This window comes from Pimephales promelas, chromosome 8, assembly GCF_988280905.1.
Source record: "Pimephales promelas chromosome 8, fPimPro1.hap1.1, whole genome shotgun sequence".
NCBI classification, from domain to species: Eukaryota; Metazoa; Chordata; class Actinopteri; order Cypriniformes; family Leuciscidae; genus Pimephales; species Pimephales promelas.
Genome location: NC_142776.1, coordinates 24,082,627 through 24,370,984, shown reverse-complemented (window position 1 = coordinate 24,370,984; position 288,358 = coordinate 24,082,627). Strand labels below are relative to the sequence as shown.

The following is a 288,358-nucleotide window of genomic DNA, read 5'->3' as shown; positions in this document are numbered from 1 at the left end:
ATGTCACACAATTATTGCAGGTAAAAAATGTGTTTGTCTGAAATGCTTTAATAGAAATCAGCTGTTTGTCATGTCTAAATTTGGTTAGTCTAATCAAGTTATACTTTTCGCAGATCATTGTCTATCATCCGCCCAAATGTCAATTTGCTCCAAAATCTATTTTTTCTATCAAACAAAATGTCATGGCTGCCTTTTCCACACACACGCAGTGGTGATGCATGGTTGGGATTTGAACCCCCTTTCAAGCTAAACAAACTCACTAGAGTATCAGATCTTGCATGTACATGAAAAAATACTAGTAGTTTTAAGTTTTTTTTTTTTTTTTTTTTTGAAAGGGCACCAAGACTGTTCCTGGTGGACCCTCAAAAACATCAGATCTACCAAGATGATTTTTAGAATTAAAGTCAGCATGAATTAAAAGTTGACAATGGGACCTTTCACATTTCCGTGCATCTCAGTGATGAGTGAATTTGTGTATTTCCGTTTGTTCCAAATTTAAAAAGAAAAAGAAAATCCATGATAGTATTTCCACAAATGTCCAAAAGAGGGAAAAATATCGAAAGATTGATTACAGCAGTCATAAGAGAGATTAATGTGAAATTTGCCAAAACTTCCATAGCCATTGTATTAGAAACACTCTTACAGCAGTTAGTTTATTATTTTTTTAAACGAACTGCCAAGGTAATATACCACAAAGTATAGCGTTATAAATGTGTAATTTTTTTTTATGAAAACATTAAACATTTGACTAGATTCACAGTGTTTATAACTGAATTGCATCATCCAGTCTGTGATTGAAGTATTTCTTAAAAATGATTTATCTATGTACTTCCCCTCCCCCTCGCAACATCTCTTCTCTTATTAAGTGAGGGCAGGATAACCCGTCACTAACATGTAATCACAGTATCGCCTGAATTTTTTCTTGTTCGAGAAGCTGTTTCACTCGGATATACGTCACAATAGGGAAGAAAAGACTATTCTGTTCCATGGACAAATGTCAGCATCATTTATCATAGATTAGATAAAATTATTAATCTAGAAATATTGCACTTACATGCCAATTTTAATAGCAGTGCGAGTAAAAAACCTGCTACAAAATGCTAATTCTAAATCTTTTCACTGAAAGAAAAATAACACTGTTTGTAACATGATACACATTTGTAATTCTAGTACAAAATTCTAACTCAGCACATACAATTTATTCCAGCCCATTCTCACTCCCAAGGCGTCACTTAACTGACGCCTTGGGAAGCATTTGGACATGCTTCAATATCTGACGCTTTAGGCGCCCTTTAGCGTCAGTTAGATGACGCCCTAGGATCGCGTGTACCCTACCCCCACCCCACACCTAAACCTAACCGCGTCCTCTAACAGACGCTTTCCTTTAGCGTCAGTTTGATGACGCCGTAGGATCGCGTCATGTAAGTGACGCTAAAGGGCGCCTAAAACGTCAAATATTGAAGCATGGTCAAAGGTGACGCCTTGGGGTGAGAATGCGTTGTTTATTCCCCAGTTTAGTATTAAATGCATACATTTTGATAAAAAAAACACCCATAGCTATCTGTCATATTAATAAGGAGTAAGTGCATGCTGGGAAGGGAAGCAAAAGTCAGGCGGTACCTCAGAGGCACTCTTGGATACACTGTGACTATATCACAGAGTCTAATTGGCATGAGAGGAAACATGCGGTGTGACGGTGGGGGGACTCCATTGTGCTATGGACATCTCATTTAGAGAGAAACATGCAGGAGACTGTACTAAAATTCCTCAAAGGTATAGCTGACTAAAAAAAAAAGACAATTCTTTCATTATTTACTCACCCTTATGTCAATCCAAACCAGGCATTTATTTCTCCAACAGAACACTGAGCTGCAAACCATTTGACTCTCATTGTATGAAAGGTAAATCCATACAATGGTTCAGGTTTCAGTGAAGAAACAAAAGTCATTGGAACATTGGGGGTACTTAAACTTTTTTTTACCCAAAAAGGTACTGATAACACAGTTGGTAGGAAGGCTGGAAAGCCACATGATCAATCAGAGATCATACTAAGTGACCCGTCCATAAAATATGGTCAATACGGTGCACATGGGTCATTCACATACAATGACAAAACACTGTATCAGGGTAACACATCACTAAAATAATAAAATAAATATTAACTAAATAACAGAAAAACGTATAATTGATGCAGGGAATTCTGGGAATGTCCTTTTACGTTTTTTTTTTTAAATTATATACCAATTCACTGTTTTACTTGTAAACTTTATGTAAAATGCAATATAAAACATTTTACAGTTTTTCAGTGTATATAGGTAAATTGCAGTTAACCAATTAACAGGTTTTCACTGTAGCTTTTAAAAAAAAAAAAAAAACCACTGTTTTTTACTGCAAATTTATATTCTAGATTATTTCTTCTCTAACCAAATGGCTTAACTGTTTTAAACTGTGAAAATTCAAAATTGACGATACATAAGTAATTCATGAACTAATGAAATTCAATCTCAAGCTTTAAAAAAGTATTTCATCAGAATTATACCGTAAGTTTTTTATTTATTTATAAATCTGCAGAAGGAACAGGGGAACAAAGCACAAATATCTAATGATGGATGCTTTACATGTGTGAAGAATGGCTTCCATCCACATAAAATAATGCTTATATTATAGAACACATAATAATATTCATATCCTCATCAACATGCTCGGTGACTGATTGCACTTCAATGCAGCAGACAGCGAGGTAAGGCAATATTCTGGCAGCTAACATGTGTGAATAGTCAATTTATGAGCACATATTTCAAAATGCGGAGCGGTCTAATCTGCGGCTGTCTTTGTACACAGAAGTGGGCCATGAGCTAAAAATATTACCCAAAAAAGGCACATTCAAATCCCTGTTAAACAGTATTTCTATATATTAGTCATAACTCTTGAGGAGCAGGACACACAAAAAGCCCTTTGTCCCTCTGTTCAGAATTGAGTTTTCCAGGTATTAGGAGACAGAATTGTAAGAAACATCCATCCACCCCCGGAGTTGATCAATATGAGAGAGACCGGAGGAGTGAAGGCCTGATTCATCCCTCAGGCTACGGGTTTCTTTTCGGCACTCAGCGCACGGAGAATCCTCAGAGCCAGATTAACACGGGCCCTCATTATCGGGTGTGTAAATAAAGACGAATGGTCGGCAATATTCCAGCAAATTTGTTTCCCATTACGCCAGGCCGCCAGTAATTGCAGCTTACGAGTGGAGTCCCTTGAGCCTACATACAGTTACATTCATATTACTACCTATCAGGCAGCAAACGGGGCTACATGCTCACTGATGGGGATACATATTCATCTGACATGTGTCTCTGTACACTGTATTGGTCTCATAGGACAATAATAGAAAGAGGACAGGATGTATTAGTGCCAGTTTATGAAATGTATATATGTGTAAAGCATGTAAGAGTTTCTGTGATTAATATAATATAATAATGATATAATATAATATAATAAAGAATGCTAAAAAAATGCTAAAAAGAAAGCTTGTGATTTTTTTAAACTTCATCAAAGAATCAGGTGTAAAAAAATAAATAAATATGGTTTCCACAAAAAAGTTCAGCATTTTTCATAGTTTTTAACTATACACTATTTTCGACACTGATAACAATAAGAAATGATAATGATTATTATTATATTATAATGATTTCTGACGGATTTGTGTGATACTGAAGAATAAATAACATTTTTAAATAGTTGTGGAAATTGTGATAATATTCAACAATATTACAGTTTTTCTGTAGTTTTAATTGTAGAAAAATTATCTTTGCTTAATGTGAAACAGTAAAATAGTATTCAATGAGCAAATAGGGCAGAATTGTAGTTTTTCTACAAGTTTCAAAAGCACAGTACCATCAATCAAGCAATGTTCAAAAAGTAAGTAAATAACTATATGTGATATCAAACACACAATGGGTGTAAATGTCTTGAACTTGTGCAGCAAATAAAGTCAGACCTGTATTAGTATGCTTAGAGAGGGCTCTCCTGACACTTTGAGAAGGGAAGGATGAATGAAAGAACCATGTGCCTTGACTGAGTAGCAATAGCTTCTTCAGTTCCCACCGTATCGATTTCTGCAGAAAATATAGAAACGGCACTCCAGAGAAGAGGGAGGGCTGCCCCGCTATTGAGTCGTTTTTCCCATCTTTTCCAAAAATCTTTAATCAAAGTTAAAGTGAAATACTAACATGCCACTTGACATGACCTTTTAGCCTGTTATGAATCACCTCCTTTTGAAAAGGCTCCGGTGATCATTTTTTACCTGCTTCATAATAGATATCCCCTAATCACTACACGCTAGAGATGTAGCCAAGTTTTGTAATGGCTGTCAAAGGACCCCTTCACGGTTGACCTTTGACAAAGCCTGGACAACAAATCCATGTTTATCTTGAGCCAAGAAACACCTTTACATTGTTATAAACAGGTCATGACCACAGGAACAAATACACAGGAAACATAAATCTAATACACAAAGCTAAAAGTTCCTCAGAGACATAATCATGAAGAGAAAAGCACTGTATGATGATAAATATCAAATCAATACGGTGACCAAATTATGCCCAAAGCACGAGAAAGTAAAGTCTAACATGGCTATTCGATTAAAGAACGTATGAGACATGGTGTTTGAGGTGAAAGGGCCATGGCCTTTTGAACCGCAGAGCACCGTGAATATGGGACTGGTCATAAAAACCACAAACCAAGAGCTGAATCACTGATTGAAGTCCTTATGGCCCATCATTACAATGTCACGTCTTGGAAGAGTTTTATGATAGATGGAAAACTAAAAATACTGCAGTCATTTCTGAATGCAACAAGCAAGACACCATTCAAATCATTTAAAATCTGGAAATTTCTCAAAGTTTTCATTCTCAAATATCTCTCCATTAGGACATAATAGGCTTATAAGTCCATCATCGTTCGCCATAATGCCTCCAGCTTTAAAACAATCCATCTAGTCCAGCCATACCCCAGGGCAGGAGACAGCTGAGGGTAGGATCCTCAGACAATGGGCTCTTTGGGAAGGTTTAAGCCCTTAAAACAACATGCAGCGGCATCATTGCCGGCCTAACAATGGTGTACACATTACCGAGTCCCCAGTTGGCCGGCTGGCCATTGCAGGAGAATGATGTCCCCATGGTGTCATCCCAAAGGAGACACATTAGTCCCAACTGTTCTTTTTTATGCCCGGCACTGAGAGAGGAGGCCATGGGGGGATCGCGAAGGAGGAGGAGAAGGTCCAGAAAGCCTCCAGCATACCTTCCAGCCTCACATCAATCTACTTTCATTAAAGCTGTTTGAACTCTCATGGTTTACTAACTTGCCGAGTCTTCGAGGAAGAGACCTTCTCGCTCATTCTCTTGCTGTTTCTCTTAACGTCAGTGGGCTAAGGAAATTGTTTATGTTGGAAATTAGATGCAAGTGGTTTTTAATACATCAAGCGATTAAGCAAAAAATAAATTAGCAGCACGTAAACAAATGCGTTTCAAAAGGACGCCACGCCAAGACATTCTCATTATGGTGACAAACCTGTAGCCTCGGTCTCACCCGGGCTGCTTTTCTTTTCACAAGGCAGAATATGATATTATGGAAATGGATGTGAAATGACAATACATTTAATCAAAGAGCGCACGCCTCCATTCATCTGTCTAACTAGCCATCCATCCCGTAACTTGCGAGGTTCACCGCCGAGTGTGTATTACTGTAAAGAGCCTCTAGCAGCAGAGGCAAATGATTCTGGTTATAATCCAAGGCACTTATGTGAATCAGATGATCCAGATTTTGATAGGTTCGTAATGGACTTTTCCTCTTCATTAACTGACTTATAGCTCCTGGATTTTATGCTTTGTAGTTTTAAATTGAATAATACATCTCAGATGTTAAAGTAACATTAATATTTTCAGAATCAATGTTAGTAAAATTTTATGTACACTGTTGTATTTGTTGATGGCTGCTGCTCGCAAATAAAGCCTCAATTTATAGACCCTGCGCTCTTTTCTCGTACTATTATCACAAGCGCAAATGCACACCATAAAAAACTTTAATTAAAATTTTAATTAACACAGGTAATCAATAGGGTGTAACATAACATCGCGCATACTTTCAGTGACGCCATTGTGAAAAATGCAATCAAATAAACGCAGAGGGACAAAAGATGGTTTTATGGGGAAATTTGTGGGACGACCAGGATCCTGCTCTTCACAGCTCATAGACAAGAGATCTCGAACTAAGCAATCACAGATATTCCACTGAGGGTCATTTTGGGTAAAGCACATGCCTCGCTCACCCTAAAGTGACCTACAACACTTATCATTATGCATGCAATCCAACTTACCAAAATGCCAGACAGCACTATATGCAACCGTTCTCAATCTCTAGTAATGCTCTGTAAGACCTTTCTCAAATGCTGCAGTTGCACTTAAGCTAAAATGGGATTCTGGTAATATTTTTGAACATTCAGAGCATATTTTATGGCACCTAAAAACATTGCAGTCCAGGCCAAATCGGAGAACTTCTATTATCCCGCTGACATGGTCTATGGCGAGGAGTGGACACAGAGTGGAAAATAAACATTATTTCTCTGTGCTTTATCTGACGTTTGACTTTGAAAGCAAAGATTTAAAGACACTTCTGTGGCTAACAGTGCGCGTTTCACCAGCTGTAAATTATTTGAAGGTTGAAGCACAAACAACCTTGCCCGTGGAAGATATGTGAAATGCTTCTGTCTGTGAATGTTTCTGCGTCTAAGAATATATATATATATATATATATATATATATATATATATATATATATATATATATATATATATATATATATATATATATATATATATATATACGTTTTTAAAGCATTCTGAAACTTTTAAGATTCTTTTTAGACCGTTTTATGAAATGTATCTGTAAAATGTACAGATTTTAGTGAAAAAATATATATACAGTATATAGACAGTATAAACTGTTATATAATACTATGGCTAATAATGACTAGATTTTGGAAATATGTGATGATTTACATTTATTCTAAATATCTGGAAACCTCTTCTCTCTCTGGAAAAAAAACAGTCAAGTGGGAAGCTCATCCAAATGACAGAAAGAAATCTCGCAAAATTAAGTTAAAACAGACAGTCGAAACAACTGTGCAAACATTTGCTTAAAAATATTCCGACCAAACACTCCTTCGAAGCTGGCTAAACATTTGCCCATCCAATCGAGCTGTTTGCCAAAGAAATTCACGTCCAGGGTTGAGAGCAATGATGAGAGGAGTACGAGGGAAACTATTCGTCACAGCTGGGTTAGTCAAGGGTCCTGGGAGCAGGGCCTTTTATCACTGTCTGGCCTCTGAACACAACACACATACCTGCACACTCCAAGAAAACACAGCTGGGCTCACAGTGGGCCAGACCTGTGAACATCACCTACACACTGCAAAGTCTCACCTCACAGCCCGGAAACCTGTCTGTTCAACAATATTTATGTGACTTTGTACTACTAAGTACTTTATGTTTTACACTTGTATATTCAGTCTTCACCACAAATGCATAAATAATTCACCAAATACATAAAAAATATGGATTTTTTTTAAATAATAGGTTTACTACGCCATGTACCGTGGGCCCAAAAAGTATTTGAATATACAGGCAAGTTATTTTCATATACAAAATAAATGGTTTTAAAGGAGTAGTTCACTTTTAAAAAAAAAAACTTGGTGATAATTTACTCACCCCCATGTCATCGAAGATATCCATGTCATTCTTTCTTCAGTCAAAATGAAATTAAGGTTTTTGATGAAAAAATTCCAGGATTTATCTCCATATAATGCACTTCAGTGGGAACCAAACGGTTCAAGGTCCAAAAGACAGTTTCAGTGCAAACTGTTCAAAGCGCTTTAAACGATTCCAGACGATGAATAAGGGTCTTATCAAGTGAAATGATCACTCATTTAAAAAAAAAAAAAGTTTAAGTTTTAAGCTTAAATGTTTTTTTAAAAAAGTGCACTACTCCTTTAAGCTATATATATTTTGCTGTAGTGTATAATGTCATAAATAGATTTGATTTCTCAGTTAACTTCTATTAAGTAAATCAAATCCATATTTGGTGTGACCACTCTTGGTGTTTCAAACGACTTTTGTCCAAGTACACTAAACACATAGTTTTTCAGGTAGCTTTGTAGGTCGGTTTTGTGTCTTGGAAACGTTGTAGTTCGTCTGGATTTATTCTAAGTTTTTTTCTTTTTTTTCTGTTTCTTCATGTAATCCCAGACAGAATCAATGATGGTGAGATCAGACAACGCATTCTCATCCTTTAACGTCATATAGAACGCTATATGACAAAACGGCGCTATACTACGCACATGGCACCCTTTATCGTTAATATAACACGCAAACCCAAGACGTTATAAATCCTTTAGCGTGAATATGACACGCACACCCTACCCCACACCTAAACTTAGCCCTCACAGCACGTGTTATATTAACGATAACGGGTGCCATGTGCGTAATATAGCGCCGTTTTGTCATATTGCGTTCTATATGACGTTAAAGGATGAGAACGGGCTGGATCAGATCATACCGGCTGATGTCAGACTCCTTGTGCATGCAAAAACCTCACTGGCTTATTACAATTTTACAATTGTAATAATATTACAATTAATGGCAAAAAGGAATGTGTAGACTGATATTTCCTACTGACACACTAGCACAAAAGATATAAATAACTGGCTTAAATACTACGCCTAACAATTTTGCACAGCACTGTATATACATATTGTATTTGGGACAGTGGCTTTAACCTATTCCCAAGTTTCCAAATACTTTTGGGGGGCTAGCAGTATAATAATTATAATAATAACAAATTATACTCATAGTATATATTAAAAAAAATAAATAAAATTATAAACAGTAAATTGTTAATGCCTTAAACCAAAACTGACCGTGATTCATATCAGAGAAATTGCTGCAATGTTCAGATTTTACTGAAAGTTTCAAAAAGGCGCCATTTACATAATATTAAGCGGTCGGAAATGTGTGTTGACTTTTCGGCTGCAACAGTGCCTCTGAAATAAATGGATGGCAAGCAACAGCATCACATATTGAGATTATGTATTCCCCAGCATCGTTTCCCAGCTGCAGGAACTGGACATGCATTCTGGCAGCGGGGCCAGTGGCAGCACCTCCGGCAAGGTCAGTTCTAGTACTGTGGGTATTAACTGCGTTACGTACCCTGTTGTGAAGTATGTCGTCGTGCACGTGTGCGTGTTTGTCTATGCACTAGTAGGGAAGAGGTCTGAGCACTCCATGTCTCACTAACTGTTTCCATAACCTTGGGACTGACTAAAGTCTACAATGGCCGAGAGTGAAGCCTGGCAAGCAGACTGTGATTGAAAATTGCTTTATTGCTTTATATGCGATTCCCCATTCAGTTGCCAATCCATTTTATTTATGGCGTGGCAGGCCATGGTACACCTGCTTAGAGCTAGTGGAGATTACTTTCGGGAAAAAAGAGAGAGAGACAGCCAATCTCGAAGGGCCATTAGCCTGACAGGTTCTCTCTCTCTTTTTCTCACCCCCTCCCAACCTTACTCTCTCACCTGTCCTTTCTCTCTTTCTCTCTCTCTAACTGCATAAGCCGCTCACGAACATCTCTCCAGAAGCCGAGAGCACTACTGTACTAATGTTACTCCAGGCTGAGGGTAGGCATGAGCTGTGGGTCAGCTGGATATGACATTCTTCATCATGAGCTGGTAGCTGTTGAAAGGTGTTCTGTCTTCAGGTGCAATCTGAACGGCAGGACTTGAGGACATGAAAAATTAAAGTGGCGGGCAAGAGGGTTTGGGATCTGGGTGGAGTAATGGGAGTTTTTGAAGGCAACATAGGGAAATACCTTTGAGGTGAAAAGAAGAGAATGGTTGATAATTACAATATGTTACAGTATCTGTACATTTAAGTAGTTTAGACTATTTTTTCTGCAAAAATAAAATAAGCTTAACTTAAATACCGTTTTTGAAGTGACATTGAGTACATTTTTTTTTCCCATAAAGATGCAGTGTTAATTATTACTCTTAAAACAAATGAATAAATATGTTACTTATATATATATATATATATATATATATATATAGCATTTTTTTCCCCAGTATATTTTAATATATTGTTAATTGGTAACATTTTACAGCATATAATATTAATTAATACAATAACATAAAGTAACAATGATTTATATATACTAGCATTTCAAGTGATAAATGAACGGTATAAAAATCAAGCAGTAAATATCAAGAAACATAAAATCACATATTATGAACAACTGTAAATGACCGCAAAATCGGTATATTTATGCACCAACACTAATCTAGACTAATAATTGCTGTAAAACTGTTAATTTATTGTAGAAAAAGGTAAAATAAATTAAAATTGATTGTAAAGTGTTGCGATTAGCAACTCATTTTCATTCAGTTAATTAAGTTTCTCCCTACTCCTATCTGAGTCACTGGCTAGATTTTCCTATCTTGCACTTTCGCACACAAAATAAAAATATCACATACTCATAAAGGGTCTACACCATGCATTTATACATTGCATATATACACAAACTCCTGCCTGATTCCTGTGTTCAGATATCTCTGACCTCACACCTCTGCTTCATCTTCATGGCTCTTTTTTCTCTTCTTCACACACACGCTCGCACGGGAATATCTGCCTCTCATACATATTTGTTTCCTTTTTAGAGATTCACAATGGGTGTTCTCTAATAACAAATCATTTCTTTTTGTCTAGCTTTAATCTGGCCTTGCCTGACAAGCACCATCCTTTTCGGTGAAGGGTAAGACCACTTAGAGAAAGGCCAATAAGCTCTAGCACAGTGCAGCCTGACGCGGGTGATTTGTCAGACCCCCGCCGCAGCGCTGGTCACCCCAATGGATTTATCTCAAGGTAAATGGAGACACTGCAGACCAAGGACCAGGGACCTTTGATTAAGGCCCCTTTTTTGTTGTGTTGATAGATGTTGCTTGTGTTTATCTATTTGAAATGCCACTAAATCTGCGAGTCCAATGGAGAAAAAGAGTGCTTTGCAGTTGGGGCCAGAGTGATTTATGCCAAAGCTATGCAGAGCAATATAGAGACTGGGGGGCCGGCGGTACGATAGCGTTTAGGCTAGCTGTGGAGCGGGATGAAAAGGTGAAAAAAAAGGGGCGAAACTCATGCATTTCTTCCACTCTTCTTCACCACCACGCCAGAAGAATAACAAACGCAGGCGAGATGGGATGAAAACGTTTCAGGGCGAAGGAGAAAAGGTGTCATTGGGAAGATCTGGGACGCATGGTGAAATTTCTCCAGGGCCACGGAGCATTGAAGGTGAGGAGCAATATCAGGGGGAGGCAATCACCTCGAGAGTGAAGCCCTCATGCCCTGCTCTCCTCCAGCACCTCTATTTTCTCCATCTCAACATCCCTCTTTCAATTTAGATTCCCTCCACCTGCTCCCGATCTCACCTTCCTTGAACATGCGTTTAAGAATCATTCCATCCCCAAGCCCTCATTGCTCTATTTGTCCATTTATGAATAATAAAATAAACTTTGAAGCCTACGTGATCTGCTCTTTTATGTCTCTATCGGGGCTAGGTTGTAACTGAATACAAAGTAAGTACATGTAATTTTTTTTTTTTTAAATACCAGATTACAGTTAATTTTTCATTGATTACATGATCACATTCTTACAAAGGCAGACAACTATTAAATGATTCTACTTCTTTGGTATATTTAAAATGTTCCTTTCTCAATTTTTTTTTTTTTACAGATTTCCCATCATTTCTAATAGTGGTGTGGCTTAACCAGATCAACTTACCTGCAGTATTCAACAGATTGCAGGAAATGGCAAATGAAAACAGAGCATATAATAATATAATAAAGGGATTCACAAAATAATAACATAAAGGGATTCACAAAAAGATAAAATGTTGAATTAAAATCACACTGTAAAAAACAAAAACAAAAAAAAACGGTTAAATTTACGGGAAAACCCTGGCAGCTGTGGTTACCAGAGTTTTCCTGTTAAAAATACGGTAGCAACATTTTAGGTTTAACATACTTTCAACCGTATTTAATTTTACAGCAATAAACTGTATTTCATTATCTGATATAATGTTAATTTACTGACCTTTTGAAGTATTAATATCTGTTTTGTTCAATTGTAATACACTGACAGCCAACAAGCAGTAATGAGAGTCAAATGATCAATCAAAGCTCATCATAATCAGCTCTTCCACAAGAAAGCATCATGGTAACATGTTGAAATTTTAAAAAAAAAAATGCAATAAGTATTAATTTAACAACATTAAATGTAACATAAAACCCTAATGTACATAACTGATTAGAAAAAAATAAGAAAATTATGAAAAAACATTTAAAATACATTAAATGTGAAGCGTCACGTAGAGAATTGTGGGAATGTCAGTTTACATTTTTTCACTGTAAATTATACAATGACTTTTTCACTTCCAAAAACTGTAAATTTAACAGTATTTTACAGTAAAATTACATTAAATGTACCATTATATATATCACAGTTATTTACCGTATATAGTACGGAAACTTTCTGTTAACCAATTAACAGTTTTGCACTGTAGCATATTTACAGACTTTTACCGTTAAAATCACGTTCATTTTTTACTCCACAATTTTTGTGAAAACACTTTACAATAAGGTTCAATTTGTTAACAATAATTAATACACTAAGTATCATCAAACTCCCTATAGGCAAATTAATCTAAAAATGTTAAACTTAAATGCTGTAAAAGCATTGTTCATTGTTAGTTCATGATAACATGATAAAATCGTACAGTGAAGTATTGCATCAAAAAAGACTTTTATATGCCAGCCATTTCAGAAGCAGACATAACAAACTAAATAAATAAATGTAAAATTCCTCAGAAAGTCCAAATAACACAGCAAAGTTTAAGATCCATCCATTTCTCACAAATTAATCATGTCAGTGCATGTTTGTATTTAATCCCACGCATACATAACATTAGCATAACACCAGAATGTCCCCTTGCCCTTTCCCCCCTCCCCACACTTAAACTAAACCGGTGTCAGGCCTTGGCCCCGCCTGAAGGTAAGAGAACCCTGGTAAGCAAAGAACTGAGGGATTATACATCAGGAAAATACTGTGGGGCATATATCAATGCCAGCTGGACACACCCACTGAAATGAATTGGGTCAAATGAGAGCAGTGCGTTAGGGCAGGGCCCACTGACAGTTACTAATGCGCTGACCATCGTGGGTAATAGGAGTGTACAAATGGCGAGAGGTTTGTAAACTTTGCCTGCTTTTCCAGGCCCGGGGTGTCTAGCTGGCTGCAAACGCTGACTAAATCAACATGTTCCAATGCATACAGACACAAGTCTAGGAATCCATAGTGACTGTGAAAGAGCACCTACTAGATTCTAGAAGCTTCCGCGGTGAAAAAGACGGAATGGACGAAAGTGGGTGGGCTAAGAAGAGAGCGAGTTAACAGCTTCCCACACTTACCGTGAGCTCGACTTTTCTTTTTTCTTTTTTTTACGAGCACGAACACAGGGGGAAGTGTTTTAACAAGCATCAAGGCTGACTGTGCACACATTCACACTAAAACTCATAAACACGTCACACACTCCCACAGCGAACGTTAATAAACTCATGCAGACTTAAAGGGGTTGCATTTCAATTCCCGGGAATATTTATAAATGTCTGTCTCAGGAATATTTTCACACAAAAGTGAACATTCTGTAATAATTTATTCATTCTCAAGCCAGTCTAAATCAATATGATTTACCTTCTGCTGTGAAACGCATAAAGAGAACTTTGAAAGATTTTACCGGTCGCTCGTTTCCATGCAATTACAATGAACAAGAACTGAAGCTTTCAAGCTTCAAAAAGCATCATAAAAGTGTCCATATGTGCTGTATGCCAAACATTCTGAACTCATATGATAACTTTGTGTGAAGAAAATACTGAAATTTAAGTGTCTATTCAAAATTTAAGTTGTGATCTTCCTTTCCAGTGAGCTTTTAACCTCTGTTGCCAGATAACTGATTTGAAATGAGTTGAACTCAAGAAGAAGATCAGTCCAACTCATAATTGAATCATTCAGATTGGTTTTATGAACTAGATCTAATTAATTGGAAAGATTCCAACTAAAAGAATTATTAATTCACAAATCACACTTCTCATGAATTCTAACGAACACAGCAAAGATGTTACATTTCGATCTGTTACTCATACAAAACTCTATGGGTTTAGAAGACTTGAAATATGGCACAAGAATCATATACGGACCACTTTTATAAAACCATTATGGGGCTTTTTTTAAAGCTTAAATTCCTACTCATTGTAACTGAATGGGAAACAGCCTGAACAATATGACAACGGAAACGTAAGGATTGTTTTAGAACATGAAGGTTAAAAATTGTTCTGAAATTTTACATTTTTTTGGGTGAACTCCTATCTTTTGTAGACAAATGACAAAATCAGGGTCAGGGTACTCACATATTTCCATACCAGACTATAACAGCTTTGAAACAGCACCTCAGTTTGTGAAATAACTGTTAATATGTTCTTATGTGGCACAGGTTCGCTAAGGGACACAAACATGTGTCTTAGGGCACCCTCCTTTTCAAGATATCATCCAGAAAACGTTGCTGCAACACCATCCAGCCTATAGTTGCTGCGCTCATAGTTAGCATGGCCTCACACCTGTGTGACGCAGTTTACACTCTACACTCAGCCAGGCACAATAGACTAGCTGTGTCGGTGAACTTGTGCAGCGGGAAGCAAGCCTCCGCCGGCACTCAGCTATGTGCCAGTGTGGTGCGAGCTGAACTGCGGCTTGGCACAAAACGCAGAAGCCTGAAATGCAATGCACAACTCTAAAAGCACACAACACCTGCATCCCTTGGATTTCACACACACGGCCGCACACGAAAACACATCCACATTCAGTCACTCCACCCCCTGCTAGTCCAGCGCTGGATTATGACATGTTATTAATTGCCACCATTATCCACAGCATCTTGGCTGTTAGCTGGGCTGCTCTCTAGGGGTGGGAGAGGGAGGCCTGGGGTAGTTGAGAGAGAGAGAGATGAAAGTGTAATGTGCCGTGCTGTTACAGATGCAACGCTCTGCCTGAAAGGTATTGTGAGATGGTGAATAATTGATCAGAAAACATTTTTCTTGGTCCTTTTCACCGAGCCACAAATCCTCCCTAAGCTCTCTTTAGAGAGGCTGGAGCACATAATCTACCGTAGTACACTAGCTAAACAGACTGAGAGGAACTGATATAGGATGGTATTGGGTAGGACTGGAAAGTAAGAGAGACACAATATAATATAATATAATATAATATAATATAATATAATATAATATAATATAATATAATATAATATAATATAATATAATATAATATAATATAATATAATATAATATAATATAATATAATATAACATAATATAAAATAATATAATATAATAAAGATTTTGAAAGATGTTTGATGCTCAACAAGGCTGCATTTATTTGATAAATAATAATTTTTTAATAATAATTTTTTTAATAATAATTTTAAAATTGTGTAATATGAATACAATCATATATTTTTTTATATTATTACAATTTAAAATAACTTCTATTTTTTTTTTAAACATTACTCCAGTCTTCAGTGTCACATAATCCTTCAGAAATCATTCTAACATGCTGACTTGGAGCTCGAGAAACATGTGCTGCTCAATATTTTTGTGGAAAACATGATGCATTTTTTTTTAGGATTCTATGATGAATAAAAAGTTCAAATAAACAGCAATGTACAAGAGTTTAAAATGTACAACAAAGTACATTGTGCAAGTACATTTTACACTTTTATACAGCATATATTGTATGGCTATATATATATGAAGAGTTCAGATGCAAAAGCCTCTAAGTGCCATTTGAAATTTTCTTCTAGAATGATCATTTTTATCAAGCTTGTATATTTAAGTTCAGTGATTTCACTTAAATGGCAATGATAATTACCTATTAATTGTTATTTAAGTGAAATTACTGAACTTAAATATCCAAGTTTGATAAAAACCATCATTAAAGAAGAAAATTTCAAATGGCATTTAGAGGCTTTTGCATCTGAACTCTTCATATATATATATATATATATATATATACACACACACACTGTATATATATATATATATATATATATATATATATATATATACACTCCTAAACGAAACTGTATTTCATTTTAAGCAGATTACACATTTTAAATGTAGTATTTTTCTTTTGAGAAAACAGTCCACATATTGATGACTACACAGATTTTGGCCCAATCAGATGCTCTCAAGAAGTAAAATACTCCTCTTACTGATAGCACATGCAACTGACCATTAAGTTGCAAATCGATTTATGGTTATGACAAAAATTAAGCCTTTTGACTATTTTAAAAAGGGGATGGGCCCTTCAAAATGTCTCCCCTGACATCATGTTTTAAAGGGATAGTTCACTTTGAAATTATTTTTTGGTATGTTTGCAACCAAGGGGCAACCAAGATGTAGGTGTCTTTTTGTCCACAGTAGTTTAAATTTTGATATTTTTAGGTCAAACCGTTATTGTCTGTCAGTCATATAATGCGGGTCTATGGTCACCACCTCAAAGAGCATGCACAGAGAAGTCCAAATTAAACATACGGTTAAATGACTCGTAAATGTAAGTACACATTGATGGCCTAAGACACGAAACGAGCAGTTTGTGTGAGAAAACGAACAGTATTTATTTTGTTTTTACTTCTTGTTACCACAGCCACAAAGAGCCCGCGCCCTGATCACTTGGACTTGGCTGTGGTTACAAGAGTTAAAAATTATATAAATACTATTCGTTTTCTCACACAAAACATTCGTTTCATGTCTTAGGCCATCAATCTGTACTTACATTTACGAGACATCTTTTCTGTGCATGCTCTTTGAGGTGGTGACCATAGACCTCCATTATATGACTGATAGACACGAACGGTTTGACCTAAAAATCTCAAAATTGAAACTACTGCGGAAACAAAGACACCTACATCTTGGATGCCCTTGAGGTAAGCTAAAACATACCAAAAATTCATTTCAAAGTGAACTATGCCTTTAATAGAAAATATGTAAACATATTAGAAAAAGTTTAAGTGATTTCAATAGGTCCTTAATGTGTCTGCCACACTAAACATTTGAAATTGTTCCTGTACTGCCCTTGTGAGCAAATCGTTATTGCCTGATGTAGCCATTAGCCAATATCTTATATGCAGTATAAGAGTAAGTGAAGCCATGTTGCGTGTTCATCTGACACCAAAATAATATTTTAAGACAATATCCGAAGTGTCACGCACACACATTGATGACATCTTAATTGCCGTGGTTGTGTCGATGCCCCCCTCACATCACAGATGGAGAGAGGGGGAGAGGAGAGAAACAGGGGAGGGAGAGGGGAAAGAGAGGAGGAGGGGGAAAAATTGATTGCAGCAGATTCGTTGAGAATCCAATTGTCAACAGCATCCTTCAAGCAACTCCCCCAACCCATTCATCTGAAACTGATAGAAAAATAGTTACCTGAACTGTCACACCAAACTCTACTGTTAATTTAAGGTAATTAGTGTCAGAGTGAATCTCAATACATCATGAACGGGTTGGCAGACTCCATGATGCAGTCTGTTTCTCTTTACGTCGGGTCACATGTTGCCGTGCTCTGTGTTTTAAGAAGTTCTACGCCTTCCCTCAGTCTCGGGATGGCACTGGCAGAGCTGCGTTCAATTTTATAGTCATTTTGCTCTGTTTTGTAAACAGCGGTAGTGTGCAGCATCAAGGAAACGTTTCCCAGATGATATAAAGAAATGTCTTTAAACCAACAGCTCTTCGGATTTTTTCCTCTCTTGCTAAAGTTAACTGTAATGCACATGTATCCAAACATTAAGGCTCTTACAGCAACAAATAATGACATTCAGGCTCAGAGACTCGTTTAAACACCCAGATGGACACGTTCAAAGGCTTTGAGTGCACACTATGGCATCTTCAGTACACATGCAAGATGTGTTTGTTTCTTCAGGAATGAAAGGGAGGTCTGTTCGACGGTGTTTTAGCACCTATTCTCTCCTCTCTCCGAACTGCCTGTGATCTCCCTTCAGAGGATACCACCGTCATACACATAACACACACACACACGATGTTGTTCATTAGCACAAAGCGTCTGGCACAGCGGTAAACAATGTCAGTGATTATATTCCATTCTTCCGGGCTGTACTTTTGCACATTAAAATAAGTTACATTAAAATGCACTACACCTACATTATCATCATGTTCGTGGCAGTAATAGCCCACTGAGGTGCTGTATGCCAGCTGTTTAGGGCTGTGTCTGCAGCAGTGGAGAGTAAAGCCTGGCATTATGCCCTACTGAGCAATGCATTGGCAAGAGCTGAATGCAGGGAAGTGATTGGCTGGTTAGTCATTGAGCCCAATGCAGTACAGCGGCCATGATAGTTTTTTTCTTTGGAACATTTGTATAAAGAAAAAAAAAAGCAATATGTAGGAGATAATAGGACAGGTTGTCATGCAGGGCAATTTCTTATAATGTGGTTTCAAATCAAACATCCAATTGGCCAAATGTGTTTTCTCTAATAGTGGTTTGTTGGTTTCAAACACTCAGTTGAAAATGTTCTTTAATCAGGATCATTTACATGTTTTGTACTCCACACTGAGATCCCAATTTTTTGATACATAAATAAAGTTATGTATCAAAGAGTTGTATAAATAAAACTCTAGCATATATTCAAGCAATGATCTACTATTATGAAGCTATGTTTATATCAAGTGCTGTGAGAAAAGGCTATAAATCTCCACCTCCAACATCCTCACACGCAATATAGCTTATACTAGCCGAGACTCCTTCTTTATGTGTACAGATGTGACGTAATGACGCAAAGACATGCTCGAATCTCCCACGGAAATACAAGCTTACTTAATAAACACTACAAGCTTACCGCTTTGAATCGAGTTAAGCAGATGGTTTTGAACATTGGCTGGTTATGTATCTGCCCAAACATTTATTTTGGATCATTTTTTAACCCAAAAAAGTTACGGACTGCAGCTTCAAGCAAGGGTTTAAAATTAGGTCAAGTGAACTGTCACATTGTGTTTTATATGTTTTAATTTCGTAGTAATTAAAATTCATGAAAGCAATGATTTGATACTTTTGAATGTTACCTTTTCCATGAAATCTGCCATATTTACTGCTTAAAGGGATACTCCACGTTTTTTGGGAAATAGGCTCATTTTACAACTCCCTCAGGGTTAAATGTTTGAGTTTTACCGTTTTCGAATCCATCCAGCCGATTTTCTGATATTTAGAAGAATATCAGTAACCAGACAGTTACTATGGAAGTCAATGAGACCAGAAACTGTCTGGTTACTGATATTCTTCCAAATATCAGAAAATCGGCTGGATGGATTCGAAAACGGTAAAACTCAGACGTTTAACCCTGAGGGAGTTGTTACAGGAGCCTATTTCCAAAAAAAGTGGAGTATCTCTTTAAATTTCCTTGAAAAGCATATAATAGGTTCCCAATGTGACAACTTACCCCATAAATGTCAACATGCCTCAATAGCTGCTTTTAAAAGAGGAAACGTGTATTAAAGTGTATTAAATACAGTATGTTGAGTATATAAAAGCATAATAACCAAAAAAGAATTAATGGAAAAGTATAAATGGAACATGTGACAAGTGTCAAATTTTTCTTGTTATATATATATACATATATATATATATATGAATTAACTATGTATTATTTTCCTTAAACAGCTTGAACAGTGAAAATGTAAAAGCTTTTTTTCATAGCCAATACTTTAAGCCATTGTTTCTTAACCAGGGGACGGGGCCCACTAGGTATTCAAATTTAATAAATGATTAATAATATATTAAAATAATATATTTCTAAATTAAACTGTTAAAAAAGCACACATTAAGATGTGAAATGTGGGCCCTTGAGTCAGAACAGTTGAGAACCACACATGCATGTGTCTAACCAGAAATTGAGTTTCAAAAATAAACCTACCCACTGAAGAAAAGAGTATGTCAGCATACGGCCTGGTCTCCCCCATGTGTAATATGTGGAAAGGTACATGTGTGCATGGCACAGGTGGCAGTAAACAGGGCACAGAAACCTGGCACCAGGCAGGAGAACGCCCTCTGCCGCCACTTAATGAACTGCTGTCAGTTTGTCCCTACACACAGCCCTGGTGACTCTTTCGTTTGTCTGCCTCTGGTTTCTGAATCCCATGATTGCGAATGGATTTGAGGCCCTGGAATAATTATGTAAACAAAACAAAAAAAATACATTCACACACAGATCATGGTGGAGTGTATGTGTACGTTTATGCATCCTTATAAACACAGAATGCTGGAAAAACAATAGGTCTTTGTAGTGGTAAACAACAACAGTAATCCACTTTCTTGTGTTCATCATTGGAAGTTTCTGGTACAATAATGACCCTTCATGTCAAACAAAGACTTCCAAAGGTCTTTGATGTGATGTGGAGGTCTTTTAATAAGCTGCACCGCCCCTGTAGTGTCCCTTTAAAGAAAATCGCTCTTACTGCACTTTGTGGTACAACTATTTTCATACTTTAACCATTGTAATCAAAACCTAGTGAGCTGCCTCACTGTCTGTATAGTAAGCTGCCTTCTAAGGCTTGAACTTTACAAGTTACTGATTTGGAACAGTCCATAAATGCCAAAACTCAAGTGCTGCGCAAATCATTTTGGAGACTCGTTTTGCAATGGATTTCACTAGAGTATGACATTAGCATGTTACTAAGCTAATAAATACATATCACCAACAAATATTGCGAAACAAAAATTTTAATGACACAGAATGTTTGTATGAAGACTTCTTACTAAGTACTAAATGAAATAGGATAACACTTTCGTTTGGGGACCAATTCTCACTCTTTAATTATTAGCTTTCATATCATTACCGTATTGACTGTTTATTATAAAGAACATATTGAAGCCTTATTCTGCATGAACATATTCTACATGCCTTAATGTACATCCATCCCAATTCCTAAATTCAGAATCACTACAACAACCTTACTAACTCTTAATAAGCAGTAAATTAGGAGTTTATTGAGGCAAAAGTCACAGTTAATAGTCAATGTGTGTTCCCTAAACTAAAGTGTGACCTGAAATATTTGTATTATAAATATTTATATATATATTTCGTTTATATATAATCAACATTAATCTTGCTTCATACACCATCTTGGAATTTAGCCAAATCTAAGAATCTTAGCAGCATCTTGTGAAAAAAAGGTATATTTAAGATGCTTCTAAAGAATGTAATGTCTTAGGCCACTTTAGTTTTACATTATTTGCCATTTACATTAAATGCAACTAGCTGAACTTAGAAGTACTTTTTGACCCACTTAAGTAGGACTTAAGAAGGCTATATATTTAAATGTTATTTCTTAACTTCTATTTTCCCTGAAATACGATTAATGCTGAATGTATTGACAAGGATTTAAGGCAGGGGTGCCCAATCCTGCTCCTGGCGATCGACTGTCCTGCACAGTTCATCTTCAACCCTAATCAAACACACCTGAATGTGATCCTAAAGACCTTAATTGGCTACTTCAGGTGTGTTTGATTAGGGTTTGAGATGAACTGTGCAGGATTGGGCACCCCTGATTTAAGGTAAACTAAACTAAAAGATACCGTGAAGTCATTTCTATTGAAACCTGTATCCCATTTATTTTAATATATTTGTAATCAACAATTTGCAAAGATGAAGTTGGAATTTAGTTGTATTTATTTAATTGGAATTTAGTTGGAATTTAACTGGAACTTTAACATTAGTTGGAATATAAATTATTTATACTGTTATATTGTTAGTCAACAGATCAAACTACGAGTATTTTTAAAGGGACAATGTGTAGGAATTTCTCCCATCTAGCTGTGAAAATGTATTTTGCGTTCAAATGAATTATGCTCTCCAGGGCCTAACTTTTTCAAATGCGCGTTGCATCTACGGTAGCCATTATGTACCAAAGAGCTATGACAGTATGTCTTCTAATAGCACTTCGTCGAGTGTTCCTTCGGGTAAACAGGTTTGTTATTTCAAACAAACAGCAACTTGACACAACGAACAAACAAATGTTACAGTATGAATTACTGACCGAGAAACTTGCCGGGGCAGTGACATGCACCTCTCACTGCTCTGCTCCTCCGTTTCTGCTGCTTTCAGTTACGTGGCGCTGGCTCTGAACGAAAACGTGTTGTGGAAACTTTGTAGTACTTTTTGTCCCTCTCTGCTATTATAGTTTTTCAAGATGGCGGAACTACATGGACGCTTCTGTGGACCTACCCGTCCCATGTATATAAAGATAATAAATTGGCAGAGGTATTTGTACACCATCGAGGACATTTATGAATACAAATATTGATTTTAGATAATAAAATATCTAAAAAAGTACATGCTGTCCCTTTAAAGGATGAAAAAAGATTAATAAAACAAAGATTCAAAATGTACTATAAAGTACAACTTTTAATTTGACATTATTACAAAAGTGCTTAAGTGTGTAAAGAAACATTCATGAAAGTGTCTCTCTCTCAGTACTCTTAGGTGGACTTTATAAATATTATATTATCTGCAAGCATAGTTTTTTTTTAAGATTTGAAGTACGCTAAGAGCACATTCAACAAGAGTAAATAACATGCCTACCTTTTGAAGCGAGAGATACTAGATACTATATAGTGCACATATGATGCCTTACAAATCAGTGCTCCCTCTCTAAGCAGCTCACTAGGTTTTGAAACAGAGCGAGAAAGTGCTTCAAAGTAGATGTGGGAGAAAAAGATCTGCAAGACAGCTGAAAGCACGAGGGGGGGGGAGGTGAACAAGAGAAAGTTAAAACAGGAAAAGTAAAGTGTTGAAGAAGATAGGATACTGTGAGAGGGAGGCTCAGGTTAGGGTTGCTTAGTAACCGCTGCTTCGGAGACTCTCAGACTATCAGTCTTTAGCATCCTCCCTAGCGACCAGCGCCGTGACAATGCAGCCACGTGCAGCTATGGGCATTTATCACAGGCCGTGTGTGTAATGAGTACTCAGCAGTGGGGAAATTGGGCTGACCTCTGGGCCAAAGCTGTTAGCAGGGACTGGTAGTAAGGCCAGCAGGGTCATGGCATCCTTGTCCCACCCACTTAGTGGGCAGTTATCACAGAAGCATTAGTTTACCGTTGGACCCATATATCCTCAGGCTCTATATCCAGCTCTGCGATGTTTGTACCACTCTAGCTTGCCAAGAAAAATGCAATAACTTTGCTTGTACACTTGCTAGCAGAGGCATTAAAAACGGAAATAAAAAGACATAGTCCTACATGGGGATTGATTGATCTGTTCACACATAAAATATGCCACTTGATAGTTTTTAGGCCTATCTAATTCAATGATATTCATACATTTTAAATGTATCTTAAAGGAATAGTTCACTTAAAAATTAAAGTTCTATAATCATTTACTCACCCTAAAGTTGTTTTAAATCTGTATAAATTTCTGTCTTCTGTTGGCACAAAATAAGATTTTGAAGAATTTCGGTAACCAAAAAGTACCGCATTGACTTCCATAGTATTTTCTTTTTCTACTATGGAAGTGAGAGGGGTACATCAACTGATTGGTTACCAACAGAAAGACATACAGGTTTGACATTCATACAGACTTTTAATTTTAATGAATTTTAATAATTTTAGTGAACTATTCCTTTAAATGTCCAAATACTTTCTGGGGGGATTAACTGTTACGTAAATACAAACTAACCTATAAACCCTTTCCACCTGAGAAACAGAATCTATAGAATTTTGTGTTTGAACTTTCTTTTTAAGCTGTGGCTCTGTATATATGGCATCGCTGTCCAAGAGAGTAAAGAAGTGGATTTACTTATTGTAGAGTTAATGAAAGTTATCGTGAGCATTGTAATGTTTGAAGTGGATGCCATAACAAATGTCAGTAGACCGGGAATATTTTAAAACGAGTGGTTCGTTCATAAATCCGTAAGATCTTGCTGTGGAAATACAAACAGGCAGAGCTGAAAAGGGGCGGGGCTACATAAGGTCTACAGGCCTAAGCCTATAATTACCATTATTTAACTCATCTAAATCTACAACTAGTGTCTCTTCCTCTCTTCACAGCACAGAAAGAAAAAGAGACAATCAATACGTAGGCAGATGGAGCGCAGAAAAAAGGAGGTTGAAATGGCCATTTTCAGCCTAGGCTGGTCCCCAGAAAGTCATGAAATCAAAATTTGAACTTTAAAATTGATAAGGATTGATTTTACTGACAGCGGGATCATAACGTACGCCTCTTTAGAGACCATGGCAAAGGGCTGGAGATGCCGGCCATATAAAACACTGAACAGTAAATTAGACCATGGTTCGACAATTAGGTTTTTACTGTTTTAGGATATGGGAAATCTTTAGTGCTTCATCAGACAGGATTAGACATCATTAGACCTAGGGGGATCTGAAAAAGACGAATGTAAAAATAAACTTGTTTGGACAGATGGATTGGATGTAATCCTCAATAACCTTTACCATTTTTTTTTTTTACCACTCTGCAAAAGCAAACGCCAAGCTATATTAAATGCCACCCTGAAAATATAGAGAAGTCAGACGTAGAAATAGCTTCTATTCCTTCAAATAATAATAATAATAATAATAATTGAACACACACACACACACACATATACAGTATATACATATATATATATATATATATATATATATATATATATATATATATATATATATATATATATATATACATATATATATATATATATATATATATATATATATATATACATATATATATATATATATATATATATATATATATATAATATATATGAATTATATTCTAACTATATTTCTTATAAATATTTTGAAATAATAATAATAATAATAATAAATTGTTTAGAAATATATATAAAATATAAATGTCATATATTTGTATACAAATATAAAATATTAATGTTAAAAAAAATAAATACATTTTTATATTTATGTCACTTTACAATAAGGTTTCATTTGTTAATATTTAATGCATTACCTGACAAGAACTAACAATGAGCAATATTTTTTTTTTACAGAGTTTATTCATATCCATTCTTGTTTGTTCACAGTGTATTAACTAATATCAAAATACATAACTTTGATTTTTCTTTGTTAGTAACTGTTAAAATTAACACTAATAAATATTGTACAAGTATTGTACATGTTACCTGAAACCTTACTGTAAAGTGCTACCCAGTTTTTATTTCATACATAAATGCATAGCACTTGATGAAATACAATTTTGAAATACAAAATTAGTTAAATGACAAAAAAAAAAAGAAAAAAATATTCCCTAGCATTTTCCAGAAGCATCAATATTTATAATGAAATTATTCAGTTCCACCCTCTGCTACAAATGAACCCAAATCATAAACAACTTTGTCTTTGAAAAATGACTTCATCTTCTATGACAATGATGCATAGCTTTGTGAAAACCCGAAATATTAACTACTTCTATAATAACCAAAATATGATAATGCAGGTTGTTGTTTTTTTTAATTACAAAATGATGTATCCAGGAGGGGATTATTCATAGACAACTAAGAGGGAATGAATGATACTTAAAAGAAGTTGAAAACACTATTGGGCGGACTGAACCAAGAGCTAATTCTTGTTAGGAAAAGTGATTAGTGAGTTTGAATGGGAAGGTCTTTACTAGAGCTAACATTGGAAGTACACATTGAGCAGCATGCTGGAGAACAGATGGCGTGTCATAAATTTTCGCCCCCTATTCTGACATGTATTAGCATTCGGCTAACAGCCACAGCTTGCCAGCCATTTAGGTAATGTTTCTATTTGAGTGCTTTGGAAAGAGTGATAAAGTGTGTTTGGCGCTCCTTTAACAATTCTGGTTCAAGTACGCAATCAGTAGAAACTGTGATTATGCAAATATTCAAATGCTATTGGTGTCAAAATCAGAGAAATTAGAAAATAACAAATAGCCTACTTCCAAGCTGTGTTTCCAATTATATCTTTTTATTGTTTTTTGTTCAGCTAAAAAAGAAACCTCTCTGTAAGTTTCACAGCGAGAATGGCAGATGTGTGGGATTTACAAATGTTTAGGCTTGATGCTGTGCTAATTACTGAGATCATTACACACCAGTGACAGTGACCGATGATTTTTAACATTTTTTTTTCTCTTATGTTTACTTCCATTCTTTAAATTATTCTGTATTCTATCTGGTAACTTGTCTGCTTCTGGTTAATAATTGCAGGTTACATTAAGTACAAGCCACAGTTGGCAGTTTTTAGCTGTTAATATTTTATAAGCGGTGGTGCACTGTATCATTCAAAGCGCTCTGCTCAGCCTCCATGGATGAAGACCAAAGCTTTTTTAATGTCAGGGGATGATGCTGCTTAGATTGATCTGATAGTACATCTTGTTTCAGAGTTCAATTTTCTCCTTTTTTTTCTTTCTTCTTTTCATTTCTTTGAAAAAACCCTCACCCCCATTCCCATCACACTCTTTTCTTATCACTATATGTGAATGCTTTTAATAGTTGTCAGAGAAAGAGCTTGTGTTAACAGTACATGTGTAATCTAATCACACAATGTGTAATTTTACACATGTAATCCTGTACAAATTTAAATCCTGAAAATACAGTTATAACTGAATATACACTCTGGGTTGGTTTTATCCATTTTAGTTCAAATATGGACAAGCCCTGCCGTTGGGTTACATTTTTAAATTGCATTTTTAATCCAACGTTTGGTTTACGTTAGATTTACATCTAAACAGATTGCGCATTTATAAATTCAAACATATATTTTTAAATTCATTACAAATATATAATAATGAATAAATAAGATTTATATTGATATATTCAAATTTACTTAGACTGAACGTGTGTGCGTGTGTGACAGACAGATACATAGCCTTTGGGACTGGTGAGATTTTTAATGTTTTTAAAAGAAGTCTCTGTGCTCACAAGGTCTGCATTTATTTGATTAAAAATACAAAGAAATAACAGTAATACTGATAAATATTATGACAACTTAAAATAACTGTTTTTGCATTTGAATATATTTAAGAATATAATTTATTCTTGTGATACAAAGCTGAATTTTTAGTGTCATTACTCCAGTCTTTAGTGTCGCATGATGCTTCAGAAATAATTCTAATATGCTGATGTGATGCTCAAAAAAAAAAAAAAATTGAAAAAAAAAAAGTGGGACCTATCATACAAAGATTAGATACACATGATATAATCTCTTTTTCTACTCATATAATGTGATAAAATCATGCTAATTAGGCTGAATTCAGGGACACCTTTTGCCATTGAGATGACTGAAGATATCCTGAATTAACATCTGAGGAATAATATGATAAAAAAAAAAATCCACAACGTATATGTGACTTAAATCATCAACAAAGGAATTTTGTGTTTTAGTGATTTAAAATAACCATGCACACATAAGCTCAAAGTGTGCACTCACTGATGCCACACACAGATTAGGTTGCCATGCAGAAGTGCTAGAGAAAGGGCAGCAGAAGCAGAATAGAGATGGTTTAATTACAGCTGATGTGAAGGGAACAGCTGAGGAAGCTCCTCTCAGCTCATATGTGGCCGAGGGAGACAGGCATCTGCCAGCGCGGCCTCTTTTACGACCACCACCGAGTATGAGTATGTGTGCTAGAGAAAGGGAGAAAGTAGCTGACAGGTCAAATCTTCAGCTGTGCTCGTGTATGTGTGTGTGGGCATGAGAGAGAGCGATTGAGGGACAAGAGAAGAGAGGTCTCTGCAACCCTGACCCTGGTTTCAGCACAACAGGAAAGGCTCTAATCTGGCTCACCTGCTTCCCAGAGTCTTTAGTTGTGGTCAGGGGCAGGCGAGCTGAGGTGTGAGGTGTGGAATACCCTACACCAGCGCTTGCAAAAACACACATTAGTCCTGGCATGCCATGTTCACTAGCTTTTAAGCCTTCACTATGCAAACAGCTCACACCGAGAAGCTTAAGCGGACACAAGTTTTACCCTTCTCTATACACTTATATATATATATATATATATATATATATATATATATATATATATATACATACATATACAGTATATGCACTTACATAAAAACAAAAACGAGAATCTAGGAGAAATCATGTGTGACGCCATCAGTTGACTTTATTTACATATTTAACAGTTATGACAACATAACACTTCTACAGCATTTGTAATTCTAGGTCAATATTATAATAGTAAAATCTACTATTAACTAAGCTAAGCTAAAAAAAAATCATACTTTAATTCAGTATATGGAGACATTTATGTAAAAGTAAAAGTAGAGCCATTTATGATGTTACACAATATTTCGAAATAAATGCTGTTGCTTTGAACATAATGTGACACTGAATTAATGATGCCGAAAAAGCAGCTTTGTCATCGCATGAATAAATTACATTTTAAAGTAGAAAAAGCTATTTTAAATTGTAGGCTAATTACCGTTTTCATTGTAATTTTTAGATGAAACAAGAAGCAATAATACACTTTTTACAACTAAGGTTTGTAACATTAGCTAACTACTTTAGTTAACAAGAACTAAGAATGAACAATACATCTACAGCATTTATCAAGTTAAAATTAATTTAAACATTTACTCATATATTATTTAAATCAAATGTTGTGTTTTTAACATTAGTTAATGCACTGTGAGCTAACATGAACAAACAATTAACAGCTGGATTTTATTAAATAACATTAACAATAATTAATATATGCTGCAAGAAATGTATAGCCCATTGTTAGTTCATGTTAACTAATGTGAACAAATGAGACTTTATTGTAAACTGTTACCGTTATCTTATTGTGTTCACTGTTCCAGTTATAAATGTTTCCAAAAAAACAAATAAAAACAAATGATACAAACAGGTAAAAATGCGGTACAGACGAATAACTCACTTTTCTGTTGCCAATCATAGTGGATGATAATTACTGTATGTGAAGGAAAATGCTGCAGATGAATAAACGAGAAGAGAAATCAATAAATGTTCAATGTGACAATATATTTTGGCGATATGCCCCAGAGTGTGAAGCTCAGGGGAGCCGTGTCATACTGCAGCTATGAGCACTATGCGGATGTGGAATATCTGACTAAACATGTGTGGATATCGATACTTTGGTATCTTTAGTAACGTCCCAGAGCGTACTCACATAACACTTAACCAATCATTAAGCTGACCCCAGTCATGTTTCATTTCTGTACGGCCCCATTGATGCCACGTCAAGACTGAGCTCAATATAAATATACACCAAGAGGTAGTCATTTTACATCTTTGATGACTTGATGGAATGATGTCATTGTCCCTTTATTGGTCACCCTCTCATACGCTAAACCAGTGTGTGCATTGGGTCGCTGTTGAGTAGATTTACATCTCTTCAGCCCTGGCTAAAGGTGTAGTCCAAAAACAGGTTTAGAACAGGAATTCAGGACACAGCAATCTCCCGTGTTCAAGCACTGGGGTTACAGGGCAGCTGAATGTGTGTGTGTGTGTGGGGGGGGGGGGGTGTCAGATGAGCCAGTGCGGCTGTTCTAATAGGATAAGTGGTCTAATACTACCTTGGGAGCTTTGCAAAGAGTCTTAATCTGTTGTGTTTAACACTACAACAAGAATAACCTACCATTGCTCGGGTGGTCATTCTAAACCCCGGAGACTGATAACATCAGTTGATGCTAGAAAAATACAGAAACTAATAAATCTAGCATAACTGCCCCAGCAACTCGAGCTGTGATAGCTATATCCGAGTTATTCATTTTGGAATTGCCATTTAAGAACTCCAGCGGGTCATTTGTACAACTTACTTTTAAACTTTAATACTACTAGAAGCACAAATGGAGGGAGAAAGGAGCTTTGGTCTTTGTCGAGATGAAACCAACACAGAGATCATTTATCTTTTTCGGCGAGCTCTTGTTTCTCCTTTCCAAAGATTGTCTCAAATAATCAATGCCACAAACTCTGTTGTGCTGTTTATATTTAACTGCTAACACACCCTCCAGTTGCCGAGGAAATGTCAAACATCTATCACTCGACTGAACTTGGGGTAGTAATTTGCAGTTAGATTTTTTTTTTTTTTTTAGGTTTAAATAATCAGGGTTCTTAGTCCTGTGGAGAGTAACAGAGATACGGATGTGGCTCTCACACTGAATGGAAAAATAATGTGTAAACTATATTCGCTTGTTTGACTTCATTCATTAAAAATGGCTTCATAAAAACTAAATAAATTCACAAATTAAGGGCATAAAACCTCATAACCACCTGTAGGGTGCTTAGATTAGGCTACAAGTGTTCAGCCACTTCGTCTCTGTTTACTTATGACATTCACTTAAAAATTGTTGAAACAATAATGGCTCTTCTAAAAAAAAAAAATCTAAAATCTAGTTAACCTAGTCAAGAATAGTTAGCAAACACCTAAACCCACCTGTGATATGACACTGGCCTAAAAGTGTAAAAAAAAAAAAAAATGTTACAGACTTCAAAATAAACTAAAAAAATACGTTATAGATGAATAGTGTTAGCCTAGCAAGCTAAGTGTCCAGATGCTTCTTAACTGTGTGAATACTTATTACATTGACCTAAAATGTAGAAAAAAAAATGTTATGGCCTTAGCATCACAAACTTTGGGTATAAATGAATAGTTATGTATAGTCAACAATATCTCAAACCATCTGGTATTAGCTAACATGCTAACAGTGTTTACTTATGTGGCTTCTTGGGAACCTTTAATTAGGCAACTGAAACATAAATGTTATTCATCACACAAAGTAGCCTAGACTTAACACTTTATAGACCATGTCTGCTATTCTCATTTACACTGCACTTCAACAGGGGCAAAAAAGACTGACTGACAGTCAGACAGACAGATGGAGGCAACAGACGTGTGCTCCTGTCTCGAACCAAAGCGGTGCTGAAACCAGAGCCTTCGGCTTCTTCTGCTTCGTCGGCCCGTTACCCATAAACTATAGCCTTTCACATTTCACGTCGCTGCCACTCATTTTCCCCATCGTCGCTTTACACTTAAGCAAGGGGAATCTAATCTTCTGAAATGCAGTGGCTAGAATAATCAAGAAGACATATGCTGAAAATAAAGTGTGTATTTCGGGGAGTGGGAGGGGTGGGCATGTGTTTGGAGTCGGCAGATGCCTGAGGACTTTACAGTCAGCTTGACTTGTTAGGAAAACTGGGTATATGCTTACACTTCCGTTGACATGACTGCGGTATCAGCGCACTGGCTTAAGTGTTGGACACCCTCTGAATGACCCTGTCAGTGTGTGCATGTTTACAGAGATGATCTGACAAACATTTGCCCAGTGCAACCCGACTGGGCGGATGATAGTGCAGTGTGTTTACAGCCACCACCATTCCGATGCCCATACAAATCAAATATAAAATTCAAGGGAGATATTAGATGATACAGACAGGTCTGAAAAGGGAAACTGAAATTAGCTACATGATTATATGACATGTCTGTGTTTACAAATATAGTGAGCAGTTTGTGGTTCTTGCTAAGCTAAGCATAATAACTATTGCATACTTAGCATTAATTATTTGAACAAACACATGAAATCCAAAGTTCTGCTATTTTTTTTTTTGGGGGGGGGGGGGGTCACATTTTAGCTGGAAGACGAGCTGAAGAAAGCAGAAAAACACGAATAATAAAATAATTTGTGTAATGGATTTAGGGTATCAAAGTTATATAAATATATTATAAATCACATACAATAATTATAATAACATAACCATTGCTAAAAGCCAGAAAGCAATTTTTTCATTAAAAACTTTATGCAGTGACCTTTAATTTGGAGCAAGAGAAACTGGGGGAGTGACTTTTGTTGCATCAGAGATGTTTCACTTTGCTCACAGCTGATTGGTCCAATTTCAGTTTGAGATTTCTTATCTAGAAAATGAGTTGTCCTGGAGCAGGTTAGCCATAACTATAATTTTCTGTGGCGATGATCACCACTAAAAGACAAAACCCAGGTGTCTAAAACCCAGGGTTACAGAAACTAAATTAAAACATACCTAGCTCTCCACCTAAACCAGCTTCATGGTATAGGCCAGTTTAATCTTTTTTTAAGGATATCTTTTGCCCCTGCCTGTTTCTTAGAGAAGGTCTCTCTGCATGGAGCTGCGATTTTCACCATCTTCCCTAATTCTATTCAATCTGGGGCACCAACCCCCTTTTCCAGGTCTCACCGGGCTAATAAGATGATGATGCCCCCATAACATCAGGGATTACAGAAGAAGGGCAGTTCTCACCTTTGGAGGCATCACCTCTGCTCTTGTTATGTCTATGAGCAGCAAGTCCTCCCTGACTGCCCAAATGCACAGCATCTGTCTTGCTGAAGTTGGCATGAGTGAGCTTTGTAAAATACAGGAATATATTACATTTTTAAACAAAAATAGAAAAGAGTTGTTCTAAATTGTAATAATGTTGCAATATTACTGTTTTTACTATATTGTTGATGCATCTGTGGTGACCATAAAAGACTTATAAAAGAGCATAGAAGACTAAAATATATACCATCCTCAAACTTTTTTAACGGTAGCATGTGATATTCTTTGTCCAAACTCAGCACCTCAGTTTACATACATTTTGAATTAGGACGTTCTTTTAGGATACCATTAGGTCACTTGATGGAGTTTTTCGATTCCTTGCCACTGTTGCCTTTGGCTTGCTCAGTTGGTGATTTTCAAATGAATTAACCAATCAGTAATACCATTGATCAGCTCTACCAAACGTGGATGTTTTTCCACTAAGAAACGAACATTGTTATTATGTTTTGATTGATAATGTGAAGCTGCTTTGATGCAATCTGTGTTGTGAAAAGCTCTACATAAATGTACTTGACTTGACTAGGCCTGATCACCTAGCAACAACCTAGGCTAGCAGGCACCTAGCGACCATTTTGAACACACTGGCAACTGCATACGCTTAAAGGGATAGTTCACCCAAAAATAAAAATCCTGTTAGTACTTACCCTCATGTTGTTCCAACCCCGTAATACTTTCGTTCATCTTCGGAACACAAATTAAGATATTTTTGTTTAAATCTGAGAGCTGGGTAAAAAAACAGCGCAGCGCTTCGTTACACTATGTGAACTCACTCGAGGCCCACAGAGAAGGAAATTAATAGTTGAATAAAGTTATTTTTGTTTGTTTGCGTAACACAATCTCATTCCAAGTCGTCATATAACTGACGTCTTGGGACGACTTTTGACCATACGTCAACATCCGCCTTTTAGGGTACCCTTAAACGTCGGTTAGTTGACGATCCCGGACTGTCATACAACTGACACTTTACCTTTAACATCAGTTAGGTGACGGGGTAGGTTTAGGTCTGGGGTAGGGTTAGGATCCGATAACGTCGTCTAACCGACGTTTAAGGGTACCCTAAAAAGGCGGATCTTGACGTATGGTCAAAAGACGTCCCAAGACGTCAGTTATATGACGTCTTGGGATGAGACTGCGCTGGTCTGCGCACAAAAAGTGTTCTCGTCAGTTGATGAACTTAAGTTTGAGCCACTGTAGTCACTTGGACTATTTAACGATGTCTTTAATAACTTTTCTGGGCCAGCAAGTTTCAATCCCTTAGAAGCCTATATGAAGGAGTGATCCAACTCTCAGATTTGATCAAAAATATCTTAATTTGTGTTCCGAAGATAACCGAAAGTCTAACGGGGTTGGAACAACATGAGTGTGAGTAATTACTGACAGAATTTTCATTTTTGGGTGAACTATCCCTTTAAATCTTTATTAACAATTAACAACTACATAGCAACACCCAGGCAACCAGCCACAACACCCTAGCATCATTGCGTCAAATTTTGCATGATCAAGCACCATGTGATTATATAATTGTATCTTAATTTTGCTCATTTTACATTAAAATCCTATTTGAATATCTCTTAAAATGTATAATATATGAGGCGAGCAAGTAAACAGCTAAAACACTGCACGCTACTATGGCCAATACACACACCACAGGTACTGTGCACACACACATATTTCTAAATGTCAAAACAAGAAAGTGTGAAGGACAAGATGAAGAAGATTAGTGTCTTTAAGGGCCTGAGGTTATCCTAATGATGCCATACATCAACCTTTGGAAAGGAACATAGAGTCAAAGTTGTCAATGCATGAATGCCACACCATTATCATCTCCCAGTTTTAATCATTGTTCCTGTCATGTAAGTAATCAACACCATAACTTGTACCCAGAGAGATCATTCACAGTTACTTGAGAGTGATACGTACTCTTGCGCAAAGACCCTCATCTGGCTTTGTAGTGCGTGTGTGCCTTTTCAGTAGCACTGCTTTAAATGTTGTTGTGACAATGCTAAATGGCGCTTTTTATGAATGTGCTAAAACAACTTCCCCCAGTGTGGGCTGTGGCACCAAAGGCAATGATGGGTGAGAACTAACACTCCAGGACCACAAACAGTGTCAGAGGTCCTGTGATTTCCTGTGATCACCTCCCATCTGCCCCCGCTTGTTCCTTAGAGAAGGTCTCTCTGCATGGAGCTGCGATTTTCACCATCTCCCCTAATTCTATTCAATCTGGGGCACCAACCCCCTTTTCCAGGTCTCAGCGGGCTAATAAGGTGATGATGCCCCCAGAACATCATGAAAAAGGGCAGTTCTCACCTTTGGAGGCATCACCTCTGCTCTTGTTATGTCTATGAGCAGCCAGTCCTCCCTGACTGCTTGCCCCAATGCACAGCAATGCATCTGTCTTGCTGAAGTTGGCATGGGTGAGCTATGTAAAATAGTGGAATATATTATATTTTTAAACATATACAAATAGAAAAGAGTTGTTTTAAATTCTAATAATGTTGCACAATATTACCATTTTTATTGTATTGTTGATGCATCTGTGGTGAGCATAAAAGACTTATAAAAGAGCACCGAAGACGGTAGCATATATTCTTTGTGGAAACTCAGCACCTCAGTTTACATACATTTTATGTGATTGTGAGATGACAGGAAAAGTAAATATTTAAAATGCAAACCATTTTAAAAACACAACAGCACAAAATAGCAAATATTACAAAAAATAACTTGTGATCGTTAACACAAATCATTTTATTTTAAGTATTTTATTTTTAATTGACTGTATTTAATCGAAATAATAATGGCAGTTATTTAACAATTATCAGCAATAACATGCATATAACTCAATATAGGATTGTTCCACCACTGCAGAGCCATGAAAAGTTCTGAAAAGTCATTTGTGCATTTTTTTTTTTTTTTGTACATGGCTTCGGATAAAACCATCTGCTAAATGACTGAGTGCCTGTTTACATGTAGACGAGGGAGACACATTCCCGTTTACTACTAGTGGTTCTTCTGTCGTGATTTCTTCGAGGAGAGGGTCAATGGGGGGGGGGGGTAAATATAAGGTATTTTTTAAGATTTTTCGACCTAATGTTCGAAATAAGTTCACGCAATTTACACATCAAAGTGCCAACAGAAAAACATAAGGAGAGCAGCAGCTTTTGTTTTTTGGCCTGACAGCCGCAAGACCCCTTGAACGCTCCGAGTGTGTGTTAGCGATCAGGAATGGTGATAGAACATTGTGCTTGGTACGTTTTTTGTCTTGAATCTTCAGTCGACAAAGTTTAAATCCTGTCTGGCTAGTGCGCTTCCCATAATGTTTATGCATTAGGTCAGTAGGAGTATGTGGTCTTTTGCGGCTTTTCAAACACATACGAACAAAAGAGCATATGCACTACGAAGGCAATCCGGTCGAATGCAGTTTTCGACTTTCCGAAAACCAGTCAGTATCTGGTGTGACCACCATTTGCCTCACGCAGTGCAACACATCTCCTTCGCATAGTTGATCATATTGTTGAATGTGGCCTGTGGAATATTGGTCAACTCCTCTTAAATGGCTGTGTGAAGTTGCTGGATTTTGGCAGGACCTTGAACATGCTGTCCTATACGCCGATCCAGAGCATCCCATGCTCAACATGCTCAATGTCCTGTGAGTATGCTGGCCATGCAAGAACTGGGATGTGTTCAGCTTCCAGGAATTGTGCACAGATCCTTGCAACATGGGGTCGTGCATTATCATGCTGCAACATGAGGTGATGGTCGTGGATGAGTGGTACACCAATGGACCTCAGGATCTCATCACGGTATTAAAAATGCCATCAATAAAATGCACCTGTGTTCGTTGTCCATAATATACGCCTGCCCATTCCATAACCCCACCACCACCATGGGCCATTTGACCCACAACGTTGATGTGGTGAGCAGGACGACAGAGGGACGTGAGAGAACGTTGTGAGGCACCTGTGAAGCACACCGGTCTCACGGAAGAGTGGAAGCATAAAGGGTTAGCAACGGAGTGGCTGATTGAGAGAGAAACAGGCCTGCTTTTTTTTGTATTTTATATTTTATTTTTAAGTAAGGCAGCAGTCGTCGGTGAGGGACTGCTGGCCGGTAGTTATGTTTTATTTGGGTAGCTTGTTTGTTTATTTTATTTAAATAAAGTTTTATTTTGATTGATATCCGGTTCCTGCCTCCTTCTTCCTTGAACCTTGCTACAGTTGACATCAGCAACACCCACACAACGCCATACACGCTTGTCTGCCATCTGCCCTGTACAGTGAAAACCGAGAATCATCCGTGAAGTGCCAAACGCCATCGAATGTGACCATTTGCCCACTCAAATCGCTTAAAATGACAAACTGCAGTCAGTTCGAGAGCCTGATGAGGACGACGAGCATGCAGATGAGCTTCCCTGAGACAGTTTCTGACAGATTTTGCAGAAATTGTTTGGTTATGCAAACCGATTGTTGCAGCAGCTGTCTGGGAGGCTGGTCTCGGATGATCTTGGAGGTGAAGATGATGGATGTGGAGGTCCTGGGCTGTGGTTGTGAGGCCGGTTGGATGTACTGCCAAATTCTCTGAAACGCCTTTGGAGACGGCTTATGGTAGAGATATGAACACTCAATCCACGGGCAACAGTTGTGGTGGACATTCCTACAGTCAGCATGCCAATTGCAGGCTCCCTCAAAACTTGTGACATCTGTGGCATTGTGCTGTGTGATAAAACTGCATTTTTAGCGTTTCATTGTGGCCAGCCTAAGGCACACCTGTGCAACAATCATGCCGTCTAATAAGCATCTTGACTTGCCACACCTTTGAGGTGGATGGATTTTCTCAGCAAAGGAGAAGTGCTCACTAACACAGATGTAGACAGATTTGTGAACAATATTAGAGAGAAATAGGCCTTTTGTGTACATAGAAAAAAAGTCTTAGATCTTTGAGTTCAGCTCATGAAAAATCAGAGCAAAAACAAAAGTGTTGTTATAATTTTGTTTAGTGTACTGTATGTCCATGTTCTTGTAACAGCATTGTCTAATGGTGCTTCTCCACTGCATGTTATAGTACGGTACGGCTCGCTTTAAATGGTACCACCTCTGTTGAGGTTCCAAGTGTACCGTACCGATACTAAAATGTGTCGTGAACACACTGCCAATCACTGATTGGTCAGAATCAGACAGAATTGCCACTACCAGCATCATTGTTCAGTATTTGCGAGTCGTCAAACTCGCTATATTTAAATAGCCAGTAACAGCCACCGCTGTAGCACCAGTTTTAAAACTACTTGTTTGACTTGCTTGAAGAAAAAAGAAAGAAAGAAAACTTCCAAAAAAGTAATGGATGAATCGTGGTCAGTGGACGAATTGCAGACATCCCTCTCGTTTATGCCGAGGAACGGATAAACTTTAACGGTCAGGCTATAATCCCACCCACATTGAAGCGGTACTAACTACAGTAGAAAAGCAAACCGAGGTAAAGCGAACCGAGCCGTGCTGAGCAGATTCATAACGTGCAGTGGAAAAGCAAAGCGAGCCGAACTGTGCCGCGCCGAACCATACTGAGCCGTACCAAAAGTGGAAAAGAGCCATAAGGTCCCATTGGGGATCTCCATGTTATTTTTGTATGTCATAGATCCCATTTATACATGGTATTAACATCAGCCTTTTGAATTTGATCACAAGTTGTCAGCCAAGACACATTACTGGTATTAAAGGACAACTCCGGCGCAAAATGAACCTTTGGTCTAATTACACATTGTTACCCAGTCAACCGTTATCTGAGATTTGTTTTCATGATTGCCGAATTTAAATAGTTTTATATCTAAAAACCGTTTAGCCTATAACGCTAGTATATAGGGCATAGAGTAATGACAAATAAAAATTGCTTGTTATTACCACAAATAGCCCCACACTAACACTGTAGCATAATAAGGGTCCCTACATTCAAACCGAAGCATTGAGAACTTTGTCAGTGTCCATACAGTTTAATAAGAAAATATTTTATGCATACAGTCAACTTCGCGAATACAGGAAGAAACCATCTTTGAAAAATAGTCTCTACCAGTCGATCTACGAACGCCGATCCAAGTGCGCTGAACTGTGCAGAATCTCATATGGTCCGTTGTTTCTGGATGAAACACAAACCATTTTCTTCTCTTCAATATGTACATAGCCTACTGTTCGTGCAGTATCACCAGCGCACTTGGATCGGCGTTCGTAGATCGACTGGTAGAGACTAATTTTCAAAGATGGCTTCTTCCTGTTTTCGCGAAGTTGACTGTGTGTATAAAATATCCAACGCATTCTCACCCCAAGGCGTCACCTTTGACCATGCTTCAATATTTGACGTTTTAGGCGCCCTTTAGCGTCACTTACATGACGCGATCCTACGGCGTCATCTAACTGACGCTAAAGGAAAGCGTCAGTTAGAGGACGCGGTTAGGTTTAGGTGTGGGGGTAGGGTACACACGATCCTAGGGCGTCATCTAACTGACGCTAAAGGGCGCCTAAAGCGTCAGATATTGAAGCATGTCCAAATGCTTCGCAAGGCGTCAGTTAAGTGACGCCTTGGGGGTGAGAATGGGCTGAAATATCTGAATTAAACTATGGACACTGACAAAGTTCTCAATGCTTCGGTTTGAATGTAGGGACCCTTATTATGCTACAGCGTTAGTGTGGGGCTATTTTGAGCCTTGTTAGTGGTAATAACAAGCGATTTTTATTTGTCATTACTCTATGCCCTATATACTAGCGTTATACTAGCATTATGGGCTAAACTGTTTTTAGAGATAAAACTATTTACATTCGGCAATCATGAAAACAAATCTTACATAACGGTTGACTAGGTAACAATGTGTAATTAGACCAAAGGTTCATTTTGCGCCGGAGTTGTCCTTTAATATTCTGTGTCACTACATACTGAAAATATTCTGTGATGTCTGTCTGCATAATTAGTTGAATGGTTGATTGACAGATGGCCCTTCAATGCACAAGAAAGTATCAGATCGTATTAGCTATTACACTACAAATCCACAGCACTCTTTCGACATCATGTGGTTTGAGACACTGGATCACAAACATGTTGGACGTGTTGGGTGCTTGTTAATACCTGGTTTAACCAGGCCATATACAAGCCCAGCACATCTCAAAGTCATATTTAGTCAGTTTAGAATGTCAGATGACCTCTGCCCAAAGAACATGCAGTTCTCAAACCCAATAACTCATCACATCTCGGCTCGCATTAAAATATAACATAACTGGACATGGACACTGAGTTATAGGCACAGCTGTTGGGAGACAAGGCGGAGAAAAACATGCAGCATTTCTAACAATAACGCCACTATCTTAATATGACTGAGAAGACATTGACACCTAATGGATGCGGTTTCAGGTGGGGTGAGGAGTTGGACGGGATGAGGTATAGGGTATGCCTGTGCTGTTTGGGTAACATGGGTGATAGACAGAGTCAGGTTACACACTGTTAGCATTCCGAAAGACACGTCAAACTCAGTGGAGTAGCAGCTCAAGCCTCCTCCTGTGAATCTATAGACCATTTCACAAACACTTCCTGTTTCAGTTTGTAACTGTTTTCTTTATTTCACGTGTAAAGAAAACATCTTAAAGATGTTTGTTTAACTTTTTAATTCAGTTTTAAATGTACTGTTGGTTGTATTTTATCCCAGCTTATATGTAGTGTTAAAAAAACTGAAACAGGAAGTGCTTCTGGACCAGTGTTGTTTGCATCTTGTGAAATGGTCTATACACGTTCCACTGAAGTCAAGAATGGAGGGAAAAGACACGCAAGTGTTTTTCCTGGGAGCTTGTACTAGCTCTTGGAAATGTGTCACTGAATCATTTACATTCCTTGCATTCAGCAGGCTCCTCGATCTGTAAGTCCAGAGACAGTCCAAGATCCTCAAAAGGACAAATGACTAGATCACATATACACGCACGCCACAGTATTAATGTTTTTGTGTAGTTAAGCTGAAGTCTCTACCGTTCAGACCAAGTTTACATGACACAAAGCATAATCAAATGTTTAAATGATTAATTAAATGAAACAAGAACCTCCTTTGTCTTTCAATTGAGCATGTGCACAATGCCGATGCCAAATGTGGTCAGATTAACTTGCAAACAAGCTGGACAAAGCAGAGCAATGTTGCTTTATTTAAAGAGCACACTTCAGCGAAGTGATCTCTTTGCTAATCACGTTAGTTCATGCAGGTGTGCTTGTGCTCTTGCTAACTAACAACAATAAAAGATTTTAGTTATTTAACCGTTAAATGCATACCCTGGGTCTTTAGTGAGAAGGGATGTCATTCACTACCCTCGACCTTCTTATATTCATCAAATAATTTATTATAAACAATACAACAAGAAAATAAAAAAAATATACAAGAATATAACTTGTGTTATAACATTCAGTTTTGTTTTCCCATTCATTCATTTTTTTTATTTTTATTTTTGTGAAAAATTGTATAGTATTTCTGATGATCCGAGGTGTGTAACGGTGCAAGTATACTTTTTCTGCACAATAATAATATAATCTTTGATGACTGAATAAGTGCAATACACCATTATACCACAAGGTGGCAATTTCTGATACACAATAATGAAGTGACGTTTCACTCATAGTTACCGCAGGCAGAAAACAAAAGAATAGGAAGCATCATCAGCAAAACTTGAAATGGCTCAGGGATTTACTGCAGAGCAAGTATACTGAATGCTAGATCTGGTGAAGAAGCTCTCAGAGATCAAATATTGATTTTGAAAATGGTGAAAATGATAGTTGAGAATATGTTTGACATGACAAATATGAGTCAGATACTGAATGTACTGGGAAATGAGCTGTGACGAAGACAGTGATGATGTTATAAAACATCAGTTTTAATGTTAAAATGGTTTTAATTTTCCAAGCTCCAAAACGGTACACAAAAATATGCTTTATTTTATTTTTTCTGTGATTGTTACTCTAATATCAGTAGAGTTTTGTATTATCTCGACAATATCCATCAGTGCTAGAGTCGCTAAATACCTGAATATGTAATAATGATTGGCAAAATATTCATGCATTTAAGGGTTAAATAATCAAATAATCTAATTTAATTACTTTTCACTTACACAAAGCATTTAAGTGAAATTATAGTTTAATTTAACATTATTTGAACTCAAATGGAATAAGTTCACAGTACTCATAAATAGTTAGCTATATTCTGAAGTTTTTTAAGGGTTTTGATTATTTGCCTGATTTTAAATTTTATTCCAAATAAATGGTGAAAATGTATTATTTTTTTCTGGGGTTTATTTATGGGATGATAAAAAGAGATATCCAAAATCCCCTCAGTAAAAACCATTGACTCTAATATGTCAAAAAAAAAAAACAAATTTTGAACTTGGCTTTATCCAATGTTAAGATTTGTGTTCTGGAAATATATTCCAATTAGTGCATACTTAATTATAATGCCAAATTTTCATATTTAAACATAACATTTATGAAAACTTGTAATACAAAATTTGCAATGTTTGCAATTCTCAATGCAATCCATAAACTGGGGAAGTGTAGTAGCTAATAACAATTAGTCACTTAAATGGGATAGTTCACCCACAAATTTAAATTCTGTCATTAATTACTCACCCTCGTGTCATTCCAAACCTGTAAGTGTGAACCTGTACTTTTGTTAATCTTCGGAAAACAAATGAAGATTTATTTTTTTATTTTTTTTTTTTTTTGATAAAATCTGAGAGCTTTCTGTTCCTCCATAGACAGCTACACAACAGACACACTGAAGCTTCAAAAAGTTAGTAAAACTAATCCATAGGAATTGAGAAGTTTAGTCCACAATTTCCTGAAGAGACTCAATCACTTTATATGATGAATAGACTGAATTTAGGCTTTTATTCACAAATAAACATTAATTAACTCTCATATCAGTTGAGGTAAACGGAAGCTCAAGCATGTTCGCTTAACGTGAAGGAACCAATGAAGTTCATTCCTTTGTGTTACGCAGCACGTTTAAGCTCCAGCAAGAACCAACGAGTTTAATTCTCGCGACATGCAGCACATTTGAGCTTTAGCAAGAAACAATGAGGTTCATTCTTATGTTACGCAGCACGTTTGAGCTTTCGTTATGGCACGTTCAGGTGAGCTTCTGTTTATATTCACTGATCAATGTTTATATGTGAATAAAAGCCTAAATTTAATCTGTTCATCAGTTAAAGTGATCTAAAAATAGTAGTCCTGCCCTAAACTTACACCATTGGTTAAACCAATGTTGGGACCCTCAAAAAAAACACTGTAATATTACGCGCCACAGTATTACACTATTCAAGGAAATCAAAATGACAAATCCCCTTTAAATATATCAAAATGTAGCTGTTGTTACAGTGCAGATGGGGCCAAGAAAAGGACAAGGTCATGTAGATATAATACCAGTTGTAGCATTTTTTTTATTATTTATTTATTTATTTTAATAAGGAGGTAATCCAAACTAGAAAACAGTCCAAGCGAGAAAAACAACGTAACAGCTTCACACTAAAACAAAGAAAATATCGGACCAAGAACGCAATGTTGTTATTACCGTAATGACTCTGAACTCGGAAAAGCCTTAGCGAACTTGTAATTACAATGAGTAAACTCATAATTTTCTGAGAGCTATGACTTGTACCATCTGACCACTGCAGATTTAAGGTGTGTTCAGCTTGAAGTGGCGCTGTGCAAACCCGATCGGTGTATGACATCAAAGTGCAGCAAGAGCGATTCTAAAGCATACAGAGCTTTATTTACAGTAATATGACTTGGTGTGAACACAGCATAAAGCGAAGGCTCGAATACATAAGAAATAACGAGGAAGGGCAGGTGAACATAATTGGAAACCAAGGTTACAAATGAGTGGTGGGAAACATGGAGAACAAAGGAAACAGATTCAAAAACTCAGGAAACAAGGTAAAGCAAAGTCCCTGAGTACAAAGATAGACCTAGCAGCTGTTTCCCAAAACTAAATGATGAAGTAATAAGGAATCCAATGTATTATTTAAACACAAAGACTGTACTTGGACACAATTTAGAACTTATTAGGTCAACTATTTATTCCAGTGAAGTTTGGATTTTCTCTCAAATACAGAAAGGTAATGCCAAGACACCCCTCATTGCTACTTCTACAGCTATGAGATAATGGATTTAGGAACCAGTAAGTAAAATGTAATGAAAATATATATCTGCTCTCAGTAATGACTCCGTAGTCTCCACTGCTCTATTAGGACTCATTTGTGAGTAAGAGTGATGGGGTGGCCGGTTGAAGTTGCCAGCCTGTTAAGTCACTGTAAAATTGTTGCATCAGCGCCTCGTGTCCGTCTTTACACTCTCAAACCCATTGGTAGTGCTATGAAACAGATAGCTTCAGTTTCGAGAGTTGTGCTATGTCTTGGACTATATCTTTTATCTATATCAAAAAAAAAATGGTACAAACAAATACATGTAAAATCTGATTATATTTATTGGTAAAAAAAATCCAATTTAATATGCTGTGTGTCTACCAACACAGCTGTCTTAAAATGACTCCATGAGGGGTGAACCCATCAGATGGACAAAATTGGATGAAATATTGCAGGGTGAATGCAGCATGGGGGATTGTATTTAATTACAGTGTGTTATCTGCATACTGATGACCTGAGGAATGGCCTGAGCGGTTTTCACACACTAGTCTGCACTAATACTGTGTTACACTAATTATAGCTGTGAATATGATTATTCATCTAAAATATGTGCTTTCAAAGCCACATAATTGTTAGAGGAGGGGAAAATGTACATATTTCATTAATGAAGCGATGGAAAGTTTTCATCTTTTTACATTACTCTAACAACCGTCACAAACTTCAGCGTGTTGAACTGCAAATGAACAGTGAAACAGTTTTTCTTTTTTCAGTATTTTCATCCAGACTTTTAACCACAATATTTGTTGCTGGAAAGAAGACAGAAATGATTTATAAAAAGAGGAAAAGTCCTCGAGAAATAATGAAGCCTATTAGTAATGAATCTCATCTTTTGGTGTCAGTGCCAATAAGTAATAATCTTATGGTAATATATTCTGACAAAATCATCTGATTCAAGCTTTCTGTTGAGTTGTTTTAATCTGCAATCTATTCCTTAAGATCAGACATGGAACACTTTCATTAAAATTCTGTTGAAAACACAAGTAAAGTATTGTTCTTGGACTTCATTGCTAAGCCAAAAGACAAAGACCTGACTATTTTAAATCAAGTCATTTATAGGTCATCATTATTTTGAAAAGTTTTAGGTTATTTAGTTTGTTGTGGCGAGAATTGTTTTACTGGTTTATTGATGTAACTTTATGGAAGAAAGCGTCACATTTGATATGGTGGCTAGAAGGCATGTGAAGTCCTGCCTTTCAGTTAAGAAACCATTTATTTTGTTTTACTAAGCATCATCTAGATTAGCCATGTTAACTAAATTTGACTATGGATAATCCGTCTTTGTTTGAGGACAAATTCAGGTTTGGATTGATTAATGTACTTAGTATGAGTTGGTTACCAAGGCAACAATGTAAACCTAAATGTATAGATAATTCTACTGTAAGGTGCAATCCTGAATCAAATGGCAACAATGAACTCTAATAAACATTTACTCAATGTCTCTCCTCAAACTCTCTTCCAGCATGGAGAGGGAAACTCTGGAAGCAATGAGGGTTGACACAAAGACATCACAAGGAACAGAGGGAGGTTGTCCTGGGTTAAAACAATGGTGAAACCCACCTTAACAAACATGTGCCGTACCACAAACCGGCCTCCTCCTCTCGAACAGTGTGCTTGCGAGCCCACTCGACAAATGACTGCCTCATAGGCCCTTTTGTTTTGCTAACTGGTAACTGTGGATGTGGAAAAAAGGAAAACTTGAGTAAACAAGCAGTGCTTACCATCTCAATAGGGCTGCATGGGTGTTCTTCATCACAACAGTCTGGGCCACAAGGCAAACTATGAGAATAGCATGGCCTGAACTCAACAGCAAACAGGCTTCAATTGTGTCCCTAAAACAGCCCACTGCATTTTGATTTCTGCTCTTTGTTTACGCACAGCAATGAAAAGGAATTGTCTTTGAGAATTTAAATCCATTTACAGCCAATGCTTGAGGGTTTGGTTGCAATATTTCACAGTTTTCAAAGCTTTGCTTTGTTGTTATGTGAATTATTGTGAAATACAGTGGGCCCACGTATTTTCACACTTGAATCAAACTTTAAAAAATAAAAAAGCATAATTTTCACTGGAATAGAAAATAATCAAACCATGTGGCATTAATTGTACAAAAACACACACAAAGCAAGAAATACACTTTAAGCTAAAATCCTTTCATAACAAGTGGCTTTTTAAAATGTATACATTTTAAGCTTGGACGGGTAGTCTACCCAAACATGACAAATCATTCAAAATGTATTCATAATGACTTATTCATTATAAACCTGAATAAATTTCTTTGATAAACATTGCACTGAAACTTCCATAGAATGTGTGCCCACACATACATACTTTTTCATCGTTTCTTTGTAAATATTTTCATGTTTTATGGGGACTTTCCGCAAGTTCCTACAATAAAACTGTATATTCTATATTTGAAGAGTTCAGATGCAAAAGCCTCTTGTTATAGAATGGCCATTTTTATCAAGCTTGTGTATTTAAGTTCAGTAATTTCACTTAAATGACAATTAATAGGTAATCTTCATTGCCATTTAAGTGAAATTACTGAACTTAAATATGCAAGCTTGACAAAAATGATAATTTTAGAAGAAAATTTCAAATGGCACTTAGAGGCTTTTGGATCTGAACTCTTCATTTTATCCCCTAACCCTAAACCTACCAATCACAGAAAACTTTTTGCATTTTTAAATTTTCAAAAAACGTCAATAAGTATGATTTATAAGATCTTTTCTCTCATGGGGAACAAAAAAAAAATGTCCCCACAAGTACAAGGATTGGATATCGTCCTCTTTTTGTCCCTTGGGTATTTTGACACACACACACGGACATTTTTCAAGATGCATACAGGTTTGATGGTGAGTAATTGATGATTTTTCAGTGAGCATAAGCAAAGCAGTTAAAAAAATGTGACCGTTTCATCACAAACATTAGGCGTAAACATTAGCCAAGCTCATCAGCAAGTAACTTCACCTCTGAAAGGTTGTGAAAATGTATCCATGCCCTTCCCATTCAGTTCCTGCAATATATGATGGCACACTGGCCATTGTCTTGTCAGGCTGAGAACATTCTTTCTTTTATTAGTGTCTAGTTTTGTAACACTGCCAAATAACACTTGATTGCTCTTTAATTAAATATTAATGGCCATCATTACATCTTCATTTATAATTAATGGCCGTTAACGACTGATATTGCACATTAATGTAATTAAACATTAGTAAAGCAGTAATGTAATTTCGCTTTCTCTAACGACTGGACTGGATGGCTTTATACAGCAGAAGTGGCCAAAATAGTGGCTGCAGTGAGATGACTGAGGCTGGTATTAAAACCGCACTGGCTTCACAAAGGTCTGCGGGACATTAAGACCTGATGTAGCTGCTTATTAAAATCAGTGTGCAGTTAGATTGTACCAATAATGTAAATGAATTGTGTTCACAATGCATGAACATTGCATGTTTTCATGCGTCCAGACAAGTGATTCACAAAGCAGTTAAATGCAGTCCAACCTGCCCCTTCACCCCCAGATGTGTAGTTGATACTGTTTCGCACAGAGATGCTTTTGTGTGCTATAGTGTGGGACCAGGACACTGAACCCTGAGGCATCAGAAGAGAACTGGCATCAATAACTCTCTTTTTTTTCCACCCTGAGGTGGCATCAACTTTAACCCTACATCTGAGGGTGTCAATCTAGCGTTAATTCAACTGACTAAATTGTGGTTGTGCTGGTCAGCTCATTCCTTTCCTGTAGCTTTACCCTTTCGGGAATGATTAAAAGTACTGCTCATGGTTACATTTTGAACAGACTCAAAGAGATGTATAAGCACGATGTGATATATTCTAAGTATTCCATAATCATAGCACTATTATATTCAAAGGCTTTTGGTTTACCCTGAGAGATCAAAGCTGAGAAAGAAGAAAACAGGAAAGCAATGAGCAAATATTTTCCGCAAGGTAATAAAAATGAAGTTTGCGCAAGAGCATTGGTAAGCACAGCACAGGCCCCGGCCATTAAAACCCAATCACTTCTCTCTAGCACTGTGAAAACAAATATACACGGTGAGCCTACAGGGCTTCTATCCTCTGATGGCACTACGACTTTCCCTAATTAAAAGATTCTAAAGCACACCAGGACACAAACAAAGGATGCTTTTTAAAAAAATCTCTCATCACGTTGTATCAACTGTTTGTGGGAAAAGGGGGGTGGATGGAGAAGGATTTCAAACGTGCTCTTTGATTGAGAAAGGATGAAGTGAGAAACGGTAAATCAAGACTACACAACTGACATTTTTGGGTGAATTTTTAACCAGAAAATTTGACTCTTAACATCATAACCAACGTTTAAGGGTACCCTAAAAAGGCGGATGTTGACGTATGGTCACAAGACGTCCCAAGACGTCAGTTATATGATGTCTTGGGATGAGACTGTGTTAGAAGAATATGTATAATATGTATTAACTCCCTAACATTCCACAACAAAACAAAAAGGTAACATGAACATGTAAAAATTAAAATAATTTTATAAAAATGGCAAAGCAAGCGCCATTGTCCATTTGAGAGCATTTTCTAATTCATATACAGCCATTCATTCAGGAACAAAACTTAGAAAACTCGAAGAATATGGTGCACAAGTAAAATTGTATAGTACTTTTTTTAATATACTTTTTTAATTTTATAGAAAATTTCATAACTTTTATTGTTATGTTTATGCTGACATTAATAATCAGCTTTACTGTGAAACAAAGCAGCTCAGACATTTCGGATGGGGAAACAAATATTTTTGTGTTTAACAGAAGATTGCAAAGTTTTTGAATGTCGTATTGGTGGTGAAGGATAAAAGCACCAGTTGAGTCCAAAAATACCTTTATTCAGACTTTGGCTGATGGTTGGTAAATCTGTGAATCTACTGCCACAATTCTTCAGATGTCCATTTTTTGTGTGAATTTGCAGTTTGTCCAGAGGCCACATGACTCCCAATGAGAGATAAAAGATTCCTCATGTCTTTAAGAGGACAATTCACTTGGCTTCAACTGAATAAGACACATGCCTCAAAGAGATAAAAATCAGTTAACTGAGAATGAATCAGTTGAGATGAAGAGGAAATGTTTTTTGTACAGGCCAGACAGACACTCGCCAGTCTTTCATTGCAACTTTGGCCTTCTTAGTGTTGGGATAGAGATTTAAACTGTTTCTTGTTCATATTAAACATATTCCAAAAGTTTGATCTTCATAAGTGTTATAAGCAATCCAACCTTTTTGCAATCTTGTCAACAGACTTGTTTCCCCAAACATGATAATTAGTTTAGGTATAATACCCACCTGTTTTGAAACAACTTTACGTTAGATCTGTGTGCTCTCTGATTACATTAATCCTTCAACAAAAGTCCTTCTGTAAAGACTACCTTGTGTACCACCACAGCTGCATCACTATGACACATATACTGACCCATTTCATCTCTCTTTCAAAAGAACATTGTTTCTATAAGTGCTTTTTTTTATCCACAGACTGAAATGATTGGGTTTGAGTATTAATAAATTGAAATCACACTTTCAGTGTGACCAGTAATAAAATCAATTAACAATATGTTACTTTCAAAAGATTTCTTTTTAAAACTCAAAACGATAGTCCATGTTTTGCATACAGTAAATATTTGCATGACAATGGCTAACACATTTTTTTTATAGAGCTGACCTAAAGTCGTTAAAATGATGTGATCACACACAGCACCCACACAACACTTAAAAATATCTAAACCTTAACACTTAAGCGGTGCAACGCGACAACAAAAGAATATAACCCATTATAATCAATGATGCTGTCTACACTGGATGTGGCATGGCAAGACACAACATGACAAATGCCCAACAGTAAACTTTTGCCCCATTTTTACATTCTTCAAGCGCTATTGCTATTTCTGATACGAGGGACGAACGTTTGCAATGGTGTTTTGTCGAGTTGAGTGTAGACAGCCTCAAATTGTTGTGGCTCAATGGCATCTAAAACACTCACTGACAATTAAAAAAACAATTAAAAAAGGTGCCTCTCACTGCAAAAAAAACAACACTATCTCACGACCAATTCGTACGAATTCGACGCATGGTTAAAAAGTGTCTAATTTGTACTAATTCGTACGACCTCACTCGTACTAATTCGTACGATTTGTCTAAACCCACGTGATGGTTAGGTTTATGGTCGGGGTAAGGGGTAGGTCATTCGTACGAATTCATACGAATTGGCCAATTCGTAAAATAGGTACGATTTAGCAAAATCGTATTAATTCATACGAGTGAGGTCGTATGAATTGTTACGAATGAGCCACTTTTTAATCATTCGTCGAATTCGTTCGACTTGGTCGTGAGATCTGGTTGAAAAAAACGCATCCGGTCTGATCCCGATCAGGCCTCACACTGCACATTCCTAATCGCCAGGTTTAACTCCATATTTGCACAGTCAGTGTCACTGACTGGACAGACGCAGCATGTGAACCGTTTACATAAAAGGCATGTTTGACTTGAAGCGGTTCTGCACAGACCGATCGGTTAATGACATCAGTACCGCTAGAGCGATTAGAGAGCAGACGGCTCCGAATGCTTTTGAATCCCCCTCGAGGTACTTTGATGTCATTAACTGATCAGTCTGTGCAGCCCGTTCTCATCAGAGACATCATCTAACTGACGCTTTTGTTCATATGGCAACATCCGACGTTTTACATTTTACCCTTTAACGTTAGTTAGATGACACTATCTAACCCTAACCCTACCCCAAACCTAAACCGCGTCATATAACTGACACTAAAGATAAAGCGTCAGTTAGATGACACCCTAGGATAGCGTCATCTAAGTGACGTTAAAGGGTGCCCTAAAACGTCGGATGTTGATGTATGGTCAAGCACCATTTAGATGACGTCTTGGGATGAGAATGTGTTGGTCTGTGCAACGCCAAGTCTAAAGGCTCTAGCATTGTGCGTCGTCATTACACATTGCTGACTGTAATATAAAGTTATAGTTTTTTCTGAGTGAACTTTTCGAACTATAAAAATAAGAATAACGATCTCTTCTTAAGTAAACTTGCTGCTTTTTTCATTGCCGTTTGATATTTTTCCTACCATATCATTCCAGAGCAGGGTTTCAAACTCTGAACTAGTAAAAAAAATAAAATAAAATAAAAAAAATCCACTTTTCTTCTGACATTGCAGTAAATTGCGCTGATTAAATTATTAGTTTTATCAGCGCGATTTACAAGTTACCATATCACGCAAAACTGTGCAAATACTTTGTTCTCAAACTGTTAATGTTAAAGTAAGCAAGCATTGCATGACTACATGTAATGTCCTTCCGATTTGTATCCTTGTTTTCGCACAGGCCAGTTGCAGTCTCTTTTTTTTTCTGTAGCCACTCCCAAGTCCGAACAAAGTCTTTTGCATTTTACAGCGGGTGAATCTCCAGGTGTCACTGGGGATTGTCGTTTGAACCTTTCTGGATAAGTTTAATTATATCAAGTGCTGTGAGAAAAGGCTATAAATCTCCACCTCCAACATCCTCACACGCAATATAGCCTACTAGCCGAGACTCCTTCTTTATGTGTACAGATGTGACGTAATGACACAAAGACATGCTCGAATCTCCCGCGGAAATCCACTAGGACCACTGGAATTAAAAACATTTTTACAAGCTTACCGCTTTGAATCGAGCTACGGCAAGCAGATAGTTTTGAACACTGGCTGGTTATGTATTTTCTCAAATATGAATTTTGGATATTAGGGAGAGGCCTGGTACAGTTCAATTACTAGTGTGATGGGAATTAGTAGTTATGGTATGGGGCATGAGAATTTGCAGCAGGTAAAAAATAAGCTTTTTGGCTAATTCTGGTGCATTTACAGTAACATTAATTAATGTACACTGTCCCAGTCAAATAAATTAATAAAAAAAAAAAACATGAAAGAGATGTAATTATGTAAAATGTGTGAAAAATTTGTTTTACATCAAGCATGAAAAAAACCTATTACATACTTACACCTTTTAAAATAACACATTACCTGATGTTAACAACTTTATTTCAGTGTTTACCATATAGGCCACACAACCTCCCAGTCTTGTAGAAGAGACATGAGCTCTGTTAAATCGAATTTCACATATAACTTTAAAACAGGCTTGTTTTGTTTCATATTTCAAGCAGCTGCTAACAACCATTTAGAGACGAGACGAGGATGCCATTTGATAATTGGCGAGACAATTTATACTGCATTCCATGCTAAAAAAAGACAATTTTTTACCAGTGGAGAACACTACATTTCAGGAGTCAGGAATTCATACTTGTGACGACCAATTATCGTTGTTTATTGTCCAAGAAGTGAATACATTATAGTGTTTTTGTTATTTGTATGTTGACTTAAAGGGATTATAATAAGACAGTAAAACATAATAGTACAATTAAGGTAGGGAAAGGCAAACATATTTGCTCAGGAGGTTCTGGTAATTGATTATATTTATTTAATCACAGAGATGGTTAGTAACAGTGGTGTATGAACAAAAGTTTACTTTCCAAAACTTCTAAAATTACATCACACTTCTACAACCTATACAGCAAAAAAATACTGTTTTACTTTTTGGAGAGGTTCGTAGCTTTGTATTAAAAGTGCTGCTCATAATCAAAATGTTGTTGTTGGGTTTCTTTTTGGGGGTGGGGGGGGGGGGGGATGACAATCTTCCAATCTTTTTTCCAAGAGGATGACAAACTTCCTTTAAATCAGAATGAGTTTTATTGCCAAGTATGATTAAACATGAATTTGTCTTGGAATAAAGATTTAACAGTTTTTCAGTCAAACGGTGACAGTAGGTGATACTTTTAGAGTAAAAGGCCAGTTGCATGCATGAACTGTAGTCATATGAGGAGTTAATCAAATCGCTTGCCTATTTTCATAATCAACCCCAACAAGCATCTATGTGAATCCTCATATGACCAATATTCAATACTAATTTACTAATTCAGCAGAAATATTATTCACATTCATGTATAGTGCATGTGACTCTATACGTTTTTTTTTACGACTGGAATGTACTAGTAATTATTTTAAATGTGACCACAATCTTTGGCTCTATGAAGACGACACACCTGAGAGTACACGCGTGCGAATGGCACACATTATAAGTGATAAAGAAATTTCACACCTTGAAAGAGAGTGACTGAGCCTTCGCACATTGTGTTCAAGACAAGTATTTTCTTTATTGAATCAGAGGGTTGTTGCTCTTGCTCTCTCTCTCCCTCATTACACAGTATTTCAATAAACTGCAAGACAAGCAGGCCCGCTGCCTTTCTTCAGTGGTTGAATAAAGTCCTCACCCTCCATAGATTTGAGAGAGTGACGAATAAACATAGATGAAGAGAGGGGGATTAAAATGACAAATGACTGAGGTCCCATTGAGCAAGGCACCTAACCCCCAACCCCCATGGCTACGAGTGCGATTTTGCATTTATACACAACGCATTCTCATCCCAGGGTGTCATATAGGTAACAAATATATATTTGGGCTGGGTATTGACACAAATTTTACAATTCGATTCGATTTCGATTCACAAGCTTGCAATTCGATTCGATTTAGATTCAATATTGGTTATTTTGGATATCAGTTATAATAAATGGCAAAATTTCTCAAGGAAATCGAATCTCTTAACTAATGCTGTAAACTATGGGAGTCTAGTTGTAGCCTACTAGGCTTCATTAGCCTAATATGAAGGTAATAATGAACTGTTTTGTAGCTATACAAAGACTTAAATTACACTTTTTTATTTTTTTTATAATAAGAAGATTATATAAAATATAAACATTTATTTGCCAGATTTATTCAAATATGCATTAAATATTGAAGAACATTAAGATTATAATGCATATGTAATATGGTGTATATATTTAGCAAAATATATATATATATATATATATATATATATATTAAACGTCGGTAGATGAGGTTATGGGATCCTAACTCTACCCCAGACCTAAACCTAACCCTAAACCTAACCCGTCACCTAACTGACGTTAAAGGTAAAGCGTCAGTTGTATGACGGCCCGGGATCGCCATCTACCGACGTTTAAGGAGGCCCTAAAAAGGCGGATATTGACGTATGGTCAAAAGACGTCCCAAGACGTCAGTTATATGACTTTTTGGGATGAGACTGTGTTATCGCGTGACATTAATTCGGCCATAGGTAATCAAAGCTGTGCGTGTGATATTGCATTTATACAACAGCACGAAGGCACAAGTGTGTAAATAAGTTTTTTTTTTTTTTTTTTTTTTTTTTGCAATGCTTTGGCTCACAAAGTAGTAGTCATTTAAAATTATGTTAACCGAATAAAATAATCTTGGCTTAGTATGCACACAAACTAATGCATTTAAGCTCAATATCTCCAATCAAATGTGCAATTGCATTAGTGTCCAAACCAAAATACTGCTTCAATGAAATAAAGTAAAGGCCAAGAGTGCATCAATTATCCCTGCAGACATTAACACTGTGCATCTACAGAGCTTCTCATCAAAACAGCATTCACCTTTTTGGTCTGTCAGAACAAAGTCTCTATTTGCATCCCACTGATTAATCCATTAGTGGGCTGCAGATTTGCAATAACTCTGCTAATCTATTCAAACTTTCTTTAGCCTGTTGCAACTCCAAATGTCTCACAGCCGGTGCAAAGGCGTATGGTAAAACATACTTCATGAAACTCCACAAAGAATAAATTCTCCTCCGTAGCCTACAAAGCATTCCAAGCTTCTCCGTTCAAGGCCTGCTGCTGAGAATAGAAAACACTGGATCTTTTGTGCAAAGTGCATGGGTACAAATACATTGGTCCTCAACGACAGAATTCTCCCGCTTTTCCCTCCTTTTTTAAGGTACAATCTTGACATCTTATTTGTTAGAACATCCTTTCCAGAGTTGCCATAACAAGAGCATAATGGGTATCATTGTCATATGAATTATGATTGGACCTGTGAGTGGGTGGGTTGAACTCAGAGGACAACACCATCATGGTGTTTTTCTGTCCGTGACAAAGAGCTTCTTAATTGTGACCGAATACGTTTGAGAACTGAGTCATGCCATTTTGTCTGCACTGTGCACCACAGACCTTTGGCCATTGTGTTTGTCCATTTTAATTCAATTCTAGGCGCGCTTATGGTTAGAGTCAATGTGAATGATAAAAGAGTCCAGGCCCTGAGATGAGGATGTGTCGTGAAGTCATGTTTTCCAGCACATAGAAGGCTGCTGTCTGACTTAGAACATCCTTTTGTCCACCCATATTCAAATGGGGTTTAGCTTTAAAACGCGAGCCCGTTCTGCATAAAAGACCAATAGAAATCTAAAAAGGACAGAATATGTGACCAGAAAGGCTGGTCAATAAATGTCTTGTCCTAAAACTCAAGCAAGAATGTGGGAAATGGCCCAAGAGGCAAAAGTCTGCCAGATATATAGATACAGTTCAAATGTCTGAGGAAATGGAGATTATATTACACTCAACACATTTTTCTAAAGGCAAAATAGCCTGCAATGAATGTCTTTATGCATTATCTCGCTGTTCTTTAATCTTGCTGATCTTTTCAGACACTGGAATCGAAATGAAGCATTTTCACAGCTTTACTTTGCACTGCACCACCCAGCACACATGCAGTCGCATCTTTACACACACACACATACACCTCCACTACCTTATTAACACTGACATCTGATGCCACGACTGGGCAAATGAAGCTCAACAATTGATGTCAGAGCCTTACAAATTAAATAAATGGGGAAATGCTATGGTGTATTACACACACTAAGTCTCCTTAATGAACAGTCACACGTTGGTGCACAAAGCGTCCTGTGCCAGACAAATCAAACATTTGCTGGTTAGAAAACAGCCACGGAGCTGTGTGAGAGAGAGAGAGCGGTGAGAGTCAGATCAATGAATAAATTACCTCTTATGGATTAAGCACAAACTGAAAAAGTGACAATTAAATAAATGCCAAATCTCACGAACAAGCTAGATAAAAACATTTTTTAAATAAAACATTTCTTTTTAAATAATTGTTTTAATAGAAAGTTACATTTTATAACATTACATTAAATGCATGCCAATTCTTGCTTCACAAAAACATTCTGTGGGTTAAAATAATAAGAATGTTTTCTCATATGATACATTAAGATTAATAAAATGTATTGGTATATAAAGAAATTAAAAATAACCTAGATTCATAAAAAGTATTGTTAATTGGTAGTTTATGATAGCTAATGCATTACATATGGTAAGAAGTTGCAAATGCAAAGCCACAAATGAATGCATTTCCCATGTAAGGTGTTTGTACATTGACAGCTTCCTCCTTCAATTCATTCAGATTCAATACAATACACTCAGATGCCATTTTTGTTTTCACTTCTTGCAGCCCTTTGGTCTGCCACCCTGTGCCTTCAAGGTGTTCGGCTTGCAGGGACATTATTTTCAGATCACTTTACAATCACTTATTTTACTGTGGCATAATAGGTGTGGATACTATGGATTGGTTGAATGCATAGCTCTAGCCAGACGCCTCTTATTCTCCAAGGTGGGCTGAGCTCGGCTTTGAAAGACAGGAGAGGAGAGAGATGGAATATCTAAAAGGGGTTAAGTGCCGAGGTTACCCATCCACGGAGCATAAAATGAAGGCTCTCACTTTGATGGACACCAGAACCCAGATCCCTGATGTCCCAAAATATTAGGTTTCTCTTCTAATAATGTTGGAAATATTGCCTACTGTCATGATTAATCTGGCCGGGTGCTGGCGCTGATTGCAGGTGACACGGTCACAGCGCAGTGCCCGTGTTAGTTTCCACACACCGTCAGCTTCACTCCCAGTTCTGGACGAGCTAGCCTGCACAGTGATAGCAGCTCTCTGGCGTCTCTAATAGATTGTGACAGCCAAGAAGGAAACCTTTATTTTAATTCAAACAACAAAAGCCAAATAGCAAAACTTATGTACGTGCCTAACTTTTTTGTCCGCACCTTTTCTTATCTTCCCCCAGACCTATTTCTTGAATGCATTTTTTTTCCTCAGGGTGAGAACTTTTCAGAGCCACATTATTCTCAGACACAAAATGTGGAGGTATTTGCAGATGTGAAGGCCGGCGCAAAAACATTTGTCGAATCAAAGGCTTGAATTATTGTACAAAGTTCAGCAAGTTTCACATGACACTTAGAAACACCATTGTCCCAGCCAGGAACAAGGAAGCCCATTCTTCAGAGGGGGTAAAAGACAACCTTGGCCATTCTCATAATCGAATCTGTAAGTCCCAGTGGACCATTGGGAATTCTTTGCATTGGCCATGGTCAGAATGCACTGTTTGGCCTAACAATGGCAACATTGATTTTAATGCTCAGAGAATTTTGGTTGAGCTGAGCAAACTGAGCGGGACCAAGGGGGAATACCGCTCCCTGTCATTTCCATGAGGGGCGAATAGGGTCATATCTGTCCCCGTCTCACCCACCCAACGCTTCTCTGTCCATCCGGCTATGATCTCATGCTGAAAGCTGTTCTCTCAAACAAACAAATGCAGATGCCCAGAAAATAGAGCCACTTCCTCCTTTTGCCCATTGCCCTCTTGCTATACCGCTATCAGGCCTGATATTATTTGCACAATCGCTCCTTGTTGACAGTGTATCGAGACTGAAACGGGAGTGTTTTGAGAACTGATGTTACATTGATGTCCGGTTGCTATGGGGCCACGGTTGCGGCATGAAGTCATGACCTTCCTGTTTGGCCACATAGTAACTTATTGAGTCGATACAAATTACCCTGATTCTTTATCTACCAATTTAGCTGCTGGTAGTGGGCAGGGGTCACATAGCCCCATTCATGGGACGGCTTTTGAAGTTACTGCTACCACTGTGAGACTTTAACGCTTACCCCCATGCGGTGGGATGGGAGGTGGGAGGTGGGGGGTGATATTCCCAGACAATGAACACCATTGCTTCCCGCCTTCAAAACACTTACTTCAAAAGGACCTCCCTCTGCCAATCCTGAGTTTGCTCTGGTTGCCAACACTGGACATGCTTTTCCCCTGGATATAAATGTTTTATTAGAGGTGACACCTCGGGCTGCTCTTTCCGTGCTTCTGTGCGAACCCTCAGTCGGAGATGTGACAGGACTGAATGGAGAACAGTCATGCAAAACACATCAATTAGAAAAACACCAAAGTATTCATTGACACACTGGCAATGTGTCACTCCGTATGTGTATGTAAATATGTGAGGCAACAGCACCTGGATGCCTGATTAAATCAGACCTCGCATCAACATGGCTCCGTAACAACAACAAAAATATTTTCGGAATATCCGCTCTAAATGTCATCCCAAACTTTGAGATTTAACCTTTTGCCAAACGATAACTTGATTCATGTGATCTGTAATATTCAAGAGCACCGTCAGTGAAAAATATAATGATTTACAATAGGGATATATAATTGATTGCCAATAATTCTCTAATCAGCCTTCAATGAGACCACTGTGTTGCCCCAAGAAGATGGATGTTAAAAGAATCTTTTGAAAAACAGATGAATCCCTAACAATAAGGTTTTTGCTTCCTTTTTGAAAATGATCAACTTCCTGTGCAACACTGACAGATCATTAACAAACCTTAATCAAATAATGCTCTCTAATGAAATAACTATTGACACAGTAATGTATTAAAGTATAACAAGACATTTCCTTAATTTTCAATGTGTCAAAAAATAAATAAAATAAAAATCACATTTAAATCTAAAACACACATGGAGATTTTATTGTTCTCTTACGAGAGTACTCTCATGTTGCGTAAGCTAGCTCGAGAATACTGAAGCCAAAAATAAAATTATCCTTTAATTTTTCATTAATTTAAAGAGCATTGCTGCAGAGAGCAGACCAACGACTTTTGGTTGCTCGCGCCTATTGGTGGACTGATCGTGACGTAAGCACCAATGAGGAAGCGGGCGCACTCATGCATCACATCCTGCCAGAATGGGCATGGCTTATCTCTATATAAGTCAAGTCCGGATAGGGTATCTCTTCAGCGAAGTGTCCAGAGGTACAGAAAACTTCGCAGGCCAACTTTTAATTCCAAGGTGTTCTAGTTCCAACAGCCGCCTGCCCCCTGGCCGCCTGGGTTAACTTATGCAATACGAGAGTACTCTCATGAAAACTGAAAGGATATAATTTAATTTTTTTTTTTTTTTTTGGCTTCAGTATTCTCGAGAAAAGGGATTTTCCCATATCATAAGCTAGCTTTCGCAACACTCTACAATCCTCTACAATAATATGGACACGTTTATCCTCTACAATAATATGGCCATTGTTTTATTCCCCCGCCCCTTTTTTCATTACCATTATTACCATATTTTCTGTCCAACAAAACCAAATTTGTTACAACTACAGTGTCCAATTCTATAACGAAGAGAAAATTAAAATACTCAACTCACATGATTGTTTTTGGTGTGGAACACCAGCATTGGAAAGCACTAATGAAATTTATATTGTGTAGTAGCAGATAAAAAGGAACTGTCCTAATGATACATGGGCCCTTCCTCAAAAGATGAATGTGTTTCCTTACATTTGCCCATCTTAACTGCACGGATTTAATTTGTTGACAATTGATACTGATCACCTTCAAATAGCTTTTAATTGATATCGGTGCGGAAGCAGTGAACTTTAAATAGACATTTCTAATTATTGGATTTAAAAAGTGGGGGCTTTTCGGGAAATGTTATGGCATTTGGAAAAGGATTCATGAGGCAATAAGGAGATGGCCACCCTGCAGCTAAATGACATTAAAGCCTGTTACTGCTTATACCTGAAGGGAGCAATGCCACCAGTCTCAGGAGGCGAGAGTGGAGTCCCACCTCAGGGCTGGTACTTATCTGGAGAATACATTACTTTATCCTGATAGCCAGATATTTCTGTGTCACTCATCTTGCAATTGAAATGTAGCTCATGTCTTTGCAGGAGTCAAAAGGAGGTTGAGCTGCTGCCGAAGACAAATGGCGTCTGAATAAAAGGATTTACTGATAGGCATGTATGCCAATGTTTGCCATTTGCTCTTGTGCACCTGAAAGATGCCATTGAACGGGACAAAAGAATTAACTAATACCTGCAGTACTTGACTTATGTACAAAAGTACAATAAAGAAATTAAAAGAGTAACTTTTAACCCCATATAGCTCAATATTTTACATTTTAAGTTACACGATATAACCAGCTATTTTATTTAATGTTGCTCAGTTAAAACAGAGCCACTACTGCATGCCGCCAATCAACATATAGACCAGAAACCTGCCTGGAATGCCACAAACATATATACAAATGAAATAAAACAAACAGTACAATGTTCGCTGAACAGCTTGTCTAATGAAATTAGAAGGCCTGAATGATTTTTTTTTATGATGATGATTTTGACTAAAGGCTCTTAGTCCATGCACAAGATGTAGGGTTTTTTTTATGCATGTCCAAAACACTGATGGAATGAGATTGATTACTAAATTACAATTGGTTAGTTACTGTCATCATAAACATCTGCTTAGTGTAAGCCAGACATTGCTCTCCAAGCCCTCCCACGCCAATGATCTCCCATTAGAGAGCTTAAATCTCATTACCTCATTCATCCAAGCACCAACATGCCTGCAGGGAGCTAGCAAACAGCCGTGACAGTGCTCAGACAGGTCCAGACGGTGTCCCACAAGGCTCTATCCTTGGTCCTGTGGCATTTTCAGCATGCAGCCCTGTAGGAGGAGAGCCAGACTGAATGGAAGGGACATGGGTGGTTATGTATGGTTAAAAGGTTTGGAAGTTGGGGGCACTCCTGGAGTCAGGCAGACATAATGTGAAAAGGGTCAGAGTAGGTGATAATCTTAGAGGTCCAAACACTGAGACTACTGTGCCTTTAGTCTTGTTCCCTCAGGTAAGGTTAGGGGCTCTATATTTTGCTGGAGTAGCACTGGACTAAGGCTCCATGGAGAATGACTGAAGGAATGAACCTGGAGAGTTCAGAAGAGTGATAGGCACTCATGGGGATAGCAGTTCTCTAATCTTGTCACATCTGATGAGATTTAAAGCATCACCCGCAGTTAGCGAGAGAGACATTTGAGGTGTATGTGCTCACCACCAACATATAGACCAAAATTCATAGTTTAATATCAAACGTAAATAGTTAAATGTTCTCATTATTATTTTTTCTTTAACTTCATCATGTTTACCTCAGACAGCAGTGAGACCAATCACCATGAAATGTCTGTCCAGCATGCTTCATTGGCTTATAATAGAGGATCAGTGTCAAAGCAGCCAACAAGATGATTACATGCCATTGAGGCAAAGCAATTCTTTAGTATTGATCCACTTCAGCAGGGAAGACAGAGGATGTAAAAATTGAGCTCAGGTGCAAGCTAGAGCCCGTGTGAAAAAGATCCCATACGTGTTAATTTCTATATGCTCCAATATTGGGTATGAAACTCAACTCCGGCCTCACAGTTGAAAGAAAAAATGTCTTTAAGATAACTCAAAGATGAAGGAGTCCATTTATTTTTATATTAAAGAGGATATATGAGTATTGTAAATCACTGAACAAATTGCAACGCGAATTAATCCTGGAGTGCATTTACACTTGGCGTTTTTATCAGATCAACTAAAAGTATGAAGTGATCAAGTTTAAATACAGGATTCGACTGGCAAGAAAACATTTATTTAACATCAGCATTATTACAAAGACGTATGAGGTCTTAAACAGATCTGGACATTTGTAAGTTATTTCTTTAACAGCGAGATCCCATTCAGCAATATAAAGAGCAACTGTGCGGCATCAAGTCAATATGAGAAATGATCCGATTCTGATTGATTCATACTGTCTGAGTACCAGAGATTTAGTACATTTAAAGTTCCTCCTTGCTGTCAGTAAACAACAACTGGAGCATTGATAGTGTTTTAACCAGAACCAGCCTTTGCAAAGGGCCAACACAAATATACTGCATTTTCCCATGTTAATTGCAATCCCACCAGCATAAACATTATTATAAACTGTTGAATTGTACCATGTCTCATAAAAAAGTTGACTGTCCCCAGACGAACCAACTGAAAAACCTTTACTGTTTACCATAAATCAATTATTTATGCCTTTAGAGCTTCAAAATATTTATCTTTGTGTTGTAGAAGCCTAGTGGAAAATAAATTGTGTTTAGTGTTTAAACTGAGGTTTTGAAAGATGGCCTCCACTTTCCTGTGAGGTGTTGGTAGGCCTGTCACTGATTACTGTATGAAACATCAAACACAGACGGTCACACAGTAATGTTGTACAGATACAGCTGAAAGGAAAACAAAATTAGCACAAACCACCCTTAAGTAAGGTTGGGTTGGTTAAAGGAAATATTAGCAGACTGGAAGAAACACCATAAGTGTTTGTAGTTTTCTTCTAACCGTATGGCAAAAAAGAACAGTGAAACCTGCTTGTGAGAAAAAGAATATATCAAAAACTGCCAAAGGTTATAGGGTTTCTGTTTAAGTTACAGTTGAACAATTGACATAAATGGGATGTCCTCAGCAGCTTGTATAGGCATTCATTCTACATTCAATAATGTGTCAATAAGGACCTCTCTTGAAGTAAAGCACATAAGCACTACTAATCATTATCATTATATGCCGAGCCTTGAGCATTAAGTCCTCAAGGGGGTGTTGTGTTATCCTCATCTGTTCAAGAGTGCAAGTTGGGAAAAAAAAAGAAATTAGACTCGGAAGGCCTCTCAAAAGCAGTTGTCATGATAATGAAGTGCTTGAGATTTTGCCATCAATCGAAATCCAGCACCAGGGATCACACACAGCATGTTAACACAAAGAAAAAAGAAATGGCAAATGAAAAGAAAAATACAAGAACTATAAAAAAAATATATACACATTATGTTTTTTTTTTTTTTTTTAATATGAAGAGTTCAGATGTAAAAGCCTCTAAATGCCATTTGAAATTTTCTTCTTTAATGATGATTTTTATGAAACTTGTATATTTAAGTTCAGTAATTTCACTTAAATGGCAATGATAATTACCTATTAATTGCTATTTAAGTGAAATTACTGAACTTAAATATACAAGTTTGCTAAAAAATTATCATTAAAGAAGAAAATTTCAAATGGCATTTAGAGGCTTTTGCATCTGAACTCTTCATATAAATATAAAATGAAAATTCAGACTAAATAATGACAGACCACATAAATACATTTTTTTAAGTGCAAAGTACAGATTTTATTAGGAAATATTAAAAGATAAAATGTTTTTTACTATCCAAATGCAGCATAAATATCATTATTTCAAAAAAAAACATTAGGGAAACGCAGCAGATTAAAACAAATGCATCAGCTTACAATAAAAAGCAATGAAAAATTGATCCAAGCAATCTAAAATTTGATTATGGGAAGAAGTTCATGGGTGCCTCCCAGTACATCTGTGTAAGTCAGTATGTGTGTGAGTGTGCGACCACCCCATGGCTCTGTCGTCCCAATGCTTAAATGACCATGTCGTCTCTTTTTCCACAGCATTTCAAAATTGTCCTTCCCCGACACAGTGTCTCGCCGGCTGACTGTTGCTCTATACGTGACACATGTCCTTATGCTGGTTCACATGTCGACCATTAATAAACAAATGAGGGCTCGCCCAGGAGGTCGAGAAGCTCAGCTGGCCCATTTGTGACAGGACATGGGACAAGAGGACGAATCTGGGGAGGGGAGATGGGGGACGACAGCGTGTCTGTCATCCTCTCCTAACCTTGTCTTTTTCAGAAGCGGGAGAATCAGAACACGTGCGCACATGCTCTCATCCCTCACTCCAGACCCTCAGCGGCTGATTAGTGTGAGTGACAAAGTGGAGCAGCAAGTCCACTCAGCTCTTCATAATAAATCTATCAGCAGGGTAATAGAATTCCATCAATACCCCCTTCCACTCCTCCGCCCCGCGGGGGTCAGTCCCTCGAGCACCGCAAAGGCCTCTCCCTTGGGACCATACAACTGTTATTATTCAATTACACTCTTTTCTTCCCAGTTAAAAGACCATGATATCATTATCACTTAATGAATATATATAATTGGATCTAGGGACGCTTGCCTTTCCAACTGATGAATAATGTTCGCGATTCATTTTGGCCTGCTATGAGCCTCCTCTGAGCATCTATTACTCGGCGTCTCGCTAAAAATGATGATGACAAAGGGAATTTGGAATTAGCTTCAGTGTTCATTCAATGCTTAGTTAAACACAAAGGATAATAAAAATGGAATCTGAGGGTGAAAGCTCCGGGCTCACTGCCATCTCACAGGTTCACTGAAATGGTGTGACAGTGATGTCATTAGAAATTGAAAATGGAAGGACGCAGCATATGGTTATACAGCATAAAATTTCTCTTCGTTTTTTTAAATGCTTTTACATTTTTTGTTTGCAGAGAAACAAACAAAAAAAAAATCTATAGATTTTTGTCTTGTTTTGTAATAAGTTAAGATAAACTTTCTGAAGATATTTTACTTTATATATTTTTTTCGTTTCATAAATAAAAGGATTGTATAGTGCATTGGTGTACGTGACATTAAGACATTAGTTGAACAGATTTCATTCAGTGTTGCAAATGAGTCTGCATTAACGAGAACGTAGAATCATCTTATCTGAATAAATAAATACAAACAATCCAGACAGTTCACTGATTATCAGAGGCCTGTAAAAGGAATAATAATGATGGTAATAAGCATTACTGAAACATTGACTTAGCATTCACTCAGTTCATTTGTGAAGAAAGGGAGGAGGAAACGTGACAGAGGAGAGCGAGCAACCTGGGAACAGAATAAAAGGGTGCGATTTGCCTCAAAGCAGTAAAACGTCGCCCTCCCATTGGTAACCAAATGCAACAGTCCCTCCCCTCCACATTGTGCGGGGTAAACGTTGCGTAGAGAGGGTTTGTGCGGATTAGCAAGCTGACCAACATTATCAATCCTGGTTAAGGAGGTTCTGTTGACAGGGCAGGGAAACAAGGATCCAGCTGCTCCCAAAAGAGTCCATTGGGCCTCACTGAACCTTTACTTCACACATACACACGCACGCCCATCCATACTGCAGCGACAAGGCCATCTCGTACCCCCCTCCCCCCATACATCACTCCAAATTAAATTTACATTAGGCCCTCCTCAATCAGAGGCCCGGCGGAAAAACCTGACATCATTAGACAGAGCGCGTGGCCGCCATCCATTACACCCCTATTATACACATGTCTTTGGATTTTAGCAAAGTTCATGCATACCTAAGTGCAAGTTTGTGTTAAAAATTAAAGACTCTTTTAGGAGGACAAAGGAGTTTCTGAACTGTTGACTTTGAGAGAGTCTTCATTACCCCGTAGCCGACGGGTCAGCACCAAAGACCTGGTCTCCTTCTCCTTTTTTCATGTTCTTCTACCCTTCTTTTTCCCCTATCACTGCAAGCTTTTTTTAAAAAAAAAAACTATCTGAAGAGGCCGTTAATCTCTTTTTCACTCCTAATGCACTGTGGAGCAAGAAGGTGAAAAGTGGCTCCCTAATAGACACACGCAGACACATTTGTTTCCCCTAATTTCTCCATTAAACCATATCTGTGAAAAAGGATCTGATATCAGGTGGTGAGAAGACAGAGGGAGCAGGCTCCTGAGTGAAGCGCTTTACTCTTTAATTGCTTCATTAGCATCAACACTATAATCCCCCTCTAATTTCCACTCTCATTTCTCACACTCATTTATTCCAGCTCCCTCTTCATCTCTGTACAAACCCCCCATCCCCCCACACCACCATCACCCCCTAATAACACAACACCTATTTGCTTTCCAAGGTAATGATAACAATTCACCACTTAGTAATGTTTATTTCATATGCTCTATTCCCCAGATAAACAAGAAAATGCCCGAAAAACAGGCAAGCATACTGAGGCTCATTGTGTCAGACTCTAATTTTTCTCCATAATTATGGTTTAATTACAGTTGTGTATGCTAATACGCTAAACATTTGTACAAAACACGCCCAGCTTCCACCTTTTCTTTTCAAGGTGCTGCGTGCAATAACGTTTCAGCCCTGTTTGCATGATTTGGTTTCAGAAGTTAAACGTCACAAAACTGAAAAATAAATTTGAACATTTTATTATTATTATTTTATAAATGCTATTACTACTCCTACTGATTGTTAAAACGTTTATAATTATCATCAACCCATTGACTTTATATATATAAACACACACGTCAGTCAAACATACTAGCAGGCAATTGTCTTTCTACTCTTTTATGGCAACTATTTTCTTCAATGAAGAATGCAACGGAAGTCATTAGAATCACAATATTCTACTAAGTATTTCCTAATAACTATAATGTACAAGTGTTAACAACAGCTCTGTTTAGAGGTGACAGATCGCTCTATAGGTCTTTGTGAGATCACACACCCACGCTGCACTCACTCACTCTCCTGCGGTCAATGACCCAGTGTGACGGTTCGAACCAAGTTGCTCATCCACACATCCACGAACTGCATGCCACTGAACCATTAACATACAAATGGCCTCAACTTAACACGTGATTAAGATTCCAAATGCCATCAAATGTGAAAGAACTACCAACTAAAGAATAAATAACCTTAATGGGGACCTATAACATGCTGTCTGTAATGCCCTTCCTGCGCCGCCTTGGTTGAAATGTCCAGAATTTAATTTCTCATCATGCAACACATCTTCTTAAGAGGTTTGGGCAGGGTAAGATCTTCCATTAAATACAACCCATTAACACTGTCGTGTCCCATACAGTAAATTAAAAGTCAAAAAAGTATACATGAAAAAGTAATGAAACTTATATATATGGAAAAGTATTTAAACTCATTTAGAACTTAAATACAAAATAGACATTTAGCTAATTAAGGGTTGCATTTTAAATATCATGCTATTAATAATAAGGAAACAGCAGCTAATTCACAGCTGGCCAAGTGTTTAACCAGGATGATATGGATTTCCCAACACACAGTACAAAGAGTAAACAATATTAACCCTTCTGCTGTTACTTCTGAAGATCTCACAGCCATTACTGGGTCAAAATGAGACCCTATCAGGAATCAAAGGTTACTATGACTACATGTCAACGATGTACTAAAAGCAGGAAAGTTTTTCTTTTGAGTTTATCGCGTTCAGGCGACAACATTGTCAAAACGATCCCCCGTTCACACGGATCCACGAAAACAACTAAAAAACGCTGTATTATGCTGCTTGGCCAGTAGTTGGCGATGTCACTAAAGGGATACTCCACTTTTTTGGGAAATAGGCTCATTTTACCAATCCCCAGAGTTAAACAGTTGGGTTTTACCGTTTTCGAAAGTATTCAGCCGATTTTTCTGATATTTAGAAGAATATCAGTCAACAGACAGTTTTTGGTCTCATTGACTTCCATTGTATTTTTTTTTTCCCTACTATGGAAGTCAATGAGACCAGAAATTGTCTGATTACTGATATTCTTCTAAATACCAGCAAATCGGCTGAATACTTTCGAAAACGGTAAAACCCAACTGTTTAACTCTGGGGGATTGGTAAAATGAGCCTATTTCCAAAAAAAGTGGAGTATCCCTTTAATACACATGTGCATGATGTCACTGTTTTCACAAATTCTCATTTTTGTAGTTAAAACACTGTAATTGAATGGCCAAAACACTTTTTAGTTTAAAACGGTGTAATATAAACAACCCCAAAGTTTAACTCTACATCATGGCAAACGGTGGTCATATGGTATGGATGATATAACTGGCTTCTTTTCATTTAAACTTGATAAACACCAGCTCACAGTCACAAGAATTGCCTGTTTATGTGAATAAGGGATGACTGTTGTGTGGTGGATGGCTAATGACCACAAGCACTGACCAATGTACTGATTCATCTTCTGGGAAATCACAAGTCAGTCAAAAGGCTGCATATGATCAAAGTACAGAAATATTATGAAAAACATTTTTTACACACATTTTTTTCCTGTGGTGATAAAAGCTCCATTTCACCATTACTCCAGTTTTTAGTGTCTCGTGATCCTTGAGAAAACAAAGGCAAGGTAAGGAAAACAAAGAAAAACTGTAAAGCAAATTTATAAAAGCTACTTGAATCTAATTGAACTAAGGCCTAATCCTGGCTTAATCTAAGCCGTGTCTGGGGAACCGGGCCCAACACTGTTTCTTTGATTACACACTTTATTTCCTACTCTTTTAATTTACAGTTCCCTCCTTCTCTTTAGGCCTTAGGCTGGCTACAAGGGTCAAGTCAAGACAGGGTGAAAGAAAAGATCACCCTTCCCATCATTTATTTTTATCTTTCGCAGATGTCGCACACAACAGCATCTCGAGAAGTAGCTACATGGATCAATATCTATTTACTGACCTAACCCCTGTGTATGTGTATGTCAAAGCAGGCAATCTAAAACTGTTTGAAGTATTTCATCTGGCACAGTCCTGCCCCCTGACCTGTCCAAAACACGGACCTCTCCGTCCTAAAGGCATGCTGCTCTCCAGCAATAAACAAGGCTGGGAAGTTGTTGCACACTTGTCACAATGTTGGTGGCAACTGACCACCTCTGAATTGTCGGCCTCCTTTTCTACCCCCTTTTCTATCTCTCTCTCCCTCTCAGAAAGCAACCGTAGCACAGGGCCATAAATACAAATAATTTGCCCAACTTGCCCCACATTAAGTAAAAACATAAACATAATAAAGTATTATTATTATAGAAAATAGGATTTAAAACTATGTATCCAATTTCAAATAATTTGCAAATTTCAAAGAAAGAAAAAAGGGTTTAAACATTCCAGAAAACAACAAGAAAAGGGGTAAATATTCATTTATTTTATTTATTTTAATGTTTGTAATTTTGAAGAGGAGAGAAGATCATTTAATATTAAGAACATTTTTGAGAAGTGAAAAATGTTATATTTCCTTCTTCTTGGGACGTATTTAGACTTGGAAGAAGGAATGGGATCAAAATATGTCGCATGCCAGATTCACAGTTCAATGGTCACAATATGAATATTCAGGTCTACCTAAATCAATAATAAGTTACGGTATAAAACTACAGAAATGGTCTGCTGCAGTAAAATAAGCAGATGCCACACAAGGTTGTTATTTGTTCATAGACACAATTCCATTTTTACATCCACACTGTAAAAAAATATTGTTGGCTTAACTTAAAAAAGTAAGTAACCTGGTTGCCTTAAAATTTTAAGTTCATTGAACTGGAAAAAAGTGAGTCAGAAACTCAAAATTATATGTTATCTGAACTAAATAAATTATTTAAGTTGATTGACAAAAGAAAAAAATGTTGTGATTACTACACTGTAAAAAAAAATATTGTTGGTTTAACTTAAAAAAGTAAGTAACCTGGGTTGCCTTAAAATTTTAAGTTGATTGAACTGGAAAAAGTGAGTTAATACAATGAAGGAGATTAATTTAATCATCAGAAAATCAAAATAATAAGTTCTCAACTAAATAAATGATTATAAAGTTGATTTGACAAAAGAAAATATGTTGTGCTAACAAATCTTGAAAATATTTTTTTACAGTGCATGGTTTAACTAAACTTCGCAGCAAATAATATCACTGCAATTTCAACAAATACATTTACTAGTGAGACATGCTGGGATACAAAAACAACACCATAACAACAAACACGTAATGTTTTTTGCTCTGACAGGAAAAGGTCTGTAGGAGTAAATAAGCAGACATCTACGCCAATCTTTCATTCAGCCGGCAGTCATCCATCCAGTGTGCACCTCTTAATCTGGTCCTACTAGCACTAAGGAAACAAAGACCTTCACCAGATAAAACAAATGATCCCACTAGGAATGGGAAACAACTCACAGTCAACAGTTCCAATCTCAAAACAAGTCAGTGCTTTACCATCTGTGGGTGATTGAGCCATGTGTGTCCATACAAAAAAAAAAAAAAAAAAATATCACACATTGTACCACAAAACAGAGATAACCCGGAGCTGGGGATAATAGCTTCGATTTAGAAATAAATAGTTCTGATTTTTGCAGCACTCTGAATACGCAATTTGAAATCTGGCAAATTTGCTCACAGGCAACAATGAAGACCAACAGAGGCACAGACCACAGAAGAGTTTTAAATGCCATGTCACGAAGTACTCAAAGGTCAGAAAATTTTGTCTGAAAGACTGATGGCACCAAAGGAAACCGTAGGGACTAATAAAAGCGAGACAATACTATAATGCAATATTAGCAATGTATACAATGATTGTCAAGATGTTGTTTGTTACACTGAAATGGAAATAGTCTTCGACAGCGACACAGAGGTGTACTCGCAACATCTTACAATAGCAAAAATGTACAGATACCAATTCTACTGTGTAAAATAAAGCAATCATCATTAGTAGTTACGTGTTAGTAATGAGTAATATATCCCCAAGAGTAAAAGTGATTATTTGATAATAGGAGTGTTGCAGACATAAAGTGACTATATATTGGGTTCTTCGTGTAACTGACCTGCTTTTTTTTATTTTGTGCTTAAAGGGGTACTCCACTTTTTTTGGAAATAGGCTTATTTTACCACTCCCCCAGAGTTAAACAGTTGGGTTTTATGTATTCAGCCAATTTTTTTATATTTAGAAGAATATCAGTAAACAGACAGTTTCTGGTCTCATTGACTTCCACAGTATTTATATTTTTTCCTACTATGGAAGTCAATGAGACCAGAAACTGTCTGGTCACTGATTCTTCTAAATATCAGGAAATCGGCTGAATGGATTCGAAAACCGGTCCCGGTGTATAGTAACTTTGTTTTGGTAAGCCTTTCTCTGCAAGCCTGTCAAAAAATAATCTGGTCAGATTTCGCTCCTTTTCTCATCTAAGCAAGTTAAATGAATCAATGTAACTACTCAGTACTTTCCTGTTATTCGGACCCCCCCATATACCATTTCGGAACTATAGTCATCCCTGATTGGTCTTAACCCCAGTGACGGGTAGGTTTAGGGGCGGGGTTAGGGGTAGACCATCGTGGAGTCCTCTACAACTACTTAAATGTATCCACTAACCATTCACAAACGTCCAGGTGCAGTCTAAGTTGCAACCTCTTCCTGAGTCAGTCTCTCCATAAGGCTGCACTCAGCTTCTGGTTATTTCCGAGATTTTGGATAAGTAAAATTAGTGTCTGTCATGTAAAATATTGCCATATTCTGAACAGAGCAGCAGCTCATTTGCATTTAAAGGGACACACGCAAAAACAGCGGATTTTTGCTCACATCCAAAAAGGGACAAATTTGACAAGCTAATAAATTATCTGGGGGGTATTTTTAGCTGAAATGTCACAGACACATCCATTTTGTTAGATTCATGTTACATCTTGTAAAAAAGGGGCATACAATGTCACCTTTAAGCTAGTGAGTACACACTCAATAGTCCTGGTAAAAACCAACGAACGGGCTCGAAAAAACAAGTGAACACACTTTTTCGACTGAACAAATGCATTAATCTGTGTCCATGTATCAGAGGAAATTAATTAGCAAATCCATTCATCTACAAGTAAATGTACTGCAAGGCCTCAATGACTAAATCCTGTCTATCACTTTAACACAGTCTCATCCCAAATCGTCATATAACTGACGTCTTGGGACATCTTTTGACCATACGTCAACATCCGCCTTTTTAGGGTACCCTTAAACGTCGGTTAGTTGACGATCCCGGGCCATCATACAACTGACGCTTTACCTTTAATGTCAGTTGGGTGACAGGGTAGGTTTAGGGGTAGGTTTAGGTCTGGGGTAGGGTTAGGATCCGATAACGTCATCTAACCGACGTTTAAGGCTACCCTAAAAAGGCGGATGTTGACGCACGGTCAAAAGACATCCCAAGACGTCAGTTATATGACGACTGTAACACTTATTATAAGCACCATATTATACAACAAATGTGAGAATCAACTGAATTCAAGACATCTTGTCTATATCAACCCCTGCACTTATCGGATTATGCTTTTATACATGTTTTTCATTTAGCATGTTTACAGTCAAAGATCAGCTGTGTTTTGGATATTTGCTGCAGAAGCTTGGCTCTGTAACTTGTTCCCCTGATCTCATCCTAAATTTAATATGAAACTAGAGCTCTATGTCAGCCCCATGTGAGGGTGAGTAAGGGGCCTGGAAATATCAAGCAAGGTGTGGTCGGTCGTCTTCCATTGCGGAACACAAACATCGCTGACAGACCTGATGGTTCTGTAATAAATATATCCAAAGTGTAACATACAATTCCAACTGAGTATTCCAACTGCAGTCTCCGGTAAGGAAAAGGGTCCTGCCAATCAAAAGTCACAACCCCCCATGAAGCATTTTTCAAGAATATATATATAAAAAATATTGTTTTATCATTTAAAGAGTTTATAATATCAGATTTGAATCAACCGTTTTGTTCAGCACTATCTTCAGTCTCATGTACAACTTACTTTTTTCTATGAATGTGGACGGAACGTCAAAAACAGCTGGGAACATAATTGTATTTGCACTGCAAAAAAAGTTGCTGCCTTAAATTCTTTTGGTCCCCCTGTGGTGAAGGTTTTCATGTTGTTTATATGTCTGGTGTTTTAATACGATTTAAGACAAACCATGTGGAAATTCTCAAGTCGGACTCCTTAAAACTGCAGTGGATCAGAGACAGTCTCGAATCCTGGTGTTTCTGAGAAACTACTTTGTAACCAATCACATCAAGATTGTCAAGTGGATCTCTGAGCTGGTGTGAGTGGGTGGAGGTGGGGCTAATTTGCATATTCATAAAACTGCACATACTGAATGAGGCAAGGGAGTAGACATTCAAGCTATTTTAAGGCATAACATTTTTTCAAGGAATTTCTTTTTAATTTTGGTGATCAAAGATGAGTTTAAAGGGATAAAACGATTGACCACAAGGGCACTTTAAATACAATTAATTTAGTTAGGTCATTTCAACTTAAATTGAAAATTCATACATTAAACTGACTTAAACTGACAAATAATTGAATCCTTTAACATAAGAAAATCGCTTAATTTATTCTGAATGTCCAAGGTACAAGTAAACTGCGAAACATCTGTGTAAAATTCAACTGGTTATAGGATTCAGTAAGAGACAATGACACAATGTTATTGTTTTTCACTTTGTTTGCCCTCTTTTAATGACCTTGTGACTCAGTCAAAAAGTGTGCAATATAGTCTTCCCTTATTCACGGTGTTAAATGTTCTTCTAACAATTTTTTGGTAAATTATTCGATGGCATGTAAAGTCTTAGAAAATTATTATTTTAATAAATGGAAATTATACAGTAAGACGTTGAACAGATCAGTCTAAGGCTAATAGCATACGGACTTATATGAGGTCAAAACAGGAAGCATTAAGTGGCAAAAAAGTGCTTATCTGGCACATATATCAAAATAAAGGCCATTCAGACGATAATCCTGCTTCCGTTCTACGCTTAAGTATGACAACATAGCACAACTATACCACCCCATTTTCTATAAGTCACTAAATTAAGTGGAACAAAACAGCATGACATAGCCAACAAAGCTCCAAATGTATGTAACTTCCTCAATATTATGCTTCACTAGCTTTCTTTGTGTGAGATGTATGTCCATACTATGTACATGGATGAATGGCCCAGTGAGGAATTTAGCTGAGCACTAAATGAAGTGACCAGGCAAATTTAATATGTGGTTTTCACAGACTAAAGTGGCGGTAGAAGGGGGGCGCGACATTGTTGCCCTAAGGCAGGGTGATAAAGAAGAGCAACACTGAGAAAAGAATGAAAGCTTTGTATAGCAAAAATTAAAAAGACTAAAAAGTATATAGTAATCACAGAAAATTGCTAAATATCTTTTAACTGAGCTGGGATACATGTCCATTAAACACCTAATGTACAGCAACAGCATCATGACATATAGACGGAAAAGCCCAATAAAAGCCCAATAGGACCTTAAAGGCTCATTTTACCACTTCCCCCAGAGTTAAACAGTTGGGTTTTACCATTTTCTAATGTATTCAGTCGATTTTTATATATACATCAGTGACAGTTTCTGGTCTCATTGACTTCCATAGTATATTTTTTTCCTACTATGGAAGTCAATGAGACCAGAAACTGTCTGGTTACTAATATTCTTCTAAATATCAGAAAATCGTCTGAATGGATTTGAAAATGGTAAAACTCAACTGTTTAACTCTGGGGGAGTGGTAAAATAAGCCTATTTCCAAAAAAAAGTGGAGTATCCCTCAAAAGATTTTTAGTAATGAAACTCTAGGAGACACAAACTGATTTGGTAGAACTCTGTAGCCCTTATCAAGCCCAAGCAAGTAGAGAATACCACTTACCTATGGGTGACATAGAAAGTGATGCAAAACAAGCACATTACAAGAACCTTCTTTGCAAATAAATATGAGAGTTTTTCTAGATTTATTCATCGATGCTTTTATAGATTCATCTTTTTAGGCCTTTCAGAAAGATCAAGGCATCCGGGCGGTGAATCCTGGGTGCTGATGCCGGCACACAATTACTGCAGGCCTCACTGATTACATTTACCAGATTACGCACTTTGTAAACATTTGATAACATTCAAAGAAGGGGATCGGTTGTCCCAAATAAAATTACCCGCAGATGCAAGTCATCTGACAGGAATAGTTCTAATTTCTAGTATAGATTGTTTTCATGCAGAATTCTAACATGATAATTAAATCTGCTGTTCTGAGCCTCTTCTCAAGTCAAGTCACATGGTCCCATTAGTCATTTAGCAAGTCCTTTGCTGGACTATTGAGAGCCACCGGATTCCAGGGCAAGGTTCCTGACTGCCAAATGACAATTTGCCGCTGCGCTTTGATGATTTTATTATGTGTTTAAATAATACAAATAGCCTGATTCCATGCACTTAATAGAAGACCACTCAACTGGGAACAACATGAAGAACACCCAGCACATGGCCATTAGCAGCCATTCACAAAGTTACACCACAAAGTTGTCATACTTTGCAGCAGCTTGACAGTTATACAAGTTGTAAGAAATCTGTGTTTACAGACAATATACACAGGTAAAAAAAAATATTATTTTTATGTTTTTTGTCAAACTAGAAAGACTACTACAGAATACATACATTTAAACTTCATTCTAAGGTTTCTCCTTTTTACATTTTATTTTCCATTTTGACCAACAGATGGCACACAATAGTGAATCAGTCATCAACTGTCAGTGAGGTATTGAATACAACATTGGTGAGCTGTTTTCATCCACCTAACATTTTTTTTAATAAAACCATTGTTTTAAATGTTTTTTGGGTTTTTTTTTTTTGGGGGGTTGTTTTTGTTTTTCGGGGATGCAGATCTAGAAAGAACAAAAGGTGGACAGTTTTCCTCAGGATAGCAAAACAGTGAGTTCTCCCTTTGTTTGGACTCAGCAATGGAGTCCATTTCAATACAGCCACATTGACAGGGCTGAGAAAGATCCTCTGGGATGATATCATCTGTTGGATTAAAATCCATTTTATGGTTTTAGACTTCTTGTTAATCGTGTGTGAAATAGTCAATTAAAACGCCAAAGAATGCACTTAGCTTACAATATTTATATGTAAAGTTTAAATTACATGTTTTCACTAAAATATTATTATGCCATTTTTAGGGATCATAGCTACACCTTATCAATAATTAATCCAATCTAAATAATTATCCCAGTCTAAATCCAATGCTTTACACAACATCGTTCAACAAATAGCATCAATAACAAACATAAGTTATTTTATACTTTGTGTATAGGCTACACAGACATGTGTATACATTGGCTCTATAGTATTTGTCTATATTTATAATATACACTTCTAAATGGCTGAATGTTGCAAAGTATAAAAAGTAATATTTTTCACAAGAGCAGGCACACTGTTTTGTGGATGCTCTGTAAAGGCATCGACAGCTCTTGATCGCTTTCTGTGAACATATCATAACGCGATTGGCTTTAGTTGAACCAAATTTCCACCACACCAATATAATATTCTGGCATGTTTTAGTTGCAAAAAAATACTAATGTTATAGTTCGGAGAATAACTTGAATGAATTACATGGCACGTTGAACAAACGTCCTCACTTCTTCAATCAATATTAAGCCTAAATAAATACAAATGTCTAAAAATGTTCAAATATATAACATTACTTTCATATAGGCCTAATAAATAAATGAACAGTAGTATGCATGACAAACTTAAAGAACAGCAGGCCATACGTCTTATTTTGAACGCAGACCCTTTGCAAAGTAGCTAAATTATTCGCGGGGGACTTGTGATCTTTTTAATTATTCTGCTCTTCATTTTTGTCACACCATTCAAAATGCTCGAAATCCCATCCTTATAACCCCAGAAGACTATAAATTATCCAACTTTGAGATTAGGTCGACGAGCAGAACTCTTTCATTTGCTGGCAAGAAATGTGCAGGGGATAATTGAATGGACCGCTCTCTGGCGAGAAAAAAAAGAAAGTACACTTGTTATCTTGTGAACTCTCAACATATAAGATAGGAATCTAGTGAATGTCAGCATGAAAGATGGAATTAACAAGAGATCTTTTTATTGTTCTGGAAGGTCATTAGGCTGCCAATTGGGTAATTATGGAAATGCTCTGAATATTTTCCCCCTTCCGTTATAGGATCTGAGACCCTTCAATCAGCCCATCTCGTGGGAAAGTTCAGCCATAACTGCAAGTGTACCAGCAAAATCAAATTAGCCAAAGATATTTCATTAGTATTTATAGCCGGAGGCATTTGTTGAAGAGAGAAGTTGTGAGACTCACATGGATGAATTATTAGCTAATGACAAGGGTCATAGCCCACCTAAGACATACACTTGAGTAGACTTAATGAATTGAAGTCATTGATTGCATCGACTCTGGACGTTTATTCGTGTTGGAAATGAGTTCAGTGAACATCATAATACACAACAGCGCATTGGTTTGCAGCTGTTTATTTCAATACATCAGGACAGTAGCCTACAATTCACGATGTCATATGACATTAGGCTACTTTTATTTAGGGACATCAGGCGTGCCGCGTATACGGGCGTCCAGGCATCATGTATAGCCTAGCTATATTAAGTCTTTTTAGTGACATTTTATCTTATTTAATTGTCAATAGCTGCACTGTAGAAATAAAAACAAAATTCCACTAAAATGGAAATCTTGACTTTACTAGCCTATACAATAAATTATCAAATTGATGGCAATGCAGTTATGAGTTCATGGCACTTTTTAGACTTATTTACAGCCAAAGAAAACAGAAGCGATACTAGGCTAAACAGTGTGCCTAAACTTTGACATAAGAATCTGATTAATTTGACTAAAATTATAGATGGGAATGGGAAATGATTACAGTGATAACATGAAACTTCAATAGCCAATTAGCGATACTACTCACGCAATAGGCTACGGAGCCCCCAAGATAGACTGTCTTGGAAGGGTCCCATGTGAAACCACACTCAATAACTCTGAATTATAATTCTGACTGTACAATAATACTCTGTACAATAATTCTGACTGAATAACAAGCATTCGTGTAATTAAGCTGCGATAGTGAGTGAAGAAGCATCACTGTTGACTGATTGAGGTGACAAATAGCCTAGAAATTACGCGTAAATTCACCGTATTTGAGGTCAAGATTATTTTATACTCCTTTTGAAATGTTGTTGATTAACAAATACTAACATTTGAGGCATCGAACCTTAAACCCCTAAAAGAAAGAACCTAGGCTATACGTCAGCTTTCATATTGGGCCTATGTCCTTCATCTTCAAAATGTGTTTTCAATACGAAAAGATACAAATAGCCTGTATTGGAAATATTTAAGATTAAGTAGGCTATCGAGTTGTCAGAAAGAAGGGATACAGCAAGACGTGAAAAAGAGGGATGTTGGTCGAACTTGCGTTACGCAGGAAGTTAAGACAAAACCCAAATAACACCCTCTGGTCGTGCTAATGTGCTACTTCAGTCTTCATCTAAATAACAATAAAACGTACAAACCGAGTAACATCACACGTGCTTAACTATGCGCATTGGCATGTTAATCTAGCTGAAGGCGTCATTTTTGCATATCACACAGCAATATAAATATCATTTTGTGAAATAAACTTAAGAACGTAAACGTTTAGCAAAAAAAAAATAATAATAATAATAAATGATAACAAATTATAATGTACCTATAATGCATAATATTATTATAAACATATAAAATCGTGCAAGTATGGTACGGATGCAGTTTTATTCCTGTAGGCTATACAGTAGGCTATAGACAACAGGCTGCATTGTGTTTTTAACAGCAATCGATAGCAGAATTCATTATTTTGGTTTGAGGATATCAGTTAGATTGTGTACAGGCAGTTTCATTCTACCAGCTACAGAAAGACAAAAATAACACAATAGCCAAATAAATAAATAAAATATATAGAAAACTAAAATAATGTTTAAGACTTAAACATAGGCTACATAATCATTTATTACACGAAAAATATAGTTGATATATTTATCAAGATTATATTTGATAGGCTACTCTGTTTTGAATGGAAAACGATTCGTTGTTCAAAAAAAAAATTATCCAATTTAAATAAAGTCAAAATATTTTACATAAAAATAAAGAAATATATATATTTTTATTATTTTACACAGGAATGTCAAAATTAATGTACATTTTCAAATGTGTTTCCGTAGTGAAAATTGTATTCCCGATTAATTAATTCAGGAATGATCGCTATTATTCGTCCATTCATTTTCACCAAACTGTTCATTGTTTTTTTAAAGTAGTGTTTTGACATGCCGTTGTCATATAGTATAGCTTACCTACAGAATTATGTTATGTTCAACCGAATTTGCGAGAGAGAAAAAAAAACACATGATTTTCTGGTTTGGCTGTAATGGTGGGAGCCTACAGGATGATACTACGAAGGGGACTGTTAAAAATGAGCTGGATCATATTGTTTGACAGAAAGTTGCAGGTTGATAGAGTGGATTCTTCAAGGGGGTGAAAATGGTGAATTCAGAGAGAAAAACGGAGATCCTGCCTTCTGGTGGGTATAGCCTTAGGGAATCACGGTGTCGACCGTAGAAAATCCAATTAAGGATTGCATTTAAATGAAAAGTCATTTTTTAACCAGAGTATGACTTGGACACTTCCCTTTTAGATGAGAGTAGCAGTTTTCCTGCAAATGGCTCCTTTTTATTAAATCTGACATGCTGATAATGCGGAGTTGATTTAAAATAATTGGCACAATAACCGTAATTAAAAGCGGTAACAAAGCCATTAATTTATTACAGTTGTGCAAGCTTATCCCCAACTGTGCTTACATAATAAAATTACTACCAGTAAAAGATCAGCCACTTGCAAAATACATTCGATTACGGGGTCCAAAGTCTTTATTTGATTTGGTTTATTTTCCATCACTAATAAAATATGCATTAAACATATGACCAAACAGTCAAATCATCACGCAGTTAGTCAATTAGGAGTCATGAAAAAACGCTGAACAGAAACAATAGAAAATGATTATTTCATTTTATTCTATAAGATCTTGCAAGGTGCTTATTTATTAATGTATTCAGATAAGTCATAATGCAGAATTAATAGTCCTATACACTTTAAGCACTAATGCGAGACATCCTTAGCCTATAGTTCAAGTTCAGTTTTCATCAGGGTTGCATCCTTTCCTCTGCACACCACCTCTTCCCTGAATGGACACATTTCCCATTACGCCATTCAATTTTCCCTTCTATCTCTTTTATTTCAGCGATTTAATTAGGCATAAATTCGATCCAGCTTTGCTATTTGTGAGCTATTTGTTTCTGACCTTGCTGGGTAATTCATTCAGCCGCTGTATCCGCACCGTCACCGACTATGCCCGCGTCTCATAATAGGTTCATGCTGGAAAGAGTTAGCTTATTATTCTAAAAGGTTTTGTCGGGTTAAGCCGTGCATGTGTGCTTAAATGTACATTTCATTAACAAACTGCAAAGGTATAAAGCCGGATTTATGGAGCTTCAAAAGATCACAGAGAGGACGAATTTGATCTCCTTTTGGGCGATATCATCCGCGATGTCTTTCAGTGCGCACTGACTCGAGATATATGGTCTTTTACATTTTAAGCCGCTGACAAAACACTTCATCATTTTGCAAAGCGCTAAAAAAACCCAAGGAAACAACCGGTCTAAACATGCATTTATAGCCTATTAAACAACAGCCTAATCACAATTAGCCAATGCCCATGAAGATAGACTATAGCCGTAAAAAAAAAAAAAAAATCTGAAAATATTTGGAGTTTGTTGAATTAGGGCTCCAAATATTTATCTACTAAAGAAATATATATATATATATATATATATATATATATATATATATATATATATATATATATATATATATATATATATATATATATATATATATATATATAATTGTGTAAAAACTATTAATCAATTGCATAATGAGCAGAAGAACCATTTTCCAAAGCAAATATTGGCTTTAGGTTAGATGGTGCCCTCTTCATCCTCAAAGTATAGCCCGTATTGATAAACGGGACATCACACGGGCCACTGTCTGTTTGCCTGAGCCCTTCAATACCATTAATAACAACACGATTCAATTAATCTCCTTTATTCACCATGCAAAAACAGCTTCAAAGATGTTGCACAAGTACACGTTCCTTGGAGAATTAAAAAGGATGGTAAAGGTAAAGGTCGAGGTAAGAGGTTGTGGCCTATTTGCAGATTAAATGTCATCCCAACAAAAACAAGGCATACTGAAAAACATATAGGCGAATAGCCACTATTTATTGAGTTCCCTAAATATTCTATATATATTACAAATAAAAGGATATAAGATAAAATAATAATATCATTAATAATAATAATAATAACTGCGCTTATAATTAATGATAATATTAGCCTAATAGTCATAAAGTAGTATTTAACATTAACAATTAGCCTAGTTTAAGGCTAGACATGCACATGCGGAGCTATTTAGAGAGCAGACCTGCAAAACCTGCGCCTAAAACAGCGATAAGCAATTCACTAAATATAGAGCTTTACTATTGTTTTCTAACAGTTTCGTAATTCTGACCGTTAAGAAAATGATACAGCCTTTGTGTAAGCCCTAATTGAATGGTGGTGAGAATAATTGATTCATGCGTCGATTACATAAGGCTTTATTTTCATTACAGCAGGGGTTTATTCCAAGCCGTAGATCGATAAGACGTTTTGTTACTTGTGGTTAATAGTTGATGAATATAACCACAGACATTTTTCTTTGCATCGACAAAAATGTAGGCTACAATCACGACAATGTTTAATCTCTCAAATATTCAGAGAAAGCGAGCATTCAACAAACCACAGATAATAAAATCTTGCAGCTCCCGTGAAGCACAACGAGACTGAGAAACATTTTCCTCACACGATCCAGGAAATGTTAAAAGAGTTTACATACTCCCTCTCCGCTTTCTTTTTCTTGGGAATATCCCACATGCGTCGCTCACCTGTGCGCGTGTGAATGGCTCCTATGCATTTACCCGCGCGCTCATTTCCTACTTAATTCATATGTTAACACGTGCAATGATGAGGGTCGTTAGCACCTCGACAAAGATCTTTACTTAGAGATTTCCATTGTTTTTGTACTTATTTCACACGTAACAAAATCAGTGCTAACGTCTACAGAAACACTCAAGCGAAGGCTAGTTTAATTCTCCACAAAGAATTGAATTTCAAAAGTAGCCTTCAACCGTTAATTTAAGCATGCCGTATTCGAGCACACAATATAAATAAATGACAAGAGATTCGATTAACTTAGCTGTAGACGTTTTCGTTCAGCAGCTTTCAATATAGGCTAATTGGCCTGAGAAAAGTTAAGTTTGCGTTTAGCGCGGGCGAGTGAATGCGAGTCAGCTCTGGAGATGATTTCAATCACGCAGGCCAATTCTCTCCCCTCCGCTACCGCTAAATGGTCTATGACGGACGAACAGAGGCGATGTTACTGTTGTTCCCTTTGTTGACAAATCCATGAAACAACTTCGGCTCAGCGGTATAACAGCGCGACCTCTGACGTCGGCGGGTCACGTGACGCGGCTGATAGTATATCTTTAAGTGAAAAGTAATCTATCAGACAGTCCTTAAACCTGCTTTTCAACGCATGCGTCATCTTGACTCCACGGTCCAAAACCACGCTTAAGTGTCGAGGAAATACACTGGAAAGTAGACGAGGTGTAGCCTGTCTGCAGAAAGAAGTCTTTAGACTGGAGAGAAATATTTTCTAAAATTGAAGTTTTCCTGGCAGGCCGGCCGGGACTGACCTGCATTTATAGCCACTGGTCGTCATCTGATCTTGGGTTGCTCCAGCAGTAAACTGAGCGGTGATGACCCTGTCTGGAGGCACCAGTGCCAGCAACATGTCCGGTCAGACCGTACTCACAGCTGACGATGTGGATATCGACGTGGTCGGGGAGGGCGACGAGGGGATGGAGCGGGACAGTGACTGCGAGAGCCAATGCATGCAGGACCGGGGAGATGAGGTGGAGGAAATCGAGGTGAAAGAGCGCAGCGTCAGTCCATGCGAGAGCGCCGGCGAAGGGGAGTCCAAAGGAGATGCGCAAGAGAGCTCCTCCGGTTCCATGACAAGCAAGCCCAAGAACAGTCTGGTGAAGCCGCCCTATTCGTACATCGCCCTCATCACCATGTCCATCCTCCAGAGCCCGCAGAAGAAGCTGACGCTCAGTGGGATCTGCGAGTTTATCAGCAACCGCTTTCCTTACTACCGGGAGAAGTTTCCGGCCTGGCAAAACTCCATTCGCCATAACTTATCCCTCAACGACTGCTTCGTCAAGATCCCACGGGAACCGGGCAACCCGGGCAAAGGCAACTACTGGACCCTCGACCCCCAGTCGGAAGATATGTTCGACAACGGCAGCTTTCTGAGGAGGAGGAAACGCTTCAAGAGACACCAGCCGGACATTCTCAGGGAACAGACCGCCCTCATGATGCAGAGTTTTGGGGCATATAGTATTGGGAATCCTTACGGACGCCACTATGGAATTCACCCGGCCGCGTATTCGCACCATGCTCTCCAGTACCCGTACATTCCCCCGGTGGGTCCGATGCTCCCTCCGGCGGTGCCTCTCTTGTCCTCCGCAGAACTGAACAGAAAGGCATTTAACTCTCAACTAAGTCCAAGTCTCCAGTTGCAACTGAACAGCCTGAGCACCGCGTCGATTATCAAATCTGAGCCGTCCAGTCGACCATCGTTCAGCATAGAAAACATTATCGGGGTCTCCAGCAGCTCTACGAGCGCACAGACTTTCCTACGGCCGCCTGTGACGGTGCAGTCCGCCTTACTGAGCGCACAGTCCCTGTCCTTATCCCGGACATCAGCTGCCATCGCGCCTATTCTCAGCGTCCCGTCAAATATCATCTCTGGACAGTTTTTACCGACCGCGTCCACAGCAGCGATATCTAAATGGCCTTCTCAATGATAATCAGACTATTTTTTAGACATATTTTAAATACGATAAAGCACGAACTATAGGCAGCACTGGACAATTCGTCCGCCCCAATGTAGCCATGTAAAGACTTTTGAGAAAAAAAGAAAATTCATAATCAAAAAGGAATGCTTTCGGTACAGGTAATGTTTGTAAATATTTGTACAAAGAAATTAATTTACATGTTTTTTCTTTCTTATTTCATTTCGTAATTGAGTGAGCCTTATTTTTTTTCTTCATATTTTGTTTTCATCCTGAAAGAAATGATTTCAAGAATGTTTTTCCCTTTTGTTTTCCATTATGAAATATTAAACTGTTCTTATTGAAAGACTGAAAAAGTATGTTTATCAAATTTAAATATATGTAATCTATGTAGCAATATTGTGTTGTAAATCAACTTAATTTGTTAATAAATATGAAAAACATCCAAAGCATCTCAGACACAATCGGTTTTATTAAATCAAACACATTCTTTCTAAAATTAGGCTACAGGAATGCAACGATGACACCTGCAAACAAGCATCAAATCTGAAAGAAATCTAAACGTATAAATTATGGTTTTAATTCACATAGGCTATTTGTGATTTAAAAAAATAGCAGTTTCATCTCAAAATAGAGTAAATGTTAAAACAATAAATAATTGAGTGTTTATAGGGAGCTAAAATGAAAAGATAAAGGAGATTATTTTACGACAGCAAATTAGCAAATAAAGCATTTTGAAATAAAATAAGCCGTTATTTGTCAAAATAAATAAATAAATAACAGGATATCTTAACGCAAAATTATAAAAACCCTGCTACTAACATGTTATCATACGGTGATATTGTGAAACAAACCAATCGTTTAAAAAAGCAGCTTCTCAGTTTCTGGTTGCAAAACGACCACAGATAGCCGTCTATAACTTGCATTGAAGATAATCTTCTACAGTAATAATATACTAACAGTGAAAAATAGAATAATAATTACAAATTAAAAAAGGTTACTTAATTTTACAAAAATAGAAACATTCTTATTAAAAAAGGTCAAAAGCCGTCGCGAAACTGCCGTATCCGTTTACAAGTGAAAACGAAGGCGACCTAAAAATGTTTGGGAAGTTGTTCCTATTAAAGCAACACTCTTTCACAGTTGTGTCTAGCTAATCAGTTCAACTCTAACAGCAAATGGTAGATGGTGTGTGGCGCACAAGAGTTAGGGCTATATTTAAGTGATACCCATGGGAAAAGAAAAATAGTCCTCTTCTTGAATTCAGTTTCAGACCAAAGACGCTGCTGAGTCTGACACTGACCCTTTGAACAGGACGGTTCCACGACGGTCTCGTTATTCCTTAAAATGTGATGCATATTTTTAAGCACATTGTTGTGATGTCTTCCTGCACAGTGGACTTTCACATTACAGTAATATAGCTGGATTTTTCTTTAAAAAAAATAGGTCGTCGTTGTGTTTTCATTCCCTTTTATCATGGTTATTATTTTTAAGATATTTACAAACACGGTTCATATTCAAAAGTAACATTCAGCTAAACTTTATTAAATAGTTTATCAATAAATGAAAATTGGACTTAATAAAACAGGCAAATTAGGCTACTTTAAAACATCTGAAACGACGTTTAGAAAAATACAGTGACAAGATGATCACTCAGGCCTATAAAAAAATACAAATAAAACGTGACAGAAATGATCCAGCACATCAGATGATGCTGCTATGGGTAATGTCTTTAGCCTATCACTAGACAGAGTCTACAGGAATAAATTAGCCTACATCAAATAAACGACTGCTTTGCTAATGGAAGCACTAATCTCGATGCATCTAAACATGTAACCGTGTCATCTCAAAATACAGGTTATTTGCATCTGTTGCGGGGATAATGATCGCGCACGTGGATCAGATGTTATTTGTTTTGGACTAGAGATACTGTGAAATTGTTCAGATTCAACGGGTTTTAATAAGGGATCTATTTCAAGGACGGCTGGTGGGAAAGAGTTGACTCTTTAACGAGTGCAAGGTTAACACATCACGATCACGCAAAACACATTATGCAAAGAGTCACGAGACATGGCCTATTTTTTATTAGACCAAAAATAAATAAATAAATAAATAAATAAAAAATAGCCTGAATAAATAAAGGAGACCTTACGCTGTACATATTTACAAATCATGCATGCAAGGTTATGTCAAGCTAGGTGTTTAGCAACAAGCTATATAGTCAGATTTTTTTTTTGGCTAAACTATTCTTTTACATTCTGTCGCGTAACATTTAGCAGACTTCAGACGTTTAAGAGCAACTGTTTTGAAACTTTCTATTTTTCTTGGCGTGTGAAACACAAAGGAAAACCCCTTGCTGAGCATTTTGAAAGTGACAAGTGGTCGGACGGATTTCTGGGTAAACAACGCTTTGACCTTTTTGGATCCACCTGCTCTCCGGTACACAGGTGTAGAGTCCTCTGTTCCCGTCCCATACACACATGCTTTTATTCGATGTTATACACTATAAGGATTATTTTTCTAATTAGACATGCCTAACTCTCTCTTTGACAATAAACACAAACAGATGTTTAGACATTTTTGATGAGTAGAAAAGGGATGATAACAGCGGGGACTGTTTCAAAAGGCTTGCAAGCAAGCAAAAAAAGAACAGCTCTGATTTCATAATCACAATACAGAAGCCATATATGCAGGACCACTGACAAGGTATCTCCTGGAGCACATGCCCAACAGTAAATTTGGATACAGTGCTTACTAAATATTTAAAGGGTGCAGAGACGAAGCAGTAAATGACAAAGATGGCAAACAGCGGCATTAATATGCCATTGAGTGCAATGTGACTAATAGGCTCCTTACTGTAATGAAAGTGTCATTGCAAATCAGAACTTGTCCATGGTTATCATTTATAAATATTTGATGTCCCTGGTATAAGAAGCTGTCATATCCATGCAGCAGCTCTTAAAGTGAAAGAAATGCTAATGATTGCACCAGATAAGAGTTGAGGGACTCAAGTATAGGGCCAATGATTGTAAAGAGAGCAACAACCACAATTCAGAATTGAATTTGACAACCTTGCAAATGCTCTCTAACCTAAATTAAAATGACATAGGACCAGGTAGGTTTATATCTGTTAGATCTTAGATGAACAGGAAACATAAAAGATTAGATGGGACCAATACATAATAAACTACAAGCAAATTGCTTTCTATTTTTATAAAGTTATATTGTCTAAACTAACTTTACTTTATGTAATTATAAAATTATTTGGTTACCAATGATAGAAACATAAGCAATGCTACAAAAAGGTGAGCATATTTATTTATTACATTTTGAATTGTTTAAAATTGTCATTTAAATGAAAATAGCTTGTTATGGGATAGCTAGGCTATATTGATCACCTGAGTGCTTCTATAATTGGAGATACATTTCGAATTTCAAAAAGTTATGGAAAAAACCCTAACACTAACTGAAATTATTCAGTATTGACAACATATTCACTTCTAATAATTCAGTGCTTGCCAACACAAGTTACTTACTTTTTTTTTACTTTTAACAAAAAATTATTTCTTATATTGTTTGCCAACTGTTACTGTCAATTTTGTAACATACGGTCAGCATTGTTACTCTACTTTGGTAACAAAATTGACCATTTGAAACTTTTTTAGCCAGAAACTCCACCTGCTAACATAAATTCTAAGAGCATAAGGCACTAATGACATCGTGATTGAAAGACTTTTTAACAACCCACGGTGTGATCAGTGATAAATTATATTTTTGTGGTAACAATTTTGACGTTTAACAAAATAACTCTTGGTGTGAGAACTTTTTAGGTTAAAATATTTTCTCACAGAGAGCACACAGTGCTTCAGATCAGTGAGGGAAAGTAACATCTTATTAATGTATCCTGTATCAGTATTTTCCTAATTGTACAACATTACATTTAAAGGCAAGTAAATTTAATGTTGTAAAATTAGGGAAGTACTGATTAGCCTAGCCTACTTTGGACAACAAGCAATCATGATTTTCAGCTGTCATTTTTTTTTTTTTTTTACAGAAAATATTATATTTTTATGGCCTGCAACATTTTGTGATATATGAAAATGCGTACCAAATTATTAAAATAATTAAAAAAATATATAATAATTTGAAAAAAAGCAGAAAAACAATTAAGACTTTGGACACCATGAAGCTACCAGCAATTAGCCTGTAGAATCAAACACAATGCCCTGTTAGACTATCTCTCGCCCTGTATTGATACGGCATTTTTTTGATAGTTTAACATTAACACAACAGTATTCTTTTTCAATTTCTTCATAATCTGATTCCAAGTGTTCATAATTAGGTAAAAGGCCAGTAATAGAAGGCGTTCATTCAGCGTCTTTACCTGATGATGTTCCATACGTCCATTTGATAACCGTCTATTTATTCAGGGTATTTAAGTAACATCTTTACGTACAACCTAATATATTTGAGACAGAATGGGGTATTACTAACAACATTTTTTAGGTTTTGATCGGTCTATGGTTCATATGGGTTAATTGGGTTCATTATTGTAAACCAGACCTGTTCGTTCAACCCACAGACTGTATGATGATGTCATCACGAGGCGCCAATCCGTTGACGTAATCTGTTTCAGGAAGTGAATTTCAGCCGATTCCGCTCTGCTGGAAAGCATCGACAGCATAAGCGATGTTATGATTCATGATTTTTAAATCAACCGTCCGAAAGGCTACCAGACATGGAGAACTGGAGCCTTATTTCACTCTGCGTGTTGCTCGGTTTAACGACAAGATGGGCGGTGTCTTTTCACTCATACTCAGGTTGGTTTTCAATAAACCACCGTTTTGTTTTAGGATTGACACGTCAATGTCAGTGGCAGCAGGTGGTCGGAACAGTTCATTCATCTGTACATGAGCAAGAAAATTTGCTCATCTAAAATAAAATTCTTGTGGGATAAACTTTATTCGTGAAATAAATGTTATATATGATGTTTATTATACCGCATTTAGGTTTTAATTAATAAACCATGCATGCTATTTTGCATGTAAATGAATGGAATAGGTGCAGGGAAACCGCCAATGTTCGGGGACTATGAAGCACAGAGACACTGGCAAGAAGTGACTTACAATCTGCCTGTTCATGAATGGTTAGTGAGTCTTTCATTCCTCCTCCATGGCCAAGTACAACATTGGTGAATCTCTCTCTCTCTCTCTCTCTCTCTCTCTCTCTTTCTCTTTCTCTCTCTCTCTCTCTCTCTCTCTCTCTCTCTCTCTCTCTCTCTCTCTCTCTCTCTCTCTCTCTCTCTCTCTCTCTCTCTCTCTCTCTCTCTCTCTCTTTTAGATTATTTAATTTATAAGGCCAGTGCCTTAAGTGGATTCTGAGAGAAACCTAATAGTTTTTTTTTCTTTTCCTAACAAGGTACTTTAATACTACAAATAATGATTTGGACTACTGGGGACTTGATTACCCTCCTTTGACAGCCTATCACAGTCTGATGTGTGCATATGTGTAAGTGTTGTTTTACATGGTACATCATCCATATTTTTTTTAACTTACCAGTTCAGTTGAACATGGCTTGATGATGGTTATTTTGATTTTTCTGTGTGTATTTCTGATAGAGCAAAGCTGCTCAATCCTGAATGGGTGGAGTTGCATGCATCTAGAGGCTATGAAAGCCACACTCATAAGTTGTTCATGAGAGCCACAGGTAGGTATTCATGACATCAGACATTTAATTCAAATATGTTAAATGGCAGCGTAATAATTTCTTAACTTAACTGAATTTAGAGCATAAAACAAACAATATTGAGATATATATTTAGAATTAAGTATATACAGTGCTGCTCAAAAGTTTACACACGCCTTGCAGAATCTGTGAAAATTACTGTGAATAATTTTAACAAAATAAGGGATCATACAAAATGCATGTTAATTTTTATTTAGTCCTGAATAAGATATTTTGCATAAAATTTTCTTTACATATACAAGACACAAGATAACAAAAAAGCAGAATTTATAAAAATGACTCCGTTTAAAAGTTCCGAAAGGCAATTGAACTTTAAACAAAAATAAAATAAAAAATTGGACCTCTTCAGCCTGCTCAAAAGTTTTCACCCCTGAAAAGATAGTCCCTCCTGCAACCACATCAAAACCCATTTTCAACATGTCTATACACTTTGTAAGCTTGAGTCACAAAAGCTCTTTGATTCCTTCAACACCACAATAATAATAATGACAATACAAACCAAATAGCAATAAAAATATTTTTATCTGTAGCATATTGAAGTGTACCATAGACTTTGAGTGTAGTGTCACCATTAAAATAGTTGAAGTCAGCAGGTCTCCGAGTGATGGTCATTTATAAATATAAGTATGTTTCAAGTTCCGTTTTGTGTAATGTGTTAATAGGAATTTTCTGATCATAGGCAGAGGGTAAACCAACTCCAGGGTTAGGGGGTGCGTTTCCCCTTTAAAAACACATGGAAATAAATTCTTTGAAACAGTTTCAAGTTTTGTGTGACCACACAACACATCCCAGCTAAGCATGGCAGAAAATCTGCAAAGAGCGCTCCCTTTATAATCACAAAATGCTGTCACTCATCTTAGTTTATTGCAAGTCTGAAATTCTCTGAATCGATCCAGGATTGTTGAGGAGAGAATAAATAACACAATATCACATAGGCCTACATTAAAAATAAACTGTTCTTTTCTGAACGCCTGACCGCGTAGCGTGGCAAGTTGATGCCTTATCTTGCAGACTGCTTTTCTCTCGCGTGTCACGTGACCAGTGTAATCGCAGCTCTTGAGATTACGAAATCGCGTTTCATCATATCGCGATTTTATCGCAAATGCAATTAATCGTTCAGCCCTAGTGGGGTTATTGTTACCTGTTACCTGTAACCTGCATTGCTTTGAATACTCTTGGATGCTGTAACGCATTTTAATGTTTACAGGGCTTTGTATCAATCCTAAATTGCATAGGATTGATTAAGTAGTTCCTTTTGACACATAATGTATATTAATCTTCTTCATCTCTATTAGTTCTTTTTTCAGATATTTTGATCTACATTCCAGCAGTTTTGGTTTATTGCTTCTACTTTTGTGATGGTTCCTCTAAACAAAAGGTATAGCTAAACCAATTCCCTTGAATTTGTATATTGTTAAATAATATAAGTTAATAAAAATAATTGTGATTATATTATTGCTTTGATTTGGTCAAACTACCTTTTTGTTCCCATAGGTTGCCACAGCTCTCTGCATCCTTCTGTATCCAGGACTTGTACTGATTGACTATGGCCATTTTCAATATCCTTTACCATGTAATCTAATTCTGCTATATTATTTAATGTGTATCTAATTTAATATATTCACACATAAGTTAAGAACTTAAAACCCAGCAAAAACAGCATGTGCATTGTCTTTAACTACATATTCAGATATAACAGTGTGAGCCTGGGTCTGGCTCTATGGGGGATTCTGGGACTTGGTTTGGGCTGGGACCTGTTTGGTTCCTTGGCCTTCACCTTGGCTCTCAATTACAAGCAAATGGAATTGTACCACTCACTGCCTTTCTTCAGCTACCTCATGGGGAAGTGCATCAAACAGGGCTTGACTGGGCGAGGGTGAGTCTTGCATTGGTTGTTGCATAAATACTGCATTTTGGTGGTTAAATGTTGATCCCAATTATATGTTCAAGTTGAGAAGACTATTTGTTTTTTAAGTAGACCTCAACAATTTTAGAAGATACAAAAGCCGTGGTGTTGTAGTAAAAGTAGGACTGCTAAATGTGTGTGTGTATATAATTAATGAAATCAAAAATAGCACCTAAATTAAAAGTAAAGTCATTGGTAATTTTTTTAATTGCTGAACCTAAATCTCAGCAAGTATGATTTATTACTTACAAGTGGTTGATTTATTATGATTATGATTTATTACTTACAAATGTATTAATTACAAAAGTTCCGTTAACGGAAAATTGTTCACCATTAATTAATGAATCTGTTGACATTCCTATAATTACAAGTTGCTGTACAATCCAGCCGAAAGTGCCTGATTTATGCTAGCTTATTACAAATGCTTAATGTTTGTCTTCTTGCACTTTACCACTACTGGTGTAATTTTAAAATAGTATTTTATTATTAAATTGGTAAGTATATAATAAAAATTATATAGTAAAATATGCAGGTAACAACATGCAGTTTTACATTAGTCCTGCAGCAAGTCTCAGTGCAAGTCCTCTGCTCTTTGCTGTCTTGCATTTGTTGATTTAGTAACAATGTACCAAGGGCATTTGGAGGCAAATGCATTGGTGGATTAGTTTGCCTGGGAAGAGACATGTCCAGATGACTCTCTGGCCATGCCTGACCCTCCCTGCTAAGTCTGTGCATGCAACTGTATATCTACAGCTGAGAGGTGTTAGCAGTTACAGAATACAGCAAATTGAAAAACTGTGATGGTATGTTGTCTCTGCTCAAGTAGTTGAAAAACCTAATTAATGACACGTAAATTATGTTTATTACGTTTTTTTTTTCCTAATATGTAATTAAGCTCATCTATTTTATTTTTCACTTACAAGTATTACATTAATAGAATTCTTACAAATATGTATAAAATCATGCACACTCCAATTTTATCAGTGGCCTATAAAAAGGTCATTGAAACAGACATTGTCATCCCTGGATGAAACAAAATTGCTTAATATTTTTTTTATTTCTTTATACACTAACCAAAAGGATTATTAGGAACACCATACTAATACTGTGTTTGGCCCCCTTTCGCCTTCAGAACTGCTTTAATTCTACGTGGCATTGATTCAACAAGGTGGTGAAAGCATTCTTTAGAAATGTTGGCCCATATTGGTAGGATAGCATCTTGCAGTTGATGGAGATTTGTGGGATGCATATCCAGAGCACGAAGCTCCCGTTCCACCACATCCCAAAAATGCTCTATTGGGTTGAGATCTGGTGACTGTGGGGGCCATTTTAGTACAGTGAACTCATTGTCATGTTTAAGAAACCAATTTGAAATGAGTCCAGCTTTGTGACATGGTGCATTATCCTGCTGGAAGTAGCCATCAGAGGATGGGTACATGGTGGCCATAAAGGCCATGGTCAGAAACGATGCTCAAGTAGACTGTGGCATTTAAACAATGCCAAATTGGCACTAAGGGGCCTAAAGTGTGCCAAGAAAAAATACCGTACAACATTACACCACCAGCCTGCACAGTGGTAACAAGGCATGATGGATCCATGTTCTCATTATGTTTACGCCAAATTCTGACTCTACCATCTGAATGTCTCAACAGAATCGAGACTCATCAGAGGCAACATTTTTCCAGTCTTTAGCTATCCAATTTTGGTGAACTCCTGCAAATTGTAGCCTCTTTTCCTATTTGGCCAAGGGCTTGATATGGAGGGTTCACAAAGAATGGTGTGAAGGGAAAAAACGTCCAGTATGCAGCAGTCCTATGGGCGAAAATGCCTTGTTGATGCTAGAGGTCAGAGGAGGATGGGCCGACTGATTCAAGCTGATAGAAGAGCAACTTTGACTGAAATAACCAATCGTTACAACCGAGGCATGCAGCAAATGATTTGTGAAGCTACAACATGCACAACTTCGAGGCGGATGGGCTTCAACAGCAGAATACCCCACCGGGTACCACTCATCTCCACTACAAATAGGAAAAAGAGGCTACAATTTGCAAGAGCCCACCAAAATTGGACAGTTGAAGACTGGAAAAATGTTGCCTGGTCTGATGAGTCTCGATTTCTGTTGAGATGGTAGAGTCAGAATTTGGCTTAAACAGAATGAGAAAATGGATCCATCATGCCTTGTTACCACTGTGTAGGCTGGTGGTGGTGGTGTAATGGTATGGGGGATGTTTTCTTGGCAGACTTTAGGCCCCTTAGTGCCAATTGGGCATCGTTTAAATGCCACGGCTTACCTGAGCATTGTTTCTGACCATGTCCATCCTTTTATGGCAACCATGTACCCATCCTATGATGGCTACTTCCAGCAGGATGTCACAAAGCTCGAATAATTTCAAATTGGTTTCTTTAACATGACAATGAGTTCACTGTACTAAAATGGCCGCCACATTCACCAGATCTCAACCCAATAGAGCATCTTTGGGATGTGGTGGAATGGGAGCTTCGTGCCCTGGATGTGCATCCTACAAAACTCCATCAACTGCAAGATGCTATCCAATCAATATGAGCCAACATTTCTAAAGAATGCTTTCAGCACCTTGTTGAATCAATGCCAAGTAGAATTAAGGCAGTTCTGAAGGCGAAAGGGGGTCAAATACAGTTTTAGTATGGTGTTCCAAATAATCCTTTAGGTGAGTGTATATATAAAAATGTAAGTATGGATTTAATGTGTCTGTTACATTTTTGAGTTTTTACCGTGCTTTTTGTGTGTACCCAGATTTTTTCAGTTGGCCAAGATCGCATTGACTGTATTGGTGACTTTTGCCCTCTGCTGGATGCCTTTTTTGTCTGACCCCAAACAATCTCTACAAGTTCTTAATCGTCTTTTTCCCATTGGCCGGGGTCTGTTTGAGGTAATTCCCCTACTGTATATGCATCATCACAAAGCATCAATGGGCAAACTCTTTGAAGTTCACCTAAATAGATTCCTTTCATTGATTCTATTGAACTTAGACTTGCATAACGTACTCGGTTACTAACACGTAACTTCGGTTCTCTCTAGAAGATGGAAAGAGTACCGGTAATATCTTGCGCTTGGGGAAAACTTATTTTCCACAAGATATTGAAGTCAAAAATTATCCTTAATTTTGAATGAATGTAAAACGTGTTGTGGCACCATGCAGACATAGGCAAGATGGCTCTCGTGCCTATTGGCTGTCCTGCGGCAACTGCAGCAGCCTGTCGAGAGAGGCCCTTGGTGAAGTCAGATCCAATGGGAGTGCTTCTCGCCCACTACGTCAACTCCCGCCAAAGACAGCGTGGCCTGGGCCTATAAATATAGCTCGATGGGCTGATATAATCTGGTTTTCATCGCTTAAAAAAAACAGAGCGTGTTGCATGCACGGCAAATATATGTAGTACTCGTTCTCACTTCTAGAGAGAACCAAGGTTATGTTAGTAACCGAGTGCTAGGGGAACACAGTGTAAAACGGCGTGCGTGGTGGGATCCAACACCAAAGTCCCAAGGGCAGGTGCCCTGGGCTCATATAGTGCATAATCACCAGGCAGTCTGAGAAGAGAGGCTAGAAGCGTCATTCCCAATAAGATAGCGTCCTAAGGGAGCTAATCGCATCAACAGTGTTCCATTCAGTCAGGGTGAAAATTTTCGGCCTGAACTGGGTAACGTTATGGGTCGTACTTTAGCCCATGGAGTTATTTTATAAATCAGTGAGCGGTGCTCAAGCGGTTGTATTCTGAGCTGACGCAACAAGGCAGACAATACTTATTTTTAGACCGAAAGTAGTTTACCCTGTAAGGCGGGAACCTCTAGGTTGTAAAACTTTATACATTTAGAAGGGGAGGCCCAGCCTGCTGCCATACAGATATCCTGCAACGAAATCCCCGTAGACCAAGCCCGCGACGAGGCCATGCCTCTGGTGGAGTGCGCTTTAACACCGAAAGGACACTTCAAGCTTTTAGACGTGTATGCCAGCGCTATGGCATCAACTATTCATCTGGATAGGCTCTGTTTCGATGCGGTTAGTCCCTTAGCACGTCCGCTGAACGAAACAAAGAACTGCTCGGTCTGTCTGAAGACTGAGCAGCAGACGAGCGAGACAAATAAGCTGTTAATAGCTGTTCCCTGGCAGACAGGGAAATAACCTGAGCCCTGAACAGTGTGTTGAGGGATTTAGGCACGTATCCGTGTCTTGGTTTGAGGATGACTTTTGACTCATTTGGCCCAAATTCCATACACGTCGCGCTTACTGAGAGCGCATGTAAATACCCTATGCACTTTACTGAAGCAAGAGCCATAAGAAAAATTGTCTTGAACGACAGATGTTTCATGTCTGACAAATGGATTGGCTCGAACGGGGCACCTTTCATGGCTTCCAAAACCATGGAAAGGTCCCACATGGGGACTGAGGGGGGTCTGGGAGGACTCAGCCTCTTAGCTTGCTTAAGGAAGCGGATGACCAGATCGTTCTTCTGCAGTGACTGGCCAGTCGCGGGTTTTGTAAAAGCTGCAATGACCGTTATATGAATGGGGTTTTGCCTTTATCCAGTAGCTCTTGAAGGAAGGAGAGAACTTCCGTAACCCCGCAGTCTAGGGGTGAAAAGCCTCGAGCTTTGCACCATCCAGAAAATACAGACCATTTTGAGGAATAGAGTTATCTAGTAGACTGCGCTCTAGCCTGCGTGATCGTGTTTAACACTCCCTCCTGGAGGTTTGCGGGTACCTTTTAATGGCCCATGCGTGCAGGGACCACAGCTCCAGATGAGGATGCCAAATCGAGCCCTTGGCCTGAGAGAGGAGGTCTTTCCTTGTCTGTATTGGCCATGGGACAGTGCTTGTCAGCTGCATCAGAACTGTGAACCAAGCCTGTTTTGTCCAGAGCGGAGCCACAAGTAGCATTGAGCATTCGTTTTTCCTGATTCGTTCCAATACCTGAGGCAGGAGCGAGACAGGGGGAAAAGCATAGAGTGGGCAGCGGGGGCAGACGTGGGCCAGCGCATCCCTGCTCTTGGGGAAAAACTTTGGACAGTGAGCGTTTTCTTGGTTTCTTGTTTCTGGACAGTCTGTCTGGTCCCAAATTAAGGTGACCAGGCACATGTTCTGCTCTCAATGAGTGCAGATTGTGCTGAGCCCAGACCAGGAGGTGTTCCGTCAGCCTGTAAAGGTTTTGGGACCTGATGCCACCCTGGTAATTTATGTAGGCCACTACTGACATGTTGTCCGAGCGGACCAAGACATAGTGACCTTTCATTCAGGGACAAAAACGCCTCAGCACGTTTTTGACTGCCATCATTTCTAGACAGTTTATGTGTAGGAGCTTCTCCCATTCTGAGCACTGGCCAAAGAACGGTCTGCTTTCGAGCAGTGCTCCCCATCCCGAGGTGGAGGCGTCCATGGACAACAGCTTCACACTTAAGTAAGTCCCCAGGTTTACTCCTTTCTTACACCCAGATTTATCTCCAAGGTTTCAGAGCTGAGATGCATTTCTGATTGAGGCTAAACAGACCGGAGGCCCATGCACGATAACTGCAGCGGGCGCATGCGAAGCAGACCCAGCATTTTCTTAAACCTTTTGAGCGAGACTATAGTGCCGAAGCAGAAGGATTTTGTGATGCGCCGAATGTTCAGTCTGCTCTCGTCATAGACAGCGAGTCCAGTTCTGTGCCGAGAAAAGTTATTCTCTGACTGAGAGACAGCAAACTTTTCGCCCAATTGACTTTGAGACCTAGATTCTCGAGATGTTCGAATAATATGGTCCTGTTTTCTATGGGCTCTGAGTGTGATCAAGCTTGAATCGTCCAAGTAGTTCAAAACTCGCATGCCTCAGATGCAAAGGCTCGTCCCACAGAAAGCTTTTCTCAGATGGCGCGGCTTCTTCACTCCGGATCCAGCGATGCGCAAGCTTCGCTGAAGAGATGAAAAATCTGATTATATCAGTCCATAGAGCTATATTTATAGGCCCACAGTCACTTTGGCGGGAGGTGAAGGGCTCCTCTTGATAGGCTGCTGCAGTTGCCACAGGACAGCCAATAGGCACGCGAGCCATCTTGCCTATGTCTGCATTCTGGCGCAATGCGTTTTACATTAATTCAAAATTAAGGATCATTTTTGGCTTCAATATCTTGTGGAAAAGAGGTTTTCCCCTAGCGTAAGATGTTACGCAGTACGAGAGAACCTCCCGTAAGAGAACTAAAATTACCTTGCTAATGGTGACATAAATTGAGAAATGTTTACTATTTGCTTTAGCATTATTTACACAACTTGGTATCAGGCTTTGAGCTTTACTTTTGTAAAACATTGTGGTAAAATGCATGTAAATCAGTCATATTTACTGCTTAAGGAATGGGTTGTCAACGCATCATTACAGCATGATGCTTTTTCGTTTTGTGCATGCAGGGTCGGTTTGGAAATGCCCTTGAAATCCTTATCCACATGCATACACTTTTATCTGTATGCATGCATGAATGCATAAATACACTATTGCCAGAATCCTATGTAGATGCATACAGTAAACTATAAACAGTGTTCAATTCTGGTTCTGTGATGCTAATGCAAATAGAAGACTGACTTAATGCACATCTTGCCAGTCAGATCTTTCTATATGCATAGATTAACCCAATAAGACCTGTCTAGAGCAGGATTTATCTTTTAGATCTGATTAGTAAACAAGGGTCTCACATTGAGTTTATTGGAAAACCAGAGCTGTATCCTGTTCGTTGTCTAAAGCCAGGTCTGATTCCTTTTTGTAAGTCAATAATGAAATACACCATGTACAAGTACTGCGGCTTGCTTTTGAAATGCACCCAAAAACACTGTTGTCAAAGAAGCTGTGTTGTGAGAAGTAATTGAAAATTCTACAGGGCTCAGGGCCCAGAATATATCATGCATTTGCCTGACATGAGGCTAACATAATACACAAGGTGGGAGTAATTCTAACCTAGAGCCTTGAGTGTCTTTGACGGAGGAAGCGCTAAGCGAGTCTTGGCTGCTGCTATCATCTATTCTATACATCAGAGGATGGGAAAGCTAGGTGTTGTTTAGTCAATAGCAAAATCCGTGCTGTTTGTCTGTAAGAAATTAAATTAAATTCTTTCATTTACCTAACTGTGTTGTTCCAAAACTGCACCACTTTCTTTCTTCTGTGAAAAACAAAAGAAGATATTTTCAAAAATGTCCATAAAATGAAATCCAATGGGGTAAAAACACAACAACAACACCACCATGACAAAATAATTTCCCAACGCTTTCACTTAGGAAATGATTTTGTCCATACAATGAAAGTCAATAGGGTCCAAAACCCAATTGACTTTCATTGTATATATATAAAAAAGGCCTTTTTCAAAGTCTCATTGGTGGGTCTCATCTTATGCTGTAGTGGCCATTCGTCTCCACACAGCTGTGAAAGACAGCAGCTGTGTTTTTGAGGACTGTGCAGTATGGAGAGTTTCTCAGAGGCATGCAGGGCTGCAACTTTCATAACATTTACTAATTCTGTTTTTGCACAACTGGTAAAGGCCACCAGTCTTTGAGGAATCACATGTCGGTACCCCAGCAGAAAGGTCAATGGGCACTCATAGCAGATCGGTTTCCTAAAGGGTGCAATTTGGTCATCAGTATGTGGCAAAACCGCAGTCTTTGCAGGCTGTGGGATATTATTAATGTCCATGGTATACATCAACCCTGTGTTTATAAGTATACAAATAAGTGCATAGCTTTTTTTGACATCACGGTTTCTTGACGGGAAAATTAATGGGAGTGTAATACTTCACCCTTGCCCTTTGTACCAATGGTCCCTAAGAATGCCCACAGGAATTTTTATTGCACTTTCAGTTGGGAAATGATTACGCTGAGCAATGCCACTTATGTGCTTTCTTTTCAAAAGCCACATACCATTTAAAGACACTTACCTTATATGTCAGTGCTAATTTTGTAAGCATGATCATAAATTTGTAGTTATTTAAAGCTGCAGTCTGCAGTTTTTTCTCTTTGTCGCCATCTCTGGTCGAACTCTGCAATTGCAGTCATTCGTGGAATTATCAATTTTGTACTTCAATTATCGAGTTGTACTTCAACACCCTCGACACGGCTCAGCGCAGATGAACACAATGTTTGAGGACAGTGTACAGCTGTCAATCACCGCGTCGGTGTGGATACTGGCATGCAGAATTACAGATTATTCTTTTTGGAAGTATGACCAACATAAGAATTTTCACTGGAAAATGTCATCTGAACCAGTAAGAAACATCCACTTTTCTTCTGGTTCTGACATTGCAGTAAATTGTGCTGATTAAATCTAAAAAATCGCTTATACATTATCGTATCACGCAAAACCATGTAAATTATATGTTATCAAATTGTTATTGTTAACAACATCAGCATTCCGTGACTACATGTAATATCCTTCCGATATGTTTTCGCATGGGCCGGTTGCAGTCTCTTTTTTTTTTCTGTAGCCACTCCGAAGTCCGAACGAAGTCTTTTGCATTTTACAGCGGATGAATCTTCAGTTGTCACTGGTGATTGTCTTTGAACCTTTCTGGATCCGCCATCAAATTGAGAAGTTTAATTATATCAAGTGCTGTGAGAAAAGGCTATAAATCTCCACCTCCAACATCCTCACATGCAATATAGCTTGCCGATATATATATATATATATATATATATATATATATATATATATATATATATATATATAATACTATTTAATATAATACTAGCTGAGACTCTTCTTTATGTGTACAGATGTGATGTAATGATGCAAAGACATGCTCGAATCTCCCGTGGAAATCCACCAGTACCACTGGAATTATAAACATTATTATAAGCTTACCGTTTTGAATCGAGCTACGGCAAGCAGATAGTTTTGAATACTGGCTGGTTATGTATTTTCTCAGATGTATTTTGGATAATTTTTAACCCCAACGGACTGCAGCTTTAAGAAAAGTCTATTGAGCTGCAACAATATAGAAAATTACCAAGAACAAAATTCTACCCTTGAACCTCTGATACAGACACATTCACGCTACGGCAGACGTGTCATTCAACCTTTTGTAAGTTGATGTACCATCTCAATGGGTTTTGGTAATATACTATAAAGGTTGAAAAGTTCCACAGTGTGGCTTTAAATATAGCACCTTTAAATATCGCAAATACTTGAAAAAATATCTTAGAACAACATTACTAAAAAAACTATTTTTATATATTTAAAAGTATATTAATAATAATAAACACTGAGGCCTAATATAGTTTGGGTCTTTGGGATAGTGCCCATTTATCTTATTGATGAAATATATTCATCAATAGAATACAGCATAACAGCAAGTTACTTACAGTAAGTTAATAATATATATATATATAGCCCTGAATTTACACCAGTTTAAACAACTGTTCATAAAAAACTTGAAAACTGACCTAGCAGTCAGTGTATCATTCATTCTCATTGTGTCATTCTGTCCGGAGCGCATTAGTTTAGTGACTTTGACAGCATGTGTTTGTTGACAGGATAAAGTGGCTAACACATGGTGCAGCTTGAATGTGCTGATAAAGATCAAGACCCTGCTGTCCAGTGAGACTCAGCTGTTCCTCAGGTAATCCTTCACCATCTATTTACCCACAACCCTTTCTCCTTTTCCTTTGTCTCTTTATGTATCCTCCTAAAACATTCTCTCAGGATATTCCCTCTTACCAAGTTTGCGAAACACATCTCATTATAATGGAGGGCACAGAAGGATTATGGGTAGTTAATGATATCGGGGAGATTTTGTGACATTGATACGTGGACACTAATCTGCAGGTGCAAGGGCTTGGTTAAGATTATTTCTTTTGACTATTTGCTTCAGAATCTTTAATGATTTGTTTGTCTCTTGTTCAGTCTATATTTGCAGGCCAGGGTCGGTAATTAATTTTCACATGGGTCAGTTTTAAAGGCATAGTTCACCCAAAAATGAAGATTCTGTCATCATTATTTGACACTTAAAGCCCTGTTTTAAGATCGTTTCTGATGAAATAGAACTGTTAAGATTGAAATTTGCAACCACAGAAACCGAAAATACTCGGGCCAGCAGCATGTGTCCAAATTTCAGTCTTAACCATTCTTTTTCATCAGAAACAATGTAATAAGAAGTGTAAAATACAGAACGTGTCCTTTAACAAATAACAGTGGAACCCCCGTTGACTTCCATAGTTTTTCTTCCATATGGAAGTCATGGGCTCCCATCAACTGTTTGGTTGCCTATTTTCCCCAAAATATATTTTATGTTCAGCAGAAGAAAGAAATGTATACAGGCTTGGAAAAAATTGTGAGTAAATTGACATTTTTAGGTGAACTGTCCCTTTAAAACAGACCCATGAGAAAATGAATTACCGGCCCTGCAAATATTGACTGATCATAGACATTGAATTATGGGGTGTAATAATTTACGTTTAATTGTAGACAGTCAGCGAAAGGTTTGCTCTATGAACGCAATTATAAATATTTTCAAAAACTAGGTACAATGAGATGACATTATTCTACTTACCCTTCAACCATTGAACATTTAAAAGTTTAAAAGCATTAACACAACAGACCATGAATAATCCCCCAAAAATTTCCACAGCAATTTTATGGACTTGTTAAATATCACTGTAGTAATACATGTCTGTATTATGTAACATATGTTGCAATAATCAAAAATGTTCATTAACTGCCACATTGAGTGATTGATATTTCAAAGTTTTGTCATGTGCTTTAGAAATTAAACTGCTAATAGGGATTAGAAGTGAAAAAATGAGATTATTAGCTTACATTTTAAAGCATCCGTGTGAAAACCAAAAACTTGGAAAGAGATGTGAGGATTTGTGGCGAAATTTTGTTGTTATACCATGTAACGTTAAAATTGAAGACTGAAAATAGAACATTGAGGATATTTGACTGCTCATTCAGTCAAACTGATGGATATTATCTGCAATGCAACCTTATAATTTGAAAATTTTGTCCTTTTGAAACTTCCCCAAACTTGAAATGCTACCCATAATCTAGAACGTAGTAGGCTTGTTAGGAAAAAGGTGGATAAGATTTTAGAAAAATATGTTTAAAATCATGTACATTCATGTAAGACGAAGAAACCGGTTTTATTTTACACTGAGCTGGTCCCCTCATGGGGGCAGCCATTTTGAAATGACAGGACCAGACAAATACTGCACGATTATTATTGTACAATTTCATTGGCAAAATAAATGAATCATTACTGACTGTGATTAATGCTTTTCTAGCTGATGTAAATGTTTGCAAGATGCTACATCCACACCACTAGGTGTCAGTAAATGTAGCAAAAAAAAGACGATCGCTACATCGTCAGCTCCGAGTTCACATTTTACCAAGAGGGTAATCCTCCAGCCGGAAACTGAATCTTCGCATTGTAGCAGAACTTCACCTGCTGTTAGCATTCCATTGACTCCCATTCATTTTGGCGTCATTTTGACAGCGAATAACTTTAAATCTTTACATTAAAGTTACATCATCTAACTTTAAAGCCGATAACTGATATATTTGCGGAAAAATCTAAATTAAAATTTGGATACCGGTGTATGTATTTTTTGAGAGCCTGATTACTAAAACAAAAGTCTCCATTAAAGTTCATTAAAAGCCATGTCCCAAGCACACCATTATAATTATTGTGTTAACTAACAGTATCAGGCAGATAACGATAAACATTAAAAAATGTTGTGCATCCCTAAAAAATAACGGTTGCATCAGATACACATGCGTTCCCTGTAAAGTGCATCTCACCTGTTACATTTGCATCAGTGTGATGGACCTGATTCTTGTCCCACAAGGGTCATTCACCTCTAATAGGGTCATTTTCCTCCACGAGAGTGATGATTGAGGGGTTAAAGTAATTCTGTGAGTGCTCGGCAGGCCATCACTGAATCTCATGCATTTCCTGCATGGCATCTTTCTTGTTGACTGTGAGGATGTATAAAAAGATCAGGCAGCCGCGTTCTCTAGTTCCTTGGGATAGATTACGGGCTTTGGCAACAGGAGCTCTTGATCGTATTTCTCCACTCTTTCTGTGTGTATAGTAAATCTGTCATTAATGCATGGATATATTCAATGAAAATGTTTTTTTTGCTTACAGTTTTGCTCTTACTCTGTTGTTCATCCTGCCTTCATCATTAAACGTGTTGTCCAAACCCACTCTATGGCACTTCAAGCTTGCCTTGGTAAGTGGTGTCATCATTATGTGTTTGACTTTGACAGTTCAACAACTTGTATTTTTGACCACTGACTCTCCCGGTCTACTTATATTATAGGTGAACTCCTCCCTGGCTTTTTTCCTGTTCTCCTTCCAAGTCCATGAGAAGTCCATCCTTCTAGCAGCCTTGTAAGCAGAAGGATATAATTCATACTACTTGTTTCAATTGCTGTGAATAGTACTTTTGCTCAACCCACAGTCATTGATAGACACTAATGTTATGACACAAAGCGAACACACAACACATTATCTAAAACTAACAGTATCATGTTTAAAGGTAAAGTTTGCCATTTCATAACAATTTTTTTGTGTGTTTTTGGGCTCAACAAGTAGCGTAAGCGTAAGGATTAGGGGTGGGGTTAGGGATCAGGGGGCGGAGATATAGGTTTAGGTATATGGAAACTTTGTATTGGGCGTAGACCAAAAAAAAAAAGAAAACAATTGCATTAATATAACAACATAATAATTCATACAGCAATTCATTGTTGTCCAATGATGTAGTCAAAATGCAGAAATAGAACAATTGTTAAATAATGCATATTGGTTATTGGACAACTAATCATACATATAAAAAGGCAATATCAGTAAAAGGCTATATTGCCTTATATAATATTATATATTATAAGGCTATTGCAAGAAATTATCAATTTCGCCTTCAGTGAAATTAGTGATTGTTTAGTATAGTGCAGTAGTTCCCCTTAGTATTCTGCAGGTTGATTAGCCTGGGAAAACCCAGACAACTTCTGGCAAATTTAGATTTGCTCTGAAACTTAGTCTGGCAAAGAGCTCATTCAAGCCCATTTCCAATCCGTCGAAATCGCGGCACAAATCAGAAACGTTGGGGTGGGCTTTACACGATGACGACAGCACTGGGATTTTGAAGCAGATCTTGTAGCCTACATTACAAAGATGGATGCCGCCGTCAAACATCACTCGTTCGAATCAGCTATCGTGTCTGTTTTAAGCGATTTGAACGTTTCCTTTTTGTTAAAAACCGAGCAAAGAACAACGCCGGTCTGCATACATCACCTCCTTCATCGCTCTGATTGGTTTTAGGTCTACCCGCGACGTCCATTGGTGACGCCCCTCTGGGACTCTTTGCCAGACCATAACTCAGTTACAACTGAGAATGGTCTGGTTTTAACCCGGCTACAGGTTGATTTGTGTATGTCATAAATCAAAAATATTATGATATACAGTATAACATGTGCATACACAGAAAGAGCCAGCTGCAAGCAACATATTGTTGTGTGATATCTTGCATGTGTTAGTCAATCAGTAAGGCATGTTTCTGGATTAAGGGTCTCTATTGGGAGTATTAGAAGTTTGCTGACAGAGGAAGTGTAGTGGCTGGATCAGTGGGGAGAGATGATATTGATACCTGGTCCTTGCCCTCCCAACAACATAATTATAGCATCGGTATCATATAAACATATCTGTAATGTAGTAAATATAATCAAATGCGTCTTTTACAGGCCAGTTTGCCTTGTCATCAACGAAATACCTCTGATTGCCATTTGGTTTCTGCTAACGTCAACTTTCAGGTAAGATCCCAAGCGATATGTTACTAAATTCAAATCATTGTACTATAAATAAATGAATCCTCACGGTTAAGAAACAAAATCTGCAAATGACTGTTATAGTGAGAGGAAGAGTAGCTGAGAGGGGAGTCCCAGCTGTCCACACTTATTGTTTTGTGCATGGTTTAGTGCAAGGATATCACTGGATTACATGACATAGCCCACATACCATTAAACTAAGACCCCTTTGTGTAAACACAACCCACCATTCTCTGAAATCACACTGCCTGCTTCCACAAAACTGTTTTAATGCTGCATATTTCTGTTTTTTAGCTGAAGACATGATGCTCTTTGTTATGGAAGATAATTGGATTATATTCTATGATAGAGTAATTGTTGCATTAAGGGAAATATCCACATACAGAGACGACACATTGCCACAGTTTTCTATACCGCAAACACACACCATTAATTTGCACACTTTCTACTCATTATGGCGAAATGTTGAGGCATCAAAAATCACAGCTCGTATTGTTTTTTCTGCATCATGACCTGTTCTGCTAACACAAAGATTGTTTTATTTTGTCAACACTTTCTCAATGGCAGTATTATTCATAAGACCAGTGCTCAAGTTATTGTTTTTCAGCCAAATGCCTATCGAAACAGCCAATATACTGTGTGTTTTGTGCATGTTTTCAGCGTTAAGGAAGACCCGCAATGTGCATGATTCCATAATTAAAACATATGTGAAACTGAAAACATGATTTTTCTTAAAGGTGCATTGCGCAACATTTCATGTTAAAAATACCCATTTTTCTAACCCATACATGCTTAAACAATTGCCTGATGGGCTGAATGAGCCCTTCCCTGTCATTGCCTCAATAATCATGAACAGTAAAATAAATAACAGGGATTCGGGACGGAAATTGAGACTGGGCGTGATGTCATGCACGTTCACGTTTACCTGGCTATGTCTGGCAGGTTTGTGTATTCGCCGCCATTCTCCGTATCAGCGAAGACAACTCGAGCGTCAAAACTTTAGTCCTCTTTCGACAAAAAAGTAGAAGATAGATTCAAAGAGACTGGCTTGTAGTTCATTCCAAACCCCAACGCAAACGCCACGTAAGACAAAGAAAATAAAACTTCTGCCTAGTGCCAGGTGTCGGAATAAGATGAGAGTCAACATCGGGAAGGCTTTCAACAAATGGAGAGCTCTCCGGTTTGCTCTAGGGCTCAAAAGGGATCCTATACAAAGTAATGACTTATATTATTTGTGAACGTTTTTCCATAATTATACAATCATAAGTGGATACAGTAAGCACATAAAACAGTTCAACATGGAGATAGATGGAAAGAAAAACCAAAGTTTTCTACTACCCCCTTTCCCCCTGCAGATTCGCTTGTCGCCAGAGGGGGCATAGTTCTGCAAAAACTCAGAGACTTGCGCAATGCACCTTTAACATTTTCAAGAACAGTATGTTTTAATAAAAATATATATATAAAAAAAAAACAATCCTTTTAATTGAGTTAATATTGTTAATATTGATTGTTTTCCTTTTTTCACATGGAGTTGGGCACATCTTGGTTACCCCCGCTATTATTGGGCACTTTTGTGGAATAAGTTAATCCTGTCTGTGAATAATGCATTTCTACCATTGGTGTCCAACCCTGTTCTTGAAGGGCTACTGTCCTGTAGAGCAGTGTTTCCCAACCCTGTTCCTGGAGGCACACCAACCCTGTTCCAGCAGCCATGTCACCCTGTAGCCCATGACTGGTTGCCCACTGAAGCTAAGCAGGGCTGACCCTGATTAGTACCTGGATGGGAGACCTTCTTGGAAAATTAGTTTGATGCTGGAAGAGGTGTTAGTGAAGCCAGTAGGGGGTGCTCACCCTGTGGTCTGTGTGGGTCCTAACACCTGTAGCGACAGGGACACTATACTGCCAAGAGCACCATCCTTCAGATGAGACGTTAAACCGAGGTCCTGACTCTCTGTGGTCAGAAAAAAATCCCAGGATGTCTTTCAAAAGAGTAGGTGTGTGACCCCCGGCAATCCTGGCCAAATTTGCCCCATGGCCTCTGTCCATCATGGCCTCCTAATCATCCCCATGCATATACTAATTGTCTCCATCACTATGGTGGAGGTTCTGGTGCACTATGGCTGCTGATATCATCCAGGTGGATGCTGCCCATTGGTGGTGGTTGAGGAGATTTCCCCCTTCTATATACTTTGAGTTTGTGATATGTTTAAAAGGATTCTCAACCCAAAAATGAAAATCACCCTCATCATTTACTCACCCTCAAGTTGTTACAAACCTGTATGAGTTTCTTTCTTCTGCTGAACACAAAGGAAGATATTTTGAAGAACGATTGGAACTTTGGCTCCATTGACTTACATAGTATTTTTGTTACTACTATGCAAGTCAATGGTGCCAAACAACTGTTTGGTTCCAATCGTTCTTCAAAATGTATTCCTTTGTTTTCAGCAGACGAAAGAATCTCATACAGGTTTGCAACAACTTGAGGGCGAGTAAATGATGACAGAATTTTCATTTTGGGGTGAAGTATCCCTTTAAATAAGTTTCATAGGTAAGAAATAAAGTTGAGAGCAGCAAAATATATTCACACACAGATATATAATGCATATTTTAAAAACTTTTTTGTATAAAATTTATATTTATTTCCAACAGTTATGTTAACAGCAATAATAAGAAATGTCTGTCATTAGAACACCTATTCAGCTGATGGACACCTTGCTGAGTTGTAATGGGAAAATCCCAGCTGAAAATAATGTGGAAATTACATTGTGTTTAGTCTCATTCCCAATGTGCGTTCCCAACAGTTGCATAATGGGACACAAGTGCCCTGCTCACTCCCAAGTCCCCACTTCAAGGGTTCTGTCCTTCAAAGGGAGTAGGGCATAGGGATGCTCACTTCCGTTTGGAATTTGCTCAAACACTACACTTTTTCCAACTTTTCTTAATCAATCACACCTAAATCAGCTCATTAGACCACGACCGGAAATATATGGGTCAGATAAGGAAGACATCCAAAATGTGCACTGTTGGTGTGCCTCCAGGAGCAGGGTTGGGAAACACTGCTTAGTTTAGCTCTAAACCAAACTAAACACACCTGAACCAACGAAGCATGGTCTTCAGACTCACTTGAAACTTCTAAGCAAGTGTGTTGGAGCTCCAGGAGCAGGATTGGACACCCCTGCGAACCTACGCCAGTTTGCGTGATTCTACATCCACACCACTAGGTGTCAGTACACATATGTACAAGACGATTCCTTCATTGGTCAGCTCAGAGTTCACCTTTAAAACTGTAAAATGCTATTTTAGTCTGAGGACAATTGAATAAAATGAATGAATATGACATGACCAAATGTAAAGTTTTTAAACAGAGCGGGTCTCATCATGGGAGCTGCCATTTTGAAACGATAGGACCAGCCGAATATTGCACACTTATCTTGATCAAAATGAAAATTAACACCAGCTGTATCAAAAATACATAGGGATACATAATCAGTTATTGTGCACATTCTGAATTCTGAAAGTTTAACACAGTCGTTTTCTCTCTAGCATGCTCCCCCTGCTGTTGAAGGACGGTTTGCTGTTGCCTTATGCAGTGACCTCATCTGCGTTCCTCTTTCTGAGTTTGTATCTGCTCTCTGCTTTAGAGAGAACTACAGATGAAGAGCTCAGGCTGGGCCCCTACCACAAACTCACTCGGCACTGTCTGCCTAAACTCAGCCTCATCATTAAATGGAAAGTAAGTTAACGCTGACGTCACGGCCCGTTACCCCACTGACGTTAATGAATTCGACGCTTATGAAGAAGTCAGTTAAGCGCACTGGGCCACTTGAACGGGCCATAACTTTCACATTAGCTTGACCCCATGCTCTTCTTAGTGCCTTTGAAGACTGAACGTTTCAACAGCTCCTTGCGTGAATGTTCGAGATCAGAAGGTGTGCTATTTGTGTAGCGTGAGTCATTAACACAGGTTTGCCTAGATATATTTATTTACACAAGAGACATAAATAAGGGGGCCCTACGATGGAGGTAGAGTTTCATTGGGGGGTCGTGTTGCTCACACCAGCACTTCCACTGATCCTTCACTCCATCTGTCATAAATAGACATGTTAATGTTTATAACTCGCCGTCCCAAAACAGGGTGGAAAATAAACATCAAGTTACAAGGATCTGTGTACTGCCGTTGTCGTAGAACTTGACTAGGACTAATGAATGTTTGTCATATTTCCTCTCATAGGAAAGGAAATACTGTGTAAGTGTTGTTCACTTTGTCTTTTACAGTTCTGGTTTTCACTGGTGGCCATGGCTGCGTTGAGCTTTATGAGCGTGTGGTTGGAGCCTCCGGCCAAGTTGCCTGATCTGTTTCCAGTTCTGGTCTCCGTTCTCTCCTTTGTGCACTTTCTAGGCTTCATCATATATTTCAACCTAGTCCAGTTGACGGAGCCACCGAGGAAAAAGAGCCAGAAGAAAACAAACTGAAACATGTCTTCAAAGACATTATTTGTCAAAAGAAGAACTACAGCCAGGATGTTGGTGAAAAGAGGACAATCCCTGTGGTTAGAATAGAACAGGATGGGAATAGTTTGGAAAAATTCAATTTCCTCCTAATGAAATTTGGGCGTATTGCTTGGGAAGAGTGAATTAAATGAAAGGAGATACAGTTCTGCCAGACTTTTCTCTCACTTGTATAATTTAGAGACAAATTCAGTCAGTGGGATGTTGGTATTGTGTAAATGACCTGGCCATAAAGGGGTTGCTTGTGCTGACATTTTTATTAACATTTTTGATACACCATTAAATGTTTTTGTACCAAATTAAATTGTCTCCAGGATTTTCAAATTACCTATCAATTATTCTATTTCTTTTTAAAGCTGCAGGTTTGTTGTCCTTGTTTATGGGGCTACATAATTTTTCCAACATATTTGTTATTATATAGCAATTTACCAAAAATATGAATAATAATAATTAAATTAATTAAAAATAATAAAAATATAACTTTCACTAAAATAAGAGTGTTTAAGATAAATAATAATTTATTATTGTTGTACAGTACTTATTTTAAAAATTACAATATTTATGAATTAGCCCATATATTTAATCAAATCACAGCTTTTCCGATTTGATAATCACACTTAAGTTATATTGTGATTATGGATTTATGACGGGGAAAAAAGTTGATGTATCTTTCAATAAGTAATGTGATTACAAATAAAATAATGTTTATTATAATAGATGTTATTAAAAAAATATTAAAATTAGAAATACTATATATTAACCTGACTACTAGGGGTGTAACAATAAATGGTGCCACAATATATCGCAATACAAAAAAAAATGCAACAATACGTATTGTGGATAATGACAATATGTATCGTAGATCATCCCCCCCCCCTGTGTGAGAAAAAAATTCTAGTTTTCAGCGTTTTAGTGCCAGTACTACATTTTAACTACTATATAATGTTGATTATAATGTATAATAATGCAATATGGGAATATTTGTTGGTCCTGATAATGTCATATGTCTGATGTGATCAATAAAAAATGGCCAACATTATTTTAAATATATCCAGTCAGTGAAAGAGCATTTTCATCTAAAATAATTTTGTATTTCCAGCTTCAGAATCATGAATATTTTTATTCTGGTGTCATTATTGTCCTTGACTAATAAGCACCAAGTCCAAGCCTATTCATTTAAACCCACAATGTAATATCAGATTTAGCATTTTAATCATCAGTACATTTTTTTCTTAACCTTTTGGAGTATCACAATAATATCGTATCGTAAATCAGTATCGTGATATGTATCGAATCGTGACACGAGGGTATTGTTACACCCCTACTGACTACGTCAGACTTCGTACTTCTGCTCAATTTCAGTTCGCTTCTGTACACAGTCTGTTTTTTTTACAGTCTATGGTTTGAGATAGTGACCTATCTCTCAATTTTGGTTTTCCTCCGATCTGAAAACAGCCGGCCAATCAACGAACAGAGTTTAAGATTGTATTTTAGGTTAGGGAAATGAATTAGCGGATATGGAGACACGGGATGCAATTCGCTCTGTTGTTGTGGAGAATGTTCCCGGCATTTGCAAACTGAAGCCCGAACAAGAAGAGTGTTTGTTAAACATTTTGAATGGAGGTGATGTTTAAGTTGGAAAGAGAGGTGATTGCGTTATGTGATTGGCTTACGGGTGACCAATGATTTAAAATCACAGCTTCTGATTAGATAATCACACTAAGCCATATTATATAAAACATAATTTTTTTCTGATTAATCATGTAGTCCTAAACAATAGTTCTCATCAAATAAACAAAAATTAAGCAAAAAGTATGAATTGAATTGACTTTTCCAAGTAGTAGATGAAGAGAAATATTCATTAACACAGTGTAATCATCTTGGCCGTGACTAAAGACTAGTATTAAAGCTACGCATTAAAATGCTTCAACTTCATGAGCTGTAAAACAAAAATGATGGAAGCAGACATATCAGAACATAATGCTGTAAAGCTGAAATACCAAGGGGAAAAAAGTACAAGCAATCTTTCTCACCCCTCTTTGTTCGAGTTAATGACGGCCATTAAAAAAATCCATTACAACTATAAATGTTATCAGGTCACAAAGGGGCTAGTGTGTTACAGCCCGAGCGAGGTCTGCAGCCGCCACATAGGATCAGGAAAGAATGAATCAGTTTTTGTTTGACTGTCTTACACAATTTCCTGTAAAACAAACGGCAAGCCACAATAAGTAGGATGCGTGATACAATTTTAATGGATGGTGCCAATATTAAATAACCATATCTTGCATGACGTGCTTGGTTAAAAATATTGAACTCAGTGAGTTTATCAGCCCACGGCAAACAGACCAAAATTGCTGAATTCTGAGATGCCGTTCTTGTTCATCTCAACAGACCGTAGCAATGCAAAGTGTGTGACAAGTGTGTGTTTTGTTAGGTCAGCCTAAGCTTTTGTCCTTCAGACAGCCTCTAGAAGTGATAAAGAGAGAGTTACGTGATCCACCTTGAGCGGGCACCAGCTGCCGCCCATGTCCTACATCGAGAAATTATCCCTCAGCGGCTGCCAAAATAAAGAGACAGATCAACAATGAATACTTTTACCTCCAGTATATCTGTGCGTGTGTGGTTTTTCAACACATTTGTGGCTTTCTCAAATATATGTATGCACACATATCTCACTGCATCAGCCCTAATGGGACTGTATGCCAGCAGTAAGAACACTATTTTCGCAGAGACGCAGCACACCGTGTATTGTAGAATCAACATTTTGTCAGATTTCTGGTGAAAAGGGGGTGGGGGGGAGACCTTTCAGAGAATGAATTGAATGTAAATGTGTCTGAGATGGGATGGCAATGTGTCGGTGGCGCTGTCTCATTTAGACTACGCCGGAAAGACTGACAGCCTCCTCAGACATCTCGAAGCTTTCAGACTGACGGGACGTTCGGTGTACATCAAACACGCTGACAGAGAGCTGCAGCTCTGCCAAAATAAGAAACGTTCCATTTGCAACCGCTCACAGAATTACATGAAACAAAAGCATATTGCGTGTTAAAGTCTTTGTAAATCTCTGGCATATTACATTAATATTTAAGCCTGAGATTGAATGGATTGATAGAATTAAACTACCGTTCAAAAGTTTTATGATAGGTTTTTTTTTATGTTTTTGAAAGAAGTCTCTTATGCTCACTGAGGGTGCATTTATTTGAGCAAAAATACTGTAAAAACAGTAATGAGAAATATTACTGTTTTCTATTTTAATATATTTGACATTTCAGTAGCCTTTACAATCATTATAATATGCTGATTTGGTGCTCAAGAAACATTGATTTTGATGATTAGAACAGCCTTTCTCAAAGTGGGTGCCGCGGCACACTGGGGTGCCCCCTAGCTGTGTCAGGGGTGCCGCCAAAAAATTACGTAGGCTAAAAAATGTGAAAAAAAAAACCCCAGAAAAAAAAAACAGCTGACATTTCATAAATAAATATATTTGAATTTACATTCTTCTTTTTAAACATATGAACATATTAATAAAATTGTAAATTAATTTTAGATAAACATATAAAATTAATCATAAAAAAATCCGTCTCACAAGACCGAAGCAAGACACACACAACTTGACGCAAGTGACGCAATCCATAGCAACGCGTTATAGCAACACCTCAGACTGACAGAAACGTAAAAATAAACGTGAATTTAGGCCACTTTAGTTACAGCATTATGGATCGTTTTTTGAAAAGAAAATCCCCACAAGAGCCGGGGATTTTTATTTTATTTTATCTGCATCCTGCACATCATTTGAGTTCTCCTGGTCTGGATTTGTTATTGGGTTCTTGTATTGGGCGGTCCACCTCTTACGGTTTTATGGCATTTGTGTCTCTGATTAACTTTGCAAACCTGTGTTTTTAAAGGTGCTATAAAGTTTTTATTATTATTGTTATTTACAGTTCATATTATGCTCTGTTCATTACTGTTCTGTCTAACTAAACAAGACATTTGCATTTAAATTTGGGTTATGCAGTGTTTTTAAATTATATTTTACACTGGGGTGCCTTGAGATTTTATGCACTTTTGAAAGGTGCCCTGACTGAAAAAAAGTTTGAGAAAGGCTGGATTAGAACATCATTTATCTGATATAGTTAAACATTTTGAATGTAATTCATTGTAAATTAAAGGTAAAAAAAAAAAATATAACAAATATATAAGTGTGTGTGTGTGTACTTTTTTTATCTGAAAGCACTATTTTTTGTCAATAAAGAAACTTCATTTAAGTAGTTGTTTTGTAAAATTACTCTAAAATGATCAAATTTGTAAAAAAAAAAAAAAGTATTATTTGTTTGTTTAAGCATAATTCAAATAGAAATAACTCTCTTGTCCTATTATACCACATGAAAAACATTCGAGAGATGTCACACAAAAATCTTAGCCAGTTTGTTGCTATGTGTTTGCTAAGGTGTTCTGGGTGATTGTGAGCATGTTGCTAGGGGGCTTTGTGTGGTTGCTAGGTTAGGCCAAGTCAAAACAGCCCATCCTACTCTATAAAAACACCACTAATTACTGTAAAATTGTAGGATTGCTTGGAATCTGTGTAATATGACAAGCTTTAAAAGTTTAAGTGAGTACAATGATAACCAGGTATGGTTGGTAGGAAAAAAACAAAACATACCTTAAAATTGCCTTAAGAAATTCAAAAGAGCTGCCAGTCTGTTTCAACCCTGTAAAAGACACATGGATAGATTAACACACACTTTATCTAGTTTAAGAGCATGAGAGTGAATTCATGAATGAGACGTGTGCACATGTAACTTATCAGGTAAATCATGGCATCAGTCATAGGTTTGCTGCCGCTGTCACTGCTAGATGATCTAAATGCAAATGATCTGAAATGCCTCTGAATGCATTTCATACTGCTGCAGGACGCGTGTGGACATAACCAGGGTTCATATTAGAGACCAAAACACGTGCTGAGAGTTGCTTAACTTCACCCTCTCCACCCAAAGTCCTCTAATATACAGCAGTCCTTTAATTGTGATGGCGTTTTCCATCAAAAAGGCTAAAATGTTCCCCAAACAGACGCCATTTATCCTTCAGCAGCCCAGGATTGATGTGGTATTAGCAGGGTCTGTGACCCCGTCCCAGCCAAGAACCAAAAACCTATTTGTTTTATTACATTTTAAGGAATTTTTAATACAGTCTATTAAGGCTGTCTTACAAATCTCCCACAGCTCGACCCCATCTGCGGCCTGATCAATTTTTATACTGCTGATCCGTCCCCTTCCTTCTCATTTTGTCATCGCAAAATTCATATTATATGGGATTTTCTTATGGAAAACTTGCCATAAAAATCTGTTACTACATCTGCTGATGTGTACGGGAGGCCGCCGCGTGAAGACAGAGAGGGCTTCGGTGAAGATAAAATTTGTTTCAGCGGTAAGCAGAACTGTTTAAATGTTATTTATTTCCATGCTCCAAAGAAAATATATTGTGAAGTGCAACATTGATTTAGAACATAACAATGTCTCCGTATAGGCGTAGAAGAGGTGGAGGCAGGGGCCGATTTATGAATCCTTTGCTCAGCTCCTTTAATTGAATTTTCCAAATCTCTCGCCACACAGAAATAATCAATACCCTCGGTCCAGGCGACAAACTTGCCTCAGAATTATTGCGCTCTCTCTTTTTCCATTTTGCGCTCATCAGCAACATGTAACGTGAAGCTGGGGACTTGGTAATGCCTGAATAAGCCAGAAAATGTGTAGTCGGTCTGATTGTTTAGGAGGGGTTGCCTCTAGAATGCTTGGGAAAAAAAAAACTTTTGTCAGTTTTGCCATAAACATCTTGCTCGTTGAGTTGCCCTTTCGCGCAAGGTTGTGTTTTGGGAAGCCATTAGATGATTGCCGGGGGTTGGAAGGGGACATGGATTCAGCGGTTTGACTGTCAAAGTTAAAATATCCTTGTGGATTTTCTCAGCTGTCTTGGCGGTATCACGCTGCCCGGTGCTCAGCTTGCTTTTACACGAGTAGTGTCATATCCTCGCCCTCATATGTCATCCGCACCAGCTCCTGTATGGCTCAAGTGACACTGAGTGTTTGAGAACTCTAATAGCAATGAGGTGTCTCTATGAAATCTAGGGCCAGGATCTAATGGTGTCCCAAGAGTGTTTCAACATCTTCAACTACTTACATAGCAGTACAGTGCATTTATTTACTGTGATTGTCATTTATTTCAAGATTAATAACGTTGCTGCCAAAAATAGTTATTCTGGGCTAGATATAAATATTCAAACACTATTTAGGGAACTTCAATGAGGTCATTTCAAACTTGTACAAATCCTACTAAAATGCAACGAGAACAAAACGCATTATTTGTATAGGACAATAGACATACTCAGAAGTTCAGTTTGATAACTGAAACTTGCAGTGAAAATATTTGTTTTCATGGACTATCGCAATATTTTGTGATTGTCATGTAATTCGAGTGTACAATTCCAACACAGAAAAAGGCATTTCATAACACAAATGACAGAAAAAAAATCAATGCCAAATTAAAATGTTTACAATATAATATAAATATATATATATATGAAGAGTTCAGATGCAAAAGCCTCTAAATGCCATTTGAAATTTTCTTCTTTAATGATGATTTTTATCAAACTTGTATATTTAGGTTCAGTAATTTCACTTAAATAACAATTAATAGGTAATTATCATTGCCATTTAAGTGAAATTACTGAACTTGAATATACAAGTTTGACAAAAATCATCATTAAAGAAGAAAATTTCAAATGGCACTTAGAGGCTTTTGCATCTGAACTCTTCATATATATATATATATATATATATAATTGAATATATTTAAAAATGTAAAAATGTCTTCAGTGTCAGATGATCCTTCGGAAATCATTCTAATAAGCTGATTTGTTGATTTATTATTAATTCTGAAAACATTTGTGCTGCTTCATAGTCAAAACAACAGCATTTATTTAAAAGAGGAATCTCTGTTTAAAAATATACATGTCTTTAATGTCACATTTGATCAGTTTAATGCATCCTTGCTGAATGAAAGTACTAATTTAAAAAGAATTTACTGACCCCCCAAACGTTGGGTAAATAATATAATATAATATAATATAATATAATATAATATAATATAATATAATATAATATAATATAATAATTGGTTCGGTGTCCTAATTTCACATTCTGACACACAATCAAACATTACACTCCTAAGTGGCCTTAACTCATTTATTGCCAGTGTATGTCTAGGGACGTGAATGTGATAACACTCTTGTACTGTTGTTGTTGTTTTCTACATTGATAAATTTCATGCTCCACCATGTGATCAAGATTGTGACATTCCTTTGGTGTCGAGCTACAAGCAACATATTCGCAAAGGTCCTCGAGTGTGACTAATTAAAACAATTTCAGCCGACCTTATCTTAAAAACATGCTGAACTTCATCACAATCCAGCCATTGTGTTGCATCAAATCACTATTGTGCGATTGAATCACAAGTGCAGCTTTGCTAGGGGCTGAATGTGTGCTTGAAATAATCTAATTAATTCTGTCCCATGAAGAGGAGTTCTGGCTTGTTTGTGTTAGGAAAATGAAATGTTTTTCTTAGAAAAAGACAACCTTTTATCTGTGAAGAGATCGGGCAAATGTCAATGAGCACGACGCATTGACAAACCAAATCTCGTAAATGGCTATTCAAAGGTCCCATGTGACCAAGATCCAGAACCTCGGTGCTTGAAATCAATCATGACTCACATATAAGTGGAACACAAAATGTTTTCTTTCTCTTGCTCCATTAGACAAAGTTACAATCATCATACAGTAATATGAATCAATTCAATACGGGACGTAACTTATCCTTGTGTCAGAGTCTAACAAAGAGTGTGTTGTGGTGGGGAAACATTCAAGATTTGAAACATAACTAATTGTGTGCTGGCTGCTATCTGATCTGACAGAATTACCAAGTTTGGATATCCACTTAAGATAAGTGTTATTGTTCATGCTTTTAAATGATAAATAAACTTTTGAATTCAATTCTAATATTCAGTTGATTCCCAAATTCACTCACCTTGGAAATGACCCTTGTTTGTGTCTGCTCTATGTGCGCAAGACGCAACTTTAGCAGCTGGAAAGCAATAATAAAAAAAAATCGGTTTTATGTTTCACACGCAGCAGGAATTTGTCATGTGAACTCTTAAAAGCAAATAAAGTGTTTAAACAAGGGCTATAAAGTGACCTTGAGATGCGAGGCATTTGCATTATGCAGTTTATGCATATACAGCAGAAAAGTCAAAGAAAGGACTCACACAGATTCTCATGTCTCTTGAGTTCAGTTTGTAGATCAGCAGGACTCATCAGAAAGAGACTCCTCAGCTCACTACTGCCCTCTACTGGCTACAGACAAACATATTTGTGTTTAAAAGATGGTGTGCAACCTCGATAAGATGCATTAAATGTAGCAAGCTACACATAAGCTTAATCTAGTACCACAGTTAAGTAATTCTAGTAACTCAGAACCACATATTCAGGATTGAGGGACCAAACGTAATCATTCAGATAAAAAACATAAAAATGCACATCAGTTGACCACTAATTTAAATATTTGCAGGTATGAAGCTCCTCAGACCCTGATGTAGTCTTAGTTTAATTGGCCAGTCAATAAATAAATACACTACTACATGATACACTGTGGTCTTCTACTATAGTCGATCCACGTACCAATAGCGTTTCCAGCTGTTGCCTGTATTTCATGAGATCCTTGAGAGACTTTTTCACCTTAGACCTGAGGAACAGAAGTCTGATGGGGGAAAGGTATTAATAAAAAATATATAAAAAATATACAACAATTTAGTAACATTTTACAATAACGTTAGTTACAATACAGTAATTGATACTAACAATAAAAAACACTCATTTAAAATATTCTATTATTTCTCAGTTAATGCTAATTTCAACATTTACTAATACATTATTAAAATCAAATGTTGTATATGGACCCGAGTTAGGAATACTTAACAAATGTATTGCTCATTGTTAATTAACGTCAGTTAATCTATTAACTAACATTAACTAATGAGATCTTATTGTAAAGTGTTACCATTCATTTTTAATACAATATTTATTCATCTATTTTTATTATTATTGAATTGCTAAGCATGTGCTGCATGTCAAAATTTAAAATTAAATATATTGCATTACATTATTAGACTCTTGCAGAATATTTGCTTGATAAGGACATAGGATCATATTCATATTCCACTAAATCTTTGAGGGGAGGACAAGCTGACTAAGAATAAGATATTCATTTATTTTTAATACACATTTAAACATATTGGGGGACATATTAAAGAGTCTGCAAAATCTTTTCCAAGGTCCTTCGTCCAATCACGCTCGAGATCTCTTCTACATTTTGCACAAGAAGTTCTCTCATCTTTGACTCGCCAAATGAATACATTCTTAAATGAATCATAAGCCCGCTCTCTTTATTGATGTTTTTATATATATTTAACTAGCTTCCTCTTAAATGACTGCACTATAAAATTCAAAACTAATGCTTGTCTTGATGGATCACACGAAGCTCTGTGTTAGTATGCGTTGGAGAGGAAATAGGTCTTTTCTTAAACTCTCCTTATCCAACTATTTTTAGTGCTATGTAAATCAACGAGGCTTTTGGCTGGTGATGAAACTCCCTCCATGTCCTGTCATTAAATTCTGATCAGTCATAATGGCTATCAGCCAACTGGGACAAAGGAAATATCCAGTAATGAGGAGAAATTTCCACTGCTTCAGTTGTACCAATGTTAGTAGCTTCATAAAAATAGACTTTGATGACACTCTGGTTTTTCAAGTAAGAAGTTGAATAAAGTAACTCAACAAAAGCATTCTAACTTTCAAAAATTAAAGCATGGGCCATTAATTAAACATTATAAAGTGTGCTTTTATAGTACTTTTTTTTATTTAAATCTTAAACATTATTACTAAAATGACAGAAATCATCAACATTTCTTTATCCTTACCTCTCAGCATCTGTCATGGGCTCTTTTGTTTGAGAGGGATTAATTTTCTTCCCACCTGCTCTAGAATTACCTGCTGATGAAGCACTAAATGTCAGCCATTTAATCAAATCGGCATGAGCAAAGATATTATTAATGGCTACACAGACAGCTAATCTAAATGCGTTATCAGTGGATTACAAGAGACCCCTACTGTACAGGATTTTGGAAACAACATGACACGAGCAGGGGATCCGTTTATGGTGATGACAATCAAAAGCGAATAGAACACACATACGTCTTACTCTCTTGATAATAAAAAAATAAAAATGAAAACTCCTAGGGGGCAAAATGTGATTTGTGTAGGACTAAGAGGACACAGTAGCTGGACTGTGTTTCCTAGTACCTGCAGGTTTTGTTAATCGAGTTCCAGTCATAGGCGAATTGTTCCTGTTTGGCGCATGTCTCTTAGCGGGGCTCTAAAATAGATGAAAATCAAGCATTTACATCCTTCAAAACATCTCTGTATAGTTTTTTTGTTGAACTTTAAAGCAGAAAAGCCTTATTCCTTCACTTTCATAATATGTAATTAAGTCAAAAAAACTGTTTAAATAATAAACATTTAAAGAATAGGAAAAGGCCATTTTAGATCTGAAATCTATTGTAGAGAAGTATGCAAACTTACGTTTTCTTTGTCATGTAAATGAAGGGCTCTCTTCACACTGTATGGGAAATTAGACAGCAGAACTTTAGTCTTGATTTTTTGTTCTTGCATTTTCTATATTGCCTTAACAGTTTATGTGGATGATCCCTACAAGACTATATCATATGTGTAACTTATGTATACCAGTTTTTCCTACACATTGCTTTTTACTGAACTAGGTATTTTGAATGAATCATGATTTATCCTAAAACACTATAAAAAAAGTCTGACATTTAACGTTAACCACATGATGGGTTCCAAAAAGTATCATGGTACTAACATTGTTTCTTGGACTGGTAAAATGTTAACTTTATAGCAGTCTTAAAAAAACATCCATGATAGCATGATGGCAAGCATCCATGATAGCAGAGCAAGTTACCATCTTATGTTATCGCTGTACTTTTTCCGTTAAGGTAGCTTGATCACAAATATATGCCACTTCAGTTGTTATATGTGAGCCCAATTAATGTATACACTTACGGCATTTTAAATATTTACGTCTTGAAGTCGATATCTCTTTCTTGAAGTTATAAGACACTGCAGTGCCGCTTTTATTTATATTTTGGCGCGGTGCGACAGCAATTTAGTTCCCCGGAAACAGTCATCTGTGCTTCTATAGTGTCTAACTCCATTTTACCGAACAGTTCACACACCATGACAAAATATTGTTTACGTTAGAGTAACGATGGGTTTACCTGCTAAGTTTATATCACAAATACAGCACAGCATTTCTAATTAATAAATATTGCATGGGACGCTTTGAAAGCATGTGTTTCCTTTATCTCTTTTAAACTGCGCACCGTTGAAGAGGGTTTTGTTTACACACAGCAGCCATGGCAATCATATTCAATAGTGAACAACATCACCAACCATAAAATAGCCTACAGACTCACCTCTCTTCCCCACAGCTATTATTACAATATGCTTTGATATATCGGTTGCATGTTGACAATATTTTCATAATGCAGCGCTCAGAGGAAGAGAGGTTGTATATGGCGTGCAGGGCTGCTTATCTCTCCGTGTTCAGGTCCAGCCTGGTTAATATGACTTCAAAAGATCAGCTGTGCACCGGTGAGCATAATGCATCTCAACACCTTCATATCTGCACGTTGATCTTTAATACAAAGGGTAAATATTATCGATTAGACCAATAAATCGGTCAAACGTTAACTTACTTAAGTTATAATTTAATGTTTCTAATGAACAAACATTATTAATATTGTAGATAATCATCATGTACATTCAAATAATATAATATGTAATGCAAACACCAATAGACTAGTCAACATTTAAATATTTTATAATGACTTTATAGTGGTATCTAATGTCAGTACAAAATATTATAATTTATCACTGAGTTAGGTTAGGTTAATCATCTCTGCTGTTTTGTCCCAGTTCTTCAGCATGCAGGTAGAAATCCATCACAGAAAGCTTTAGACAAATATTGGCCCCCAGGAACTAAGAAGCTGAATTTCGATGACTTTTTTGATATCATTAAAAAGGAAAAACCAACAGAACAAGATGAGCTTATGAGAATTTTCAAGAAATTTGATGTAAATTCTGATGGATATATCTCACACGAGGAGCTCAGCAGAATCCTTACTTCGGTACGTATTAAATCAATTCTGTCTTCACAAACATAAGCTGTGTCCCAATTCAGAGGTGGCTGCATCCTTCGAAGGATGAATTGGGAAACAGCTTTGTTGTGTCTATTGTAATCATTTCAGGTTTGGATTTTGATTTGTTTGTTTTTTAGTCTGGTGAAAAAATGTCACCCGAGGAAGTGGATGAAATCTTTTCCTTAGCAGATGTCAACAAAGATGGAAAGTTAGACTACGCAGAGGTACGGTCTCCAAGCATTGCACAGCAGCTCACTTTTTGTAAATAGACTAATTATAGTATAGTTGAGTTGAATTAGCCTGGCTGGTCCCACTTTATATTAAATATATTTAACTACTATGTTCTAACATTTAAATTAAACATTTGATACAATGCATTTGTTGTGCGCATATGTTTTAACCTTGTAGCTACTTACATTTAAAGAATATATCTGCATGTAATTCATATCTGTAACCCTACTCGGTAACACTTTATTGTTTAGTGTTATTGTTACTGTTCCATGTAGGCTAGTTACTGATAACTAAAAGAATTTGCATATGCTATTAACCCTAAACCGAACCCTCATCCTAACCCATACCCTATAATAAGTACATGTAGTTAATTATTTTTACTAGTATGTAAAAGTATAATTACACTGTGAAACTAACATAACCTTAATATAAACTCAACTGTAACCCCCTACTCTTGCTGACCATTAAACCTACCCAAACCACCAAACCTGTCCCCTAAACTTACCTATGTAAGCACTTTGTTAAAGACACCTACTGTAAAGTGTGACTGTCAGGCTGCTGTTTAGTTTTGCAGGCTTATCGGGTCTACAGCAGAACAGTGTCAGACCGCGGCACTGGAGAAGCTTGAGGCTGATGCCAAACTGAGGAGGCAGAACTTTGGCAACCAGTTGGAAAACCCTCCACAGAGCTCAGAGTCCCAATCTGAGCTTTCAGCTGCACAGACACAGTCCAGAACCGAGCTGGAAACAACACAGAGGAAAGGTATGAGACAGGGTCTGCACAAAAAAATAAAAATACACTAACCCCTGGTTTCACAGACAGGGTTTAGATTAAGCCAGGATTAGGCCTTAGCTCAATTAGGACATTTTAGTAGCTTTTATAAATATGCCTTTGACAAAAACATGACTGGTGTTCATCTTTAGACAAAACAATGGCACTGATATAGTTTTATATGTCAGTGCAAGTGGCTTTCAGTTAAACATACATTTTAGTCTGGGACTATCTTAAAGGGATACTCCACTTTTTTTGGAAATAGGCTCATTTTACAACTCCCCCAGAGTTAAACAGTTGTGTTTTACCATTTTCGAATGTATTCAGCCGATTTTCTGATATTTAGAAGAATATCAGTAACCAGACAGTTTTTGGTCTCATTGACTTCCATAGTATATATATATTTTTCCTACTATGGAAGTCAATGAGACCAGAAAGTGTCCGTTTACTGATATTCTTCTAAATATCAGAAAATCCGCTGAAAATATTTGAAAACGGTAAAACCCAACTGTTTAACTCTGGGGGAGTGATAAAATGAGCCTATTTCCAAAAAAAAGAGGAGTATCCCTTTAAGCCTTGTCTGTGAAACCAGGCCTTTGTATATGAGAATAAGCGTGTTCAGGTTATGTTTGTTCAGTTCTTATTTACTGGCCAGATTGCACATGTGCATGCACACTGACACAAAAGCAAACAACAATTCTATTTTCATTCTTCTTAGCACAGTCCATTGTATAGTAACTAATGGTCTAGCTATTGATTTCCCCTCATGTGTGATGAGAAATGGACTCATTTGGATTTGTGCCATACATCATAATGTGAACTCAATAGAGAGTTTGTGTGGGGGAGGAACTTTTAAAGCCTTTTGATTAAGGCAATCATTTGTCATTATTATGAGTAAGTGCAGGACTAGTCAAGATTTAGAGGATTTGCTTTTGCTTTGTGGTGTTCAACTTTAAAGTCACTATGAAATCTAAATGGACAATTCTTGTTTTTATGATTGATTTATGAATATTGCAGTGTTTATTATAAATTATTTATCTCTGCCCTTATTATTATATAATTTATGTGCCCTTTTAATCTATTATCAAAATAACTTCCTCTCCCTCTCTATCTCTTCTCTGATGATGTGTTTTTCGGTGCGAGGGCGGGACAACCTGTCAATCACATGACATCACAACAATAGAAAACCTCAATCATCCAATCAATTTATCCTGATGGATAAAATCAAGTCCCGCCCTACATTTTCTTCTTATTCGTTTCAATTGGATACATCACAATAAGGATGAAAAGACTATCGCAACAGTTTCATGTGATTCAAATCACTGTTTTGAAATTCACATTTTTTTTGTTTCTTTTTTTGGACTGCTTTGTGATGCAGCTGTTGTAATAAAGATCCACATTATAATGGATTCAGCTTATATTTTCTATGTTTGCATATGACAGACAGTCGCTCCTCATCCAGACCATCATCAGCTCGCAGTCGTCGGTCATCTTTATCCACGGCCATCACCATGGGTACTGGCAGCACTAAGAGTGGCAGACTGGCAGACCCCAAATCTCTACAGGTACCAACTGTGTTGTAGGAATGTCAGTTTCTTTTGGACTTAGCTTGAAATTTCTCACAGAACTCTTAACCCTCAATCGGGTCATGGGGTCTATACGACCCCAATCGACTTTAACTTAATAAAAAAAAAGGTTCCCTTCACAAAGATTTTGTGACTTTTCATACATTATCTATCTATACACACACAAAAACTGGGCTTGATTCGGTTGTTCTGAAGGGATGTAAAGAAAATGTTTACACTTCTGGTCTTCGGGGTCAATATGACCCCACATTGAAATGAATGGGAAATGTGAAATATAAATAAACTAAATATATTTTCTTCATGTGTCAAAAAAAAAAAAAAATCTGGCATGAATCTGAAAATTTTTACACAGAAATGAAGGCCTAGTGCTAGAGCATAAATGCAATGTATCATAAAAAGTAATATTTCATATGCAAGCTAATGGTGTAGTTGAGGAATTGTGTGGTATATGGATACAAAAGTACTTCATATCTCCAAAATCACAGCATCAATGAATAGATGAGAAGTAAACAAAAAAAATGATATGTTATTTGTATGATTAAAAATGTATATTTTTTCTACAATTATTCAATCAATTGTTGGGGTCGTTTAGACCCCGGAGCCCAGAAGTGTAAACAGGAAACGGAGACCATTTGAAGGTTAAGAAGAGATGTAAAGTTTGGAATAAGATTATGTAATCAAAATTTCATTATTATTATATTTTTTTTATTAAACATCTGCTATAAAGATCACAACAAATGTTTAGTGAATTTCACAAACAATTACAAATAACCAGACAAAAGTCTTTTTTATTTTACAATTTAATTTTTTTTTACAGTGTATTTTGAACTATACGTTTAATAAAATGTATTAAAACGTTATAAAAACATTATTTAAAATAGTTTTTAATAAATCAAGTATATTATTTTAAAATAAAAAATCGAATATTTTCAAACAAAATACAAAAAAATAAAAGCTAAGTAATAATGGAATGAGCAATTTAGGGATAAATTGTTACCTACACGTGATCTGTTTTACTGAATCATCAGCTTCAATTTTGCCTACAGTACAATCTAAACTTTGTGTAAACTCAAGCACCTTACGGGCAGCTATACATTTGCTGTGTTTTTGTTGTATCGAAGCTTTTTGGTTGCAAATTCTCACCTGGTCGATATGAGTGCAGCTCTGCTATTGATCTCCTTCCCTTTGTTTGCACTCTTTTTGACTTTAACCTCAGCTGGTTTGCTTTACCACGAAAAAATAATGACCAGGCTCGTCAAAGCAAAGAGATTGGAAAAAACAGATGCTCTGGGGTGAAGAAAGTTCTATCGCCTCAGTTCCAGCCTGTTGTATTACCTGAGCCAGGAGCTTGATAATTGGGTGTAGGGATTGGAAAGGGTCAGGCTGTGTGTTTTTATGGTGGCTCGCGGTCTATGCGCGAGACTTTAAATTACGGAGGTTTCTGGAAGGTGACAGGGCAGTGTATTAGTCCAGCCGAGTGACCCATCTCCTTGGGACACTACATCAGGGCCTTTTAAAGTAGACACATGCCTCGGGCGCTTTTCTTCATTTTGATTCGGGGTGGACAAACCACCCAAGTGTTATGATTTGATCCTTAACACGTTTCACAACCGAGCATAAATTCTGGGAGGAAATTGCTTTTGTTGAAGAAGTGTCATTTCAGAACCATGTTTTTAGCACTCAGAAAAGAAGCATAAACCAATTCTAAACATTAAAAGGCCTCTGTGGCACCTGAGGACAAGGTTTATTTCCAAAAACTACTCTCTGATGGGTCAGAAAGGAGGCTGTTTGACTCCAATTTTTTGATTACTTGATGATTTAGAGTATATTTGCTGTAACATTTTAGCTGGACCTAAACAACAGCAGTTAAAAGAGCAAAAAGACTTTGCTTTAGACAGGGATTTATGGGTTTCCTCAGGCCCTTTTTCTTTTAATTACATTATTAGTGCGTATAGTATGAATTTTGATGGTCAGCGTGGAAATGTATCTTTCTGCACTGTAGTAAATAAAAAATCGTGGACTTTGTTTTGTTCCACTCAGGTCTTTGAATGCCTTTGTTTTAGCAAAGATGTTACAATAGCGCCACCCTCTGGTTGTACCTTCAACTTCATCATACCAGAACATTTCTTTGGAAATTATCATACTATTTGCTGTTTTTCAAATGATTTTTATTTTTACTGTGTTAACACTTATGCCATTAGGATTGGAATCATACTCTTATGAGAGGCTGTTTTTATCTGGAGGAAAATGGAACGATTGTTTCTCTTCAGTATCGCCTGCATATCCCAGAGACGACCAGTGTCTACCTGACAATACGGCCCCTCAATCTTAGCCCAGTTCCTGGTAAATATATTGTACACAGTGTTAAAGACCAAAGGTAATGAATTTACAGATTTTGAGTTTTTGAAAATACCTACTGTAATAAATAAGCAGGTGTGTGTGTGTGTGTGTGTGTGTGTGTGTGTGTGTGTGTGTGTGTGTGTGTGTGTGTATGTCACAGAGAAGCCTTCCTCGTGGATGTGTGTGGACACAGCTCTCTATGTGGTGATGGGGAACAAGAATAAAGAAGATTCAACTTTGGTTTGCTTTACTGAATTAAGGGATAAGGAGGTCAGTAAATGCATTACTTTAAATATCTAAATATGATAGTATTTGTTTTATCAAACTATAATATCTGTTTTTATTTAAAGTATTTTGACATGTTTTCTTATCAGCTGTAAGATAAGAATGTTTTTTATGAAATGAGTGCCTTTTTAAGTTTGATATTGTGACTTTTAATAATTTCGTATTTTAAACATTCTAAATTATGACTGATAATGTGTGTAAGTGTTATACATCTCAAGCTAAACTAATTAATATTAATGGATGTTCAGATATAATTACTGAATGCCTTCAGAAAAGTAAGGGTTGATTTTAATGCTGATATACACGTTTCAATGATCAGTCATTTAAAATCATGGTAACAATATTGATATTTTGATATTGTTCCTCTGAGAAACATAACAACACAGAAAATGAAGTGACTTCAATTCCTAAATGCACGGTGATGGCATTTATGAGTTAGGCCTGTATTTACAATATTACATTATCAGGTACACAAATTATAACTATACCTTTTTAATAATTCATTATGTCACCTGAATAGGAAAATAAATGCAACGTGAATAAACACAAAAGGCTATATTGTACTTTCATATTATGAGAATATTTGTTAATTCGTTTATATTTAAATATTGTTAATACCTCCTCATGAAGTAAGAAAAAGAAAAAAGATTGTTACTATCTTTTTGTTGATGTGTTTACAAAAAAAATCTATAAATGATCTACGTATATTAGATATAGGAAGGAGACAATGTCATTTCATAGAATAACTCAAAAGTTATTTATGTAGGACCATTTTTATCTAATTTACAAAGAAGTACATTAAAATATACAAATATATAATAAAGTATATTCTTTATATACAGTATTAAATTAATTGAACCAAACTACTAAATGGAAAACTGCATCAATTTAAAGATTAACATTGGAATTGTAATTTTTACATTGTACAACAGTAAGTATTTATGTTCGTGTTGTGTGTGATTGATGAACAGAAGTTTGTGTGGAGAGGAGAGCTCAATGCCGGCTCATATCTTCTCATGCCCTTCACCACTGGCTGCAGATTGATGAAAAGTACAAGGAAAACCACCACTAAACCTGCCCAGCTAGTCAACCGTACCCAGTCTGGAGAACTGGAGCTCACCAAAGAGTTCAAGTTAGTCAGTTCTGATATAGGGGGACCCAATAAAAGTCTATTAAATTTATGTTTAATGCTATACTGTATGTTTGATTAGTGAATTTAGGTTATTTTATGTATCTAAAGAATAAAATACAACATGTGTGCAAAGATGCTGTACTGTTTTGTTCCTCAGGGCGGCATTGTCTGACATCTTTGAAGTGATCGATTTGGACGGCAGCGGTCTGCTGAGCCTAGAGGAGTACAACTTCTTTGAACAGAGAACCAGTGGAGAGAAATGTGATGAGGATGCCTGGGCCATCTGCAAAGGTTTCTTATACAAACACTGTATATAAAGCGGACACATAATCGATCAGAGCTTTTAAAGTCACCATGAAATCAAATTTGACCATTCATGCAGTATTTATTATAAATGTTTTATCCATGCACAATGCACAACAGCATTTTTTTTAAGTCACGTGCCTGTGCGATCTTTAATCAAACAACTTCCCCTTCCTCTTGCAACAACATCTCTTCTCTGCTGACATTTTTCGGTCAATCACATGACATCACAGCAATAGCAATCCACAACGATCCAATCAATTCCTGATGGACAAAATCAAGTCCCGCCCTACATTTCTTCTTGTTTGAAAAGCTGTTTGACTCAAATATGTCACAATAGGGAAGAAAAGACTATCACTAACTTCTGTTTCATGCTGATTGTAATGCTCTTAAAATCAGATGGTACATTTGAATTATAATTGCCTAGTACATTTTCTTGGCTCCTCTAATAAATTACGATTGAGTCTTCAGATATGTCATTTATTTTAAAATGACGCTTCCAGATCTTGAACAAGTTATCCAATCCAATAATGTGCATTATTTCTATAACATTATGTGCTCTCCTATAGAGAACTTTGACACAAGGAAAAATGAGTTAACTAGAGAAGGCTTCCTAAAGCTCAACCTGATGGAAGCGAATGATCGGGAGGGTGACCCCAGGGATTTGTGGCTCACTTTGGAGGCCATGGGCTACAACCAAAGCTTGGAAATGGTGGAGGTACATAGGTCTATGAGCTTTACTCATGAGCAGTTTTGGGGAAAGTTACTTTCCAAAGTAATGTGTTACAATTTTGCATTACTCCCTAAAAAAAAGTAACCAATTGTGTTAATTGGTTACTATTAATAGAAAGTAATGCGTAGTAAGTTTAATCTTTTGCATAACCTGGGCTGGGCTTGATTGTCCAAAAAGTATTCATGTCACTGTTTTTATTCATGTTGAGGAATACTGAATCTGTTTTTGTGCCAGTGAGTAAATGCCTGCTCACATTTAGTCCATGATGTTTACACAGCCCACACAACTCCTCTGCATCACTCCTGATTTCTCTCAACATGGGGACATAATAGGTGTCAGTCATAAACTGCCAAACAAAGTAACTTGTGTTATGTATTTGAAAAGTAACTCAGATATTTTGTTAAAAGTAATGCATTACTTTACCATTTACTTTACCATTAAAAAAAGTAATCTGACTCGCGTTACTTGTAATGCGTTACCCCAACATTGCCCATGAGAGAGTCTTGTAATTTCAAATAATAAGACCTGCAAGGGTTTAGAAAACATGTCCTTTATTTCTAAAATTAAACACTTAATTTTACTCATAGACACCTTACATTTTTAATTTTTTCTTTATCCCATCAGGCCTGTCCATTTGTTATTGAAGTCTATAGTGAGGATGTCAAGGCTACTCTTCAGGCAGTTCACTTGGATTCTGGGATCAAGATGTTGAATTCTTCTGTACAGAGGTCTATCACATCAAAAGCAGAGGCTAGATCTCTGAAGGGTCAAGAGAATGTCTTGGTTTATACATACAAAGGAGAGAGCAGAATTTCATCAGTCATTGCCAATAAGGTTGGTTGGTTATTGTTTTATGTCACTTAGCTGTTTGTTTGTTTTACCCAAATAAGTATTTGTATTAAATGAATACATGACATCCATCTCTCATTTAAAAAAGCTCTTCAAAAATGTCTTTGTAGGCCTCACATTTGTATGTCTTGTACTTAACATTCACTGAGAATAGCACAAAGTTACTAAACCTCCAGTTGGTTGGAATGCTTTATAGAAAGGAACACTGGCCATGAGTAGAATTTCAATGTCCTAATCCACCATTACATAGACAAAGTCAACTGAAAGAAACGTTTAACAGAGAGGGAAATTAGATCTGCAATGAAAAATTGATTTGCCAATTTTGAAGGCAAAAAATGAAGATTTTGCCATAGTTAGTGGAACTAATTATCTGAAATATACACTATTATTATTAAGAAGTTTATGTGTCTGTAAGATTTTGGTAGAAGTCTCTTATGCTCACCAAGACTGTATTTATTCAATTAAAAAATAAAAGCAGTACTATTGTAAAATAATATTACAATTGAAATGTATATATATATATTACATTTTTAATGCATTTAAAATGTAATTTATTTATCTGATGCAAAGCTGAATTCTCGAATTTTCAGCAGCCATTGCTTCGGTCTTTAGCGTCACATGATCAATTTAACGCAACCTTGCTGAGTAAAAATTCTCATTTCTTTCAAACAGTAAATATTTACTGTCCATTACGCTAGTCCATATAATTCACTGTTGTTCATTAATGGTTATAAAATGATTACAGCTGTAATTTCTTTTCATCGATTTTCCCTGTTGTATTCTGGGTCTCCATCATTCTTGCTGCTATAGTCCAATCAGAAGGTTACGGTCCACATCAACAATGAACAAAGTAGGAACTGTGTGAGCAGCAGAGGCATGAGTATGTTTGCTGTGGAGGTTCCTGCTAGGACTAAAATGGTGAGATACAAACATAGGCCAGTTTCTTTTGTAGAGTCTGGGTGGGGTGCATATTATGCTCCATTTCCCATAGAACTAATAAATATTGTTACATTTGACACACTCAGATGTACAATTTCGCAGAATATGTTAACAATTGTGCTCTGTTTTGGGCTCTGTTCAGGTGTGTCAGCACGTCATGGCTTCAAATGAACAACAGGAGTGGACTTACAACTGCGTTGAGAGCATCATACCAAGTTTGTGAATGCTGCAGTAACGTTGGGAATTTATTATGATATAACAAATCATGTTGTGCTTATAAAATAAATAACACAATTTTGTTTTCTTGTTATAATGACTATTACATGCAAGTTTTACTATAGTTTCAAAATGTATTATTATTAACCATTAATTATGAAGTCAGTGAGTTCATGATGTTTTTTGTAAATAAAGCAAATTTATTTTCAGTTAATATTTTTTATGTATTTATCTATGTATTTATAATGTATTTATTGAAATCATAACAAATAATAATCAAGTTTATATATTATATCGTGCGGATAGTTTGTTCTGATGGATTTATGAAATGAATTTAATTATATTATTCTATTATTTTTATTATTATTATTATTTATTTATTTTTCTTTTATGTTGTTGCACATTTACCCCAGGCCTCATAATGGAATGTAACATACCTCACCAATCACATTAATGTTATATCAGTTTATGTTTCTCAAACAAAATGTGGCAATTTAACATAAAGTAAGCAATATAAATACACTAATTCAGTTTTTAAGCATTATTCTGGCATTAAGCCAGTGAGCATAGTCCAGTTTTAGCAGTCAAACATACAATCCAAATTCCAGAGTGTTACACACACAGACCTACATTTCATTCACCGTTGACATTTAGCACCACGTGTAGATTTAAGCTTCTATTTATAACTTTCAGTCAATTATTTTGGCCTTTGACTTTCACTACTGTAACTGTAGAACAAGACACTAAAGGTCACGTGACATATGAGGAGTGTTTAATCCACCCCTTTCTTTTCAAACTGTGTATTCAGGGCGTGTAGGCTATATGTTATTTAGTATTGTTAGAGCTCATAGGTTTTTGTTTAAAAGGATTGTATTAAAAAAGTGACAGCCCCCTCTGTTTCTGTGCATCCAAGACACTGTTCTGTTTTGTCTTGGCTTTTAACCGGTTTTTTTTTGTTTTTTTTAAGAAACCTGCAATATCATGATTGAACTTGCAAACCTTGCATAATTGTAAACTTTGTTCTGCTTTGAATAAATCCTGGGTGAAACTTGATGCAATAGACAAACAAAACTCTGACCTAGAGCTCTAGTTTTCTCAACATGCTATTCGAAGGGCCCCTACATTTTCTCTCAATATTTAGTCCTAATAGACCAATTGTGCTTCATTACATAAACAAATGGGTCTGATGAATCACCCAACATTTTTTACAAGATTAATTTAGTTTTTAATTTTAAAATAAGATTTTGTTGTACACACTAGAGTAGACATTATAAATGGCTGAACTGTCTCTTTAAATGTGGGCGTGTCCTTTTAATCGGTGAAAGGCCTGTGTGAGTGAGAGAGAGAGGCTACGTGGTGAGCACGCATCCCGCTGGGCACCCGGATTGTGACAGACACTGACCGCTGCAGCAACATGGTGAAAATTACGGTTATTAAGACCAAACCGTACCCCGACCAAAAACCCGGAACCAGCGGTTTAAGAAAGAGGGTGACTGTATTCCAGCAGAATCAGCATTATGCGGAGAATTTTATCCAGAGTATCATTTCCACCGTTGACCCTTCTCAGAGGCAGGAGGGCACCATGGTAGTGGGAGGGGATGGACGATTCTTCATGAAAGAAGCTATTCAGCTGATCGTCCAGATTGCTGCAGCTAATGGGGTTAGTATTGGCTGATTTTGATTTGCAATTTTAATGCAAAAGTAAGTTAAGGTGTAACAAAAGTCACTTCCTTACATTGGATGTCAAAATGACTTTGTCTTGGCATGACACAACGTTACATTGCAAAAGAGGTAACGTTAACATAACTTAGTTCTGTTGCAGTTGTGCTCTGAGAAATAATCTTAATTCTCCACCCTGCAACGTAAAATTCGTGAACGTCTCGTTTATATGACTCGGGTTTTTCAATGTATCGATACCGTAGAACCGGTTCAGCCTTTCTGAACCATTCATTGACAAATCGAACTGCACCGCAATTTAAAGCATCGTAGATCGTAAAACCATTGGCACCAATGGTCTCTTAAGCTTTTGAGAAATTCAATAACGAATCGAACTGAATCTTTTGACAGGTGGACTACTGAAATACGTAACTGCGTTTGACGTAAAGTATGCGCTGAATCTTTTTTCCGTTTCTTTGAAACGAGCTGTTCAAAAGAACCGATTCGGACCTATTAGGGAACGAACTCGATGCTCTCTCGAGCTGAGGGTGTTTGGGACACCTTTGACATTTCACGCTCTGCCAAAAGCAGAGATGGTGGCTTCAACATATCAACTCTCATTATGTTGCAGAGCATAGAAACTATTAAAACGTGCAGCAGTGTTTTATAAGGGTGTGTGAGGATTTATTTACATCAGGAGTCTTACAGCAACAACCATTATGTGGAGGAGATGTGCTTGCAGTCACGTCCTGAGCAGTTAGTGCTGCTGTATTGAGTAAAATCTGTTCTGTATTACAGATCATTGGATCTCTTTTTTTTAAGTAGTAGTCGGCCGCTGTAGCCACGTTTTGTTGATTGCTATGCTAGTGTTGTCTTGTGTAAATGTCCATTCTATAAATTACAAGGACACATCAATAGGGTTGTTTTGATGTAAACATTGTACTGGATGTAGGGCTGTGAATCTTTGGGTAGACAGCGAATCGATTCGATTCACGATTCATAGGTTTTCGATTCGATTCATTAACGATTTGTGCAAATTCAGAACGATTCGATTCGATGCGATTCACATCCAAATTCGATGCGATTCGATTAATTCGATTCGATTCTTAAATTTTTATATGCATTATAGTATTATTTCAATGCTTCACCCATCTTTGTCTGGGTTTGAATTAGCCTACACAGCGGCCTTCGGGGATCAGATAGTGGGGATTTTGTCCATTGTTAATGTTAGTTCATGTCTGTTTTTAATTTTAATGAATATATTATTATAAAAAAAATCAATGGCCTACAAATTAGCATTTGCAAGTAGCAAATATTTTGAAAAAGGCTTTTAAAGTATTGCATTAAATGACTACATGCACAAATTAATGGAGACATTTTCATTAGTTTCATTTTGCGTCCTCTCAATGCACTCGTTATCATCTTTTCACTGGATTTTGCTCGCGCTCGGTCCCATATAGCTCTCATGCTTTCATAACGTTAACTACAGATTTTTGAGCAGTCCATGTTTGAGCTCTCCAGCTGAGCTCTCTGTCGAGAAAGCAATAGTTTTGAGGCAAACCGCTCAAGCCATTGATAAAGCTGCCATGCCATTGCGTGGGCACTATGAAATAAAACGCTTTCATTCATTTATTACATGGACTCTCCGTACACGCTAGGTGGTCTCTCGCTCGCTTTCCCTCTCTGCCGAGTGCGTGCCGTGTGTGAACGCGCGATACGCGGTTTGGAGCACAACCTCTGTCTCGTATGCACGCTCGCTCTAGATTCCGGGAGATTTTAACTAATTTGCGGTAATACAAGCTGATCACGACATGAGTAGCTCAACAGGTAGAAAGATAAACTCATCTTTCAGGCATCAGCGTGCGAAATCAGGGGTGTGTGAGCGCCTGAAACCAATCAAATGCGGATGTCGTATGACGGCCAATGCGTGAGGCAGCTTGTACCAGGAACACTTTAAGGTTGTGTTTATATATTTTAAACCACTGAATCGCTATAAAAAAGTGATTAATTCGATTCTTAGCCTTTTAAATCGATTATTCACGTAAATAAACGATTCACGATTCAAAATACATGTTTCAGGATCGATGCATATGCATCGCCAGGATTTATAATCGATGCATCGAGAAAACGAGTGAATCGTTACACCCCTAACTGGATGGCAAAGTCAAAGTGGTCCTCTCTTATGGCTCAGGGTTCATGTAGTGCATTTCTAAGCATAATCTTGAACAGGAGTTTATCAGTCATTTCTCTCGTCCTTGATCCCACAGATTGGCAAACTGGTCATTGGTCAGGATGGGATTATGTCAACACCTGCAGTTTCCTGTGTGATTCGTAAAATCAAAGCCATTGGTGGGATCATCCTGACAGCCAGTCACAACCCCGGCGGCCCCAATGGAGACTTCGGCATCAAGTTCAACATATCTAGCGGAGGTTAGACATTGTTATGGCCAATGCCAATACCTTAGGGAAAAAGGTGGTGACCGATGGATATTCAGTATCACAATATGATATTTTAAAGATATTAATACACATCCATAACAATTGCTGAAATTAAATTTATATTCATTTGACATAATATTTACTAAATTATAAATCATTTGAAAATGAATAAATAAATAATAATTTGAACTTGATACAAAAAATAAATCTGAAAAATGTATACTAAACAAATAGATTTATATTTTAGATAGCAACTACTTTCTATCTTGACGTCCAAAACAAATTTAGAAACATTTAACTCTTAAATGCATGAATGTTTTGCCAATCCATCATCTTTAGCAACCCGAATCTTTAACAAACACAGAGGATCTGTACCTGTCATGATAATATAAAACTTTCTTTATATTAGAGTAACAATTACAGAAGAATAAAAAAAAACATATTTTGTTACTTTTGTTGAGCTTGGAAGGGCTCAGTTTCATCAGATGTTTTATACCATCATCACTGTCCTCGTCAGAGCTCATTTCCCAGTACATTCAGCATCTGATTCATATTCGCCATCTCAAACATATTCTCAAAACTATCATTTTCAACATCTTCAAAATCAATATTTTATCTCTGAGAGCTTCTTCACCAGACCCACTATCAGTGACTGACACTAATATTTGATAGCGTTCAGTACTATTCTTTTGTTTTCTGCCTGCGGTAACTATGAGTGAAATGTCACTCTTTATCATTGTGTATCAGACATTTCCACCTTGTGGAATAAAGTTTAATTGCACTTATTCAGTCATCAAAGATTCAATGATTGTTGTGCAGAAAATATGTATATATATATATATATATATATATATATATATATATATATATATATATATACTTACACTGTTACACAACTAGGGTCGTTGGTGACCCTTTACAATTTTTACAAAAATAAATTAGAAAACAGGGCTTCTTTTGTAAAAGAAATGTTGTTTCATTGTTTATAATGAATTGATTGAGGAATACTTAGAAGGTTGATGTCTAACTTTAAAAAAATGAATGAGCAGCAGGGTAAGGAATTACATCCCGCATCACTAAAGACCTGAGGTATGCGTTTTAAGGGTTTAGGGCACTTTAAAAATGCTAGATTATAAACAAATATATTGGGCTTGGTGACACTTAATTCAACCAAAATTAAAGACTGCATTAAATCACTTAAACTTGCATTCAATTGGTCTGTTTTTTCTTTCCCAGGTCCTGCACCAGAGGGCGTCACAGACAAAATCTTTCAGATCAGCAAGACCCTCCAGGAATATCACATCTGCCCCGAAATCAAGGTGGACCTCTCCACAATTGGGAAGCAGACCTTCGAGGTTGACACGTTCAAGCCCTTTACTGGTACCATTTTGGAGTTTAACCATTTGTTAGTTACGTAAAATAATTTTTCAGTTCATTCATATTTGTTAATAATTGTGTATCGTTTGCAGTGGAAATTGTGGACTCAGTGGAATCCTATGCAGAGATGCTTAGAGATATCTTTGATTTTGCTGCTCTGAAGGAATTACTCTCTGGACCCAACCACATCAACGTACGGCTCGATGCAATGCATGGAGGTAAGAATTACATTTCCCAAACAAAAATAAGGTCATTTTGGTGTAGTATTGAGCCATACCTCCTCTGAAACTACAAAAATGCTATAATATATTAGCATTAGTGGTAAACTAGTTTTCATATGGGTATCTGAGACGATGCTTCTTTCATATCTCACATATCACAGCGTTGATGTGCTCTCTCATTTCATTTAAATGCTGCTGGTGCCATCTTGCACCTCACTTTTTGACTGTATTCACAATGAAATCAGAGGACTTTAGAATTAATACTAGGCCTACGATAATATTACTGTTGTGTTCGTCATTGCCAAAACAATTGTTTTGTGTGATTTGTTTTTTTTAATGCCACTGAAAACCAAAGTGCACATTCCAGAGAAGAAATTATTAAAATAAAAAAGTGGAGGGAATCTTGAATCAATTTTAGCACAGAACATTCTGGCATTTGCTATAAAGATGAAAATTATATATAATGACAATTGTTTTGGAACACCAAACCTGAATCTTATAGAAAATGTGTGGGAGATGCACAGGAGATACCCTTTCAATTTAACAGATCTAGAACATTTTTGCAAATATTCCCATGTGAGGATGTGCCATGCTGATCGACTCCTATCCAAACATACTGTGCACTTTAAAAAAGTCAAAGGTTGCTTGAATTGGGGGTGTACACACTAACACTTTTCTATGAAGACCATGCTTATAATTAATTATAGCTCCATTTATACTTAAATATTACTATTACATACTAGCAAAACCCTGCAACAGTATTTTTAAGGTATAATTCCAAACTGCTATAAGTGATGCCATGCAAATGGCTCAAAATAACCATTCATGACTTGATAACTAAAGACTGCATCTTCATGTATTTTTTTTTACACTAGTGCTGGGTCCTTATGTAAAGAAGATAGTGTGTGAAGAGCTTGGTTCCCCAGCAGACTCTGCTGTTAACTGTGTCCCCTCTGAGGACTTTGGGGGACACCATCCTGACCCTAATTTAACATATGCTGCTGAACTGGTCAACACTATGAAGGGAGGGGAATATGACTTCGGAGCAGCGTTTGATGGTGATGGTGTAAGTTTATAACTGACTTACCATATACACTACCGTTCAAAAATTTGTGGTTGGTAAGATTTAAAAAATGTTTTTTAAAAAAGTATCTAATGCTCACCAAGGCTGCATTTGTTGATCAAAAATACACGAAAACAGTAATATTGTGATATTATTATTACAATTTTAAAAAATGGTTTTCTATTTTGTTTTATTTCAGCATCATTACTCCAGTTTAAAGGAACACTGAGTAAGATATTTTACCTGCCAGATCGGGTCGCGTTTCTGTAGTTCGAATGAGACTTTGACTTGAAAACTACCAATTTGACTTGCTTTACGGCAAGAGTTACAATAGCTGGGTTTCAGTCACGTGATTATGATGACACGTGGAATTCAGATGGAGGGCAGGGAGTGAAGAGCGCAAAGCACGAGATGGAGGAAAGTCTGTACTGTCCTACTTTATACGCTATTACAAGAGAAAAATATAAACCAAAAATCAAACATATGTTGGACGTGATCCTTACGTTATGAAGAGGAGCGTTTTTTTGTTTTGTTTTTTTTTCCAACTGAATTGAAATATTTTCCTGCCATCGAGGTGGTAGATATCAGAAACTAACTACCTTGTCTTGCAGACATAAGTTACTTTGACTTTACATAGTTCGGAAACTTTACACATTAAACAAGCCTAGCCATTTAAGTTGTATTAACTCACCTTTGATGAACACACAGGCATTTTCCCATTCGGCTCCTCCCGACCGCAGACATGGGTTTGCAAGCCGTTTTTCCCGAGTTTTTCGGTCAATTTCTTGCATTTTCCCCCCTTATGAACAACTTTTGGTACACGATAAAAACTTTGATCGGTTCAAGTAACCATATGACAGAAAGTAGTTGCTTTCTAAAATATAAATCTATTCGTTTAGTATACATTTTTCAGATTTCTTTTTTGTATCAAGTTAAAAATAATTATTTATTTATTCATTTTCAAATGACACAATTGAAATCATCTAGTACTGTTCTAGAGGTAAAACCGCATCATATTTACCCTCTTGCTGTTCTGTTTCCAGGATCGTAACATGGTTCTGGGTAAGCATGGATTCTTTGTGAACCCCTCAGACTCTGTGGCAGTCATTGGTGCCAACATTACATACATCCCTTATTTCCGGAAGACGGGCGTGAAGGGTCTGGCTCGCAGTATGCCCACCAGTGGGGCTTTGGACAAGTATAATCATCTAAGAACATTTACATTTTGTGATCTAGCCCTATATTTCACCATCTCAGTCAGTTTGTGTATTGCTTTTGACCCTTTAATCCTGCACACAATTTTTAGCATTTCATTAACTTTATCATACAGTGTGGCCAAAGCTTTGAAGATGCCACTTTATGAGTCACCTACAGGCTGGAAATTCTTTGGAAACTTGATGGATGCTGGCAAGTTATCCCTTTGTGGTGAAGAAAGCTTTGGAACTGGTGAGTAGCTATGAAACCATGAAGATTTTAACTAGCTAAACTGCTTAAAAGGTTTTAGGCTGATGTGCTTTTTGTAATTGTTTAAAATAGGGGTTAAATAAGTGAATAAATGTGTATTTCTGTAAACATGTAGCTATCATTTATTTATATATAAAACAAGTGTGGTCGCCAGTGTTATAAATCTTTTTAAATTGTTAAAAATTATATCATAGTTAAAAATGTTCTTGTTTTTTTTTTTACCCACTTAGGTCTACGTACAATGTATTAATATCATATTATTTTAATTGGTTGTAATCATAAACACACTGGTTTGTAGCAAAAATAGTTTTACCATTTACTGCACTTGTTATTCTTCTAGTTTTATAATGAATCATATTTTTTGCACATTCCCCAAAAATAACTTCGCAAAATAAGGGTAAAGTCAGATTATGACCACTTACAGTGTAAATTGAGAACCTTTCTCTCAAAATATGAAAGAAAGCTGTATTTCTAATTTGACCCCTTTAAAGTCTTGTTTTTGCGGTAGGTTCTGATCATATCCGGGAGAAAGATGGTCTGTGGGCAGTGCTCGCATGGCTCTCAATCCTGGCCACTCGCAAACAGAGTGTAGAGGACATCATGAAAGACCACTGGCAGAGGTTTGGACGGAACTTCTTCACAAGGTAACTGCAAAAATCATAAAGTGACACTTTGGTAATCATCTCTGATCTCTGTAGCTTGACTGCCCTCTGCTGGTAGATTTGTTGTTTGATTTGTCCCAAATCTCTGTGTCAGGTATGACTATGAAGAGGTGGACTCTGATGCTGCGAATAAGATGATTGATCACTTGCAGACAACAATGTCCGATGAAGCCTTTATAGGCCAGAAATTCTCCTCGGGGAATAAAACGTATCAAGTGGAGAAGGCTGATAACTTTGAGTACACAGACCCTGTTGATGGCAGTGTTTCAAAAGGACAGGTGAGTTTGAAACATGAGACTCCAAAAATAATTAGAAGAAATAATCTTCTGGGATGTGACTACTGCTACAGAAGACATAAATGATTAAATGATCACATGGTCAGTCAATTACACACTTTGATTTTTTAATTAGCTTCAGGGTGGCTTGATGTTCTGATTTCCATTTGGTCCATATTCATAAATAGTGCTAGAATTATGTTTTTCAACGGTCAGCCATAAAGCTCAGTGTCATTATTTAGAAATCACCTGGGTTTTTCTAATAAAATATTTGTTTGTTATAAATAATAAACAGTAACATTGTGAAATATTATTACACTTTATAGAACAATTTTCTATCATAAAATATTTTACAATGTAATTTATTCCTTTAAAGGCAAAGCTGAATTTACCACAGCCATTAGTCTAGTGTTCAGAGATCCTTCAGAAATCTTTCTAGGGTGCAATTCTTATTACAAACAGCATTTGAAGAGTTCAGATGCAAAAGCCTCTAAATGCAATTTGAAATTTTCTTCTTTAATGATGATTTTTATCAAACTTGTATATTTAAGTTCAGTAATTTCACTTAAATAACAATTAATAGGTAATTATCATTGCCATTTAAGTGAAATCACTGAACTTAAATATACAAGCTTGATAAAAATGATCATTCTAGAAGAAAATTTCAAATGGCACTTAGAGGCTTTTGCATCTGAACTCTTCATTTGTTATTAGAGATGCATGCAAGTACTGCCCACAGACCATCTTTCTACTAGATATGATTAGAACCTACCAAGAAACAAACAAGACTTTAAAAGGATCATATGAGAAATCAAGCCTTCTTTCATATTTTGACTATGAAAACATACTGTAACCCTTCTAACATTTCTTATTATAATCAAATATATTTTTAAAGGATTCTTTGATGAATAAAATCTTCAAAAGAAAAGTCATTAATTTCACTACCTTTCACGAAAACAGCTACATTTATTCTTGCATATTAAAATACTTAATATAATATTTATACACATTTTTTTGCAGTTATGACTACCTTATTGTACATTATAAACGTCAAATGGCATATTGAAATTCGTTGATTTCTCTGACGAAAGTACTGATGTCGACATAACAGCCTCATCATGACCTTCATTGTGTTTGAAAGATCTCATAAATATACCGTTCAAAAGAACAGTCTTGGAAACATTTCATCTAAACACCTTTCTCGATTTCATGGAATTTTTGTATACTTTCCAAAACACTGTACGTTGGCCATCATCCCTGTTTTTCTGTCTTCATGGCTTTTAGGGTTTGAGGATCATCTTCACTGACGGTTCGCGTATCATCTTCCGTCTCAGCGGGACAGGCAGTGCCGGGGCAACCATCAGGCTTTACATTGACAGCTATGAGAACGATTCCCAGAAAATCTATGCAGACCCACAGGTAAACTAATTGGTCAAAATCAGTAAAATAAAATATTTGCTCTTCCACCGTATATTACTTTTACAAAAAAAATAAAGTTAAAAGTTGTACTTTTTTTAATTTATATAATTAATTTTATCATAATTTATAATATATATATATATTTTTTTTTTTAATTAATTAATTAATTTATTTTTTTAGATTACGTATTTATTTGTATTATTTTTTATTTATTTATTTATTTATTTTAAGACTTTGTAGCTAATCCATTGTAGCTTTAGCAGTAATCAGGTTTGACATGCGTATCCCGGCACATATGGTTGAAGATCCGATTGACTCAATTATGTCTGATCAAACTGGATCACAGGAGTATCAGTCTGTCTTAAAGTATCAGCCTCAGACATGCTCTATTCTTAGATGTGATGACTTTAGCTTCAGCAGTCCTTTTCATCTTGAGGTTTGAGTTACTGTAGAGGACAAGGATGTTAAATTTTAATACAAACAAGTAAACGCTATATTCGCACCATCCGTTTTCATTTACAGTATGTTGAATCCAAAGACCCTATTGTATCTCTCATTTTGTGGGTTCCTAATTTCCATCCCTCTCGACTGTTGTGAACAGGTCATGCTGGCTCCTCTGGTGGACATTGCCTTGAGGATCTCACAGCTTCAGGAAAAGACGAACCGCACTGCTCCCACTGTGATCACATAATTACTCTAAGGCCCATATTCACCTGATCCAGCCCAAACTAGCCCTCACTGTACTCAGCAATGCCTTACTTTATAATTATTGCCATCAGGTTCATACCACAGTCATCATGTGCTCTGTGTGTCCTCTAGAAAGTTTCACATTTTTGCTGTTCCACAAGTACAATCGAAGATCTATATCCACTATAAATAGAGAAATATAAAATACAGTCTATGAAATGAATGGCTTGTTGAGATTTTGTTCATAAGGAAGTCATGCTTCTTTATACACTTTCATTTGCCATGGGGAGTAAAGCACTGAACTTGGTTCTGTGTCTGTTAGGTCGATCATATTTAAATTCTAAAAACATCAGCTTCATTTTATTCATATACACAGTTTGTCTTTCATTTGGGGCTGAAAGTAGTAACTGTTACACCCCAGTGTGTTATTAGTGGATAAAGACAGGAAGGCGGGGAACCTGGCTGCATCAAATATATTCCATCTCCCTTTAAATTAGCACCAGAAATAACACATCTTTCATAAGGGTTTGACAACTACAATCTCAGATTAGTACCATGATTATCTTTGTAAAACAATCTTTGAAGAGTCCTCATTGGGTTAATGGGATCTTGGGGACTAGACTTTAATAGGGAATTCTTAGTAAAAATCCACCACACTGATCGAAAAGTTAAATTTATTCATAATATTTTTGGACAGATGGCACCACCCACACAGAAACTTATTGGAGACTTAATGTGTTGGTTCATGGAATTTGTTTATAAGAATTTGTACACAATTACACTAATTTTTTGTGTTGATTTGTAGTTGCATACATGCTGAATATGTCACTGTAAGAATTTGTTCACAGTGGTCTACCAACATCACGATATATACCAAAATGTTATGAATAAATCTGAATCTTTCAGTTACATTTAAACTTAAAATTATGACAAATTCCAAGGAAAGATTAAGACAGAATAATAATAATTCGTTACATTTATATAGCGCTTTTCTGGACACTCAAAGCGCTTCACATAAAAGGGGGGGATCTCCTCAAGAATGACTCCGAAGTCTTTAAGATTGTGCTCGGTAATAAAATAATCCAATTTGTGAGTTGTTAAATAAGTTAAAGTGGTCAGAATTATTAAAGGTTGCATTGTCTTGCTTCCATTGAAGCACACAGTTTCTTTAGAACATGGAATCATATGCATTTTATCTGAATATTACGGAGCCTCTAAAAAAAAGAGATTGGAGAAAAAGTATGTTAATGCTTTTAGGTTATCTAGGAAAATGTTTTGTTTTGAAAATTTTTCACCCGAGAATCTTTGTTTTCGCTTCAGTTAGCTCCTTGCGAGCGAATGCAACGTTTTTGGGAGAATGCACAAGTTTTGCAAAAGGAAAGGAATGCAAAAGCATTTTTTTTCCTCCTATCCCATAGTTGTTCCTCCACCATGTCCCTTTAGGGGGTCTGTAGAAGGCCTATATAATTTATTAGAAATGTTGTGTTTTGCTGAAAAAAGTTATATATATATATATATATATATACGTATATATATATATATATATATGTGTGTGTGTGTGTGCGTGCGTACGTGCGTGCGTGCGTGTGTGTGTGTGTGTGTGTGTGTGTGTGTGTGTGTGTGTGTGTGTGTGTGTGTGTGTGTGTGTGTGTGTGTGTGTAAAAAAGGAAGAAAACTTTAGCATGTATGGACCCAGTGTATTTGTAGAGCCTTCATGAACTGATATGTCATCATAAACTCACAGTCAGTCTATTTGCTGAAATTTCCTTTAATTTAGGTAATATGGGACATGGAAAATCAGGTGCACATACTTGAGAACAGAAACCTCTTTATTTTGGGGAAAAAAAAAAAATATATATATATATATACAAATATATTAAAGTTGTCACCTATTTGAAATCTCAAAACTGCACACACACACACACACACATGATCAAAACATTTCTTCAGTCTTTGTCAGAAATGACCTCAACTTTATTACAACCCATTTATTGGTAGCTGTCAGGACGCCCATCAAACACCTGCTTAAATAGTTTCCCTCTTGTGCTCTGGATGAATAAATGGGTGGGACTTTTTTTCCCCCCCAGAACAGGTTTCCACATTGTAGAAGCCCCCCCTATGTTGACATAGCAAGATACAAAGAACGTCCTGCCTGGAAAGTAATGGTTTGCAGGTTTTATTTTCATTGGATGTCATTACATGAGGTAATGGCTGTAACAGTGTGTATTTAGCTGTCAGGTTATTATATTTTGAAGTTCTCTTTTAATGTCTTTATTTCTAGAACAGCATCTTTATTTAATCTGGAAGTTTAAAAAGATCGAAAGCCCTTAGAGAAGATCACTCACAAAAATAATGTTAACCATACATTATAAAAAGATTACTATATCGTGTCAAGTAAAAATTTCCACCAGTGCACCTATAAACTCTTATGTTAAATTATGAAGATACTATGGAAATCTAAAGTTATTTTACCCCATTATCATCTGTTTTGATTTTATCTTTTCTATGGTTAATTATACAGTATAATATTTAATACTTTGAAGCTTACTTAAGTAATTAGACTTCACATTTTTAGAGATTATGGAACTAATAAACTAGTGTTCAAAGGTTTGGCATTGGTAAGATTTTTATCGGGTTTTTTATTTGTTTGTTTGTTTGTTTTATTCCTGTGATGGCAAAGGGTTTTCAAAATCATTCCTCCAGTCCTCAGTCACATGATCCTTCAGAATAATAATCATATGCTGATTTGGTGCTCAAGAAAAATTTCATTTTATCAATGTTTAAAACAGTTGTGCTGCTTAATATTTTTGTGGAAAATGTGATACTTCCTTTTTGGGATTCTTTGTGAATAAAACATTAAAAAGAGCATTCATTCTAAATAGAAATCATCAGTAATGCCTTCACTGCACTTTCGATCAATTTAATTAATCTTTGCTGAATACTGGTATTTAATATATATATATATTATATATATCGCTTTCTGAAAACCATTTATTTACTTATATAACCATTTGTTTGCTGCAAGTGTGAAATAGCATATTTCTGTTGCTTTTTTTTTTCAACAAGAGAGACAGAAAAAACAAAACAGCAACAGGCAAACTGCAGAGAAAGCTTGTTTCCCCAAGTTCACACAGTTCCCCATGCACAGTTAATAAACCTACATCAAGTTTTGATTCCAGTTATTTACAGGACGATGCATACCATATTAACCCAAGGAAACTAAATTATTCCAAAATATTAGTTCATATTATCTGGCATATCGGTCTTTCCTGCATTCTTTTCCTCTCCGTCATCCAGTGGGTGCTTCTATATATATATGATATCAATTACCATGTAAATCTAATAACACAGAAGACAGAGAGCGAGAGATGACCTCTTGACCTAACAACAACAGTGTATTGCCCCATATTGTTTATTATATTGGGCTCAGGATAAAGCCTTATGGAATGTGCTGAGATGTGATGATTGTCAGCAGGTCATGTGGGCAAAGATCAGCATGATCGAGTCTAAGTAATCATTCCGAAAGCCAGGCAAAATAAATACAGCAACACGGTCATGCTGGCACTCTCTTCGCATCTTTCATTTTCCTTTTTGAACCCCCACACCTCACCTCTTCCCGAAACACCTACACACACTCACATGCATGTGCTTGAATAACATATATGTCACTTGCTGTCTAATTCTTGCTGACCCTATTTTATATGATCAAACATGACCCTTTGCACAAAATACATAATGAGAGACCATATATACATTTATATTGCTGTCATAAACAAGTTTTGAGACGATCACATTGCCTTGCTTTTTTTGCTAGTCGCACAAATCTATTGACATCACTGGATGCTGTCTGCACATTGATTCTGTGTCATTCTTGGACTCTGACCCAGGATCTGTTTCAAAGGTTTTTATTTTGATTTACATGTAAATTATCTTATAGACGTCATTCGCAAACCTGCATGAGAATGAGGTCACCATCACAGCACAACTTGAAAATGTCTCAACAGACAAACATCCTCACCAGAAATGAGGTCACCAACAATGCCCTGGGTGGAACAAATGCATTATCTCTTTGAAAGTCTGTTTTTTGTTAAGTCTAAAGACAATTTTTTTAGGTGGATTACTGTCCAGAAAAAGACAATGAAAAATGTTGTTAAAACAAGTGATAGTTTTGACAAACTTTATGACTTTGTCATTTGAACCATCTAGTTAAAAGCCTTACAACATATTTTCCTTGAAATCATGTGTACACTGTAAAAAAATATTTTCAAGATTTGTTATCACAACATATTTTCTTTTGTCACTTAATTTTTTAAGTTGAACCAACAATATTTTTTTTTACAGTGATAGTAATCACAACATTTTTTATTTTGTCAAATCAACTTAAATAATTTATATAGTTCAGATAACATATAATTTTGAGTTTCTGATGGTTAAATTAATCTCCTTCATTGTATTAACTCACTTTTTCCAGTTCAATGAACTTAAAATTTTAAGGCAACCATGCAGGTTACTTACTTTTTTAAGTTAAACCATCAATATTTTTTTACAGTGTACACATCTTGGTCATTATTTTAAAAGAAAGTAAAAAAAAAAAATAAGGTAAAAATATATGCTAAGTGAAGAAAGGCACGCTTAAAATGTGTTTGCTTAATTTGATAAAGCAAAAAAAAAATTACAATTTTTTATTTTAAATTCTTTATTAAAAAAAATTAATAAAGAATGCTTTTCCAGAAAAAAAAGGTGCAGTGGAAATGTTCCATGGATGTTAAAGATTCTTCATGAAACCATCAATGGTATTTTATTTTTTTAAGAGTGAACTAATTATTTCCAAGAATTCAATTCTTTTTATGATGATTTTTCCACATTATGATATCATCACCCTGATGTTTTTGTCTTTATCCTCTCAGATAATATCAAAATGAATTTAAATTCAGAAATGAAAAACATGCTCATCATAGAAAAGCTGTGTTCTTTGATGTGTATGAATGAATGAATAGTACAAACATAATGAGTATCATTTGAACCAGGTGCAATATCTCAGGGGGGAAAGAATATTACATAAAAAGGAAGAACACAAGCAACTTTAATTCCGTTTTTTTTTTTTTTTTTTGGGGGGGGGGGGGGGGGCATTTCAGTAGGAAGCTCAGTAGCTTCTCAATTGTAATTCAAGTGGTTTTATTCCTATTAGCTACAAACCCTAATAACTCCAGAGATTACTCCATTTAAGGTTCAGAACAGAAGGTCCATTCTGAAGAGATCCGCTGTGTGTGTGTGTGTGTGTGGAGAACGGCCAAAAGGAGATGGTCCTTCAAAGTAACCCTCAATCCCCCAGCTCATTACAATTAGATGAGTTTTGCTGTGCATGGTTGCAATTTTAATAATCTTATTTTACTTTGGGAAAATAAAACAGATAGACATCGGAAAGAAAAACAGCCCCATGTCAAAAATATTTCAGCTGCTTTGCTGCTCGGCAGATAATGGTTTCCAAATGTTTAATATTAGATGCAATCACACCGAAGAAAAAGGTACCGCTTTTCTTTTCTTTGAAAACTGAGCTCGGCTGAGGCCCTTGAAATTGTCATGTTGCTTTACGAATCTCCACAACTTTTCTGCAGTCACATGCTCATAGTAATGTGTTCGATTCTTAACATTTGTGTCCATTGCTTCATAATTCATTCCAACAAAAACCTCTCATGAAAGTAGCGCAACTCCCCTCCCACCAATCAGCATCTCCTCTCAGCATGTGAGCTCATATTAGAGCCTGCAGGAGTATGTCTTTGATCGCAGCCTGCGGCTTGTGTGTGTCAGAGAGCTGACGTCACCGGAGGAAATGAGGGATGAACTCTGGGTCTGGAGAGTCAACCTAGCCCATCACTTCAAAAGGGGAAGGTCTTTCTCTTCTTGTCAACCACTGATACAACATAAATGAACAGAAACGGCTCAGGATGCAAGACCCTTGGCTTATAAAATTGCGAGCATTCTCTGTCTCGTCTCCACAGACCTCAAACAGAAGCAGTTTTTATTAGAGAGACAGGACTTTAATCAAAGGTGATCAACTGTTACGGATCTTAAAAAGTAAAAGGATATGCCTGCTGTAAACTTACATGAGCAAACTACACAAATAAAGGTTCTTTACTGGCACTGATCATTCCATGAAGAACCTGTAATATCCATGGCATTAGGCTAACTGTATGTACACATTTCATAAAAGGTTCTTTATAGTGGAAAAATGTTCTTCGTTTTAAGAAAAAAAGAATGTTGTTTTAAAAGAATTGTTGAAAAGTTTCCCTGTGTTTATTTTTAATTTTTAACAGTGTACCATGCTCGTCTGACCGTAAAAAAAAAAAATGACCGATGTTAATAGAAAATTTGAAAATCCATTCAGAATTTCACCAAACGGAAAGTCATCTTTGACACTGTCATAAAAATACATTTGACAACTTTATACATACAATTACAAAAACCCATTGTAAAACATAGGCCTAATATATTAAGAATTAAGAATTTGGTTTAAACTCCCAACGAAACAAATAATCTTTTATAAAATATCCCGATGTGAACGGCGGCGCACTGCAGCGTCTGGACATAAGGACAACCTTAAGATGCAATATGCGTCATTTCCGATTCTTCTTCTTTCTGTATCCAAAGACAACAACAACAGCAGCAGTACGGATAATGAATAGTTCAGGGCAGATATGGCTTCTTCTAATTGTTGCTCTGGTCTTCATCACGTTGACTAACAGCAGATAGAGATTGTGCTCAGTAATCTACTGCTTTTCCCACAGTTCCTGGATGTCAACGTTGAATTTACTGTCGAATTTGAACCACTAAATTTGTGGGAGCGAATTTGCAAACCGGAATAAAATGGACCGAAAACCGCCTGTTGAACATTATTGTATTTTTAATCAGTTTGAAAATATGAAAGGTGAATATGGATTGTTAAAATTTTACTATAATGAAAATGTGTTTGAAATGTTTTGAATTTAAATATTCACAGCTTAAATATTCAACCATGTTAAACTTCAGCCCTAAAAATGCAAGCTCTAACAATATAATCCATTCAAATACAAACAGGGCTAATGCAATGTATATTTTTTCAAGTATGTTTCAAAAAACATTTGGCATTATTTTACTTCCATAAACTTAGGCCTAATTTGTTTGTGTTGGACTTGGTGTGCAATAATACACTTACAAAAAACCATTGTAAAACATATAATATATATTACAGTAGTTAAGAATTTAGTTTAAACTCCCAACGAAAAAAATAATCGTTATGTAATATCCCGATGTGAACGGCAACACAATCCATTAAAATACCAACAGGGTTAATGCAATGCATATTTTTTCAAGTAGCCTGTGTTTCAAAAATATTTGCCATTATTTTACTTCCATAAACTTAGGCCTAATTTGTTTGTGTTGGACTAGGCCAGAAATAATTTGTGTTTGAAATAATATTAGGTTGTAATTAGTTCCCAGCATGATTTTCAAGGCACTAGAATGAGTCAATTGTGAACTTAAAGCTGCAATCTGTAGTTTTTTGGGGTTAAAAATTATCCAAAATAAATTTGAGAAAATACATAACCAGCAGTGTTCAAAACTATCTGCTTGCCGTAGCTCTGTTTAAAACGGTAAGCTTGTAATACTGTTTTTAATTCCAGCAGTACTGGTGGATTTCCGCGGGAGATTTGAGCATGTCTTTGCGTCATTACGTCACATCTGTACACATAAAGAAGGAGTCTCAGCTAGTAGGCTATATTGCTTGTGAGGATGTTGGAGGTGGACATTTATAGCCTTTTCTCACAGCACTTGATATAATTAAACTTCAATTTGATGGTAGATCCAGAAAGGTTCAAACGACAATCACCAATGACAACTAGAGATTCACCCGCTGTAAAATAAAATGTAAAAAAAAAAAAAGACTTTGGACTGAGCGTTTGGAAAAAGAGACTGCAACCGGCCAATGCGAAAACAAGGATAGGCCTACATCTGAAGGACTTTAAATGTAGTCACGTAATGCTGATGTTGTTAACAATTTGAGAACAAAATATAATTTGCATGGTTTGACATGATGTGATAAGCAATCGCTAGATTTAATCAGCGCGATTACTGCAATGCTTTTTTCCCCTTAGTTGGTAAACAAAATTGGATGTTACTTACTTGTTCAGATGACAATTTAGAAAATACTTCTGTTGGTCATACTTCCAAAAAGAATCAAACAGTGGTTCAGAACAGAAGGTCCATTCTGAAGAGATCCGCTGTGTGTGTGTGGAGAACGGCCAAAAGGAGATGGACCTTCAAAGTATCCTCAAACAGTGTGGGTGCTTCTCAATATCCCTCCTCGTCTCCTCGCTCCTCCTATTTCAACAGTATAGCCTATCTTTATTATTATTTATTATGAATTTATTAAATAACCAAACTTCAACAACATAGGGCAGATCCTTTTAGCGCTGCTGATGACACTGTGGAGTGACGCTCGAGTGATCAAGTATTCCAATGTATATAAAAAAGCTTTTATTCGATTCCTCTGTCCTCCTTTCCTTTCCTCGCTTCCTTCTCTCGCGTCCTACAGGGGGTGGAGCTGAGACGCAAGGAAAGGAAGCGAGGGAAGGAAACGAGGATGCACAAATAAGAAATGAGAAGCACCCTGTGTTCATCTGCTCTGTTCCGTGACGAGGTACAGCTGCACGTAATAATTCGCGAATAACTGTAATTACAGATTTTGAACAGAGATGGCGACAAAGAGGAAAATGCGGACTGCAGCTTGACTTTATATGATTTTGAGCAAGATTGTTATTCTATTCTCCAGTGTCATGACTCATGAAAGATTATGTTTCAGAAGTTTCTTTAAAGTTACCATTGAGACGAAGAATGGAGACAAGAATAGAGACTAGGCTACTCGTGTTTAGGCTGAATATGAATTAAATTGGTCGTAAATAACGCAAACGTTTTCTTAAATTAATTTTTGTTGAAGCTGTTCTTCACAAATTAATACACTTGGCTAACGTGCTGTTGCTAGCTTAGCAGTTAAAGGTGCTCTAAGCGATGTCGGGTGACATCATTTCTTTTTGGCTTTTAAGTCTGTCAAACAAAACAGAGGCTAGCTAGACCCTCCCTCCTCATCATCCACATGCCCCCCCAAACCCCAAATCCTTCTTGTCGGTTATTGGCTGGAACAGTTTTTTTTTTTTTATCTTTCGTGGTGCGGGTTGGCCCAGTTTGTTTTTGTTGCCGTTTGTGGAGCTTGGGGTGTCTGCAAAGATCGCGTTTTTTGACAGCGTGTTCAGGGGACAGGCAGCTAGCGGATAGTGAGGAGATGTTTGCTGTATGTGACAAAAAAATGTTTGGCCTAAAAAACGTGTGACATTGCTTAGAGCACCTTTAACTGAATGAGATTTTAGTCACACCACACTTTTTGTTTCGTTGTTGTTAGTTTCCCAATGCACAATGGAGTTGTTTAATTCAATGTTATGAAACCCCATTTCCAACAGTGTCCACAATTTAAAAACCTATGTTTTTCTAACAGCCCTGTACTTAAACAGCAGGTGGCGCCAAACACAGTATTGAGCAGCACATGTCTTCAGACTGCCTGGAAAGTGGAAACTTCTTGAAGGGACTGAAGAAATTTCAAACTCCAAGAGAGTTTGGAGAGAGCAGAGCAGAGGACCATCCGCCTAAAACATTACACCTCTGCGGACATCTGAGGTTCAGTAAAGACCTGAAGAGCTCTGCACTGTCCAGCTATAACACTGACCTGTGAGAAGAACTTGCGGTGGATGTAAGAGCGCTCAGAGGCAGAAGAAATGAGCAGAGGAACAGCGAAAGAGCCGCACGGATGCCAGCGCAACTTCACACTGATCATCGTGTTGCTCGTAGTCATCTGCGGTAGGCGATCAAACTCATGCATTTTACACTGTGTTCATAATCGACTTAACATTATTTTGGTTGAGTTCAACACATTCACCGGAAATAATACTGAGCCGTCTAAAATATTTATGTTTCTACTATTAAATCATGTCATGAAACAGTGTCTCAAATTACAGAACGATGCCCATGTTAAAGATAGAATATTGCAAATAATAATAATTTGGTTACAATAACATGTACTTGCATGCTACGTGTGCACTGTTATGCAAAAGTACATTTTTTGATGATATTTAAATGTTATTCATGTCATAAGTCAAACTTCATGTAAGCCAAATAGTTATAGGTGTCATTTCATTCAGTAGTCTTCAGGGTGTTTTTTGTTTACCTATTGACTTATGTTGCCAAAGGGCTATCTAAACAGTTTTTGTGCCATTGGAATGACAAAAGAGCTCTTCAAGTGCACTGATTGAGAGAATGACAGTGTTAAACTCTCAGCTGGAGTCTCTTTGTATGGGCTGAGCTGCTTCATTTGCCTTTGAATAGTGCTTAGACATTAGATAGCATCCAATTATACTGAGCAAAGGACTTAAAAAGGTACATTAAGTTCCATGAACTTATAGTTTTCAGCATTATCTAGTCTAAAAATGACCAAAAACAAAATAGGATCTTGTTGTGCACTTTTGCGTACATCCATTTTAAAGTGTCTATATATATATATATATATATATATATATATATATAGGCCTATATATATATATATATCAGACGTTATGGATTACTACAACAGTCAAAACAATAACAGTATGTAAAGTACAAGCAGCTACACAATATAATTACAATACTGTTTGTAGTTAATAAATGTCAGCATACCCATAAATACGGCAACTTGGATAGGTTTCTGTGAAATGAAGTATGAGCTGATTTAGTTTAAGGTCATATTATATTAATAACTAGGCCTATGTTGTTTTTATTGTTAATTACTGTACCAATAGATATGTGAAAGCAGTGTTTTATTTGGAGGCTCTATTTTATAGGCCACTATTTTATTTTCTGTTTTTACTTAGATAATACAAAGAGTTCAGATGCAAAAGCCTTTAAGTGCCATTTGAAATTTTCTTCTAAAATGATCATTTTTATCAAGCTTGTATATTTAAGTTCAGTAATTTCACTTAAATGGCAATGAAGATTACCTATTAATTGTCATTTAAGTGAAATTACTGAACTTAAATATACAAGCTTGATAAAAATGGTCATTTTAGAAGAAAATTTCAAGTGGCATTTAGTGACTTTTGCATCTGAACTCTTCATACAGAGATCGAGATCATATTTTATAGATTTACTGAAAAAATTCAAATAAATCATATATATATATATATATATATATATATTTAATGTATATAAATAAATTATATATATATATATATAATTAAATTTTTCCTTATATTAATATTTTATATATGTAAAAAATATAAATTACAATGTGTAATTTATAATTTTTTTATAATTTATAAAAATTTTGTAAATGTGTAAGTGGATGGGAAAATTTACAACCTAAGCATAAAAGCAAACCTAAAAAAAAAAAAAAAAAAACTAAAGTAATGACAATTAAAATGTTAGGTTAAGTTTAACTACATGTATGACAATATTTGTTTGTGTATTTACAAACAAAACAACAACCTGCTAGCTAATCAAGTAATATATCTTATGCTATAGAGTGTCTTTTGTCCATGACATGCAAAGCTTTCTGCATTGAGTTGTCAGTGGTGAATCTTAACAGTTGCTCCTCATTTATAACTAAAAGCGGTGAGTGTGGTGGCTTGGACAGATTTTTCTTTTCCAGATTCCTGCTTTGTTCCTTGTGTGCCATGATGTCTGTAGTTTTAGTATAGGCTCCATTTTATGATTTAGTTTGACCTTTTAGCTGATGGATTTTGAGAGGTTTTTTTTTATGAATATGTGGCTTCCTTCACCTTATCTTTATAAAGGTATTCAATAGTGTTTTCCCATCTGTTCTAGATAGTATCCATGGATATTTTGTCACAAAATTTAAACCTTTTCAGATGGAGTTTTATAGACACTACGCTACATATATCTAGCTATGTCATATTTTTTAGATCGGTGGGCAAAATGGAAACAGACGGCTTCCGTGATCCAGTCTTTGGTTTTAATAATAGTAGGTAGATTATAAATCACTGTGGTGGAACTCAGTGCATTATACTGCCAGACTGAATGTTGACACAAAAGCCACTTTACCTTCAAGAAAAGCCTATGTGGGAGGATTTGACCTGTCGTAGTGAAACTCATTGGTTTAATCTGGTCTTCAAGTGTACAGTACAGTTACTCAAGCATCAAGACTCCCGTCTTTAAAAAAACCTTCATAGATGTTGAAGGAATGCCCATTCAACCACATGTTCTAACTTTGTAAAACTGACGTATAGCTCTCGTGAACCATCCATTTTTTTTTTATTTTTTTTTTGTTGGAAGGACTTTATAAATCTCTGTGTTGCTTGTGTATATTATATCACAGGCTGTAAACTTCTCTCTGCGCTTTCTGTAGAGTTATAAATCTTTATATCTGAGGTGTCAAACACAAGAAGTTACTGTGCATTTCATCTTTTATTATTAAATGCTGAATGTTGGCTGGATTAAAAAACTTGGCTTCTTGTTTAATAAACAGAATGTGAGGAGAAATATATGGCCTACCAGCAGTTGTAACACTTTGATTAATTGTGCTCTATTACCCGATCCTTTGTGCTAGTCATCTGTCAGAGCTGGATGTTTAGGTCTTGGATATAAGCTCGGACAATGATCTGTGTATTTTCACTTGTCTTTAGTGATGGTGTGATACAAGCTCTAAGTCCGTGTCGCTCTGTTTGGGTTTGCGGTAGAGCAGCTGGCAGAGTTTATAGCTGTTCAATTGCATTATCCAGCTTCAGTGACATCAGAGATAAACTGGCATCATTAGAAACTGGCAATAGAAGTGTTTTTGCGACCTGCTTTGTGAGACATTGTTGGAATGTTTTTTTTTTAATCTATGATGTTGTAAAAAATATCCTTCATTATACATATTTTATTCATATATATATATATATATATATATATATATATAATATCTTGATAAAAATATGAAGTGGCACCAGAGTAATATAGAATATTGTTATAGGCTATAGGTGGAAGGTCACTACTTTACTGTATGGCAATGAAAACATTTTATTTATTTTTTAAATTAAACATTTTCAATTACATTTATCCATTGGAAAAATTATGTCTCGTTCATTTATTTATCATTTTCATGGTGTTTACATGGCAAGCTCTAAACTTAAAAAAAAATCTCGTCTATCTAAAATGTATGCCTACATCTGGCAAAAATATCATATTTATTTTTGTCAGTACTTGGTTATCTTGATCTTTATATAGCTTTTGGCAGCATATTGCGTTATGGATACATTAAGATAAGTCTTACCCACCTTTCTCTTCATCTTTTTGGTCAAATGATCTGAAAAAATGCTAATGGTGGTATTATAAATCACAGGCCAAAAGGTCTGCAATGAATTTAATAGGAAATGAGCTGCCACGATTATCTAAGAGATCAGACGTCTGCCAACACTTATCAAATAATTACTTTCCCTTGCCTGCCCTATGTAATGTGCCAGGATATGCTACATTTCACATTTTAGAGGGCATGATGAAACATGGCTTTTTAATTTTAGCTGTAAATGTGTCGGAAAGTAAAGCTCTAAAGCCTGTTTACGTTGTATTAAGGACTCAACTAACCCTCAATGCATAAAGACTGGCAAATTTCTTGCCGCCCACAGTTGGGCCTTTGTACCTGCCACACTCCCAGTGAGCTCATAAATACCTAACCTTTACTGCCTGTTCAGTCGGAGATTGATATTTGCTTTAAAAATGAAAATATATGTGCAAAGTATCAGTCATCTGGGAGATTTCTCTCTTTTCCTTCGCACAGTGCTGGTCTTGACAGCGTCAGGTTTCTATCTCTGAGGAGAGCTTTGTACATTCATAATTCGGTCTCTCTGTCAGTCTTGGAACACTTTTTTTCTCGCCTAAATAATGTGGCCTAGTAGTCAAAATCTGGCTCTGAAATTGCATTAGTCACTTGAGTGATGGAAGTGGATGTGTGACCAAGGTTAGCTAATTTTGAAAAAAAAAAACATATTTTAGGTGTTGGAAATGCTGCTTAAACTCATGCACCTCTCATTGCTTTTTTTTTTTTTTTTTTTTTTTTTTTTTTTTTGGCATTGGCTTCACCAAATGGGGTTTCAGTCTAATCATGCTTTTATTGGATTTATGCTTGTTTTTTAGTGGCTGGTCTTTAGCTGCACTGTACCTAGAGATCTGAAATAGTCGCTGAGATCCAAATGGCAGTTTTCACATAGTGTGATGGACAGCTCAGCCCTGGCAAGAGTTTTGCTGTTCACCCATGCTGTTTTAAGTGCAACAAAAAAGCGTAAAGGAATTAAATTGACACTTTGGGCCTTCTCTTGCCTCACCCTCACATCACAATGACACATTTCTTATATATTACATGTTTGATTAAACGTCTTAGTCTAAATCTGACTGGGTTCCTTAAAGTCAACGGTATTGTATTTTTAATATGTGTTGTTGCAGTTGGTCTTAAAATCCAGCGCAGTCTCACCCCAAAAAGTCATATAACTGACGTTTTGGGACGTCTTTTGACCATTCGTCAATATTCGCCTTTTTAGGGCCCCCTTAAACGTCGGTAGATGAGGTTATGGGATCCTACCCCAGACCTAAACCTAACCCGTCACCTAACTGACGTTAAAGGTAAAGCGTCAGTTGTATGACGGCCCGGGATCGCCATCTACCGACGTTTAAGGGGGCCCTAAAAAGGTGAATATTGACGTATGGTCAAAAGACGTCCCAAAACGTCAGTTATATGACTTTTTGGGATGAGAATATGTTGTAAAATCAGCCATTTATGTCTTCAGAGAGAAATGCAAATATATTAACACCAGCTGTCTTGAGCAGAGGCGTTCATGATGATCTGTAGAACCTGGAAATGTCGCCATTCGGCATTTGATTTAATCTGTTTGTATAGAAATTAAGAGTTTTATCTGAAATGATTGAATGCTCCTTACACTGTTTGTGGCCCAAGTGGGAAAAGTGTCAGTTTATTTTTGTTCATGTGAATGTGTATTTGTGTTTATGTGAGTACAATGCACTCGTGTTACAACTCTGCAATCCAGATCTCGGAAAATGTTATTTCTTGTGTTTTAGACACTGCACAATGTTAACGTAACTACTACTCCATTGCAGCATTTAGTTCATAGGCCAAATATTAATTTTGATTAAAAAAAAATATTAATACATTGCCTAAATCTTTTACCATTTTCCATTTAATTAAACTCTTTGTGGAACTTGCTGCTCTAGGAGACCCAATAAGCTCTTTAAGTATGTTTTGATTCTTGTTGTTTGGTAATTATTGTAAATGTAGATCCTATCGGTAAGAAATGCTCAAGACAGTGATGATTAGCCCTGTTGAAGTGATTTAGGTTTAACAAGCTGACTTCAGCAGCAGTAATGCTCCACATGCAAAATAAAAAGATCCCCGGCCTCTTGTTTTGTAAGTCCCACTCTTTACATAAACCTATATTTATTAAAGGTTGAGTTTAAATAATATTATACCATGGTCTGGGTGAATACTCGATTCTGATTGGCTGCAGGGTGTCCGTTAAAAAGTGATAGAGGACACCTAGTAAAGTAGTTCTGGTGAAACTGCCTGTTTACCATTCGAAATTAATAAATAAATGCGCTGCCTACAACGGCTGTGAGTAACCATAGCAACAGGCAGTCACATGCTCTATCATCTAACGTTAGATATTATAGCCTAATACAACAATGAGCGACTTCGTGCTATTTCTTTTAACATTTATGGAGAATATGGCAACTTTGACGACTGGTATGCTGCTGAAGAAAGAAAAAATGTAAATAAAACGGAGGAAATTACACCGCTGCTGCGCTGCTCCATTGAACTCTATTGGTAACGACGTAACTTGCGACCATAGTTGGATAACGATGCTTTCGGGAAACGCACCCCTGAATGAGACCCTGCGGGAGTTTTACGCAGCTGTCCAGACAACCAAGGCAGGAGAAGGCTGAACGTTACAGCGTTTCAAGCCTAAGGAGCCTGAGGCAAATGACCCTTTGATCTGATTAATTTTTGCCCTCTATAACGTTAAGCGCAAATCGCTGGAGCTCAGAGCTAATTGTTTTTTTATTGTTGTTTGATTAATTGTTTTATGTGTAATAAAAAAAAAACTATGCCTACCTTTGTGTTTCATGAAAAAAAAAATGCATTTGTGAACCTGAAGGGATACGAGCTAAGCGGACTATAAATATCTCCGGTTGCTAGATAAACAGTCAGTCAAGTTATTATTTGTAAAAACTAGATTTAGCCTAATTAAAATATAAACTAATGTTTTATTTGGCAAGTGACCATGGTATAAGCGGGTTAATGCCCTCCGAGGTGTCCATTGTCAGGTTTTAATGGACTTCGGCGGAGGCAACCGTCCTCCGCTGCGCGTCGGCCGGTTTACGCCTCGCCGTCGTCCATTAAAACCTGACAATGGACACCTCGTCGGGCATTAACCCTTACTTATCTGTTGTCAGCAACTATTGAACATTTGGAATTTGAGTTGTGTGGTTGTTTGTTTGTTTGCTGTTTAGGAATGAGGATACGTCCTTTCACCGTTTACAGACATTTACCCACATGCTGTAGTAAAACTAAGATATTTTAAACAACTGTTTGTTTTTTAGGCTGTTTTTTGTATGCTTGTCGCTGCCAGTGGGTCACAATTAAACACACGTTACTGTTTGCTCTGTTGCTTCAGGACAAAAGCCAAAGGACCATTAAATGTTCGTAGGCTTTGTTAGAGACCAGCAGAGAAAATCTAAGGTGTTGAAATAAAGGATTGTAGCTCCATGGTGTACATGCACTAAAAACAAAAAAACAAAACAAAACAAAAAATACTTAAGAGGTTAATGCCTGAAGTTTTAAATGACATTTTAATTAAAGTTTTAATTAAATTAATAGATAATTGTTAAATCGTCAATTGGTGAATGATGCAGTTATTTGGAATAATATGCAGTTAAATGTGTTACAATACATTACAATATTGTGTTGCACTTCCTAAAAAAAAAAAGGTATCTAATTGCATTAATTAGTTACCCTTTAATGGAAAGTAATGTGTTACTCTTGGATTAAAGTTCTAGTTATGGCAGTAAAGAAAGAAAGAAAGACAAATGGGATTTTAACTAAAGTAATTGTTGTTTATTATTATGGTTGAATTGGATCATAGAAGGTCAGCAGCAAAGACATTGGTTTATAAAGTGAGGTTAAATACTTAAAGTATATTTGTTTTATTTAACATATTTACTGCAGGTTTCGGAGTTTGCATACCACTTTTTGTTCATGTTGAGGAATACTGAATCTGTTTTTGTGCCAGTGAGTAAATGCCTGCTCACATTAATTCCATGATGTTTACACGGCGCACACAACTCCTCTGCATCACTCATGATTTCTCTCAACATGGGGGCGTGATGAGAGGTGTCAGTCAATGAATGGCAAAGCAAAATAACTTGCATTACTTATTTGAAAAAAAAAGTGAAATTTAAAAATAATGCATTAATGTAATAGTTACAGTATTTGAAAAAGTGATCTGATTACAGAACTTGTGTTACTTGTGCGTTGTTACCCCAACATTATACAAAAACCTCACTCTAGTTGCCTTTATGTTTACATGAATACAAATTATGTTGCACCATGTAAGGGTTAATGCCCGACGAGGTGTCCATTGTCAGGTTTTAATGGACGACGGCGAGGCGTAAACCGGCCGACGCGCAGCGGAGGACGGTTGCCTCCGCCGAAGTCCATTAAAACCTGACAATGGACACCTCGGAGGGCATTAACCCGCTTATACCATGGTCACTTGCCAAATAAAACATTAGTTTATATTTTAATTAGGCTAAATCTAGTTTTTACAAATAATAACTTGACTGACTGTTTATCTAGCAACCGGAGATATTTATAGTCCGCTTAGCTCGTATCCCTTCAGGTTCACAAATGCATTTTTTTTTTCATGAAACACAAAGGTAGGCATAGTTTTTTTTTTATTACACATAAAACAATTAATCAAACAACAATAAAAAAACAATTAGCTCTGAGCTCCAGCGATTTGCGCTTAACGTTATAGAGGGCAAAAATTAATCAGATCAAAGGGTCATTTGCCTCAGGCTCCTTAGGCTTGAAACGCTGTAACGTTCAGCCTTCTCCTGCCTTGGTTGTCTGGACAGCTGCGTAAAACTCCCGCAGGGTCTCATTCAGGGGTGCGTTTCCCGAAAGCATCGTTATCCAACTATGGTCGCAAGTTACGTCGTTACCAATAGAGTTCAATGGAGCAGCGCAGCAGCGGTGTAATTTCCTCCGTTTTATTTACATTTTTTCTTTCTTCAGCAGCATACCAGTCGTCAAAGTTGCCATATTCTCCATAAATGTTAAAAGAAATAGCACGAAGTCGCTCATTGTTGTATTAGGCTATAATATCTAACGTTAGATGATAGAGCATGTGACTGCCTGTTGCTATGGTTACTCACAGCCGTTGTAGGCAGCGCATTTATTTATTAATTTCGAATGGTAAACAGGCAGTTTCACCAGAACTACTTTACTAGGTGTCCTCTATCACTTTTTAACGGACACCCTGCAGCCAATCAGAATCGAGTATTCACCCAGACCATGGTATAAAAATATTTAATAAAATGGCATATAAATCAATTGAAAACAGAAAAACAGACATGTTCATTGAGGGAGACTTCTAGCCCCATTGTTCCTCCAGACTCTGCATCTATTTTCCTTTGGTTCAGTTGTTGTCTCTTTCCTTCTCATTCGTTTAGCTCTCTACTCTGTGGCAAAGCAGAAATGACTTACTCGACCACACCGACCATGGAATCTGAAATAAAAAGCTCCATATCCCTAATGCTTTGTGATTGGAAGCCAAACAGAGGCCTATGAGACCTCTGTCCAACTATGTGCACATTTGAAACACTGAAGCCTGTGCTGTCGAAGACAGACTCCATAGATCTGTGAGTCAGTCTACTGATATCTTCAGCAACAAAAGTTGAAGGGATTGTCCATCACCTCTGACTATTATTGTGCCTCGTGTTATTTCCTCAACAATGACAAGCACCGACCATAGTCTCCCACAAACTACAGTGTACTGTTGCCTGCATGTATTTTTCATGTTTCTGAAATACAGCACCGCTCATGTGGCTGCACTGTGTGTTTGCCTGTGGGAGAGAGGAATCTCATCAAGGCTCACTTAGATGGAAAAGTTTTTCGGTAGGAATGTCTTCTCTGGTCCCAGTGGAAGTAGCGTTGACGGGGAAAAATGAGTTGTGTGAACCTGCTCTTTTAGATTTCCACATTAACAGTTATTTCATTTCCTTTTGGATGTTTTTATTTATTTATTTATTGCTTTTATAAAGCATACCACAGCACTACTTTATAGCCTTTCCCTATATTTTGGGGGCATTGACCAAAATGATGTTCAGCTATTGAGAGCCCTGATGTCTTGTTTCTCTGTGACATGGACATCATTCAGGCTTGGCGCTAATATGCAACTTTATGCAAATGAAACATTGTAGGAAATATATATTGCATTAGTAGTAGTGATTTACTAGTTATTAATTTTTATAGGCTCCAGCATCCCCACAACTCTAGGACAAGCGGTTAAGAGAATTTGTGGATTTTATTTTATTTTTTAAACAAATTCCTTATTTAATTTTTATTTTTAATGGACGATGACAATATAGAGTGCAGAGGTGGATGACTAAAGAAAGTATAATTGAACTTAATAGCAAATTGGCAATCCAACAAATCTAACAAAAACTAAATAAAAATATATTTGACATATATTTACATATTAGGTCTCACTCATTTAATAATGTTAGAAACAAAATGGCATTATCCATTTACTTTATAATAAAATAAAATTGTCAATATTGTCAGATTAATTGGCTTGACTTATGTATCAGCCTCTAACTACTGCAAACACTTACTTCAACAAGTAAAGAAGGCAAAGCCGCTGCGGCAGTGTCAAAGAGATGACAAGAGAGGAAGCAGGAGTGAATGTGAGGACTTAATACTCATTGCTTTAAATATACAGACCACTTCACAACAAAAGAGATTTACTTGACTAGGAAACTGGCAGATGAGTTATTCAGCCAAACAGAGGAATGAGGTCAAGTGAAGGGGGCAGCGGTGAGTAAAGCAGTAGCTAGTAAAGAGTAGACTTTCATTATTCCACTCCTTTTACACCTATACAAGTCAGTTCATGTTATTTTTTATTTAATCAAACATGTTCACCAAGCATTATCTGTGCCTCTCTTTCTAAATCATTCCATCCTTTTATTTTTATGATACTGTATGGACACAAAACAAAATGTGATGAAAAGTTAGTAACTTCTACTTTAAGTTCTACTGACACGGTACACGACTTCCACCGATCAGATGCATCACTGTGGGATTGTTCAGGATTGTGGGTAATGAAGTACTTATCCAATTCATCGCGAATAAAAGGCATTTATCTTAAAACAAAGTTAGTGCCCCATGAACTTTTGGCGTTTATTTGAGCATATACAATCACTTAGTACAGCCATAGCTGGTTTTAAGTCTAACATGTATGGTTATGTTTTAATGGCTTAAATCCCAAATGTCAATGGAGAAATTGTATTGAATTTTTACTTCCGGCACCGGCTGTGGGCGGGACTTTGATGATCTATACCAGTAAGCCAACCAAACTCCCAGCAAATGGAGAGATGCTGTTTGTTAACCGAGCACTTCACACATGTAAATGATAAGTGCAGCACTTTGCTATGAAACAAAAAGCATGTCAGACTTTGTGAATTGAGTCGTGGCACTTCAAGTTGCAATTAATCATTTTTCTCTAGAAGCTTTTGGATTTCTATATTTTGGGTAAACATACATATACAGTATCAACGCATTCTCATCCTTTAACGGCATATAGAACGCTATATGACAAAACGGCGCTATACTACGCACATGGCACCCGTTATCGTTAATATAACACGCGCTGTGAGGGCTAAGTTTAGGTGTGGGGTAGGGTGTGCGTGTCATATTCACGCTAAAGGATTTATAACGTCTTGGGTTCGCGTGTTATATTAACGATAAAGGATGCCATGTGCGTAGTATAGCGCCGTTTTGTCATATAGCGTTCTATATGACGTTAAAGGATGAGAACGGGCTGACAGTATATGTAAGAGCATTAGGATTTTTTTCTCTCTTCCTCCTATTGACTGAAAATAACTAGACAGCAGCTCCCTCAGGTTTGTGGAGAAATGAAAACACTCTGCTCCAGTAGTGTATATTACACTTGAAGTAGGTCACTGAATCTTTCACCAAGATTATGACATTAATCCATCCTCAGAAGGCAATAAAATACCCTCTCAATTTTTACTGCTGTCAACACTATGTGTCTGAGTCTATTATTTTATTCCCCTAAAAAAAAGCTCCAACCACGATTATCCTTGTAGCTTCTTGTTCTCTCCATTTTCTCTTCTCAAAGTGGAAGTTGCATGCACAACTCGCACTGTTTCTCATCTTGAAGGTGGTCTTGGACGGACCCCAAGATTGCCTGGATGCTTGGTAATATGAAAGCAATTAGCAGCGGTTTCATGGTGTGCTGAGATACGTGCAATAACAAAGTGACTGTGAGTCACTGGTGTCCAAGATTGAGCTTGTAGTCAAATTTTACCATCTTGGTGTGGGTAAACACCTGTATTTACCACTTGGGATGGATTGCATTTGATGTTTGAGGTCTTTTATTCAGCAAGGATGCATTAAATCATTCTCGTGTTACGTAGCATGTTTGAGCTTCTGCAAAAACCAATGAGGTTCATTCTCGTGTTACACGGGACGTTTGAGCTTCTGCAAGAATTAATGAGGTTCATTATTGTGTTACGCAGCACGTTTGAGGTTCTGCAAGAACCAATGAGGTTCAGTCTCGTGTTACACAGAACTAATCACAGCACAGCTTTATTAATCACATACACTCACCTAAAGGCTTATTAGGAACACCATTTTACCCCTTTCACCTTCAGAACTGCCTTAATTCTACGTGGCATTAATTTAACAAGGTGCTGAAAGCATTCTTTAGAAATGTTGGCCCATACGGATAGCATCTTGCAGTTGATGGAGATTTGTGGGATGCACATCCAGGGCACGAAGCTCCCATTCAACCACATCCCAAAGATGCTCTATTGGGTTGAGATCTGGTGACTGTGGGGGGCATTTTAGTAAAGTGAACTCATTGTCATGTTCAAGAAACAAACTTTGTGACATGGTGGATTATCCTGTTGGAAGTAGCCATAAGAGGATGGGCACATGGTGGCCATAAAGGGATGGCCATGGTCAGAAACAATACTCAGATAGGCCGTGGCATTTAAACGATGCCCAATTGGCACTAAGGGGCCTAAAGTGTGCCAAGAAAACATCAACCTCACACCATTACACCACCACCACCAGCCTGCACAGTGGTAACAAGGCATGATGGATCCATGTTCTCATTCTGTTTACGCCAAATTCTGACTCTACCATCTGAATGTCTGAACAGAAATCGAGATTCATCAGACCAGGCAACATTTTTCCAGTCTTTAACTGTCAAATTTTGGTGAGCTCTTGCAAATTGTATCCTCTTTTTCCTATTTGTAGTGGAGATGAGTGGTACCCGGTGGGGTCTTCTGCTGTTGAAGCCCTTCCGCCCCAAGCTTGTTCGTGTTATGGCTCCACAAATGGTTTGCTCCATACCTCGGTTGTAACGAGTGGTTATTTCAGTCAAAGTTGCTCTTCTATCAGTTTGAATTAGTCGGCCCATTCTCCTCTGACCTCTATCGTCAACAAGGCATTTTCGCCCACAGGACTGCCGCATACTGGATGTTTTTACCTTTTCACACCATTTTTTTGTAAACCCTAGAAATGGTTGTGAGGGAAAATCCCAGTAACTGAGATCAGATTGTGAAATACTCAGACCGGCCCATCTGGCACCAACAACCATGGCACGCTCTAAATTGCTTAAATCACCTTTCTTTCCCATTCTGACATTCAGTTTGGAGTTCAGGAGATTGTCTTGACCAGGGCCACACCCCTAAATGCATTGAAGCAACTGCCATGTGATTGGTTGATTTAGATAATTGCATTAATGAGAAATTTAACCGGTTGTTCCTAATAATCCTTTAATTAGCTTTTAATTTGTGCATTGGGTTTTTAAACGCACAAGCGGCTAGCACCATGGTAAAAAATATCCCTCTAAATCATGTGTACATAGAAAAGTAGCACAATAGAATGAAAAAAATTTTTTTGCATGATATAACATATAATTTGTATGATCACATATAAACTGCTCAATTAATGGATTGGTTTTACGATCTCTTTGTGAACTTTTTAAAGCGTCAAAATGGTAGTTGCATAACTGTCAACAGAGGGACAGAAAGCTCTCAGATTTCAACAACAAGATCTTCATTTTTGTTCTGTAGATGAACAAAAGTCTTACAGGTTTTGAATGACATGAGGGTGAGTAATTAAAGCTCCAGTCCGTAACTTTTTTGGTTTAAAAAAATATCCCCCAAAAAATTGAGCAAGTACATAACCAACCAGTGTTCAGAACTCTCTGCAGTAAGCTTGTTTTTAATTCCAGTAGTACTGGTGGATTTCCGCAAGAAATTCGAGCATGTCTTTATAGAGTTCTAATGGCGGTAATCAACTATAACCGTCGGTCTCACGGTTATTTAATAACCAACGCATTCTCATCCCAAGGCGTCATAAACAACGCTTTCGCCAAAGCGTAGATATCCAACGCACATCGCACCCTTTAGCATCAGTATAACACAGAGTATGGGTAGGTTTAGGTCTGGGGTAGGGTTAGGGTTAGACCACTAGGAGGCGCCTTCTGCCCCATATATATCTGCGTGTCAAATTGACTCTAAAGGGTGCCATGCCGAGGTGCAGATTTCGAACAGAGATGGCAACAAAGAGGAAAAAGTGCGGTCTGCAGCTTTATTACAGTATTTTCTTGAACTATCCCTTTAAGTTTAAATAATTTTATAATGTTTGAAGAAACTACAAAAAATACATGAAACCAGCACAGTGTACTTGACTGATTGCCAAAGACAAATAGAGTGCTCATTAAATAAAAATATTTGACCACAGACAACTCTGATTGACCAATTACAATAAAGTATTCTAGAAATGTATCTTCCTTTTCTACAAGAAATAAAATAAAAAAACATTATCTTCTGGTCTTCAAGTACCTCACACAGTCTGAAAAGAAATTTGGAAAATATTCCCAGCTATAATGTCACAAGGGCTTTACACCGGCCACTGCTGTCCTACAATTCCCTTCTAATTGATTGTCCATTTTCTTTTCCAGAGACCAGGCCAAAGGGGTTCTGTAAGCATATTTTGGCTGTCTGCCAAAGCTTGTCCACTCAGCTTTAACATCTGCATTTAGAAGTGTGTCCACGGGTCTGAATACTGTTTTCCGCATCTCTCAGCCCTCAGTCTCTGAGTGATACGAGCATAAAGCATGATGCCGACAGTGCTTGGCATTTCTCAGCATGTGTGATGTTGTGTTTCAGTCTAGATTTACACCTATATTGAAGCATTTTCCAAAACTAACAGGACGTGATAACACCGAAACAGAGATTAAGATAACAAGGCTGAAATTTCTGGCAAGCACAGCTTGAGATGAGATATTTCTCATAACTTCAGAAGGTAAAGCCATTTTCACCTCTTCTTGAAGAAGCTAGGCCAAAAATAATCTATGTGAAGCATATTTCACAGCTCTTTTGAGCCTTGAAGAAAGCATAGAAACCAAAAAAAAAAAAAAAAAAGTTTTGTTAGTTTTAAACTATCTGCTATCAGTTTGAACTTGCTGCACATGTCTGGAGAAGAAAAAATTAGTTGAAGGGGGAAATGTATCAACTGAAGGTCTTTTTAAAGCATTTGTTAAGCTTTAAGCTTTGATGTTATAAGCAAAGCATAACTAATAGAGCATGACAAATGTGTTCTTATCAGCATACTGATAACTTCATCTCCATCTTTTAATCTTGGTGCATATATTTTTTTAAAGAAATACGATGAAATACAGATGTAGCCATCAATTCCCAAACTTGGAATGGAAACCAAAAGAACTGTTATAGTGCTGTGGTCCTGTAATAGCAATAAACTTGATTAATCGGTGTTTGTTACATAAGTGGTTGGAAATTAGTGACTACAGTACAGTATTTTACTAAATGGTACTCAAAAAATGCTGTGATCTTATTGGCTGATCAGAGTGCTTCTGTTTCTTTCTGGCTATATATCTTTTTAAAATTTTTGGTATGTCTCTCTCGCGCTCAGACAGCTTTTCCACATACACTTTTTCCTTCTTTGTCCACCTCTGAACAGGAAATATGCACCTATTTCAGAAGCTTTGGGCTATTCTTCCATCAAAGCAGAGATTGCAGAGGAGATTTTAAAGGCATATTTCACCCAAAAATTGAAATTACCCTCATGTCCTTCCGAACCCATAAGACTTTTGTTCATCCTCAGAACACAATTGACTTGACTTTTTAAACACTTTGACGCTTCAAAAGGTTAATAAATATATTGGAAAACTAATCCATATGAATTGGGCAGTTTAGTCAAAATTTTCTGAAGAGTCACGGTTGTTTTATACGATGAATATATTTAGGCTGCTTTTGGCTTTTATTCACATATAAACATTGATCAGCGAACATAAAGAGAACCACACCAGCAGACCCAATTTTACTCCAAGTAATGAAATGGCCAGATGTTAGTACCACTATGTTTGACTCCTGGTAGGTAGTTCAATAGGTTGAGAACCTACCTTTTACTGCTGTAAAATAGATTTTCAATCACATAATAGGCCATTTACACAGAACGCAAGTCGCAGGGCAGTCTCATGATCTAGAGATGGTTTTAAAACAATTGTAAATAATAATAGGTTGTAGCAACTGTAACTAGAGTTGGTTAATATATAGTGCAAAACATTTGGATTAAGCAGTCGCTTGAAAAACATAAGTCACTAGGCTACGGGTTGGCCTATTTTTAGACTATCAGAAGCAGTGGGCCCATGCTTCATTAGAGAAGTTCTGACTGCTTGTTTCCTCTCAGTCAGAGATTTGCTTCACACCTCACCGTACAAGTATTTCAAAGGAATCCACATGCCTCTAGTACCAGATTGACATATTAAACGGCACGCTGTACTAACTGCAGCGTTATGAATCCCCTGGCTTCAGCCGTGGGATTCAATTATTCCACCGCTGCCATGTTTTCAAGGAAAGCAAACGGGGAGATTCGCAGAACATTGAAGGGAGCTGCAGCTCTCCAGTGAAAAAGGGCACAAAAGACCTGAGGGGGTGCTTCTGAAGGAAATGGAGGAAAATAACAGGGTGATGGGGAACAAAACTACAGGAGGAGGAGGAAGGAAGGGGAGGGGGTGAATATGTTTTATTAATGATCATACTTTAGAAAGGTAATAGAAATGATAAATTTCCCCTTCAGGGTTGTACATTGCAAAATCCGCTGGGTGCACTGCCTCGAAAGAGTATACTACTTCAAGACAAGTAGCCCCAAATAGAAATTTGTGTTTCCTGCGTATACAGGAAGTTATAAAAATTAGAAAGGACAAGACATAAACTCTGATTCTTTGTTGAAAGCAAGAAATCAATAAAGAGGTAGGAGGGATGAGGCTGTCCTGCCCACCCTTGATCAGCCAGTGGTAAGTTTTGAAAAGAGGCACCCTGTTTTTTTTCATCTTTAACATGAGAATAACTTTGCCATGCTACTTGATTGGCATGACGTGAATCTCTAGACCGTTTAAGGAAGGTTTTTTTTACGAGGGGGTGCTCTTCAAAGGATTCGTTCCCCCCATGTTGCTGGGACTTGAAGTCATAGGCCCCCAGAGACAGCAGGGTGTCTGAAACCTCAAGGGAAAAAAGAGAAATACTATAGGCCTTTTCTGACACCTGTCTGTCTCTTCGCATACCTTAACTGTCACAAACGGCTGATTTACATGGTTTTCGGGCTTATAAGTTCTCTGTTGGTTGGTTTCGAGCCTTCTACATTGTGGAAACACCATCTGTGTTTCTGCTTTAGCCGGGTAGACCCTTAAGTGTCGTTTTTTTTAGCAGATGAGGGATTTTCCCCCACACTTTGCTTTCTCGTTTTCCCTTCCGTGAAATTAAGAGAAATCACTCACAGTGCGTCAGACGAGAGATGGATTTGTCTGCTTGCAAGCTCAAGCTAAAAGTAAGCTGAGTATGAAGCCAAGTTTGTCAAGAAAAATATGGATGTCGGCTTCACAAAAGGGTGTTTGAATGTCTCTTACTTTGATTTCAGATTTAAATTCCATTGGAGTGTGACTGATTTGATTCAATTCAATTCCACTGTTATGATTTGAAAGGGAGCCAATTCTTCAGTTCTGAATTTTGCCCAAACCTGGTTCTCAAAGGTATTTTGCATGCAATGTCACATTTGGTCAAGACAGTTTATTTTACTCTACTGTTTTTTTGTTTAAGAAGTTAATTGTTTTATTCAGCTAGGATGCATTAAACTGATCAAATGTTACAGTATGTCATATGCTTTTGAACTTAAAAGCACTGAAATATTTATAGCAACAACTGTCATAAGACATGTTTCCTTGGTTACATTCCCAAGACACATTTTTTTGTGTTATCAGCATGAATGATTTCTGAAGGATCATGTGACACTAAAGGACACTGAAGCTTTGCCATCACAGGAATAAATTGCATTTTAAAATACAAAACAGTCATTTTAAATTTGGATAATATTTTTACTGTATTTTAGGTCAAATAAATGACAATTTTTTTTGTCAAAAACGATACTGAAAAATCTTACAGACCCCAAACTTTCGAATGGTTTGTATGTTTGTCCTAATTCAAATAGTTGAGTTTCCATTAGAATGCAGTATGCCACAAGAAATATGTCATGGCGGAATAGACACACTGATAGGATCACTTGCCAGTCCTCGTCTTGTCTCTTGATTAGCGGAAAGAACTTGTCCCTTCAGTGGTGTGAGAGATAGGGTAGACTGCACCGACACTTAGCACACTTGACAAATGTAGTCCATAACATGCCTTACAAGTGCTCACGCAACCCTCAGCTCATCTGGCAGACGAGAGAAGATAGAAACAACCCTTCCAAAATAGAAACAAAAGTTATTTTAACTTTTTGGATTAGAACGGATGAACTGTGTAGAGTGGAAGCAAGGCAAGACAAATTACATTATTTTGTACTGGCTTACTCTGTTTGTTTTTTACAGTTAGACATTTTACATTTTATACTACTGAGCAAATATATATCCTATATCGCCTGATGAAATATCAAGTATCGAAACATGGCAATAAATAATAAATTACTATGCTGGCTGATAACTGATGTTTTCATGATATATTGTCAATATCTTGACAAGAGTATGGTTGAAATAGGTGGGTTTTTGGAGGGAATAAGTGAATGAAGGAGAAATTATCATTACTCCTAGTCCTGGCATGTTGACCATGTCATCAGAATGTAGGTAACATTGGACTAAGAAAACAGAATGGAAAGACTTGCCAGATCCTAGCAAACACTACCCAGACTCAAACGTCTGCAGCACTGACTTTGTGTGTGTGTGTGTGTGTGTGTGTGTGCTTGAGTGAGAGACAACAGTGGTTTGTTGTCATTCATCTGTCATTACCACACCAACAGGTTTTCACTCAAAAAAAACCAGAAGCCTGAGAAATTACTTTTACTGCATATGTATTTTTTATTATACATGCACTTATACATTAGCACACTTCTACCAATATCCTTGATAATCTACAAATAACCATATCCATCCATCCATCCATCGACTGGGTGAACTATTACTAATTTGATCATCATTAAGCTTTTTAAAACCCCTTTTTAAACTTTAAACTATAGCTAAACTGCATTTCAATTTTGAGCAGACATCAACACTCAAATGCTAGAATGCATTTAGCTTGAATGGTGAAAAAGTGTGGATGCCTTATAGTAATATAATGTGTGAACCATAGGTTAGGAGGATTTTTAGACCAACCTATCTCTGTGTTGGTTTTGGGTTTGTTCTGTTTAAATTACTTTTCCATTGCATGTTCTTAAGCCAAGAATATCCTCTGTTTATGCTCCTTGGGAGGCTGGGTTTAAAAATTAAGTTGGCTGGCATTTTCCTGATGAAAATGACCTTTTTTATGTAAACTATGAACTCATAAGACCGAACAAAGCCTTGTGTTTAAGCCACATACACACAGTGCTTAATTTATTAAGCAGTGAACATGGCCAAAGTGTATAATACAATGACTCTCTAAACCTCTCATTCTCAGAATCGGTTTAAGCGATTTTGTGGTCAAAAAGCCACTTTTCTCCACCATGCACAGTAATATTGATATACTGTTGTTCCTTCTCTGGTAAATTGGAGTTAAAATGTATCTTCTGTCTCATGTAACATGGGCTTCTCATGCAGTCACAGTCTGTATCCCGCCTTAGTAAATCACGCCTGACTTGTGGCGTTCGGGTTCTCCTGGTTCACCCCGGTAAAGTCTGTACCCGCACATCCTGCGGGTCAACCTTCAGCTCACATTGTAAATTCAGCTCGCCTCCTTCAAGAATAAAGCTCTGTGAAGCCTGGAGACATTTAGCTTGGCCATGAATAGCAGTGTACCGAGCACTGGAGAAGAAAGTCTGTGTTGAAACAGAGGGGCTAAATGTAACTGTAGACATGTGTTGAGCCGAGACACTTGAGACAGAGGTGAGAAAAAGTGCATGACGCATGACTGAGTAACATACAGTATATCTATACAGTTTTTTTTTTAACTGTTTTTATTTGATACAAATATCTCTGTGTCATATGTGCACTCTATCCAGGCTTTATTTGATTTTGTTGGATCAGTTTTTGCATACAAAGTGTGTTCCTCTCGTGCTTGGACTATCTGTGCCTCAGTTTGAACTGTTGTACAGTAGGCTTGAGAAAAGAATGTTAACACTACTTACTATATGTGTGTGTACGTATTGTAATCAAACTCAAGTTAAAATGTCTAATGACTGAGCTGAATAGCTCTTTTCAAGTGTAGGTGTTGTAGATACCAAGAAAACTGTTACGTTGTGCTGTTTTAACAACCAAGTAAATTTTTGACACCTTTTTTTTGTTCGTTCATCAGGTCAAAGGGCAATGTGGGCAACCTGTGGACCTAAGTAGTCAATAAGTAGTTTCTTCATTGAATTAAGTACATTCAAAAATTCAGATGCAGGTTATGAGCATCCCTGTACTCTAGGAAAAATGCCTAGATGTTAGCTCAATCTAGCAAAACCTTATTTTAGGAATGCTCTCAAGTGTTAAGCAAGTAAATGTTTTTCTAAAGCTGTGAAAGTGCAAAAAAAAAGTTCAGGGTAGAATTAGTATTTAGAGGTAAATATATAAGTCCTTATTTAATGTGTATACATGTGTGATTGTTTCCATTTTGCAGTGGGTAAAGAAGAGTGCTGTTGTATCCTTAAAGGAGAAGGAAATAAAACATCGGTACCTAGTCAACCGTTCTCTGAGATTTGTTTTCATGATAATCGAATGTAAATAGTTTTATCTCTAAAAACTGTTTAGCGTATAACGTAAAAAGAAATAAAAATAAAAGAAGTAAAAAGAAATCGCTAGTTTATACCACTAACAAGGGTCAAAATAGCCCCACACTAACACAGTAACATAATGAGGGTCCATACATGCAAAACGAAGCATTGAGAACTTTGTAAGTGTACAGACCGTTTAATAAGAAGATACTTTATAAAGACAGTCCACTTCATGTATACAGACAGGAGCCATCTTGGAAAACAGTCACGACAAGTCAAACCACAAACGTTGTGCTGAGTTAGCTGAGCTGTATGAAGTTCAGCGAACTTCTGAACTGTATGAACGCGTTCGGGTATCGACTTATCGAGACTATTTTATAAGATGGCTCCTGTCTGTATACACAAAGTGAACTGTCTTTATAACGTATCTTCTTATTAAACGGTCTGTACACTTACAAAGTTCTCAATGCTTCGTTTTGCATGTATGGACCCTCATTATGTTACTGTGTTAGTGTGGGGCTATTTTGAGCCATGTTAGTGGTATTAACTAGCGATTTATTTTTACTTATTCTATGTCCCATATACTAGTGTTATACGCTAAACAGTTTTTAGAGATAAAACTCTTTACATTCGATTATCTTGAAAACAAATCTCAGAGAACGATTGACTAGTTACCCATGTTTTGTTAGACCCCTTTAATCAGTTTTAGTTTTAATTGTATCTTCTATCACATTAGAATGAAATATCTCAAATGAGATCTCAGTTGTTTCATTTCTCCATAGTTTCTCCCAAATACCAACAAAAATGGAGATCAAAAGGAAAATGATCACATGTCTAGTCTATAGTATCTAAAAGTATAATTCAACAAAATTTGCTTAACTCGATCTGCAATCAAAAAGAGATTTCAAAATGAAATCGAACGGTTATCTTCAGATTCTTCAACAATACAATGTTATTGCACTTAATTATCCATATTAATTGTATAGCTCTGTTATACACAGTACTTCTCCCAAGGAACTTTATACGGAAAAAGTTATACCTGATTAACTCCATTAAGACTCCTGAGATATGAAAGGGCAACGTCAGAGCATCACCGTTTCCTTCTAAACAGTTTTCCTCATCTGCACCTCTAGCCGTCACTGCACATCTAAACAGATTTTCAAAGTATCAGCTTTTTCTTGAGTCTTGAGTCCCTTTGAAAAATATTTAGCTCTCCTGTCAACAATGGACTTTGAAGGAGTCCGAGAAAAGGGCCTGCTGGAGTGGTCGGCATTGTCAGCAAGAGGCAGATTTAGTTTCTGTTAGCACTATCTAATTGTCTGCATACCCCTTAACCGGATTCCTCTGAGGACGGCCCCAGCACCAATGTCTACTGATGCCTTTGGGATCTACAGATTTGAAACTAATGGAGCACATGCATGGAGATTCTTGTTGTGTGTATGAGTATGTAATAAGGAAAAAAAAATGAGAGTTGACAGAAAATTTAGTAAAAGAAAATTTAGAAAATTTCAATATATATATGCTGTGTAGATGTGTGTAGACACATTCTTCTTACATTGTAGAAAATTTAAGTTGTGAGACTAAATTCATTTGTAGAGTCTCCAGGGCTGCTTTGTATTCGTTCTGGCCCGCTCTGCGGCACCCTACCTGGGCTTGCCTGGTTACGTGGCCCCCCTCCTGTGGATGTCGATCTTGGGGCTTGAAGAGAGACAAAAGAAGTCTTTGGTTGGGTAAATGGTGGGCAGGCTGGAGGTGGTGCCATCTGTCTGTCAAAAGCCAGCGTGATGAATGCAGGTGGTGCCGATTCATAGATCAGACGTCTGAGGGGGGTTGGAGGAGGACAGGAATAATGATTGTTATCGCTGGCCCTCATCTCCACCTTGTGTGTGATCTTCTCATGGCTGGTTATGTTTACTAAGAACCATGGCAGAGGGTGAACAAAGCTTAACATATGTTGGAAAGACCCATCTTGTCTGATTCTTTCTCAGCATCCATATCTTGCTCCTCGCTTTCTTAATTCTCTTTTGTCTCTCTAATTGAATTCCTTTTTCTTCTAGAACCTTTAAAGCAGGAATTCCAATATTTTGCCAATTTGACCTAAATAGTTATTTGAAGTATCCCTTGAGATTTTAACAGGTTTGTAGATTCAAGGTGATGTCGGTTAATGGTCCCATGACATGCAGCTGAAAATATTGAATCTTTTTTTTATTTTTATATGAGTTTTATTTTGATTGTTTTCATTTTTAAATGATTTTTTTTTTAAATAATGTAATTAATTAGCTTTTTACCAACTCATAAAATCCAGTTTGGGAAACCCTGCCCTAAAGGAAAATTTATTAGTTACCAACCCTCATGATTTTCAAAACAGTATAACTTTTTGTCTTCCATGAGACACAAAAGGAAACATTGTGGTTGCTTTTTCCATGCAATTACATTAGATTGGAGCTTTTAACCTTGAAAAGGCGAAGCAAAACCATGGCAAAAGTAGTCCAAACTGTGCATCTTGTTGTTATTTACTGAAAATTTCTCCTATAACTTTCAAATCTTTTTAATAAATTAATTGACTTAGTTCATAACATGGGACTGCATAATTAGTTCATAAATTGAACTGATTTGGTTCTCGATTTCTACACATTAATTCCAATGAAGATTATCAGTGAACAATGACTTTCACTAAAAGCTATCATATGATGTTTGAAGAAGTGGTGTGGACTACCTTTATGATATTATCGTCAATTTTGAAGCTTTAGTCCCCATTCATTGTAAATGCATGGCAAAGATCGACAAGCACAATTATCAGAATTTCATATTTTGTGTTTCACTGGATGGGAGAAAAAAACGTCTCGCAGGTTTGGAACAACAAGACATAATACATAATTACATTATTTTTTTTGTGAACTATCCTTTTAAACTCTACCTCATCCACTTGCAATGGAGTATTATATCAAAAGCTCCGACATTTCCCGACCCATCTCGGCCAGTATAAACAGAACCGCTGTGAACGGTTCTTCTCAGTGGGTGAGCTCTACGGGTTTGGATTGTTAATACGAGCTGGAATTCACTGTAGTCCACCAGATCCCAGCGTTCTCTGAACGTTTCCTCTGCTCAGATGTACGGATGAATAGAGGCCACAGGGTCATTTGTGTTTATTCAGAATCTCATAAGTTTCTTGTCATTCAAAAAGAAGGCTAGCAAGAAAAAGCTGCTATAGAAATAGCAGTTGGGTAAATTTTCTTGCACTGGGTTCAGCGATACAACCAGTGTTATTCATCACTGACCTCCAATCATACACAAGAGCATGTGCCTGCTGGCAGCTGTTGAGAGGAGATGGATGCGGTATGTTATTGATGGTGACGTTGGAGTTTTTCTTGCAGACGGAACCCCCTGCTCGTGTCCATGTGTTTGCCCACTTCAGAGACACACCTTTGGGACCCAGACATGTGCCTGGATCTTTTAGGGTAACACCCAAAAGTTTTTCTTTTACTACACAAGCCACCGTGGCTAATGTTAACCTTCACCATGGCTAATAACATCATGCAGAGTGTTTCAAGGCTTTTAATAGAGACTCAGAAGCAGAAAGGGGTGATTTGGATTACCGGAGAGTGGAGCATTGAGAACTGAATCCAGGTTAACATCTGCTTTCTAGAAAATTATTATTTATTCATTAGTAAACCCCAAACATTTTACGGGACTGGTTTTCATTTGTTTAGTCTAAACGTTAATGGGGCCAGCTCCAAAATGTAGGCCTTACGACCAGATTAATCCGGATACATTTGAAAACGGAGTTTTCGCTTAAAAACGCTCTCAGTGCAAACTAGCGTTTTCCAATGTTTCAGTGCTGATGAAAAACTTCTAAATTCACCTTACTGACTGTGCATGCGTGAAACCTCACAAAAGCTCACTGAGATGATACAGATGGAAAAATAAGTAATAAAGTTATCGCTATTTTGTCGAAAAAATATATTATTTTATACCAAAAACAGATGTTTAAACAGATTTTTTTACTATAAATACTTTATTATATTGTATTATGTATTATTTTTCTGCTTCTTATTTCTTTGTGTTGTAGTGCTCTGAGTATAAGAAAGACATTTCAAATTAAATATATTATTTTTTATAGATTTTTGTTATAACCAATGGATTTTATTTATAAATTTGGTATTATTTGGTCTTCAAACTGAGTTAGATAAACATTTTAGTTTATAGGGAATACATAATCTACATTACATACTGCTATAAATATTATTGATATTGAGCTTGCTAAAAAGTTATTAAATATTGTATGTGTGTTTCAACTAAGGCAAAGTTTTAACTTGTCTTGAATGAGCAGAAACAAGATCCTACAGTTAAATATTCAACATCGCCTGCTACATACCCAATACTGACTGATCAGTAATATCACAGTATATTGTGCATCTCTAGTAAAATGTCTTCATCTTGGGAAGTCATTAAACTTAGAAACTGTCTTTTTGGAGGTATTAATCCCAAATCCCTCGGATGGATTAGGAATGCTATTTAAGTGACTAAATAGATGAAAAGATCATGTGTTAGGACTATTAGAATAAATCCAAGACTAGCTAGCACGGCACTGTTTTCACTCTCTCGCAAACACAAAGCTGTTGAGCGATTCTTTGCCATGTGAGAGACATTTCAAATGTTTATCTAAGCAGTGAACAGGCCCAGCTGCTCACATCTGGATCTGTGGTGATGCTCAGTTAGGAAGAGAGAAGAAAAAGCTCTGTTCTTCTGCACATCTTAAGCGCTATGCTCCCACAATAAACAGATCAATTAAAGAGAATAGATCTTATACCTACAGAGTATTCACCCATGTCAGAGGTTCTTCCTCAAGGACTTTGGTTCTCTGGCCACAGTCCTTGAGAAATTCCTCAACAAAACAAAGGAACTAAACACATTCTTTTTATAATGTGTGTAGTCTTCAAACCACTAACCCCAAACTATGGACTCTATCCATCTTAATGTTTTTTTTTGTTTGTTTTTTTACAAACCCATCCTCCGCTATACCAAACGTTGATCTACTTATCCAGTGCCTTTCTTCCTCCTCCCATGGTGCCACAGAATGCATCTTTCAGAATGACACACTGCCAAGGCAACTACAGAAGACCATGTGCACTCTAATGTCTTTCAGGCTCAGTACAAAACAAAACAGCCCTTCAGAAACGGAGTGGATCTGCTCTAGCTCTAGCTGTATTGTTTTGGATGGATGAGATAGTGCTAAAAGCAAACATTGATTCCCACTACTCTCCTCCTGAGATCCGTCCTGAGTTTCCCTGAAACGCCATGGTGCAATTTTCAAAATCTGATTTCAGTATCCAAATTATTTACATTTCATTTGGCTTGACGCAATATGTTTCAGCTCTGCAAATGGCATGCTGTATGGTTTGTCAGCTAGGGGATGATGACATTGGCATTGTCTCACAAAGGACAACAACTCTTTTGACCTCTTGAATTGCATGTATTTTGAAAAAGTATGCTTTTCATTATTGAGTACAGTGTGTAATGTAAGCAATGATTTTCATTCATATGCCTTCCAGTTATCTCCAGGTCTTCCTAGAATATTGTGGCACAGTTTCAAAAAGCGCTTATGGTTTGATTGTCAGGACATGTGAGGAGCCATAGGATACATGTGGGCAACACATGAGGAAATGATGCGATGGTTCTGTGAAATCAGCGTATATTAAATGACCGGGCGGCTTCAATCCTCTGTGAAACTTTTACGGCTCTGTATTAACAGATAAAGCTGCTTGAGATTGTTTTTCAAAACAAGTATAATTGCCATCCTGGCTTAATCGAATGCAGGCTAAAACTGTTGGAGTGCACCTAGTACTCTATGTGAGTGTGTGGCAGTTAGAGTAAAGCACAACCAGAACACTCTGAAACACAACGTACTAAGACCTCATGATCCGTTTCAGCATTACAATTAAAAGCAGAGCTCATCAGTGGAATCATCATAGTGAACTATTTTGCTGACTGAACAAATGTGTTTTTTTTTTATCTTTGTAGTCTGTCAGGACACAGTGTTTTGCCATGTTTAACAAGTTGTTAATGAAAGTGTTTTTGTAAATGAAAACAGACACTCTGTATGAAGAAAAAAAAATCAAAAAAGTTTTTGGGGGGTCTTCCAGTAAAGAAATAAGATCAATAAATAATAATAATAAATATATATTTTTAATTATTATTATTATTATTATTATTAAACCCATTGGCAATTTTTTTGTTCATGATTAAATCTATTAAACACGAAAAGTGGAGATTTATGACATAACAGGGCAGCGAAAGACCACCTTTACAGAAGAATATCAATGCCTACATCTACATGTGTCTACATCTTTGTCTTGTCACCTCACTGGTGCGTTAGTGAATAGTGACATGAGAACTAGAAAAGTTCAACACAGGATCAGTACCATTACTCTCCAAAGGATCCTAATGCTAGGGGAGTGTTGTTGTTTTTTTCAACAATGTGAATGTCTCAGCAGTGCATTATTTCTTTGTATTCGGTGCATTTCACTGTGGATTATTTGATAAACTAGTCACAAATATTTTAGTCAATTTTGCAACTTGTACGATATGGATCTGCCAGCAACGCCACAACACCAGTAACCATATTTATTTTAATGCCTGATCTGTGATCAGTGATTTCTGATATGTAATAATTCAAGTTCTGACATATTATTATATTTCTCTCAAAATCAGTATGTATCAGTAATGTATCAGTGAATCAAGCCAGTGACTTCAACTTCACATAGTTTGTCTTAGTAGGATGAAAATACTCTTATTTAAACTGTGATTAAATTATACAGAAAGTGATCAAAGAATGCTCCTTTTCCAATCGCCCAAGCTGTCAATCACACAGAGCGAGTTTGTCTGGACGCTTGCCATAATGATGCTGTTTTTAACAAAGCTCTTACTGCATTTACATCGTGTTTGCAATGTTACTTGGTGAAAGCATTCAAGAGTGAGATCACTTCATTCACGTGATCAACTGTCAATGTGTCATCTGCTCAATGCTCATCACTGCCACCTTTCATGTGATGGGAATACATCTAACTTTTCACGATTCGTTAATCTTGATAGCTGTAATAGTAAAAACGTAGTGAAAGATTTCGAGAGAGTTCCACATGTAATACTAGCTAATTCATATGCAAACATGTCAGCCAATCACAGATTGTTTACATTGGAGTCTCATAGCAGACACGCCCCTTCAAACAGAGCGTTCAAATTGGAGGCTAAAATCAGGCTAGGATTTTCAGGCAGGCCTTTTATTTCTAAATTATGAAAATTTTTGATTATTCTAAAATAATAAGGCTACCCCAGGAAACATTATAAAATAATAAAATCATCCAGTTCATGACCCCTTTAAAACAAGTACAACTTAGAAAATTATATATTTAAGGAAGTTTCTTTTACTGAAAAATAAATAACAAATATATTTGTTTGCAGTGGATATTTTAATTACACCTTTTCTCATATAGGCTATGTTTTTTTCTTGAATGTCAGAAGCCTCTTTGTCGTTTCTCACTTGCTGATTTATCTATTTATGGCAAAAGCTATCAAAGTGCAAGTATTTTAGTGTTGATATGTCTGAAAGTATGTCGGGTGTGAGCTGCACTGTCCGTAGAAAGAAATGGTGGGTTCAGCCTGCTTTCAATGAAGAATAACTATTATCTGTTCATTTCAAGGCTTTTCCTATATGTTATTTTAAGGAAAAACTAATGTCTGGACCAGATACACAGCAAACTGCTGAACAGCTTGACATAATTGTTGAGAGGAAACAGATGCCTGTATTCAGCATGAAACAGAATAGAAAAGGCATGCTATTGTCAGTAGTAAGTCCTTGGGTGAGTATGTTGTGTGTATCGAGTTGATGTAGTTGATTATTGGGAATTAGTCCCTATAGATCTTCAAAATCTCCAGAAGACTACTTTACCAAATGGATTTAGCGATCCATGGCTGCCTAACCGGCTTGCACAGCTAGTCATGCATAAAAGTAGTTGACTAGTTGGTAAGTCAGGGTTGACCCTTGGAGTCACAAGTTACCTTTCCCACTTTTCCAGCCAGCTCATGCTGCTGAAATTTTTTAAACCTTGGAACTTTGGAAACCCTTGGAAATCCCTATTGCCGGACAGATTCTGCTTTTGTTGTCATGAATTGTTTAAAATGTCCCAATATCTTATAGTTTATGTCAGCCTTTAGCCAAGGCTCATTTGGTTCCTAAATGTCAGAGTGGTTTGCAAGAATTTTAGATTGTATGTGAACACTCAAATAAATCCAGATATTTATAAAAGTCTTTGTGAACACAACATCCTCCAGTTTGGCTGTTGACATTTATGTAATTCCAAAAAATATTTTGCTATCGCATGATACCATACTAAATTATGTTACACAAATACACTGGATTGCAGGTTGTGAACTGCTATAGAGGGAATGCATTGACGTCACTTTCCCGCCGGAACAACCCCCCTCAGCCTGACTGAGTGGCAAAAGATCTGCTGCATGACTGGATTTAATATGGGAAACTGCGAAAATGGGACTAAAACGAACAATTTTATCAATTTAAACTAAATGTTGGACTCAATATAGCAATACAGACCTAAACATAAAGCAAATTTGCCTGTGAACACTTTATATAAATACAATATAGGTAGGTCTATATTTGGGTGATCACTTATATCAGTGTTATATATAGCCTAAAGTATATAGCCTATATATATCATCATATCGTCCAGCCCTAAAACTTTATAGTTTTTTTTTTTTTTGTCAGTGTTTATTATAAAACATCCAATAATGCAGGACATATATGCAGTAAAATGACTATGATCACTTTTTTGTTTTTGTTCAAGTTTAACTCTTTTTTTTTGAGGTGTATGCTTTTTACAAAAAAATATCAATATGTTCTTAAAAGATATATTAATAGTCTATTAATAGTCTATTAATAGGTATTAATAGTCTTAATATCTTACACAGTTTTAAAGTATATTTATGTTGTTAAAACATGACATTAGCATTTTTGTAGAATTATTATAACAAATCCTTTTTTTCCATGAACATTTTTTTTCAAGTGTGCTATTCCATTCTTTAAAACCAAAGTTTTTTAAAAGTCAAATCTAAATGCGTTTCATCAGCTACCACAATTTTTTTGTTTAAACTGCATAATTTTTATGAAAAGCGGTTGATGTGAACCTGCACAGTTGTTTAATTATCAGAAACATTTTTTGTTTGTTTGTTGACATGACATGTCAGTCAGATGCATTAATTGCTACTTTTCAATGCGGCATGTCAATTCTTCTTATACTTTGCAAACGTGTAGTAGCTGACGGCATTTTCTTGTCAGATTCTACTCAACGTTTTTAAACCAAAGAAAAACAAAATTAGGCTACAAGAAAGGCATTCTTTTCCAAACCAACTCTCAACAGACCATCATAAGAGGGGGCGGAGCTACACGCTTTTGACTGACGGCCTGAGCAAACAAATAAGAAACCAGAATGTTTTTGTGGTCATTTGTGGGTTTAGCCCTCTATTTGCATGTCATTACCTGCTTCTGTCAGCCCACAAAGTGTTCATTCATACATTCACTCCTACATTGCATATGGGCGAAGAACACACACAGGCACATAAACACACGTGGAAGTTTAGCGTGTAGATTGGAACCTAAACACACATTCAAAAGCATAAATAATCACTCATCACGACCTGTCTCAACATAAATAGAAAAACAGCTGCCAGGGGTGGTTAGAATTACCTCTGGAAATGACAGTTGTCAGGATGGTACTCTTGTTAGCAAATGTCGCAGTGCGCTGAAAGGACGTTTCGGTTGATTAGTTGCTCTTGACACACGGACGTTTGCGTTCAGGAAGGTTTGTGGATTGACAATGTGGCAGTGAGGAAAAGTTAATGTAGAGAAACACTTTTAGATTTGTGTTTTATGAATTACTTGCCTCTGCTGAGTTGTAAAATCAGCACTTAGCCAAGTATTGACGGTCCCATTGATAATTGGCTAGTGTCAATGTGTTACATGACCACTAAAGAGACATTCATCAAATAATGTGTGCAGATTTTCCAACAAGTTGATTCCTTGTGGAAAACAAATCCCTCTCCTGCACACCGTGTCATCGGTCCATCCATCAAATGGACAGTGTTGAAAAGCTCTGAAATGGTATTTTGTTTTTCAGCAGTTAAGCAAGACTGGGCAGAGTGAAGGAACAGTGTAATGTTGTATTGTGCTTGTGTGTTGAGTGAGTAGAGGAAGCCTTGTAGATCATGAAAGAACGGAGGAGGGAGTCAGGGTGAGGATTTAAACAAGTTTTTGCTACTGAGGATGAACTGCGTCTCACTGATAGCATTGTTTCTTTACGCATGCTGTCTGCGCCTTAGCACCTAATTGACTGAAGCACATGTTACCGATTAACAGACCATGATCCAGATATAAATCCTAAATTGGTTCCTTTCCTTTTTTTTGGAATAATTATAAACCAAACTAAGTCTTGAGATGCATTCATTTCCAACTTACCTAATAAATCATGCTAAAAACAGTATGTCCGAATACACTGTCTGTTGTCATGATTTGAGCATTTAGAAACTAAATTTATAAGATAGTTGTCAAATTTATTAATTTCAAATATGAAATTGAATTGCAAGCTTGGCGAACAGCTTTGGAGAATTTGATGTTTCCCCATTCAAAGAGATATGAGCTGTTCTTCCATGACCATGAGTGATATAGCTGCCCAAGACAAGAGGCATTTCAAAGATGGCTGCCAAGTGAAATGACTTGCCTTAAAGGGACTAATTACACAGTTGGTCATATGACAATGCCAGCATGGCCATTGCATTCATACTACACACATTCATAGACCATAATGGTCGCCATGTAAGTTCTTCATCAAATGTACCTTCTCAGACCGTTATACGATTTTGGATGCGGAACAGAGGTTTGAGCATTGTGATAACATCGAAGACTAACAGTGTGAGAATTTTTTTTTTTTTGAGATGTCGTCGACTCCCGACTCCATCTAATTTTATTTCTTATGCATTAAAATAATATCCCAACATTACTTTAAAGCCAATTTGTGATGTGTTATATAATATATATAAATAAATAATCATTAACTAAAACTTATAATATATTTTATTTCAGCTAGTTGCCAAAACTAAATTTTTTTTAAGTTTTTGTTTAGTTTAAGTTATAATAATAAATAACTAATTATACATAAACTAGAACTTAAAATAAAAACTAAATGGAAATTTGTTTTAAAAAAAAAACTAAACTAAGAAAATATCACAAACACAACACAATTACTAAAACCTTAACTGAATGAAACCTGTAAATGTACAATAATTAAAGGTCTAAAATAAATAATAACAAAAATGATAATAGTATTTCAATGATACTTAAATAACACTGATATTCAGCAATGCAAACATTGTGAAATTGACCCTATAATGTAGAACTGATCTATTCGAAAATATAATTAGCAAATTAATTTTCAATGTATACAAAGCAGCCATTTTTTTATTATTTACAAAATGAGTAGGTGCTAAAATAAACCACACAAACTGTTAAATTATTTGATTTTATCTTTTTTAAGCCTGGAACACAAGCCGACGCCGACGAACTAGCACTGATGAAAGCCGGCTGTGTTGTCACCTCGCGTCGGGGTGAACACACAGAGAGAACTACTGAGAATCCGAGACCCAATTAAACACTAATTATCTAAGTCAGGCCATCAACCATAAAGTAGTTCAGAACCGAAGAGAGTGTTCAGTTGCAGCAGCATCTCTAAATTGCAATAGAAAAAAGAAGAGACAAAGGCAGAGATTAGGGGAAATTGTGAAAGGAAGGCAGAAAAAACAAATGAGTTGTCTAAGCCAAATCATTACGTGTGCAAGTGAGTGCTGGCAGTGCCTTTTTGTGTTCAATCTGAAGTTCTCTGTGACCCGCTGGTGACCTGTCCTCCCCCTCTGTGTCACAGGCCACTCGAGGTGAGGGTTAATGAGTTGCTTCACAGTTCCCACAGTCCGACACCAGCATATCTTTCTCATTTCTATGAACTGCTCCTATCTAATCTCAGATAGAGACGTTAACATCCATCTCTGGTGATCTGATCAAAGTTGGTCAGACAAGATAGAATGCCATTAACACCTGGCCGCTATCAAATTTCAATGAGTGGATGGTCTTATTTCAGGTCTATATACACTACTGTTAAACATTTTAGGTTTATGGTCTTTAGTATTTGTTTGAAGGAAATTAGTACTTTTATTCAACAATGATGCATTAGATTGATCCAAAAAGACAGTAAAGGCTTTTACATTGAAAAAAAAAAAAAAATAGAATATATGCTATTGTTTTAAACTTTCTATTCATCAAATAATTTTTTAGGAGAAAAAGTCACGGTATCACAGTTTCCACAAAAAATCTTGGAACCACAACCATTTTAAACACTGAAAACCAGAAATGTTGTTTGAGCACTAAATCAGCATTTGGGATGCTTTTGTCATGCAAGCGTGTCAGGTGTGTATTTAATCTGATCATATTATAAATACTGCAATGGCAGCTGTGAAATGTAGCTTTGCCATCACAGGATTAATTAACATTTTAACATATTAAAATAGAAAACAGTTAATTTTTAAAATGTAATAATGTTACACAATATTGCTGTTTTTACTGCATTTTTGAGCAGCCGTGGACCTGTGGTGCAGCATAAGATATTTCTTTTAAAAACCATTAAATATTACAGACCCCAAACTTTTGAACGATAGCGTATGTCACTTGCTACATCAACAACAAATGTTTCCACACTGTTACTCCACAAAATAACAAAATCGTGATGTTTCAAGCACAATTCACATTTTTATTTTAGTCAAGAACCAGAGCATTCGATGTGCACATTTTGGGCCCTGTGCTGCAGTATTTACTTAGTATTTATTTAATGATTGGATCCCCGAAAACAGATGTAAACAAGGTGTAAATGAGACTGGATTGGCCACAACACGCACTCAAAGTATCTGTTGAAATATCGTTTGCTCGTGTCACGGTGTAAACTGTGAAAGGCTGTTAATCTGTCAATCACTCTGCTCTTGAATTTTGCCAGTGGCAGTACGATGAGTCGCTATGGTTAGGAGCATTTACCCTGCATGTCTATTTAAGAGCTGTAGATGTGATGGTAAGCTAATGCTCTTTTGCTGCGGTCACTCTGGCATCAGTGTCAGGGGCTAAAATTGTCCCTCATGGATCCAGTTGAGTGTCATTTGCTTGATTACATCACTGGTTATCTGCACTTCACCCGGATCTACTCGTACATGCCCAAATAAATTGTTTGTGGTAAGATTAACATTTTCTTTTTGGAGGCAACAGTTTTTTTGTGTGTGTGTGTGCCTTTTTGAACATGACTGATCTACAATATATAGTTATGAAATCAGAGACCTTCCTCTCAATGAAATCTGATCATATTTATAAGTAGTCACAAGAGCTGACCAATGTATGGTCAGATGGTTCAAGACTGATGTCAAAACCAGGATTGCACATGTCTGTTAATCACCTCAGCCAAGACTTTAACCCTTTACTATTTGATTGTCAGTCTAGATGCTAAATCACTTACAGCAAGTATTTAGTCTTCGGTTATGATGTTATATTGTTGCAGGCATCATTTATGGATACATAGAGTTCTTTGGCCAAGCTTGAGTCAAGATATAAGATAAATAGCAAATAAAAGTGTCTTGTTTGAATTAGGAGAAGATGGATCTCTCTTGTCTTGTTCAAACAGTTCAGACCTTCCTCTTCTGTTAATGGTCTTTGGATGATTTCTTTGAGATATTTGTATAAGCTTTCAGGTAAGCCGGAGACATCTCTGAGATTATCCTTCGTTTTTGTACTTCTGAATAATGAATATAATGTCTATTTCGCACACTCTCTTCTCGCCATCCCCAGACTTATGAACACACTCCTCTTCAACTCCCACACTCTCACTCTCCCTTTGCTTCACTAGAATCTTGAGGTTAACAGAGACAAGTTGCTCATTCCTTTTAAAAACATATGCTTGTGCTGTATTTTAAGGAAGTATTATCATAAACGTGTAATCCCATGATATATGCTATGGGGAAGCTTACATATTGAAACTTTATAAATTGTTTCTTTATCCTATAAAATGGCAAGAATTATGGAAATGTGGAGCTAAGACCATTGAGCATTAGTTTGCTTTTGAAATGTGTGAATCTGTTTTGAATGCTTATGAGGAAAACTAGCTAACACATTATACTGATCATGTTATGTTATAGGATAGGAATATGACATGAAAATGTACTGCATAGTAGTTTGGATACATTGAAAGAGAATATGAGGAGGAAAGAAAGGAGGGTGTGAGGGAAGGTGAGAGGTTATGTAGTGGTAATGGAAATCCAGCATTTATCAGTCACTGAATCCCTGTTCGGGAGGGTATGCCGCAGGACGGTTGGATAAACGGAGCAAGGCGAAGGCCAAAGTTCGACAAGACTGTGCATACCCTGGAATAGAAGAGAGTGGGATGATGGCAGCATTTTTTTTCACAGCCTCCTCTTTCATTGTTTTCTAGTCTGTCACTCTTCACTGTTCCTCCCAATTTCAGTCATAATCCGTCATTCCGGTTGCCTTTTGAGCCGCACCCCATGCTGACTTATCCGTCTTACTTTTAGACCTGGATTGATTGGAAGACTAAGTATTTAAATCTATAATTCACCCATGAATCAAGTTTTGTTGATTATTAATGTTAAACTCATGCTGTCTAAATCCATGTTGTTTTTTCTATGAAACACAAAAGGAAATATTTTTAAGAATTGCGCTGGTTGCTCTTTGCTATGCAATTGCAATGAATGGGGAGTCTTTTAAGCTTCAAAAAGAATGCAAAAGCACCCATAAGGCATACAAAAGAGATCCAAATATAAATTATTCATTGTTAATCTTCCCCTCCAGTGAGCTGTTAAAGGGGACATATCATGCTAAATCCACTTTTTTTAGCCCTTAAATGCATTTTGTTGTATATTTGGTGTGTTTATAAGTACAGAAAAGTTTAAATTATTCTTTTCAGGTGCTTTGTTTATATCTTTATATTCCGTTTTGGTCATATTTTGCAACCTGTTCAGATTTTTCTGTTCTCTATGATGTGTTTTGAACAATTACGTCACAGTATTTGCAGCGGAACTGCCAAATAAGGACATTGACTACCGACCCAACACTTCGAGCAATCCGCCATTTTTATTTCTCGCTCCGATTTTTGTAATCATGCAGAAGTTATAAGAGGGCAAGTCAAGATGTTCGGTTGTTGGATGTAGTGACCCGAAGTACTTCAAGGATTCCAACTTCAACAACCTCCGCCAGTATAAAGAAGGGTTTGCCGATCGACTTCGTCTGAATGAGGGGTCAATTCCTTCTATCTATGGAGACGACGAACAGAGCATTTCGATAAGCTGTAAATACTGTTAATAAAAATAAAGTACTTTACTTTCTTAAAACACATGGTGGTCATGGTTTAGCAGTACCTTTGTCTTTTTTTGTTTTTGTTTTGAAGTAATGTTACACGTCTGCAGTATTATTGTTCTTGAGTTTCATCAATGTTCATTTAGCTGCTGTGTTTTCTGATGCTTTTCTAAACGTATTATATTATCAAGACAGATTTTTAGTGGTAAGATTAGACCATAGTCATTTATCTTGTTAGTGTGCTTGTTTTAACAAGAGAAATAATCGACTTTCACTTAATACAGTTACATACCATTGCAATACATCCATATGAAGACGTTGTTCTGCAGGTTTGTCGTCTTCTTTTTCAACTCGCTCGCTCTAGCTCGAAGGCTTGATGGACTTGAAGTCTTCCGTTGTTGATATTTTGTTAACGTGTGAATGAAATTGTTCTTTGACACTATATAATCGTATATCTCTAATCAAACTACAAAAATGGCCGAACGGGGTGGAGTTGAACCGAGTGTCAACTCAGCAATCTGGAGAGTGACACATCTCCTTTTTATTTAAAGAGGCCACTCCAAAACCGGTCGCTCACAGATGCACATCAGAAAAGGGGTAGAAAATGGGCCTGTGGAGCTATAATAATGAGGAATTCAGACCCAAGCATTGCAGTTTCGCTTTATCTAGACCCCAAATGTATGATTTATATGTAAAAAGGAATGATTTAAAAGCATAATATGTACCCTTTAATCATTTGGATCATTTGAGTTGATGAGATTCAGACTGGTTTTGTGAATCGGATCAACTGATTCAGAGACCAGACACAAAAGAACGAAAATCGCACAATTTCAACCTCTGAGAGAGCTAACTACTTTTCAAAATCCTCTTTTTTTGTCTCCCTCAGAAGAAACTAAGTCATACAGGTTTGAAGAAACATGAGGATGAGTAAATAATGACAGAATTTTCATTTGTAGGTGAAATATTCCTTAAATGGTTGTTTTACAGTTCTCCAAATGCCAAAATGTTCTTTATTTGCTGAGTATGTTCTTGTCCTAGTTGTACATTCCACAATAAAGGATAAAGACTAACAATCCAAAGCCACTCTAAATCATGTTGGAGTTAAGTAATCGGGCCACACTTATAAGAATATAGCACTTTGGCCTTTTCAAGGTTGAGTTGGCCTTGTCTAATACAGCTTGTCTGTCAGCCCAGAGTAACATTGGAAAGTTGTACATGAATCAAAGCAAAGCATGTGGCTCTGTCCATTGTGTGAATAATTGACATGGCTAAATGGTTGGCAACTACGCCAAATCGTAACAAAAAACTCTATAGAGAACTTTCACCATAAAGGAGGTTGTAACAAGCACAATTGCTCGTACGCTCTGCGCGCCTTTAGATAGTCATCAGCTCTTTGAAAAAGTGGATTATTTTTGTGACACATAGTCCATTTTAAGGTAATACAGTCCAGACTGAGTCGAGGCCATATGGCTGTGTGTTTGCAGAGAACTACTCATTTATCACAACCATTTATCAGAGTCTGTTCAGAATTCCCTCGGAACGTTTTTACGCCATGGCCCCAATTTAAAGCCTCTTGGCTCTGCGTATTTGAGTATGTGTTTGTGTACGTGTACATGTACGTGTGTGAGTGTGTAAAAGTAGTCAGGAGTGAAAGGTCTCCATGCTCTTTAGAGCTCATCACATTAGCCAGATTTCACTCATGCTTTCCCTTGATTTTGTGGCAGGGGACTTGCACAATAATGTCAGTATGTGCAGGTTGCGTACAAAATTACGTATTCGTTCAAATTAACCGGGAATCTTAGCTCTGTCTCCAACGTCATTTGGTGGTGAATTGAGTTCCGCTTTCAAAATCATGTGTTCCAGGTTGTGAGCTTTATGTAACGTGGCATTGAATAAGAGGTGAGGGGAATTTGTTCTGCGGACTGTAAGAAAGAAGTAGTTTAAGTTGACTTGATTGACCAATCCAAATGGGCACAACTGGATAATCTTATCATATTCTAGTATGTTTTTATTCTTGTGTTATGGTTAATCATATTTAGCTCACATGAGTAAATCCCAAGCCAGCCAATAGTCCTTTGAGAAGTCGTAAGAACTCTCAAACACAAACTGGGTAGTTTTGCACATCCCTTATCAGTAGTGACAAAACTAACAAAGTCAATCCTGAGAGTACCAAGAGAGATTGAAAGTAAGAGAAATTTCAGATCTGTCCTTTATACTTTCTCAGGCTAACTTCCTGCAGACTATCCCAAGAGACGGATTGGTTTCCTGTGGAACCTTTCCCACTATTTGTCCCACCTGGGTCATGGTTATGGTGGACTTGGGGCAGGGTTTTAGGTAAAGCCCCATTTGAGAGCACTTGAGCAGCACTCTGTGCCTCCCTCTGTGGAAACTGCATCTTGCAGTCTCTTGTTCTTCCACTCACTCACTTTTTGCACTGATCCATGAACTGCTCCTGACCCCCGTGTGCTTGTGATTAATGTCCCCAGCACAGTGTTTCATCCCCCTCCGAAAGAAAACATGCAAGGGAGTTAGAGAGCCAAACGATGTTGGGACTTTTCGCAGGTTATAATGATGAGAGAAAGAGCAATGGAGAAATGTCTTCTTTAATCGCTCTGTGGGGCCTCAGACCATCATTGGTGGCCATATTGATGTGGCATAACATGATTATGATGATGGGTCAGTTCATCTCATCCATGCATGTCCTCAAACCATTTCTCAAACTATGTGGTCTTTGGTTCAGTAGAGCAAGACGGTTGCTCCAAACATAGTTGTGGTTCACCTCAGTAGCTTCCTATGAATTTCTCCAATCAAAGGAAATCCTGTGACAAAGCGCCGGTCAACCAATGGTTTTACTCTGAAAATTAGCGTGGAGGTCAAGTAGCTGTTAGTTAGGGTTTAGGGTTAGAGTTAGGGTTTCTTGTAAGTCTCGCTGTTCTAAACAGTGTTAATAGTGTGTTGCAAGCATTTGTTTTTCTTCTTTTGAAGCAATAAATCATGCAATTTTGTTATGGCATTTGTTATAAAACGTTACAACAGTTTAACTTTAATGCACAGAAGTACATATGGAGACTCAAACATGTGATAATCAGCTTTCCCTCATGCTCGTTTGATTATGTTTATTTCACACAATTCTGTGGAGTGGATCTGCACAAAGGTTTTAAAACTGGGGTCCGGATATTCCCATTGCAAGGGATTGCCTGTATAAAAAAGTAAAAAAAATGCTGTATATATAAAATGTAAAAAGTTATGTAAATGTAAAAGTTAAGGCCTATTAATGCAATATGTGTATTATTTTCCTGTTCCAAATGTTTGATAATTATTTCAGTAGCAGAAAAAAAATGTAGATATTAAAACTCAAACTGTATTCTAATAGATTATATTTTATATTTTTGCTTTAGTATAAAACCAATTTTCAATTTTGGAAACACCAATTTTGGAAACAAGTCTCGTCTCGTTTAAATGTTATCATCCTATTACATTTAAAAAAAATTATTATTGGGTTTTTATACATGGTTATACGCTATATATATAGCTATACATATACGTAGCATGGCTATACATATAGCCGCCTTTATATTTTAGGAAGAGGGTCCCTCACAAGGGCGAGGGAGGGATCATATTATATTTGGGGGGCCTTGAAAACCCCCGGATTTAAATATGGTAATGTGTGTTTAACAGAGCTGATATTATTAAACTTTGATAGATATGATAGATATGATTTGATAGATATTTGAAAAATATGACGGGGCTATCCAATTAGGAAATCTGCTGAAGGTTCTGCAGAGATCTGTGGCTGCAGATTACATGTATGCCTGCTTATCAATAATGGATAAATATATCAGATCAAGAGTCATGACTTGTGGCATAGATTCATAATGAAAAATAAATGCTGTTTGTCTTCCACATGAAAGCACACCAAGAGAGACTGGACGTCGTTTGAAGAGGCCAGTGAGTGGCCCGCCTCTTGACCTCTTCCGACCTCTTGACCTGCATGGCCATAGTGTCGGACTTCATAGGGACAGAACTTAGTAACCTGCTGAGGCCAGAGCAACTGGCCACGAGCCTTCACTTTCCTGCCACTGTTTGACCTTTGTTTGTGGTTTGTGAAAGGCCTTTATGATGCTCAGAGATTGTCTTACACAGACATATGGGTATACACACACATTTTTGGAGCCACATGAAAAATCTAAAGTAGGACCCACAGTGACACAGAATGAGAGGTAAAGACTTCAAAGTGCGCCTGTTCATACACGACAGGGTTCCCACGGTCCTGAAAGACTCCTGAAAATTGTGATATCCAGGCCTGGAAAAGTCTTAGAATTTAATGGTATCTTTAAAGTCTTGGGAAAGTCAAGAAGATGAATGCATTGTTAAACGTTTTGGAAAATCCATGCTCATTTTACTATTTGTGTTCAGCTCTGTAATATTTTATCGGTTAGATTCAAAAGTGTATGAATTGCCCACGTTCATAAACTTTGGAATTAAAAAAAAATGGTCTTTGGAAACATTTGTAGACTTCATGAAAGGCTACAGGTGGTGTAAGGCAGAATGTCCAAGCTGTTCTTTTTCAGTAGAAAAAGTAGATGGTGACTTTATACGTAACTAATAGTGTAAATTATTTTACAACCCCGTTGTGCCAATCTATAAAGAAGTTCAGGAATGCTGTTGTGAACGCTGTGTGTGTTGTGTTGCTTGCAAATGACATGCTGTTTCCCCATGTTGTTGTAAAATCCTATTAATCAAAATGTAATAATAGTGATTTTAAAGAAGAATAATCCACAATTATGATTTTTGCAGTCTGTGTGTTTTGTTATGCATCTCTCTGATGTCTGCTGCAAAGACACATACTCAGCGTTCACCTGTCCCCATTGGCAGGAGGTGTTGCTTGGTGTTTGTGATGTCTGCTTGATTAGAGGATAGGTTTACATTACCCGCACTGACATCCTGCTCAGGCCTGATAATGGAGCCAGTGTGCTGGAATCCCTGGCATGTTTTCAGTGCCGTGGAGAGAAAGGGCATCCTTTTATATCCAAACCCCCTCTCTGATCCATTATTCTCTGTCCTGATGAGGTGATAAGAGCCAGAAGGGATATAATGAACCTCTGTCAGTGCAGACAAGGGAGTGAGGAGGGTCTCTGTTGAGCTAGACAAGCTTACTTGACAGCAACTATCCCGGGGCAAGGCTATACACACATGTAGACAGATGCACACGTGCATTCCAGTCTGACACTCTGTACTTATTATCAGACCTTTTGACCTGCTTGTCAGACAATAGTGTCTTCCTCTGAAAAGCCGGTCGTAATTCAAACAATTAATCTCCTCTAAGGGTCGCGGTTCGACTCGCCGTAGTCCTCCAAGCTGACGTCCCCCGGAGGAGCACCTCTGGTTTTTATCTGTGACAAGGAAGCCAACCAAGGCCTTTATTTATTTTCCCTGCAATGATCTCAACTCAACTATGCCTGATCTTCCGTAAATTTTAGCTTTCTCAGAGGTAGCTTGAACTGAAGTTTTCAATGAGAGTTGGGGATTTACAGCAACATAAGCAAAGCGATGTGGGCGTGTCTAACAAATCAGCAGCAATGCAATGTGAAGATGTTGCTGGATTTAATTTAACCTTAAGTATGTTGTTTTGTTTTTCTGTGCCCTCCATTTCACTTTTTACTTTCCAGAGGAGCTCAGCTGTAAACAAAGAGAATGTTCTGAGTCAATTAGATAAGACCTGCTTTTCTTGCTTTAAAGGCAGTTTTGTTTTGGGGGGACCAAGTTTAGTTTTTGTTGATTGGATTTACATCTGACTCGTAACAGCCTTCCTCAAACCACCATAACGGCAGTTGCTGTTTTCTCTCTTAAGTCAATCTTTGTAAAACATTCCCGGGCTGTTAAAGTTAGTTAGCGTGAAATTTGTGATTCACATCCCTACCGATACAGACAGGCCTACTCATTGTTTGCTTATTTTAATGCTTGACGTGTGCTGAAGGTATGTCTATCCTTTATCTGAACCCTTACAGAATGGTTTGCGAGCACAGCCTCCATCTGTGTTGCTTTGTCATGTCCAACTCTCAGAATAACCATTCTGCTCTTAGATTTGGTCTCGCCACATGGGTTTACGTTTAAAGAGCATTGTATCTTTACTTACACTTGCATTTTTTTTAAATGCGTCAAATCTTATGACACAGTGTTTTTCCTGCTGGGCCACTGTGCCTTTTGCACTTTTGCCAAGTAAGACATTGTCCTGGATCAACATTATTGTCCCAAAATGTAGTCCTTACCAAATCCCTACCCCTAAACCTACCCATAACATCAGAGGGTAATGGAAGGTGAATAGCACTGATGTTTAAGTACTTTACCATGGTTCTAAGCCTAAACTTGACATAAACTGTACACTTGTCCCTCAAATCTGATTGGTTGATCGGAATGTTGAACCAGGATCAACAAAGATGTTGATCCAGGAACATGTGTTACTTTAAAAAAAAATCAGTACAGTAGAATTTTGGAGTACATTATTTGTTGGGTTTTTGATATATGTTGATGCAGTCATATATATTTATATAATTTTTATATAATATTTTTATTGTAATTTAGCTCTTTCTTTAATTTCATTAGTTTCTTTCATTAGGTGGTGTATGATAAGAAAGTATGTGTAGCACAACTAATCTAATATTTAAATGGAAAGTTAGCTTTCCCAAAATTAGCTTTCTGTTCAAAATCCATAGTTTCTTTCTTCTGTGGAACATATTTTGGAGAATGTTTAAACTGCTCTTTTCAATGTGATGAAAGTCAAAGTATAGTGCCAAGCACAACAAAAGTCTTCTAAATTCAGTGAATTCTTTTGGAGAAATAGACCAATTTATTTATTTTTTTTGTTATTTACTGAAACTCTTCCCCTCCACCATAAATCTCACCCATTCTTGCACATATTCAAATATGATCAGCGAGAACCAATGCCAATGTTTGATCCGTCATGAGGTGCCAGTTTTGAATGTGTGCAAGGTTGAGTCAATTTTTGGATCAGATGAAAGTGAATAAATGATGATCTATTGATGTCCATTCTAGACACCTTTTATATTTATATGAATGACTGTGTGAAGACCGTTTCAAGATGAATCGCATCTATCCAGTGATGTTAAGTTTACAATCATTTGGACTACAGCAGTGTTGGTCTGTTTACGCAGTCTCATTGAAAATAGAAGTGGTAACACTGTTTGTGTAAATGAAGTGCTTCCTAGTAACAACCAAAGCATGTCAGTAAATAAAAGCCGATGGCCTAAAGCAGGCTGCCTTAAAACAACAGGAGTTGTAATTGCAGCATGCTGTGAGCTCCACTGTTGCTTTCTGGTCAGACTCTGAGAGGAAAGAGGGCTTTCATACGGAAATTAGAGGGCTTAGCAGTGGCTGTTTGGTTTGTTTGAGTAAACCATTGCTTTTATTTTGAATGTTCAGTGGAGAATGAGTTTTATGTGGCCTACATGTAGTCATTGAAAGGAGCTTCAGTCAAACTTGTGCCCTCTGTGGGAGGAAACAGGACTAATCAAGATATGGTTTGGGATATATTTCAGGAGAACTGGATGGAAGCTACTAGCCTACGTGTTTCTGAAAGCACTGCTGGAACTTCTTGCAGACAATTGTCCATTGTCTGAGCTTGTCTCTCTCCAGAAAATTTGGTTCGGGCAACACGCAAACACACATAAACACTGATACACTGAATTTTCAGTACTGACTACATTTATTGCAAGAAATTCACTGTAAACAATATGAAAACAATGTTTTAGCAAATATGAGATATCATTTAGTGACTATTTTATAGATAGATAGATAGATAGATAGATAGATAGATAGATAGATAGATAGATAGATAGATAGATAGATAGATAGATAGATAGATAGATAGATAGATAGATAGATAGATAGATAGAGAGAATGTAATATTGAAACTTACTTAAAATACTTGCATCTTAAATAATATACTGTATATTTCAATGTGATGTGTTACACAGGGACTTCGGTGAACATTTTTTTTGACAGTTTTTTCCCCAAATAAAAATAAAAATCTACCAACTTGTTACATCTGACTATTTTAGAATATTTTAGATTTTTTTTTATGTAAATTATAAGGTGTATCATATCTTTTACTTCCAAAAAACTAATATACAAATATTTTATTTATTTTTTTAAATTGTATTGCGAGCCATGGCACAATGAAAAATACATAACTGCAAGGTAGAAATGACATATAGGAAATAAAGCCATATACAAATATTTATAGTAGTTTACAGAAACATTACCTGTTTACATGTCCTGTTAAGTTATATATTCACTTTTTTCACTTTATACAGTAATGTGTAAATTTGTATCTTTAACTTTATATATTAATTGTATAATTAGTTCAATTTAACAAGGTATCTGTATGGTTAAAATGTAAAGATTTTAAATACGATTAAAAAAATAATTACGAAATTTGCTCATTTTAGAGTTACTAAAGGTACTTTTTGATCCAACACAAAAACTCAAGTGACGCCATAATATCTGTCCTCTGTCCCTGGCAGATGAACTCACAGGTCTCCCTTCTATTAAATTAAATGAAGCGCTTTAGTTGTTTTTCTTTAGTCAAGACTTGGCGTGTGCTGAGGGAGCAGAACAAAGCCTCCGCTTTCCTATAGCGAACGTGGAGCCAGATCTACACCATCCAAACTTGGCACTGAAACTTGGAGCCAATCTGCAAGCAATTTAGTGTAGCTCTGTGGAAGCAGTTTCCGAGAGACAGCAAGCGAAAAAAGGGAGATTTCTTATAAATAGTAATAGTGTGCGGCAGTCAGTAAGTAATGGGTGTGCTCCAAATGAAAATGTGTTGAAAAAATCCTTAAAGGCAATCAAAAGCGAATATCCACAAAAGATCGAGTTCGATATTACAGTAATTATTTCCGGCTAGGTCTTTCTTTTCGAAACCAAATAAGAAAGGGGGGGACTTCATAAGAGTGTAGTTGCCTGTAAGCGTGCACACATGTCTATTTGCGGCTGAATATTTTTGGTTAGTGTGTGCAAATGATTGCTCGCGTGACTGTCATGATTATGTCACCGCTTTGCTCTCCAAATCTGTCAGTTCACCTCTGAGTTGTAAGTATTGACCTGCACGGACCAGACGGTGGGATCATATAACTGATATCATGTGACTGATTTTACGAGGCAGGTGGTGCTGGGTCGTGCTCTCTGCCTTTATTAGACCAAAGCAAACTCAATGAGCCTTTTGTGCTGTGCCATCACTTGACTGCAGTGGACCATGAGAAAAATGAAAGAGACATTTCCACCTTATGGATCTACAATATTATTTTTTAGAAATAGTATATATTACATCAAAAAATAATATTTTGTGTGTGTGTAGGTTGTAATTGGATTGCATATTTATGTTATTAGTCTCCAGAAGGTACCAAAACTCCATTGTACTTTGTACATATTGTTAATTAGAGCTTGGCATTTAACTGCTTATTGAATTACTCTCGGTATTTTGAAACACAAAATGTAGTTACCAGAATTAATTGAATTTATCAATGGCAGGTATAGCACATTAAAAAAGGTAATTAAACAGACACGTTAAAAAGTTTAAAGAATTATAAGCTATTCTTTAAAACTAATAATTTTTTGGAAGAAAAAAAAAACGGATAAGTTATTTTATTTGGAAAAATAATGCCCCTATATATTTTGGTATAAACTGTCCTAGAGATGTTTCTTTTGAAAATACATCATATGTGACACTGTTAATAAATGTTTTAAATATCTTTATTTCTTTCTTTCTCTCTCCATCAATGTTCCCGCTCTCTCCTCCTCATTTTCCTGGATGGATGATCACCTTTCCAACCCTGTAGGTGAGTGTATATCTGCATTGCCTCCTCAGTTATTATAAAGCAGATGTTTCTTTTGGACACTGCAGAAGTCTTTACCTCTTTTATAGACACTTAATTATGTGCAGCTTGTAATAAGAATGTTCTTAGGAAAAAAAGCACTCTTTTTTTAAACTGTTGTAGACATGCTTCAGATATAATGGTATATCTGGACCAAATGTGCAATGTTTAAATCAGATCATCATTCACAGACTGTAGTATTTTGTACAATAGATGTAAGCAGCTACACCATGTTCCTAGTGGCATGTAGAGAGATTTTAGACGATTGAGAGTAATTGAGAGGATAAAAATAGGTCTTGAATGTTCCTATTACATTGTTTTTTCTTTTTAAATAGTGAATGCTTAGCGATCAAAAAATGTTTATTGTAAAACTGAGGTTTGCTTTATGCACGCAGGTCCACCAAAATTTGAGACATTATAAGTACTGTTTTTTTTTCTTTGCTTTCGTGTTTGCACCCATATCTATGAAAAAAATTTTCATATTAATGGCTTAATCTCAGGCAGAACTATCAGATGAGACTCGACAGATAATGCTTCAGACTTGCAGTAAACCACTGACTCTCTTAAGTCAATTGTTCAGGAAGCTGGGCTGATTTCCAAGGGATGTGGTTAGATGGAGCTCTTGATTTTAAGCTTAGCATCTTGTGATGACTATTGACGAAAAAGTGAGGTTCAGAGTGGAGATTTACTGTTGTATTTCCTCAAGGCACTGATGCATCACATAAATATAGCTTATTGCAGTAAATATCACTGTATAAGCGAAGTTCTGCATGAACAATAAAGATCCCACTATGGATTATTTACATGGCTTGTTGCTCTTTTAGATCGTCTGCTGAGAGTCTACCGCTGACTCGCTCCACCTCTGATGTGAGATACAGTGTGCCGCATTTTCCATAGAGACATCCCCGAAGGGCAAAATCAAAAGCTTCCATTAGAGATTCCTGCTGTTCCCATTTAAGGCCAACTCTGAAACTGCAGAGGAGAAACGACTGTCTAAATTCGCCTTTGTGTTTGAAATCTGCACATTAAGAGCAGATAGTTTTCTAAAGGTTATTCATCCCTCATGTTCAAATCTTCTTCCCCTTTTGTAATCACTTCTTCAGATGTAATCAAAGTTTTTCCATCTGTTTTGCATCTTGGAAGCTTTTCTTAAAGCCTTGAAAAAGTGCTATTTAGCAAAGGCACTCAAATAATAATGTTTCTTACTGGGAGCCACCAAGTGTGTGAACGCCTTTAGGTGTGAATTATGTAAATGTTTTGGGTCTTGCAGTGTTGTGGTTGCAGTTTTGGGGCTAGCACACGTCTCTCCATTCAAAGATGAGATTGTAAATGAATGGGGAACGTGAGGAACCGACCGGAAGCATTTCTCTCTTTCACCGTATCACGCTATCATTTTTCTCCCTTTCAAAACGTCAGTATATCAGATGACTACCACATTGAAGCTGTGTGTTTAGCTCAATCCTCTGTCATGTCACCTCATGTTTGACTAATTATGCTGTTACTTGTGTTACAGGACCTCCTTATCCCGTCACCTTAGCTGACATTGTTATTACTTCCCCCTCTAATCCCCCTCACACTCAGGGTGAGGTAATTTACTTTCGAAAAAAAAAACCATTGACTTAATACATCATACATAATACATGAGTGTGGTCTTGTTCAAAATCTATTTTATGTTCGTAAACGTTTTGGAACATTTCAAGAGATAAAAAATAAATACATAAAAAAAAACTTAAATACAAAGTTTAAATGTAAAACAAAATGTGGTTTAGGAGAGTGTCACTATTAGTATTTCTCATAATTTGGGATTTGGAAAAAGTCTTAAAGGGATAGTTCTTTTCATTCATCATTCACTAAAACTTTACTAAAACATCATCCCAAAAGTCTATTATAACTTACTTTTATTTCGTGGAACACACACACTTACACTCTATAAAAAAAAAAAATAATAAAATGGTATGTATATATATATATATATATATATATATATATATATATTATCACTGAATATATAAATATTACTGTAATATGAATAGCTAGTAAGGCAGTAGTTAAGTTTAGGTATTGGGTAGGATTTGGTCATGTAGAATAATGCATTAATATGTGCTTTATAAGTACTAATAAATACCCAAGATCCTAGTGACATGCATGCTAATAGTTAATAGCGACAATTGGACCCTAAACTAAAGTGTTACCATAATTACATACTCTGGGAACACTGAAAGTCAATATGTTTTCCTTAATCTATGGTGTTGCCAATCATTTTTCTGTCTGGAATCTTTAGAGATAATGGTGACAACTGAACTAAAAGTCATATACATGTGTCACAAATCTCACAATATCATAGACTTGGAATTAACCTTCTAGAATACCTTAGCAACCACATAGCAATCCTGACAACCGCCCAGAACACCATGGCATTGTAGTGGTTTTCTTTTTCTTCAGAAAATGTAAATATCTTTTTGTTTGTTTTTTACGTGTAATTGTGTCTCAGCGCCATGAGATATGCTGTCAGACCCCATGATTAGTCGTGTACAGATGGACATTAAAATTGTTATTGCGCTGAAATCAAGTGTACGATCCAGTCACAATGATTGGAGAGCTTTGTCTTCGGGGAACGAACTTATTATATTCCTCCATAATAAATGGTCTTTCCCTCCACATAAGTTTGAAAAAACTGCAGCTGCCTGTTGAGTTCGAGGGCCATCATTTATTATGCCTTTGATTTAATGTGTGCAAGCTGCAAACAACATCTATGAGCAATTAATAATTGTACGTTTCTTTGGTGAAAAGAGTGACAGGGCTGTAAAACATTATGTTTTGCATTGTATTCTGACATTAAGTGGTATAGGTTTGTTTTTGTTGCAGCACAGCCATGTACTGTAATTACACATTAGGGGAATCAGTTGTAAAACAAGTAAAAAATTTGTTGAGTCTTGTGAAGTCGACTTGTGAGGGATCCGGATAATGAGAGAGAAAAGAGCTGCCCTCGGGAGACAGGGCTGTGGAAAGGTACGTGTGTGTGTGCATGCACAAGAAAAAGTTGGATGCTATTGTACAAAAACTCATACACTCGGGACTGAAGAAAGATAAAACAGAAAAGAAGAACCTTCCAGTTGAAAGGAAAAACAAATGAAAGATAGAGAAGATAATGCAGGAATTCCACAAATCCCCAGTGATGAGTCAGGGAATGATATGTCTCAGCGGAGGCCCTAATAAATTCCTCCCTTGATTGGGAGCACGATTTTGAGGCTTAGGTTGCCATGGCTGCCTGCAGGAATCTTGTCTTGCCTCATCCAACTCTCTCAGGACTTTGCAGTTGATTGCGGAGTCAAGCTATGTCAGTTGTCACTCACTTGGGTCTCTTCAGTAATCACGGTGGAGTTTGATTGAAATAATTGGAGTGTATGGGCTTTGATTGGAAACGTCTTGGGTGTTCTCAATTTAAGAGGCATTTTGAGTGTCCTTTTTTGACAGGATTCATTTTTTTGAGTTAGCCCACACCTGAGGTGAATCTTATAGCCAAAGCAAACAGTTATGATGAGTTCCAGCATTTAATGATGATGGATTCTATGGATTCCTTTGTTTGTGTGTGTGTGTGTGTCATTATATGTTCTCATGTCATCAGTGAAGTTTCTTACTTAGGCCATGTCCACACGAAGCCAGTGAGTTCCCTATCCGATATTTTTTTTTCCTCGTTCTAAAAAAAAAAATCTGTCAACACTGCGTCGTCTCAAGAAATATCTGCGTAAACACGAAACCACTGAAACCGACTGTAAACGGTGTAGTATATATGCCAGACCAGTATGGGGCGCTGTAATTTCACCACAGAGATACACTATACACGGAGTAGAAGACTTTGAGCATGCGAATAACCTTCCGCGCTGTATACGAACCAAGAAAAAAGAAGACGAAGATGGCGTGTGACACAGCCGACACATGATGTGATGACATCATCGTTTCACAAAATATACGAATTGGCTGTACACACGAAACCGCAAGGGTGTCGTTTTCATATTTATCCACTTTGGGACCCGGTTTCAAAAAATAGCGGTTTCACTCTCCCAAAACGCCAGATCCGTGAGGACTAAACGCCAATACTATAAAAAATGTATACGTATACAGTGAAACGCGTCTTTGTGTGGGCGGGCCCTTATTCTACAGACTTTGTCATTTTTTAGCTGCATGTTGTCCAAGTTCCCACAGTTATAGAAAAACTTTAAAATAGTGTTTTCCAGGCCTGACAAAATTATGTATACTATTAAAATCTTAGAAGTCAAGTACATTTCTGTTGTGAATATACTTAACAGTTCAAAATTATATTAAATACTAAACAGAACAATTTCAACGCTGGTTATAAGACATGTTTCTTGAGCATCAAACCAGTTTATTAGAAATGAGTAAGAGTAATGATGCTGAAAATTCAGCTTTGCCATCACAGGAATAAATTACATTTTAAAATGTTTTAGTAGCCGCCACCGGTATAAAATACAAAACGGTTATTTTAATTGTAATATTGATTTACTGTACTATATTTTAGATTAGTGTTTTTCAACTGGTAGGTCACGACTCATAAGTGGGTCGCAAGAACGGTTTGAGTGGGTAGTTAAAGAAACCAAAAAACTTAATTCTAAATGTTTTTCTGTGTTAGACTTTTATTTTGAAAGACCTGCGTGAATGCTGTTGACTCTTATGTCAGAAGTAAGCAGGTTCTGCTGTTAGATAAGATGTTGTCAGGCTATATTATCATATTACCATAGCCCAAAACCTAAGCTTATTTAAAACTTTAATACCATTCTGTCGCAGCCTTGCAAGCCATTGTATTTCCTTGATGTTGCAAGATGTTGGAATTTGGGTGGCAGGCAAACCTCTGGTTAGGCAGAGCCGTCAAAATAGACTGCACATGTACTGATACGTATTATGTGCCGAACACAAATTAGTTAGATGCCAATCAGTGCAACTGCCCCACAGGGCGGCACTATCTACAGCTGTTAACATATCATGTTTGACATTCAGCCATTACTCCACGCCCCTGGCCACCACACCCTCATGAGCAGACTGAGATTTATGGGAGCTTTGAGGCCCATGGACTGCAGTTTAGCTCTGATTCTGCACTCGTCATGCTGGAGGTTGTGATTACAGGCCAAGCTGGAACGGGTAGGCCTGAGTCAGCGCCATCTCGCTAGGAATCTATGCAAACCCACATGAACGTACATACACACGCAGATGCATATTCTGATCTGAAAACCATCTTTCCAAACATGCATATAGATAAAGAAAGTCACTGTGACCTTAACCCTCTCTGTAAACACCCAGTACGTTGCTAGATATACATGTGAAACCATACAGTGAGGACCATAGTCGTATCAACCCCACACCCATAATTCATTCCTCGGAATAAGACTCACACATACACAGTTACTCACACCCGTATCCTCACAGTCTGCAGTTGGCATGATCACACTTTCCTTTCATGGATGCCAGCTATTCACAAAAGCATGCATTAGAGGTGGAGAAAGTGTGCATGTGTGAGTTAGAAATGCAATGGTTTCACTTTGAAAATTATATTTTGTGGGTGGGTGTGGGTTTAAACATGCTCATAACGACACGCATTTAATCTGCAAGCAAAATTGCATAAGATAAGACTTGTTTTCAGAGAATTGTCATTGATTTATCATTATTAGACCACTGGCAAATGGTTTTATTTGGTTACACTGTTTTAATATCTTGTTTTTAGTGTTTTTGGGAGATTGTTGTGCTTGTTTTAAGCACACATCTACTGCAATATAATTTAGTTACCAAGAAATATTTGCCAATGGAGTAAGAAAAAAAAAAAGAAAAAAAAAAAAATATATATATATATATATATATATATATACTGTATATATATATGTATATATATATATATATATATATATATATATATATATATATACAGTATATATAATATGTATATATGAAGAGTTCAGATGCAAAAGCCTCTAAATGCCATTTGAATCATTTTCTTCTAGAATGGTCATTTTTATCAAGCTTGTATATTTAAGTTCAGTAATTTCACTTAAATGGCAATTAATAGGTAATCTTCATTGCCATTTAAGTGAAATTACTGATCTTAAATATACAAGCTTGATAAAAATGATCATTTTAGAAGAAAATTTCAAATGGCACTTAGAGGCTTTTGCATCTGAACTCTTCATATACAGTATATATGTGGTTAAGTTCCATTATAAAGCAACATTTTGAACAAAAGGCTGAGAAAATCATATTTTTGTCAAAGACTACATCCGAATCGGATTCAGAATAGATGGAGTCGATGGAGTCCATCAACACCCCCAAGCTTGCACAGTCCTATACCTTGTCCCGGGTTGACATTTCATTCGATAACATTAGGCAGTTTTGATTTATGCTGCTTAATTTTTGATGATCGTGTTATTTTACATGTGCATATGCAATGCTTGTATTGCCCGTTTCTGCTTCTTCTTCACCTGTGTTTTGAATCGGAGATTCTGTACTTTTTTCAGAAGATGCAAAAATGCCGTCATTGGCAAGGAAAGGGTTAAGCATTGCCATTGGCCTAAGCAAAGACTGTTTGTTCACTAAATGATTATTTCCCTTCAGAAAAAAGGTTTCTGTAATGACAACTAGACCTCTCTGTTCAGTAAATGGCAGAGATGCATGATATATCTGTACCATATTGGTCATTTGCCGATGTTTGAGATTTTTATTATTTATTGGCATCGGTCTATATTGGATTTTTAATTGTGTTTCCTCTTTTCCTCTATTTTTACATATACCTTTTCCTCCATCTTAAAGTTCTGTTTAGAAAACAGTACTAATTAACTAGAATGTACATTTCCAGAGGAAAATGTGAAGTGGTGCTTGCAGTGGCAAAACTCACCACCCGGTTGCTAGGGTGTGTTACAGAATTGCATACGAGCCAACAATCATGTGTGTACGATGTTCTGGGGCTGAGATATGGCTTATTCGTGTGTTTGTGTGGTTACTAGGGTACCCTACATGGTTGCTATGGTGTGATTATACAGTTTATAAGATGATATTTAAAGACTAGTTGACAGTCTGAGTCAAAAAAAGGCAAAATCCATGTTTCTTCTATTTTCTGGAGCTGAGATATGTCTTTTATATGTTGTTTTATGGTTGCTAGGCTGCCCTAAGTGGTTGCTAGGGCATGAATATGAAGTTATTATGTCACTAATTGTTAGCTGCATGATAGGCCGAGTCAAAAGAGCCCAACCCCAAGTTTCTACGACCTTCTGGTCAAAAGATATGATCTCACAAATTTGTTGCCAATGTTAAGTCTATGGGACTTTTTTCGGCCGATTTATCGCCCGCCAGACGAACATCGTACAACCGATCGCTTATAAAAGTCATAGCACACCTCTCCTAAATGAGCCGGTCGATTTGACACCTCTGGGTGGTTGCTAGGGTGTTGCTAGGTGGTTGTTAGGGTGTTCTGGGTGGTTGCTAAGGTGTTGCTAGGTGGTTGCTAGGGTGTTGCTAAGGTGTTCTGGATGGTTGCTAGGTTGTTTCTAGGTGGTTGCTAGGGTGTTCTGGGTGGTTGCTAGGGTGTCCTGGGTTGTTGCTAGGGTGTTGCTAGGTGGTTGCTAGGATGTTCTAGGTGGTTGCTAGGGTGTTGCTAGGCGGTTGCTAGGGTGTTCTGGGTGGTTTCTAGGGTGTTGCTAGGTGGTTGCTAGGGTGTTGCTAAGGTGTTCTGGATGGTTGCTAGGCGGTTGCTAGGGTGTTGCTAGGCGGTTGCTAGGGTGTTCTGGTTGGTTGCTATGGTGTTGCTAGGTGGTTGCTAGGGTGTTCTGGGTGGTTGCTATGGTGTTACTAGGTGGTTGGTATTGTTCACATATGGTTACTATAGAGTTTTTATAATGTTCATGGAATGATTTAGCACTTAGCTAATCAACATTAGCATGTAGCTATTCACTGCTAGCATGTTTAACATTTTGAAAGTTCTATGTGCTAGCATGAGTCAAAAGACCCAAACCCCATCGCGATACAATGTTCTGATGCTGAGATATAGCTGTTACAAAATGGTTGCTAGGGTACTCTGTTTGGTTGCTAGGGAGTGGCTTGGCAGCTGCCAATCATGAAGCTCCAAAGTCAATGTGAATGGATAAACCTACCCCCATCTCTATACGATGTTTTGATGCAGAGATATAGGTCTTGCAAAACGGTTGCTAGGGTACTCTGTTTGGTTGCTAGGGAGTGGCTTGGCAGCTTCCAATCATGAAGCTCCAAAGTCAATGTGAATGTGTAAACCAACCCCCATCTCTATACGATGTTCTGATGCAGAGATGTAGGCCTTGCAAAATGGTTGCTAGGGTACTCTTTTTGGTTGCTAGGGAGTGGCTTGGCAGCTGCCAATCATGAATCTCCAAAGGCTGCTTGTCAGTGTAATTGATATAATACAACTCCCAAGCCTGTATGACATTCAGAATGGAAGATAACCCTCTTTAAAATTTGGTTGCTAAGGTGCTCGATAATGGTTGCTAGGGTGTGGCCAGAAATTGTTGAGGTGATTCATGATTGGCTGTTTGCTACCCCGAGTCAAACGAGACCACCCTTGTGTTTGTATGACACTTCTATCCGGAGATATCCCTTTGATCTCTTTCAATGGAAGTCTATGGGAGTTGTTGCTAAGGTGCTCTATATGGTTGCTAGGGCGTGGCTTGATAGCATCACAATGATCCTGAGAGACTGATTGGTCGTCTGAGTAAAATGAGCCCGCCCCCTTGTCTCTATGACACTGTGATCCAGAGCTATGTTCAATACAAAATCCCTATGCAATTTACCATAGTAGGAAAAACACATGCATTTGATGGGACGTCCTTCACCATAGTAAGTCAATGGGGAAAACTTTGGGCAGCTCCTGCCCCCCAGGGGTGCAACTTTTACCCCATTGTGAGGTATATTCTTACAGAGCCTGCAAGCCTCTTCAAATGTGGAAAATCACACATTTTTCCGAAATCGTTGTTCGGAGCTATGAGTCGTCAAAGTTTGTCTCAATGTTAAGTCTATGGGATTTTTTGGAAATTTGTTCGCCCCTGGGTCGAACACCGTACCCCCGATCTCTGATAAAAGTGATAGGACACTTCTCTTCAATAGGCCGCACGATTTGATGCCTCATTCATGGGTCTGTGACAAAAACTGTGGACGTAGGAGTGCGCCAAACTTTTTCCTGGAATAGTATAATGCTATACTAGAAATTTTAAATAACATTGGGGTCAATGGGGGAAAATTTGGGCAGCTCCTGCCCCCCAGGGGTGCAACTTTTACCCCATTGTGAGGTATGTTCTTACAGAGCCTGTCAGCCTCTTCAAATGTGGTAAATCACAGGCTTCTGTGAAATCCTCGCTCGGAGCTATGAGTCGTCAAAGTTTGTCGCAATGTTAAGTCTATGGGATTTTTGGGAAATTTGTTCGCCCTTCGGGCGAACATCGTACCCCCGATCGCTTAGAAAAGTCATAGCACACCATTCCCGAATATTCCGCACGATTTGAGACCTCATTCATGGGTGTGTGACAAAAACTGCGGGAGGAGTAGCGCGCCAAACTTTTTGGCCGACTCAAAAAACACAATAGTAATAGTGTTGCCTTGCTTTCAGCAAGCACCACTAATTACAATGTCAAATTTGAATTGTTTTATGATGTATATTAGAATGTTGTTGGATTTTTTTAGTATTCTTCTAATAATGGCAGAACACATGAGAAATGAAATGCCTGATTCTACGGAAGAAATTCTCGTCTATATAATCTGATCCTGAAATGTACAGTATGTATTCACACTCATCCAATTAGAGCTATGCTTGACGAGCCAAAAAAACTCATGCTGAACAAAACTGGACTTAGATTGGGTGATAATAGATATGTCTCATTGGCATCTTTTTCTTCAGATTGTGCAGATCTTTGTGTGTGGGCTTGTGTCGCATGTTTAAGACCACCTTGCAGTGTTCAGCCTGCATAGCTTGTGTTTGGATGACTTCCTGCTTCATCAAGCCGTTTGCTGAGACAAGCCAGGCCTGGTTAGAATCAAAACGTACATGCGCACACACTCACCTCCTTACTGGCCCTCAAGCTCTCGCATTACACACCGAGGCTAATGTCACTTTCCTTTATCCAAGACCTTTCTCTGCGTCCACATGATTAATGAAGCCTCCACCTGCATTCATCACTCAAACACTCTGGGTTTGTCTGTGAGTAAAGGCAGTGGACCTGAGGGAACACAGAGCCATGCAGTTTCTGTTGTTTTGAGAAAATTACAATTATTTAGACCTGTGATTTCATACACACGACCAGTTGAAAGATTTCGTATATTGAGGGGTGTTGATATTAGCTTTATGCTAGGTTTAGTGCATAATAGAGTTCATTTCAAAACCCCATAAAATCTAAATTGTAGCTTTTATTCCACATATTTTAGCTTCTATAATACTGCTAAAAGTTGACTGACCTGTAACTGAAAAATTTTGTTTCATCACAAATGATGCATTATACATTACATTACACTGACTATGTACTATGATTTTTTGAAAGGTACAGTAATGTCACCTGAAAAAAAAAACATTCAAATGAAAATCTTAAAGATATAGTCCACTCAAATATAAAAATGCTGTCATCATTTACTTGATCTCATGTTGTTCCAAGCCCACAAGTCTTTGGTTAGTTTTTAAAACATAAATCAAGATATTTTAATGACATACAGTATAAGATTAAATGAAGGCTGAGGAGTTTCAGTCACTCTATTGAAAGTTAACCAAAACTTAAAAGATCCAAAAAGGTCATAAAGGCATCATATGGATTCGTTTTTATGACTTTTGGATTTGGTTACTTGGACTTTCAATGAATGGACCTCTTATGTTTCATTAAAATATCTCAATTTACTTTTTGAAAATTAGCCAAAGTCTTACGGGTTTGGAACTGCACGAGGGTTAATAAATGATGACAGAATTTTAAGTTTTGGGTGATCTAACCCTTTAACAGCGTGTCCTAACCAGCAACAAGCAATTTGTCTGTCCACACCAGATGCGACAAATCTAAAAGACGCAACAAAATCAACCTTAAATCACAACCAGAAGAGTGTGTGGCATCTGGACTCTCTCTCTCTCTCTCTCTCTCTCTCTCTCTCTGCAAGCTGTCTCTCAAGCAAATGGTTAAGTACTGTAACTAATCAAATTAACTAAAAATAAACCAATTTAACACTATTCAAATACATCAGTGGCTGATACAGTCTTTGTCATGCATAGAGTCGTCGTTCTTGTTTCCTTTCTATATCCAGAAATGATCAATTGTTGCTTTCATTATGGCTATTAAAGTCAAGCAAATATATTTGAACTTAAAAACAAAACTAAGTAAAATACCTGAGATAATCACTGAGCTGTCAGTTGCAGGAGTAGAAAGCATTCTAAAAATAGAATCCCATTGCTTGTCGAGTATCACTGGTGTGACTGATTTTGACAAACTCTAACAACTTTGTATTACTTGTTGCAACTTGCCTAGTTAGGACATGATTTAACAGTGTTTTATTTCACAGAAGCATGTGTTGCTATATTAGCTTTAGCTAGGGATGTCTCAGTACCACTTTTTCACTTCTGATACCGATATGATGCGCAGCTTTGGCTATTTGCCGATACCGATATCAATCCGATTTTTTTTTTCTTGAACCAATACTAATAAAATATACGGAAGCACTTTGCTCAATTAGCAACCTAAAAACATATCACTCAAATGGGGAACAAATACTTATATATATACTGTATATATAGTCCACAACAACAGTTGATTATGAAAGTCTGCCACCCTCAGTCAAACTACAAAAAAAATAATAATAATAATAATAGAGGTAGGCTACTTCAGTACTTAAAGGTACAGGTTTAAAGTTAATCATTAACAACCTTTAAATTACCAAATCCATGTACTTTTGCTCCTGTTCGTTTTTACACCCAAAAACAAAAACGGTTGTATTTTTAAAACGCAAAGTTGAACACCAAAATTGTAATTTGAACTGTAGGCACACCAAGTGCTGCGCAAAAAAATAAATATTGACGTATTTTCAGATTTTTGTTTTTGACTTTTTCCGGCTACAAAAACTTGCCGAACTGATCCGAAACCAGCCAAATTTGTTTATCCACATGCCCAAACTCATTTTTGCCCGGAAAATAGATTGCAAAACCGCCCAATCTGCAGACTGTGGCGCTTAACTGGATGTCGCAGCAAGGAATTTGCTAATATTCGAGCATTGTTGGATAGGTATCGGATCTTTTTTTTTTCTCCCCTCCGATCTCCGATCTAGCGTTGTGGGCCAGTATCGGCACGATACCGATGCTGTGGATCGGATCGGGACATGCCTAGCTTTAGCATGTTTAGCTCCTCGGTTTTTGCAATGTAGAAAAAGCTGCAAGTATTGAGTTTATAAGGTGTCCAACATACAGTAAAAATTTTGTAGAAATGCAAATGTTTGTGAAATGGGACACATCTACAGTCTTCCTCTTCTTGGTAAACAGAACAAAAATAATGATGGATATTTTTGTCCAAATGGAGGCTTTCTAGAATGATAATTTTCTAGAATGATAATTATATAAAATCTGTTTAAAATCAGCTATTATTTTTGCAGTGTATCTTGGTAACTATTTTGGCACAGAAATTACCAACTGGCTTTTAAGCAATATTAACGAACCATACGTCACAGCGCCAGCCTAACAGTCTGATTCCGGAAGGACCTATCTCCCTTTAAGAGAAAGTTCTTCGCTAGGTGAGAAGGTTTAGGTAGCTTCTGTCTTATATTTTTAATATGCCAGTCTGCACACACACACATAAACCCCACACGTTGTGTCACCACAGGCTTTGCTTGTAAAATGAGTGCAAGTGTGAAACTAAAGAGGTGGTTTAGGGTTTTATGAGGACCGGTATTATGGCAGTGGCAAAGTCTGAGAGGAGAACTTCACCTTTCTCAGCGTTAGCTCATGTGGCATTTGGCTGTTCGCACCATTTACTGGAAGCCAAAAAAAAGTCTCAATCAGTTGTGCTACATTTGCAGTGCACAGTTTTCAAAAGCACTGGAGCATTTGGCCTCAGTGTTGTGATGTCATTCTGAATGTAATGCCTGTCATCGGGACTGGAAGGAGTAAATGATGTATGATGGGGTAAAAAAAGTATTGGTGGATTAGAATAAAAGAGTTTAACCTTCAGTGAGTTTGAAGGGAAGCTCGGGTGATTCTTCCACACACCTCAAGCATCACTTCAGTTGCATCAGCTTCACATAAATCACAGCAGACAGACTACCTCTGTTCTAAAAACTGAGTTAAATAAGCCAATGAAACTAATGCTCAAAGTGTTCTTGCTTTTAAAATAACTAGACAGAGAACAGTGGAATGGGAAAAAAAACACAGGTGCCTCATTATGTATTTTAGGTTGTAATTAGTTAAAGTTGAATTGATTGTGACAGATAATTCATGTTTACATTTTTTTACATTTTAAAGTGAATATTGATTAAATTATCTGTTTAACTGGATGTGGATGGGTCTTAAATCAAAAGACAAGTCTATTCCTTGTATAATTAATACAATTATTATTATTATTATTATTACATTTTTACCTTTATGTAAAACGAAGCTAAAAAAAAAGATAATAAAAAGGGTCATGTGCCCCCAGTTTCAGCATGAATGGATGTGCCACAGCAGATTTAGAATGTGTTTATGGTGCCGTGTCCCCTTCTGGTGTATCAGGGCTCTAAGAGCACCAGGGGATAATGTTCGCTTGTAAAACTTTAGGAGCTTTCAGCCACAGCCAGCCTTTATATGCAGGGACAGAGCTGCACTGTGGGGACTTCCCTGCGATGTTGGGACTTTTTCATTATAGAAAGCCTGGAGAGCGCACTGAACTGTTGGGACTTTTTTGTGAGGCCGAATTGGACAATTGCACGGTGCACACTTGATAATTTTCCTCTTTCTCATCTTTATAACATTTGTTTTAAACTTTTTATTTCACTGAATAACTTTCATCTAACATTTAACTTTTCTATCCACAAGTTTTCGAGGGGCGCTCCTGTAAAAAAATAAAGTGGGTGAAACTTCTAGAGGCTAGCTGTTTTTCGGAGAATTATTTTACTATTTAAAGACGCAAATCTTTATGAGAGATGTCGTTACGGAGCTCAGGGACAACATGTGCTGTTCGCGGTTGTACGTATAACCGGACTAAACTAATTCAGTGGCTTAAACGTGATTGTTTTGAACATAAGCCGAAAACAAAATCAGAGTGATCCTGCCAACAGCTGTAGTTTCCATCACCTCCCAAAAGACGACGAATCTTCCTGTGTACATTTGTTTAAATTCTTAAAATTTTATAAACTCTCGCTACTGATGTTACACCTAAACTCAGGATCAAAGCCTGAGTTGACAGAATACCAAATGTGCCAGTTAATGTATTCAAGTAGCACTTGAATTTTTAATGTATTCAAGTAGCACTTGAATCAATTTTAAATAAACTCCAAAGCACAAGGATTAAGTGTGTATTTTTTATTTTAATTGTTTGTCAGCTCACACAGCTGTCGGTCACCATGATTATTAATAATGTTATTATAATACTCTCAACCAACTGCAGAGGGTAAAGGTACTGTTATTTCACCCTTTTTAATTTCGTTGAGGTTGTGTTCCCACATCGTTAGCTAGTTTGGATCGCTATAACTTGAATGACTGTGAACTGTTGAATGAACGATTGTCAAGCAGGTCAAGTCGCGTTTTGTTTACTTCGAACCGGAAGACGCGCCCACTTTTGACGCAAGGCCTCATGGGGCGTAGGAAACTTGTGGATAGAAGTTTCTGTTTTATAAAAAAAAATATTTTAATGTAACTTTATTTCTTGTAATTGTTACTTGATATCAACCAATTTCAAGTTGCAACTTAATTTCTCATAATTGTGATATCTAAGTATACCGTTTCTTTATCATGTTTGTGAATTTATAGCAAAATCACAATTATCTTTTAAATGCAACTGTATTTCTTGCTATTGTGACTTCATATCACAATTTTGTATAATTTTGTATTGAAATTAATATTTTCAATATATAATGTATAGTGTCTTGTTTATTTCGCACAATTTGTTGAACTGTTTTTCTTGTTATTTTTACTCAGAGTAGGACTTTATATCTCACAATGTTATTTGTAACCTGCTGTTATATTTTACTCTTAGGCTGAAACAGGCTTTCAGATTTCTTCTAGCTTTTTGAGTCTTTGTAAAAATCAATTGTGAGTTAAATCTGATGGTTACAAAATGTGCTGTGGTTGTACAATAGTACTGTGATAGTATCAGTATAACATGGTACTTTTATATATACCATACTAAATTATTACCATATTCATATAGGCTACCATGGTATTAACATAATTTCCCCATGGAATGTCAATGGTAATATCATGATACTTTTTGTGAGACATAACAACAATATATAATTGTATATACACTGTTGTTCTTCTTGATACCCCCAAACACACAAACACTTGCTTTCTCTCTGTCTCTTCTTCTCTTTCTACATTTCTAGTGGTTTGGCACTAAAAGTAGCACTGAAGTGAGAATATCTGGTGTACTTAAAATAGTTCCACAGAAATGCTAAACTAAACAAGAATTTGTCTTTTGTTTGTGTCTCTTTAGTAGCTGGACAGGCTTTCTACGCTCCGGTTCTCTCCTCCAATTTACTGTAAATGTTCCATTCATTAATCCATCTGTTCTGTGTAATTTTACCATAGGTTGTGCAGGAATGTTGGCAGCCATTTTGACTTATTTTGCTGCGCTTGCTAAATGCACAGCCTTACTTCTGATAGTCCGGGAGACAAAATAAACTTTCTCGCTCAGCCGTACTAAATTGAATTAGGGTTTTAGCAATTAATTTGGCATCTATTTCTAAGGCAGGTCAACCGTCCTGTGGAAACATGGTGCTCAGATGTTGTTGGCATGACTTCAGGAAGGTTCATGGCTCTGTGGACTTGTAATTGCACTTTGTGAAGGCAATCTCTTGATGAGCTTTAATGGACCTAGTGCTGCTCTGCAGTGCTGTTCAGTGTCCTACAGGAAGACTTTGAGCTCTCGGCGTGCACCCCACACACACACACGCTCTCTCTCAGAGACTTTGTTCTCCATGGTGTTTACTTAACACAGAGGGTAGAGGTGGTACTTCCCTGAAACCCCAGATTCCACCAACAGACTTCTTTGAGCCAAAACTCCTAAACAAACACTTTTTGTGTTCACACACAAACAGTTTATGTCAATGGTAGGTAGAAAATTAGGTTTACATTATGTAAAAACTACAACTGTTTAAAGCTGATAGTCTGTCTGGATATGGGGGCAAGCCCAAGGGGCGCCGCATGATTTCATAAACGGCCTCTGTTGTACTGACTAATAAACAAACAATAACTTAATTACACTTGTGAAGGGAAACTTCAGGTCAGACACAGCTAAGAACGGACATATTTTGATGAAAAATGAGACCGTATGCTGTGGAAAACAGGAAACTAACTAGCCACGGTCATTCGCTATGGCCGATCGTAGTGTTTAGATACAGTTCCAGAAATAGCACTTAGTACTGCAAGTACTGCATCCTACCACCATGGAGGGCCATGAGCTTTTGTTTCATTTTTTGCCAGACAAATTAATTATGTCTTGTTCAGATTTTGAACATCTTACAACAGTTATTCTTAAACAGAAGTACTGTCACGAGCAGTTGCTGGCAGACAGATGAGGAAGACGTATTCGATTCAATTCAAAAAGGTTTATTTCCTAAAGGTCTAACAGGAAGGCAAACGAATAGCAACACAACACTGAACATGGACAATACCGGTCACTGAACTTTTTAATAACATATTAGTAAGTGTATTAAAGAAGTAGTTCACTTTAAAAAAAAGACTTTGCTGATAATTTACTCACCCCCATGTCATCCAAGACGTCCATGTCTTTCTTTCTTCTGTCGAAAAGAAATTAAGGTTTTTGATGAAAACATTACAGAATTTTTCTCCATATAATGCACTTTACTGGTAATCAAACGGTTCAAGGTCCAAAAGACACTTTTTAGTACAAACTGCAAACTGTTCAAAGGGCTTTAAACGATTCCAGACAATGAATAAGGGTCTTATCAAGTGAAACGATTGCTCATTTAAACAAAAAAAAACAAACAAAGTTTAAGTTTTAGAAGCTCAAATGGTCGCCTTGCTCTGTTCTGTGACGCACGTTTGTGACTCTCCTGTTCGAACTCGTTCATCAAAATGAACAAATCTTTTTCCATGTCATTTGGTTCATTCAACAAACGAATTGAATCAGAAAAAGATTCGTTAATTTTGATGAATGAGTTCGAACAGGAGAGTCACAAACGTGCGTCACAGAACAGAGCAAGGCGACCATTTGAGCTTATAAAACTTAAACTTTGTTTTTGTTTTTTAAAATGAGCGATTGTTTCGCTTGATAAGACCCTTATTCATCGCCTGGAATCGTTTAAAGCCCTTTGAACAGTTTGCAGTTTGAAAGTGTCTTTTGGACCTTGAACCGTTTGGTTCCCACTGAAGTGCATAATATGGAGAAAAATGCTGGAATGTTTTCATCAAAAACCTTAATTTCTTTTTGACTGAAGAAAGAAAGACATGAAGATCTTGGATGACATGGGGATGAGTAAATTATCAGAAATTTTTTTTAAAAGTGAACTACTCCATTAACTAAGATTAATAAATGCTGAATAAGTTTAGTTCATTCTTAGTTCATGTTGACTAACTATGTTAACTAAGGAACTTTATTGTAAAGTGTTACCAAAAACAGTAATAATACTGTAAAATAGCACTATTATTGCGCATAATGTGTGCAAGTTTTGTACAGTTATCTGGATGATGCTCATAGCACAATTAAATGGTGGGCTTCTTTGTTATTCAAAGGTTTGATTTAATTTAAACCAGACTTTATTAATGTTATTAATATTAATGGTATTGCAACATGATATCTAGTAAACGAGAAACACATTGTGGTTTAGTTTTGATGGTGTACTTTAGCCTTACTGATGGGGCTCTGGGGGTACAAAGTTGGAAAACACTGTCCTACAAAACCAAGTCAATCATGTAGTTTTAATAACAACTGCACATTTAGACAAAATCCCCCTGCTGAGCTGATGAATCCACTGACTAAGTGAATGGGGGAAAGAGAACGGACATAAAGGTAAAATATGTGTAGCACAAGGTCCGCTGTAGGATGCGTCTCCGGGTAGGATTTATGGCCAACCAGGTTGAAAGCACAATAGGGATTTTTATTAGGTTAAATCTACTGCTCAATTCCCAAGTGCTGGCTCATTCTAGCCAAGAATCATGAGTTTTAGGTATGATGGAGCTCTTTTTCTGCCCTTCTTCCTGTGGCATACCATGCATGGGTTCATGCAAAACTGTGTAGAAAATTACTGCTGGCTTTGCAACTTACTAAGTATACATTAAGGTATTTGACCAATACAAGTTTTAGTTTAAAAAAACACTGGCATATTGTACAATGTTGGTATCACATGATACTGAATGATTACCAATTTAACATTTTAGCTTGTTGGAGTTTTTTTCCTAAAAGTTTCATTCAAATTAGTTAACTTTGAATTTTCTAATTATCCTGCCAAAAAAAAAAAAAAAAGCAAAAGTAGATGATATATAGATAAATAGGAAGGGATCCACTGGACGCAAGTTGTAGCGAGAGAACCCAAGTGTTATTTATTTAAAATAACACATAACAAGATCAAAACATGAAACAAAGCATGATGTGGCATGAAACAAAATGTGGATATAGACTTACTCAACCGTCACATTGCAAACATGAGGGCTTAAATACACAGACTAATGACAAGACAAGGGACACTTTTAAACAATGAACAGACGATTAACCAATGATAAGATATGGCAGGATCACATGACAAACAGGGAATCACATGATAGAGAGAAGACCAAATTGTGACAGAGACGAGACCAAACATATATATATATATATATATATATATATATATATATATACAGTATACATACACTGCCATTTGGGTCAGAAATTTTTTTTAGAGATAAATTAACATTTTTATTCAGCAAAGATGTGTTCAGCTTTGCCATCACAGGAATAAATTACATTTTTTAAATAGAAGTCAGTTATTTTATCAGGTATTTTTAACTATATTTTTTTTTCACATAAATTCAATGAATAATATTTCACATTAAATCCAAAATTTGAATGGCAGAGTAATATCAGATGATCTTTTTTTTTTGTAACTTGTGCAGTATTTGACTGACACAAAAACAAAGATTAAACTTTAAAAACTTGCATTTCATACCAATGACTTTCCAATTGTAACACTATTTAAAAAGTTGTTAAGTTATGTAGAACACTGCTCATTCAACAACAGTGTTATTGATCTGATAAGTTTATTTGGGCAGTGTTAAGTTGAATTATGTAAAAATACATAAAAAGGAGAAGCGCGTGAATTGTGTTCTCTCTTCCTCTCTCTCTTTCACCGGTCATATGTGACTGATTAGAGGATGGGACCGAGAGAGAAGAACAGGCTTTGTTTTCCCTCTCGGCCTTCTTGGAATTCCAACAGATTTTCGGGGCTCTCACCCCTCTGATCCTACTGATCAATGAGACCCTGGAGATGGACAGATGGAGACCCCCCTCCTCTCCCTCTTTGACTCTTCTCTTTCAACACCAATTCTCTCTTTCTCTTGTTCCCTCCCTGTCTCTCTTTCTCCCTCTGACATGTGTCTGTTTCTCTCGAGGGAAGACACAAGAGCCCCAGCTGTGGAGTGACTGGAGGTTTGCTGATTTTGGCAGTGACTTTGTCTTTTTTTTTTTTTTGATGGCTCTGATCCATTAGAAGTGATTGGGAAAGGGATAGGGTTCCCAATGGATTGAGGATTCACCTCTTCAGAAGCATGCGTGTAAGTGTGTCCTTGTGTTTGTGTGCTGGAGAAGCAGATACAGATTTCACAGCAATAATGCATCTCCTTGGCCAAGGATGTGACCTCATGATGTTTTGGTGTTTAGATAGGACCGTCACTATGGAAACTGCCCACCAAAACCCTTTATTCATCTGTTTCATGTAACACACTGTATGACCTCACTGCCATGATTGTAACCTGAACTTATTCATGTGATGATTTGGCAATAGTTGTCAACTTATATTTATACATACACCTTTTTGGTTTTTGTTCATTTATTTATCAAATGGTATATAAAATATAGTTATCTAAAATATCTTTGATATCTTAAAAATTAAGACATTACAATTTTCATTTTTAACATTAGTTAACTTCATTTGTTCACATGAACTGACAATGACTACTTCTGCAGCATGTATTAAAGATATTTACTAATACATTTTTAAGATCGGAAGCTGTATCTGTTAACATTACTTAATTCACTATGACTAACATGAACGTAACATTTTTATTAATCAACGTTAATAAAGGTTGTTAAACAATATTTTGCTCCTTGTTAATGTCAGCTCATGCAATAACTAATGATAATAAATGAGACCTTATTATAAAGAGTTATGAAAAATGCCATTTCCTTTACCCACTGATGGTCATAAATATGAAAGTTTTGAGGAGGTCACATGATTGAAACAGATGAATAGAATTTGGATAGAATGGCAGATAAAATGGGGATGTCTTTCTCTCAAATTGCAGCTAAAATCAGTGTTTTGGGGAATTTTTTTTTAGATTTTGAATAGTTGCTTTAAGGCTTTTCTCAAAGCACATGTGGAAGTAATATTCATTTTTGGACGTTTTTTTTTTTTTGTATTAACTTCCTCTTCAAAGCTTTAATATACCCATAAAACTTAGAGAATAGGTCCTTTAGTCATTTACATTTGTCTCATGAAGACTAAATGAAATCACAATAAAAACAATGGCATTGTGCGTACATTGTGCATACTCTCTTGATGTGTCTCCACATTTTTCTGTAATAATCGAAAAGAGTCTTATTGCAGCAGTTTATAACGTAATTGGTCAGCGTACGAGTTGTGTGTGTTAATTCCCATCTCTCAAATGGGCTTATCGTCATATAAAGACTGGCCTCAGGAGTTTGTTTATGGTGAGATCATGCAGAATGAATGCAATGATATTCACAGAGCTCTGACAGTTCATTGGCACGGCAGCGCTCCGTAATCTCTCAGTACGTTAGTATTAGACCACGGATTTAAAACATGATGTACTTACTTCCACAGATCATATTTTGGGAAATATTTACAGAATTTTATTAGTTATTCAGACACAACACGGCCTGTGTGACAGCTGTAAAAGCGATACTTCACTTTTCCACATTTTACAACTCCCCCAGAGTTAAACAGTTGAGTTTTACAGTTTTCGAATCCATTCAGCCGATTTTCTGATATTTAGAAGAATATCAGTAACCAGACAGTTTCTGGTCTCATTGACTTCCATAGCATATATATTTTTTTCCTAATATGGAAGTCAATGAGACCAGAAACTGTCTGGTTACTGATATTTTTCCAAATATCAGAAAACCATCTGAATGGATTCGAAAACGGTAAAACTCAACTGTTTAACTCTGGGGGAGTTGTAAAATGAGCCTATTTCCAAAAAAAGTGGAGTATCCCTTTAAGTCATGTTTCTTTTATAATCTAATGTGTATTATATCCTACTCAAGTTTTTTTATCTGTTGATTAGTGATCCCAAACTTACACTTCTACCGTTCACACAAATGAGCAAAATTGCTGTAAAAAGCTGAGTAGACATGCTGTAAAACTCATTAGCGTGTCTGCTCCTCCTCAGATCCCCCCACCACCAAGCAGGAGTCATCAGGGGGGTCACCAGACATCCTTTGCCTGCTTTGACCTGGCCGTCTCTCAGGAGAAGAGAGGTCAAGGCAACCATTTAAGGGTTCAAGGAGTGATGAATGACTAGCGTTCCCGCTCTGTCATAAAATGATGTTTCGATTGACCTCATTCACAATGGCTTTGTTTCTTTTTTGTGAGGTGAGGCTTAGTTTTAAGCAAAACAATCGTAATCCCATATTTTGTAAATGCTCCAAAATATTAACTCAACTCCACCACATTGTTAGTCTTTAAGCTGACAGCTGTAGTGCACTTTTGGAGCTACAATTACAGCGGAATGTATCATCCTTATGTGGCTTATTAGTAAGCATCAATGAGCGTATGCTATAAAACCCATTATAAATGACATCAGGTTGAAATATTTAGCAGTCCTGCCGAGCAGACCTACATCGAAACCGCAGTGTATTTCATTCCGCTTTCGTCTTCCTGCAACTATTTGGCTATTTCAGAACGACAAAGACCGAAAACGTGATGGAGAAAGGAAAAGTGGTGGATGAATCCAAGAAGATGAGAGACCACAGGCCAGTGATGGCTTCAGCAGGGCCGAGCTTCTTGAGGCAAAAGGCTGGCAGACGTACAGTACACATTCCACCAGGCTGATTTACAAGCTCCTGTGAACTGACTAATCCACCCTGATACATCATGGATGAGAACAGACGGATTGCATAACAGACCACCATCCACCATTTACTTAAGCTGCCTTTGTGCTCGCTTCTCAATTTCTTTATTTATGTCACTCACCTTAATCCTATACGTCTGGTGTCGGTTCATTTGTTAATTAGTGGTGCTTGCTAAGATTGTTACTATTGGTCATATTCAGAGTTTTAAACGTGCTGAACTTCTCCATGGCAATGTACTGATAAGTGTCCTTGCCTTGTGGGTGATAAACCAGCCTGAATATCAACTCGGCGATGGTTTCTGTTGCCAGTAAGAAACTTTGCAGAACATCCTAGCAACTTCACAGCACCATGATAACCTATATATGTCATGTTTGATTGTCTTTAAAGGAGTTAAAGACACTTAAAAAAAAATGGCTGATAATTTACTCACCCCCATGTCATCCAAGATGTCCATGTCTTTCTTTCTCCAGTTGAAAAGAAATTAAGGTTTTTGATGAAAACATTCAAGGATTTTCTCTATATAATGGACTTTATTGGGAACCAAACGATTCAAGGTCCAAATGGGAGTTTCAGTGCAGATTCAAAGGGCTTTAAACGACACCAGGGGCCTCATTTATAAACGTTGCGTACGCACAAAAGAAGGCGTACGCCGCTCTCTACGCAATAGTTGGTATTTCTAAAAAACAAACTTGACGGTAAAATGTGCGGTCCTTCATGCAAGCTCTGACCCAGGCGTACGCACAAAAACGGGTGAAATGAGAAATGGCGACACTGTCGGCAGTTGGAAAAAACACGTGAAAGTGTGTGAAACTGTAGACGGTTGTGTAAAATAAATTGCAATACTGCCTCTCATAAATAACACGAATACTTCACAAAGCAAGTCTTAACACCTTACAATTAACAGCCTGATCGATCTGTAACAGAAATGCAAATTAACACATATTTCCAAAAAGAAAGTGAAATATTTTCTGCTACAATATTGGTATGCAATTCATCCTCATAAATAAGATGGTAAACAGAACGAAATAATGTACAAAACTAATATTCTCGCCAATATGTCCATCTAACGGAGCAGATATAGCAATTAGATAGTCAGTCAGATAGATAGATAATTAGGGAGATATATAGATAGATCGATAAATATTTTTTGTCCACTGGGAAAAGTTGTTTTCATAGTAAAAATGTCTATTATGCATTTAGTTTGTTTTATTTTTGATACAATAACGTATGACGTGTCTCAACCATTCAGAAAGCTGCAAGAAATTACATTTGCGTTGAACTATTTCCCATTTCCAAGTAGATTATAACCGACATCCGTAGCTTGTCAGATGCAGAATTAAATGGATGTAAATAAAATGCCCCATCACAATGCGTATAATGACGCACAATGGCTGATCTTGAGCTCTTAGAAGATGTGGCGATTAAATGGAAGGATTCGGAGTTAACGCATCATCTTCACAACAAAAGGTGTGGAAAAATATATTATTTATTCAAGAATTATGCAGTTTATTATGCAGTTTATTTCAGTTAGGACAGTCTTGATTTCGCCCAACTCCTTGGCCACCTCTTGAATTAATGACTAGACGCTTTTTTTGCCTAGACTTTGATGTCCGACCATTTCTTTTTTATTTCGGCCACAGTCCGAGGTTGTGAGGACACAGTTTTTACGGCGTCTGCAACCTTTTGCCACTCAAGTGCCTTTTTGGCATTAGTAATGCCCACACTGTGCCCTCCAAACAACATTTTTCTCCTCTTTTCCACCTTGCCAACGATAACTTCTACTTCACATTGAGTGAAGTTGCATTTTTTTTTTAACATGATTTCGCAATTCATGAATATTAACTTTTGGGCGTTTCACGGACTATTTATGGGCAACTATGGGCGTGGCATGAAGCCGCAAAAGCTGCGCTACATTTAGAACTGAATGTGATTTATTAAGGGAAAAATGCGTAGGATGTGCGTGCGCACGGTTTTATAAATCCGAATATTTCTGTGCGTATGCACGTCCTATGTTTCATCCGTACGCCACTTCTGACGCAAATCCTACGCAAAGTTTTATAAATGAGGCCCCAGATGATGAATAAGGGTCTTATCTAGGACCCTTCGAGTCATGACTCGAAAAAAGATTTGTTCATTTTGATGAACGAGTTTGAACAGGAGAGTCACGAATGCTCATCACAGAACAGCGCAAGGCGAGCATTTGTGCTTATAAAACTTCAACTTTTTTATTTATTTTTTAAATGACCAATCGTTTTGCTATTTAAGACCCTTATTCGTCGTCTGGTGACGTTTAAAGCCCTTTGAAGCTGCACTGAAACTCTCATTTGGACCTAGTCTCTCTTTGTTGTTCACCCACTAAAAACACAAACTTTTATTACCGCCTGCATGAGACTTGATAAAACAGTCTTCCAGAAGGAAAAGGGTGAGGGGGTTGCAGGCAGGGGAGTAGTGGCCTCTGTAGACTGTCAGCGATGGCTGCTCATTTCAAAGAGTGTATGTGGACAGCCTTAAACCGCTGAGCAGCTTTTCCAGATGTGTGGAATCAAAGGCATTGCTGCACATCAGTCTACAGTCCAATGGGCCAAAACTCCCCCAGAGAGCCGGAGAAACTCTAACTGTAATGCGAGGGACCTAGAACGGGTTAAATTATTGCTCATCATAACACTGAAAGGGCACTTTGGTTCAATTTACTTAAAATACTAACTGCTGTGTGCATGTTCCACATGAGGCTGCTAAAATGGATCAGTCTCTAGTTAAAGACAAGCCAACTTAAGACATATAGACTGCAACCTTGCTACAATATGAGGTTTTTGGCTTTATTACAGAGCGATAAGATTGTCTCAACACATGTTTCGTCCATATGAGCCTTTTAAGTTATCTTATCCTGATCTCAAGGGTAATCGTTTTGAAGGTACTTATGCGATTGTTCTGATATCTTTTGGGCATTTAAATGCTTGTGAGAACCGTTGAGTGCGACCTGGATGGACCAGTAAGTGGTTGGATATTTTGCTAATGAAATGACAGCGTTGGCGGATTCATTATTTCAATATCCGTTATTTAAAGTGAACATCATAAGGGACCGCAGTTTGCAGCAACATCTATAAACTATTATGCCCGTTGCTCTTTCATTCTGTCTGGTTATGATCCTGTAGATATGCTTTTGTTTAAAACGCCATGGATGCACTAGAAGTATGTCACTGTAATTGAAGTCATACTTTTAAAAGCAGCCCAAAAATGCTTTGTTGTATCTCCAAAATGCTTGCGCTCATTCCACAAGACTTATTTTGCTTCAAAGACAGAACGTCCTAGTAGACAATAATATGTTTCTCTACATAAGTTGACCCCCATCTAATCTATTTCCATGAAAATCTGTCCCTTCTTCTAGAGCCCCTCTCTCGGGAACATATGATCCACTAAATGAAGGCATGTGATAACATCAGAACAGCAATATTAGTGTAAACATCTTCCATATGCTATCAGATTTGGGCTTCATCTACAGCCTAGGCTGCTTATTTCACCCTGCATTGTTGCTTTGTTGAGGGGCAAACCCAATGGAACTGGAAGAGGTAGCATTTGATCATATCGAGGGCTTTGTCAAGACACCCTGAATGGGGTAGAGCTGTCAAAAGGGGGCAGATTTAGTAGATGCAAACCTGCATGTGTCCCCAATTACGCAGATGTAAATGGATGGTTCCAGACCTTGAGCGAGGTGGAGGTGCTGAGGGGGGAATGAAATCTCTAATGAAGCCCAGACCCTCACCGGACCTGTCTGCGATGGACCAAGCCTCCCCTGGTTACCTGCACATTATTAACAATTTTAAACTATGCCACAAAGAATTATTCCAGTTATATTGGTGGAGGGGCAGTAATAGGAGCAATATGCTATGGGTTTTGCAGAATGCATTTGGATTTTATCTCACAAGTATCTCCCTAGATGTGAAAGGAAATGCGGTAATGCAAAATAGTTCTTCCTTTGTGGTGCCTTTTCCTTCTGTGTCATCTATTCCCCATTGTCTTGTGACTGAAGCTGAGACCTACGCTACCTTTCAAAAGTGTGATGCTTTATTGCTTCAACATCTACTCTTCACTTGCTGGTTGGTCTCAGAGTTTAGTCATGATGATGCATTCTTTTCTCTTCACTACCTGTTCATATTACTATACATTTACTATACATCTTTTATTTTTTACTATTTAGTCAAAGTTTTGTGGTGTGATTTATTATTGTCTGATTTGTTTTGTCTGTTCATTTTCTCTGTTCAAAAGTTGTTGTTGTTTTTTTAATAGTAACACATAAAGCATGCATGAAGAAAATGTGCTGAAAACATTTTAAAAGTTGAAATGACAGGAATGATTGTGTTAAGTTAAATGGATTGGGGGAGAAAGAGATTATTTACAAAATGATGAAAACATTTTTACAGTGTGCATAAGTTCATACACACACCCATGACTCATCGCTCATCACTCTGGTAGTTTACAGCCCAGTGCCTAACCGGATCCAGGCTTCGCTCACATCATCACTCATTGTTCTTCTTTCAATGTAACCCCCATGAAAACATATGCATACAAAGTTATGTTTGACCGCTATAAAGTGTTTCAGTCAAAATCCACATGTACACTGTATATGACAAATCACTACATACAGACACATATCAAGTACAAGGAAATAGTTTTTTTTAAGCAATTAAAGGGTTAGTTCGGTATTTTACAATTAAAGCTCTGATTGTTTCTGATGAAATAGAACGGTTAAGATTGAAATGTGGACAAATGCTGCTGTCCTGAGGATTTTAGGTTTCTGTGTTAGCCCCACCTACACAATGGTTGTACACTGGAACAATCATTCATAAAACGCATTAAACTTTAGTTTACAAAGATGTGAAGCTCACCGAGTGGTCTGACACTGATATGCTCAGACAAAAATCGCTGCAAAAGATGCTTTCCAACAGGTTTTATCGTAGTTTTTGTCTCCATTGACTCCATTAACTTATGATAAAACCATCTTTTAATCTTTTCATTTTTTTTTTTTTTTTTGTATTTGCAATACATTTTAGTTTGATTAAATTATATTTTTGTTTACCTATGAATTAAAACAGCTTATAATCACAAATGACATTATTTCATCCCCTAACGTTGCCCACACTCACTTTAAGCCCTACTTTCTTAAATTGTGTATGAGAGTTTGTTTTTTTATAAACGTAATCTAATTTGCGCTGTATGATACATTTCTGATGATTATGCTCTGTTGAAAACCACCAAAGAGAGGGCTGGATGTGACTGTCAGCGAGTCTCCATCTGGCAATCTACTTTTCTTCAAATAACCAGAGATGTGATTTTCATTAAGACTGGAATTCTACTGACAAATCCTTTGCATTAGAAGGCAACTGCTGAGGAAGAGTCTGCTCCTCAAATGATAGTCTCTTTCTGACTGATTTTTGATGAAATATGTGTCCGGCCGTAGAATAGATGCAAATAAGATCAATAAAGCAATATGCTTTCATTTGGTCCACTAAAAAGAAATGAATTAAGCGCACACTAACAAATTGTGGGGATACGCGATTCAAAATGAATGGCCCACACCCTTTTTTGAACATTTTGAACAAATGAATCATGTATGATGCAGGATGGTAAAAATGTCAGACTCAAGTTTTAAAAAGTTAAAATTTTACATAACAATCTCAAGACCCATCCCTTTTTTCCATACCACTGCCCTCCGACTGCCATGTGTGAAAGACTTTTTGCATTGAAATACTGCACGCAATGTACCCCAACTGTTTAATGAATTCACCTTTTTTGTTTTTTTTCTTCCTTATTGAAACTATAAACTTTCCTCTTGAGATTCATCCACCAGCTTTACAATTGTACAGCATTTCATCAACTTCTCTTCAATTCCTATACTTGACAGTTTATGCAGGCTTCTCCCCGTGTTGTCTTCTTATGAAAGTCTTTGTGGTTTTCTAGAGGAATAATACTCAGCTTGACGTCGCATATAACTGCAGAAATAATGTTATTCTTTAATATAGTGAATCAATCAAAGTCTTCTTAAAACTTCCCCAGAAGACTCCCTTGTTTTTAATTTTTTTTTTTATTTATTTTGCTTCCACCATATGGAATATCCTTCGGTTTTTGTCACCATCCCTCAATCCCTTTCACTTGGTTTTCCTCTCTTTTCCATCTCTATTGCGTATACTGTCTTCCTCGTTATGTCAGCGGAAGGAATTCTGCAGCTTATTTCTCTAACCAGAAGAGAGGAGTGGTATCAAGAGACCTTCAGAATGATTGACAGAAGAGAAAGCTGAAGGCAGCCAAAGCTTTAGACTTCCCTCTGGCACTTTCTCCAGAGCTGGCTAAGCAACAAGAGGAAGACCGGACTGGAAGAAAGGGGAAAATAATAAATGGCTTAAAGTTTTACTGGAAACATAGATGGCTCTGGCTCGTAATCTGGTTCATTTTGCCGTGACTGTCACACCATTGGGTCAGGTGACATAGATGTAGTATGTGAGCGAGGTTCTTAACCTCACAGATGTTTTCCATTCCATGTGGGTAGACTTGTGAATAGTGTCGTGAGTCAATGAATAGATCACTTTTAAAGACAAACGGTTTGTATTGGTCAATGTCAGAGTGTTTTATGTGATTAGTTTCCCAGTTGTGTTTTTATGGATATGTATCAATGCAACAGTTCTGGGAACTAACAGCTTCTGCGCACACAGTCCTCCATTTCCACATGAATAGTTTCTGGTGCTGATCGCGTAACACATCGTCCATGACTTATCTGTCGTACTTGTCTCCCATTTCCCAGCTGCAAGATTTACCATAAATCAGGGAGATTAACTTTTGCATAAAGGCAAGGAAGTAACCAGCACACGGAAACACCTGTGTGTATTGAAAAAAAATGGACCAAATGATTGATTTTTTATTAGATTATGGTTTTGTTAGGCCAAGTAAATTGATTATCTCATCTATAATTCTTAGATTTCAGATATTACACCACTTTTAAGGTCAGATTTGTGGTATGACCTTAATATGATGATATGATGGACTTAAAGAATGTTTGGCAATTAAAATTGCAATGTTGTGGCTTTTAATGGATATCAATTTACTTTAAAGCCATCTATGTGGTTTTTTTATATGTACACATTTAAAATGTATGGTCTTTCTGTTTTAGCTTAAATTGAATGCCTCATTAGAAATGTTGAATGAAATTGTTTTATAGTGTATTTATAATTAATCATGAAAATGCTAATTCATGATTTTTTTCATAATATATATTTTAAATTTATATTATGTAAAAATAGAGTTTTTTTATTTAAAGAAAAGAAGAAAAAAATTATTTTTGTATGAAAATCCTGGTGGCTAAAATTGTGTCTATATAGACGTCCATTCAAAAGTAGCCATTTCATTTGACTCAATTTATTGTTTTTGGAAGCTACATATAAATTGCAAATATCCCACCATATGAAAGAAGATATTTTGACTGGGAATGCTAACAGATTGCGCTATATGGATATTATAAACATTTTTGAGAGTAACAGCTAGTAGCCAATCATGGTTCATGGCTATGATATTAAAGGTACAATATGCAAGATTGTTTCGCCACCAGGGGTCGCTAACCTCTTACAACAACAAAGGCGTATATTAATGACGTATATTCCGCATTAAGCAGAGTTATGGATCTTGTCATCAATCTGATGGGTCTTTTTTGGATGAGTGAATACATTGATGTCTTTAACATGACTGTGGTATAAAGCAGGGCGCGATTGCTAAACGTATACCAGCGCCACACGCAACGCGAGTCCCGCGGATATAAAGGAATAAGGACATTTAATTCTACCGAACTACACGCTGAATTACTCACACAGGCCAGTTTATTAGAGGAATTAAACTTGAGGTAATTACTTGCTCTAACAGTTTCACTATCACACTAAACAGCATTTGTGTGTGTTGAAGGTGTAAGTTAGGTTGTTTGTTGGCTGTATGAGACTAAGCTAGATCAACATTAGAAATACATACAGATCATATTCTAACTTTTCATCATGTTGAACTATATAACATTAGTTTTATATAGCCTACATTGATTTGCTCACCTGTTTGCTTAAGTAACATGATGCAACACTCGCGTCTCTGTCAAGTCGAAGTTAGTCGCGGACGTGGAGCTCTCGGCATCTCAAAAGATGTTGATCTTCATTCTAGTTCTCTTTTTGTCTCAAATTCTGTTTGCCATGGTCCATAATGTTTGAACAAAACCCTGCTAGGGACGCTCACGCTGTTGAGCACGCATAACGGGCATAACCGACCCAGTTGTCCACGTCTGTCGCCATGGTTACTATTGCAGTATGAGGTCAAACCTGGCGGTAACCGGGGATAACGAGGATATGACGTCATTGACTGGCAACTCCTCATCCCTGCTCATACACCCCATTTCCTTGGGTAAAAAAATAGCAATTTTCTCACGATTTACAAATAGTTGGAAACATTTGGGATATTGTAAGTAATCAACTAAACATAACATTGGCCTAGTGGTTTTTGGATATTTTACTGCAAAAATCCTGCATATTGTACCTTTAACTAAAGCCTATTCTTTAGTAGAAATTCTCATCAGTAAACACTTCAAGGGTTTGGAGTTTATAAAGTAGCACCAGGTGCAGCCTGAGTGCTTGACTCATAGATGTGAAGAGCTTGGATGATGAACAGCTCTAAAGCATCATTGCTAGTCCTCAAACACGTTCTCTTGTCAGTGTCATTTTCTGCAATCATCCCTTAGGCAGGAGACAATCACTGCTTTTAAACGCTTTAAGATGCTCCATGACTGTCGTCCAACTGGAATGCTTTGTTCATTACATCTCTCCTTATTATTTCTATCAAGCTTAGGGAAAGAAGCGTTTGGAAATTCTGATCATGAGGATTTGTGGGCCATGTGATGTCTAAACTGCTATGACATTTTAAATTGTCTCACAATAGCCAGGGAATCTCCGGTTCTTTTCCGTCTCAAATGCTCCTTATACCGAGCTTGCTGTGTTGTTGCATACGGGATCTTTTGTAATGCTGACAGCCTCTTGCAGTGCTGTTACCGATCACATTGTACATGCCTTTCTCCCTTCACCTGAGACCGTGCTTGTGTCCAGATTCGGATTATGCGCGAGGCTTGTTCCGCGCCAGCGCAGGATTTCAGCATGTTGACGGTCTGGCAATCGGGAGATCGCTTTCTCCTGCCTGTCAGCAGAAAACAAATGACTTCTACAGTAGGTGGTAACCAGCAGAGCACATTCCGAAATGCTCCTGTGAGATCTCAGGGTGACCCGATATGCCCAGAGATTGCGTTGTGTGAGTACACGGGTCGTTAAATGGTAAAGCAATATCATGTTTGTGACGTGTTGCACGTCTGACCAAAAATTACTCTGGGCCCCTGAAATTAGACCGTATGTAAACGATGCACTGACTTTGAAGTGGTTTGGGTGCTTTCAGGAATATGCTAATCTGCATCCTGATCTTGATTGCATGGGATGTCCTGATATAATACCCATCAGCCTGTGTGCTGCACTGGTGTTTCAGAAACACTTTAGCCTGCGCTGAGGAAGCTGCTTTGAAACTGTAGCTTGCCAGGCTATAAGCTAATCATGATTTAAAGTAGTTCAGCTACAGCCAAGGTAATCTCTGAAAAAGTACTTGGCAACCATAAAAGCTACTAATACAATATATATATATATATATATGATTCTTTTATTCAACATCTACGTCTACGTAATGAATTGGGTTTTTCTGGGTCTGTTCTAAAATGGTTCACTTCATACTTGAGTGATAGATCATTTTGTGTGTCCGTAAACAACATCTTGTCTGACATGACCCCGCTTTCATATGGAGTTCCTCAGGGTTCAATTTTCGGTCCAATTTTGTTTTTATTGTATATTAGCCCCCTTAGTGAAATAATTTTTAATTTTCATGTGTCCTATCACTTTTATGCTGATGATATTCAGCTGTATTGCTCCTTCAATGAGTCAGAATTAGGTAAATTAACCGATTTATTAGAACGCCTGTCATGCATTAAGACCTGGTTATATAATAATTATTTACAACTAAATACAAAAAAGACTGAAAAATTAATCATAGCTCCAGAACACAAAAAAAACTACTGCATCTGTGTTGATGAGAGAATCAGTGTATGCGCGTTGTGTACCCGCTACATTATGGCCAAGCATGCGCACTTAAAATAGCATCATGAACAACGCACCACTGACTTTAGACCAGGTTTTTTCTGGTCAGTGGTGCAATTAGCCTTTCGCCGAGCCCCGCCCCCCTTAGTTACTGTTGATACCTCCGTCAAACAAATGGTCAAACACGGGCAGCGCGACAGATTGCCATGACGGCAAAGGGTATTCCCGTGCGTGTCAGTGACCTTTTTTGGAGCAATACCTCCGCGATATCAAGCAAGATCGAAGCAAAAGGGGTTACGGTATGCGGTGGAGGGATTTATTCCAAATATAAAATTAAGAAATGAATGAGACACGACTACTATTGATGCTAATGCTTACCAGTCTCAAGAAAAATCTGAAAAACCCCATGACCATGCTAAGTTACCTCAAATGCAACCAGCACAGCCTTGAAGATTTTATAAACTGGTTCAGTGGCTAATTGTTTGGAGTTCGAAATATATAACTTGCGCTGCATATTTATTCATTTTGCCTCCGATACAGGAGTAGCCTACACGTTCGCTTTAACGTGCAGGTTGTTCATTACCACAGCAACCGATTGCGTGTCATGCTCATGCTGAATGCGATTTTCGTGTTTAAAAAGTAACTAACGTTATGCATAAGAGACGGAAAGAGGCAGAGAACCATACGTTATTTAAGGTTATTTCTATTCGTTACGATATTGATATATGAACTGATGTTGTCATGTAAGCTTCATGCTTTCCCCGTTGCGAACGTCCTCTAAACTGTAGTCTACGGTGCTGCACTGCTAACTTAGCTGACTGCTGCTCATTTTCCCAGAGAATATCATGGTATGTTAACAACAACCCTTTAGAAAATGTACAGTAAGTCCTTTGTGGATCCTCTTGATCTGCTTTCTCCGTGCTTCTTTGACTAATCTCAGTCGCACGCACGCTGCACGCGAGACGAGTTAACCATGTTCGACACATTTAACTGGAATTGGGGCGTCCACACTGTTTAATACATCTTAGGCACCGCTCGCGTTGTGTTTTGGGCTTTGGAAAGGGAAAAAACACAACTTCTCCAGACAATCTCTCGGGGTATCATGTGTCCGATTTACAAACGCCGTGGGCGCACCGCTTACTGTTTGATGGAACAGCTCACACAGTAACGGTTGCTATGATGTGTGATTGGACAATGGCCATATTGTGGGAGGGGCCGGCGAAAGGTCAATTGTTTACTGGAAGTGTAAAATAGCACCAGGGAATGTTTGCGCCGAAACACGCCTCCTTTTTGCGCCGATCCGCCCAGGTAGCGCAAGTTCATTCCCTAGTTTACCGACGTGCGTCTGTGGAGGGAAAAATCCCGCTTTGCGCGCGTGCAAAATAGGAATGAGACATGCGTTTGTGTATAAAGTCATTTGCGCCGGGTGCAAGATAGGGCCCTTAATGATTTATTTATTTATCAAGACATCAAACATCTTGTTCAGTCGCTTCTGCATACGAAAGCTTATTGGTGTAAAACTTTTTTAATAGTTGCTTACCAGTTGTGTCTGCCATTTACAACACCATATTTGGAGGCAGGGTTTGTCTTTGTATCAACTTTGCCAGAAATGTAACAATTTTTTTAACAACAAAAAAGCTTTTCCACAAAAATGCTGCTTAAAACAGTTCAGAGCTGATGTCCATTATTTACAGCTAAGTGCTTTCACCCTGGGGCTAATGCTAGCACATTCTCTTAGCTCCCAGGAGGGATGCCCAGCGGTGGGCCTGGCTGTTGTCTTGCTAAGGAGGGCTAACCGGAGGAGAAGACTACCTTTCAGCTGCATCAGAGCTTTGTTCTGCTCTGGTGTTTGTTGTGCTAATGGGAAAGGTCCTTGTATTACAGCCATCCATGGCCAGCGCTCACCCTAGTTCACTGCCTGGTCTCCAGCCTGTCTGCGCCTGGTCTATACCGGACCATCTGGGTCCCTGGAGCCTGAACAGGGTTATCACATTACAGCTCGGTTTCCTGAGACAGGACGGTGGGGTAGGTGGTGGAGGATTTGGGGGTGGCTTGGTTCCTGTTCCCTGCAGTGCATTCAGATTGAGTCTTGCTTATCCTTTTATATGGATCAGGTGACACCTGAGAAGGTGAAACAACCATGTTCCTTGGATCTCTCTCTCTCTCTCTCTCTCTTTCAGATTCACTCTCGTGTCTAAGGTGGGTGTTTGCTCCAGGGTTGTGACAGTAGAGGAAACACCTAGCCAAGAAAGCTGGGCTCAGCGCCCACCTCCAAACACAAGTTTATGGTCGGAATCATCAGCCTGGGCTTTTCCCTCACATTCTCCCTATCATTAAAAAGCTTTATTGTCTCTGACCCTGCTAGCTTCACATTTTCCATTCACATCCAAATGCCGACATAATTATGCCAATAATTCATTAAGCTCGACTCGACATGCACTGTTCGAACCCAGGAAGATCAGGCAACTCTGTAACGACACAGCCAGCTGTTCATTTTATTTAATTCCTTAAAGGGAAACTTACAATTATATAGTGACAGAGTAATTATGATCTCATTATTTATTAGAGGTGAAGACTTTGTTAATTTCTGAACTCTCTGACGTCGCCTTTTTGTCAATTTGGTTAGAAAACATCTGCAAAGAACATCTCGATATAGGTCTGTGTGTCTTTTTTTCCATAGCCTATTGTAAGAATAGTCTTATCTATTGTATGTAAAACAGTGAAGAATAGTGAGAATTAATATCTGTATTTATCTTTTAAATCATTTGCAATAAGTGGAGAGAAAGAAAATAAGCCAGAAACTGGACTGAACCTGCAACCTTTATGTGCTTTCAGATGCACACACTTATTGTATACTGCACCACAGCACCAGGCTTTCCTGTTCCTCCTTGCTTGATTTTTTTTTTTTTTTTTTTTTTTTTTTTTGGTGTACTGCTTTCCTTTAAGGTCATAATTAACAAATGTTCCCAATTAAAGCTGCCTTTGTTGTTTGGCAACTTTAGAAAGGTAATCTCCAAATTACAGTGCAATTTGCCTATATTTCGTGATTAGCTAATGATGGGTAGCTTGCAGATGTGGACTGCAGTAAAACTGCATGTCATCTGTTTTGTTCTATTCAGCTGACCTGTGTCGCACCAGTTGAAATGTATTATAAATGGGGCTTTTATCTGAAAAAAAGATTCAGATTCATGGATAGACATACTGATTTTAGCCCCCATGTTAAAATAATTAAAATAGGTTATTGTGGCAGATAATACATATTAGTTGAATAGACATTACAAGTGGTTTTAGGTGTGTGAGTAGTGTAGTGTAGTGTGTTTGTCATGTTACAAGGTATGATTATACCATAACATTTTTTTACTGAAATATGACACTTGTAAGCAAAAATGGTACTGAAATATGACACTTGTAAGCTATATTTAGATGATCCTAATTTGGCGCCACACTTGAATCACTCATAGATGAAAGTAACAAGTCATGCCATAATGAGTAATGGTCAGAATGTAATGAGCAGATGAAGTGACCTGTCATAGATACTTCACTAATGAGTGTAATTTGCCGTTGTAGTCAATGTCATCATGGAGGGGCATTAAACCACCTGTCCCTGCAGCTGTTGGTTTCTACTCCAGCAACGAGCGTGTGCATGTGTGTGTGTGTGTGTGTGTGTGTGTGTGTGTGTGTCACACAAGACAGTTCATTGGCACTAACAGGTGTGTGTGTATATCAGCAGCTCATTAAAGTGGCATGTTTTCTAACACCAGACATATTTAACATTAAATTAACACCCAGTGAACGTAATAACACCTCTGTGTTCACACTTTGACGCTTGTCTATCTCTTTCTCCACCCTTTCACTCTCGAGCTGTGAGACTTGTATATTTATTTTACACCACCACAAGAGGTCTGGTTAAAAAAACTAGGGAGCTTCCTCACTGCCTACACTACACAGTAGCCTACTGCCTTCTAAGAAAGCATCCTATCCATCGTGGAGCATCTAACCTCATATGTGACCGATTTGGAACAATACACAGGCAGCAATTTATTTGTTTTTATAGATTGATATTAGCATGCAGCCCATTCTCACCCCCAAGGTGTCACTTAACTGATGCCTTGGGAAGCATTTGGACATGCTTCAATATCTGACGCTTTAGGCGCCCTTTAGCGTCAGTTAGATGACGCCCTAGGATCGCGTGTACCCTACCCCCACCCCACACCTAAACCTAACCACGTCCTCTAACTGACGCTTTCCTTTAGCGTCAGTTAGATGACGCCGTAGGATCGCGTCATGTAAGTGATGCTAAAGGGCGCCTAAAACGTCAAATATTGAAGCATGGTCAAAGGTGACGCCTTGGGGTGAGAATGCGTTGCAGCATGTTGTTAATATTCAGATACAAATGTTGTTGTTTTTGGTGTTTTTTTTTTTTTTGCGTGGTGTCTTTACATTGCCAAAGCATGGTAACATGTTAAATGTATAACTTTAAATAATTATTAAGTAATCAAGTGTGTAATTATGCTGAACATACAGATACATAATTAATTAGGATGAATAATTACATACATAATTATGTTTTTATATTTTATATGTTTATTGATAATTTTTAATTTAATGTAATTTAATTTAACTTGTTTTCATATAATATATATATTTTTTTTTTTTTACTGAGTTTGTCACTATAGACCATTTTGTAAGATGTAAACAACAATGGTCCAGAAGCACTTCCTGTTTCAGTTTTTTAACACTACATAAAAGCTGGGATAACATACAACCAACAGAACATTAAAAACTGAATCAAAAGGTTAAACAAACATCTTTAAGATGTTTTCTTTACATGTGAAATAAAGAAAACGGTTATAAACTGAAACAGGAAGTGTTTCTGGACCAGTGTTGTTTACATCTTGCAAAATTGTCTATATATTCAACGCATTCTCAACCCAAGGCGTCACCTTTGACCATGCTTCAATATTTGACGTTTTAGGCGCCCTTTAGCGTCAGTTACATGACGCGATCCTACGGCGTCATCTAACTGACGTTAAAGGAAAGCGTCAGTTAGAGGACGCGGTTAGGTTTAGGTGTGGGGTGGGGGTAGGGTACACGCGATCCTAGGGCTAACTGACGCTAAAGGGCGCCTAAAGCGTCAGATTTTGAAGCATGTCCAAATGCTTCCCAAGGCTTCAGTTAAGTGACGCCTTGGGGGTGAGAATGGGCTGATATATTCCATGATTTCCTTTTCCGAGACAGACCTATTTTTTGGAACGGGCATCGTCAATAGTCCCATGATGCCATAAAGTGCTGCCTCTTGGATGTTCACTCAAAACAGAGTAGTATAGTATATATTTTTAATTGTGTAATATTTTGGAATGATCACAGCTTTCTGTTTATGGCATTAATGGAACTAGGTGGAATGAGATGTTCACAAAAAAGGCTTCTCTCTCCAGCAGAGACTGCTCACCTCTGATGTGAGCCCAGTCAGCAAGAAGTGTGTGATCCATTACCACTGTTCTACTTTAGGGATGCACTCATGCACAGACGCAAACGCACACACAGTGTAATCATGTGTTTGCTTTGGTAGACATTGTTGACATAAGTCTTTGTCTTCAAGGTTGTAAGAGTGAATGAGCGCTGTTTAGTTTACTCAAGCTTATGCTGTCTGTCAGTCAGACCAAAATGCGTTTTAAAGCAAGTCAGTCAGTTTACTCAGTAGCCAAATGATTTTCTGGTCATGTAAGTACAGCTTTTATCTAAAAACACGACTAACTAAATAATTTCTTAGGCTAAAGAAAAATATTCAGGTTGGTCAAGCTTATTTTTAGACAATACAGCAGTATTTACAAACTGTTTCGAATAAAAATATGTCTAACAACATTTGCAGGGATTCAAACTACTGATCTTTTTGATTGTTATGCCATTTCTTATTATTATAAATGTTGACAGTTGTACTGCTTCATATTTTTGTGGAAATTTAAACTAATACATTTTCATTTAATTACAATTAACATGCATAAACATTTCATTCAGTTCACACTTAAGTATATTCTTTTGAAGTATATAATTTCCATATTAAGTTCTAAATATTTTTAGCAAAAGTACAACCCGTATCATTTTAAATAGAGACAAGCTGAAAAACAACAGAAAGGACTAGATCAGGTGATGCTTTTACAAATAAGCCGATTCCCATTTTTAATCGAAAGGTATTTTCCTGCAGCCACCATGAATTGGGATCATTTTTTCTTAATCAATTATTTAGCCTAGTCTGTATCTTTTATACTGTCTCTGAATAAGCACACGCACAGAAGGGAGAAAAATGAACTAATGGTGTACATTCCTGGAGCACCTTGCACCTCTGTTCGCACTCCTGTACTGCCCCAGTCCATTGTTTATTGTGTTCTGTTGTAAAATATCTGACTCAAAGGAGGCCATTGTAAGACGAGCATCACTAACTCTGAACCTGTCAACACTTGCCCATATTGTGCTGCTACACTATAATACAAGTTCTTTGTACAGTAACAAGTCTGTAATCTTCATATATTAGAGGCAGGTTTACCTGCACGCTCCTGAACACACACAGAGCGCTAATAGCAACATGGCCGTCTCTTTAATTTCACATTCTTGTGACAAAAGTGAACACTGAACTGATACTGAACTGGATTTATAATAATGGCTAGCAATGTCTTGAATTGTTTACAATTAACCTAAAAACTGTACTTCATGTCTTAAAATCTAAATGAAATAATGCAATGTTTACTTTGACAGAATGAACAGGAAAAATGTACGCAGAGGAGTCTTGACTTGTATCATCCTGAAGGGATTATTTTGCAATAATGATTGGCTCACTGTACATTATCCCACTTATTACATAGCTACTTGCTAAATAAATAAATAAATAAATAAATAACTTGATGGGCAAGAAAAAATGTATTAAAGGGATAGTTCATTTTGAAGTACATTTTTGGTATGTTTTAGCTTACCTCAAGGGCATCCAAGATGTAGGTGTCTTTGTTTCCGCAGTAGTTTCAATTTTGATATTTTTAGGTCAAACCGTTCGTGTCTATCGGTCATATAATGCAGGTCTATGGTCTCAAAAAGCATGCACAGAGAAGTTCAAATTAAACATGATTTAATGACTCGTAAATGTAAGTACCTAAGACATGAAACGAGCGGTTTGTGTGAGAAAACAAACAGTATTTATATCGTTTTTACCTCTTGTTACCAGATCACTTGGACGTGGCTGTGGTTACAAGAGGTAAAAACGATATAAAACTGTTCGTTTTCTCACACAAACCGCTCGTTTCGTGCCTTAGGCTGTAAATGTGTACTTACATTTACGAGTCATTAAATCATGTTTAATTTGGACTTTTCTGTGCCTGCTCTTTGAGGTGGTGACCATAGACCTCCATTATATGACTGACAGACACGAACGAACGGTTTGACCTAAAAATATCAAAATTTAAACTACTGCGGAAACAAAGACACCTACATCTTGGATGCCCTTGAGGTAAGCTAAAACATATCAAAAATTCATTTCAAAGTGAACTATCCCTTTAAGTGAGAAGAAAAAGAGCTGTCTGTGTAGGAAGATTTGCAGACACTGTCATATATGAGGAGTTCAGATGCAAAAGCCTCTAAATGCCATTTGAAATTTTCTTCTTTAATGATGATTTTTATCAAACTTGTATATTTAAGTTCAGTAATTTCACTTAAATAACAGTTAATAGGTAATTATCATTGCCATTTAAGTGAAATCACTGAACTTAAATATACAAGTTTGATAAAAAATCAACATTAAAGAAGAAAATTTCAAATGGCATTTAGAGGCTTTTGCATCTGAACTCTTCATATACAGTTTAACAGCCATGATACAACAATATCTGACCACACAATGCCACAATTGATCATGAGCCATGCAATAACTGGTAATAATGCAATCAATGTTTTTCAATATGACTGAATCAGTCTAAGCGAGTTATAAAGATGAAGGTTATTTATTTATTTATATATGTAATTATTTTTTATCAGTATACTTACATGTACTTTACAGTAGATGTATATGAGCCAGACACTGGACCTTTTCCATTGACCATGAAGGATCAGTTTAAATACCATGGTACATGAATACAGTACCTTGTATGAAGTACCATGTATCTGTTACCTTTACTGTACCATGATACCACAGTCTGAAATGTGCCTCTCCTTGACTTTCTCTCTTTGCTTTCTATCTACAGGGGCAGAGATGCCCTCAGACCCAAACGTGGTGGCCGCCTCCAGTTGGAACATGTCCAGCGGAGCTGAAAGAGGTGAGTTTTAGCCCAGCTCTGATAGGCCACTCAGGGACACCATTAGGTCTACAGTAATGTGACAGATCGGCAGCGATTGCTGGATGTTTTGTCTAGAGATGAATGTTAGTTTTGATTGCCAAAGCAGACAGCATTACTAGAAGGAACATGTGAGCTCTAGGATGACAGCATTTTGAAAGAAGCTGGTTATGTGTCTTAAGTTATCCTAATTCCTCAGTCTGGTACAGTGCACACTAATTTGGGGGTTTCCGTGCTCACGTTGTGTCTGTGCTATCGTTATAGATGCAAGTTGGAACAAAATTCTGGAGAATTCATGCAAGAACTTATTTTCCATTTCCATAAGATCGCTAAATATCATTGCCCTCATACAACTCGCTTTCTCTCTCTCTCTCTCTCTCTCTCTCTCTCTCTCTCTCTCTCTCTCTCTCTCTCTCTCTCTCTCTCAAATACAAATACTTACAAACATATGAATTTGATTACTCCATTCCTTCCATTTCAAGGCCCTTTTATATTGTTCTTTTATTTGTCATATCGTTTAAGTGTTTTTCCTGTCTTGAACCAAACTCAGTAGTAATTAAACTAATAAGAGAACTGGAGTCATTTTGTCCGCTATGTGATTTCTCCAAATTGTCGTAATTGCTTTGGGATTAATATTTAAATCTCAGTTGGAATTGTTGCCTGGCATCAGATGTCAACACAAGAACTTTCTTTTGACCTGCAGGTGACTTATGCTTTAGGTCAGAAAAACAGAAAGGTTTTAAAGAAACAAAAGATCTTACAGTAATTCATGTCTGCTAGATATATGATATATCTTTTTTGTATATGGGTATTTCCAGAGAGCCAACTCTTTTTTTCACACTCGTACTAGTTTATTTAATTTGTCAATGCATAAGCCATTATCATTTTCACCACATCTCCAATTATCTATTTAAAAAAATTGAATTAGCCTAAATACACCCAGTGAAGTATTATTTATATTTTTATTTATTTTTTGTTGCACAGTTGACACTGCTTAATTGAAAACGGTGAACATTAAAATATTTGATTCCAGTTCTTTTTACATTGATCTTTCTCAGTTATCTTCAAATATCATGTGTCATGTATTTTATCTCAAACATTCTGTTGACATGACTATTGTCCTGTTTAGTTGTATTGTATCCTTCATTAGACATGGGAACTGTCCCAGGAGCTGTCTTTTTCACGCAATTAGTATTTAAATGATTTTTGATTATTTCCCTCTTAGCCCTATAAAGCCTGTTATATCATATATTTGATACATGGATTTCTAAATTATCAACATGATCAAAACTGTTATACACAATCTTCTGCTTGTTTTCTGTCATCTGATTGATAGTTTTGACTTTTTTAGCAGTGTTTAGCATGTCTTTTTCCTGTGAAATCTTTAACAATTTTTAAGTAAATGTGAGAAGATGTGGTTACAGTTTATATTGATGGTTCCCTTTAGACGTTCTGTTGACTTTAAGTAACATTGCACATGTAAACTAACTCTCATTTAGTGTTAGTTGAGTATAAGTTGACTATTAGGGTTAGGGTTAGTTGAGTAAAGAGACACGTACTTGCAAAGTTACTTCAGCAGACAGCCTACTAATACTCTACCGATACTCTAATGTGAGTTAGTTGACATGAAGGTGCAACAGAATGTCTAAAAGTGACCATTATAATTAAGTGTTACCTAACTTTTTTATTGGTTAATATTTCAATGCATGATCTTTTTTTTTACAATTCTTTTCATATTTTGTCTAAAGGTTCAATAAACTGTTCCATTTATAAAAATAATTAAAAAAAAGACTTTCATATGTCGCACATCCATTTCCCACACACTCCCATCCAATAACTATCAGCACAGAAAAAGAAAGGAGCCTACTGTCCACACACACACACACCCACGCTGCCAACAAAAGATGCCATTGTCTTGATTCTGCTAACTTTAAATAGTCAAATTACTCCTTCAAATCATCTACTGAAGTTTGATAAATAAACAACTGAATTACATTTGTATGTAAGTCGGTGTGCGGTTGGTTCCTTCTGGCTGAAGTTCACAACCCGTCACCACATGCTTACATCATTAGAAGGAAAGTGTCCAAAAGATTAGGCTTGTCAGTCAGATGCATTATGAGTCGGAACTGATCCCCCTGTGGTTGTATTCTTCATACGAATCCATTTTTGGAAAACCATATTTGTATATTGTTATAAGAGAGCTGATGTTTGGATGGAGGAAATTAAGATGAAGGGATAAAGAAGAGATCCACCAGGGGAAGGAAGGTAGCTTTCCATTCAGCCATCCTCAGACCAGACATGCTTGGAACGAGAGCAAGAGGGCGGTAAAAAGAGAGTAAGGAAATGAGATGGGAGGAGGTGTGAATGGACAAGTGGAAGGATAAAAAAGAAGAGAAAGGGGAGTGGAGTAATGGTTGAATATTGTGTATATTAGTCACTTTACTTGTCACCCAGACCTCTGGTAAATTATTGCAAAACATTTACTCTTATATTATTATTGATATAAATGTAAAAAAAAAAACACAGGGTGGTCAATATAATAAAATATGCTAAAAAAGGGGTGGTAAAGTATGATTTCACTTAGTGGGTAATGTTGCTGTTTGAGCAAAAACGACATTATTAAAGTTACAACGCTCAAAGTTCAAAGCAAGGGAAGATATCTGCTTTTAAAGAAATCGTTTTTTAAGGACTACAACTAACGGCTGGTAGGAACTACACAAGCTTCCTCCCGGGTTAGTGACATCACCAACCCTAAAATGCCCATAAACCCCAGGAACATTCAGTATAAGAGTACGGAGTCAACTCAAACTTTAGCATCCATCTTTTCACATTCAATAGAAAGAGACTCCGTGTGCATCTCACAATAGTTCCTATACAAGCGATGTATAGATTATCATGACAGAATATCATGAAATAGTTATATAGATTTGGTCAAGTATAGGGTCAAAAATTTCAACAAACAATATCAAGATCTCATTCAACTAAGTCCAGTTCCTGAAAAAGCCATCTTTTCCCAGGCCAATTCCTCATATATATATATATATATAACAAAACATATAACATAATCCTGCGCATCTGCCACCAGATTCCTGGTAATCCTAGATGCCGTTTGCTGAAGACAGCTGTCAGGTGTAGTTCAAACAGTGTTGGAGTTTCTGAAAGGTGAATGTTAGTCAGTGGAATTCAACCCCCGCCTCAGCAGGACTAATATTGTGGATGTACCTGCACAGCTGTGGGCCCTGCGGCTGCTTACACTGCCTGTAACCCTGGGGGACCACACTCATGGCTCCTACTCAATATACTTTTATTAATTTTCTCATCAAAGTCACATTCCTCACATTGCACCATAGTCTGGCTTCCTGTGAGAAGATGTTACTGAATTTAAAGCGAGAGAAAGGGGAACTTGTGTTACTAACCACTATAAATTCAGACTGGAAGGGATAGTTATAGTTATAGTTAGATACCCATGTTCTTCAAAATATCTTCTTTTGTGTTAGCGGCCAGCGGAAGTAAAAAATCATAAAGGTTTGCAACAACTTGAGGGTGAGTAAATTAGGACATCATTTTTATACTTTATAAACTAACTTTAGATAGTTAGTTAGCAGTAATGAGGTTCACTGCACAATGCCCTAGTGTATTAGACTCTTTTTAAGTATTGTATTGACAGATTGTTGGATTGTATGTATCATATGCTCACAGTATCATATGCTCACAGTAAATCCGCGCTGAGTGAGAGGAAAAGTTTACTTTCACTCTTTGCTTCTTGGCTGCATGGGTAGGGATTGTCAGGATGCCATCAAGAGCCTGTCAGAGCTTGTCTGCCAAACCAATCATACATATGACTCTACAGGAAGTCCCAGGGAACTCTACAGAGGTTAAATTATTATTTGTATGGAACAAATTCGTCTGTTTTTTGCCAATATGATCTCATTAGTATTCATTGTCATTTGTATGCCAAATGTACAGTGTTTTATTTAAATTTAGGCACTGAAAAACTGAATTTTTCAGTCAAAACACAAATTTTTCAACTGTTATTATTATTAAACATTATAATACTAAATTAAGTATTTGAAATGTTTACGGAGTAATTGTAATAACCTAATTGAAATATCATATATTTTATATGCAATTTGTAAGTTGTTCATGCATAAAAAAATAATTATACTCTACATTTCAGCATCTATCCAAATATGTTAAACCTCACAAGCAAATACACATACTATTTTACTGTATATCTACTATAACCCCAATTCTGGTTTTATCCTTTACCACAAAGTGTTTCAACATACCGTCTGTGTAACTTTCCCATAGATTTGAAGTTTTACTACATAAGTTCCCCTCTATGGCCTTACTCAGACCAGAATGGGTCAAATTTGCTGAGCTCACAACAAGTGCTTTTATTTCCCTCCCACCACCCGTGAAATATTAGGGGTTGTTATGTTTTTGCTGGCCCCTTATCAAAGTTAGCTGTAGGCCTGGCAAGATAGATTTTCTGGAGACAGAAGTTTCCAGAAGCTTCAAGAGGTTCTCCTGTCCCCTCTGGCGCTATCCATCCCAGTGAGACAAACTAATGATTTACCACCTAGTGGCAACCACTAAATATCATAAAAAATTCCTAACCGGCAACTTAGAGGTTTGTTGCACATTGTATGTGCGTGTATAGTATAGTTACAAATTGCTGCTCAATTACTTTTTTCCAACATTATTCCCTTTGGGTAATTTGAGCAAGTTAGCTACATTATATGTTTTCAATATCTTTTCTGTCTTGTCCTTTTAGATCACTTCCTAAGGCTGGATGCTCCAATGAATAACATCACTACTTCCCTCGGACAGACAGCTGAGTTACATTGCCACGTTTTAGGGAATCCACCACCCACAGTCCGCTGGCTCAAAAACGATGCTCCTGTGGTTCAGGAACCGCGGCGTGTCTCTTACAGGCCCACTCCGTACGGCTCCCGCTTAAGAATCCGAAACCTGGACACCACGGACACCGGCTACTTTCAGTGTGTGGCTACCAACAGCTTTGGCACAGTATCTACCACAGGAATCCTGTTTGTCAAGTTTGGTGAGTGTTTTTGGAATTTAACGATATTGTGATGGTTTCATATGATGACGTACTTTAGAAAAACATCAGATTTGTGTATTTAAACACATCCCATGTCAGAGGGACATATTTGATAGCGCTGGAGTTATTAGGGGTTACTCAGTTATGTTTTTTTTTTTAGTTTCAACTTTGGTTTCAACAATTTAACTAAAAACAAATGCCGCAAATGCCAAATTTGTGTTAAGCCTTTTCCTGGCATTTCACATAAAATGCAAATTGTTGCCAATTTCTCAATCTCATGTCATTCCACACCTGTGTGACTTCATCTCTGAAACATAAAAGAACACCACGATCTCACAGGAAAACGCAACTATTTTATGAGGTGGCAAATTCATACGAATCATACGAAAACATGAATTTTTTTTTTTTTTAAATAAAAGGTCCACCTCTAACACAAACCTTGAACATAACCGTCTCTGGGGCGTAAGCAGGTCAAATGAAAATAGACATATAACACAGATTTATATAAATTAGCTGACAATTCGCCAAAACGGTTACGAATTGCCATGAGATTGTGTTGAAAAGAATGCATTTTATTGATATTTTCTCAGTCCCTGGATCCGAGAATGCCTATTTAGTTGGCGAAAAACTGTAGTAAACAGTAGCCAGTAGAAAAGCAGTATGCGTAAAGTAATCGGATGACCATTCAAACTATATAGAATATACATTTTAAACAGTTGCGAAATTCATTCCCCATTAAATGTAGTACCTACTCAGACAGTATGTAAAGTCTAACACGCTTTGTGTTTTCGTTGTTTTACCTTTTAACTTTCATCGTCTGAACAAAGTATAAAACATAGTCTTTCTCAAGATAAAGATCGAATAAGCCATATAATTCAGCAAAAGTGTAGAGTCAGTGCTGTCTAGAAGAAACAATTGAGATCTTCAGGTAGTCCACACATACTGTACATGTATAAGTTTGGACCTGTTGCAAAGTAGTGGTCCTTCTATTTGGAATGACGACCCTTGTACATGTCCTAAAAGCACTGTGCTTATAAATGTGTTTTAATGCATCATCATAAGTTTAGCAATTTACCGTCCTCCGACCTTAACAGTAAAGATCTTGAGAAACTGTGTTGGTCTGATGAGATCACTGTAGTTGTTCTCTAGTCCATGATGCCAAAGAGCCATATTGGCCACATGTGCTATGCTTCTTTGTGGGCGATTTGTTCCCAGTATGTTGTTAAAAATCCCCACTCTCTCTTTCATCCAGATCCTGCTCCCACTCCTCTGCCTGGAAGGCCTTCACCGTAAGTCCATTTTCCTTTCCTCGGAGCTGTACCCCATCTAAAATCCTCCATTATCAGTCATTAATACAAGAACAAAAGGGGGGAAAACTTTGGATTGACAAATGATTTAATTTCTCCTTCAAGAGTTGTCTGGGTAAAGCATTTCCATTTTAAGTGTGAGCGAGTGGATGATATAGACCTGCACAGAAAGGAATGCTTGTCTGTAAGGTTTTATATGTTCACTTCACTTGCCGTGATTTAAAGGTTCTCTGAGCGATCCTGGGTGTTGTTGACGTTCGGAATATTTTCAAACAAATCGGAGGCTAGCTAGACCCTCCCTCCGCCGCATCTCATCTCCTCCCCCTCCCTTCCGTCCTTCCTGAAATAATTGTGAACGTGCATAGTTCTAGCTAATTATATCCTTGTGTGGGTTTGGCGAACATAAAGCGTCAATTTAGAAGAAAAAAAAAACAATTTAACGTTACCCACCTGTCCAGCAAAAACAGAGCAACCTGAATGTCGGACTGGAAGCCCTTCTGCCGCCGGAGTTCTCGCCATCGTTCAAAAGCTTTGCTACCGATGTAAATTCGGAACTTCGCACGTTCTTTATCCGACTCCTTCTTCTTTTTAATTTGTTCTTCAGAACGACGTCTATTTGGTCGTGTGTCGGCCATTTTTCAAACTTCCCTCTGATGCTTCTATCTCCTTCACACACACACCCCCTTCATGTGCACGCGCACTAACCCCCCAGACCCACCCTCAAATACTTCTTGCCAGTGATTGGCTGGAACACTGTTTGTTAGGTTTCGTGGTCCGGGTGAGACATGATTGTTTTTGTTGCCGTTTGTGGAGCCTGTGGTGTCTACAGAGACCGCGTTTTTTTACAGTGTGTTTAGGGGACAGGCAGCTAGCCGATAGTGAGGAGACGTTTGATGTATGTGACAAAAAATGTTTTGGCCCCACATCGCTTAGAGAACCTTTAACTATTCCAAACTATATATATATAAATTCATCAAATTTTCATTGCAATTTATTTAGCCACTGTTGTCTCAAATAAGTTTTTATTGGAATTGAGATTGATAAAGTACAATGGACACTACACTGCCATTCTACAGTAATAGTTCATTGCAGATGTGTATTATGAACTACTCTGAGGTATGGTAATTAAAGAGTGTTCTGTAGATTTCTGATTTATAGTTTTACAATAAGAGAGAGAGAGGTCCGGGGACTTCAACAGGTCAGTTCTAGGTTAGCAAAGACAAATGAAGATATTGTCCATGTTGCTTACACGTGTCTTGTTTAAGTTTGTAGGAACTGTAGGGTTTGTATGTCCAACTTCATTAAAATCAGCCAGCACCTGTTTGTGCTAAACTGTACAACCAGGCTCACCACATGTTTCTGTTTCAGCCCACTCAGATTTCAGACAGTACATTAATACACTGCCCTTGTGTTTCTCTTTTAATCATACCATTTTTCCATGCTGCAGGCTTCAACACCTACTGTATCCATTTAGCATTGGATCATAGATTTTTTTTTATAGATTTATGATAGCATATGGTTTTTTAGATCCCTGTAATACTTTCAATTTAAATCTCTAGAAATGTAGTGAGTTGTTTTTGCCCTCACTAGCATCTTCTCATATTATAAGTAAACAGTCGCGTGGTTTTTATTTACAATACTGATGCGAATTTCAAAGTATGTCATTGTGCTTCCTGCATTGAGGTGCACTGTGGATAGTCTCCGTCCAAATCAAAGTATGAACCCCTGACCGTTTGACGTGGCTGGCCGCGCTCCAAATCGCATTAATATTGATTAAAGTCCACAAACCCGTCTGTGTGCCTCTAAGCCTCGTACAGACGGCAGCACGGCTAGTTTTGGGCTTGCTGCCGTCATTGCGCTGCCTGCATTGAGGTGCACAGAGATCCCTTTGAGCCATATGTTGGCCTGTTGCTAATCATTAGTGTCATCATCAAAGAAAGTCATCCTGTCAGCTTCCATCAAGAAAAGGGTCAGTACGCTGTCTGTTTTCTTTGCTCTCTTTATGCGCCTCCTTTTTTTTTTTTCCCGAAGGATTATCAAAGTGTCAGTCTCGTCTTGGTGAGAGTACCTGGTCATGAGGGTGTGGGGTGAAAGTGTCCCTGGTGACATGTTGTGGCTGCGACTCTAATGAAAATCTTCCTTTAATGAACTCCAGAGCAGAGGTGCGTTTGGAGGTCTGGTGTCAATGCATAGACTGAAAGCTGAACTAGCTACAGCTGGTCTTGAGCTAGCCTTGTAGTGGGGAAGAGAGGAAATATGAGAGAAAGTGGGGAGGGGTATTGATGTCTGAAGGGCAAAAGGTCATTGAATAGACATTGGGAAAGAGAATCACATTCAATTCAAATTTATTTGTATAGCGCTTGTCACAATATTGTTTCAAAGCAGCTTTACAGAAAATGCATGTTTCTACATTACAATTTAAAGGAATCAGATGTGACTGTTCAAGTAATGTCATAAATAAGTATGTCCATATGTCAATGTTAGCTAACATCATCAATATGCTCATTGTGACAAATTCTGCTCAAACAAGCAAGTTATTCATTTTAATATTTTGAAAACTAGTGGTTTAGTGGTGAGAAAACCAGTTGTAATTTTTTCTTTGAAAAATCAGGAAAATGTCTCATTTTCATTGTGTGATATTATTCTAATGTCCCAATGTCATTCCAAACTTCTATCACTTTCTTATATGAAACACAAAACAAGATATAAATAAAGTGCTTTATTGTCCATCCAATGAAAATCAAAGGTGTCTTGTGTTATTTTCGGCCACACTGGCCGTCTGTCATTGTAATTGCGGCTGGATATCTAATATTTTGTGACTATTTTTTTTTTATAATTGTGACTTCATAAATTACATTGGGACTTTTTCCTCATATTAGCGACATAATATCTCACAAATGTGACTTCTTATCTCAGAAATCCAATTTCATTTCCTGCAATTGTGTGTTAATACCTTACAGTTGTGATTTTATTTCTCATAATTGTGACTATATCTTACAATTGCGTCTTTATTTATTGAACTTAATATGTCACAATTGTGACTTTATTGCTCATAATGCTCAAAATTGCGACTTCATATCTCTGACTTCATTTATTCTATATGCAACTTAATATGTTACAATTATTACTTAGTTGGACCACATTGACTTTCATTGAATGGACAAAAACGGTTGAAAATATTTAATAAAATGAGTAAACTTTTTTTTCAAAATATCATATTTTATGTTCCACAGAGGAAAGAAAGTCTTACAGGTCTTAAACCACATAAGGTTGAGTAAATGATGACAGATTTTCATCATCGCTGAACTAACCCTTTAAGAGTTTGACCATAATGGAGTCCCATGAGCCCTTTATGGCAGAGTAGGTTGTCGGGCGGTTGTTTGTTTGATGAGGGCGGATTTGGCTTTGATTCAGTTATGCGAGGTTAACTCAGCTTTATCTTTTGCAAACGGAAGGGCTTGAATAGGGCAAGCTGGTCTTGAAACAGCAGGTAGGGGCAGCGTCTACATACAGTCCTCTGTTGTGTCTTGCACGTCTCAGATGCTCACCACAGCTGCTGTGATTACTCACACTGAAGACCTTATTCATAGACTTTTTAATAAATGCAATATGTTTTCTTCCCCCCCTTTCACTGCCCCACACTTTTAACATTGCCTTTTTTATGGGGACCACCTGGAAAGGAGGTAATCGAACACCATGGATGTGGAATGGGCCTGAACCTTGAGAAACAATGGCCACTGTTGTTCTGGCCCAAATGTCAGCCATCCTGAAGGAGAGAGGTCACAGCATCACACTGATGCTGGCTGGGGTGATGTTGTGAAACAGTAGGAAGATTTTAATTGGCCAGAACTAACTTTTAATGGAGATAAATAACTCATCAACCAACTTTTCATGTGCTTCCTTGAACATTTTTTAAGCAATTTGAGTGATCATTGGTTGCTCTTTTGCACTTTCACACATAAGGTTAAAATATTCTAGCTGACACATCATGCTTGTCATGTGACACACCAGCACCAGTGTGATGCACGTTATCCACTGAATGTTCTAATCACACCGGTGTGATTATACACGTTAAAGGGTTAATAACTCAGAAGAATGTCGTGAATTTAGTGGAGCATGTCATATAATGTGTCAAAGTGAATGGGGAATTGTCATATATACCATACAGAATCATGATGCACCCATTCATAAAGATAAATATTCTAGTTTATAATGTTTACTGTGATATGTCCAGTGTAGACCATCCCAAGCAGTCATGTCAAAAAATGTTTGTTTTTTATACCGTATATACTGTATATAGTAGGGATGCACCGAAATGAAAATTCTTGGGCGAAACCGAAAACCGAAAAAGAGTAAACCAAGGCCGAAAACCGCAACACCAAAAGAAATTATGTCAATTATTAGTATCATTGCATTTGTGGCTATAACTGTGTACAAACTTTACTAAAATCAAGGCATTGCAATTGCATAAATTCATATAAAATTTTCAAAGAATAAATCAATTACAAATTATGCAAATATTTATTTAGCACAACGCACAGTATAAAATAAAATGTTTAACTTGACCCCACTCATGTGTACATTAAATAATAATCTACTGGCCTGCAGAAAGGTTTTAAAATTAAATGTTCTCTCATAAAAACAAAGCCGAGCACGAACTTCTCATCACACCAGCACCCAGTTTGCACGTCTAAATTAGTTGCTTACATTTTAAAAAAATAGCATACAATAGCATAAAAATCCTTTTTAATGAAGGTCCATGTTTAATACAAATGTACACGAAACTTAATGAAATATGTTTAGTGAAATTAGAAAATATTTAAGAGAGCGTTCATTTAGTTGTATACATACGTGTTCCCGTATACATATTTTTTAGTAATGTCACAAGTAATAATCTCAGGGTTTACTGGATTTTACATGATTATTTTTGTATTGGTGGTGGAATACTAAAAAATAAACATTGTCATGTGTTTATCTTTCTTCTTCTCACCGATTCCGGATGGTTAGAGGACAGTTACTTGAGTCGTCCCCTGTCGTTTCAAGGAATAGTACAACGGCGAGCGCGTCAAGTATAAATGCCTCGACCGTTTGGAGCGGTGCTCTGTGGAGACTCGTGTTGCGGAGGCAGGCGAAAGTATAAACAAGGCTTCCGTCTCCTCGCTGGTTCAGATATACTGAAATACGTCCACACCGCAGACATGTTGCTTCAGACCAGCACTTGCAGGTCGCGGTTTCTGTTTGTGTCATCACAACATTTCGGCTGTATTGTTTCGGTGATAAAAGTCTTTCGGTCGAAAACCGAAAATGCACTTTTGGGCCAAAATTTTCAGTGGCTTAATACTCGGTGCATCTCTAGTATATAGCCGAGATGCATTAGCTCTAGAAAAAATTTGCCTACTCATGCGATGAGAATACTTTTTGTGCGAAAAAAACAACAACAAAAATAACAACTTTATTCGACTATTCCTTTTCTTCCTTGTAGGCCAGAAACGAGAGTTCAAGAGATTTCCACGACGCATGCGCGAGAACTGAACAAGGAGGAGTAGAGTTAGATCGCAGTTCTCGCGCATGCATCATGGAAATCTCTTGAAATCTCGTCTCAGGCCCAGAAGGAAGAAAAGGAGTAGTCGGATAAAGTCGTTATTTTTGTTTGTTTTTTCGCACAAAAAGTATTCCCGTCGCTTGATAAACTTATACTTGAGTCACCTGGAATATTTAAACATTCTTCAACGACTTTCTGGGTTTCAATCTCTTAGGGTGCTTATGTGTGGTAGTGATCCAGCTCTCAAATTTAATCAAAAATATCTTCATTTGTGTTCCGAAGATGAACGAAGGTCTTACGGGGTTGGTACAGCATGGGGTTGAGTAATAAATGACTTAATTTTCATTTCTGGGTGAACTAACCCTTTAAAAGGTTTTATTTCTCGCGGGGAGGCGCTTGTCTGTATAAAATCATTGTTTACCCGACATAATGTTTGGTTATGACGTGTTATTCGCCAGCTCAGCCGCATCAAACTTCCACTGTAAACACATGTATGATGCGAAAATGCGTCCTAAACCTGATCCTCCATGAGTGCAACCACTACCCACTTTCGCGTCGACGATCGGTAAATCGGTAGTTGATAAATTAAACTTTTCCCAAAAAAAGGTTATCTTTAGCTGCTAAGGTTATCCAAATATCATTACTGTACTTTAAACATGATTGCTGTTCTGTGTTTTTACTATAGGGAGACAGCTTTATGTACACAATGCAGTTGTGCTGCTGGTTTCCCATGAAATATCAATGGAATTATTTAATAGTAGGCATTTGAACCATAGATTTCTTTAAGGTTGTTTATAACATCACATTTTTTCCAGGTTAATAATATTAATTTGTCTATCAAGGCCTTGTCATGTCTGTTTAACTTTCTCTTGGCTGTCCAAAAGGGAAAGTGTTTTTTTTTTTTTAAAACGAGATGCTCTTCTTCGTTTTAACAGTGGATCAAACTGATCTTAAAAAAAGTCCAGACCATTATTCACTCAAGGCTGGGCTGTTGGAGACATCCCAGAAGCCTCAGCATTGTGTGAAGGAGCACATCCTAATGGAGGCCTCGTTCTTCTTTTGAGTAACGACTACCATAATACTTCTGAAAGCTATTCAAGTGCTTCAGTTTTAGAAAGCTCTCCATTTCAGCAAAGATTTACCAAAGGGCTCTCATAAATTGGAGAGTCTTTGATTAATGTTAAAGTTCTGCTGTTCAGTTTTGATGTGATATATTTGATTCTTTTGAAGTTGTATTTGGTCTTTTCAGAAACATGTCACTGTGGTGTGTTGTTATGGACATTCATTTAATTGTAAAGTAACAAGCAGCTATTTGTATAGCGTTCTGAGTTGGCACATTGAGTTACGGAACTTGTAAAAGCAGCTCAGATTTACTGCAAGGTCAGAGTTTTGGGCTTTTTTTACAGACATTTTTAATCTAATGGGACACATTACCCATAGAACTGGAAACCCAGTGGAAGCCAAATTTCCATACTCAAGAGTTTAAAAAAAGAAATTGTGACTATTTTTCATAATTGCAGCTTTATTCCTTGTAATAGCAACTTTATATCATATGATTGTGGTTCCATATCTAACCATTATGACATGTATCTCACAATGTGATTTTATAACTATTTTAACTTCTATCTTTTAGTTACCCGTTTCATTTTTAATTACAATCCAGTGAATATTACTTCACGGACTTTATCCGAATTTTTAATTGAGTTAGTGTTAATGCTTCTATTCACAGCATTTTTATTCAACCTTTACATTTCATTTACCAAATATGCACTTTGTTATTGTAGCTCGAAAACTGATTATAACAACTTCAGAAAACTAGCTGACCATGTGAGCACAGACTTGGTCAAGATCTAAATCTCTAGCTTGTTATGGAGCTCTTTTAACTAAGTGTTGATTGACTGAAGATTGGAGCTTTAATATGAGTCTCTTGGTATATGACCTTTAACCTGGTATATTATATATGGCGGAGGTGCAGTCTGAAACTTGAGCCTGACCTTTTGTCAGAACTTCTTTCCCAGTCTGAGGGCAAGCAGTGTGGGTCAGCATACCTCCCCAGCACCCCATATGACGGCATATTAACCTCTACCACTCAATTACATCAGCAGACCACACCGTCCTGCCAATGGACAGCCTGTTTATCTTTATTTTAATGGTCCGTTAATATATGCCAGCTGATATTAGGTCATCACAGACAAAATATTTGGATTTCAGTTAAGCAGAGCAAGGATGCGTGAAGGTTGTTCTAAACAATTGTATAGTCTATAAAACTCGTTTTACTATGAAAGTGCCGATGGATAAATTTGGAATAAAACGACCAAAGTAATATTTTTGGGCTGTACATTTATAATATATTCAGAACATGTATATTTTTTTTGGTCCCCAAGAGAAAAACAACTTTTAAATCATACAGAATGAAGTTTTTTTTTAAATGTAAAAATATGTTAAGTTTTTTATGATGGGTAGCTTTAGTGAAAGGGGTTATACTATATAGTTTGTACAGTACAACAATTAATATGTCTATGGAAATCCCCCATAAAACATGGAAACGTGTGTGTTAAAGTCTTAAAATTATTATGAAATGTAATTTGTTCTAATATTCATATTGTCTCTGACTGTACATTGTTTGAATGAGTTCATGAGGTTGCTTATGATGTCAAGCTGTGCATCGTTTACTCACTCATTAAAAAAGCCAATGCTCGTTTTTATTTTTATGTAGAAATACTTGAAATATGCAAAGGGATATTTCATTCAACAACTTCTGTCATCATTTACTCACCCTCAAGTTTTTTCAGACTTAAATTACTGATGCCATTTCATAACCCTTTAAATGTCACTGACATGTAATGCACCCTCAAACTTTTATTGTATATAAAAATTCAAAGTAGTATTTTTATATTATTTTATAATTATATTATGTAATCATTCTCCCTCTGGCAGTCCTTTTTCTGTCGACTCTCTCCCCTGCACCCTCTCTTCAAGATTTTCCATGAACAAAGTCTGGCAGCCAAAGGCTTCTGATTTTTTTCTTCCACGTGAGCTACAGCGGGCGCACGTTTAGATACACAACCGTAAATATGAATGAAAGCTCAGAAATGCTTTCTTTCTCTCTTCTTTTCACTGAGGGAATAAGTTATGTCTTATTCCCATTACTTTTTAGAGGGACATGGGGCCAGTAAATTTACTTTTATTGGGAGAGCATGAACTTTATTCCCAGGGCCCTTCTCAAATGGATAACCCCTTACCTGCAGCGCAAGTTCCTTTCTTTTTTAATGTATTTTACAGATTTGGATATGCTAAAGTTATGAAATAATGTCTTAGTGAAGATAGTTTAATGATATACATAACATATAATGATTTGTTCTGTTGATACGTACAGAGATAAATACTGTAGGTCATGCATAAGGAAAGCAGAGACAGTTGTGTACAGTGAGATTTTTATTGATATTCCCCGGCTCGCATGGAGTCCCTGTGTTTTCCTACACCTGGAAGTTAGCTGTGAGTAATGCATAATTACTCAAGGTTCCCCACTCTCTATAAAAACACACCGGCTGTGTTAAACAGGCATGTTCTTGTCATTTAAACAGCCGTGTTTTCATTATGATCTACAGGCTTTGTCTTTGTAAATCACAAGGTGTGACAAATCGCAAGCACATATCAAAACATGGTGGAAGAGCTTTCTTGGATGAAGGTGGTTCTTTACTCTGCTTAGTGATTATATGAGTCATGTTGTCAGTTTAGTGGTGCTCTGCCAGTTCTTTGAGCCAACACTGATTACAGCATGAACTTCAGTCGTTTTTTTGGCAGACGAATGTAGATTCACGCGGAGAGCAATAACATATGAAGTAAATAACAGTGGTGTCAGGATTCAGTTTTATTCATTTCTCACAAGCAGATGCATTCACACCCGAATGTATTGAAACACGCACACACTGAGCGTGAAATCAGAGTGCCAATTTAGTATTCAGCACAAAAATTTCTCGTTCAATAAGCACAGAAGTTTAACCAGACTAATCACTAATCACTGAGTCTTTTTAAATGTTTTAATTACTTAAAAAGTATAATTTATTATTTTAGCTCATTTTATTGTGCTATTATCTCCCATGTAAATCAGGTGGTAAACCAAATGTCATTTAACCCTTAAATGCAATGTTTATCATTCGGGTGAATCGGTAGAGCTCCATACAAGGATGGATATCTACTTGTCGCGATAATATAAAACTCTACTGATATTAGAGTAACAATTACAGAAGAATTTAAAAAAACAAACATATTTTGTTACTTTTGTTGAGCTTCATCAGATGTTTTATACCATCATCACTGTCCTCGTCAGAGCTCATTTCCCAGTACATTCAGCATCGGACTCATATTCGCTAACTCAAACATATTCTCAAAACTATCATTTTCAACATCTTCAAAATCAATATTTGATCTCTCAGAGCTTCTTCACCAGATCTACCATCAAATGACAGTGAAACTAATATTTAATTTCATTCAGTACTTGCTTTGCAGTAAATCGCTGAGCCATTTCAAGTTTTGCTGATGATCCTTCCTAATCTTTTGTTTTCTGCCTGCGGTAACTATGAGTGAAACGTCACTTCATTATTGTGTATCAGACATTGATATCTTGTGGAATAAAGGTCTATTGCACTTATTCATTCATCAAAGATCAAATTATTGTTGTGCAGCAAAAAATACTCTTAAACTGTTACACACTTCGGGTCATTAGTGACCCTATACAATTTGTACAAAAATGAATGGGCCAACAGCCTTTATTTTATTGTTTATAATCTTTTATTCATTTTATTGTTTATAATAAATTGACTGAAGAATATTAAGAAGGTTGATGTCTAAATTTAAAAAATAAATGAGAAGGAAGGTAGTGAATGACGTCTCGGGTCCCAAGGTATGTGTTTAGGGATTAAGAGTGATGTGTGTTTGCAATTTTTATTAATCATAACAACAATAATTCATTAAAAGATGGCGAATAACATTCTTTTTTCAAAAATATTGTGGTAGCCTGCTGTATCCTCCACAACCAAAGACTCTACAGATGAGGAATTGCTCCATGCAAATTGTCTTTAGCAGTCATTTTGTGGGTGTGTTTGCACCGATACCTACTGTAGTTGGCATAATTCCTTGTATTGGATGCTGAAACAAGGCAGAAAGCATGTGCAAACAAACAACACTATCAGGTGATGCAATTCATTTACTCCGTACTTCCCCTAATCACTTGTTGTCACACCTTGTCTAGTCAGCTCTGTTTGTTATTTAACCATCAGTACACATTGTGGCTCAGTGACTAGAAAAACAAACATAGACTATTTTGCGCCATGTACGTTGTCACCTCCCGTCCTAATGGGCTCCTAACAGCTTGACCTTTCTGCCCTCTTTTGTTTAGAAAATCACTCAACTGCACATTGTATAAACAAATCATCTGTGGGGGTTATAATACACTCGTACAGACAATACCCAGATTATTTGTTTCAACGACGGCAGTCGCACCCAGTGGACGTAGACCTTTAAACTGAGAAACTGGAGTCTGAGCCTCAGGAGATGTGACACGGTTAATGCGGAGTGAAGAGATGGGGCAGATAATCTTCTGGGTCCCTGTATAGATCATAGATTTAATTGCACAGTCAATCAGGCTTCTGTCAGATGCTGATGGATGTAGAGCTGTCAGGATACCACCATTCCAATAGTCAAAGCCATGATGACCATTTTTATCACTTGTCTAGACTTTGACTATAGTTTGCATGCCCTGATTCTCTCTTTCTGGGCGATCTCAGGGGTCGCAGGGTTGTGTCCTTTGCTTCTGTAATAGAGGCTGCTATTGTGGTAGTGTAACATGAGGACTCTTTCCTCTTTTACTTCGTGGCTCCTAATGAGAGTCCCTCGGTGGCTGTCTTTCCCTTCCTCCCGAGATGCAGTCACGGACCACAGGCTCCCAGGGACAAACCAGTCCACTGTTACTCATATTCTCACCATTGTTACATATATTGCCACTGAGCCAGGTCAAACTTTATCTGAGGAGAATGTTTGACTCTGAATTGTATCTTCTCTTTTCAAATTTATTTCTCATGTCTAGTCCTTTATAATCCATTATACGAACTTTTATGTGTCCTACATTTGGCATGCAGAGCAGTCTCCAAAACCTCAAGGAGTGTGTGTGTGCAGACACATAGCCAATGAAACACTCAATTTTACAAACTCAAACACTACTCTGGAATGCCCTCATACTTACTGTAACAACAAAGTTAAGATGTTTTGGAAAGTGTTTCATCAAAAACAGCATAAAATGGACATTAGCATTCATACTGCATGAAATGGCAAGCACACGGTCATTGAGAAGTGAAATGCAAGCACCATCATTGCTTTCATGGTACACATAGTATCGGAGATGAAAATATTGAGTATTAGAAACTCCAGAGGTGCATGTAATAAGTTTATATATGCACATAAAGTATGACATGAATTTGGAAGAGATCAGAAACTCTAAGCACATGCATCACATTGGAGCCCATAAAATATTAAAGAGAAATGATCTAACAATGTAGGAGGGATCCTTTAGTGATGGAAAAAACAGTGTGAGCATGTTATGGGACAAATTATTGGAAAATATATTGTGCTTCACATATACATGTAGGCAGAGAGAAGTCTGTTAATTCAACTAAACATGAATTTTCAATAGTCTTAGTGTGTTTTCAGTCTTAGTGATTATGACTTAAAAGAAGCTGGTTTTAATAGTTTCATTATAAAAGTGCTTGATTGAATGCACAGGGTTCAATGCATTTTCATGATCTTAAATTTCATAAAGATTGCTCCAGATGTCCATTTGTATGTCAGGAACCATTCTTTGTAGTGTACAAAAGTCCATCAGCAGATAGACTGATGAAATCATGCTGACTTGTGGACCAGTTTTACTTTACTATTTAAGAACTTAATAATTTCCATGATGTTTCCAGAGCTTGAAATCACATGTTTTCCATGATCGTGGGAGACCTGTAAGTGAGCTTATCTACAATTAGTTTTCTTAATGTTGGCCAGTAAGCCTCTTGATCTTAAAATGGACTAATTGGAAATATCTGTTCATCAAAATCTGGCGTCAGCAGTAAGATCTGCTTCAAAATCACATTTGTGCACAGCATGGCTTTCAGATCCCAAACAGAGTATCTCACTGTCCTTACTGATCAACCTCCCTGCTATAGCTCCTTTTTAAGTGGAGCGGCAAAGAAGTTTAGTAAATGGCTTACAGAGGTGTTTTTGACTCCTTAATATGGATGGAGAAGGAGGGAGAGTTCCTAAAAAGATGGAAAAGGCTTCAGGCCAGGCAGATTGGAGATGGTTTCCAGAGGGGAATATCTTGATATATATATATATATATATATTTATATGTTACTGTGTTAGTATGCGGCTTCATGAGCTTAGCTTCTTAACAATTCGCAAAATTTTAAATCACGACATTGTTTGGTCCAGGTTATTAAATCATCTGGTGATCAGCTGACCCCTTACCACATGCATCAAAAAGAGGTTTGATGTTGAAATAGCCGACTTCTCGACCAAGACATCAGGCAAAGATCTTCTCCGGTTGTTTGTCACCATAGATGTTCTTCTTGCATGTAAGCATGCACATGCAGTAGAATCTAAAGTCAGTTCGCCATTTATTATCCTCAAATTGTGATGGAAAACATTATCAGGCTCTACACAAACTTGCCGGAGTTCATGTCTATAGAGCTCCATTTCCTGACGTCCTGATTGAGTCAACATATTTTATTGAACCTGGAACAACATTCCTGTCTGAGAATTTAATCCTAACTATATCCCTACCCCTACCCCAATATACCTAAACCTACCCATAGGTTATCCCTAAAATCAGAGGGAAATGGTAGGTGAATAACACTGATGTAGAAGCACCTAACCCTGATTGTAAGCCTAAACTTGACAGAAACTGTAAACTTCCCTGATTGGTTGATTGAAATGTTATTCCAGGATAAAAACAAAAAAAAATGTTGATCCAGGAACATGTTGCACTTGGTGAAATCAGCCACATAAATAAAAATTAAGTTTTGGTAAATCATAATTATGAGATAAAAAGTTGACATTTGAGATATGAAGTCATTATTAGATGAAAACACGAAATTATGACAAAAATGTGTCACAATTGACTTAATATCTCATAATTTCAACTTTTTGTTATCTTTTATGTTACTTATAATTATGGTGTATAATTCTCATAATCTTGTAATTTCAATGTTTTTGTTATGATTTTTACTTTATCTCATAATTTTGACTTTTCATCTCATAATTATGAATTATTGTAATATCTCATAGTTGTTCTTAAGCTGTAGAAATTTGACTGCTGCTTTCATTAAAACAAAAGGGGACAACAAATAATAAGAAATTCTTGTTTAAATTGTCAATAAAAATGTAGTAAAATAATGTATTAAATTAGAGAGATATGAAATAAAAGCCTTTTCCTCTGTTCTCCAGAGTTTTTGGCCCTTTTGTTTAATTGTTTGCGAATGGTTTGGGCTACACGTCCTCAAGAATAGGACACCCTGAAGGATTACACATCCATCTTGGTAATGTTTAATGTGCATCTTTCTCAGGTTGATTTCTCTGGAACTCAGCACTCGGGGGAGCATTTTTAGACTCCTCACTCCTTCCTGTCTTGACTCAATAGGTTTAGCAGGAAGGTTTTAGAATCCTGTAGGAATTCCACAATGTGCTGGATCTGAAGAGCATGTTGAAAAGCATATCGTGTGTGTGTGTGTGTGTGTGTGTGTGCTAAGAACCTTCTCTTGTTCTTGTTGCATCACTGTCATGGCTCAGTCAACTGTTTGTGTTACAGCTCACACTTTTCCTTTAATTATCACTGACTTCCAAATGGCACTGTTACGTAAAGAAATGCCCACTTCCTTCCTTCGTTTACAGAAACAAGCCCCACGCTTAGTAAGAAAATCATACACACAAATATATGCACGCCGATGAACTGACTGGAGTGTGTTCATGTGTATGTGTGCATGCGTGCAAGACAGGAAGAAAGATTTGGAGAAAAAAAAATAATATTATGCAAAAATAGGTTGTAATTCTCCACAACAACTGTTCCTCCTTGTCATTTAGCTTTCTGTGGGTGGCCACAGTTACCAATGCATTCTCCTGTGACGCACATGCTGGAGAGCTGTGAAGATTTTTTTTCCTATACTGTTTCGGAATTTTAGATTGAACTGTTTTTACATGAAACTTGACAGGGCACATTTTTTTATTCAACCTTTTCACTCTTACAAAACAGAACTGTACTTTTAGCGTGTTTATAGACTACCATTTTTAAGAAAATAATACTTTTATCCAGCTAGGATGCATTCAATTGGTCAAACGTGAGAGTTTGTTACAACAAAAAAACACAAATATTTTCACAACGGTTTTCAAGGGTTTTTTTTTTAGCTCTAAATCAGAAGTAGAATGATTTCTGAAGGATCATGACACTGAGGACTGGAGCAATTGGCTGCTGAATATTAAAGGAGAACTCCGGCGTACAATGAACCTTTGGTCTAATAAAACATTGGTACCTATTTAACCGTTCTCTGAGATTTGCTTTCATGATAATCGCTGGCTAATACCACTAACAAGACTCAAAATAGCCCCACACTAACACAGTAGCATAATGAGGGTCCCTACATGCAAAACGAAGCTTTGAGAACTTTGTAAATGTACAGACCGTTTAATAAGAAGATAGTTTATAAAGACAGTTCACTTCGATACAGACAAAAGCCATCTTTGGAAAACAGTCTCGACTAGTCAAACACAGTCGACAGTTTACTGAACTTCATACAGTTCAGCTCACTTAGCACGCTGTTTGTGTGGGGCTATTTTGAGCCTTGTTAGTGGTATAAACTAGTGTTTTCTTTTTACTTATTAAATGCCCCCATTACTAGCGACTAGCGTTATACGCTAAATAGTTTTTAGAGATAAAACTCTTTACATTGATTCGATTATTATGAAAACAAATCTCAGAGAACGGTTGACTAGGTACCGATGTTTTATTAGGTTCATTTTGCGCCGGAGCTTGGTAAACATAACTTTGTCTGTCAAAAACATTTTTTTTTTAAAAATACTTAATTCCGACCTCAAACTTTTGGAAGATAAAGTAAATATTTTACTTTATATACGGACGCTATATGGTCATGTGACAAAAATGTAATATACTACTGTTTAAAACTCGTTTAATATGTAAGACCATAGGATAATGCCTATTCTTTCACATACTATTTTTAAAGAATAGTGTGTAGTATGTAGTAAATGTCCAGTATTCAATAAATAGTAAGCTTGTATTCCATCGCAAACATAGCCAGATTGAGTGCTAATGTCTGGGTTGACGTTTACTCCTCAGACACTCCTTTGACTTTTGACCTCTGACCTTTCACACGCCTGCTTTTCATTAACACCACCAACCATTTTAATTGATTTTTTTTCTTCTTCAAATTTAGTCTGTTTATTTGAACTGTTCATAACCTGATCATTGTTTTCTCTCATTTTATCAAACACATTAAGTCAAATTGTTTTGGTTTACCACACTGCAAATCACAAATCCAGCAGTGACTCTTTCTCAAAGTGTATATATGGATGACATACGCTTTTGAATGAACCACTCGTTCATATGGTTCAAATTACAGGGTATTTTATGCAGACACAGAACAAAACATCTTTTTTATTATTTATGAAATGTTGAATGGTTTAAATGATATATCCAGGTCTGTATTAGATTCAGTTCGAATGTTTTTTTTTTCATATATTGGGTTTGTATTGTATTGAATAGGCTGATCAAATATGCCAAATTTGGCTCTGTGGGATGTGCATTTATGTGATCCACTGGTTCCCATTGCCCTCTAGTGTTTGGAGTTAGAATTACAGCCTCATAGGAATCCCTTCTGCCAAAATAAATAAATAAAACTACAATGCTTTGATGAAAGCCAAAGTAGGGGAGTTTGGACTTGATATTATTTTTTAAAGCCTGCTTAACTAATGACCATAATTAACATGAACATTTCATTTTTATTTTGTTTTCAGAGATGATTTTGATGAGGAAGGTTTCTGCCAGCCGTACAGAGGGATTGCGTGCGCTCGCTTCATAGGAAACAGGAGTATCTTTGTAGACTCGCTGCAGATGCAGGGCGAGATTGAGACCCAAATCACAGGTAGTCCACCAAAGAAACATTCAATCCTTCCAAAATGAGCTTTTTCCTGTGTCCCTGACTATATTGTACAGTTCAACCGAAACGCAGCTGATTAAATCAGTTTGAAGCCTTAGATAAAACAGCTAGCCTGTGTACTTTAAATTACCCTGTAAATCCCATGCTACGGGAATATAGTATCATTCAATCAATATCATTCAGTACCATCTTATTTATGTGCCATGGTATTACATCAGATATCATCACCATACTACAGCACTGCGAACCTTTCTCTTTTTTAAGAGAGAGTTTGAGGTTATTTTTTCCATGGCTAAATCTTAGTATCATGCACATGTTAACCGGCCTAAGCCTGGCTTAAGTTTTAAATTTGAATTGTTTTTTTGTTTTCTGTGAGAAAGTTTTCAATTGTAGCCATTTAAGAACACAGGCATTCACTGTGGTTAGAGTGAGCAGTCAATTTGTTTTTGAATCACACAACTTCTTTCGAAACCGCAACAGTTCTCTGTAACTTTAGTCTCTTTGTTGTTAGTGTGTAAGATATAATTTCCCTCGAATACACTAGACCAGTGCGTAGCTTGTTGGAGTCCACACAATGGCTCATTCCTGTTTTCGAATCTGGAGGCAACCACTGTATAAAAGACTTCTGTTTTTTTCCCCAGCGGCATTCACTATGATTGGCACCTCCAATCACCTTTCAGATCGCTGCTCCCAGTTCGCTATTCCCTCCCTGTGCCATTTTGCCTTCCCAACATGTGACCGCAGCTCTGGCATGGACAAACCTCGAGATTTATGCAAGGACGAGTGTGAGATTCTGGAGAACGACCTGTGTAAGACTGAGTACATCATCGCTCGCTCTAACCCTGTCATCCTCAAACGTCTCAAACTGCCCAACTGTGAAGACCTTGCCGCTTCGGACAGCCTTGATGCTGCCAACTGCATGAGAATAGGCATTCCAATAGCTGAGACCATTATTAAAAGTAAGTATTTTGTATAGTTAAAAAAAAAAGATTTGTCATTTTATAGAAAACTAAATAAATTCTGTTTGTTTCTCCTATTTTAGGCCACAAATGTTATAACAACAGTGGTTCGGACTACCGCGGCACAGTCAGCGTGACTAAATCTGGTAGACAGTGTCAACCATGGAACTCGCAGTATCCCCACAGTCACACCTTCCTGGCCATGCGTTACCCAGAGCTCAATGGGGGACATTCCTATTGTCGCAACCCTGGCAACAAGCACGACGCTCCCTGGTGCTTCACCCTAGATGAGAGCGTGCGCATGGAGCTCTGCGACATTCCTCCATGTGGTGAGACGCCCTGCTTATATTGATATTAATCAAACAACAAAAGAAAAGGAGAGAATCATTCACTGTATACTGCAGTGTTGTTGTCGAGACCAGCTCACTCGAGTCCGAGTCGAGACCGAGACCAAAGGGAGTCGAGTCCGAGTCGAGACCAGAGAGGTCGGATAACCTAAGGTTGGGTCTGAAACCAGACTTAAAGATATCTTTAAGAATATGTTAAATATTTGGTGGTAACAATAAAATTGGCACCATACTTACTCAAACAGTAAACCAAATATACCATGGAATCATGTATAATGGTAAAAAGGCCACATAGTGGTGTAAAGGTCATTTTATTACAATTATGACTTAAAATGATTACAATCAGTAAGTGCTATTTCACATAACATTACTGCAGACAACTTCTGTGTGGCTCTTACATGCAAACTGAATTATGGATGATAAGGCAGACATTTTCGATACATAATTGAGCTAGAGGCTCCACATCACATCTGACCTGGGTCCAGTGTTGGGTGTATCTAATTACTAAGTAATTAGTTACTGTAATTTAATTACTTTTCCCTTGAAAATGTAAAGTAAGGGATTACTCTTAATTTATCTGTAATTTAATTACAGTTACTTCTGATGTAATTTAGGTAAATAGCTACTGTGTATAGATCAATCCGATCTCACAGCGATTCGTATGCATTTTATGAGGTGTCTAAATATTACGACCGCACTCGTAAAAATTCGTATGAATTATTGTAAAATATGTATGAAAAAAATGTGAAATGTCATGAGATCAGACATAGAACAGTAGTGGGTTTAACATCAAAATGTATTGTCTGATGCTAAAAAGTATGTTTTTATAATGTAACCTTCTCCACCTTGGTCTGTTTAAGGATAGTTCATGCAATTTTATAGTATTTATTTCAAAGAATTAAAACAGATTCATGTCTATCCTTGTATTATTCAGCTGGTTGAGATTGATATGGGATTTGTAAAGTAATTAGTAAGTAATTAAATACTTTTTAGAGAGAGTAATTAGTACAGTAATCTAATTACACTGTTGAAGAGGTAATTAGTAACTAGTAATTAATTACTTTTTTAGAGTAACTTACCCAACACTGCCTGGGTCCTGCTGCATTTGCGTCCCGCAGACGTTATAGTCTCAAGTCATCCGCAGTTGCACACAAGAAAGTCAGCAGTCATTGGACGTTTCAATCAAAAACAATTTAAAGAAATAATAACATACAACAAAAATCATGACATATTTTGAATGGGACTCGAGTGACTCAGGAATAAGTTTGAGTCCTAATATGTTCGAGACTCCGAGTACAAGTCAATTCCGAGTCAAAATGCACACGAGTCCATGACAAGACCGCTTTTTACCACAACGTGCCGCTTTTTACCACAACGAGAGCAGACGAGAGGCGACAACACGGACGGATTTCACCAGCGCTAGTTCGTCGGCGTCGGGTTGGTGTGTTCCGACTGGGTGCCAGCCACTGATGGAACATGCATGTAATGAGATTGTGTTTTATACACTATTATGATAGTATTCCTTTCTGAATATAGCCATTCTTGGGTAATCTGTGGATGATTTTACTCCAAAACATGTTTTTGTTGTCAAAACAGAATTTTCATATTTAGTTAACCCTCTGGGGTTGTTCGTTTCAGAGTCACACTTGGGGTGTTCGGGTCCAAATGGTTTTGCTCTCTTGATGTTTTATAGATTCACCCCTTCACTGTTGTGTGCTTTTTTTCAAGATCGTGGCTGATTTGTAGATTGTACGCACAAAAAAACCTCAGTATTTTCACATTTTTGCCAATTTCCCATTAATTTTCCATGTGGGTCCATTTGGACCCGAACACCCCAAGTGTGACTATTTTTTTTTTAAAACCACTTAGACTATTCACATCCTGTCCCCAATTTTTTGGGGTGTTCAAACACCAAATACCAACAAAGTCACCAAATTTCGGACCATTCCGAGGAAGCTGTGATTTAAAAAAAAAAATTATTTCAATTCTTCGGGTCCATTTGGGCCGAACAACCCCAGAGGGTTAATTGTTTTTTAATGTATTGCTTGTCGTCAGATTTGCCAAAACATGGGGGCAGCAGTATGGGGATCCTGTACATCCTGGTACCAAGTGTGGCTATACCGCTGGCCATCGCCCTGCTGTTCTTCTTCATTTGTGTGTGCCGAAACAACCAGAAAGCCTCACGTCCACAGGCACCACGCCAGCCCAAACCCGTCCGTGGCCAGAACGTGGAAATGTCCATGCTCACGGCCTACAAACCAAAGGTGAGATGATCAGAACTAACCATGAGGTGCATCTACACCGAGTGATCATTTGATTTTTTCAACACTAAAACCCGCCACCTACAATCTAGGTGCTAAATGCTAGGTTGAAGTCATTAATGATTGGCCTAATTCCTTCAGTGAATTGGGTGGTAAAACAATACAGACCACACGTGAAAATAAACAACGCTATCAGTGCACCTATTTAGACTTTTATTCTTATAATTTTTGTCTATTGGAATTGTGGGGCATTCCCATAACGTTTGAATTACTGTGCATTCCTGGGTGATGGGGTGGGGGTTAAGGGGGCTGCTCAAAACAGAGGCAAAATGGCAGGAGGGATGAGCATATGGAGGCAATCTCTTCCAGACCCAGAGAGGAATCTAAAAATAATAATTATATTGTTATCATTCTGCTTGGATCATTTAAAGCAGATTCAAATGAGATTTTCGCTTGAAAATAGTTTTTCCCTGCTTTTTCGTCTTGGTCACTGATTAAAGTGACATTTTTACCAACAAATATTTTGAAGAGATGATGCTAGTCCCAGTCAGTTCTAGTGTTAATCAGACCTTTTGACACCATGAAGTGCTGTTTGTATCTATAACACATTGAGACCTCTCATCTACAGTCTCAGCTGCAGGCCACAGGTCATACAAAGGTCATACACTCACTCAAGTAATATCCAAAACAGGGATGAGACATGTTTAGCCTCAGGCAGAGTTGACGCTAACACGAAACAGCTGCTTCTTTCAACAACAACAAAAAAGACTCCTCTTTTAAACGACAGTATTCATGTCTCCTTTAGATGTAGCGTTTTTTTATTTCCTGTTTCATGATCCAGAGTCTTGTCCATACCAATCACACAGCATTATGGATGTTATTTTACATCTATCACGCATATAGGGGATAAAAGAGTAATAGAATCAGTGACTAATGTGTAAGTGGTAAGACCACGTCTGCCAAGCACGTAAATGTACAAACAGATTTTATGCATGTGTGTTGTCAACGGTTGAGGTTGTAACGTCTTGTTTTTCAGCAACAGAGCAAAAGATGAAAAAAATAAGGCTACTATAAATTTAAACTAACAAAAAAAAGATCAACCTGACCACCCCATACTTACCTTTCTGTTTCCTTCTGTTCTCTAGAGTAAAGCCAAAGAGCTTCCTCTGTCTGCAGTGCGCTTCATGGAGGAGCTGGGCGAGAGCTCCTTTGGTAAGGTCTACAAAGGTCACCTGTACTTGCCAGGCATGGAACACGCCCAGCTAGTGGCCATAAAAACACTGAAGGACATCTCAAGTGCACAAAACTGGGGGGATTTCCAGCAGGAAGCATCTGTCCTGGCAGAACTTCATCATCCCAATGTGGTTTGTCTTCTGGGTGTCGTGACCCAAGAGCAGCCCGTCTGCATGCTCTTCGAGTTCCTGGCCCAAGGGGACCTCCACGAATTCCTCATCATGCGCTCTCCCCATTCGGATGTGGGCTGCAGCAGCGACGAGGACGGCACCGTCAAGTCCAGCCTCGACCATGCGGACTTCCTGCACATGGCCATTCAGGTTGCAGCCGGGATGGAGTACCTCGCCAGCCATTTTTTCGTCCACAAAGACCTTGCGGCAAGAAACATCCTGGTTGGGGAGCAGCTCCACGTCAAAATCTCGGATCTAGGCATGTCGAGAGATATCTACGCCTCTGATTATTTCAGAGTCCAACCCAAAACGCTCCTTCCTATTCGCTGGATGTCAGCGGAGGCCATCGTTTACGGGAAGTACACCACAGACTCCGACGTTTGGGCGTTCGGTGTGGTTCTGTGGGAGATCTTCAGCTTCGGCCTGCAGCCCTATTACGGTTTCAGCAACCAGGAAGTGATCGAGATGGTGCGGAAAAAGCAGCTGCTGCCCTGCCCGGAGGATTGTCCCCCTCGCATGTATGCTCTGATGACGGAGTGCTGGCAGGAGGGTCCCGCTCGCAGGCCCAGATTTAAAGACATACACAGCCGACTCCGTGCTTGGGAGGGTCTGTCTTCCCACGCCAGCTCCAGCACACCATCTGGAGGCAACGCCACCACCCAGACTACCTCTCTGAGCGCCAGCCCCGTCAGCAACCTCAGCAGCCCGCGCTACGCCGGATACATCTACGGAGCTCCACAGAACCTCCCACCGGGACAAATCGCGGGCTTCATGGCGGCGCCGATGCCACAGAACCAGCGTTTTATACCTGTGAACGGATACCCTATCCCACCTGGCTATGCTGCCTTCCCTGCAGCCCATTTCGCCACATCTCAGGGCCCTCCACAGGTGGTGCAACACTGCCCTCCGCCAAAGAGCCGGTCGCCCAGCAGCGCCAGCGGCTCAACCAGCACGGGTCACGTGACCAGCGTCCCCTCCACAGGCTCCAATCATGACGCCAACACACCCTTGCTTTCTCATTGTGTCACCCTGACACCCATGACAGCAATGACGGGCGGCACAGTGCCAGTTTTTGGACATTTTGCACAGAAGGCCATGCAAATAGACCAAAGTCAGGCAGCACTGCTGGCTGACACTAACAGACTGATGTACAGTGAATCCATCATTACAGCCGATTTGTGAATACATGATGTTTTGTCCTGTGTATTGATAATAATTATTGATATTTTAATGTTTTTTTGTTTCTTCTTCCTTGTAAATATAAAATAGCCTGAACAAAATGCGAAAGTTTATATTTTAATGTCGTTTTATAAACGTGTCTTAAAGGAAACTTGTATATTCACATATTCTCTGTGAAGCTTCATGCCACTTTTTTCGGCTCAATGTGACTAAACGTGGCCTTGAAATGTCCATTTTTTTTTTTCAAGCATTGATGATGCCCTTTCAATGTTATTTTCGACAGAGATGTTGCTTTGTCATCCCGTTTGACTCCTTTTTCATTCGTCGACGACTTGAAAACTTCCGGAAGACTTATGAATGCCTTGGTCTCTGTCTCGTCATAGCATTTTGGACTTATTGAATTCGTTTCAATGCATTAATATTGCATTGAAATCTAACCCTAAAGAAGAATTAAGGGAATCATTTTGCAAATATATATCACCAATGCCTTAATATTAAAAAAAAGATGTTGCTTTAATCATGGCCACCATATGTGCCTTCATTTTATTAGGAATCCAGGCATGTGTACTTGTGGGAGATAATGTGTTCTGTGAGATTCTTCTATTACTGTGGTGTTATTCAAATGATTTCAAACCACGAGGCACATCAGAGCGACGTCCGAAAGCTTAGGCAGCTGACTTGTTGCCCTGCTGTAAGCCAATGACTTCTAGGACAACACATGTGTTTTAAAGGTGCCTCTTACAGCAAAGACCACAATAAATACCACAATACTAATTTCAGTCAAAACTAACTGCAAACCGCAACTTTCTGGTGTCATTTTTTTCTTTTTAGTTCAGCTGAATTCACATGCACATGATAGTGGGATATCATAAGCAGATGAAGGTTTCAAGACAGGATGTGTCACAATCATTGGATTGGGACATGGTTTTTTGCCTTCCTACTTTCGCATACAGGATTGTTATATCATTTTTTGGTCATTAAATGCTGCCTGTACGCCCATAATATAGCTGAAATTCAGGCAACCAGAAAACATTCACAAGGTTTCCTTGTATACTCTATATGTGCCTTAGAGCATACAAACTGCCAGGATAGCTTTTAAATCATCTAAATGTGTCGGAAACTTTTCACACCACTGTTTGTCAAAGCATATGTGAAATCTATCTTATTAATGATGATGCAGAACTTTTTCTAACATGAACTCCTCACTACCTATAGAATGTAATGCCTAAAAATTCCTCTAGAGGTCAGTGTCAATCTGCGACTCTGATTGAATGAAGTTCTATTTGTCTCACGGTAAAACTGTATGTGCCTGCTATTTCTTAGCTTTCATTTGATGTTTGTTAACTTTCTTCTCTCTCCGAGATTGTAGCTCGTTTAATCTCTTGACATTTCACGGAAATTTCACGGATTAAACAGATTTGATCATTTTTAGCAAGCAGCTCTATGTCATGTTCATTAGCATTTTGGTTTGTTGCTATGCAACTGTTTATTTCAAAGACACTCTTTTCCTGTGTTGAAGACAATCAAGAATTAATCTTTTATGCAGGGTAGGCCTACAGTGTTTTGTGAAGACATGATTGCTTGTGACCTATAAAATTGATCCTTTTGGACAATCATGATACGTCATGACATTTCATGAACAGACGTTATGCACGAAAAACTAATTTGTAGATCAATGGTTTATTTTTATATGATTTGTCACTATTTTTCATCAATATTGCAGTCTTATTATTGTACGTCTGAACATACAGTGTGTTGACATTATAAAAGCCACTTAAAGAAACAGCTTAGTTCAATGTCTTTTTTCCTGACGTTCTGATACAATCTCAAATGAGCGTACGTCATTAAAATATTTTTCAAGATTAAAGTTTGTATTGGCTTTATGCACATCTGCACTACTTCCTGAACTTAAGCCAGCTCCTTGTTTCCTGTCAGCCATTATTGGCCAAACTTGATTAAGTGTGTCTGATTATTGTTGCCGTGACTACTGAGGTCAGGCACACCTGAATTAATCAATTCTTCCAATAATGGCAGACAGGAAACAAGGAAGTAGTGCAGCTGTGCATAAAGCCAATTGCATCCAACAATTTATTAAATTCATCAGTGTAATTAACTACCAAAATTAATAATTTTAATTACCATACTATTATGTTAGCCTACATGTATGAGTTTCTTCTGTTGAACACAAAGATCTTTTAAAGAATGTTAGTAATTAGACAGTGATGAAAAAATACTATGGAAGTCAGTGGGTGCCATCAACTGTCTGGATACCAACATTCTTCAAAATATCATCTTTTGTGTTCCACAGAAAAAAAGAAATTCTTACAGGTTTGGAACAATATGATGGGGAGTAAATGATGACTATTTTAATTTTGGAGTTAACTATTAAAGCAGTAGTTAGTCACCCCCACGTCATCCAAGATGTCAACGTCTTTCTTTCTTCAGTCGAAAAGAAATTAAGGTTTTTGAATTTAATGGACTTCATTGGGAACCAAACTGTTCAAGGTCCTAAAGATAGTTTCATTGCAGCTTCAAGGGGCTTTAAACGACACCAGAAGATGAATAAGGGTCTTAGCAAAACGATTGCTCATTTCAAAAAAGATTTGTTCATTTTGATTAACAAGTTCGAACAGGAGAGTCACGAACGCGCATCACAGAACAGAGCAAGGCGAGCAATTGTGATTATAAAACTTAAACTTTTTCATTTTTTTTTTTTAAATGACCGATCGTTTCACTAGATGAGACCCTTATTCATCGTCTGGTGTCGTTTAAAGCCCCCTGAAGCTGCAATGAAACTGTCATTTGGACCTTGAACCGTTTGGTTCCCACTGAAGTCCATTATATGGTGAAAATCCTGGAATGTTTTAATCAAAAACCTTAATTTCTTTTCGACTGAAGAAAGAAAGACATTGACATATTGGATGACATGGGGTTATCAGCAAAAGGTTTTTTTTTTTTTTTTTTTTTTTTAAGTGAACTACTCCTTTAAATATGGGTTATTGCAGCGCTTTCAACATTTGCTACCAGTAGAGGGCAGCGTAGGGTTAGTTTGGTTTCAAACATCAGAATATTCTAGGAAAGTGCGCAATGACTAGGAGACTTCTATAAGTATCTGTGTGTGTCTCTGTATTCATGTGAATGTTTTATATTATAGAACTGTACATATTTCAAAGGTACGTCAAAAAAATTGTCCTTGGCATTGGATAAACAAATCAAAGGCTAACAAGTCCAGCATGTTTGCCAAAAGAAATGACGTGCACATGACTTTATGATTACTCCCATACTCCATCCCAACAAAGAGAGAGAAAAAAACCCTGACCTTGAACACTGAGCATTCAGCATACAGAGGAGACGGGTTTGATGTTGGGAATGTTTTTGATCAGTTCTCTCCGGTTTCTTATCTGGAACAGGAATGGCCATCCAGTCTCTGGCTCTGGAATGCTAATCCACAACACCAAGGCAATGTGTGTCAAAAGTGAAATTTATGAGACAAACATAAAACAGACATATTCATGTCCATGTTTTTGTGAGTCTTTTAAAGTATTAACTGAATATTTTTCCAGTTATGGACACAGTTATGGCTTATTTCATGGTCAGAATTGATTTGCTTTAATAAGGAATAACCCCATTGAGGAAGCACACTTTCTTAGCATGGCAGATATTTAAACATAGGTTAATAAGCATAATTACATATATGATTATAATGACTTCTAAAGGGATCCATGTGATATGCAAATAGGGCTGTGTGTGAAAGACACTTATATGACTGGATTTGAATCATAAGACACCATAATGGCAGGCAGATGTGGTCCAGGTGTGCGTTTGACGGTGGGCCAGGGGAGGTTCTGGGCATGATGAGAGCAGTGAACCTCAGGATGGGTACCCCAGGTGTGGGTGGAGAAAAAGGATTGTCCAAAAAAAATGTGTTAATGCTTCCACTATGGAAATGTAATAATGAAACATAATCTGGGTAAAAAGAAAAGTCTTCTTATTAAGTCTAACTTAATAGGGTTATTATTAGGGTTAACTCTTTTTATAGGCTACACACATTTTTGAAATCTGAAAAATGTCTGGAATTCTATAAAGATGTGTCTATGTTGTGTTCAAATGTGAAAGTATAAACACTTAGTTAATAATGTTTTGTCAGAAAGTCAAACATTGGGTCAGATTAAGCTAAATGCTGTTTATTTATCTTATTCCTCAAATTACTGCTGGAATACCAAGCTTCACTGAGTGCCTACACACAAGCACACACCAGGTAAAGTTCAAGAACTTTGTCACATCACAACCCCACCCAAATGAAATATAGATGAAGGCCTAAAATTTTGATGAGCCCCCAAACCATAACTTGGCAGTCCTGTCTGTGTGCATTCCAAATAATACTTTCAGTTTCCTCTCAGATTAGCTTCACTTGTTTTTACAAGAGACAGTGAGAAACAGCAAATCCTTCTGTTATGAGTAAGCATGATTATGAGATTAAGTGAAAACATTAGCATAGTGCTAGCAAATGCTACAGATGAAATGTGCTCTGATCATGCTTATGTCTATGTGTTCCCCCCAATACGATTATACAATGCTGTTTAGACCCTACTGACTCATATTATTATTTTGTGTTCCACAAAAGAAATAAAAGTCATACAGATCTTATTTACAATGACAAGTAAATGATGGAAAAGTAAATGATTATCACTTATGACGTACTCTCATCCCAAGGCGTCACCTTTTGACCATGCTTCAATATTCAACGCTTTAGGCGCCCTTTAGCGTCAGTTACATGACGCAATCCTACTGCGTCATCTGACTGAAGGCCATTGCACACTGAATTTGAAATTTTAGTATTTTAGTAATTTTTCGTGTTCGTCTGCCTAAAAATTCGTCACGCACAGAAACCTTGCACACTCCGATGTCCGAGTCCGATGCGTCCGATGTCCGAGTCCGATCCCTAGATTTGAAATATGTAAATGAAGATCCTCTTTCTTTGAAGAAAGTGCCAGTCTTTTGGTTGGTACAACAGAGTCTCCCTTAAGAGCTGACCTAATTTACATCAATAATTACATCAGCTCTCTATTCCTTCCAAGTCACTGTGGTTAAGCCATGGAAATTCAACATGTGACAGGTAACCTGAAGAAGATCAGTTGCTCTCCACAAATAAGTGCTGTTCCTCGAGGGCCTACTTTAGAGGAACTTCGTATAGTTGTTTTGAGTTTGTGTCGGGATGTGTGTGAATAGTGAGATGAGAGATGAGATATGGGCTATTATGAAAGAGTGAGTCATATGAAAGCATTCTATATAAACTTGTTCCTATTTAGTCAGTTTGGAAAAGTAGGTATCTCTTCACAAATATGAAAGAGGAACAACAGAAAACCAAAGAGTGTGAGGAGGACAAAAACATCCCTAGCAATTAATTAATCAAATTATTTGTAACATCCACCATACTTATCTGAGTCACGGTAGACAAATTCCATATTAAATGATATGGAAATGAAAACAAGAACTTCAGTGTGTGATCCTCAGTAGTTTTAGTGTATGTAGCATGATCGTGTATGATGTTGTTTTTCTCTGTAACCATTTGCAAAGTCAAGTGATACCTAGTATTTTAAATTCTGTTCTAACATCCTCATTGACATGGAACATTGAAATGGTACCTGGTGTTTTTTTTTTTTAATTATTATTCAGGCAATACACTGCCAACTTTCGTGGGTTTGTGTGGTACCATTTCAAATTCAGCATTTCAAATTGTGTTGTTCCCTATTAGTATGAGCAATTACCTCAAGACTGTGACTCAAAATTTAACATACCTTAGTTGTAGCCAAGATTCATCACAAAGGTGATTGATTGGTCGTTGATGAGCATGGCACAATAAACAATCAAAGATGTTTCAATTTTGGCTTATGATAAAAATAGCCAATACAGAGTGATTGAGGCATGAAGACATTTTGTAGGAAAACCTAAAAATTGGCATCAAAATGGTTCGATAAAAACAAAACAAAAACAAAACAAAACAAAAAAACAATAGAATTTTTGGATTATATCACAAAAAAAACTCTAGCTGTTATCAACAAAAGTTTATGGCACTTACACGTTTTGTCTATCAAGATAATTTTCACGAGAGAACAACTTTTAAGAATTTTTTTGAAGCCTAAATACAATCGCCAGAAGCAAAAAGCAAAAGCTAAACGAACCACCACTAAGCTTCTGACAACTCTTTTTTTATCTAAAAAAAAAAAAAAAAACATTTTTCCTAAAAGTTTGAGTTATAGAATAGTTTGTAAGAGCGTGATTATAAGGAAAAGGCTGTAAAATTGGACTAAGCTTACCTGTTCGGTTTGATGATGTTTGAGGTCCCTGAAAGCCTCTGTAGACCACAGACCTTAGCCATTTAACCAAAAACCCATTCAGAAAACCTATTGAGTTTGGGACAATGGAACCGGGAGTGCTAAAATGCTAACCCGTTTCCAGGTTTTGGCCTACAAAAACTGCATCATCCCTACAGCACTTGGTCTCAGATGGCAAAACTGTGACAAATCACACAGCATAGGTCCAAAAATGCAATATTTCTTCAATGTTGTGAAGTCTGATAAAAGGAAACAAAGTACATTCAAGTGGACAAAATCAAAGAGTATGAGAACGGATGTGCTTTTGTGGCAGGATAAAAGGGCAGAGTGGTGCAAGAGAAAAAGAGAATGAAATACTTGTGTAAAGTTACTGTGTTTTTTCTCCTGAGCCCTCACTCTTGTCTGCTCCCATCATCTCTTTCTCTCTCCCTCTTTATACAAACAAATCCTCAATTGTCAGGGTACGTGTGAACTGTTGTTTCAGATCGGTAGACAGCTGATTGACCCCTGGACAAGGGAGTGCACTGTCCGACCGGAACAGAGTGTTGTGATCTTAAGCTGTTCAGATGCTTCAGAACACTTCCTCAAGTGGACAATCCTCTTTATTAAATGTTTCTGTGGCTCTGTTGGCTAAACCGTTATCAACTAAAATAAAAAATTAAAAGAGTGGGTTGTTGCTGTTTAAAGGGGTGGTAAATATGATTTCACTTTTCTAACTTAAGTTAGTGTGTAATGTTGCTGTTTGAGCATAAACAGCATTATCAAAGTTATAATGCTCAAAGGTCAAAGCAAAGGAAGATATTTCCTTTTAAAGAAAATGACTACAAAAAATGGCTGGTAGGGACTACACAACATTCCTCCAGGGTTAGTGAAATCACCAACCCTAAAATGTACCTAAACCCCGCCCCCAGCTCCATGTTGATAAGAGTTGAACATGTTGTCCACATGTTGTCACTTCTTCTTGAGTCTCTCCATCTTTGACTGACTCCATTTTAACATTAAAGGGAGAACAATTTCTGTCATTTTAGTGTTTCCTAGGTAAGGAAATTGCAGCTGCTAACACACACCAGCTCTTGAAACCCCGCCCTCTGCAGCAGCTCATTTGCATTTAAAGGGCCAGACACAAAACGGTGCGTTTTTGCAAACCCTCAAAAAGTGACAACTTTAACATGCTATATAAAAATATCTGTGGGGTATTTTGTGCTAAAACTTCACACACACACTCTGGGGACATCAGAGATTTAATTTACATCTTGTGAAAATGACATTTTACCACCCCTTTAAAATCAATGGCATCAATGGCATTGGCATGTTACAGGAATCACAAAAATATGTTAATAACCATTGACCAGCATGGTCTGAGCATTGGAGGGTTTGAAATAAAAGTTTTCAACAAAAATCAAAATGGCTTACACCGTATGATCCAAGGTATCTAAAAAGAGCAGGTCTACCCTTTTTGCCAAGAATTTCCAAAGATGTTTTAAGGTTTTCCAACCACTAGATAACATTATCACTATCGCATTTACCATGTTTTCGACATATCAAAGCATAAATTACAGTATTTTAGAGAAAGAATTGACAGGAAAATTATGGCAGACCTTGGAACCATGGGTATCGTTCAAGACTCACATTTTAATAAGCTTAGATAAGGTTTTACTGGAACATGTTCAGATGGATCAGTGGTTTTCCATTCCATACAACCCAATCAGGTAATACATAAAAGGTTTCCTCATGGCATTTGTGCTTTCCAAAGCTCTACTGAACACAATACATCTTGGATACTGCAATTTGGCAGCTCAAAGAAGAAAGGAAGCATAATGAGAAGAGTTGTTTAATCTGGGAGAAACAGGCTAATGAGGCTGCTTTTCTCCTCTCATTACTAACCAGTTTATTTGGCTAGTGATACCTGTGATGAAGCCTATATTCTTCATCAGTCCATCCATTCTCGCAGTCTTCTAGAGGGTAAAAACAACATAATGCTCTCTAATGTCTTCCATGTGCTTTTTGGGGTTCATGAGTAATCTGGAATGCGCTCACTCAATTGCATTTCTCTTTATTTTAATAGTTTAAAAAAAACCTTTCTATTATGTTCTGTGTTCTTTCTTACTGTCACTGCCAATTTCCCTCTCTCTCTCCGTCTCTCCCCCATCTCCCCCTTCTCTTTCTCTTTCTCCTATATTGCACGTATGTTTCCACTCAGCCCAAAATTCTTTCCAATTCTAAGGCCTCTTCCTCCAGGCTAAAAGGAGGGCCCAGTTTTCATGACCTGGATCAGCGTGTCTTTCCATACTCTCCTTTCTTTCACATAATGATCCATAGACAATTGCATAACAAAATCCTCTTGTGTTACAGACTCAGAAGTTGATGCAACGTCGTTCCCACCTCCAGCGCTGAATTCATAGAAAAGGTCTGTGTTGATTCATTTCATCAGACTGCTGTTTCAGGTTTTGTCTACAAGTCATTCATAGATTAAATTTATAATACACTGACCCAGTTATGAGATAAGCTCAAATTTAAACATCATGTGCCTATAGAAACCTCCCAAACTTTTGATCACCTTCTCTGAATCAAATACTCTGACACAAAAGGCTTCATGTCCAAAAGACGTTGTATCCTGAAGGCTCACTCACTCTAGTTTTACTCATGGCAGTCTGCCCAGTGCAAAAAAAAAAGACACTATATGGCTTTTACGTTAGCTTTAAATTACTGTCATGGAGGGAATTTTCCACCTTAAAGAGTTCACAAAACTGAACACCTGCGCAAGGGCCTGTTGTCTAATACATTAATATAATTTGTTTGTTCTGTGTTTTTTAGTTGCAATATTATGGATGTGGCAGATTTTGCGCTCCATCATTTGAGATATAAATAGTATTTGTTGCCAGTACAATTAGGTAATTGGAGATCTTCACATCTTGAGCACACATTGCCGAGAGCACTACATTTAATTACAGAGTAAAACCACCAAATTATCTTCTGATCTTTCATAAATGTGCTCACCCACATGTTGTTTGAACAACTGTATGACTGACTTTTGCAACAAAAAAACAAACAAACAAAAAAATAACTAAGCAGAATGTCCATCATACAATTTTACATAAAATGAAGGTGAGTGGTGACCAGCGGTCAAGCTCTAAAAAATAACTAAGCACCATAAACCGTCTCTATAAGACTCATGAACTATATTCCAGGTCTTCTGAAGTCATATGATAGATGTACAGTAGGAAGCTGTTATAGACACTGATAATGTTCTCCAACACAGCTCTGAAATCTTATTCAGGTTTGCATAAATTCAAATACGCTGCGTCATGTTCCATGTTTGTCATCAATATGCCAAATTAATTCTCATGTGTCTTGTAATGAATCAGAATGCCAGATATGGTAATGGCCATAATCATTCTCAAGAATGAGTGGAAGTAATTTATTTGAACTGTCCCTTTAAGGATTAGGTCCTTTGATTGGTGAAGCTGGTCGCTTCAGAGTTATGAGTAGTGTTATGACTGAGTAATAAGGATAATTTGCCGAATATGACTTTGAGGTATCTTTTATGAAAGCTTCGGCTATATCATCGCTTAATCTCAGAGCTCATGGTAGATCTGTCTTGACGAGTTTATTATCTCAAATAGATTTCTCTATGGATAAAATGAATGAGATTTTTTTGTGCTCTGTAGAATTTGTTTTCATTATCATATTTCCAGTTGAAATTCAAAACCAGACCATCATCTTCATCATTTTGGAATTACTGTCATCTATACTGTCACTAGTATTGTTAAAGTCCTGGTTCAACCAAATGTCTAATGAAAATGCTGTTGCTGGCTAATGTTTTAGTCCTCGCACAGCCAGAAATAGAAAATAGCTTCATCTGGGAATCGGCTTAGTCCTCAAAGCTCACTATTGCTCTGATGTTGAAATAGTTTGGGGTGGGGGGTTGAGGGGGGAGAAAATTGGAGAACCAGATTCAGTTTCACTCATCTGTAAAAAGCCAGGAATAAGGTTGTCATGGCAACACGGGGAGGTTTGAACTCCCTCAAAAAAAAATCCCCCTTAAACCGACATTAAAAAGAGTATAAAACATAATAGAGAGCCATTTATTTTTGGGTGCAAAACTCTCTGGAAAGGCTTTGTCCTTTTTCCTATGCTGTTCCACTCAGCGAGAGTTCAGACTACGAGAGTGTTTAATGGTGCCTGCTGGAATCACATCCATCTGCTCATTATTTAGGCCTAGTTTTGCGGCTGGCTCAAATTAAAAACTGATAGTGGCTACTCCCAGAGTTCCTTCTTTGAGGTGAGGTCCATGGCTCATCAAGACTAACGCTGCATCCAAAATCGCATACTGACTGAGTATTCATTTGAAAGAACTATATAAAAGAGGATGTTCTATACAATGTGAATGCATGTAGTATGAATAAAATGTGGACGTACTACATTTGTCCTTTTGCCATTGTCATGTGACTTAAGCTGTCAGTTGCATCGCTTCAGTATTTTTCTAGGACAACCCAGAAGTTAGCATCACCCTTTGTTCCCTTAAAAGAAAATGAAGCTCTTTGACCAAAATTTATGACTTTTTGCCATTTATGATCTTCACAAATGATCTAAAGTATTATTTTGAAGCCTACAATAGGCCTAATTTATTCCCAAAAAATCAGTAAAAATAAAGTAAAAATCTTTAAAATGTTGACATGATGATGTTTAATGTCCCCAACAACCACTGTAGTCCCATTTAGCTACGTGTTAATTGTCGCCTTTTTCAAGACAAGTAAAAGCTTCAGGACGATGGAAACCAGAAATGCTACTCTGAAATGCAGATGTACACTTCTCAATCTCGTAGTGGGAAAAAGTAGGTCACCTGGGTACTTTTCACCTACTGTGTTATGAATACTATGCAGTTGAGCATGTTACTCTTGCTCTTTACTCTTTTTTTTTTACACAGACTTTTTTACATAGCCTATAAAGACTTATATCACCACATTCAGTCCCTTATAGTTCATGCTCACAATCAAAATAAATAATTTTCACAACCAGCTGCAACTGCGGCTGTGTCTTAAATATCTATTCTCTTTGAGTAGGCTAATTTTAAAAAAATAAGTAATTACTTCCCAAACACTAAAAAAAAGTGTTTTCTAGAATTAATTTGTGCAGTAGTGTAATCTGGATGCATGTCTACTATAGCATGTTGTAATTACCATGTGACCTAGTGTTGGTTTCGTCACTTCACTGTCATTCACAAATCCCCTACTGTGACCTCATGGGATAGCTAATGCTGTGTCTGAAACCGCTCACTCCTTCACTCATTCACTAATCCCTATAGTGTATGGCATTTGAGTGCACTATATCTGCAAGGAGTGAACGAGATGAAGTGAGTGAATTCGGACGCTGACGTTTACACTGTGCGTCGGAGAGTTGGAGCTGTCGCAGAAAAGGCTTCGTCACACGTACTGATAAAACGGTAACACTTTACAATAATGTTCATTAGTTAACTACATTAGTTAACATTAACTAAGAATGAACAATACTTCTATAGCATTTGTTAATCTTTGTTAATGTTAATTTCAACATTTACTAATACTCAACGCATTCTCACCCCAAGGCGTCACCTTTGACCATGCTTCAATATTTGACGTTTTAGGCGCCCTTTAGCGTCACTTACACGACGCGATCCTACGGCGTCATCTAACTGACGCTAAAGGGCGCCTAAAGCGTCAGATATTGAAGCATGTCCAAATGCTTCCCAAGGCGTCAGTTAAGTGACGCCTTGGGGGTGAGAATGGGCTGTAATACTTTATTAAAATCTTGTTAACATTAGTTAATGCACTGTGAACTAACATGAACAAACAATGAACAGCTGGATTTGTATTAACTAACGTTAACAAAGATTAACAAAAACAGTAACAAATGTATTGCTCATGGTTAGTTCGTGTTAGTTAATACATTAACTAATGTTTAATAAATGAACCTTATTGTAAAGTGTTACCGATAAAACTCCTTTTATCTTACGTTACTTACTTTATAAAATAATATTAACAACAGTAACAATCATAATGACTTTATTTTGTAATTATATATATACCTACGTGCCAGCTTTGTAGTTTCATCGACTGAAATTGTAACTCTCACTCTCACAAATGACGTGTCGTCGAGCGCCCTGTTATTATATCCGAATGAATACGCTTTCCGACGATTAACGAATATTTTTCAAATCCTCCACTGTAATCTCTGGTTTAAACTTGCTCGCGCCGCACTTTCATGCGCGCTCAGTTCTCTCCACGTTGGATTGTGGGAAATAGTGCTTCAGCAAGTGTATATTGAATGTACACTCGAATTCAGAGAGGATTGTGGGTAAAAGTAGTGAATGAATGTAGGGAATGATGTCGTTCACTCAGAATTCGGACACCACTGCAAAATGGCCGACACCCGATATAGTGCACTAGTGGATAGGGAGCGATTTCAGACACAGCTTAAGTATACAAGCACACTTAAGAATTTCACTGGAAGTAGTAGGCAATACGGGTACTTTTTGCCTACTTTTTTTTTCAGACATAATTCTTTTGTCACTGTTTTGACCTACTACTGTATATTGTAGGAAAGTATGCGATTTCGGATGCAGCCATTGTGTTTATTGTGTTGCACATAGCCACACCCACTATGAATTCTCATTTGAACAAAGTCCTACTTCTCATACATTAAATATTAAATATCTTCTGATTAGATGTGTATTCGTTGCAAACAAATTGCTTGTTGCTGTAAACTTGTCACATCACGATTGGTGTATATTTCTTAAAAGAGAGAACAGTAATATCATAAACTGCATGTTCTTAAGGATACTTCACCTCTGGAAAGATGAATGTGTATTTAAAATGGGTCATTTATGTAGAAGAAATGTGAAATTATTTTTGAATATGGAGCTTTCTTGACTGAGAAAAGCCAGAAAATGTATTTTTGGCTTATGTGGATGAAAGACAACAACTCCCAGAATGCACTTGCTTCGCTGCCCTAGGAGGCCACACCTACCGGTAACAGTGCACAGTAGTTAATCAACAAGTCTAGGCAACTAGTGAGTCTCCGTGATGAGTCTGCCCAGGATTTCGAGATCGTCCAAAATGTCCAGGATTCGGCTTTCACCATTCATTATGTTTACTGTGGCGGGCAGGACGAGTGAGGGCCGCAGGACAACGGCGCGAGGCTGGTGGCGTGATTACTGATGAGTGAAACCCGTGAGACGCAACGGTCTCGTATCTCTCACGGAGGAGTGGGAATTTTCTTAGCAATGATAAAACGCACATCAACCGATCACTTGTTTATCGTTCATGAAAACACCACATTCGGATTCACCAATCACAATGAATTCAGTTAGATTTAAACAAAAGGTGTGCATGTAAACAATGAATGGCGACTGCAGAAAGCAAAAGCTGAATCCAGGACATTTTCTTTGATCTCGACAGCCGGACATTACCAGGAAAAAGAGAATGGTAACCCCTACTCAGCTTTCTACTAAGTTACTCAGCTTTTTCCACAGAACAAGAGCCTGCTAGTTTAGCTTCCAATGTGTCTTTCCTTATGTCTAACACTATTTGTACATTCTGACTGTGAGTGATATCCCACCCTCTATGGGTGGGTTGAGAACATGGGACAGCCCCTACTACTGACTGTAGTCTTTAGGCTCTGGCCAAAAAATCCTCTGATGACGCAAAATTACGATTTTTGCCTCATCTAAGAATTTTTTTCAGACAAAAAATACAAAATACTCTCGTCTCTGGGGGATATGAGGGTGGAAAGCATGGTAATTTGAAAATTTACCGGGTTTCCTACACAAAGCTTAATGCAAAATCCAGAAGTATCCCTTTAAAATACAATATAAAACTTCTCGGTTCCTGCATGTCTTCATGTCTTCAGATCTTCTCACATAGTAAAGCGGACACCAATAAGCCACTGAACCACATGTCAAAAGGACCTGTTTCAAGAAAAGGTCATGGAAAGGAATGTGGCCCCTTCAGAGGGGTCAGAGTTTAAAAGTCAGGGGTCACCTTAGTTCTCTTAATAGTGCAGTCTATTGGTAAGGAGCCAGTTACACTGTTCTATGTTCAGAACAGAATTAAAAACAATCCAACACATGTTTTCTTTTTTGTCTTCTGTTGCTCAGTGGGAACCAAACCAAATGAAGAGATTAGTGTAAATTAAGTGTCCCTCAAACCTTTATTGTCATCTAATATATATATATATATATATATATATATATATATATACATATCACTCAACCACAGTAATGAGAAACTCCTCTAGACTTGAGCAATGATTCCTATAGGTGTGGGGTTTTCTTTATCAAATTTTCTTTAGCCATTCACTTTCATTATAAAACTTGGAAATTTAGGACATTTTTTAAATAAGACTCCAATTATATTCGTCTGATAAAGAATGTAATATACACCTAGGATGGCTTCAGGGTGAGTAAATCATGGACTAATTTTAATCTTTGGGTGAACTAACTGTAAAATTATTCAAATTAAAATATTATAAAATAAAACAATAGACTATTGTATTATTTATTTGTTAGTTTGGTGTTTATTAATTGATGGATTGTTTATTATATTATTTAGAATCACTCAAATAAACAATTTTGGTTCTTTGTTAGGTCGTCAATTATGCCCAAAAATTCTGGCTTCTTAATTGAAAGCTGTAGAAAACCACTGATTTCGATCTCAGTTAGAGCAATTGTTTTCAATCAAATCTTATTTTATTCAGTCTGAAATCATGCATGTTCTTGCTCCTTCTTTATCACTTCAGACCAGGTGGCTTTGTGGAACTGCAGACTAATTAGAATTATGTAAATGAAATAATCCACTGAGTCAAATTCTGAGCCACTAATCACTATTCTTATGTAATTATTTATTTTCCTACAGGTAAATGGCATGTAGCAGAATGGGAATATGTAGATCTGCATGAAACGATTTTAATGTTTCTACCCGATGCGATCCGGTTAATAAATCAGATTTGTATTTTTTTATGTGTTTTTAGATTGGTCAATATTTTATTTGTGTGCAAATGCATTAGAGTGAATGTGAAGCATTTGGCATGCCGATAAACCACCCTAAAATTAAAAATTGTGGAAAAGTAGGTCACATTGCTATTGCGTCAACATTCAAAGTCTATATTTTCAGCTTAAAAATACTGACCACTATGCCGCAGCTTTTTGTTACTGCTAATGAGACTGGAATCTCTCCTGCTGTTTAATGGGGCTAGAAAAATACCGTATTGTGCGCGCTCCTATAGGCCTAACCCTGGCCACATACTAAATTACAGCTTGGGCTGGTGTGCACATTTGGACTTGGCAAGATGATGAACTAGCACAGGCATTTAACTCACCAGCTCGAAATGAGAAGAGCACAACACATGTAAGATATGTAAATATACCACTTATTTCCAACATATCGCTACTACATTTTTCCAAACTAAACATTACATTTTCAAATGCAAAGCGTGTAGCTCATCTTTTCCAGTTAGTGTGCTTTGCAGGCATCGGCAGCAGCAGGAGGAGAAACTGCGGGCTGTGGTGATAGTCCTTTCATCTCCTCTGGCTGTGGATCAAGCAGTGTGTGTTGCCTTCACCCGCACTTACTCACTCCTCCTCTTCCCCCTTCCTCCTCCACCTAACTCCTGTCAGGAGACGCCACTGATGCAGCATCCCAGATACATCCCAGTATCCTGTATATATCACTTTAAATGTTACAAAAATTAAAACATCATATCTAAATTATTACAATAATTTAATAATATCATATCTAAATTATTACAATAATTTAATAATATCATATCTAAATTATTACAATAAATTAATAATCAATATATATATATATATATATATATATATAGAGAGAGAGAGAGAGAGAGAGAGAGAGAGAAAGAGAGAGATTATTAATTTATTGTAATAGTTTACAATAAATTAATAATCATTATTGTATATTATTATTATAATAATTATATATATATATATATATATATATAATTTACATTTTTTATTTCTTTAACTTGTAATTTTACAGAAAGATGACTGACTATGTTATATTAATGAATGGAATACAATGTATGTGTGTAATAATTTACAATAAATTAATAATCATTTAGACCATTTTGCAAGATATAAACAACACTGGTCCAGAAACACTTCCTGTTTTAGTTTGTAACTGTTTTCTTTATTTCACATGTAAAGAAAACATCTTTAAGGTGTTTGTTTAACTTTTTGATTCACTTTTATATGTTCTGTTGGTTGTATTTTATCCCAGTTTTTATGTAGTGTTAAAAAAAACTGAAACAGGAAGTGCTTCAAGACCAGTTTTGTTTACATCTTGCAAAATGGTCTTAATATACATATACTGTATATATATATATATATATATATATATATATATATATATATATAATGTTATAATAATTTACATGTTTTAATTTTTTAACTTGTAATTTTACAGAAAGATGACTGACTATATAATATTAATGTTAAATCAGTAAAGAAAATATAATTAATTATTATATATTCCATCCATCTTCTTTCGCTTATCCAGGAAAAAGTCTGACTTATTGCCGGAAATGCAAACCAAGCTCCTGCTCCAGTCATACAGGGACCGGACAGCCCTTAACAGAGGGCCCCGGACCCCATACTTCCAGTGCACCCTCCACAGGACGCCGCAAGGGACACAGTCGAATGCCTTCTCCAAATCCACAAAGCACATGTGGATTGGTTGGGCAAACTCCCATGAACCCTCCAGCACTGGAGAGGGTATAGAGCTGTTCCACTACCGGGACGAAACCACACTGTTCATCCTAAATCCAGGGTTAGACTATCGACGAATTCTCCTCTCCAGTACCCTGGAATAGACTTTCCCAGAGAGGCTGCGAAGTGTGATCCCCCTGTAGTTTGAACACAACCTCCTGTCCCCTTTCTTGAAAAGAGTGACCACCACCCCGGTCTGCCAGTCCAGAGGTACTGTCCCTGACCGCCATGCAATGCTGCAGAGGTGTGTCAGCCAAGACAGTCCCACAACATCTAGAGACTTAAAAGAGAAGTGTGATCTCTCAGGGCAGTGTGATCACTCAGGGCAGATCTCATCCAACCCCCGGTGCCTAGCCACAGAGGAGCTTTTTATTTACCTTGGTGACTTCAGCTTGGTTGATGGACGAGTCCTTTTCTGAGCCCTCTACCTCTGCTTCCTCAATGGAAGATGTGTCGGTCGGATTGAGGAGATCCTCAAAGTATTCCTTCCACCCTCTGACGATGTCTCCAGTTGAGGTCAACAGCTGCCCACCTCCACTGTAAACAGCGTTGCTAGGGGAATGCTTCCCCCTCCTGAGGCGCCGGACGGTTTGCCAGAATCTCTTCAAGGCCAACCGATAGTCCTTTTCAATGGCCTCATCGAACTCCTCCCAGGTCCGATTTTTTGCCTCCACTACCACCTGGGCTGCAGTCCGCTTGGCCTGCCGTTACCCATCAGCTGCCCCAGGAGTCCAATATACCAGCCAGGCCTGATAGGACTCCTTCTTCAGCTTGACGGCATCTCTTACTTCCGGTGTCCACCACCGGGTTCGGGGATTGCCTCGACAGGCACCAGAGACCTTACGGCCAGAGCTCCTAGCGGCCGCGTCAACAATGGAGATGGAGAACATGGTCCACATTATTATATTAATTTTAATTCATATGATGTTTTCAATTTTTAAATTGTTTCATTTTTTTTTTCAATTTTGACTGTTATCCAGAAAAGACTAATACAAAACTGACTGGACTAATAATTGTTGACACTTGTGTTAATGAAATTGAACTGGTTAAATCCTATTCCTAACACACCTACAGCCACTGAGTTAGAAGCACTGAAATGAAAATTTAGCAATTTAATCATCTGTGGAATGGGCAGGACTCAAACTACTCCAGCCAATCATTTCCAAGACCACCTAGAATCATTGGTCTGTAAGTGCGTCAATCAAACGGCCGTACCATACCCCCCTCCCCCATCCCACATAAGTCCCGTTCGTACGCATACTCAAACCTTGTGACCCAGTCACAGTAATAGCGCACATCTGAGTTTTGCAGATGCATGATTGCCATCTTCTTCGAATGGGTGGAGTCACGGCCAGCATTGGAGGAAAGAAGGTAGGACCTTTTGAATTATGTTTAAATCTGCCAGCCATTTTGTGAATCCCATACCGTAATTTTAATATAATATCAGGTGAATATAACTCCACATCTGGCCAAGTAGCAAATATTCTCACAACCACATTAGAACCGGAACCATCTCAGCTGATCTCATTCATTATCTCTGAGGCACTTCAGCAGATTTACCAAAACTCAATGAAGGCTTGTTACTCTCTATTGGTAACTGGGGGATCTTATTTTTAGACACACACTTGTCAAGATTAAAGAGGACAGCTTTTAATTTGACTCAACTGAAGGCCTTTTTAGTTTGCAATTAAGGGGTTCTTAATTCAGGGCAATTCATCACTTACTGAGTATACTCATATGAGACAACTGAACACATGAAAACTATTTTACAGTGGTGGATTTCTTAAAATAGAATCATAATTACATTATATTTGGAATTATTCTTAAATGGTTGAATAAATCTTAATTCAATATTAATTTAAATATCAATGTGGTGAAATAACTCAATATACTGAGTAATGAACATAAGTCTCCTTACTTAGACCAGAAACATGACTGAAATTCAACTATCTGCAAAGTATATATATGAATGATTTGAGAATCGCTCTACACATCTGGCTGAGGTTGATATGGTGAAATGTTATCCGTTCTTTAAATTCCAGCGGTTTTCAGGTTTTCTAAGTAATGCATAAAGCAAACTGAAAATATTGAACACAGTACATCATGTTCTCATCAATTCTCTCTTTCTATTAATTAGAAAAATAGATTAATTCTAGGGAAGACTGTTTTGGGCATAACTGCATAAAGCGTTATTTTGAGAGAACCATAATAAGAAACCAGCTGGCTGCTTTCACCCAACAGAACCAAATAATCTTCAGCCCAAAATAAATGTTCTGCCTTAAACAACTCTAAACCACAGGTCAGACCACATTATTATGCATTTTAGCTTTAAATTACATAAAAATATAGTGTTTCACACAAGTCCTTTACACACAGAACATCTCAGAATGTACAAAACCATTCATTCCCTCGCACTTGGAGTTCACCTCACATTCTCAATATAGGCTTTCTCTCACCTCACTGTTCAGATGTCATATTTGGCACACTTATTGGAGGGTCCAGTGCTTTTCTGAGGTTGACATATATGCATATATCTTAGTAAAGCCCCCAGAAACCACACTTTTTGTTATGCTCATGTCCTGTCTGTGCTTTTGGCAAGTTTTGCAATAACATGCAAATTCAGAAGCAAGGTATAAATTCAAGAGATTTATAGGCTGTATCTTGAATGTGTTCTTGGTTAACCCCCAGGCTGGTTTGGGTTTGAAACACCTCAAGCCCCTTTTGATATAACCCACAGGCGTACTTTGAAATATCAGGGTAATACTTCTTGACTTTAACGTAAACTGGATAGACCCATAAACAGGACTTATAGCCATATATACCCATACTGTGCATTTATATCAGTTTCAGGTCTCAAGGACATGCTATAGTTTTACATGCACCAGAGTCAAATCTTAAAACATGGGTTCAATGCCAATACTAATATTTATTGATTTTGATATATAATATTCAAGGCTTGTCAATGGCAAATGTTGACATTATTTACAATGAATGTGAATGTTTAATGTGTTTATTATATTA

General features: G+C 37.2%; 6 protein-coding genes across 12 annotated transcripts; 5 read left to right on the top strand and 1 right to left on the bottom strand.

The window, feature by feature from the left end:
* The first annotated feature begins 81,852 nt into the window (after nt 1-81,852).
* Nucleotides 81,853-83,508, top strand: foxd3 (forkhead box D3). The gene has a single exon (XM_039691359.2). The coding sequence runs from the start codon at nt 82,099-82,101 to the stop codon at nt 83,209-83,211; it is 1,113 nt and encodes a 370-aa protein (XP_039547293.2). The 5' UTR covers nt 81,853-82,098; the 3' UTR covers nt 83,212-83,508.
* A 4,309-nt stretch (nt 83,509-87,817) lies between these two features.
* alg6 (ALG6 alpha-1,3-glucosyltransferase) lies at nt 87,818-109,469 on the top strand. Its single transcript, XM_089134205.1, has 14 exons — nt 87,818-88,019; nt 88,261-88,345; nt 88,618-88,707; nt 88,818-88,906; nt 90,241-90,323; nt 90,440-90,508; nt 90,640-90,821; nt 93,625-93,760; nt 100,366-100,451; nt 102,981-103,065; nt 103,156-103,226; nt 104,573-104,641; nt 108,200-108,389; nt 108,932-109,469. The coding sequence occupies exons 1-14, from the start codon at nt 87,938-87,940 to the stop codon at nt 109,127-109,129; spliced, it is 1,515 nt and encodes a 504-aa protein (XP_088990331.1). The 5' UTR covers nt 87,818-87,937; the 3' UTR covers nt 109,130-109,469.
* A 118-nt stretch (nt 109,470-109,587) lies between these two features.
* Nucleotides 109,588-120,888, bottom strand: itgb3bp (integrin subunit beta 3 binding protein). 7 transcript variants are annotated; one of them, XM_089134209.1, is made up of 9 exons: nt 120,762-120,888; nt 119,851-119,887; nt 119,572-119,644; nt 119,190-119,262; nt 117,892-117,970; nt 117,480-117,567; nt 117,242-117,298; nt 113,826-113,874; nt 109,588-111,365 (listed from the first exon to the last, which is right to left on the bottom strand). In XM_089134209.1, the coding sequence occupies exons 1-9, from the start codon at nt 120,827-120,829 to the stop codon at nt 111,263-111,265; spliced, it is 627 nt and encodes a 208-aa protein (XP_088990335.1). In that variant the 5' UTR covers nt 120,830-120,888; the 3' UTR covers nt 109,588-111,262. The 7 variants fall into 7 exon arrangements, with proteins under 7 accessions (XP_088990335.1, XP_039547464.1, XP_039547462.1 ...); XM_039691530.2 differs by lacking the exon at nt 109,588-111,365 and adding an exon at nt 111,395-111,722; XM_039691528.2 differs by lacking the exon at nt 109,588-111,365 and adding an exon at nt 111,743-112,141.
* Nucleotides 120,807-131,086, top strand: efcab7 (EF-hand calcium binding domain 7). The gene is made up of 13 exons (XM_039691525.2): nt 120,807-120,939; nt 121,264-121,475; nt 121,625-121,711; nt 122,285-122,480; nt 123,933-124,054; nt 126,277-126,418; nt 126,576-126,685; nt 127,672-127,832; nt 127,990-128,123; nt 128,705-128,853; nt 129,493-129,702; nt 130,528-130,635; nt 130,799-131,086. Exons 1-13 carry the CDS (start codon nt 120,831-120,833, stop codon nt 130,877-130,879), a joined length of 1,821 nt encoding a protein of 606 aa, XP_039547459.2. The 5' UTR covers nt 120,807-120,830; the 3' UTR covers nt 130,880-131,086.
* Nucleotides 131,087-132,217: 1,131 nt separating this feature from the next.
* pgm1 (phosphoglucomutase 1) lies at nt 132,218-142,358 on the top strand. Its single transcript, XM_039691526.2, has 11 exons — nt 132,218-132,532; nt 134,796-134,958; nt 136,204-136,347; nt 136,437-136,562; nt 137,441-137,631; nt 138,672-138,826; nt 138,959-139,074; nt 139,601-139,736; nt 139,849-140,032; nt 141,314-141,448; nt 142,050-142,358. The coding sequence occupies exons 1-11, from the start codon at nt 132,287-132,289 to the stop codon at nt 142,137-142,139; spliced, it is 1,686 nt and encodes a 561-aa protein (XP_039547460.1). The 5' UTR covers nt 132,218-132,286; the 3' UTR covers nt 142,140-142,358.
* Nucleotides 142,359-151,693: 9,335 nt separating this feature from the next.
* ror1 (receptor tyrosine kinase-like orphan receptor 1) lies at nt 151,694-270,026 on the top strand. Its single transcript, XM_039691673.2, has 9 exons — nt 151,694-152,017; nt 238,884-238,955; nt 243,751-244,038; nt 245,291-245,327; nt 261,952-262,079; nt 262,736-263,053; nt 263,137-263,382; nt 265,456-265,664; nt 266,807-270,026. Exons 1-9 carry the CDS (start codon nt 151,936-151,938, stop codon nt 268,244-268,246), a joined length of 2,820 nt encoding a protein of 939 aa, XP_039547607.2. The 5' UTR covers nt 151,694-151,935; the 3' UTR covers nt 268,247-270,026.
* The last annotated feature ends 18,332 nt before the right edge of the window (nt 270,027-288,358 follow it).

Excerpts from the sequence above, each read along its gene's own strand:
- foxd3 (XM_039691359.2), top strand. The coding sequence starts at position 82,099 with ATGACCCTGTCTGGAGGCACCAGTGCCAGCAACATGTCCGGTCAGACC.
- alg6 (XM_089134205.1), top strand. The coding sequence starts at position 87,938 with ATGGAGAACTGGAGCCTTATTTCACTCTGCGTGTTGCTCGGTTTAACG. Across the intron at positions 90,509-90,639 it reads ACTATGGCCATTTTCAATAT|AACAGTGTGAGCCTGGGTCT; the intron begins CCTTTACCATGT and ends ATATTCAGATAT. Across the intron at positions 103,227-104,572 it reads TCCATCCTTCTAGCAGCCTT|GCCAGTTTGCCTTGTCATCA; the intron begins GTAAGCAGAAGG and ends CGTCTTTTACAG.
- itgb3bp (XM_089134209.1), bottom strand. The coding sequence starts at position 120,829 with ATGAAAATATTGTCAACATGCAACCGATATATCAAAGCATATTGTAAT. Across the intron at positions 119,263-119,571 it reads TCGATTAACAAAACCTGCAG|CAGGTAATTCTAGAGCAGGT; the intron begins GTACTAGGAAAC and ends GTGCTTCATCAG. Across the intron at positions 113,875-117,241 it reads AAACAAGGGTCATTTCCAAG|GGTTGAAACAGACTGGCAGC; the intron begins GTGAGTGAATTT and ends TGTCTTTTACAG.
- efcab7 (XM_039691525.2), top strand. The coding sequence starts at position 120,831 with ATGCAGCGCTCAGAGGAAGAGAGGTTGTATATGGCGTGCAGGGCTGCT. Across the intron at positions 126,419-126,575 it reads CAATCTTAGCCCAGTTCCTG|AGAAGCCTTCCTCGTGGATG; the intron begins GTAAATATATTG and ends TGTATGTCACAG. Across the intron at positions 130,636-130,798 it reads TTCCTGCTAGGACTAAAATG|GTGTGTCAGCACGTCATGGC; the intron begins GTGAGATACAAA and ends GGCTCTGTTCAG.
- pgm1 (XM_039691526.2), top strand. The coding sequence starts at position 132,287 with ATGGTGAAAATTACGGTTATTAAGACCAAACCGTACCCCGACCAAAAA. Across the intron at positions 134,959-136,203 it reads GTTCAACATATCTAGCGGAG|GTCCTGCACCAGAGGGCGTC; the intron begins GTTAGACATTGT and ends TTTCTTTCCCAG. Across the intron at positions 139,075-139,600 it reads TGAAGAAAGCTTTGGAACTG|GTTCTGATCATATCCGGGAG; the intron begins GTGAGTAGCTAT and ends TTTTTGCGGTAG.
- ror1 (XM_039691673.2), top strand. The coding sequence starts at position 151,936 with ATGAGCAGAGGAACAGCGAAAGAGCCGCACGGATGCCAGCGCAACTTC. Across the intron at positions 245,328-261,951 it reads CTGCCTGGAAGGCCTTCACC|AGATGATTTTGATGAGGAAG; the intron begins GTAAGTCCATTT and ends TTTTGTTTTCAG. Across the intron at positions 263,054-263,136 it reads AGCTGAGACCATTATTAAAA|GCCACAAATGTTATAACAAC; the intron begins GTAAGTATTTTG and ends CTCCTATTTTAG.